At 38.9% G+C, this 221,048-nt stretch overlaps 6 protein-coding genes across 10 annotated transcripts; 2 read left to right on the forward strand and 4 right to left on the reverse strand.

Moving 5' to 3' along the window:
- Positions 1 to 1,862: 1,862 nt before the first annotated feature.
- LOC113161030 (proline-rich protein 15-like protein A) lies at positions 1,863 to 8,559 on the reverse strand. The gene is made up of 2 exons (XM_026358523.1): positions 8,206 to 8,559; positions 1,863 to 2,355 (listed from the first exon to the last, which is right to left on the reverse strand). The coding sequence occupies exon 2, from the start codon at positions 2,324 to 2,326 to the stop codon at positions 1,976 to 1,978; it is 351 nt and encodes a 116-aa protein (XP_026214308.1). The 5' UTR covers positions 2,327 to 2,355; positions 8,206 to 8,559; the 3' UTR covers positions 1,863 to 1,975.
- Positions 8,560 to 53,697: 45,138 nt separating this feature from the next.
- Positions 53,698 to 71,272, reverse strand: copz2 (COPI coat complex subunit zeta 2). 4 transcript variants are annotated; one of them, XR_003298722.1, is made up of 11 exons: positions 71,180 to 71,272; positions 66,277 to 66,345; positions 64,367 to 64,451; positions 63,671 to 63,762; positions 61,960 to 62,015; positions 60,314 to 60,391; positions 58,866 to 58,917; positions 58,519 to 58,631; positions 57,907 to 57,945; positions 56,410 to 56,442; positions 54,165 to 54,191 (listed from the first exon to the last, which is right to left on the reverse strand). XR_003298722.1 is itself a non-coding variant. In XM_026358482.1 (10 exons), exons 1-10 carry the CDS (start codon positions 71,195 to 71,197, stop codon positions 54,144 to 54,146), a joined length of 570 nt encoding a protein of 189 aa, XP_026214267.1. In that variant the 5' UTR covers positions 71,198 to 71,272; the 3' UTR covers positions 53,702 to 54,143. The 4 variants fall into 4 exon arrangements, 2 of the variants coding, with proteins under 2 accessions (XP_026214284.1, XP_026214267.1); XR_003298721.1 differs by lacking the exon at positions 56,410 to 56,442 and having other exon boundaries at positions 53,698 to 54,191; XM_026358482.1 differs by lacking the exon at positions 58,519 to 58,631 and having other exon boundaries at positions 53,702 to 54,191.
- Positions 71,273 to 72,777: 1,505 nt separating this feature from the next.
- On the forward strand, positions 72,778 to 76,500 carry praf2 (PRA1 domain family, member 2). The gene is made up of 3 exons (XM_026359934.1): positions 72,778 to 72,971; positions 74,025 to 74,242; positions 75,319 to 76,500. The coding sequence occupies exons 1-3, from the start codon at positions 72,793 to 72,795 to the stop codon at positions 75,456 to 75,458; spliced, it is 537 nt and encodes a 178-aa protein (XP_026215719.1). The 5' UTR covers positions 72,778 to 72,792; the 3' UTR covers positions 75,459 to 76,500.
- A 1,799-nt stretch (positions 76,501 to 78,299) lies between these two features.
- Positions 78,300 to 88,489, forward strand: nfe2l1a (nuclear factor, erythroid 2-like 1a). Of its 2 annotated transcripts, none has more exons than XM_026346705.1 (7): positions 78,300 to 78,379; positions 80,246 to 80,773; positions 80,943 to 81,116; positions 84,409 to 84,552; positions 84,653 to 84,782; positions 85,249 to 85,887; positions 86,018 to 88,489. In XM_026346705.1, the coding sequence occupies exons 2-7, from the start codon at positions 80,492 to 80,494 to the stop codon at positions 87,022 to 87,024; spliced, it is 2,376 nt and encodes a 791-aa protein (XP_026202490.1). In that variant the 5' UTR covers positions 78,300 to 78,379; positions 80,246 to 80,491; the 3' UTR covers positions 87,025 to 88,489. The 2 variants fall into 2 exon arrangements, with proteins under 2 accessions (XP_026202490.1, XP_026202500.1); XM_026346715.1 differs by having other exon boundaries at positions 78,325 to 78,361.
- Positions 88,490 to 88,797: 308 nt separating this feature from the next.
- On the reverse strand, positions 88,798 to 192,393 carry cbx1a (chromobox homolog 1a (HP1 beta homolog Drosophila)). Its single transcript, XM_026352284.1, has 5 exons — positions 192,219 to 192,393; positions 95,890 to 96,109; positions 95,484 to 95,655; positions 94,037 to 94,131; positions 88,798 to 91,923 (listed from the first exon to the last, which is right to left on the reverse strand). Exons 1-5 carry the CDS (start codon positions 192,391 to 192,393, stop codon positions 91,773 to 91,775), a joined length of 813 nt encoding a protein of 270 aa, XP_026208069.1. The 3' UTR covers positions 88,798 to 91,772.
- A 15,317-nt stretch (positions 192,394 to 207,710) lies between these two features.
- On the reverse strand, positions 207,711 to 210,329 carry hoxb1a (homeobox B1a). Its single transcript, XM_026352291.1, has 2 exons — positions 209,491 to 210,329; positions 207,711 to 208,063 (listed from the first exon to the last, which is right to left on the reverse strand). The coding sequence occupies exons 1-2, from the start codon at positions 210,320 to 210,322 to the stop codon at positions 207,711 to 207,713; spliced, it is 1,185 nt and encodes a 394-aa protein (XP_026208076.1). The 5' UTR covers positions 210,323 to 210,329.
- Between the last annotated feature and the right edge of the window lie 10,719 nt (positions 210,330 to 221,048).

Here is a 221,048-nt window from a genome sequence, read left to right on the forward strand (position 1 = left end):
GACAGTTTGGTTCCTAACATGCTGGACGGTATGTGCTGGCTCCATTGCTCACTCTGAAACCTAAGGGTACCTAAAACTACACCAGAGTTTTCCCAGTTTCCAGACAATACCTCATTAGATTGTTTATTGACCAAAAACACTGCTTAAAAAAGGGGCATTTAAATCACACATCATTTCTTCATTCTCATTTTGTTTAAAACATTAAACTATAACTAAACCTAATACTGTATACATACATCTACTATAGTGGCAAGGAAAGTATGAACCCTTTGGAATAACGTGGTTATCTGCATTCATTTGAAAAATGTGGTCTGATCTTCATCTAAATTGCAACTATAGACACAATGTACTGAAGCTGAAGACCTGAATTTTAAATACTCTTGGTTAATTTGGAAATGAATATTCCCCTCCATGGTGCCAAGTGTCACAAAGCAGCCACAAACCATGATGCTGCCTCCACCATACCTCCTATGTATATGTAATGCTATGTGAACTTCCAGAACACTTTTACCTTCGTTTTATTATCAGTTCTGCTGCGGTCCTTTTTAGGAAGATATTGTAATTGTGATTTCTTCACTAGAGCCAATATATTTATCTGTAGCCTACTTGTGACTTAGATGATGATCAGTGAATGCAGAAGAGCAGGTAATTCTAAAGGATTCACAGATTTAAGGGTGAACTGGGTGTAATCTTGCATCTAGCCACTAGGGGGCGTTATGTTACCAAGCAGAAAAAGAAAGAAATAAAGGAACTTCCTTTCTGGTCAATGCTGGTTCAGAGAGCTGCGGGGTCGTTTGTAGATGGAGTGAGGATGAGGCGCCCCCTTGTGGTGTGATGTGACTACAGCAGTACAATGTGTTTAACTGTCTGAAGCTATTAACGGCTAAAAAAAGCAGCAACATGTTTAAATTGATTTAACCCGGAATCTGAACTCTATGTTATATGAAGAAAATTCAGTACTGAAGTCATGAAATTGTCTAAGACATTTAATAAATCCATGTTGAGTGTGTGAAAAGAAAGTTCTAAAACAATCAAAATACAAGCTGATTTTTTACAAATCTACATTGTTTTTTGTTAGTAAATAAGTACGTATTCCAACCCCTTCACTTTCTAAACATTATAACAAAACAAAACTTGCATTGTTTGTCCAATAATCAACACACAATAACCCATAATGGCAAAATAAATACACTTGTCAAATGTCATAAGAACCCAGCAGTCACTCTAGCGGAGGATCAGAAGTCAGCTTCTCAGCAGCAGAGCGGCAGGGAAGACTGTTCCCCTTTCACTGTGACAGTGATCTAAAACAAACATCCAAGAGTGGATTCAGGACAACCCTCTGACTGTCAAAAAGTATGCATATGTCTTAAATTCAAGAAACCTACACATAAGTCCTGATGGAGTGTGCAAATGAAGAGTTTATAGGAATTAGCTGAACATGAGATTTCTGGCTAGGTAGGTTTCCATCCACTGGACTATACTAGAAACAATGTGTGCAGTGTAGCTGATAAGTGTACAGTCAGGCTCCACCACGGTGGATTTGAAGTGAACAAGTGTTGTGGTAATACTTGTGCATCTAGACAATACAGGTGCAGCTACAGTGTAAAGCAACAACAACCACAGTTGAAACCAATGTGGACGTCCAGTGAATGCTTCCTGAACTGACGTGTAAAGGAACATTTCAAACTTCTCTATAAAAAAGAATTCTAAAATGAATCTGCTGCATCAGATGCTTTTAGATGCAACAATGAGTTTTATTTGATTTATTCAATTTAATTTTGAATAAAACATTGCATAATAAAAGATTTTCTTTTTTTATCAAGAGTTTCTTGATAAAAGATTTTGCAAGTGTTAGTGCTCCTCAGAAGATATTACTTGAATAATTACAAATGCATTTCCTTTAAATGCATTTGTGACCGAATGTTTGGGTCATTGTGAGTTTATGTTGCTATGCATTACTATGAGTCTTCTACTGTCATTTGCCAGCCCTCTGGTTTTCATCCCTTGAAGGGTCACTTCCTGGAAATATGTCTGGATTTTCTGCCAGTGTGGCTCGAACTTTCTTTTTCTCTTTAAACCTTCCAGAGTGGGAAACCTTGACATGACGCCCTTTGTTGACTGTTGTTTTATCCACTATTCTCTCCAGTCGTGCGTCCAGCTGAGAGTCATGAACAGTGTCTCCTGCTTGAGCAGTGGCTCCGTTGGCTGACCCTGAGCCATGCTGGCCAGTGGCTGTATTGGCAACAACCTCTGCAGGGATTTCATACAGAACTTTTTTTCTCCTGAGGAAAGTCAGTTTCCACCAGACTGAAGACGACTCAGCCATTATAGATTAAAGTTGGGGTGGATCTGTAGCTGAGGATAGAGAAAAAAGGAACAAAAAGATTGAAATCAGAACTGCACAGCTATGACTTTTTCCATGTATATGAATCCATGTATCATTCATTTATTCATTATTTAATTTAAAATGAAAAATTTATGAAAAATTAAAAAAAAAAAAGTTGATTCATTTTTCCAATTTCCCATTTTGTGCCTAAATCAAAAATGCTAAAAACAGATAACAAGCACTAATATTCCATTTTTCATTTGGAATTAGTGACATGTTGTGCCAAAAGCTGCAAAACAGCTGCTTATATCAAAACATCATAAAGTCCTTCTTAAAGCAGATTCAAAATGGCTTACCTTTCTTGCATAGACACACATTTCTCTTGTTTTCATGTTGATTTATCAATAATATTACAATTAATTACAAATAATTACAATATTTAACAACAAATACAGTTTTCAAAACCAGGAGGACTTATATACAATTATTCTTCACTGTACAGCAAACACAACAGAATTGGCCTGCGTTCCAAGACCTTTGGAGGGGGTTGGAATACACAATGATCCAATAAAATAGATGGTTTAATGTGGCTTAATTAATTAAGACCTGGTCCCACCAGGTTCATTTGTCTCCCAGTCATTGAGCTGACACCAGATAATTACCACCTATGGCTACACATGGTTAACACGGTATATGCTATTAATCTATTACAAGTGGCATTGTAAGCATGTTGATGGTAGCATTCAGCTCAAAGCGTGAAGCTGCTAGCATTTCTGTAAACTCTTGTTTTTATCTCGGGGCATGGCCAAGAGTGCTGAGGTCAGTGTTTAAGCAAAGCCAACTAATGACAGATGTTTTACACGGTAATATTAATCTTGTCTTTTTATCAATTTCTTAAAATTCTTCTATTAATTAAAATGAACATGTTACACTCAAACCATAAAAAACTGAAAATACACAGTGGATACACAGTACGTATACACGCAGGGATGCTCACGTTCACTCCCTAACATGGATGAATATTAGTACTAGACCACAAACAATGTACTGTAAATAACCAGCAAGAGGAAGAGTTGGTATCAAAGTGAAAAGTTAAAGTCATTTACATTTTAAAACAGAGAAATAAGCCACTAACACTGCAATGTGACCACTTGTTCAGATCAACTTACACTGTCCTATTATTTGCCTTTAAAAATGATCAACATGTGATAACTGTCCCAGCTGGCAGGTAAACTGGCTACAGGTCGGCTTCTGATTGTATTCCGGCCCCAGGGCAAGTTTTTACAGCAGCTGAGCAAACAGAAACTAGACCACATTGTTTTATTGTGTCTTTTCTTCTCTCTCTCTGTTTCATGAAGACACAATATGCTCAGCTAACTGATTGTTGTGAAGGTCCCTTTGTCTCTTTTGATATAGCTTCTATAGAACTTTAAAGGCATGGCAAGTATCAACATCCTAGCTGTGCTGTGCACTGCACAAGCCAATTTGAATATTGTCATGCCATTCAGTGGGGTTTATCAGTTCTCATTACTCTTGCAACTACCAGGTGCCAACTGCACCAACTAGTAGGTTAGAAAGTACTTAACATCAAAACTGTCCGCCACAGCCAAATGTCAGCAACATCTAGCATCTGCTGTCATTGTGAGAGGAGCAGAAGTTAGATTGTGTAGGTGATGTAGTATGAAGTCCATTTGGGTGGAAGTTGGGGTGGATGAGTGATACAATAAATTATAATAGTAGGAAACAGGAGTGAGTATCTGTTTCCTGGTTGTTGTTTAGGTAAGTGCTTGTTTTTCTCAATCTATGACATTTACTGAACCCTTACCTAACCTAACCTAACCTAACCTAACCTAACCCAACCAATTAGTTTTTGTTCCTGGCTCTAACTAAGTTGTTTCCTTATTGTTTTAATGTTTTAACAGGATTATTAAGCCATATTCCTGGTTTCTGTAACAGCTGATAAACATTCACAGCTAAAGTGGGTGTTAACCCTTTTTCATCAGGGCTTGCAGAATGATTTGTATTTCTGTGACTTTTCTTAAAGGGAACTTTTGTTATTTACACTAAACTCTGATCTTAAAAAAACAAAACAAACTGCTGGCATCTTTAGTGGTGTGGTGCCTGACATGTATGTGTATTGCTTTTAAAACAACAATAGCACATGAACTGTATATTGATATGTTTTTTCTGGATACAGTATGCACATTTATGATATGCATTGGGGCCAACAAAGTTGTTGTGTACACAATGCACAACACCTTAGCTTGAGTCTGACCGCTGTCATAAAAACAATTTTCCCCTCCAGGAAAAACAAACTCAATGGCTGGTCCCAGACAGCAGTCAACAATACCATAAACATTTTTATAATGGTCTGATTGAGATAGTCGAGCAGGGTTGTATTACTCTGATAAACAATTTCAGTTCTGTTGGAGCGGACCACCCAGAAAAAGCCAAGTACACCTGTTCATTATTAACCATGTTAGGTCGACTGTCGTCAAGTTGGGAAAGCAGATACAATGGATAGTTATTGGAAACTATTTGACTGATTACTTTGATATTTTTGCCTTTTTCTTTGACATTTTTTCAAATTCTTCCGGAGGATGACTCCATCCTAACTTTGGTCATTCAATTTGGCCTACAATAACAATGATTTGGGGTTTTTGGATAAATATCTCAACAACTAAAAGATGACAATGTGATTTGGTGTTGAGAGGCCAGCCCATGTGAAAGTTAGGAAATAAACGTTGACAGACCTCAACCTCATATTTGTGTTTTGTACTTACCAGATGTTAGCAGGCATGGTACTGACACTAACACTAGCATGTATTATCAGCATGTCAGCATAATAGCATTTTATTCAGTTTAGTACTGTATATCCCTAATGGAGTCTCATGACATAGCTGGAGACTGTTGCTATTATTATTCTGTAGCTCACTTGTATCTACTACTAAAAACAACAGCAATGCAATAGGTGGTGGCATCAAATTGTTCAATTTGACTTGACTATCGCATTCTTTTTGCTGTTTGAGAACTCCTAGTGCTAGTACTTAATATTCTACTTATCTCTAATTAAGTAAAACATATAACACTTCTACAGAGGTATACATGTATGTATACCTATACACTTGTTTACTCCTATTATGTTTTGTTGGCTATATACAATCAAATGGGTGTAAATAGATCACAAAACAAAACAAAAAAACAAACAAACAAACAAAAAAACAATTACCTTTTAAGCATATTTGAGCAAAGAAATGTGGGTCAGGTAAAATCTCAAGATGAGAAAAGATATTCAAGTGTGATTTCTTCCCAGGCGGTCTGCAGAACTTCCTGTCTGCTGTGCTGGTTGAACAGTGTTGCCAGGATACCAAGTCCAGCTTCCCCCTCACATATCGATGCGGTTTAGATATGTTTATTATATCTACAAACCTCTGGGTCCCAATTCCTCCTGGCTACATGCTAAGTTGTCCTTGTAGAAGACTCATCATAGCACTGACATGTATTGTCTGATGTCCAACAACAATTTCCCCAAGGTGACCAATAGAGTATGTTATTATTATTCCAACAGCTACTTTCTTCTCTAGATAAGTTTTACACAACCTGGAGGAATGCTTGGGGTCACTGTCTTACTGCAAAATGTTATCCTGTTGCCCAGAAGGAATGGCATGTCTCTTCATTATAGAGTGGTATCTATGCTAACTGAGAATGCCGTACACACGAGGCAGTTCACCCACTGTCTCACTACCTAAGCATCCCCAGATCATCATGTTTGCACCTTCATACTTCACTGATGGTGTTAGGCAGGCTTCTATCATCCTTTCACAATCTCTGCATCCTAGGCCTGTACTGCATATTCTTCACTTGGTTCTAAACAGCTAAAACTTGGACTCGTCAGTCCACTACAACCTCCTCTTATGATTTGCCAACATTAGTACACAGTGTCTGTGTACACTGGTTTCTTAACGATGTTTATTTCATTTTTCTCATTTTCATATTTTATTTTATTCAGGAGCAGTGAGGCATCTGTATCTCAAGGAGAACACTTGTCTCTTGGACAGATAAGCACTTGTGTCTTCCACTGCATCTTTCTGTCTGCATCAGCATCTTCTGTCCTGATTGGATCCAGTTGCAGCATGTCTCTGGAGACCATAGTGTACACTTTTTAAAGAAATCTTTAATTTCTTGGCTACCTCTCAGTATAGACTGATGAATTTCTAAGGAAAGCTGTTTTTATTTGGACATGTTTACTTCTAATTTACACTGAAAATGAATTTGTATATTAACTTATTTTAAAATCTTTAAACCTGGGAGAGCATTCATGATCAATTTAAGAGCATCCACTTTTGAATTTGTGGGGAAAAACATATAGTTGCAAAACCCTCAGGTTTCTGCCTGTATCAGGGTCCATAAATGGTTTGATTGATGCTGTCTGTCTGAGCATCTCCCTCGTCACCCTCTCTAATCAGCTCCACCTGTGCTCACACACTTCCTTATAAACAGGTGTGCAGTCCTGAGTTCCCCTCAGGTTGTGCCACTTCAACTATGAAGACATCCTCCAGCCTTTTTGCTCTGTACCTGCTATTTGATGACCTGTTACTGACTGGATCTGCTCACCTGGACCTTGATTCTCTGTCTGAGCCCTGGTATTTGTAGGTCTCTCTGATTCTGACCTATTTTCTGCCTTGTGGACTCATCTATTTGGGTTGTGGACCTCAGACTGTTTGCCTTTCTCTCTGTTGTTCTGGATTTGGATTATTGTTTTGACTTGACTAAGCTTGCCTCCCCTACACACCACCTCCACTTCCACTGGACTCCACTTCCCCTTCGCCCTGCTCACCATCTCAGGACCTTTCTGATACATCCACCCCAGAACTCCCTCATTCCAGAACTTAAAATAAAACTTGTTTTAACCAGTTGTAGCCTGTCGTGTCCCTCCTTGAGCCTGGTTCTGGCACAAACCTCAACCTCAGAGTAGTATTTGTTAGCTGTTTTGTAAAGGGTAAACTTTGCAGTTTTAGATGGTTTAACTGCTGATGAATCAGTAACATGCGTTGTGGTAAGAGTTTTTTTTTTTTTTTTTACATTTCAGTGTAAAACACTTGGCAGATGGCAGGTTTCCATTTCATGAAAAAATCTGGATGTTTCCACACTTTTACTTCACATTTGTACAATCTAATATAAAACAGTGCAGCAGCTGTGTTGTGAATTCTGCTTGTACAAGATTAAAGTTTCTCAGTTTTTGGTGGAACTACCCAAAAAGTAATAATTGTATTGAGGTCATGGTGGGTAATAGTGTTTTAGACGTACGTTATTTCTTTAACATTCTCACCATGGAAAAAAGTGAAGGAGAAGGGTTTTCTTAGCATGTTTTATTTTTTTGGGGCAATAAGCGCCTTGTGTGTGTGTGTGTGTGTGTGTGTGTGTGTGTCTATACATAAAACAGCAACTAAATTGTTGAGCAGATTTGTAAAGACCTAAATTATGTCTTAAGTCTTTCTGTGCCCTCACTTATGTAAGTGGGGGCTTACAGATTTTTAGTACAATAACTGCTTCTGTAGTAAACCATACCATACATATACTTTCTAATGCATCAATGTGTAAGTAGTATTTTAATATTATACCTGGTTCAAGTGGAGCTGGTTTTAACTTTCTATTTAGTTCAGACCCAAACAGACAGGCAGAAAGGATCACAGGTCAAAAAAGGTTCAACAATACATAAGCTCATCACATCAATTTTTGGGCTCTTACTATGAAAAGATAACTGTCTTTGTAAAATAAATGAAGTAAAAGTCCCTCTCTAAAAAAGGAAAGTGAAATACACCACATAATCATAATGAAGTACAACACAATAGTAAATGCGCTTGCAATGCTGAACTAACCTGCTTTAAATGGATGTGGAGCCACCTGTTGTCGCCTTCCAGCTGTGGTTGAGTTCGGCAGGTTCAACTTCTTGCCTCTTCAGTCCAAAGTAGCTGGAAGACTGAAACTTTCTCTCACCTTACAATATTCAATCCCTATTTCTTGAGAACGGAAAGTCCACAATCCATTTTACTAAACTGAATCCAGTGAAGTTAAACCTGTGAAATGACTGAATTTCAAGAACAGGTCAACGGTTGTGTTGGGTAGCAGTTTGTTAGGTTGGATGTTCACCCTGAAGGCCTTTAATTGGCTAAAGTAATTTATAAAAAATCTTAACAAACAATTTCCATTCCTCTTTCCATATTACTCCTTTTCTGTGCACATTCATTCCTCTGTCTGTTTCCTGCTGCAGGTGCTGAGTTACAGGTGCTGTGCTTTGTCCCTCCCACTGACACACAAAATATCTCTCTCTCTCTCTGAGACACTCACACACACACGCACACAAGTGCACAGTTGATGAAAAGTAATCATCATATAAATATGTCTAGCAATAGCATGATTAATACTGACTATAGGCCGACTAAACAATCAGAGAACTACAACAATATGTCTATAAAATTGTAGTAGTGCACACCACCTTTCTGATTTGGTAGTGGTACGTCTACACGTTTATTCTGTAAACGTGCCATGCCAGCTAAAGTAGATTTGGGTATCATCTGCATAAAAGATAGAAACATATGTTTTTAACTTAAAAACATCCTAGAGGTAGATTGAAAAGAAAATTAGACATTTCACTGAACTCTGTGGAACCCCAGCAAACATAAGTCCAGTCTTTTTGGTCAACCCTGACTCATAAAAAGCATGTTTCTTTACCACTGAAACACTTGTGTGTTTTGTAGGGAACATAACTGCAGCTGGATGTTTTCTGTATTTAATAGAAAGGATAGAAGGAGTGATTCTGACTAGACGAACCCAACAACAAGATGTTCTTGCTGTACAAAGTAATCGGTTTAACAAGAACAAATGTGTCTCCCCATCCAGCATGTAGTCCTCCCAGTTATGTCACACTAACATTCACTGATCATCTTCTGCTGAATAGATTCCACATGGAACATTCCAGCTGTAAATGAATGACAATATCTCCAAATACACTGTCCTCTGTAAAGTATGTATTCATATCTGCTGTGACTGCTTCAGGAAGTAGGCCAGAAGTTAATAAGTAACCATGTTATAGTCTTCAGCATGTTAATAGAAACAAGAATCACATGTACACACTACACAACTCTACACACACAAGTTCTGGCCTTGTATCTTCAAATATGGGATGTTTTTGCCTTGCTTATATCTAAATGTCTGCCCTTGTCATACACGACAACATATGCATTCAAACACATGTTATGCACATATTATCCGTATGTGGGTTATATTAATCAGTTAATTTGTAATAACTAATGTCATAAAGGATTTCTTTATTCTGAAAAGCCTGAGTTAGTATTAGTAGTAGTATAGCTACAGTATTAGCTAAGTAGTTAAGTTAGCTAAGTCGTTCTAATAAAAAATTGACTTTGCATTGTTGGATATCCTAGTTTCTGCTGCTTCGGTCCTTCCCCTTTATTTAAATGTTGCAGTTTGATTATAAAGGCAGATAGCTTTTTTTAATCACATCAAACTCTAAATTCCACTGCACACTTCTTGCATGGAAAGTGGTGGAAAAATAAAATCCTCTGCGTGCCCAGAGCCTTGTTCTGCAATTACAACAATGTACATGACATGTGGACATGCTGCTGTAGACTGGTCCACAGCACCTTCTATACTATCAGAGAACAACAACACAGACAAAAGCAGGTCATGCATATCACTATTTCAAATGGTGCTCACTGACCTGCAGAGGAGCTTGCACATGGACCTCTGCTGGAAGCATGTTCAAACCTTAACATCTTACAATAATAATGTTGTGGTGCTAAATGATCTGACATGGGTGTGTTCTTTATATGGACATGAATGGTGTCCCTGTCTGTTATGAGAAGTATACCCACTGTGAATGTCATCCTAGTTTGTCATTTGAACTACTCCTCTGTTTCCTTGTTATTGCCTACTATGCTCTTCTCTCTCTACTCACCCCAACTGAAAAAAAGTCTTTTGTCAGTCCCCTAACTTTATGGAAGTGCTAAATCAATGCAGTACCCCTATCAACACAGTGGTTTTTGATCATAATCTTTTTTCTGTCAGAGGTTCTTTAGTAAAAATCATGAACTATAGCACTGTTGAATACCCAGTACATACTGACGCTAAAAGGTCTCCCAGGAGAGTTTCTTATTTTATGGGCTTGATGGGTGTCATTCTTTTGGGTTACACCCAAACCCATAGCAGAAGACTTCTCCATTGTCAGTATCACCTATTTTCTCAACTGAACCACTCCCTTACCATTTAGCAAGAAGCCATTCAGTGAGGGTTGTTTTGTTCCCATGTCGAGGTTTCTTACGTGTGTTTTTAATTTTGAGAAGACAAGACCTCATCCCCTACATCACATTTGAACTTTGACAAAACAACAACTCAAACCTTATTACGCCTTGGTCATGGCCACTTCTGGAAAACCTCTCATCACTCCAGTGGCCACCCCAACTCCAAATGTCCCACTAGCAAATGTTAACTATTGTTAATGGTTTGTTAATATTTGTTAGCACGGTGACAGCTGATGAATCTGACAGCTATGCATGGGAAGCTATGGAAGCAAAATTTTTATCATTTAAAAATGAGGTAAATTTGTCTTTGTTGCTCCAAAGAATGCCAAGAAAATAAATAGAAACAAATACTATTTCTATTTCACTTATTTTCTGTGGCTAGTTTGTCTGCCCTTTACTGCAGGTATGCTCAGTGGGGGACAATTAGACATGGTGGAATTGTATGTGGAGGGAGATAATTGAAGTAATTTGATGTGGATGCATGTTGTTTTGGCAGAAGTACAGCATTTTATAGTTTTCCAGCTTAATGTAGATGTAGTCTGAGAGGCCAGTTTGAAGTCTATGATTTCCAGCTGAGTCATGTTTTCTTAGCAGCATAAAAATAGAACTACTGAATATCCACCAACAGCATATTGTGACACTAAAAGATCTCCCAGGAGAGTAGCTCTTTTAAAAAAATATTAGTCTAATGGGTGTCTCTGCTTTGGGCCACACCCAAACCCAAAGGAGGAGGTTCGCCCTCTGTGAGTATCACCCTATTTTCTCACTGTTCTATTTTTACTGCTCCTCTCTTCCCTCAGGAAGAAGCAGATCAGGAACAATAGGACTGCTGTGATCTTAATCTATATGCTCTCACCTCTTCATGCACATGCTATTAAATTGTTTTTCATGAGAGACAACAGGCTGCTTTTTGCTCTTTCGTCTTTGATTTCCTGTATTAAAATAAGGCGTGCAGCAGTGGCAAAGCAAAGGATTAACTGATACACACGATATCTCTACAAAGGGACGCACTATCATAGAGCTGACACCCACATTGATAAAAGATAATGCATTATATTATTAACAACAGCGAATTTCAATTCTGTTGTAATAAATACATCTACAACCACACTGTTTAGCAGTTAAAATGTTCTAATCTCGCTGGTATATTCAAGTTTTTCACCAGAGGAGATCAGTGACAGATGACCATCATATCTAGTGCAAAGTGCACACAGTCAAATCTCCATTCAAATCAAGGCGACTTCCTCCGCTGATGCAGACACGTGGAGAGAAGCTGATTTAAATTAATGTATTAATCATTAATCTGTGATTTTATTATTATAAGTTAATTCCTTAATATCTAGAAGTAATTAATGTGAAATTAGCTATAAACTCAGACTTATAATGTAAATGAAGAAATTAAAATAATAGGAAATTTGCTGAATGGGAGACAAATAGTTCAGAGAAATCTGATCAAAAGAACTCAATGCTGCATTGATTTAATCGAACTGAAATTAAATATGTTATGGGACATGACTGCAAAGGAAATAATTCATTTTTTTCACTAATATGTCTGAGGTTAAACTCATTTCTTAGAAGTTTATACCTACTGGACATTGGGTTGTATTGTGCACATGTGTTGGTCAAGCTGCACCATCTTGTGGTGAATTTGGCAAAGTTCATGCAACTCACATTATACATTACCCTCCCAGCCTTAATGACCTGAACAAAGTTGTGAGAAGTTAGGTGTCAAACGTGAAAGATGGGCTTTCACAAAATATTGATCAGAATCATAAAATGAGACAATTTGACAATGTGCAAACTGTAAAGAGGTGTGAAAGCAGCCACAGCCACTTACACAGTACTGTGAAATGTTTTAGGCCACAATCAGATTTGCTGTTTTGGCAATGCTATGTATTACCATACTGAATATATACTGTAATTACACTGCCCATACAAATAAAAGTTAATATAATAATAATAATAATAATACTTATATTTTGTTGGACCAACTTCAGATTTGATTCCAGCACACATTCACAGTGGCATCATTTTGATATGCTTTGCAATATCACAACATTTATTCCCGTTCAGAGTTGCATATATTTTTTGCCAAGATCTTGAATTGATGATGGAAGAATCGGGTCACTGTGCAAAATATTCTCCAGCACATCCTAAAGTTTCTCAGTGGGGTTAAGGTCTGGATTCTGTGCTGGCCAATCCAGGAAAGAAAAAAAATCCATTGATGGAATAATCTGGTTTTTCAGTATATTCAGGTAGTCAGTTGACCTCATTCTTTGGGCACATAATGTTGCTGAACCTAGACCTGACCAACTGCAGCAACCCCAGATCATAGCCTTGCCTCCACAGGCTTGTACAGTAGACACTAGGTATGATGGATGCATCACTTCTTCCACCTCTCTTCTTACCCTGATGTTCCCATCACTGTTGAACAAGGTAAACTTGGAATCATCAGACCACATGACCTTCTTCCACTGGACAGTTCTTCACCCAGTTTTTGTACTTTCATCAATTTCCTTAGATGTTTTCTTTGCTTGAGTCATGTCAATAATTTGACCCTTGTGAAACAGAATAATTTCTTTTCTACGACCACAGGATGTGTCTTCTGAGGTGGTTGTTTAAAAATGGGAAACTACTAACTGCATCAGTTGGGGTTAAATAACTTGTTGCCAGCTGAAAAACAATTATTAATGCACAAATTATCCAGTAGGGGGCTCTTACCTATTTGCTTAGATAAATCAAGGGGGTGACTTATTTTTTTGGACAGGCAGCAACTTTAGTGGTCCCCAACCTTGGTCCTCATGGCCCACTGTCACGTAGGAGCCAGTGAGAAGCTGACTAGAAACAGCTGATCCAGGTAATCAGCAGTGGGTGGGTCAGGGGCAGCTGGAAAACAAGCAGGACAGTGGGCCTTGAGGACCAGGGTTGGGGACCACTGCTATCACAGTTTCCATAGTGTTGCTGTTTTGTTTGGATTGGGACACTCAGTAACACAGTTTGCATTTATTATAATAATTAGCAGTGTTTTTAAATTAAACAAAAGACAAAGAATGAATGATGAATGTTATTTTGACTTTTGTTTTTAATAACTGAATTAATAGTTTTCATCAGAAAACAAAGTGAGGGATTTCAGTGTTGTCCAGCAGAGGGCAAAATAGACCTGGCACAATAAAACACTGACTAGGTTTTGTAAGGAGCTGTTTTTTTTAAGTTGGAGATGCAATGTTCTATACCACAAAAAAAGGAAAATTGAAACATGAAAAAGCACATACAGTATATCATGTAGACAGCGATTGGCAGCTGCAGTCCCATAACAGGTGTAACAAGTATATAGAAAATTCACATATTTTTTCACGAACGGTTTGATCACATTCACACAGTTACAAACATTCATATGTGGAAGCTGTCCAGTACAACCACAGCCTGACCTGTGACCACTGAGCAGCTCTACTGGAGCACTGAAGGGCGTTGTTCCTCTCATTGCAGTGGTGCTTAGTAAGTACTCCCTTTTCACATGTCACGCTCAGATTTTCTCTGTTCGAGGATGGTACTGTCAACCTACTGGACACAACCTCACTTTCTTGATGTTTTGAAATTTCTTAGTTGATAATTTGACAGATAATGTGAACTATTCCTCACTGTTATATGCAAACCTGAATGTAGCTGACACCTACTGTATTGTATACTCCAGTGTTTCACTAGTATATTGTTAGGTTATTGAAATGCTTAAAATATGTTTCTATACTGTTTATCACAACCAATGCAGATTTCAGACATTTCATTGAACTTAATTTGAAATCAGTTTATTTATATAGCGGCAAATCACAACAAATGTCACCTCAAGGCAGAATCTAAGACTTAAGACCTTACCAATTAAAACAATACTGTGACGTACTGGCTTGCTTGGGTGATAGATGGTAGAGGTTTAGTTAAGTAGTTTATTCTACTGGTTTATGAGGTTGGGTAGCAAAAATTGGTGCATTGGTGTCAATCTTACCACACTTAAACTAATGTAATAAATTACAAATTGTGTGTTTTACTAAGTCTTGGAAGAAGTCTCTGGATTCAAACCAGCTCTCAGACTGGCTTGGGGGAACGCTTCAGTCACATTTACTAAATGAAATATATTATTGTAAATCATATATTGGGCTGACATGTAGCTCAGTTGGTAGAGCAGTCATCTATAAACCTCGGGGCCAGTGGCTCAACTCCTGGTTCCTCCTGGCTATATGTCAAGGTGTCCTTGGACAAGACACCAGGTAGCACTGTCATCTACTGCAGCTGTCCTAACAACAATTTCCTCAAGGGGACCAATAAAGTATGTCAGTATTACATTATCATTCACCTTGTTTCAACCTTGATATAACAATATCATATGATAGTGTTTACATTTTTGCTTTGCCTCTCCATGATGCCACTGTACCACTCTTGCAGTGATCAGAAGTTTGATCGAAAAAACACATTCTCCCCCTGTTTTCATACCCTTCCCTTGTCTGCTCAACTCATCACTTTGTCCTGTTCTCTTTTGTCCACTTCTTTTCTTTGCTACATCTTTCCTTATCTCATCTCACTGTCTCTCATTTTTGTCCTCTTTATCTACATCTTCCTCCACCCCTCTCTCCGTGTCATATTTCACCATTAGCCAGCATTTAGTTCTGTTAAGAGAAAGCTTTCCATTGTTTTCCATGGCAGATGATGATCAGTCACTGTCCCATAGCCACAGCCCCCCCACCACACACACACACACACACACACACACACACACACACACACACACACACACACACACACACACACACACACACACACACACACACACACACACACACACACACACACACAAATTGGTACCACACATGTGTACACAATGCTTAACAAGAAACCCACATACATCCTGCATGACATATACAAGGCAACACTATGGCTTGTGAGTATCTGATGTCACTGTTTTGCCTGTGTGCCTGTGGCTGTGTACAAGAAGAGAAGGTACAGAGGGATGCAAATGAAAAGGTGGAGAAAGTGGACAGCTAAGGCAACTAGAGAAGGATTAGGTGAAGAAGGATGTGAAAGGGGGTGGGTGAATAAAGGAAGAAAACCAAAGAGGAGAGAACGATAGAGAGAGAGTTGAAGAGGCAGTAAAGAAGAGAGGGTCAGTGGGTTAAGGATGGAGGTGTGGAAATTAGAAAGGAGAAAGGAGGGGTCATAAGAGGAGGAGAGAGATCATTAGTCTACTTTAGTTTCTGTTATGAAGATAAAGTGAAGACTGCCTGTTCATCTTAACCCTATGTATTCTACACTGGGCAAAGTGTTACCAGCTCAGTTTAAGGGTTGGATTTGCCGTAGTGTTGCTCTAGAGTTGGCTTCGAGAACTGTGCAACAGGAACCAATTATGTGGCTGAAAAAGTTACAGCAAAGTCAGGTTAGGTTGAGGATTAGTATCAGCTGTTCGCTCCATGGCTACTGCAGCAGTGCACAGGAGTACATCTGCAAATGTACATAAGTACATGTTGCATAGTTGCTCAATACTTTGTTGAAGCACCTTTAGCATCGATCACAGCCTCAAATCTTTTTGAGTATGATGCTACAAACTTGGCACGTCTATTTTTGGTCAGTTTCTCCCATTCTTCTTTGCAGTACCTACGAAGCTCCATCAGGTTGGATGGGAAGTAGTCACTCCTTTGTTGTCCTGTTGAAAGACGAATCATTGACCCAGTCTGAGGTCCAGGGTGCTCTGGAACAGGTATTCAACAAGGGCACACAGGATCATACTGTCACCACCATGGTTCACTGTAAGGATGGTATGGGCCAGAGCTCAATATTGAGTGTCATGGCAAAGGCTGTGAATACTTATGTACTTGTATATTTTTTTGCAAAGATTTCAAACAAACTTCTTTCACTTCGTCATTATGGGGTACTGTTTGTAGAAAAAATAAGAAAAATAATGATTTTAATCAATTTTGGAATGAGGCTGTACCATTACAAAATATGGAAAAGGATAAGTGCTGTAAATACTTCTGGATGACCTGTGTTTATAGAAAAATATTAGAAAAACAGTTATGTGGTGTAGCTCTTTCATACAGATGAAATGGTTCAATCTGCATGAAATGAAAGGGTTCTGAATTTATCCAATAACTTTACATGTCATTAGTCTATTCAAAATCATATGGATTTACATCTCATTCATTTAAAGAATTTATGTACCGTGAGTCAGCGTAAGGCTGATATGTCAAATTGGCATAATGCTCTAGATCTAGGGGTTTGTTATCAGATCTGTGGATCTATGTGGATCAAAGATCTTTAGTTCTCTGTGATTAGGAGTAGTGGGCAACATTCTTTAAAAACTAGAAACATTTCCCTTTAATATCTGTAATATCATAATACGAATAACATTGTCATTGAGACAGGAGAGTCTGAACACTGGTATAAATGTAGTCTAGTACAAATTGATATTGTGCCAAGTGACGGGGGAGTATAAAAGTGTTTATTAAGGTAGATAGTGTGTCTCCACTGCATTCTGAAATAAAAACACCTGCTCTTCATTAAAACCTGCTTCTGTATTTTACCATTCTCAGTTGTACTTTAATAAGCTGCTCGTCCGCAGCTCAGGATTTTCATGACGGACACGTTTAGTTATTATTTGTTTTAAAATGAATTAGTCATTAATCAACATTCTAATTATATCAATTTGATATGCATTATTGGAACAATTAATTTACACAAATATAAATAAATGATGTAAATCTATTGCAGGTTCTATTTATACTCATGTTAACACTCACCTTGATGACAATGTTCTTCATAAAAGTAAATCACAGATGTTAAAGAGAAACAGCTTGTTGCTAGTGTGTGAAGAAAGTTGTTCAAGGCTCATTGTCACAGAGAAAGAATCTTCCAGGTTCTTAAAATAAAAACTGTGTTGTCACAAATCATAGTTTCCTACAAGTTTAAAAAAGTATACATAATATATAAATAAATGCATTTTTGAGTAACCTAATTTACTGTTGTTACAGTAAATGATGTGTTTTCTGTTCTCTCAGTAAAAATACTGGTTATTGTCCCTAGAGAAAACTACCATACTAGTTATGGTTTTACTTCAGAAACATATGTTACTGAATTTGATCTATGTATCAATGTGTACAATCACATGACTGTTGCAGCTGGTTTCTGGTTTATCCTGTATGTCAGAAATGATTGTAAATGATTGAATATGAATAAAGTGACCAATATTTAAAGGGAGCAGGCAAATGTTGTGGATTAAAAACATTTCCCTTTTAATTGTAGTGATGTGAAAATAGCAAAATGCCAAAAAGTCAAGTAACTTACCAGCACCTCAATGTCTCTTCAGCTACACCGCTGTGAGGGTAATTGTTCATTTATGCCCAGCAGGGGGTGTGGTTGGACATCGAATGTAAGTAAAGTGGTAAAGTGGTTTTGTATGAGCAACAGTTGAGGAGAAAGCCACTACTTCAACATCCGCATTGAAGAGTTAGACTTCAAATGAGCACAGGACAAAGATCTTACTTTCTGGAGAAATCTTCTTCTGGTCAGATGATACAAAAACAGAGCTATTATGATGACATACATTACTAAGTTTAGAAATTACTAAGTAGTACAGACAGGCGCTGTAATGTCTAATTTAAAGCAATCAGGAGTGCACCTAAGCATTCTGTAAAACAATCTGGCAATGAATGAGGATGAGCAGGCTTTGTAACTGTGGCTGGATGCAGGAAATGCAAAGCAGTTAAAGGTGAGCAGAGAGCAGGACAGGGAGGGACAGGAAATGACAACATAGTGAGTATGAGTGTAAACACAGACACATGATAATGAATTATGCCACTGTTTATGTAAATATAAGTACTGGACCAGCATATATCAAATATAAACGAATGACCATGGCATGGTCATCAAAGTAAAGACATTCATTGACATTTCCCAGCACACTACTTTGCCCACAACAACTAATTACCTAACCCCTTAACCCTAACCTAATTCTACCCTTTCTAACACAAAGTCTTAACCCCTAAACAGAAAGGGTATGAAAGAGTGGGCACCGTGCCTTAATGGTATAAAATTCAAATTGGCCCTCATTCTGCTGTCCACACTTCACAAAACATACTACACATATCACAAGGATGTGCTGCAGATTGTCTCTGTCCTGAGAACTCTTTCTGTTTCTCATGCATGTGAACAAATGCACCAGCCTGCATGTATAAAATCATTTGCACACACACAAACACACAGTTGAGGTCCTTTCTTTTGTAAAAATGAATCTGTGGTTGCCCACCTTTGTCATGTAGCCTCATACTATGCTAGCTAATGAATATATTACATGCTACACACACACACACACAGACACACACAAGAAAGGTATGTATACACAAACACACGTGTAGATTTGAACCATATTGAACCAATGAATGTGAATGTGCTCACTTACTCCAGGGGCACAAAATTTAATATATTCACGTGAATATAGGATTTAGATTTAGTTTAAGCTGTGATACTGGCAAATGCATAATGTCAACGAGTGTGTGTGTGTGTGTGTGAGTGTGTGTCCGTGCGCGCAGTATTAGTATAATTAGTTTTCCCTCAGTGTTCTGGGATCAGCTGCTTGTGTTGATTATATACATGGTTGGTTGCCATTTACAAAGCCAACACCTCTTTATTGAAAGTTAAACTAATCAACACCCCCATTTCCACTTATATATATTAGTATATATATTATATACAAGCGTAAACAACCACCAACACGAATTATGATCAAACCAGTTGCTGAGATGGTCTGGGATGCATTTGACAATATAATGCACTTCAGTACAATACATCACTAATATAGGATGTAGTGGTTGCCTTAGCAAGAGTGTGGCCGTCACTCCTAGTCCAGTGGCTGGCTAGGTACAGTCAGACCTTGATTCCTTATTGATGCTCCCACTGTGTGCCACACTGTATGATAGGTAAAGTAATGCAGCAGTCACAATCTGGACACAAGTTATTTGCTGGACACCTTGGAGAAACATCTGCATGGACAGGTGTGGCCATGTACAGGTTTGTGTGGTTTTTCATATGTGATCTGATGTGCTGAGAAACATTTTAAAACAAAGTGTAAATAGACACTGCGTTTATGAGCTGATTTTATGTCCATATAAACCACAAATATGTGATTAAAATGAGCACCAGTGAAGGAAAGTTACTTTTGGCATTAACTGGCTTACAAGTATCTTACTGTGTGATGCAGTAGCTGTTTCTATGGTGAACATTTTCAAAAGCTGTGATGCATTCAGGTGTGACAGATGGATGTGTCACACACGCACACACATACACACACGCACACACAATATAGAATGGTTGAAGTTAAACAGCACTTAGTATGTGACACCACCATCCATTACACAGAAAAAGGAGCTTGTGTGCCAAACCTTGACATTGCACAGACCCTCTGCATGTGCATGTGAGTACAACCCTGTGCAATATCACTAAAATGTTAAATTATTCAAAACTACATCATCTTATAGTAATTTATTATTTTAAAGTTGAAGTGCAGGGCTTTCAACTGTTCTTTATTCAGGGTAATTTTGTCTTTTTGAGAAAGGCCCTGACTATATTCACACTTGGATGATGCCCAGTACAACTACAATCTGACCTGTGACCACTGAGCACCCACCTGCAATGATGGAGTCCCTCCCTCTAGGAGGCGATGAACACTATAGTGCTCTTTACATACAGTGGAAAAAAACCTTTTGGAATTTCATGGTTTTCTGCATTAATTTCTCATAAAACGTGATCTGGTCTTCATCTAAGTCAAGAATATTATAAAATACGATGCCTAAAATAATGACACCAGAAGTCTGATCTTTCATGTCTTTGGTAGTGGAAAAAGAATGGTTGACCCCGTCTTGGCAGCAATAACCTCAAACAAGCATTTCTGTAGCTGTGGATCAGACCTGCACATTGTTCAGGAGGAATTTTAGTCCATTCTTCCTGCAGAACAGAGTTGAGCTCTGGGCTCTGTCTTGGCCACTCCAAAAGGCGGATTTAGTTTTTTTGAAGCCATTCTATTGTGTGTTTTGGGTCATTGTCCTGTTGAATCACCCAACTTCTAGAGTTTCAGCTGACGTACAGACATTTTAACATTAGGCTGAAGATTTTTTTGTTGAGTGTTAATGTGCTCTTTGGCAAAATTCAGGTGTGCAGCAATATTCATTTTGATAAACAGCAGCTTCCTTTGTGGTGTCCTGCCATAGACTTTACTTGTTTAGTGTTTTACCTTATGTAGACTTGTGAACACAGATGTTAGCCAATGTTGCCTTTAAATCTTTGTCTGTCTCTCAGATTGCTTCTTTGCCTCATTGATGAGTGTTTGTTGTGCTCTTAGGGTCATTTTGACTGGCTGTCCACTTCTTGGTAGAGTAGCCACAGTCCCAAAGTGTCTCCATTTGATTTGTGGATTGTTTGTCTAACTGTAGAACGGTGAATTTCTAAAGTCTTTGCCATCACTTTCTAACACTTTCCAGCTTTATGTAAATCATCAATTCTTGATCATAGATCCTCTAAATGCTCATGTAAGTGTATTCTTCTTGTGCTGAGCAAACTCAAATAACTATAACTGTTTTTGGTTTTTTTCAGTGGAAGTTACTCTAGTCAACACCCTCAAAATAATTTTCTTAAGCTTTAGCTTTTGTGAGGTCATTATTCAAAGGGTTCACATACTTTTTGCAATTGTGCTGTGAGGTTTTTATGGTTGTTCTCAAATAATGTGTTTATTTTTTTGTGTTTATTACTTTAGGCATATTGTATTTGTTAATACGCTTGACTTAGCTGAAGATCAGATTACATTTTATGGCAAATTAATGCAGAAAACCATATGTACTATACTATACTTTTTTTGCCACTGTATGCACACTAGAGGGAAGGATAACTGAGGGTGATCTACACATATATACACTCTGGCCCTCCAAAAAAGTAATCACCTAGATTTCACTAAGCAAGTAGGTAACAGCCTTCCACGGGATAATTACTGCAGTGATTCATATGTCTCAGCTGGCAACACAATGAGATCAACTGATTACCTGAATGTACTGAATGGCCAGGTTCTTCCATCATTGGCTTTTTTCATCCTTGATGGACCATGCGTATTGCAAGATGCAAGATGAAATTATAAGGATCTATCATGCTCAAAGTGTGTAAACTGTTTTGTTAATAAACTTTTCATGAGTAGCATACACAACTAATTGTTTGGCATTAGTAAGAAATAAATGTATAAAAAAGCCACTGCTTTGTGTGTTTGTGTATACAAATGCAACACCAAGCAAACTTTATAGTCTACTCCTCAGTATCAGCAGATAATCCACAAATGTTACGGGAATATACTTAATTATTACACTTGAAATGTCCTATGTAGGTAATTTAAAAAGGTGACACCTGACAAATTCATCCTCCCTGCAAGTACTGTATTAGTGTTCTATGCATTAAATTGAATTAGGAACTTAAGCTAATTAATTTCTTTAATTCATTTATTTTTCACACGTAAATATATGAAACAAGGGACTTCCTGTTGTGTGTGTATGATTAGCAGTTAAAGAAAGCTGTGAGTGATGACGCAGTGTGCAAAGCAGATAACACCCACCTAATGTTTCTCCAACAGCTACCATTAACATGGCGTTACTATAATGAAATAATATTTAAATTGTAGCTGCATTAAAAAAAATAAATCTTTGTGGAGATGAAGATGGCATTTCTGTGTGTGTGTAAAGGGGTGGGGTGGTCAGGGCTGCTAATGCTGCGAGCCACTGAATGAAACAGCACGGGGAGTCGGTGAGTGCAGATAAAACCCTCCTCATGTATCAGCCTGCTCACCTGTCTGCAGCCAGACCGCTGTAATGGATAGACACGAGCTGCAACCATCACTCATACTCACACTGCCTGCCTCCGTGTGCATCTGTGTGTGAGTGTGTGTGTGTGTAAGAAAGAGAGTGAGAGAGAGAAAGAGAGAGAGAGAAAAAGAGAGAGAGAGAGAGAGAGAGAGAGAGAGAGAGAGGGTGTGGGTAAGACAGAGGCAAAGAAAGGGAGTGTTTGTGTAGTTTGGTGGTGGTAGGGGTGATTATATGTCTGCATGGAAGCATGACAGAAAGAAACAGTGACAGAGTGTGTGGCTATGTGTGCATTTATGTGTATGTGTGTGTTTAGTTGTGTAACTTATGTCTGTCTCTGATTTCCCTCCATTTTCTTCTCTCTCTCTCTCTCTCTCTCTCTCTCTCTCTCTCTCTCTCGTGTGTGTGTATGTGAAGAAGGGGTTGTGGGAAAGGGTCACTGGTAGAAATTGATGTGATGGACAGCTGGCAGCACACACAGTGTGCTGGAGCAGTAAGGGTCATTCAATGCTGAGTTCAAAAGAAGAGGTTGGGGCTTTTATTGTGGAGTCCTGAGGGCTTTTATTGTGATATGTGTGTCAGATTTATATTTATATTACTTAATCATGTGTCACAGAGACTCTCCTATAAGACCTGAGAGTCAGTAGAGTCCTATATTTGGTCCTGGGTCTCACACACACACACACACACACACACACACACACACACACACACACACACACACACACAATGTTCTATGTCTAATTTTATGCATTTTTTGTTAGTTGTTACTTTTTTTAATTCTAGTACATTTACTGTGTGTAGTGAAGTAAATGGTACATAGTATAGTGATGGTTTATATCCATATACACTGAAAACCTCATTTACTGGGACTATTCTTGTTTCAAACCAGATGCCCACATGTCTTCCTTTTTGAACAACAGGGATTGTAGCCATGCTGACCCCTGGGACCTGACCCCTCGGGTTAAAGGTCAGCCTCACAGCCTGCCACTGTTGCCACAGTGATGAACGACATCCTGAGAAGTGTGTATTATTGTGGTGTGTGAGTGAGCTAGAGAGAGCAAGAGACAGAAACGAGAGCATGTATGCATTCGCCAGATTGCATACATGAGTGTTGTATGAGTGTTGTGTGTCTGACAGTATGTAGATTTAAGAGAGACAGAGAAAATGAGCATTGAAGAGAGAACTTTGTTCTCTATTAGTATTAATGTGGAAAAAATATTACAATCTGATTATGGTAAAGCTGTTTGCAAATCAGTCAAACACAAGGCCCCACACAGAGCAGGAGCTTTGAATTACAAACTAACTGCTTTAGTTTGTAATTCTGATCAAATCTAGATGTAAAGGTTTCTTTATATGTGTTATCATACAGACAAAAAAAAAATACAAGTAAAAAGGAAATAATGTCATTTTTATGAATACTGATTGACTTTTTAAAATATCTATGACATTTTATTCACTAAATGCTGTTTCATTTCTCCAAATCCATCCTTCACACAGATCCCTCTCCATCAGCATCTGTTATCAGAGCTCTTTATGTAAAACATATTATTGACGATCCACCTACTCTGACTGGCTGGGGGTGGCCTCAATAAATGAAATGAACGTATATTTGATATAAGCATGAAGTATATTTAAGAACAAAAGACAATTTATCAGATGTTAAAAGTGAGAAATTTGTGAGAATTGCAAAAAGTACCAATGTTTCAGTAGAAACTAGAAAAGGCAAGGAGAGTGGATGAACTGACAAAAAGATAGTAATTTGTTAGAAGTTGTTCAGCGTTGACAAGTTTGTGTGTTTAATAAAATGAAGAAGTAAAAGGTTAATGGGGAACAAAAACAAATGCTGACTCCTGTTTAGACATAAGCAGTGATTGAGGTGTGTGTAACATTACATGTTGCTTTTAACTCTAGAGTGCCAAAAACCTCTGTGGATGGAGTGCAGCCTTTCCCACTTCACCACCTGACTCAACATGTAAATTAAGTGAACACTTGAGTGAACCCCAACCCCACCCTCAACATGATGTTGTAGGCTACCTGTTTTGATTCTTCTAATATTTAGTGTAAACTAACACACATCCGTTGTTTTTTTTTTATCACGTTAGCCCATGACCTTGTTCAAACAGATATGTCACTATCCCCCATTTATAGCTGCAGTCTTTTAGCACGTCAAGTTGCCTAAATGCATTCTGGGTGCAGGATGAATTGTTATAATGATGTGTATTCTACTATGTGTCTGTGCATGTGTGTGTGTGTATGCATGTATGTATGTATGGTTGTGCATGTGCAGCAGCTAGCTAATGATATCCATTTTCTTAGTGAACAAACTGTGTATCTCTGCAGAGGATACTGCTGCTTTCCTTGTCTCCTGCTGACTGCACACATACACACACACACACACACACCACACACACACACACACACACACACACACACACACACACCACACACACACACACACACACACACACACACACACACACACACACACACACACACACACACACACACACACAATACACAATAGATATCATTAGCTGGCTGTTTAGTATTCATACCATCCACTCTACCTCTCCTGCACACACACGTTAGGGCAGAAATTAGCCAGCCGCACCTGACACTCCATCATGATGTCAGTGGAAGATTTGGGTGTGCATGTGTCCATCTGTGTGTGTGTGTATGTGTGTGTCTACCACATTAGGGGCTGGGTGGAATAAAATGCCTCCAGCCATTAGCTACCTAACACACCCTCTGCTTCCTGGGGGAAGAGACATGGAAAGACAGAGACAAAGGGATGGATGGAGACACACAGAATGACTGGACATTTACGGAAAGTAGCAACGCCAGTAGTACTGGATATATATGTGATGACTACATCTATAAAACTACATGGTGGTCCATCAAACTTTGGAACCACTAGAAATAAAACAGTACTACAGTATATGTACGGCTGTGTTTACAGACCTCTAAGGCTGCAGCTATAACATGCAATCTATGCTAATGTTAACATGAGACACAAAATCAGTCCACTTTGCTCCTCAGTGGTTTGCCTGCGAATTCAGTCTTCAGTCCTTTAGTGTTTTGTATTGTTTTTTTCTTTCACTGAATGAATTGTGAGATCTAATAGGCCTTTTATCTTTAAATTTGAAAAATTTTGAGCCTTGCGGTGCATAAAAAGTCTAAAATCTAAGCAGATGGCTCATTTAGATTTTTTTGAGGGGAAGCTGAGCTCACCCATTGTCACAGCTGCATTTAAGAATTAATTCCAGTTTCTTGGCTGTCATGGTTGAAAATACCACCTAGGGATGGAGATCATCACTTGTTGCTCAAAAGACGAGGGGCCTTTGGATATTTTGCTTACAACCATGCTCTCCAAAAAAACTGAATAATGAATTATATTTATACAGTATATTTATATTTTATACAGCATAAAGAAAATGCAGTTTAACCTTCAGTAGGTAGAACACTGAAAAACATTGTAAATAAACACAGTTAGGCGTCATAAAAACGTATGTTTGGCTTGAAAGTTTCTCCTTTCCTAACATTTTCCCAAATTATTTCTGATTAGGCATGAAGATATCCGGGCTAAATAAACATGGCAAGGTTACTAAAAATGCTGTTTTTTTAACCTTAAAAAGCCTTTGCTTCAGATGATGTTTGTCACGTGACTGGTCACATTGTTCACGTTACTTGTGACAATAACGTCATTAAGTTGTCTTATAATGGAGCTGAACTTCAGTGTCCTTAATGAAAATAAAGTCCTGTGCTTTGCTGAAACACACATCCACCCCAACCACCTTGCTAGACGTCGTCAAACTGCAAAACATACATAACTGTTGCTTTTTGTGTCTCTTACACACAACCTATAACAACGTATCTCACAAGAGGACAGCCTTGTCAGATTGGGCTTTGGTAAGAAAAGCATTTGGTTAGGTTTAGACAAAGACTGCAGTTTTGTTTAACTAAGATGTGTGTGCCGGTGCTATGACTGTCTGAAGCCATCCATAAAATATACCAAATTAATATTTTTGGCAGACGAAATCCACTGAGTACATTTAATTAATAAATTAATTATCAACATAAATGCAACTTGCAATATTAATGCCTCTTAACCATTCTTCCAGCGTGGGGAATTGGCTCCTGGCATATTGTCCATCAGCAAGACACTGAACCCAAAGTTGTTTCTGGTGGATCAGGCCTGCACAAGCAGCAGTGTTCACTGGTCAGTGGGTCAATGCATATTTTGTATACTGGATAGGACACCTTCATGGTCCTCTGAATAAGACATTATCAAGTCCTCAACTGAAAAACCAGTGGCATTGCCTGTAGGCTTAGTATTACTCTTTGCTAAATCTGCTCAGCTAGTGTAAGACCAACCCTTGTTTTCTTTATAAACTACATAACTTAGTTACTGTGATTACTTTGATTTCCATTTGCACTTTCAAAATGTACACTTTTCTTATACTCATACAATACAGAGCAGATAATCTCAACATTTTAAACATTATATAACTGTACAACTCTCCCACTTCTGTAAGGGGTGGGGTACTTTAACTGCAACTGCATTAGGAACTGGACAGTCATGTAGTTTGGCTATGTTGCTGGTAATGAAATATTTGAATGCAACACTAATGTGGAGTACAAATGTGTCTCTTTTCTCCGTATCTGTCATAACTACACTCTAACTGCATCATCTCAACCTTTTTTTTTATTATCTTTTTGATCAGTAAGCAGCTGTAACAAGGCAAACCAATTTCCTTCTGGAAGTTATTTATTCTTGAACTGTGTAGAACTATTGTAACATCATCTAAAAGCAGCATGAGCAAGTGTGTGAAAATTACCTGTTGAATAATGCTCATGGATAACTCAGGAAATTGCTAAGAATAAGATAATAAATTCAAGCTGATGTTGTTTGAGCATTAATGTGTTTTTTGTTTGGCCTCAGCCTGAGCTGACCTAAAGCCATCCATAAGTGAGCCAGTGATCCATGTGTTTTGCATTGACATGTATTCCCAATCAACGATCTTCCTTTCAGAGTCATCCAAATGGGGAGGAGAAATTGACATGTAGGTGGACAACTAATGATGTAAATGTATTAGTACCGATATTGTACACAAGAGCGAGGGAAGAGGAGGAGCTTAGTAAAATGGGAAAGAAATTGACATCTGGCCAAAGGCCACTGATGCCTTCCTAAATAAATGGAATTTATTTATAAGCATCAATATTGGATATTGCACACAGGTAGGGAGAGAGAGGGGTGGTAAATTAGAGAAACTTGCAGCTAGCCCAACAAGAACTACCTACAATTTCCCTTTCTGTAACAGAACCCACACAATAAAACAATTTAAAGATACACAAAGGTAAATTTGTATCTGAGGGTTAATGCATTTAACCCTAAAAGAATGCTGCACAGGCACAAGATGCCAACATTAGTTTCTGGGCAAAAGTCAGTTGTTTATTAAACTGTAGTATATGAATGCAATGCATACCTAATGTATAACAGAGCAAGAGAATGTTCTACAAAAACAGAAAGAGAGAGAGAGGTGCAGAGATTAATCAACAGTTTGACTAATAAGGTCTCAGTCCAAAATGGCGTAACAGTACTGGTAACAATATTAGCATTGCACTCTCTTGTCATTCCTAATTTGCCTGGATTGATGCTATGTGTGCAAGTTATTGATGTACAAGCCCTGCAGTTCTGTTCCAATCAGTGTGTGCATTAAGCCTATAGGGAAGGATAAAAATCAAGCTTTTATTTCAACAAGCAAAGGACCACATTTACATGAGCCTAAATCAAGTCAATTTAAGATCTGTTTTAATTCATTGTACAAAGACCCTCATAGCATGGTACAAAATCAACCACAAATATATAATGCAGAATAGTGTTGTCCTTGGGACCCAGCATCAAACTGGACCCACTGGAGGATACATGAGTCTGGTGATTTCAAGCTATCATTTTGAAATAATACAATATCACCACTGTATTGTTATCAAGGTGCCTCTATATGATTGCTTTACATTCAGGTCTGTATATATCTGTAAAGTGAAAGTGTTATCAGGTTGACTTTGAACCCCACCATTTTGTATTTAATGGAATTTGTCATATATGCAGTATATGATAGGCCTACTGGCCTTTCTACAATATGATACTTTATATTAAGGTAACCTCTTCAGTTTCTACTGGTAGTGTCCAGTAGTCTCCAGTACTATCTCACTATTTGGCATGTAAGCAGTTGAAAACTGTTAAAACACTATAAAGTAAAATACAAACCCCACTAATAGTAAAGTTGAGACTTTTTCTAAAATGCAACTAAAAATATAATCTTTGATTTGTTAAATTGCTTTAACTTTTATTCATCTGACAAAATATTTTCATTGTTTTCACTGAGCAACTTTAATGAATTTTGTAAATATGAGCAAATTTGATGTCTGCAACTAATGTTTGAAATGAACTAGAATGAGTCATGAGCCAATGACTGGTACATTTGTCTTGGTCTTTTATTAAGGTAATAAGATGTTAAAATAAAGATGGAATTGCAAAATGAAGCAGAATTATTCTAATACATTAAGACAAAAAAACAGTTAATAAATTCAATAAACTCATATTTGAATGATTACAATTTTAAAGTCTGAAAACAAGAATCGAGAATTCTTGATCTTAAAATTCTACACTTTCCAAATTACACAAACGTCCTATACACTTAACAACGACTTGAGTACATGAATAAAAAATAGGTTCAGTTACACACAATATCCACTCCCAACTACCGACCACAGAACACAGTTTGACAGACCTTTGGTCACCCTGACATGAGCTCAGGCCAAGAGAACCTGGGTGTGTTTGAACCTATGTACAGCTTTCTCCTATCCTACTTCTATGATAACGTTTCAGATGGCATTCCTGGATGCAGCAGTGGACTGTGTTAAATGACAGTTGTTTTACAAAGTACTCCCAAGCCCAGGCAGCTATATTCATCACTGTAGCATGACAATTACTCATGCATTTGGGTCTGATGGCTTGAAGGTCACACACATTCAGATTTCCCTGGACTCCCTGAATCTTCTCACATTATGTACTGTAGATAGTAAAAGATCTTAATATGGTCTTGCATTGATAATCTTTTTGATAATTCTGTTATAAAGTTGTTTGTACTTTTGTCAGATAAATAAAGAAAAATCAAGTTTTATAGGGAATTTTCCAGAATAAAAAAGGAGAAAAGTGCAATTTGTGGGCAATAGGAGGCTTTTTGTTTCATTCCAAGCTGCACACATATGCTGGCCCAATGCAGTATAGATATGCATGTACAAACACACACCAAATGCACACATTTACATGCACTACACAACACTAACATAGAGGCTATGCATAGACATACACAGACTCAGCATGGAGAGAGTGTGTGTGTGCAGAGTTGGCACAGCTGCAGCTCTGAGTGGGGGTGCTGACGGGTGGGAGGTCTGACACTATACTGCCTCAGGCTGAAGACTGATGCTGTGTGTCTTTTTTCTATTGGTGTCTTTGTGCATGTTTTAAATGTTTAACACATAATTGTGAGTGTGAACATGTATGTGTACAGTACAGTATGTGTGTGTGTCAGCTCAAGCGTGTGTATGGGGGCTTTAACCTCCATCAATCTCACTCAGGACTCACTTAACAGCACATAGAAGGCCTACAGCAACACAAGCTCCAGGGGTTGGACACATACGTATGCGTGAATGGGAGGGGGTGCTCACAGTCCTTTTGATATTCTGTACCAAAGCAGTGGACACAAACACACAATGCTCATTGTTACTTTACAACTATTGCTACTTAAGACTTTAAATTTAAATAGAAAATGATGAATGAACAGTGGTACATTATAAGCAAACAGAAGAATGTAACTGGCAGACTACTGCATGTTGTAAGACCAAATAAAGATCCTCAGCAACAGCAAGATAGTGTTTGATTTCTGATTTCACACAGTTAGGCTGCTTCTACATTATGGTTCTGTATTAAAACTTTACAGTTTGGATGTGTAAACGTTGCACTGTATATGTGTGAAGTTCTATTTAGTTTTATCTTTTTCTATTTTCTGATCTTCATAAATATGTTGTTATCTTATAATCGGAGCATGCTGGAAGAGGGCAGAGAAGGAAATGGTTAGACTGGGGTTCCCCCTGACAAATGAGCCAATCACCAGCAAGGAGTCACGCAACGCAGAGTTTCAATAATCAGTAGGAACTGACACAAGCACAGTATTTCCAGACCCTTCACAGTAATCATGAATCAGCCTTTACAGTCCAAGTCCTAAATTCTCAATTTGGTATTACAGAAGCAAATCCTAGCTAATTTCAGGAATTCGATCTGCTGTATAGTCACTGATGCTATGTAACAGGATTTATTATACCACTGATTTACTCGATTGCGATTTTCTAATGCTCCTAATGTTTTCACAATTTAAAGGAACATTAAAGAAGTTATCCACTTTGGCATTGTTGTTGCTTCCCAACACTACAGACTGTGCTGTGGAAAAGTCTGCTGATGTAGAGGAAGAAAGCAGAGAAAGCCAAGCATGACAATTCTGCATTAAAGGCATTGTTTAAATGGTAAATGGTCTGCACTCATCTACCTAACTTGTACTGAAAGCACTTTACACTGCATCTCATTCACCCTTTCGCACACACCAATGGCAGAGCTGCTTTGCAGCTGATCTGACTAACTGGGGGCAACTTGGGGTTCACTATCTTGGCCAAGGACACGCCAACCAGGAATAGAACCACAGATCCTATGATTGGCAGACAACTGATCTACCTATTGAGCCACAGCCACCCAGGGTTTTAAAAATGCATTTAGTTTGAAAGGAAATGGAAAAGAAGTTCTTCCTCTAGTTTATGCAATCTCTGCTATTAAGTGACACTTTAGTGAATGGATCTGTCTAGATAGTGACGTGGTTGTTGTGAGTCCACAACTCATCATCTTTATAGGCTAACTCTCTCAAGTTCCTTATGGTAGCAAGTAGCTGTAGGTAGCTGTTTGTTGCTGCAGTGTTAAAGTCAACGTGCTGTATGTGCTGTATTACATAGCTGCATATCCTACACCATATCCTGCTATGCATCCCCCCAGAATTGTAGTTGCATGTCAGGGTGACAGAGAAGCTCACAGCAACAGTGATTAGTCCACACACATTAGCACACTTTGGCCTTTCCATCAGGGTGGTAGAGGTTAATTTGGGTTGTATAGATTCTCTTCTTTGACATTTTCCCTCTTTCCTGCATTGTGTTAATTTTTACACACTATTATAATTGCTCACAATACATAGATTTCTACATTATTTTACATTAGTTAACCCAAATACAGTTTTACAGCTCTCTATACATGTTTGCTGATAGTTTTGCTACAATAATACTCCAACACACTGCTGCTCATAGCCTAAATCTGTCAAGTTAAGTACAAATTTGACTTTCTGAGATGGACTGTACACAGTTGCAGCTCTGGGTTCCATCTCTCAAACATTCTCCATCCTTGTTTCTATCCAGTGTGGTAATGTGATATTCTTCATTTAAACAGGGTAAATAAGTCAAACAGACAGCATTGAAGCATAATGTACTGTAGGCTTTGAGTGTGTATGCATGTGTGAGTTGTTTTTGTGCTGTGGTGGATGAGTGGGTGTGTTCCAACAAGACAGGATATTCATTAATTTGGGAATAATTAATCATCGGTGTGTAACTCTTATTACTTGTCTCAAGGGTGTGTGTATGTGTGTGTGTGTGGGGGGGGGGGGGGGTCAGAAAGCTGCACAAAAGAAACTCAATGCCTTTTATTTATTTCACTTCTGATAGCATAATAATGTTAACGTTGCGAGAATATTTATTCCATTTTGTTTCAAGTCTGTGACCCATGAAGGCCTATGATTGATCAGAATATTGGCGAACAACCCTGGTCCCATGTTGACCTAGTGGCAGTGTCTGTGGATGATTGACAAATTAGGAGCATGTAAAGTGTAAGTTTCCACCCAGAGACCCTGCAGTGTCTGGGGGAAAAGAAAACACAAGAAGGCAAAAAAGAATGTGAGAAGGAAATGCTTTAGAATCCAGTCTTACACCCCAAACGTGAAATAACAGCTCTTCTAGTTTAAAAATAATTTTCATGCTTCATTAAGAGGATGGATGCTGTTTTGAAACGGCTATACCTTCACACAGTCTCATTTATTTACAGCCAAGAGTTTCCCAGCAGAAGGAGCACTGCAGCGCACTCCATTCATACATCAGAGCAAAAGAAATACATAGTTGACATGTCGTATAGGAAATATGACAGCTGTGCCATGCTTTACTTTCTGGGAATATTTCAAACTAGAAAACTGACATTATTGAAGCTACTGATAACTATTTGTTGCATAGGCACCATTTAAATTTTTTATTTTAAGTTTCTTATGACTAGATAAAATCCAGGTGTATTTTAACAAACATTAATTTAAACCAAAACTTGATGTGATTATTTTTTAAAAGAGTGATTCTTTCATTGCAGCACCACTGTTCCCGAATTCTCCAGTATCTGCACACCAAAACAGAAAGAAATACCTAGCATGTACTTGGCAGTGTCTTGGCAGAATAACCCCATTAGAATAACAACATATTACTCAATGCTACCACCATGTGGCCACTATGTGGCATAAAAAACACAAATCTGGACTTTCAAATAATATAAAAATAACAAAACAATGTTACATTTTTATATTAATTAAGAAGAACTTTGACATACTGTATATTTTACCATAAGTGGAAATATTCTATTCAATTTGTGATGGGATATATACACCATCAGCTCTTTGTCAGAAGGAAGATATCTTATATACATACAGTGTGGTTACAGCAATTAACAGTATGCATGAAAAACTGATTTGACTCTTTCCTGTCCAGTGATCATCACTGTTTAAACCTAATTTTTTTGAATGTGAATCCAACAATTTTGAGACATTTTCCTTAAAGGCAGCGAGGTTTGATGTTTGAAGATGAATGCCTGTCGCAAATTTTGTCACATTTCATGCCATTCATTGAGTCATGATGTTACTTTTCAAATTCATTTTTATGGGGTTTTTGACATTGATTGTGAGGAATTCAAACTTGATGTCTTGTGTTCATTTGCCTTCAAAATTGTATGAAAAAAACTGACATGACACAACGTGAACTGCAACACAGTACTGTTGTGATGCGCTTTCTCTGTTATCTTTGTCGACATTTTGCTAATGGGAATTTAGGATTTAATGTTTTTCAAACCCTAGAAAAGTTAACATGCCGTTTAGTGGATGGATGGAAACAGCAGCTCATATTTGATTTGGTTGTTGGACCAGGACTCAACCACCCTCTTACCTGAATGTAACCCCTGCTCTCCACACAGACCTGGTACTCCCTAATCACATTTCCTGAACAACACCAACTCAATTTGTCCCAGTGCTTTTGTGCCAGCATGTAGCTGTGTGTGTATGTGTGTGTTTGAGAGAGCAAGAGATAAATAGGCAGCATGGCGCCACCACCCCAACACCCTCCCCTTAATGAGGCCCCTGTGCATGTGCTCTTCTTTTTTTAACTCAGGCAGCACATTAGAAAAAGTAGCCTTGACATGGGGACATGGATGAATTTGATCTGCTCCAAAACACACAACATGAAGAACAGATATTATCATTAGACTGATAAATACTGTAATTTTAGCGCTCTGATTTTTTTTTGGGTATTTTGTTATTATAAAACATTTAATTTGACAATTTCTTTACTTAAAAGCAAACTGTGAAAAATATATATTTTTTATTATTTTATAATTTGTTTTTACAATTGTAAAATTGCAAAAATAAATAATGATGTTCATAGATATTGATTCATAGATATTTTAAATATTTAGGCCTATATTTTATTAATTAGCATTCAGATTAATTCTCTTTTTATTTTTTTAGGCCATAATTCACAAGTAATTTGTGAACGGAATTATTTTCTTCAATTCCAGTATTTTATCTGTTGTCGATAGTATTATGAAGTGTAATTCACTTCTCATTAAAAAGTAATTAACAAATGTCTGTATTATGCATTTCACTTAATTAGTGTGATAGATTCAGTGGGAATTAAACCTATGGTGTAGTGTTTCACTTACAGGACAGCCTCAAAACTGTGTGTTTGTAAATCACTGATTAATACATTTATTTTCTGCAATGTAGAAAATAAATGGTTTAACCGTTTAACCATGGTTTAACCATGGTTTTAGGTTTGACCATAAGCCTTTTCCTGATTATCTCACTGTAATTGTACCTTAACCTTAGTTCAACCTCAAAAGAAGTACCACTGTAAAATTTGATGACTTTAAAATTCAATGATTTACAAGGTGGATATCAGCAAGATGTTATCCCCTCAAAGTCAGTGTGTACCCAGGCTTTGGTCCCCGTGTGTTCTGTACACACACACAATTACGCAATCAAGAAACACTGAGTGAGATTTACTGATGTTGGATTGACACGTGACTAAAAAAGATCTGACAAGCTCAAAAACAAAAGAGCCCTCCCCCCCAGGACACTTCACTCTCTCTCCATCTCCATTCTCCCTCTCTTTGTGTGTCAGTACGATGAAGCTCCGCCCGCTGTCTTACTCTTGCTTTTCTGCAACCTGATTGGCCGGCTAGATCTCTCTCTCTCTCTCTCTCTCTCTCTCTCTCTCTCTCTCTCTCTTTCTCTCTCACTTTTAGTCTCCACCCCTTGCACCCCCCCTCCACCTCTCTCTGTCTACCCCTTTTCCTTTGCTCTCTAGCTCGCTCTATATATTTCAGACCAATCATTGTCTTGACTATCAATCAGCTCTGACAGAATGTGGGGCCCACATGAAAAGAAGAGAGAGGGGGTGGAGGAGAGAGAGAGGAGGGGGGTAATGGCTGTCTCTCTTGCTCTCTCTTTCTCTCCCTCTCTATCGCTTGCTCTGTGTGTGTGTGTGTCTTTTTCTGTTCAGAGAGACAGTGATGGCGGGATGGGCATTAATCAAACTAACCCTTTGGAACGGCCTCACACATACACACACACACGTACACAAACACACATACACAGATTTATCTATAGCTGTGAGGACACTTATTGATATACTGTAACGCATTTCCTATCTTACACCCCTAATGTAACAATCACAATTTAATGTCAAGTGTCAAACCCCAACCATGACCCTAATCTAAACCTAACCTTAACCCTAAAACCAAGCCTTAATCCTCGAACAGCCCTTTGAAAGGGTGAGGATTGGACAAAATGTTTTTGCAGTGCAAAAATGTCCTCACAACAATAGAATCATACAAAACGAATTAAAGCCACACACACATTTAACTGCACAAGAACACTTCTACACATAAAAGTGACCAGAAACACACAAATAACGGACAGAGTTTGTCCGTCTAGGGACAGATGCTCTCTCCCTCTCTGAGCTCAGCTGGTGGTATAAGTGCATTCAATTCCCTGTAGAAGAGGAGAGCAGCTGGCAAAGCTCTGTTGGACTGTGTGTGTACAGCAGGGGACATGGACCCATTGGTGTCTGGTCTGGCTAGGTACCACCTGACACACATACACACGGGGGCACAAAGATAGATAAATGTGACACTAAAATGACACGTGGAGCTGTGCAAGTGCTACACTGCAAGTGTCGTGCTTCCCTGCTATGCACAGCATTGTGGGAAGCAGACAACCCTTTGGGGGGCAGAGGAGAGGAGAAAGGAAATCTGAAAATAAAGGAAGCAGTGAAAAGAGAGAAAAAGTGAAGAGAAGCGAAATAAAACAGTGTGATTGAATAGAAACACTGAAGGATATTATAAACACATCTTTTTCTGAGGGCACTAGGCTTTCAGGTGACATTACACCATCTGGCAGCGGTTTTAGAGGTGCCTGTCTTCTTAGAAACAATGGCACTAAACAGTTAGTTGTTGGCTTCAAATGAAACTCACTTGTGTGTTTTTTGACATTTAAATTTGCACATGCAGTGTGCACCTTTCTTAAGTCACACATATTTGAACAGTGCAGGACCTATTGATGGTCTGTGTTTATTCACCCAAAAAGCCTGGAGGCTGAATTCTACTTGTCCATAGGTACATGTAAATGTAGACACAGACCTAAACAAAGAAGGGGGTTAGGTTAAGTTAGGATAAGTGTAGGTTGCACAGGGGCCGATGTGCACACCCCATAAACCTAGTGTTGCCAAATGTAATCAGTAGAAAGTAGTAGACCTGTTAAAAATGATAATGTCACGAGCTAGTTTACTGATCTTTAGCTTTTTAAAAAAAATCAGACGAAAACCAAGGAGAAAACAGTTTATCGGAACAAACTAACTAATTAACTAGGTAATCAGTAATTTCACCCCATTAATGCTTCCTTCTAGCTGCCCATTGGTCATTCATGTTTCATTCTGGCTGATGATTGGTCAGCTGTATGTGCTGAACAATCATCAACACGTTTTGTGAGTCAAATAAGCTCATTGGTTAACGCCATCAAGCAATGAGAAGACATTGAAAAGAAGTTGGCAGGAGACACACCAGCTAGTAGGATACGAGGAGATAATTGTTGCCAACGCCGGGGTCACACACACACACACACACACACACACACACACACACACACACACACACACACACACACACACACAAACACATATGTACAAATTATTTTAGTCCTGATAGTGACACGTTAATGGATTGGCCTCATGTAACAGTGACAATGATATGTTGGCGTGGGTGTGTGTGCGCATGTGATAAGCACATTCAAAGGTTATATTGATTCTCAACCACTATGAAACCAGAACACCATAAATTTGTCAATCAGTCTTGTAGCTCTACAGATGGATAAATGGATCTGTTTTCCGAAGAAGCATTTTCATGTTTTAAACTAAACAGTAATTTAAATCTTAATGTAAGAAACACATGCATTTCATGTAACTGTGGTAATATAGTAGTATGAAAAAAGAATAAACTCAACTATCTTAAGTTTATCACATTCTCAACACATGATGTCATGGTGTGTTTGCACGCAAAGACTGAAGGAAAGTTTTTGAAAAGTGAATATTTTTTTTTACTTCCTTTTGATTATCTTACAGTCCGTTAAATGTGTCCCTAGTCCCTTTGGGGTGGTCCCAGCTCTGGGGTTTATGCTGTAGCCGGTATGATAAACACTCGCCCACACAAACAATGTTACACAAACAGTCAAACTGACAGGATATGATCTTAACACGCACATAGACACATAGTGTAGTGTGGTAGTACAGTCATTGTGTGTGAGCACACACCAACAAACAAAATGTACACATAGACAGAAGGCCGCCAGTTTAATTAGCCGCTAATTCCCAGAATGCAGAATAATTTAGAGGCATCCTCCCAGGAAAACAGGCTGCGTCTCTTCTCTCTCTGTAGAGAGTTAGGTCTGGCTGAGACACTGTCACTGAGGCTCACAGTAACATCCTGTAAGGATACTGAGCTGCCAAAGGGACAAAATAAGTGTTTTTTCATTCATTTCAATTTCATCACTGACCAAAAGTATATACGGTAAACATGCAAAAATTATGCACACATCTGTGAATGTTAAGCACGTGATACTAAATCATGAGCATTAAATGGCTCAGCTTCTACTCTTCTGGTTTCAGATGTTCCACCAGATTATTTAAAAGACATTACATGCAATATATGCGTGATAAGGTTTATCTCACAGCACAGTTTATCCCAAAAGGGTTGGATGCGGATGAGTTTGGGGTTCTGTGCAGGACAGAGAGAGAAAAGAGAGTCAGAGAAGGCCATTACTTTACTGCGCTCACTTTGTGCAGAGAAGCACTGTCATATGGCAATGAAAAAGAGACAAACAAAAACTGCTGTCCAATAAATCATTATTTGATGCAACATTAGGCTGATTCTTCAGAGGGGGACTGGCCAAAATCCTAAACAACAGTACTCGGACGATTTTCGAGGAATATAAGACACATGCTCATGTTTCAACATGATGTGTGACTGCTTGCTCACCATAACTACAGAATATTAGATTCAAAAGTGTATTTTTGCACCTTACACAAATGTTTATTGACGTAAGTAACATATATAAACCAGTTTCAGCAAAACAGAGTGAATTAGAAGTGACTCCTAAAAACCAGAAATGAGTCAGCATTTTAAAATTTCCACTTCTGTTGTCCTGATGTCAATAGCCTCTTTTGTTTCAAGGCCAGAGGAGTTCTTGCATAAAGAAGTATTCTAACATGCATTTACACTTTAAAATCATCTAATCTTGTAATTATGGAGCCCCAGAATAAAATATAAACCCTTAATTAACTATGATACGGCCACTTTAAGTTGCTCATTACAAAGAAATGGAATTCAGGCAAAGTGCATTTTCTTAATTCAACAAGTTCACTACAGCTACTAACATTTAATGACATCATTTTACCCTAATGGTGTATAAGATGTTCTTCTTTGTAGAAATGGTGAGGAAAAGCAGAGAAGTTGTAAAGACACAGGCAGAAAGGAAAACATAGGAAGCCCAGGTGTGACATGAATACACAGAGTAGATTCTCTGAATTTTGTGCCAATATTTACTGGCAGAAAATAGCTCTGCTTAACTTCCTCATGCATTTATCCAAAATTCAGGCATGTCTTTCCCTGCATTATACAACCCAGATCTCAAGTACTCAAGGGTATACACACATGCACATTCACACAGGAATTACAACACACATTCATGCACACACACACACAAACACAATGACTTTTAATAATAGTGTCAACAGAAGCTGTGGTGACAGTGATGTATGGGGGTGGAACACACAGAGGCCAAGGGAATAACCTCTCCACCAATGAGAAGCCAGCTGTGTGACCTTTGGACCAATCACAGCACTTCCAGGTCAAATGTGACCTAAGGGCGAACACCGGCACAATCTGTCCATCTGGGAAGGAATGAATGGAGAAACTGGTGATAGAGAGACGTAGAGACAAAGATAGAGAGAGAGAGAGAGAGAGAGAGGGAAAACACTCCACTCATTATTATTTTGTAGTAGTAGTAAAGGGAGTAGTAAATGTATTCATAAACCATCAACCTCAAATAAAACATACGGCTTGAAATGCAGATAAACACTATAGTGGTTAAAATGTAACAGCTAATGGCTTGAACAGCTAAACAGGAACTAGATGATAGAATTGTGTAGCATTCAGCAGCTAAACAGACTTGTACAGCATTTTTTCAAAAATAAATAAAAATTTCATGCTACAGCATAGACTGGAAGGTTGCAAGTTTCAATCCGCAGATTACTGTTAATAGGTCAAAATAATGATTAGTAGGTCATGCTAACTGTGACCAGTTGTGCATGACTGTTTCTGCTAAGATAGTTTTTGAATGGGAATCTGAGTTTAAGAAACTTCAACATGTGTGAGTGTGTGTTGGTGGGAAAGTGAGCTCCATCACGACAGCCATGTGTTAAACATTACATCCAATCAGAGGTGGCAACACACACACACATATAGATTGAGTAGGCAAATCATGGCACGTGGATTGCAGCGCGGTCAAAGAGATGGATAGATGCTGGGACTGCTTTCCTGTAATTGGGAATGGAAATCTCTCTCTCTCTCTCTCTCTCTCTCTCTCTCTCTCTCTCTCTCTCTCTCTCTCTCTCGCTCACACACACACACAGACACACGCACGCACACATCTGTTTATTTACAGTCAATGACAAGCATCAGAGATTGATTATAAAAGAACACTGGGTCATGATTAGCTTGAACACGATGTTGTGTGTGCGTCTATGTTTGAGATATATGTGTTTCTGAGAGTTGTGTGTTAATGATTGGCTCTACATTTATCAGGGGAATAATAACTTACTGCAGAGAACGTGTGTTTGTGTGCATAATATGACATAAGAAGAGATGCAGATGCAGAACTTAGCTTTAACAAGTGTTTGCAATTAGTTGTATTTTGCTCATAACACACACACACACACACACACACATACACACACATATAAGTACATATACATGTGACAGAACTTAGACTATCCCACACACATACAGTATAACATGCATAGATTTGTCAATCACGCTGTCAAAAGCCACCATCATCGTTCCCATCATCATCATTTGGATGTGCTCCGGTTACTGTTTATGTCTCAGTTTAGTTAGTTTCTATTATTCTCATGCGTCAAAACAAGTTACTAATTTGCAGTGTGTGAATTTGTTTGGAAAAATACTCTGTAAACAATATAATTATTAACATCTTTAATGAGCAGGATTATTATCATCATTACCATCACCATAATCCTTTCAGTGTGGCAAGATTACTTGTGGCTTGCTCATTTCAGATGGATCAATGGATCAGCAGAAGTATGTCAGAACACATGGCTAAGCCCATCTCCTAGAAATTAGGTTTATATACAACAAATCTTTAACAGCACATGTGTTAATGAAGACACGTTATGTTGCCTGGATTCTATTTTCTTTTAACGTAATCAGGAAATGTTGTTAATGTGTGTATTTGTTGAGTCACAAAAATGTTTATGCTTATACATATTAATAAAACATATTTCATTAGATTTGATTTCAAAATATGTGATTACAGCATTATTCAAGTTAAATGGTGCACTGGGATTACTTAAGGCTGGAACATGCCTCCTAATGTTGAAGGCATGCAGGCTCCTCTGGGGGCGGGATACACTGCCTGCAACAATCAAAGTGTTTGTGCAAGCTCCACTCTTGTTAGTGTTGTTGCTCTCACTGTAGAAGGCGCTGAGTACTGGTCTGCAGCAGCAAATAGTAAGGCTGCTGTAGAGAAAGAAAGCAGGCAAAGCGAAATATTATAGATCTGTGTTAAAATGTTACAGATTACAATCTAATTTTCATGTAATCATTTTTTATATGCTTGATATGCATAATGTGAAATAACAAAGCCAATGTAAATTAGCAGCTTGTATTGCTAAAATAATAGTTAAACATTTTGGAAAACACATTTGTTTTCATTACAATAGTATCATGGTTAATAATGCATCAAGCTTTGCAGTGTCTCTTATGATATTATTGGTAAGCACATATTTTGGTACTGTGCTTACTTCCTGCACCAGTTCAGGAACAACACAAGATGTTCCAGCATCCAGTCAACCTCATCCTCTGCTGCAACACAGCATGACACAGCAAACCTGCACTGGCTGTTAATCACATACATGTACATGCACATTTCTAGTTCTTCAGGTCTGTTCTCATTCAACAGCCAGGTGCCTATATGGACAGCGAGAGATGTATGTCCTGTTCACAGTAGTCAATCAAGTGACTATATGGTTGCAGAGGAGTAAAAGAAAAAGAGGACCATTTTCAGAATAAGTCTGCAACTTTGCAAGTTTTCCTGATTGTTAAAGGCTTATGTTATTTTTAGATATATTTTAATCGACTTGCACGTATGCATTTTGCCCCTCATCATTTAAATAAGCACTGGATACAGTGTGATGGAGCTGTGTATACTACACAGTGTCCCAACCTGAAACCCATCTGGTAACACCAGATAAAGTACGTTACAGTAAGTAAAGACAGTTTCAGGGCTAATTTTTTTAACATAACCTTTAAAGAACACATCAGCAACAAAGCCCTGTAAAATATATGTGTGCTTGAGCTCTTCAGGTCTTGGGTGGCCTAGCTCTAAAGTGTCAGACGAAGCAGAAGAACCACACCAAAGGAGAGAAGCAGTTACAGTGTCAGATAAAATGCAAATACTGAAAGCAGTTGAAGTAAATTGTTTATGTACGAAGTTGTAAGAGCTAAATGTATTTTCTTGTTGTTGTTTTTTTTTTTTTCAAATGGAAGGTCTTGGAATTAAACTATTGACTAAAACTAAAGTTGCCATATAACATGAAAACATTATCAATTGAAATGTAAAGTGTGTAAGTAGTTCAAGTTTTAATTGTACATTAGCTGTTTTTAAACCTATAAAACTATATAACAAGCCTCGAATTGATTACATTTTAATTAATTAATTAATTAATTTTTCTCACACATCCAACAAACTGTTGAGAGAGTCATCATAGTTTCTGACCTGGTCTCTTTGTTACCCCGTCTAATCTGCTTTGATCAGCAACAACAGCTCAAGACACACACACACACACACACACACACACACACACACACACACACACACACACACACCAGCAGAGCTCACTGTGAGGCAGTGTGGCTACCACACACCCCTCCCAGCTGCCATCATATGTCAGTCAAAAACCTGGGAGAAAGGCCTGTCACTCCCCCTTTGTCCTGGACACCCTTTGGTCATTTTAGACAAGCAGAATGGACAGCCATTCAGACGTGTGTGTATGTGTCTAAGCCTGTGACAATCAGTGAGAAGCATTTGAAAACCTGTGCCTGCATGTTAAAATAAAAATCTGTGTGAATGCCACAGTGACTGACACCATAAGCATTGACTGAAAGCCTGTGTGTTTAAATGTGTTTTTGTGCCTATGTGCACCATGTGTTATTCACATTACCTAGTAATGTGTTGTGTTGTACACATAGCCATCCACGGGACTCAGCTCATTTATTACCGTGAAATAACAGAAAAGCTGCAAAATTGGTGCTGTCACCTTGTCTCTGCGTTGCTACAGGTATATCTCAACAAAAGAAAGTATAAGTAGTACAAAAAGCAGTATTATGCCTTTTGTTGTAAAGTTGAAATAGGCTAAAGCAGTAATTGTTGTAAAGTATCAGATCACTATAAATGACAATACAATAACTAAAATATATGACTATTAAATATTCACTTTTTAAAAAATAGGAGTCCATACACCCTTATGTGATATAAACACTAGTACAACATACAGTTGACCCTGGTTGATAACCCAAGTACTTGTTTCACAAAGTACTGAGGCACATGAGAGACAGAGAGACTGTTGTCGTGGAGTGTAAGCTGGCTTTTTGCATCACCTGGTGGTCAAAAGGCAAAACCGCAGACATTACACAAAAAAAAAAAGATTTCAGTACACTTTCAATAATTCAATTTCAAAATCATCAAATACAATGAAACATTGTAGATCAGCAGCAATATAAAATATTATAAAAGCACTTGTGTTACAAATGAATATGTATACCAGACTACATTCAATAAACTAACTAAAATGAGTTTAAAACTGCTAAACTAACTTGCAAAAAATGTTACTTGAAACAGTAAAATATGGATTTAGGTGAATAACCTTCACAAAATCCTCAATAATCCTCACAAGGAAGGATCAAGAACAAATACAGATAGATACATTCTGACCCGAACAGTGTTTCAAACTAAAAAACTAAATCTGTTTGCTAATGACTGTATATGTTTTGTTTATGTCATGACTACACAAAACCTAAACAGCAAAAGGCAGGGTCCTTACAGATTTTTTGTTTTGTGCAGAATTACTGTAGGTAATGACAGATTTAAAAAGTTACAGAGTTAATCCAAAGTGCTCCCCTGCTTTCTGACTTCAACACCCTCCTCCTCCCCTCCTTCTATTTTCATTAACTTGTCACCATATGTTTACCTTCACAGTGGGATAAATGGTTTTTCTGTTGCTAATTGCGGCAGCAAGTTTTTCTGTTGGCTGGTTTTGTGTTTCTCCAATCAGAGCTCTGAGAACCTGCATGGAACCCGTTTGTTTTTTCAAGCACTGGGGCATAATTTATTATGTGTGCATGTGTATGTGGGCCATTGTTGTCCTCTCAAGGGTCTAGGAGCCAGTTTGAAAGAAATATGACTATCCACCATATGCATTTTGAGGTACGAAATTTAAATTTGGGCTAAAGGTGGAAGTTCTGGTTTAAGGGATATGGGGAATTTATAGCTGAACCCTGAACCCTGATTTGACCTGTTTTTACTGATTCATCATAAGGGCTTTAAAGTTAGGGGGAACTTTACAATATTTATGTACTGTACAGTGTAGGCTGTGGGGCTGTGGCGAGATGGAAAGGTCGTATTGACTTTTTACTTCTCGAATGATTCATCTTGAAGAACACGGATGATCTTTAGCCAGATGGTGGTACTGTATATGAGCCCTCTCGGTTTGCTCCAGTCACATACAGGTTATGCAGTGTTTATTTAGTTTATTTTTTTTTTAAAAGAGGCATATGGCCAAGCACTATAAAGGCTGTGTGTCGTGTTTCTCTTCATTCACTGCTGAATGAGAAATGACAGAGTTCGGTAAAGAGGCCCAGTTTTGGCTTGTGTGGACACACCAGCAAAGGCTAGGTCACTACAGTCTCTACTGATCTTGGTTTTAACTCTTTGAGGTGATGATAAAACCTTCATGGCTGAAAGGTTGAATAAATCAGAAGTCTTTTTAAAACTTCTTTAGATAAGCCAGACAGAAGTAATTGGACCCCGGGAGAGTCCAGATCACAAAGTCAAAGAAGTCTCTAGGCCGCTAGAATTGTGTGAAGGTCTCTTGAGATATTACAGATATGGTTTACAGGTTATCTTTTGGACAGGGGTCTTAGAGTTTCTCTCAAAACTTAGCCTTTAAGGAAAAGAAGGTTTTAACAATTTTTAAAGTTTCCTGAACCCCTGAAGTAAATAAATGTTTCTGACCAGACGAGATCACACTGGATTCTGGACGTCTATGTCTCTAAGGTCTCTAGATTTCCAAAGACATTTTGGAAACTAAAATTTGAGTTACCCAATCAGAGACATACACTTAACCTTTGACGAGAAGATTAATTGCAGCCAAGCAGCCTGGATCCAGCTACATATTTACCATACAGGATGACAATGGTATCAATCTTCTCATTGAATTCTCAGAAAGAACCAGAGCATTTGCCAGAATGTCTAACTACTCCCTAAAGAAGGTTTGTAGTGGGTCTGTCTGGGTGTCTCTAGGGGTTTTCATCTTTTCCTGAGGTCTCTCAGGAGATTTCTGAATGTTTCTGGAGCCCACGGCTGCCAGCTGTTGTTGGCAGCGACTCCTGTGCTGTCACTTCACTCCTTATGCTGTTGGTTGCTCTGCGTTTTGAAGGTGCTAATTAATTTTTACAGCCAGGCTTCCAGCTGGAGTCTGCTGCAGAAAAATAACCTAACAACAATTAAATTTCCACATCAGATTGAAGGTGATGGGGTGCAGGCAGAACATTTGCTCGTGCAGAGACAAGCCTAATAGAGAGCTAAAACAGCAACCACAGTTTCTTCTTCTTATATTATAGTACAAGACACTGCAGTATCACAGCAACAATAATAGAGTGTGAAAACTCTCTCTCTCTCTCTCTCTCTCTCTCTCTCTCTCTCTCTCTCTCTCTCTCTCTCTCTCATGTTAGTATTTGGTCTCTTTATCATTTTTATCCCACCCACTGTTCCTCTCTTGCACACACGCACTCTCTCTCTCTTTCTCTCTCTCTGTATTTGGCATATGTCTCTCTCCCTTCCTTTTGCCCAACCCACATTTACTGACATCACAGTGTAATTACCCAATCAGTGGTGGACTAATCTATCACTGTCACAATACTGGCCAATCCACAACTGTATGCTAATTCCCTTCAGCCAATGACAGTGAGTGTTGCTCTATAAAAGCAGGCTCACAGCCACATCTAAACATCATAAGGGTGATCTAATAGCTCTGTGTCTTTTGTAAATAAAAGAACAAAGATGAACAGAAACACCAAGGAAACATGAGGAGTCCTGACTGACGGGTACTGTCTGGGGAAGATAGAACAAGACAGATGAAGGAGATCGCGTAGAAGAACCCATAGAGAGAAAGCACAAGTATATCTGTGAAATCATTTCCATACACATATCAGTGCTATGGTAATGCCTTCTCATTAAAGGATAACTTGCCTACCACATACCCTCACAAACACTACTAAGTATTCAGTGCCAATTCAAACATGACACTCCAGCTGCTTTGTAATTGGTTTCCTTTCAGCTGAAAGCCAAGCAATCTGAAGGCTGATGATGATGACAATGATGAGTTATTTCTTTCTGTTGAATCAGCGTAAGTCAAGAGCCAGTCATAACACTATGGTGCCCCAACCCTTGCTCATTTCCTCTGTGAGTGTATATTTTCCATCATCCTGTATTTCTGCAGGGTTCCAACTTTCATCTCAGTCTTACGTGTAACAAAATCTGCGCCCTGTCTTTTACACACGGATAATCGACCAACTGAGGCTGGTGGTAGAAGAACAGTTCCTGAAACAGTGCAGGTTTATCAACTGTTAGCATGATCATGACCTTTATCATGACCATGAGCTTTAGGATGAACCCCATACATGAACTCTTTTGTTCTTATACGAATGGCTCACTTACTTTGATTGACATGGAACAATGTTGATTTCAGATCAGTTCATGTAGTTTTCATAATTTCATTACCTCCACTTTTACATATCAAAATATAAAAGAAAAAACTTTTGAACTCTAAAGAGGACTATTCCAGATTAAGGAAATACAAATTGCCATTCAATCTAATATGAATATGAAAATCAGAACAGTGACAATGTCTTCACTCCATACTAGCATGAAATAATCCTGAGATGATTCAAAGCAATAACTTCAGAAGAAAACAGTCTGTAATAACAAAAGCCAGTTTAGCCAGGACTTTTCAGACTGCTAGAAAGATGTGTCGGCATCGATTAATTGTCTCTGGTCCCTTACACAAGTGGGGTGATGAGCTGTACAACAGACTTACTTCACTGAACCGCTGGCTGGCTCAGCACTGTGGGGAACAGGGGTTAGAGATTGTGGGTAACTGGACTTCCTTAATGGAGCAGGCGCACTATTTTATCCAGGAATATAGACAGGTGTTTAAATCAGGTTTGTCATTAGGAAATTACTATTCTGCAGGTCACAGGTGATTAGAGAGCCTGCTAGGTTTACTGTGGTACGGTGTTGAAGTCTGCTAGATGAAGTGAAAAAATTTAATTGAAATTGTGCATAGGCCATCAAAATGTTGTATTCGACCAAGATGTCTCGTGTAATTAAGCCTCCCTATCTGAGTACACAACTACCTTTAAAGGAAGAAACCTCCAGAAGAACCAGGCTCATAGTGGGCGGCCATTTGCCTCGACCGTTTGGGGTGAGTGGAAAGAGGAGAGAGAAAAGAACAGCAGGCAACAACAACAACAACAAGCAGCAAGAACATTGGGCAGGTGAACTGGATTCTGGAGATGTACAGCTGCACGCCGAGGATACCTGAAGAAAAGTACAGAGAGAGGGAGACAGAGAGGAGGAAACACAATTACAGGAGAGAGAAGACACAAAGTTAATGACATGAATGGAAGAAGAATAGTAGAGTTCCCCCAGCAGAATAACCTATAGCATCATAACTAAGAGATGGTTCTGAATCACCTGATCCATCTCTAACTATAAGCTTTATAAAAAGGAAAGTTTTAAGTCTAGTCTTAAATGTGGAGAGGGTGTCTTCCTCCCGAACCTGAACTGGGAGAATTTATCTTAGACCTGATTACCCATTGTGTGACATCTTAATTATGGGAGACATCAATATTCACTTGAACAAAGCCTTAGATCTCTTGAGTAAATAATCCCTCACACTTATTGATACTTTTGGTTTGCAATGGCAACACCCTTGACTCAGAGAAATAGCACACCTGTCTTTACATCCCGACCGATCGGCCCAGCAACCTTAATTTCTTTCACTGAGCAACTGCAACCATCAGTTCTCTCTCAGTTAAATCTAACTATAGACTCAGTTGAAGATTGTACTAGTGTCTTGAACACTGATCTCCAAGATTAAGTGGTTCCTCTTACTACCAAAACCATAAGGTTAATGCGATCTTTACCTTGGTTTATTGCAGAAACGTGCTTTCCCAGGCCTGCAGAAGATTGGAACTTAAGGTCAACATAAGTCTGAATCTCTTCATCTTCAGTGGCATAAGTCTGTGTGCTTTGCCCACTGCAAAAACCTCTTATTATTCTAATTTAGCTAGCAAAAACAAACAATCCAAGATTTCTGTTTGACACAGTTTCCCAACTGACTCAAAAGAAACCTGTGCTTAACTCCTCACACCTTTACAGCTCAGGTTTTTCATTATTTTTTCTGCAGTAAAATAGATTACATTAAGCTCAAAATCAAAATCAACTCCTTTCATTCCACTGAAACTGCACTTACCAAAGTGGCAAATGATCTTTTGATAAACACAGATTTCAATTCAAAATCTCTACTTCTCTTAATAGACCTCAGTGCAGCTTTTGAAACCATAGATCATCGTATACTTCTAGATCAACTTGAAAATAAATTTGGGGCTAAAATTCTACTCATCTGATAGTACACACCACATCAACATGTACCAATGTGAATTATGGAGTACTACAGAGCTCGGTTCTTGGCCCTCTCCTGTTTTCTCTCCACATTTCACTGATAGGCGACATTATAGGCAGTCATGGAATTAACTTCCACTTTTATGTGAATGACATGCAACTCTACATCCCTGTGAAGGACGATGACCCTTCTGAGACGACTAATTTAAAGGTGGCCAACAAAAAGCTGGAAAATACATAATTTTCTACTGCTTAATCCAAAAACTGAGATGCTGGTCATCGGCAAACCTCGACACAGGCACAAGTTTGGTCAATTAACCCTTGACAACTGTGTGATTTCTCAGAACCTGACAGCCAAAAATCTTGGAGTCATATTTGATCCTTGCCTCTCTTTTGGACACTACCTTAAATATATCACTAAGATTGCCTTCCTCGACCATGTAACATAGCCTTTGTGTCATCCAGACCTGATTTTTTGTAATGTTCTGTTTTTAGGCTTTCCCCAATCTAGCACTAAAGGTACAAATAGTCCAGAATGCTGGTATTTTAATTTTAACTAAACCCACTGGCTCCCTAAATGGAGATCTCATATCTCCATTTAATTAATTGATTCTTTTGATTGGCTGTGTGCAATCAATAACTTTCAGCTGATTGTAGTATAAAGACAATTGTATCTATTGTATACACTACTATTCCAAAGTTTGGGTTCAAAACATGGACATTGTTGTTTATGTTATAAAAGACTAATTATTTTGAGTATTTTTAATGGAATTTCTACATTGACATATAGAAGATCATCATCAGCAAACATTTTAGTCTTGTGTTCCAATGGTATGATTTGTTAGCTAATGCAAGTTCATCAATATAAAAGAGGAATTGATCATAACATCAGCAGTAAATCTGGCTTATTTGGACTATCCTGAGCATCGGCTTTAGTATGTTTAATTGCATTCTCAAAAAAAATCTGAAACAAATATTCTTCTAAAATTTGTGTCTCTATGTAATACTCCCTTCACAGAGCAGTGCAAACTGGCTCTAACTAGAATAGAAAGAGGGGTGGAAGGCCTCAGTGTCCAACTGAGCAAATGGACAAACACAACAGAGTGTGTAGTTTGAGAAACAGATCCCCTACAGATAATTAAGTGGCAGCTTCATTAAATAATGCCCACTAAGTCTCAGTCTCAATGTCCACAGTGAATTAGTGGATCTGAGATGTGGAGCAAGGAAAATGCTACATCTCAGACTGGGCAATAAAGACAAAAACTAGGATGGGCTAAAGTCTACAGACAATAGACAGTAAAAGGTTTTATGGACTGACAGATCTAAGTTTGAGGTGTTTTGATCACTACGAAAATCACCAGGAGATGCAGATTCTGACTCAGGCATCTTAGGCTCCATCTGTCACTTATGATGGAGCTAATGTGATGGTCTGGCGCAGCGTATGGGGTGATATATGATACTGTACAGGACAAAGGGAATTTGAAAAAGGATTCTATCACTCCATGTTTTATTGACATAGACATCACTTGACTGGAGGTAGTTTCGTCCTACAGGGCAATGGTACAAAGCGCAGCTGGTGCAAATGTAGAATTGGCGGCAGAGCCTTTAGCTATCAAGCCCGCTATGCTGCTATAGATTAGTCTGCTACCTCTACTAATACACTGAGTTCCTCTTCTCTCCTCGCCTCTATCCATTCAAATGTTACTATTGCATGTCATTAACTTTATGTCTCCTCTCTCCCGTTGTAGTTGTGCTTCCTCCTCTCTGCCTTCCTCTCGTTGTACTCCCCTGCAGGGATACTTGGAGCTGTATATCTCTAGAGTGCAGTTGCACTGGTCCTACCGATCTTCTCGGTGTTTTAGCTGCCTCTTCTTGTTGTTTTTTGTCGCCTGCTGTTCTTTTCTCTCTTCTCTTTCCACTCAGCCCAACTGATCGAGGCAGATGGCCACCCTCCCTGAGCCCAGTTCTGCTGGAGGTTTCTTCCTCTAAAGGTTTTTTTTTCCCTCTCCACTGTCATCTAGTGTTTGCACAAGTGGAATTGTTGTGTAATTCTGTATAAGCTCCAGCTTATGTAAAGTAAGAAGTGCCCATCCAGCCTATCCAAGCTGTGTGAGGTTCTTTAGGCAACACAGAGTGAAATGTCCTCAGATTACATTAACAAACTAACAACTACAATCTGCTAGACTGCAACTGTTGCAAATGGAGGATTCAATGATGACACTAAAGTCTTACTGGCACAAATATTATTTCAGCTAAAAGTCATTCAATCTTAATAATTTGCTTTATTTCTTATTTTAGTTTGTTTTATGTATGTAGAATGGCTTTTTGAAGTGACCCTGAAATTTTGGTTTGTATCTGTACTATCCAAGTGGTGGAAATTGACTAAGTACATTTAGTCAAGTACTGTACTTATGTACAGCTTGAGGTTTTTGCCCCTAATATATTTACATTTTTTCAGTACCACAATTTAGAGTGAAATATCGTACTTTTTAATTTACTTCCTTTATCTGAAAGTGTAGGTACTTTTTCCGATCCGATACAGGTTCTCAAAAAGAAATATAATCAGTTAATAAATGATTATGTACTGTTATGAATTAACCACCTGTCTGTACATAAAGTGGTTAAAATGACCTCCATCTTTACCAGCTGCAACATTAGTGATTTTTACACATTATTGCAGTCATAAATCAATCATATGGCTAAACTTTGTCTATTATGTGTTTTGTTTCTCCTTTGGCAGATGTATTACATTTAAATCACGTTGAGGAGGAGGATGAGTAAGTTGGTAACAGCCATTGAAACATTTTTTAGGTACATAGACTATTGCGGCTCTACATTATGTATGATATTGTCATATTTGTGTTATGTTAACTAACACAACATGAATATTTCATTTTTAAATATTACTTTTATTGTAAATACCAGGATATCACTTCAAATTGAGTAAAGAATTTCGAGTGGTACTTCTGCTTGTATTATAGTACTTTTTTAGGCAAATATTTTCACTTTAATTGAGTACCAAGTTGTACCACATCTATGTGCAAACAATGTGGTGGCCAGACTGAAGCACACACTCAAAGGGTGGCACAGTTTTCATATACAGTAAACTGTATATTAATAACACACGCATGTATATAGTGTTTAGTGCTCATTGTAATAAAGGCCAAATACACACTTTTGCGTATTCTGAAGTAATGACAAATAACCTTTTAACCCAGAATGGTCAGTGTTTAATGAGTTGGGGTTACTGTGCAACTTTTAATCCTCACTTGGCCTAAAATATCTTGTAACAACTAAGTGCCTGTTACAGCAACAACACTGGTATCTGTGGAGGATGGTGTGTGAGGGTCACAATCGGCTTCGGACTGTGTGGAACTTTGCGCATTGGTTTGTAACGCAGAGATAGCTGTTTGGCCTTTTCCTTAACACAACCTCAATCTCAAGTGAGCAGAAGCGACGTGAGTAGAAACCCCTTTAACTGCTATAGACAGCTGCAGCCCTCTTACATCACCTCTGGTATCAAATATAAACATGTAATCGGGCTGTAATGTGCTGCGTAACAGTTGTGTTTTGAGTTTTTGTCGGTGCAGCTACACTTGTCACAGCTCGAGCTGTAAATGTCTTTACTGTGTTGTTTCGATATTAAACCAGCCAGTCGAAGGATTACAGCACAGACACAGCACAGCAGGGGGCTGGTTTCTACAATCCGCACGCTGTTTGCGCTTGAATTAGTCACATAGGAAGACTTACAATGAGAGCTAACAAGGCTGTGTGGCACAGTGAATAGAGTCCTGCTGCTGTATGAATAATAAATACTCCCGTATATAATATATACAAAATAACAGTAGCCTAGTGTTATATAAATTGGCTACAGCAGACTACTATACGTCATGTATACAAATAATCATTATTATTATTTTTATTATTATTGTTATTGCTTTTTACGATGACGTGATGCCAATCATTTTTTGTACTGCCATTATTCTGGTTTTGAAGTCGTGCACCAATCACATCACTGGAATCTAAAAGCAGAACGAACCATTGGCTGGGGGAGTCTCCTGACGTCGCCGGTTGTAACCAAATAAAATCCTTGGCCACACCCCCACTCTGATTGCCCTCGACTCTTCTCATAAATATTCATTAGGCCCACGGACGTAACCAAATTAAGTCACACCCCTAAATTCGGCCAGTTTTCACATTCTGGCAGAAATCTTCCACAGTTATTAGTTAATTCTGAATTAAAAACAGACAAAACAAGAAAAGTAAAACTGCAGATACGGATTTATTACCAGTCTTACAAATGGCGGACAGACAAAAATACCAATTAAATTTTCTAACATACAAATGTAAACAAAATAATTTATATATATATATGTCTTTGTCTTTGGCTGATTTCTTCTTTTCAACAAAAAATGTTTTGATATCTCACATAGTACCAATAAAATAGATACTTTTCTTTGTGCAGGCTACAAAAGGCTGCATAAATTACAGTCTTTGAGGTCCAATTGTTTATAATGATCAATTACATGTAAAGTTAATATGTTTGTGAGGGAGGGTTACAACAGTAACAGGAAAACACTGCCTTACCCACATTTTACTGTTTAGTCAATTAAGGCACCTACACACAATGAGAACACACACTTAACTAAACTAAGCAGTGCACAAATTATATCAGAGTGCATGAATTTAACATCATCCTTGTAGTGTATTAATAGATATTTGTAGCAGCGATGTTTGTTTCTTTTTTCCAAGTTTGTAGTTTGTAGTTTTTTTATTTCAACATTCAAGTAAAAATTAATTAACAAATAGTAACTTTGTGTAATGTAGGTAACAATATTGCTCCAAACGTTTTCTGTCACGGACCACTTTAGGCAAAAAAATTAAACAAACTATATATATATATATATATATATATATATATATATATATATATATATATATATATATATATATATATATATATATATATATATGTATATATGTAGTTTATATATATATATGTGTGTAATTTTCAATATGCAAAAAAGCGCAGATAAAGAGTGGAAGATCCTGCTCCACCGAAGTAAATTGTTGAATATATTGTCACCACCTAGACGTCCTGTATTTTCATTGGTTATATCATGTCTCACACAGGCTTTTGATTTCTGAGACACCTTATAAAAAGTCCCGGGTCTGATATGGCCTGTAAACCTCTACATCACTCTCTAAACAAATAAATTAATTACGTCACACACAATGTAACTAAATGTCATCACACAAGAGAAACAATACCCTATCACTATTTGGTTAGTTGTTATATAAAGTGGCCTACTATGCAATGGGCTGTTAACCATCTTCCCTTTAGTCTGTTTCTATAAAAATAACTCTGGAACTAGAAATGCTCTCCAGAACTTTTCTTCCTGGATCTTCCTGCTTTGTGTCACTTCAGTATAGACCATTTGATCTGCTCCTTTGCTGACTGCAGAACCTGGTAAACAAAAGGAGAGAATATATAAAAGCATGTACTGTATGCAATATAAAAGAGCACTGAAATGAAAATACAAAACACTGAAGACATGTAAGAACTAACAAGATAAAAAAAAAAAAAAAATTATGGATGCAAAGGGAGTGAATGGGCCTTTAAAGACCTTAGTATCAGGCTACAGTGTTCAGATACCAAACTGTACATGCTCATGTTACCGAGCCACACTGTAAAATAGAACTTATTTTTTCAACTTAAATTTATCAGTAGGCTAAAGGGGCTGCCCTAAAATTTAACATCAAGTTAATGTATTATATTGTTTTAACAACAACAACATTAATAAAAAATACTTTGCTTCTGTATACAATAACAATGGATACTAATCCCCTTGTGGAAATTCTTGGTGTAAAGGCAGCTGCATTTAAACCCAACTAAGTGAGTATTACATGAGTAAACATCTATCATAGTTTGATGATTTAGATTTGTTAGTTTATTGAACAAGTTGCATAGATGTTAAAAGTTACCAACACATCTCTGTTGTATAAACCTCTGCTTGTATGATTCATTAAATGTATTTTGTTTGTTTCATTCAGACATTCCTTAAAAAATGTAAATAGATTTTCAAAGCGTGCATGCTGGGAAGGTTTTGTACTTTTAACTCTCAGAAATGTGTTAATTCAACTCATCATTTTAAGTTAAAATAGTTAAAGTAAGAACAACTCTGGTTTATAACTTCTGGTGGTAAACGGTAGAAAAAGTTGAATTAATTTAAAAATATAAACATAGATATTTACACTAATTAAAACATTTAAGCTGATTCCACATAATTATGTGTTTTGAAATTTAATTAGTGGTAGTATAAAATCGCTATAGGTGATATAATAAATATGCTCAACACAGTGGACTAAATTTTGATGCAGTATATATGTTATAACTACTTATTACATGTATTTGGTTTTGTTACTATATAATTATGAATAATTAGCAAATATTAATTAGGTTGTAAGCAAATTAATTTAAGCTTAGCAGAAATAAATAGCAGTATGTGTTGTCATCTATTCATATTAAATATAAATGCTCTGTACAGTCATTTTTATTGCACGATCACGACTCAACCACTAGAGGTCAGACTAATCAAACATGTGATGTTTGAGTCACATGAACCTCTTGTGGTTCCACTGCCAAAAGGCAGATGATGCCACTACACAATAAATGAATAAATACATGAACAAGATAACATGGTATCAAATATCTGAAAATGCAGGCCCACAATTGACACTATTAATTACTAAAAACTTATATTGTACTATAATACTTTTTATTCACTGCAGTACTTAAGTCTTAAAACTATACAAGAAGAAAAATGCTTTAGACGATGAATAGAAAAATGACATCATTTTAAACTATCAGGCTGATCATCTTCTTTCCTCATCTCTGTCTTTTCATGACTCACTAATTTTCCAGTCTCTGTGTAACCCTCACTCCCTCAACTCAAATCCTTTCAGCACTGTGTCTGCTCTTTTCTCCTTCAGACAGCAGGTGGCACATGGAGATCAGAGAACACTCAAAGCAGGATAGACGCCTGGGAAATGCAGTCAAATCAGGATTTCATAGAGTTCTACAGCGCTGTTTAGTATTTCTTAATGTTTAACAGGTCAAGAAGTTGTTGCATAGTAATATACGTTTATTTTCTTTACATACACAGAAATAATTCCAATTCTCTGACCCAAAAACCTTTAGAGGTTATAAAGTAAAGCTCTGTACAGATTGTTGCATGCCTGTAGAAAATGCATAATATTATTATTCTATTCCAATATTGTCAACATACTACATGCTAACAAAATACTGGTAAAGACCATTATTTTATTTTTGGAATATTACTAATGTGGCATTTGACAAGTGGGACTTTTAGTAGAATATTACAAGTACATTTGAAGTCAAATATCTGAATACTTCACGTTGGCTGTTCCTAATGCTTGGGATTACATGGAAGACTGTAACATGAGTACCTGCACCCACACTCTGCAGAATGTTGTAATGTATTTAGGTAGTATTTGTTGAATCCTCCTGCCTGGATATACAGTCTATTATACATTGAAAATATGCATATATGCACATGGATACATAGAAAAGTGTTTTAAAAGGCACCAATTTCTATAAGTAACCATAAATGTTTTATGTGTTATTCAGGTGTAGTGCTGTTGTGAAGTTAGTAGAGACTTACGTTAGAGGTCAGAGCCAGTTTCTCAGTTATGTGCTGTGAGGGTTAAAGCAGTAGTTTAAAAAAGCAGCATATCAACAGAAGAAAGCACATCAGTAAAACAGCAGCAGTTTGATATCTGTGAAGCATTTACAGGCAGGATGTTAATTCAGCTATCAGAGTTACATGTCGCGGTGATAAGTAGATGAAGCCAGGCCAGCTGCTAACATGCACAGTGAGCTAAAGTGTTTCCATGCAGCCTGATGGTAAATGTTGTTTGATCTGTTAGGATGTTTGAGAGCTCGGTTGTACTGCAAACAAATGGCATCACGGGCAAGCAGCTGTAAGATTAATGACAGTGTAAAACAACTTAATTTTTTGCATGCAGTGTATACAGCCATAGGGTAAATGCCTGTCTCATGTATGTATGTATGAGTATTTGTTTATATGTACAACTACATCTGAGTGGGTGTGTGAGGTTTGATGTGGGGCAGTCTGCCCACTTGGGTTATTCCACTTCTGTTTTTGTCTTTTAACTTCTACTCCACTTTGCCAGGAACAGTAATCACAAAGTAAACACTTTCTCTCACTTTTGATATGACCATATGAGCTTTTCATAAATGTAGAGATCAAGTGGCCTGAGACCAGCTCACTGGATTAAACAATGAATGGAAACCTTGGCAAGAGTCAACATTTATGGCACCACTCTGCCGTATGTGTCAGAACCCCAGACTGGAAAAATAAAAAAGGTCACCGTTACTAACAGATGTGTTTTTGTCTTTGCACACCTCAGCTGGTTTAAAGTTCACTTGTCATGGCGTGGAAAATGACAGGTTTCAAACCAGACATGAAAACGAGCGAATGGTTTGGGTGGTCCATTAAATAGTTCAGTACTTTCACAGGCATCTCTTTGCTTTTGGTTGCAATACTACAAGTGACCTTAGACCACAACAATTACTATTATCAAATTACAGTAATTTCCCCAAGGGACTCAATAAAGTTTTTCATTAAATGATAATCAATCAGATATTGTTGAAATTCTCTAACTGGTTGCACGGAGGAGCCTGAGCTGACTCTGAAAGTAATAGTGAAGCGAACATCTACACTGTCTTCAGGGAGGCATCAACAGCACCTCTCTACTAAAAGAAATTTGAAAAAACTCTGTACTAGCTTCAGATATCCCCAATCAGAAAGTCACTTTTACTGGTATATTTATTTATTTTCTTAAATAGTTTTGTGCTGCAGATATTTTACTGAACATTACATTTATGCCTGCACGTTGTCAACATGGTGAAATGTTCACACTTCTGGTGCAGACAGGAAGTTAAAAGACAAAATATTAGTGTGGGAAATAAAGCTATTTTAAGCATAAATGATCAGCCTCATATGCATGTCTCTTAATATTTGTGAATTTGTTCATCCTTATCCTGTGTTTTGGGTATTTTTTTGCATTAGTGTAACTATTTCAATAATAATTAATAATGAATCATTTACTGAAGTGTGTCTGTGCATGTGCGTTACCTGGGCCACAGTTTGTTCAGATAATGGGTTCTCGTCAGCCTGTAAAACAAAATAGCATCACTGCGTGTGTGGCAGAGAAAAGTAGTAATGCAAAATATTTTATGTTTGCATGCACACTCGCGAATACACAAGCAGGTCAGTGCAAACACTGTGAGGTGTGTATAAACATCATTAAATAGGTCAGTACCAGTGGAAGCTCACTGGTTAGCAGCTCAGCCAATCACCACTTGTATTAAGATTTTAATTGAAGTTAGTGGTGTGTCAGTCAGTCCACAGAATCAAATAGCTCAACAACTATTGGGTATACCTATATGCACATTTACACAGATGTTCATGGTTCCCTGGGATGAAGCCTAATGACTTTATTGTTCCCTGACCTTTACTCTAGCACCACCACCTGGTAAAAGTTTTAAAATGTGGAACACTGCAACTATTTGCACCCCTCTGTTAGTCAGCATGCCATCTCACCATGCCTCATCTCATTTACCTCATCTGTCTTGCCCATCCCTCCTTTGTCCCTCCATTATCTCTATCCCACTGTCATTCCTTCATTCATTCATTCTCTCTCTCTCTCTCAACTTCACTGCCTTTCTCTTTGACTCTCCTCCTCACCCTCTGTCTGTCTGTCTGTCTGTCTACAGCTGCTGGCTCTTGTCTGCCTGTCCCTCTAGGTTACCGGTGATGTAATCAAAGAGGACGAAGCCATAGGCTGGCTCTGACATTAGCTGACACCAGTCAGCACAGGAGACACAGGGAGAAGGAGAGAGAGAAAGGTAAAACAGGTAAGAGCAGGCAAGGAGTCAATGAGAAAAGCTGTAGGAAGCTACAGCATGAGTCTGGATGTAGTCAATCTGTACAGGCCAAACAGCGGCTCTGACAGTTCATGACCATAATTGTTTTTTAATTTGATTTTGCAGTGATTGAATAAAATAAATAAGTTGACATGATAGTCATCTTACCCTGTAGCTGACCTTCTGTAGGACCTGCTGGGGGTCACTCTCTAGAATCACCCTGGAAACAGGATAAAGCAACCAATCAGACCCAAGTACATTAATACTGAAGACATCCAAACTATGAAGAAACACGTATGAAATTATGTAGGAAACAAAAAAAAGTGTTAAACAACCCAGTACATGCTTCATATTTTAGACCATTTAAAGTAGTAACCTGGAATGGTTTTCAAATCACAGAATGTCTTGACAAGAGTTCATTTGTGTTTAATGTCTCGCCTTCTTAATGTGCTTTAGATTATCAGTTGTCTTGTGCAGAGGAATAGTGGGTACAGACACAATAGCCCTCTTAGTTGTACTACATCTACAGTACAAATCTATAATATGTCAAGGAAACAGTCCATCATTACTTTAAGATATGAAGGTCAGTTATTCTGAAAAATCTCTCGAACTTTGAATGTATCCCCAAGTGCAGTCACCAAAACCATCAAATGATGATGCTATGATGAAACTGGCTGTCATGAGGAACGTCCCAGGAAAGAAAGACCAAGAGCTAACTCTACTGAAAAGGATGTGTTTATTAGAAATACCAGCCTCAGAAAACGATGATGTACAGCACCGGAGATTAAAGCCAACATAAAAGCCTTTCAGAGGTCCAGGGGTAGACATATTTCAACATCCACTGTCCAGAGGAGACTGCATGACTCAGACGTTCATGCTCAAATTGTGGCAAAGAAACCAATACTTCCAAAGACGAAGAGAAGAGAGTTGCTTGAGCCAAAGAACACAACAAATGAATGTTAGACACTGTCCTTGGTGGTGAGTTTGAGATTTTGGGTAACAACCACTTTATCTTTGTTAGATGTACAGGTTGGATGCACGGTTTCTAAACGTGTGGTTCCCACTGTGGAGCATGCTGGAGGGGTGTGATGGTGTGTGAAGGGCTTTGTTGGTGTCACTGTTGATAACTTTGTCAAAACTGAGGGCACATTTTGCAAAGACATGCCATCCCACTCAGTCTGTGGTTTTATATTTTAGACCTATTCTAGATTATTTCTGTTGTTTTTAACTTTATATCAGTTTGACATTCCCCCTTCAGGAGATGAATAAAATGTTATCTTCTCTTTCTATCAGGTATCTTAATGTATAAGATATCTTCTCTGTCTTTGCTATCTTATCTCTTATCTTATATTTAGGGTTGTTTAACACTTATTCGTATACATAATTCCGTGTTTATTCTTTCATAATATCAGTGTCTTCAGTATTGACGTACAATATATAAATAATAAAATAAAATAAAAAAAACTGAAGGACAAGGGGTGTCCAAACCTTTGACTGGCATGGTAATATATACTATCGTATATTTCATAAATTCTTGATATAATTAAGATTAATGTTGGTATATGTAATGTTGTATCTGTAATCTAATTTTCTGTAATGAAAAGGTTCTCTCTTACCCTCCATCAATAATTTCATCCACAACTAGGAACACCCCTTCCATGTTATCCAGTAAACACCTCCGCTCCACATTTTTCCTGTAGAAAACAATAAACAAGGCAGTAAGTCAAATTCAATTCATAACATCTGTCTAGTTTAGATATCAATTTTAAATGGGTTTATTTTTAATGCAAATTCAGTGTACCGTTGAGCTAGAGTCAGGAGACGGTTAGCCAGAAAGAAAGAAATGAGGAAACAGCAACTATGGGCTAGTAATGTCCACACCCCTATTTTGGTGGTGCAATGAACAGTTTGGTCATTAACATACATTATAATGTTTGATTAGGTTCTATTCTCACATCGGTGCAGCCATCTGAAGACAGCACGGCACATACTGTCTGTTGATGCATACCTGTGCTGTTGTGTTGGTATGATGTAGCTTTTTACTGTACGGTGTGAGGTACAAAATGATGACAAGACTACAGGAAGTTAAACCATGAAATGTGTTTTGAATATTTGGCAAAGATCACAGATCCACTTTTATACACATTTAAGCTTTTTCAGTTCAGTTTGATTTTAGATTTGAATCAATGAGCTAACATATGTACACATAATAGGCAGGTGTAAAAAATTTACACTAGTGCAGAAAAGCGTTGGCTGATCATCACAGGAGTAAAAGTTAGACTGGTGGATTTCTGTGTCTGGCTACAGCATGTAGATCAAATGATGGCTTTCTGATTCAGGTCGAGCTGTTTCCAGTCTTCATGCTAAGCTAGGCTAAAGGCTCTAGTACAATATTTAATACAGATCTAAAAGTGGCACCAAATGTCTGATCTCACTTACAGACCATATGTTGTAACCAATGGTTAAACATTGTTGAACAGGCCTACATCAAAAACATCAGGAGACCCGTCAACGGCTTTGCTAATTTTATTCTGTAAAGATATAATCCGGACATTTGCATACTGCAAAAGGCAACTTAGAACAGCCAGTAATCTCTGAGTCTGTATAATAATATAATGTTTTGATGTCTCTATTGCTCACACTCTGCATTACTACTGCATCTGTTCCCATAGCAACCACAGCAGCAGTTGTTTCGCTGTTAATGTTGCAGTCAACAGTGGAGGAACCTGGTGTGTAACACACAGAATGACTGAAACAACACAGACAGATCTGCAAAGTAATCTTAGTTCTTTCATATATGTTGAATAAAATTCTAAAAATGAGGCCTAGGTGTCATTTTCATCATTCGGCTCCATTATTTGTTATATATTATTTTTCAAACAAGTGCCTTTAAGCTAAAAAATCCACTCAGCTTTTAGGGTTTATCATCATTTTTAACATAGAGACTTATTACTAACTGTAATACAGGCATATTAAGTCTAACTGATCATACTGAGAGGATCAGGCAGACGGATGGCAGTGCTGCTGTGGATGTATGTGGATTACTATTACCTCTGATGGCTCTAATTTCAGAAATATGCATGTGCACAACTCTCATTGTCAGTTCAAAGATGTAGCTAAAGCTGTCAGAGATTATGACACTTTTGTGTTCAGACTGTCCCATTTTTGTACTGTTTTTTATTTTTATTTTCTATAAGCAAAAAATCATCATGCATCATATTATTGGTGCTTTAACTTCTTGAGGCTTGGTGAGTGACTGTACCTGAGGATCTGACTGAGGGAGTCAAACAGGCAGTTCAGTACTGACATCAGCATCAGCTAGAAGGAGAAAGCAAAAATAAAAGAGATCAGTTTTGTATGGTCATACTGGGGGCAAATGGTTTTCATGTTCAACCATTAGTACCACTTTGTAAAAGTTGACACAGCTAGCAAACTGCTGTCTATACACATCTTGCAGACTCAGCTGCCTTTAATAATTTCCTAACAGGTGAAGTAACGTTTTTGCATGAAGTCCCCTCTTGTAGAGAGAACTTAGTTTTTTCCCTCCAGAGGTTGGGGTGCGTTCAAAATCTTCAGGCTGTCTTCTGATTGCTGATTCTGACTGATTAGTTTAGAAATGCCACAAATAGTTGTTGTTGTTTTTTGAGCTGGTAAAAAGCTTGAAGCTTGGTTGGACGTTTTCTGGCAAACATTTAGGCTTAAAAGAAAAGACATCAATTTATATTATAGTATTTTACTTTAAATGACTATATCTTTTATCACAAATTTGGCAATTTGTTTTAACTATCACTTCATTAAATATTCATTACACCATAAAGCTACAATATACAGCTTTTAGAAATTAAGCCAGCAGTAGTATGAGAGTAAATCAGTCCACCCAGTTCATCAAATATTGTCGCTGTGTAAAAACCATACATGTGGCCATTGTGTTTGGTAAGTTAGGGTAATAGTACAATGGAAAGAAAAAGTATTCCCCTTTGGAAATTCATGGTTTCTGCAGTTATTTGTCATAAAATGTGATCTAATCTTTATCTTTATCTTTCATAACCTCAAATATCAATGACCTCAAAAAAGCTTATTGGAGTTAAGTCTTAGCATAAGTTAAGACAATTAGTTTGGAGGTCTTGACTAGAGCTACTTTGACTGACAAAAATCAACCTAACCTTTTGAGTTTGCTCCGCACAAGAAGAAAAGAAAGAAAGATGTTAGAAGCCTCACCAAAAGAAGCTTTCAGAGGATCTATGATCAAGAATGGTTGATTTACATAGAGCTGAACAGGATTTAAGAAGACTTTAGAAATTCACCAGTTTACAGTTAGAAAAACAATCTACAAATGGAGACACTTTGGGGCTGTGGCTACTCTGTGAAGTGAAGTGGACAGGCAGTCAAAATGCCCAACATCATTTGGGCCTGCTTGGCTGCATCAGGGCCTGGCCAGCTTGCATTGGGGGGAAGATGAATTCACTGGTTTTAAAAAAAATCTTCAGCATGATGTTATAAACTGTACAACAGTTGACAACAGCTGAAACGCTGCAGACCTTTGGTGATGCAACAGGACAATGACCCAAAACACACAACAGAATGGCTTAAGAAAATGAAATTCACTTTTTGAGGGGCTGAGACAGAGCAGACCTCAACCCAATAGAGATGCTATGGAACAACTTTAACATATCATATCACTATGAGGTTTTTATGGTTGTTCTCAATAAAGACATGAAAGTCATTTTTTTTGTGTTATTATTTTAGACACATTATATTTGTTAATTCTATTGACTCAGATAAATATTAGATCACATTTTGTGACAAATTAATGCAGAAAACCATGAATTCCAAAAGGTTCACATTTACCTTTAAAATATTTTATTGTAAAGATTTCAGTGATTCTCAGATCATTTTAACCTTTGTTATTATTGGCATCATTTCCCGACAACACAAAAAGTTCCATTTGTCAGGGAGAGTTAAATTCAGCCTACCTCATTCTCCTGAGCACTTCCCACCACATAGAAAAAAAGATCTATGCTGCTCTTATAGACGATAGTCATCCCCTCCAGGAAAGCTATTTCATCTAGAAAAGGAGAGGGACAGGTTAGGGATAAAGAGTAAGGCAGATAAACCTCTCGTTTATATGGAGAAGAACTGGGCATGACAGGAAAGTAGAGCGATGGAGGAGTGATAGAGAGAAACATGGAAAAAAACTTTAAGGAAGGGAAAATAAGACAAAGAGGAGGAGGTTTGAAATAAAGAGAAGGGATATAGCATGACAGGTGAAGAAGAAAGACAGGAAAGACAGGGAGAAATGAAAGTGTGAAAGGGGAGCTTAGAACAAAAGAAGGAATATACTGAGTGAATGATGAGCAGGCCAGTGGGGGCAAATCAGGCATCAGCTGTGTGAAAGTCCCCCTGAAAGAGAAACTTATTCTACACGGTCATAGAAACTCATCTGGTTAAAAAGTTACACATAATCCAAAAGTGACCATTTCTATAGATTCCAAATGGTCACACAAATGCCCCCCCCTTCCCCCAGTCCCTCTGTAAGTTCCTAAAGAAATGAGGCTCATGTGAAAAGTGCTTCAGGCTAGTGTCACGTGCAAGTGTGTTCAGTGTCATACACAGGGGAGGGAGGCAGTCATCAGACACCAGGACACAAACACACAAACCGTGGAGCTTACTGTCTGCTTTGTGCGTCTTGTTGAAAACATTCTTCTCGAAGTTCTTCTGCTCCTTCATGGAGGGGTACAGCTCAGGGTCGTAGTACTAAAACAGAAACATTCACGAAACAGTCAATTTACTCTACCACTAGTGCTGCTGGGTTAAGAGGGCTGCTTTAATAAAAAGGTAGAATGGATAGCACGTGTGAAGAAGTATCCCGGAAATGTTCTAAAGGACCATATTTGTATGTTTATTTCAATTATAGTTAGAGGAACAAATTAAAACCTTCACTGAAATAACAAAACCTCATTCAAAAGATTACTGAGATTTGGAATATCACTACTAACTAAAGATCCAGCCCTGGTGGGTATTTTAGTGCTTTTTAAAGTTAAACACCATTTCCCACAAACCTTAGGGCTTTTAAAGGCTAAACGTCCCGGGTTGACAGAAGACCTAAATGCAACGACAATGACAATGTGGGCACTGAAGATGTTTTTACACAGCAGAGATTACAGCAACACATTTGAAGTAGTTTTATGTCATGGGAGCTGTAGGTTTTCAAATCCTGAAAGCTAAATTGGTTATTAACTTTCTTCCAGCCAGTGAGAACAACAAACTATGAAATTGATAATGATAATAACCGGGTGGTTGGCTTTCATGTGCTATGAGAGGCTTCTGTCTAAATCCTGACCAGCTCTTAGATGAGTCCTGGTGGTACCAATCTCTTGTATTTCAATACATTTCTAAAATTTTGTGTTCACTTTGTCATTATGGGTGACTGAGTCTAGATTATCGAGAAAAATGAATTGAACAGTTGTAGTGTCATGCTGCTACATGACAAAATTTAAAAAAGGGGTCTGAATACTTTCTGAATGCGGTTATACCTTGTGTTTGCAAAACCATTTAAGCTCAGGATTTTAAGCATTACCTAATCGATGTAGACTATTTAAATTTAGTAATTTTATGTATAAATATAGGTTCAAATAGCTGACACACACAAGGGATTCACAGGAAACTGTAGCATAAACTCCAGTGGTTGTAATTAGTTTTTGTTCTTATTGGTATTAGCCTTATTGATTACTGTGCACTCACCTATAGCCTAAAGTTAGTTACTCTCACTTCACATCAACATTTGTATACACTACTGTACAGGTGAAAACAACTATTTGTGTGTCCAGGAAAAGTTGACAAGTCTGAGAAAGCTTTAAGTCATGTCACTTGAGTCAGTTTGAAAAAGAAATCGAATGGCAGTGGGTGATGCTTGGAACACCTACATAATATGTGTCAGTGAATAAAAGTAAATAATGAACTAATTATGAATTAAATAAAATATGAACTGAATTGGAATTCAGAATTCTGCCTATGGGATAATATACAGTGGCAAGAAAATGTTTCCTGCATTGATTTAATTAATAATAAATAATAATTCTAAATGTGATCTGATCTTAGTCTAGAGTCAAGAGTATTAACAAAGATGATGTACCTAAAATAAAACACAAAAAATAGTTTTTTTAATTTATTCTTTATTGAGAACAACCATAAAAACCTAAAATCTAAATCAACAATTCTCGTTGTAGATCCTCTGAAAGCTCCTTTTGGTGAGGTATGGCTCATGTAAGCGTATTCTTTTCTTGTCTGGAGCAAACTCAAAACATTTCCAAACTAATTTTCTTAACCTATGCTAAGACTTAACTCCAATTAGCTTTTTTGAGATTATTATTATTTGAGGTTATGTGAGGTTTTTATGGTTGTTCTTAGAGATCATGAAAGATAAGCACATTACATTTGCTAATACTCTTAACTTAGATGATTAGATGACATTTTATGTCAAATTAATGCAGAAAACCACAAAATTCCAAAAGGTTCACACAGTTTTGGTCATTTGCAGTGAATGAGCTGGAACGTATGATCGCTGGTCCCGTATTCTTACCTTTGAAAGAAGTCTGTTGCCATCATTGTCTAGAATGAAAACAGCTTTCACTGTGTAGAGGGAAGGTTCCTGCAACAATAAAAAGCTTTGCTGAGTCACATCAGGGACACATATAGGACGTAAAGCCACAGTCAAAGTGATCCTACTTACACCAGGTCAGTGTGTAATGTATAAACTTCCACTGTGCAGATAATAGCAGCTTTTCCAACAACATTCTGCTTTGCATTTACTCCACATACACACACACACACACACACACACACACACACACACACACACACACACACACACACACACACACACAAGATGTCCAGTCCAACCAGTTTCTACATTTGTCTGGAGGCTATGTTCACAGTTTCTCATTTGTTGACATGATTTTGCTCTGTTTTTTTTTATTGTAGGATACTTTCATGCCGTTCCTTATCTTTCCATCCACCAGTCTGTCCTTGGGAAGAGTTTTCAGATCCGGGACAAAGTTCTGTTATGCACTGACTAGCATAGATTCACAGTCAGAGTGTATCACAGAACTTAGACCAGGGACTTACCACATGGATTGTCACTATTCCCAGCTCTTATTGCCATGGTGTGATCAGTGGTATTACCTGATTTTCAATTGGACTGAAACTGTGTTTTTCAGTCCAATTTCTGACACAGAGATAGCATTAGTATGTAACATTAGGTAGTAAATACTCACAAATACTTTAATACAACACTATGATGAATAATGACTGAGTTATTGGGGATAACAGCTCGATGGTTAATATACTGTCAAGGATTTGCTTTTGTTGTTATATTTTAATTAATGGTGGTGAAGCGCTTGTTAAACAATGAACTGAAAATAGTAATTCCACTGTCTATAACCATTTCAATTATTGATTAATACCATGCCTATATTTATTACACTGAGTGATACCTTAACTAATAAAACCAAATATACTACACTGTAAGTAAACCAAAAAGATAAAGGTCTGTCTGATGGTTTTAATCTTTTCAGCTTCAAAGATTTTGCTTTTGGATTTTAGTTTTGTCATAACAAAATAATGTACAAAAAACTAATTAAGAAAACTAAACTAATTTACTTAATTATTAATGTTTACTTCTATTATCATTTTCCTGTTTTGTTATTTTACTGTGCTCCAGAGTGTTTGCTCACTTTTGGACGATGGTCACTTTGATGAGGGTCTGAATATGATTACATAGTTGCCTTAGGCTGTAGCCTGTAGTCTATTGTCTTTCACACGACACACCTTCACCTACATAATTCACTTTGAGACCCACTTTTAGTCAAAAGCTTCTCCAAAGCTTTCCCTTTATAGTTTTTTTTTTCAATATTGTTAATTGATACTGAAAACATACAAACTTTGAAAGTACATATATTGACTTCTGTGCCAAAAAGAAAAGTGTACATGTTTTATATTTTTGATTCTTCAAAGTAGCCATCTTTTGCTACTATTGTGATTCTTTCAGTCAGCCTCACGAGGTAGTCACCTGGAATGGCTTTCCAACAATCTTGAAGGAGTTTCCCAAAATGTTAAGTACTTGTTGGCTGCTTTTCCTTCACTCTTCTGCCTAACTAATCCCAAACTACTAAATTGCATTCAGACTGAGTGACCAGGTCATTTGATGCAACACCCTATCACTCACTTTCCTGGATAAATAGTTCTTACATAACCTAATGGCGTTACAAGTGCAAACCAGATGGTATGCTGCTGAGAAATGCTGGGGTAATTATTAAGTGTTGCCTCAATTTTGACTAAGGCACCAACACACACATCATCATCACATCTCCTCTCTGCTTCTCTCTATATCTAACAGGCACCAACCTCTCCAATCTGGACTCATTTGACCAAAGCACAGTTTTTGGATTGACTGACCTGGTCTTTTTTCTTCACATAACAGTTTCTTGCCATAATAGGGACTTCTACTGTAGTTGTAGTAGCACTAACAGGGCTAATGACTCTGTACCCATCTTTTCTCTGCACAAGACAACTGTTAGTCTAAAGCACATTAGGAAGTTAAAGATGTCTCCCAAATAAACCTTGACAAAGCAGTAACTCTGAAAAGGGAAGGTGTGTCCAAAACCTTTAAATAGCAGTGCATGTACAGTGCTGGAAAGGTGTTACAACACTGTAAAAACACTCAAAAAGTGTGAGTGTCTGCAAGTAGCATGGTACAGTGTTCAGAACGATGTGTCAAGTCTGAAAATACAATCAATCATCAGGGTTATCACAGAGTAAGAAAGGAGGAGAAGAGAAAGATGGGGAGACACAAATGAGAGAAAGAATCTAAACTTCAGTAAAAAATACTGATGTACTAGAGGGTATCTTATTGTGTCACTATTAAGTAGACTGGATTGTTCATCTTAACAAGTTTATCCCATTGTGTTTGCTACACTGTAACCAAAAGGCCTTTTGTAAAATTCAACTTTATAGCTTGTTTTTAACACCAGCAAACGACCAATATTCATAACAATGTCTAGCAGCTGCAGTGAACGTTGCATGGCCACTAACTATTTATACCCTCAGTGTTTGTCAGGGGGAGACTGGGGTGCATGGATGGTACAATAGAGTGATGAAAGTGACTGGTTACAAATGTCATGTTTGCCAAATGAGCAACATCATATGAAGTTAATGAAGCAGTAATGTTGAAGTAAAGAATTCCCCCTTTTCACTAACATTAACCATGATTATTTGGCACCCAAACCACATCCAGATGTCTTTGCAACTAATCCCAACCAAATTGTTCTGTTCACACAGTTGTAATTATCCAGTCATGTGACAAAGGCCATGTGAAGTGAAGGAAGCAGTTATTTTGAAAGCAAATATTAATTTTTACTAACCCTAACAATGTTTACTTTGTGGTTAAACCTAGCCCGGAGGCATTAAAGCCTTGGTGTTATAAAGTGTTATAAATTGCCATTTTGGTGCCTTGTATGACATGGCAGCTGCCATTTTGGTGCCAAAAAGCATTCATATGAGTTGTATGAGAGGCGTCAGACAAACAGTCCATAATGGCATTAAAGTTGCAGGAATTGTTGTTAACTTTATAGGTTAATTGTGTTTGTATAAAATATTTTCATTAAATGCTACTTTACATTTAGGATCTCTAACCAAGACTGAAACTGATTCTACTCGTTGTGCCATGTGACTATTTTAGTCCATCACAATCAAGTGTTCCTGCCTGTGGTCAAAGTTAGGCTAGTTTCATTAACTCATCATAGATAATAGCCCTGCAGACCCCCGGATACATTCAAGCCAGCAGTGTGGAAGCATTAATTACATGGATGAAAATCAGGTAGAGGACAAAAAACACCAAAGCTGTGTTCCAAAGGCCAATTCACAGTTTCTGCATCCACATGTCCACTATGGTGTCCGTGATGTAAATGTCATCATCCCCCCAGTCTGTGAGTGTTGAGAGTTGGTGTGTGCAGCCCTAAGACGTTGTGTCTGCATAGATTGTCCACAGCGCTAGTACACTGACTGTGCATTTGCCACAAAAGCAAACCAGCTGCTCACTCCAATAGTTGAACATTCGATGGAACATTTATTGTAACGTTCCTGACAGTGTTCTTGTGAAGTGGTTACACATGCTCTTCTATTTCTTCACTGTGTTCAGTGAAATACTGCTTCTATTCTCTGTTGCTAATGTCCAGAGTTGCCATATCCCCAGCTGTAGAATGAATATAAGTGAATACGGATCTGTCAGAGGGCAAACTGAAAATCTTATTCAGCCACACTACCCCAACAAATAAAAAAATAAAATAAATAGAATAGGAGGTATGAGCCAAATTGTGAACCCGGGGAACGGTTACACTGCTGTTATACAGTATATGTCCACTGAATCCCCAAGGGAAAAACTCAGCAATGATTATTAGTTGTTTTGCAGAATTAAAAGTTAAAAGAAATATGATGCAGTGTAGAAGAATAGCAGATCAGTTAAAATGAGCTCTGCCTCAGCCAGCTGTCAGTGCTGCTGAACTGTTAAATACATCAGTAGCTACTGATTTAACCCAAGTTTGGGAATTGTGGTAAAGCAGAAGTAGCTCTGAAATAAAATGGTACTGTATCAAAAGAACTTGGATAAATGTAGCCCACTTAGAGATATAATGACAGAGGCTATATGCTTAAAATAGTGAAAAGGGATGGCGAATAAAGAGTGAGGGGGTGAAAGACAGGCTGAATAACCGGTGCGCAAGGCAAACGAGGAGTGAGAGAGAGAGAGAGAGAGAGAGAGAACGGTGGACGTGGCACCTACTCCGCTCTACGTCAGCCGCTCTGAGCACATATGCTGAACACAAACAGACATTTAAACACCGAGACACACGCTTCAGCTCCAGCAGCTTCTCGTTTTTAACGTGCACTAGACTCGATCGTGTCTACTCGCTGCTTTGTCCCCCACAAGTGATCCCCCGCAAGGGGCTGGAGCTCAACGCGTACGTGCGGTCCTGTTGCGCTCCGCACTGGACTCTGTAAGTGGATAAGAGCCGCGGCTCAATCGCTCCATTGTAATGGAGTTAACTAAACACCCTAATAAGTTGCTCAGAGGCTCAGAATAAAAAGTGTGGCTCTTCCGAGCGCTGACTGCTGCATGTCAAACACTGATCAGATCGGGCCTGCGCGTCCACAGTCAACTGACACGACGGCCACAGTCAGGATCAGTGCATTAAAGGATTATTAAAGCCTGTTTCTAGTTTATAATGACTCTGCACCCAAGCCCCCCTCCATCCCTCCCTCCCTCTCCATCCGCTCCCTCTCCCCAGTGTTGCCCACCACCAAAACTACCCTAATGCAACAAATGGAGCAGCAAACAGGAACAATATTCTACACAAACTACCGGGCGCGTAACATCCCATCACCCTCTCAAGATCCAAACCCGAGCCCGCAGGAACGGAGAAGCAGCTCACCAGAGACGCGGAGTCCATCGCTGCAGCCGCCGCCGCCGCCGCCGTCCTCGCTCGGTGTGTTGACGTGGACAGCTCTGAGCTGTCACACCGAGATCACGGATTTTTTTTTTTTTTTTTTTTTTTTTTTACGGAGCCGCCCGGGCGCGCTCCCGCAGCAGCAGCAGCAGCCAACCGGAGAGAAGTAGAGGAGCATCTAGAGCAGAGCGCGCCCCCGACAGTGCTCCTCCTCGCCTTCTAGGCTCTTTCAGAATAAAGGTCGCTGGTCCTTTCAGAGGCTACTGTGCTTTTACACTTAGTAATTACAGAAAACAACAATGAACTGCTGATGTCATCAAACCTTACAGCCAACAGTTCAATTGTTATCAGGCTGTCATGTTTGTTTTTTTGGATGTGGACCCTGACGTTTATTTCTAACTCAATGCCATGCACATTTCTTTACTGTAAGACGGATCTAGAAAAATTTGCGTAGGGTTGCAAATGTGTGGCATGAGTCACAGTTTTGGAAGTGAACAGCTGAGGTGGGACTAGTGGGGAGTGGGGTGATTGCTGGGGGGAAACCCAGTTGCCACCCTGTAGGTCCAGCCCTGTCCTTTTTTGGCTTATCCCACAGGAGGGTGAAAAGATAAAGGTTCTGTTGAAGTTATGCATCATATATATGTTTTTGTCAGGGACAGGAAAATACCAATGCATTGGGAACATGGACTTCAATACCCTGTAACATAGAGTAGGTACTGACCCAACTCAGACTCCCTCTTTAGGGTTCATTTTGCCTCTCTACCACAACACAGTGGCATTTGTGCTACAGAGGAAAAGGCCAATCATGAAGAAGCTGGATTAGACTTGGTCACTCAGACTCATAAGAAGCTTATTTTGTGGTAGTTATCCTGTGACATGAAAGGAAACAAAGCACATATGCATCCTGCTTGAAGGGGCACTTTAAAATTGTCCAAACTTTACATTCAGCTTGCTTTTTGATAGAATAAAAAAAATCTCAAGCCCAATAAAAGATAACCCTGGTGACATCAAAGGGGATATTTCCTCAGCCCTGACAAAGATCAGAGACCGAGTCCTCCCCAGGACTAGATAATGCAACCTGATGTGTAGCTAAACTCAGTGGATTGACTCAAAAACTGAAAAGAAAATTCTGTGCTTCAAAAATAATTAGCCTACAACAGGAACCAAGGAGTGCTATAACCAAGGTGGTTTTCATTTGTAACTCTCTCTCTCAGGTCTTGATCTTGTTTATTCAATACTAAAATGTGATGATGTGAAACAATAATGAGGAGACAGAATATATGTCATGAGGTCAGGTTAAGGTGAACTGTTATGGCATCAGTTTCAATATGAGTTGAAGTCATACTAATACATAAGGTATATGTATACGGAGTTAAAAATAAATGAATGCTACTGAATAGCGCTATAAATAACTGATAATAACTGGTGTAGCTATAAATATTTTAGTTATTGCCTCATATGACTGCGGGACCGAGGACTTGTCTTTGCTCGGGCACGCGCCTCGCCGCGTACCTTCCCCGCCCCTCCTCGTCAATACGCCCTGCCCCTTTTCTCCGCGCTGCATTGTGGGAAACCAAGTTTATTGACGTCCAGGAAAGATGGCAGGCGTGCAGCCGCCACCCCTCCGGAGCCTGGATGATTTTCTCCTGAGCTCGGCTCGGTTCGCCGTGCCCGATGTGCGCGACCTGGACCGCTGGAACAACCGCATCATTAACAACCTGCTGTACTACCAGAGCAATTACTTCCTGTCCGCGCTGGGCTTTCTGCTGCTGGTGGGGTAAGTCCCATCATCTGACGTGGCCCCTCTGTCCTCTCTCTCCCTCTCTCCCTCTCTCTCTCTGTCTCTGTCTCTCTCTCATAGCGCACATACTTGAAATAATGTGTTCCTGCTGAAGTTGTGTTTGCTGCTCCGAGCTGTCTCCATCATCATGACATAGACTCACGCAGCGTGGTGACTGAGGACAGAGCAGCAGCAGAGGTCTCTCTCTACTGACTCTTATCTGTGTTTTAAAGTAACTTTGTCCTCTCTCTGTGCATTTCAAGCTGTCATGTGACCTCAATCATCTGTTGCCATGACGCCACTCATTTAAAATGTTTTGCATCTTTTATATCCTAATGCTCTTATTTGAGCTGTTACACCAAATAACACTGTAAACACACAGTGGTCACTTTATGAGCTCCACCTGTACCATCTAATGCAGTTCAACACAGCAACTCTACTCTTTGTTTCAGGAGAGACCAATACTGCTATAAGCTACACTTGGTGATGTGCTGAGTGTTTTGTAATGAGTGCAACCTTTTTAGCATCGATAGCTAACATCTCCACAGACGTTTAGCTTAGTCACTTGGTAACTAACAAGACACACTAAGTATTTAGTGCCTGTTGTCTTGGATTATGTGTGTTATTTTTTGTTCACTTGTCACACAGCTTTGCGTAGTTTTCAGTCTTGACAATGAGTTCTTCTTCATCCACTGTGATTGTAATGCTACAGAACTACAGCACAAAACCGTAGCAGACAGAAAGAGTAGTGTAGGTACGGTGGCCTGGATGAGTCATTGTGGAGAGCCAATACTGTTTGATGTGCACTGATGTTAGCAAAATAAGACAATGATGTATCCTAATGTCATGCATTATGAGGCATTCGCTTGTGTGTGAGCTTACATAGAAACACCACTCCACTGTGTTGGTCCCTTCAATTTGTATTAATAAGATACGCTCATTATTGATTGGGGGTTCTCATAAGATTTGTTATGTGTATGTAAAAAGGCCTTTGCTATGTAAGGTAATGTCCGTCACCGCCTGTGTTAGTAAATGTCTCTTTGCTCTCAGGTACTTCCAGCCCTTCCAGCTGTGTGTCGGGGCGGTGGTGGTGACGTTATTCTTCCTGGGCTTCGTCTGGGCTGCTGAAAACCAAGCTCCCATTCGTCGTTTCCGTAGGAACCACCCGTCAATCTGTGTGTTGGCCATTCTTCTGGCCAGTTACCTCTTCATATCGGTGCTGGGAGGTGTGGCCGTGTTCCTGTTTGGGATAGCCTTCCCCATCCTGAGTAAGATAGAAATGCTCGTACAAATGCTTCACGTTTCATAGAAAATGAAATGGTCACTGAAACAGGCTTTACTTGCTGTAGTCATTCCACCTGTCAACACAGGCCTTAAATGGTGCTTTTCAAGCACACGTTACTGACTCACCTGTTTTGGTTTTCCATCTGACAAAAGTTGAGGATAGTATCTGGTACTTGTTTGGTGTCACCTTCCAAAGGAGCTGAGGTGATAGCAAAAGGTGACATGACAGATACTTCAGAGTGCTGATGTAGCCTGCAGTCATGACTGCTGTCGTCCCATCATCATATTTCCCGAACCCTCTGGCTTCAGTTTCTTTTGAAACTAAATTTGTCTCCTTGTATGTGACGGATAGTCACATACAGACAAACCAGAGTGTAGAATATAGTGGAGCTGAGTTGAGGTGGTACCATGTGGTGGGATTAGACATACCTCCAAAATATGCTTCCTGGGGCCAATATCTACTAAAAATGTATTCAAAGGTTTATGTAAAGACTAGGACCTCCTTACTAACCTCACATTAGCTTTAGATACACATTTGAATACATATAAAAGGACTAAGTGGATTTAGAGCTTTAAGGAAGTCATCATCTTTTGGGCAACATATCAGAGTGGCTACAACAAACACAGCCTCTCTGTGTTCATATGGGCACCTGACTGTTGTTTTAATGAAGAGTAAAAACAGTGTTTAGTTTTCATTCACCAATGATTTCCAATCCCTGACTTAAAGCCGACTTGAACTAAAACTACACTTCCTGGAGAAATTTCACAATAAGGTCTGACTGAAAAAAACACATACTGTATGCAGGAAGTGTTGTGTTTCATTAACAGGGGTTAGTACTAGTTTGAAAATGCTAAATGCAATATTTTATTTCAAAATTAACAGTCTTCTTTCAAAACAAAGACCCTATCTGTGGTATAAAAGTTTGGTAATAAATGTCTTTTGGAGTAGAAGTTTTAAAAAACAAGGTCCCCATCAATATTGCCATTTAGCCACTTAAACTCAACTCAGGTCCATTAATATTAACTGTTAGCTTGCTAACGTTTTTCTGTATCTTGACAGTGGTTCTGGTTCACGCATCGGTGAGACTGCGCAGCCTGAAGAACAAGTTGGAGAATAAGCTGGAGAGCATCGGTTTGAAGAGGACACCCATGGGACTTCTGTTGGAGGCCCTGGGACAGGAACAGGAAGCTGGATCCTAGAGAGGAAGAAGAGTAAGAGGAGGAGAAGGTTCACAGGAGTGGAAGACAGGTCAAGTCCAGTTAGAGTGAACTAGGATCAAAAAGAGATTTAAAGTCTCACCTCTATTCCAGTTAAGACAATAGTGTTTACAGGTTGTCCAGCTTTGTACAGGTACTGTACAAAACTGGACAAGCTTGTAGTGGTTGGTTCCCAGCTTGGTAGACCTGATGTAGGACTACTGCTCTGTTTGAAGAAAGACATGTAAAATGCACTTCTGTGTTGCTCTTATGATCTAAATTAAACATTAGTATGAAGGAAGATTATGATCATGTTGGCAAACAACAGTGAAAACAGTACTCTCAGTGAAGGTATTTGACTAATTGTGAGGTATTTGATTATTAACTAGCTGCCTGTTGTAGGCACCATGCTTTGTATAAGCCATGTGTGTTCACACTTAATGTCAGTGCTGACATTTCCAGACACATTTACATTCCCTCTTGACCACTGTTTTAAGTAAAATCTAGTTTATGTAAGGATTTGACTCCATCATATTGTTTAATAAAAAAAGCATCAGTTCTCTACATAAGTGACTATAAGTCAGTTAGCCAGTGACTGGTTTTTATTGTGTATGTGCCATAGCACTCATTATATTTGCCTTGTTTTACATTTAGCTGACATATGTATGTGCACTTAATGCTCTGGATGCAGGGAACCCGGCTGTTATCCTGAACACTTGACTTTTCCATGGGTCTAACTGCCAAAGCCGCCTGCCTCATTAGTGGTTTGTCTTGGGGAAAAAAAACTCTTAAGCAGAAGAAATGTCTTTTGCTAGACTCTGTAACTCATAAGCACTCATTGAATAACAAAAATGTAAGTGAACAGGAAACAGTTCTGCATGATTGTGCACATTTATTCATTTCACAGGTTGATGATGAGTCCATTAAGACAAATGTTTGAATTTTGATTCACGTACCCATACTGTATTTTAACAGATTTGCCAAAAGCTGGTGATTGAATTTATTTAAAAGTGTTTTTCTGAATAAAAATGATTACTGTACTGCAGTTTATGGACTACTTGGAATGAATATTTGTACTTTGAGAACAGCATGTAAAGTTTGCATTAACTCAGACTGCAACCAAGACAGCCTAGCTGGGAGCTAGGCTACCAAGTGAAAAGAGCTGGTTAAGAATAACCACGGCTAGCCTTTGCTAAAGCCACAACAACATTTCCTAAAAAACGTGTGCACTAATGCACCCCCACACCATCACGGATGCTTACTTTTAAATAGTGGGCTAATAACAAGCTGGTTGGTCCGTTTGGCTCCATTTTACCACAATTAAATGAGCTTGAGGTGGCAGCTCGGGTGGGTCTTGGTGGTTTGCATGGTAGTTTTAACTTGCATTTGTGGATGGAGAGATGAACTGTGGTCACTGGTAAATTTTTTTTTTAAGATATGTTTCTCAGGCCAAAAATGCTGCTTTCTCTGTATCCTCCTAAAGTTCTAACTGCAGGTGATGTAATTAGCATTTTTATACAAACATTATTTTTCTGTGTTGACCACACAGTCTTGAAAAGACTGCTGAACCTTGCACCATCCCTACTTGACTCAGACAGTCTGCTATCCATTCATGATAATGACCCGTTGGCAATTAACTTAAGACAAAATGTTCCACCTGTCCTTTCTTCTCCAGTCTTTTGTTGAACATGTCCCAACTTTTTGAAAACATGCTACTTTGAGTTTGACATTAAACTCAAAATGATCAAATATTTTTAAAAAACAATCATATTTCTCAGTTTCAGTGTATAATGTGTATTAGGTAACGTTACTCGTTATCACATCTCCCTCTTCCTCCACCTTTTCCCTCTCATACTATTGCTCTCCTCCTTCCTCTCCTCAGGATCCTGGTTGGTGTGAACCTGTTGAGGTGGAAGTACCTGCAGTAAACATATCTATATTTTGTACTACAGCAACCGTTTTTAATTGTTTTTTCCAGTGGTGCAACTTTATAATTAGGGTGGAGAGGGTGGAGGCGTCTGTACAGAATATTAACCACTGGGCCGTTCTCCATGCTTTGAGGGCCGATGTGATCAAAAAATATATATAGAATTACAAAAATCATAATTACATCGGCCCAAAAGTTTGTCTGCTGGGAAAATATCGCTGTGAGTCAGACTACCAGTCCTGCCCAGTTTCTCTTCTAACACTAATCATACACTGACAAGAAAACATTTGGAAACACCCAATGTTTTTTTTATTTTTTTTTTTACATTGAAATGTAAAAAGTGAAGAACAAAACACAGAAGACATGTTTCCTCGTTCATCTGTAATTATTTAATCAAATGAGGTTTTACAAAACAATAACCATTTACTATTAAATCAGTGTGAAACCTTTGCAACTATCTGTTGCTGTTGTTTTTTGAGTTCAAACATCTTAAAATAGCAAACCAATGATTTGAGTTGATATTAGGCTCTTCCACCATAGGGAGAGTTGACCTGTCATTTTTAATGTAAATCTGAACTAAACAAAACTCCTCAGTCTATGCTTGTCTCTGTGAGGGTTCTTTAAAATGTATGTACACTGTAGTCTCCAGAGAAAAGCTGCAACTGGATCCAATCAGGACACAAGAAGCAGTGGAAGACATAAGTGCACATCTGTCCTCCTTGAGAAAGCAAGGGTGACAGAAGTATCCAGGCTGATTGACGCTCCATACTGGAAAGACATGCCAATCCGGGCGGGGCTCGGCTCAGTTCAGGGGGAATCACTTCAGTTGGTGTTTTTTTTTTTTTTTTCTCTAGGAGGAGTCATGATACGTCACCACAGGGTGCCGCTTTAAAACGGTCCCACCCTCCAGCCCAGAAGAAAAACAGAAACCGGGACAGAGTGAGTGAAACAAAGCAGCCGAGAAACAGCAACGAGCTCGGTGAGCGCACAGCCTCCGGTAAGACGCGCGATTCTTCTATTAGCACTTAACGCGGACTCAACAAGAGGTTCAGCAGTCACTCAGTGGTGAATTCAACATTTGGGACCACCAGTGACATTATTCTGATACTTCATACAATAACTCATCTTTGTTTTCCTGCGTGTCCAGTAATTGTGCCTATTTCTGTCTGACGCCGTTTCGTGTGCGCGTCACGTTGCGCAACATTTCCTGTGTTGACGTTCCAGGTGTCGGCTGATGACAGCTCCGCGTAACTTGTTGCTCCGGTTGCTACTTGTTAATTAAATATTTTAACACACAAGCTACTGCAGGTTCTTTGCGAACGAATATGGTCTCAAATAGTGCAGCTAGTACTAAATAGTTATATATTTAAATCACATGCTGTTAATCATAGAAAGTCAAACAGTGCTACGAGCAGGATTTTTACTTCTGTATATTCATATAGCGCCTGATCACCACAATATGTACTGTACAGTGTAAAACCTTAGTCAAAATATCTCTACAGCTTTGTATATATTATGTAGAATAAGTGAGGATGACCACAGACATACTGTGTTAGAGAGGCAGCGCAGTGGTATTATTTACCATTCAGTAGTACTAGAACACCAATGCCAGTGTTATTTGTTGTAACACAAAAGACTAATGGGAAGGTCAGTTGTCTGTGGGACAGATTGTTTTTTTGTTACCAAAGCGACCTGCACCACCTCCCTGTACTATATAACACGGAGCAGTACTAACTCCAAACAGTACCACTAAATACTAGTCTTAGTGTGCTGCTCTAAACTCACATATAAACAAATATAGAACCCATGGTTATTACATGATTATTGATGTGGACTTTTAACATTCATCTCTTCCACTGCAGCTTCTGTAAACAGATTACCACAGCACAAGCAGGAAACTCTGGGTCTGGGCTGGGCTGGTAGGGAGGAGACAGGCAGAGCGTGTTTTTTTTTTTTTTCCAGGCAAACAGTGGCAATTACATCATGCAGGCTACAGTGAGTAACCCAGGCAGTGCGGGGCAGGCAGGGGGTTACCAAACACTTTCTAGAAGTAGGTTGACGTTTCTGAGAGCGGTGATACAAGCCGGCCTCTGCCCTCTGTGTGCGTTATCTCCTCACACAACTGTTGCCTCTCTGTAGGTCAAGCTGCGCTGACAATAAAGATTAGTTCTGATAACTGTAATTCTCTTATTATTATCATCAGCACGGGGGGGGGCAGGTGAATTATACTGGAGTAGAAGCAGGAATATGGGGTAAACTGACAGTTGTATAAGTATGTGTAAGTATTAGCAGAACCTGAGGTATTAGTAGTAGCAATAAAAAAAAAATACTAATTGAATTAGGAGTTATGGAGCAGGGTTTGAGATCCTGAATCCAGCGGTACCACAGTATAAACAAGTCGTATCTGTGAGTTAAGTATGAAGCAAAGATTGATTAATTCACACAAATTGACAGAAAATGTAATAACATTTGGTTTAAATACTCAGTTATTGTATGAAATAGTTAATATTCATGGTAAAATAATAATTCCTGGTTATACAGATTCTGTACTGGCATTTTGTAGCCTTCATTTACAGCTTGACACTTGAGAAGCAAACAGAAAATATCGGGGGGAGAGACAGAGTGTGACATGCAACAAAGGTTCCAAGCTGGACTTGAACCAGGGACATTGCTGTTTCATAGCATGGGAACAAACCATTAGGCTACAAAGTAACTATCAAAAAGAAAGAAAGAAAGAAAGAAAGAAACTGTGATATCAGTGCTGCACTAAGCTTCGTGGCAGGAACCTGATTTCTACTTGCAACATCGGTTTAGTTGTTGTTCAGTCCTTCACACTGAATAACACTGATGTCTTTATTTACAGGCAGAAACGTCTCCATGAAGACCAACGGGTTTCAGATGAGCCTGTGACGACAAAGGTTTCACAAAGACTCTGGAACAAGCAAGAATTAGTTGTTGCATCAGGCACTCGGTGTGTGGGGATTTGTGTTTCTTGGCAGAGACTTTACACTAAGGACTTTACCTCAGTTGTGAGTTTTCTTCTGAACCCTCGACCCTTGTGGGTTCAGGGTCCCAGCTGCTGACTACTTTGAACATCTGCTGGAGTACCATGCTGTACATAAAGAAATACTTCACTGAAGGTCTCATCCAGATGGCCATTCTGCTGAGTCTCTGTGGAGTAAGGGTTGATGTGGGGCTGGAGCCCTACCTGCCTTCCTCCTGGCATGAGAGGATCCTCGGTCCCTCTTTGGCACTGACCCAGACGCAGTTCCACAATCTCCGCAACAGCCTAGAGGACGGCTATGGCCTGCACCCCAAGAGTGTGGACCTGGACAGCTTTTTCACAGCACGTAGACTGCTAGGCTGGGTCCACTCTCTGAACAGACTACAAGTAGGAAGTTGCATTTATCCTCATTCTCTTTAAGCTCACAACTCTTTGAGGGCTCTGATGTCTCTGGTTTCACACATATAATTAATAAACGTCTTCCCTTCTGATTAAAGAGTGTTTGTGATCTATTTTTTACCAGTGGATGAATTAATGTGTCCCACTTTCTCCACAGGTTCCTCATGCAGAGCTGGAGACATGGCTTCTCCAGAGAGAGCCGGATCCTCCTCCCATGGGATATCCAGACCAGGCCTCACCACTGGAGAGGGTTCCTACTGGGGAAGACAGAGATAGGTTTGGTTTACCTGTGGAGCCCAGAGGTGGACCTGGTACCCTGCAGGAAGAAGAGGTACAGCTGTTGGATTGACAGTGTGGTTAACAACATTTAGAGTTTGACAGCCCGTAGCATCATCATCGTCTAACTTACAGCAGTGTTAAGATGAATTTCTTGCTGAAGACCTGTGTTTCAGTTCTAGGAATTTAAAATCTTATGCCACAAAATGATGGTGACACTGATGAAAATCTTGCTGAAACCATTTACATATTTATATTCATATAATTGTTAATTTCCGAGCCTTTCCGTATATTTAACAGAGAATCACGTGAGGGATTTATCATAGACAAGCAGTTTTATTGAGCTATTGCATCATTTGAGAAGGACTAAAGTCCAGGAGCTGACCGGTATAGCTCCAGTTTTTATCAGCTCTTTTATGATAAGAGTAAGACAAGACTCGTCTTAGCAGCTGGTCGTATGAGGAAGCAAACCTCACAGAAACCCGTATGAGGAAGCAAACCTCACAGAAACTCAGCAGGATGGTTTATTCACTGTGGGTAAATCAATCACACCAAAGTCAAACAAATATTTTCATTGCATATTAGCATTTGTCCTATGCATTAGTTGAAAATATACAGTAAATCACAACTTTTATGTTGATTACGCAAAAAACTTCATCGTCAAGTGTATTATAGGTTGTATATTTCCCCTGTAGAAGATGCATTGGTCACAATCAGATGATGAAATCCAAACCAAAAAAGGTTTGTTTTTCAGAATATGTTAATTAAAAATGGTTCAAATCAGTGTTTAAAAAGGAATTTGTGAATGAGCAAATGGACAGCTAAAGGAAAAACAAAGGGGTATGAGCTAAATGCAAGTTTTCAGACGCTAACCTGCCCTGATTTAGATTTTAAAGACTGTCGCACAAAGACCAGATAAAAGACTGCACAAAATACTCATACTACTCATACTACTGGAGCAGTGTAAAGTTTCTGCTGTCACTAAAGCTGGTTATGAAAAGCTGAGTCATGTGAGATGAGTCAGAGTTAGACGAGTCACCAGGAAACTAAACTGAACCTCACCATACATATACTATGACCTCACATAGAGCATAGAGCAATGAAGTCAGTAGAGTTGAAACACTGCTGGAGAGAATACACCTCTTAAAACAACACAACAGTGTCCATCAATGTATAACACATATTAATAATGGGCTGGAAAAGAAAATATATTCATATGTTGTTTGTGGTTATGGCTAACTTAGAATAATGATCAAACTCTACTGTTTTACTCAGCTCTGTGCAGCATTTTAGTATCCTTCAGCACATTGTTTTGGTTACATGCAGCTTTTATGCTCTGTTTTTCAGTAGTAGCTCTCATGGCATAAATTTTAAAGCAGATCTCTATTAGTGAAAATTCGCAAACAGCAGACAGACCCAGATTAAGACTAGCTGGAGAACACAGTGGAGCAATTAGCAGAGAAAGAGTCAGATGAGATAATAGAAGATAGAGCTGCCTGTACTTCTGTCTGTATATTGTCAACAGTTTTATCTAGCGTGGCATACTTTTAAAGGCAAACAAAGAACAAACACAGGCTAATAATAACTGGACTCAAGTTGTGGCCCACACTCTAATCCACAGTAACATGCCAAAGCATAAGTGATAGTGCCGCTGTAGAGTCCACAGAGTTTGAAAAGCCCTGCTTAGAATCAAATTCATCTAGACAATGGCAAAGTGTTGATGATCATCTGATCTGGGCGGCACCACTGACTTCATGCTCCTGCCTGCATGTACTCAATGCTGTAAGATATATCTATTAACAGAAACACCTCGGACATGCCTGGTCAAGTTTTAACCCATAGCACAGATTTGAACACATTCATTACCTGACTGATGCTAAAGCCTGCCACATAATATACAGACATGCTGAAACTGCAAATAGGACTAAACAAGGACATCTAAAATTGTTAATAATAACTAAACTCTGGGCCCTGAAGTTCACAGAGTGAATTTTTAATTTAGTATTAAGGGCTAGGCAGGAATTATGGTTCCATAAAGATGCATGTAAATGGTAAATCAGTCAATGCTGATTGACACAGATGAAAGTGTGACACAACAGAACTCAGAAGACCCCACAACACAGAGTCAGATACAACACAGCAGTGGTGGTAACAAACCGGCGATGCCACATATAAATAGACATGGTCTGCATGTCCAGTCGGTACATGTACACACATCCAGACGCACACTGTGTAACAGAGTCATGTGCAGCAGTGGATCAGATTTCCAGTGTCAAGCAGAGCAACAGTGGCTGCTTAGAAATAGCTTGTTTGTGTGTGAGCATATACACAATTTCTTCTTCACTGTTCAGGACAGCAGAGAGAGATTTCGGTACATGTCAATAATATAATATACAGTATTACAGTACACTTGGACTGGCTGAGCTACTCCTACATCTTTTTATATATCCCCTGGCAAACACAGACACACTCCATGTGGAGCTTGGGTCCTACATTGTCCTCAGTTTGATTTCATGTTATGCCATCACTGATCACAACTCCTCCCCCCTAGCTCTGCAGTACAGAATACTACTAGAGGTCCGTTTGTCACTCACGGGACGGGATGCTGGAAGGATTAGTTGATGATTGATGAGCTGGTTCATTTCACAGCTTTTTTGATTGAAACTAGCAATTTGCTTCTCTCCACCTTTATTTATTCAGGATGGTTCACATAGTGTGGACATTATGTGATAAAGAGCAAAGATGTCACACATGAAGTGACAGAAACAGGACCTCAGTTTGATACTAGTAGTTACAGCTCAAGCTAAATCACACACACACACACACACAAATAAAAACTTAATATAGCACATAGAGATTTACATACATGTCACAACCTCTCTTCCTCAAACTGACAGTCATTATAACTGTGTTTTTGAATTCCTCTTGTGTATCAAATAGCACATATACACACATACAATAACAAACAAGTGCACACAGCTTCTCTTGGCCTTGTGACTTATTGGCTTGTTTTGAAACCTGATCGCTGACCCACTGCGTCCTCACACACATTTCCATCCTCCAGTTTTGCAATCCCTCCTGTTTACTGCATTAAGCTCTCACATGCAAAGAGGCAGCTGCATGCATGTCAACAAATGTACACAGATTCATGAGGCTGACTTATACAGTGGGAAGAAAAAGAAAATGTGAAGCCTTACCTGGTTTTCTGCTTAACATTGCAAACACACTGTGCTTTAGTGGGTAATATGCAGTGTTTGGTGTTTTTTTTAACATAGTAATTAAACAATAAAACAAAGCTGGTAGATTTTGTAACTGGTTAATACTCCTCCTGCTTTTGTGTCCCTCAGTTAAATGTTGGCGTTAGAGGAGAGGACCTGGAACCTTACCCTGCAGGCAGGGAACCCCATTTATCCTCTGTCATCCCCACCGATAGCCCCTCTGTGGACCTGGAGCTCGACTGGCAGGACTTGTTTTCCATTATGGAACCAGAGGTGAAGTATACGAAATGACAGTGATCTAAAAAAAATAAAATGATGAGGACTATGCCGAGATGCAGTAAATCTAGATTCATGTTACATCCTTCCTCTCCAGAATGAAGATGATGATATGATGACGTCATCTGACCAGATCCCAGATTCAAGATGGTCTGAAAACTGTAACAATCTTGACAATGTTGAGGCTGACCAGGGGGTCCATCTGATGGAGACTCCCCTGAATCAGGGTAATTTAAACACGTTGTAAGAATTGATACCAGTAACCATACACTTCCATTCAACATCTCAAAACCTTTAGGGTTGATTGTCTATCATGGTAACTGCAGCTTTGACAGATTTTTAAGTCTTTATTTGTTTTGTTCAATTCAGTTTGGTTATATAGCTTACAGCAGAATCATCTTAAGGCACTTCACACATTAGAGTCAAGACCAAGAATTATGGAGAGAGAGAAACCCAACAAATCCTCTTTTAGGAACCACTAGCTGACAGTGGATAGGAAAACTCTCTTTATTGAAGGAAACCTCCATTTTCTCTAAAGCAACACTTTTAAACAAGTTTCAAATATAGAAAGCACAATCAGCAATCTTGTCTTTCCTGTGTCCTTTAATATTCTATGAAGGGTCACACTGAAATTGCTGTTGCATGCCCCACAGTCCTTCTTACTTTGCAATAATGCCCATTTTCTCTCTCTAGGTTTATTGGGTTCTCTAAGACAGCCAGAGCAAACCATGCTCCCCCTTGCACCTAGTGCAGATTTGGATGACCCCAGTTCTGCCTTCAGCAACTCAAATGTCAATACTTTGCACAGTCCTCCAGATCACACTGATCTTTTGGCAGAAGATTTCAGCATGGGACTAAATGCAGAAGATAACTTGAGTGCCTTCAACATGAACCTGCTTATGCCAGATCTTGTGGATACTGTGGAAAGCAGTCCGTGTGTACACTGTGTTCCACACCCTGAACACCTTGCTGGCTTTGATGTTAACTGTCATTCATGTGACATAACACCTTCCAGTTTTGCCACATCCCTAGAGGGGAATGATATGACCCAGGAATTTCAGACATCTCCATCCAGTCTCTTTCTGGTTGACAAAGAGGAGGACTTTGAGGATGAAGATGACCACCCACTTGATGACCTCTTAGATGATGTTGCCATGTTGGATGATATTAGATTGTTGGACTTAGCTTTAGATGAAGGATTCAGTCCTGAGATGGCAGCCAGACTGGAAGAGGAGGGCTACTTGGACCATGAAGGAGCCCAACAGAAAACTGATGATCATTCTGTCTCTGGTATGGCAGAAGATCAGAGTCAACTAAGAAGACATCAGCAAGGTAATTAAACAAGAAGACATTGCCCTTCTGTAACTGTAACTAGTTACTACTGTAACTACAGTATATTATGACAACACTATGTGCCTTTCTTTCTCATTACTGTACCCTTTTCCTTTTTTCTCCCTCCTAGTTGGTGAGGATGAGGCATACTCTGACTCTGGTCTTTCCCTGGACTTCAGCCACAGCCCAGCTTCTCCATGTGTTTCTGAGGCCTCTTCTTATTCATCTTCCTCATCCTCGTCATCAGACTCCTCTTCATCGTGCTTGTCAGCTGTGGGAAGTCCCTTCTCCAGAGACAGGGACTATGATGCTGAGGAAGGGTTAGTTGGTTCAGATATGGAAGTGGAGATAATGGTAAAGCAGGAGGAAGAGGAGGAGGAGATGGGGGCAGTAGGAGGGTGGTATCCTAAAGATGTTAAGAAGGTCTTCCCGGCCAACTATGAGGATCGCAAGCTGTTTAATGACTTTAGTTGGCAGGAAGATATCGACCATGATCACACATACAACCAGCCCTGGTTCTCTGCATCCTCTCCTCCATCAGTGGGCAAGATGCCCACCAAACACACTAAATCCTCCTCACGGCATGGCAACGTCAGGCCTTACCCCTACTCTTACAGACAAATCTCCAAGACTGATGCGTTCAGCCGAGATGAATGGCATGCACAAGCCCTGAAGATTCCTTTCTCCAACGAACTGATTGTAAATCTCCCAGTGGAGGACTTTAATGACCTACTGACCAATTTCCAACTCAACGAGGATCAGCTTACTCTCATCAGGGACATACGGCGCAGAGGTAAGAACAAAATAGCTGCTCAGAACTGCAGGAAGAGGAAACTTGATGTACTGCAGGGCCTGGAGGATGAAGTGTCATGTTTGAGGCGCCACCGTTTGTGGCTTCTGCAAGAGAAACAGGAAGCCCGGAAGAAACTGCAGGAAATGAAGCGACAACTTGACGTGTTGTATCAGGAAGTCTTTTCCAGGCTAAGGGATGAGAATGGAAGACCTCTGGACACTACAGAGTACTTGCTTCAAGTTGGATCCAGTGGTAATATCACGGTGGCTTCACACCAACAAGATGCACTGCTGCCCATGAGAGGACAAAAAAACAGTAAGAAACAGAGGGGCAAGAAAAAGTGAGACTAGCGATGTTCTCAGAAACATTTTTGGACATTAGACATTAGAGTGTGATTAAAAACACTAACTAATGCAGTGGTGAAAGAAAAGATGAAGAAGTCTTTGTCTCTTGTCAAAGCAAAGAGGTGAAAAAAAGCTTGAAATCTTCCAACACCCACAGTGATGTTTCAGTTGAAGAATTGTTGGATGGCTGGGTGGACAGAGGAAATCAAGGAAGAAGAGGAGTTCTAAAAGAGGGTTTATTTATCATGATAATGTTTATGATACCACTTACTCCCGGATATGTTTCTCTTCACTTCTTCAACTATACAGATGTCATACACTGGAAAATGACTTGAATCCAACTCTTAGTAATCATATGCAATACTGAGGTAAAATAACAGAAGACAGATGTCCTGGGATGAAAGGTTTTCCCGGGTCAGCCCTTGTTTTTACAATCTTCTAATTTTCATCAAAGCTGCTTGTTAATTGATCTAATTGACAGACCACCTCTCTGCTATGGTTGGTTTGGATAAAGTCTGGCCGTTCTTGGGTGCCCTTTGGTTCAAGTCAATTTACATACATTAAGTTGGCTTTGGGTAGGTTTTCCATGGATCAGATCCGTGAAGACCTCTACCTGGTACCAGCATGTAAAGAAAAAATCACTTTTTCAATATCTTGCTTTCAGTTGTATGATTTGCCTGAAACACAAAAAAGCCAGCAGACTTAACTAGCTGGATCCTGACTGTTAACTGATTTGGACAAACAATTGCACACACTACTGACTCCGAAGATTAGTCGCTCGTACAGAGATGTGATCTTAATAAAAGCACTTTAGGGTCAACCATTGGGCACGGCTGGATTGTTGATTATGCAAAATCCCCCCATTAAACCACATTCTAGCATCAGATATCAAAGAAGTAAAAAGTAAAATGTACCAATTTTAAGACTTTTTATTGTTTGACTTTTCTTGTAAACAGAAAACATATCAGTTGGTTTTTACCTGTTCCTTTAACTGATATATCTTTGTATATTTATGGTAGGTATTTTTTACAGCAGGTCTAGAACCTGCTGTAGTTCTTAATAGTTGGGCTAAATGTAAACATGTATACAAATTATTTTTGAAAGTAATGCCAAATACAACGAATTGTAATGCAATGGAATGTGAATGCATGTTCAGTAAAAAGGACAGATTAGGTCTCTAAAGACCAGTAACTACATAACCCAGCATTTGTTCAAACTTGAGGCTGGTTTGTTACTCTATATAGATTTTGATGAAATTATTAAACATGGAATCAGACTGCTGCCACAATTTTTTTTTACCCATTTGTACAGTGTTCTAGATTGTACATTTTAGTTTGAAAAGTATGGGTTCAGTTGTGTACATTTTGAATTTCTCAGGAATTAGGAATGCCCAAGGTTCTTGCTGGTATTTAAGGACTTGGGAACAAGTCCTTATAAGTCCAAATAAAGTATTTCTTTGGAATCAGTTAAGTGTCCTCTGTTTTCTCCACAGTCAGCACTTATCATTTTAGAGGATTCAGGGGAAAAAAACAACACACAAACAAAAAACAAATCAGATTTTCTTTTAAACCAAGTAAAATGACTAGTGCAACTTAAATTGAGGAATTATGGGTATTGTAGGAACAGCAGTTTGTATATATGCATGGGTATGTTTACATCTAGTATCATGTAGCAACCACAAGGGGGGGTTTAAATTGTATCAAATCATCTTTGGTATCAACATTTTGAAAACATGTGACATTAAATTCATAAAAGACTAAATGACATGCAGAGTACAAATGGTTACAAAAACCTTTATTGCCCAAAGCAGACAAAAGTAGATCAACCATGACAGTGACATTCCAAAGGAAACCAATACACATGCAACAGGACGACACAAGCTAACCTGCTAATTACAGAGAAAAGGGTCCAAGAAAAAGATAGAAAAAGCTAACGGGCAAACCTGGATGCAGCTAATTCAATCCCTCCTCCCTACTACTGATGTCTACAGTGGAGAAATAAGAATGTCCCCAATACAGTTATGAGATCCAGACGTTTGATTTCAAATGTTACTTTAACATAAAGTTATTGTCTGACCTGTGGCTCGGGAGGTAGAGCAGTATTCTACCAATCATGAGATGGGTGAATTGATTCTTGGCTCCTCCTGTTACAAGTGTCCTTTGGCCATTTGTGTTTGTGTGTGTGCGCGAATGGGTGAATAACACGCAATGCAAAAGCGCTTTGAGTGCCAGTTAAGTAGAAAAGAGCTATATAAGTGCAGACCATTTACCTTTCTGTATGGAGTTCAGCTAGAGTTTTGACCTGCTTACACAATTTGTGGAGTCATTTTAAAAGGTGGAATACGGCCTACTGCTTAAAGTTTGTACTGTCACTAAGCACTGGGCCTTGTTGAAACAAGATCTCCATTGGAAATCATAGTAGCTGCATTGCAATTGGGGCAAAATATTTTTAAATTAAAATGTATTTTCAAGCCTGGTCTTTATATCTTCAGTAGCAGAAGGTTAAACAAGGAATCAGCTCAGAGAACAGGGATTTGAAGTAGCTAACCCAGGTATGCTAACAGAAAGCTACCAGTCTAGCTTTAATACATTATACATACATAGAAATAAGCACTGTCGGGGTACATTCAACACCTAAACTGTTGATGAACAACAGGCTGCAGAAAAAAAGAAAAAACAAAAAAAAAAACTTTTCATATTAAGTGACTGTATTATTCATGCTGAATTTTTAAGTTCTATCTTGTTTTATTTTTGCAAATATCAAAACATGTTTTAAACATAGGGACGGTCTGCAAGCAAGAGGAACCATGAACTATACAATGTGCTCAATTGTTATGTCTTGAGTGTTGCCCGACCAGTGCAAGCTAAAATAATAATACAGCCTAAAAAACACACATAGCATAGTATAGCATGTGTGTGAAGGTTAAAATCAAGGGTGTGAAAATAAAGATTATTTAACATACTTTCAAACTCTATACTCTCAAATCTCTCCAGTGAAACACAGCTGGGTTTATTGTGGATTCATTATCTATTGAGTGATATAACCTCATCACACCAGAAGACAAACAAGCTTGCTGGCTGCCAGACTGGCTGACTGATGAACTCCAACATCTTACTTCCAGAAAAAAAATAAATCATAAAAAGGACATTGGGGCTCTGGTAGTTGTTAAAATCACTTTCACACTTAACACTGAACTTGGACCAGTGCAACAGCAACTGCTATATGGAAATATGCTACGTGTAACCCTTTAAAAGGTGTGCCCACTTCTGATAAAATGGCATGTCTGATGCTGATTTGTGTGTACCGGCTGTGTACACTACCAGTCGCTTTGGCAGGTAACCCACCAGTTTGAGATTCACCTAAAATATTAAAAATAATAATAAAATGAACTTGATAAAATTTCTCAACTGGCTTGACAAGGTTGGAAATCCAAACAACACTTATGTTTCCTGTAACTGTTCAACCAGCCAGGTTTACGATGACTAACTGGTATCCAATTAAGTAAATACTGAGAGTTAGCAAAGTATTGAAATTGGCCAGTGGATACATGGCACTAAATCCAGACTTCTGCTGCTGTTCAAGAAGGCATAAAGACAAGACTGAAAGTAACTTTGCAATTTACAACTTAGTATCAGGAAAACGTGATACAGTATAGAAATAAAGCTACAAGTTAGCTTCTGGAACCTTAGATCAGTTTGATCAAAAATAGACTTGTTCATCAGGTTTACTTCAAAAACTAAACTAGAAGCAAAGTACAAGTACAGCATCACAGCTGGAATGAAGCTCTTTTAAAAACTGTTTCAGGTTGGCTGCCACACTGGCTGGTAGGACATGTTAAGGCTGATGTCATTGATGCGTGGTCTTGTATGCTCTGACCCCTCCTTGACCATCTGTCCATGTCAGATGGAGATGTTAGGTCATCGTTTTAAAGGGTGAAGGGTTTTAAATGAACAGAATTTCATCAGCAATAATGAGAAAACAGAAGAGTTACTGATACTGAAAGAGACAAATGCTTTCTGTCCACTCCTCTGTAATACCACATGTGACTTCTTTCCCTTTCAAAAGACTTTTCTTCCGGTGTATCCTGAAAAAGCAGGAAGGGAAGTTTGTCCTCTGAGCTGCCACGTTTCATCGGCCACATGAACATGAACATTTAAAAAAACCTTTCTTTAAATGCGGGCCAGTGATCGGGAGGAGAGTCAGACAATCTGCTTGGTTCTCACACGATGGCACGTTTTAAAGAGGTAAGTTGACGGCTTGCATTAAATTCCTGCATTTCACCAGGCACCTGTCACCACGTAGGAGACACTTTATAGTCATTTCACTATATTCACTTCAATATTCAGCTTGTGACAACCAAGAAAGAATAATGGGAGAACAAAGGCACCAGCTCCCATCAAGTGACATGTTCTTGGTGAAGGAAATAAATGCAAATGTGAGGCACTAAGTGTCAACATACCTCCTTAAAAAAGGGTACGTTTTCAGTTGAGACACAGGCAGGAGCATCTTTTGAGGAAAGGAAAGTGCACCATCTCCTTTCAGGGCAGGAAAACAAACTTCTTTTTCCCCCTCAGTCAGCTACATTGGCAGTTGAATCCTAATGTTTGAATCCCACCTTTGCTGCCAAAGTGGCTGCTTGACTTAACAGACCAAGATAACAGTTCACCAGCATGTAGTTGGTTTCCTGCCCTACACCTTCATACTTCCTTTCTTTTCCTCTTCGTACCTCCGCCTGCTTTGCTGCTTATCTAGTCTTTTTTCTCCTCCTCTTTCTTCTCCTCTTCTTCTGTGGGGTAAGAGTGCCAGGTCAGACGCTCCTCATAGAAAGAGATGACCACCTGGGGACATTTGACATTTGCCTCCTTGGCTGGGACGAGATCGGCCTCATCTGAGTTCTTCCTGTTAACATGAATTCAAGAGAAGACGTGTGAAGGGAGGAAAAATACAAAGATAAAGATGACAAAAAAGGGTAGGAGCGAGAGGGAGACAGAAAGAGAGCAAACGGCAAAGAAGATAGATTAGGAGGTGGAGGGTGAAGGGAGGAAGAGCACAAGACAGAACAGGGTTAGATAACAAAAACACAAAGTGGTTGCCAGCTAGTGTGTCACTGCTTACTGGCTTACAATGTTTTGATTGTGGAAGTTCTCAAGTAGGGACACCATGACCTGCAGCTTCAAGACATTCTGTTTACTGTAGTGACTTTCCAGTTTCTGCTCACTTCTACTAAAACACAGTTTGGGAAAAGGAAAAGTGACCACTTTCTTAGGTACTAATGCAATGTAACAGTTTTCAGCCATAATGTCCACTTTTATGATGCCTATATACATATATATACACTTTTATTTACATAACAGCAGAGATGTAAAGTCAATACTTATATTTTATTGAGGTCAACCTATAGAGAGGTGAATTTAAAGATGTTGAAAGTCAAAGTGAAAGTATGTTACATTACATTTTGCTGAAATGTCATTCAAACAACTCTAAACTCAGTAGTTTGTACCGCTCCCACGTGCTTAAATACATACATCAGGGCATGCTCCTAATAAGACGAGGGATAGTGCCCTGGTGTATCTACTTTCAAATCTCCTCCCAAGAACATCACCACCAAACCAGTCACGCTAAACAATGTTACAGGCAGCATAACATTTTCCACAACTTCTCCAGACCCATTCATGTCTGTCACGTGCTCAGGATAAATCTGCTCTCATCTGTGAAAATCACAGGGTGGCAGTGGTGGACCAGTTCTGGTGTTCTATGGCAAATGCCAATATAGCTCCACAGTGCTCACTGCAGTGAGCACTGGGCCCCCAGAGAAAGTTGGGACCTAAGGCCACCTTTAAGAAGACTGTTTCTAATTAATTAGCCAGAGATATTCACACCAGTGGCCTGCTTAAGATCATTTGTAGGACTCTGGCATCCTACCTATTGGGTTTGTCCTTCGCAAAGAAGCAGATATCTTTGCTGCTGATGACTTATAGACCTTCTATGCCCCTGTCCAGATCTCCTACACTAACTGCTTGTCCCCTGGAATCCCCTTCATGTGCCATGTTCAATGTTGCTGTGCAACCTCTGTATGGTCCAGGTATTCCATAATGCTACCAGTAGTAACATGGATCCTAGCCAAATGCAAAACTGGTGAAAAATGTCTCCACCTGTAAAACTATTACTGTATTTGGGGTCATTTCATTGGTGCCCCTCTAGTTCACCTGTTAATAATTTAATTAACATCAAAATAGCTGAAACTGATCAACAACCCGCTCTGCTACTTAACTGACCAGATCAATATCCCAGAAGTTTAATTGACCTAATGCTATACTCCAAGTGTTCCTTTAATTTTTTTGAGCAGTGTATAACCAAACTTACACATTCTCATGTAGGGCCTTGTCTTGGCACCAACACAGACTCAGTTTCCTGCAAAATCCTCCACTTACTGTATCACCCTCTTGCGTGAACAACACCTATGGACTCAGCATTTACAACAGCCTTATGATTATACATGCAGAGTAATCTGATTTCTCCTCTGCCATGGGCTGATTTTGGAAGCATGGTTCACATTCTCCTTTTTTTCTAACACGGGTCTCTGGGTGACAGCACTAGGAGAGATAACGAATGACAGACATACTACACTGCCTGTCCAAAAAAAAGTCTCCACCTGGATTTAAGTAGGCTCTTTTTCCCCAACCGGTTCAAGCAGATGGCCGCCCACCCCAAGCCTGGTTCTGCTGGAAATTTCAATGTCCTTTCTCTTGCATTTGAATTGGTTTTTTTCCAATACAATTTGCTTTAGTATTTTTAGGCTGATGCTTTCTTTGCTGAGGCTACATCTAAGCCACAACACGCTCTATACAAAAATGTCTCCTGATTACGACGCTAGAAACAACAGGCTCAGAGCCAGAAATCTTGATCTAGTATTTCACTGTTTCAAAACATGGTCCCAATTATATCAATTAACTAAGTTTTAAGTCTGTTTCATATTATTTGTCAAACATACTGTTAAACTATGAAGACTTACCATTTCATTAGGAACATCAGCTCTCCACTTGAGTCTGTTGCTCCAATGATCCTCTCTGGCTGGAGACCTCTGCCGAAACCTCTGGCTTTCTCACCCTGGAGACAGGAAGTATACGAGGAATATTTACTGCTAGCTGAAGATATAAACAAAAAACCGACCGTTTCTTCTGTTCTGATTTGTATGAATAGAAACAGATACGGCAGGCCTAGATAAAGCAGAAAATCATCAATATTAATTGTATTGTATTTGGAAGATTGTGATACTGATGCAAGATCAGCTGGTTTTTTTACTAGAGTAGATGTCTCACTCCACTTATAAGATTTTTTGGACCTAAAGCTATTTAGTCAACTCTAATTGTTTGGTATTCAAAGGTGATACAGAGTGACTTTACCTCATATACAATCTGTGGTGGTAAGATAGTGATAGTGTGGTGGTAAGATCACTGCCTTCCATGCCAGAGACTGGGGTTCAAATGCCAGCTGTGGCCTATCTCCAGTAGGGGTCCTTAGGCAAGACCTCCTAACACTAATGTAAATGTACATATTAATATTAGTAGAAGTGTATAAAGAACACAAGCCAATTAAAGTGCAAGCAGTCAGTAAAGGTGTAGCTGATTTTAACCACCTCATTTTGCGACAGGAGGTTCATTCATAAACGATATATAATAGAATTTTTATAAGAATCTAATGCTGTAGAAAGTAATTAGTAACTAATGCTGCCAAAATAAATGTAGTTGAGTGAAAGTAAAATATTTTCCTCCGATTTGCAGTAGAGTAAAAATTAAAATTAAATTAAAATACACTTACAGTAATATACAGTACAGTATAAGTACCATAAAACTGTACTTGAGTAAATGTACTTAGCTACTTAACACCTCTGAATATTAGTATTAATTTTTCACAGGGTGGCTGTAGCTACTGAACTCATCAAGGTTTTACTAGAGAGGATGTCTCACTTTGTTGGAATTACCAAAACGCGGTCACTCTGAGGGTTCTGTGGTGTCTCAGAGTTTTACTTATAAAAATAATCTATTATATATAGAATATATATCTAACAATATTGCTAAGTACAGACCACTATGCTGTGTTGAACTGCGAGCACACAAAACCTACAAAAAATGTCATCAAAACATCAGTTTCATGTAGATGTGGAAACAGTTAATTGCAGTTGATCTGACTTCTTGTTGGGCATTAACTGGCAACAGCAATGATTAGTGCTTGCTAAAAACAAAAGTTGCTACCTTTTTGCTAACAAAAGTTCAATGAGCCCAATTTCACACAATGTAAAACTGACTCTCTCAGACTGTAACTCAAACTGATAAAAGTGCCACCAGAAAGCCAATATATACATCACTTGCAGTCTAATGAAACATAAGAGCATTTGAGTGTACATCTTGTATATTTTTGTGACCTGGCTGGCTACATTCTTTAGTGTGTCATTTGCTCACCTCCTCCTTCTTCCTCTTGCTCCCACGCTCTTCTGAGTCTCCTGAGCCCTCACTGGCAGTTTTCCTCTTGCTCTCCTTCTTTTTCTCCTCCTTTTCTTTGTGTTTCTGTATGTATTCGGCAATAAGGTCAGGGCAATCCAGGTTCTCCTCCGGCTCCCATGTATTATCCTCACTGGTTAAGTTGGGATGCAGACAGACACACATTGTAGATGTGGGATTTTATCTGCTGTGCGAGAGCTTACCGTCAAAATCCTAAACTTTTAATTCTGAGGACATGAGCTACTGTTGAATCATGAACCCTAAATTAATAAAGTTAAAATAGTGCAGCACTGGGCTAATAACCCCAACCAGATTTGTAATCCCACACCCACGGGGTAAAGTCAACTAATGACTGACTAATACTTACTCTGAAAATCCTTTCCATTTTAGAAGAAACTCTACTTTTCCCTTCACCACACGGCGGTCCAAAACCTTCTCCACCACATACTCCTCCTCTTCTTCCTCCTCTGCTCCTGCTGCTGCAGCTGCTGCTGCCGCCGTTGTCGCTGGTGCTGCAGCTGCAGGCTGCTCCTCCTCCTCAGCCTTCTTGCCCTTTTTTCCTGCTACGGTAGCCAGCTTGACGTCTGCTCAGGGCGCCTCTGTTGGAGCCAAGAGGATGCATGGAGAGGTAATGGGAAAGTGGTTAGAAAAACTCCTAGTGTAAAGTGAATTGCATCTTTTTCATCACCATTCTGTTTGAATGTAGAAAAAAGAAGAAATTAAGAAATGCAATGCTGTGACTAATACTTAAAACACTAAAAGGTCTTACACATCTCCTGTATAAAAACTCAAATGGCTTGTTAAAGGTAAACTAAGTCACTAACTGCAGCAGCCTCTTGAAATATGGAAAATCTACACCCGGCACTGTTGCTGACTGCAGGGCACTGGAGCAGCAGCTGACAGGCTGCTAACACCACTCTGGAAACAATGTTACTTTGTTAGTGTAAAACCTGCACACAAAAGGAATAGATAGGTCCTCTTGCAACAAGAAATATTAGATTTCTGGGGTTTGCATTGGACCATTACTGTGCAGAGGACTCTGGTGTACAAGATTAGAGAAAAAGAGGTAGGATGTCTAACACGCTGTCAGTATGTTAGGGCTTCTCACATCTGGTGTATATCTAATGATAAATAAATACGAAGAAATGCATCTTCCTGTGCAGCTGCATCTGTGTAAGCAACTGGGGAGGGAAACTACAGCATAAGACAGTCAAGTGCCAAAACTAAACGTTTGTTTCAAACGGAACATTCAATGGACATGTCAACAGAACTCAAGAACAAAAAACAAGAAAGCCTCGGGGTGACCTGATGTTTATGGCGCATATGACTGTCTATAATGGCCAACATAACTAGCCTGATTAGAATAGGGAGTCTAACATATCAATACTGCTGATTTCATTTTGAAGTCCCAAAATGTTGATGTAATGAACTGAGGAAAACACCAGATACGTGTGTGTGTGTGTGTGTGTGAGAGAGGCGGGCTAGGTTGCTAACTCTAAACTTTATCCTGCTCGTTTCCTAACAGAAAACCAATGGGGGAGAAAACGCCGCAGACTACGTATATCCCAACTGTTGAACCAATAACAAATACGGCAGCAACAGCACTCTTTAAACCGGACAACACTGTATATACATATACACACACACACACACACACACACACACATATAGATATATATATGTATATATCAAACTCGGTCTGGTCTATTCTCGCTGCCGACATCCGTCTTGTGCGTCATCTAAATTAGTCAAAGTGATGAAAAACGCCTCCTCCGTGTCTCTTGAATACCTGATTTCTGGGCTACAGCCATTAAAAGACACACGGTGGGAGACGAAACTTCATATTCATGGCGACAAATTAAGACATCAGTTATAGTTTGCTACATAGACCGATGCGCCGTTATTGTCCCCAACGACATTTATTTTCCTTTACCTAGACCTAACGTCACCCCCAGTCAGGACCAGGTCTGCAGAGAGGACATACTCCGACACAAACCATAACAGCAAACAATGCATATTCGTCTTGTCCAATGTTTCATAAGCATAGGAACAAGCTTGGTGCGCACCGTTTTTACACCAAACCTACCTAGGTGACAATTTCATTTCACCTGATGTGGCCACAATACGCTGTAACTCTCTGAAATGCGTGCAACCACACCAGTCAAGCGGCCTGACCCCTGCAAGCAGAGAGCAACATGGCTGGTGGGCTCCCTCTCCACGGCTAGCTAACACGAGCCTTACCTTTTCAGAGAAAGCTTCGGCGCGCTTCTATGGACTTGCAGTAGGCCCGAGTGGAAACACTGTGTTTTGACTGCCTGCTGTCGACTAGGACAGACTGGAGACGCGACAATTGCGGCACAGACCTACACACGGGCTCCGCGGTGTGCTTTGGATGACTTTTCCTCAGTATGGTATGCTGCTAAACCACACAATAGCCTCAGCATCGCTAACAACCACCGTCAATCCCGTTCTGCCCGCCAACAGCACCACCGGAAGTTACGCCGGTGGATAATGTATGGTAAACAAAGCATTGTGGGATTTGAAGTCTTTGCCCGTTTCAAGGCCGAACACTTGCAGTCAAAAGTGACCCCGAAACGCCTGGACATTTTTTAGGGGTCACTAGGACAAGTTTGGTCAATAAGGTGATCTCGTCACTGTAGCAAGTAGCTAAGTATGACCAACCACAGTTTAATCTACATTACCGATCCAATAACATTACAACAGGAAGGAGTTCACAAAAAACAAAGAAACCAAAAATATGATATAATTTTGCCATAATACGTAAATATTCAGACAATTTGCTAGTCCCAGTAGATCCCAGAATTGAACCTGCCGGAAAAACAACAACTATGAGAACACTCCATACACTGCAATAGCATTTAACATAGCATCGACAGACAGCACAATAACCTAGTCTGTGGGATGACAAGAACCCTGACAGCACTCTAACAGAGCTTCAAAAGTCTTCTACAGAGCATCTCAGTACCATGCCATCAATCAGGTCTGTGGTAGAAAGTTTAGATGGAAATTACAGCCTGTTTGTGTGACCTCCACATGTGCACTTGCTACACAAAAACACACCCGTGTGAAATAACACAACTGGTGATGATTTTAGCAGCTAACTTTACTGACACATCCAGCAGTAACACCAACAACTGAGAGGAGTGGCACCGTTTTGGGGGTGTATGTTAAATTGTATATTTCTTATAATCTTTTTGAGAATAAAGAAGGTCTCTGATCTGTCTTGATCTACAGATATGTCTAGTTTAATCAAGTGAATAACAGCAGAAAACAGACCAGAGAAAATCACGAAGAGAGTTAATCAGTCGACTCAGGATGATTTTCTGACAAGGACAGGTAATGTGCTCTCTGTCTGTTTTCGACAGCTGCCGTAACTCGCAGCAACCAGCGACGCATTCGGAAGTCGGTCACCTGTTAACGTGGTCACTTGTAAATCTGTAACACCGGCATAAAGTCGACCCCGCCAGACACAGCGTGAACTGTGCTGGTTCTGTACTATGATGTACTCTAAATACTGACTGGAAATATTTATTCATTTTTGAGTATAGGCTTGACTACAGCAACCTTAAAAGCCTGTTAGTAAAGATAGATTGATCTGATCTAACATGGGTGTGCTGATTGAAGGTAAAACATCTTTGGGCAGTCTCGTCGGGATGGGGTCTAAGAGACATGTTGATGGTGTAGATGAATTAATTATTGATATTAACGCAGCTTGATTTATGGGGAAGAAGCTGTCTAAGGACGAGTGAGGTCTTACAAATGAATCTAGGGCTGTTGTACATTTTTTCTAAAATCCCTGTTTTGGAGTGGCCCAATCAGATCCCAGATCTCATTCCAACAGGGAAGCTTTGGCCTTAAGAGAGCCGTTCACAACAGGCACCCTAAGAAGATGTCTGAGTTAAAGCAGTTCTGTGGTGAACATTGGTCAAATGGACATTGTGCTGGTCTAATCAACTGTAAGAGAAAGTCATTCCCCCAGCAGAGTTTCTTTGTGTATTCCACTGTCTGTAGTCTCCTATCAGCTGTTCAGTGTTGTAGCTGTAGCATTGTTTTTTTTTTCACAATGTAAGAGTACTGGAAGTGAGTAACAGGCTTTTAATAATAGATGAGAAGAAATTGCAAAATATGAGTTCCTCTTCTGTTGACCCCCCTACAGCTGGTGGTGTGCTTGACAGTGTGGTTCTGCTATAGCCCTAAAGTAGATGATCATGCAGAAGATCTTAAACTTTGTTAATTACTATTGCTCTGAAACCAGCTTACAGGTACACTACTGCAAACAGCTGGACTGGTAAATGTGCACCAGACTGAGGTGAACTGTGGGACGATCTTGTCTACTGGACATGCACACATGAATAACTGCTGTAAAAAGACCTTATAGCTACAATGTGAAACTTAAGCTTGCATAAGACTCAAATCCTGTCACCGTTCTGCACTGAAAGCTTGATTAATCTGTTTATTTCTCCGTTTCCTGTTTTGTAATAATGGTGACTATAAAAAAGTGTATACACGAGTTACCACTGGGAGGGTTTAGCGGAAAGGCTCTAAGTGACATGCAGCAGACTGTGGCTGTGTCAGAGTTTACGGGCTGAAAGACTTGGATGAAAGCTGCTCATCTGGAACATGAGCCAAAAATGTTTCAGCTTCTAAACTCCCACTAGAAGTGGCCCATGCACATGCACAGTGTTTTTCCTGCTGGCCCTACCCTCGCAATAATATTTAGCCCAACATGAAATTGACTTTTCTCGGTTCTGGGAAAGTTTTACAAATAAAAAAATGACTCAAAAGTCCATATGCAAAGAGCCCTAATTATTCTTTGTTTCAATGATGATGGCAGATAGGACATCATCATTGTAACTCTAATTTCTAGAGAAAATACTTTTTAGGCCTCAGGGGGAATATTTTATTGCAATTCCAAGATTGATCACCTCCTGGACCCACACTGAGTCTGAAATTCTGAGCTTCCCTTCATATAATCAGCACAGTAATTAGTACCAATATTAACAAAACTTAGGCTAGGTCAGAAGGCAACACCCAAAAATCCATATTTGGACGTCATGGAAATATATGGCGAATATATGAACAGCAGAGAACCTGGAGTCCACAACATCATTAGTGTAAGGCCTTTGCATACATTGGCAAGAAAAAGGGTGCTGTAACGTGGGTAACTCACATGGGCCTGCAAACAGAACACACATGGAGAATGACTGGCACATGATGCTAATTCACAGAGAAGGACTCAGGCGTATGAGAAAATATATTTTTGTAAATGTATATGAGATTTTATTTCATCCTTATTTTATTTTTTTGTTACTTAGGTTTAATATTTGATGATCCAGGCTTATTCAGCTGGATCCCTGATTGTGTTTGCTTGACTTTAAACACTGTCTGATGATGTGACTTGCTACCAAAAAGATACTGTTGAATTGCACAGTTATCATATCATCATTTATATCATTACTGCAACAATATTGGTATCTATATCGATACAGTTTTATATCACCCATCCGTAGGAGTAGGGTTCATATGTCGATTACCAAGCCAGATACAATCTGGTCATTTAGATTTGTAACATCTGCAATATCTGTCTTTCTGAAAAACAAAAAACAAAAAACAAAAACAAAACAACAGCAACAACAACCAACAACTAAGGTGTCAAGTTTAGATATTAATCATACATACAAAAGTATTGTTAATATTTCAGTGAAGATTCTCGTCGACCAGGTGAAGTTATCTGGAAGTTGAGTCATGGCAATTGGACTTCCTTCTTGTTAAGTTGAAACATTCTTCACATCCTCCCCCTTCCATTGTTTCACCTAACAAGCCTATTCACTTGTTAATATTGTTAAATCTGTGGAGGCCATAGAAAATGTGTTAGTTATTTAAATACATGGTTTTATGCCTTAAATTGGAAATGTGTATTATGGGTACTGGGGCTGATCTCAACTTGTCTCTCTTTATCTAACACTGCCATCTGCTGCTGGTTTCTAACAGGTGCAGGAACCCTCCAGAATCTGTTACCAATATGTGCCTTGCATGCTGAAGTTCTATGTATAATTATACACATATTTCTACATGCCACTATATCATTTATCAATATCTTATGTCAAAAACACACACTATACAACATAAACATGCTCATAACACAGTGGTTTTAATGCAAATGCAATGAAATTTTGGTATGATTCTAACGTCAGTTGCACCTACAACATCCTAGTACAGGACCGAGACTAGCAGTATATCTGCATCACCAGTTTATGGTCCAAGTTGTCAGGCACAGAAAATAAAAATAAATTCACCATATAATTATAAAATCTGTTTTTTACCTGCACAGAAGTTAAAATAGCTTAAAATAAAACATCAGCATGTTTGCACTTCACGAAGGGTTAGGGTTAGTTATTCGATATTGCACACTGGTGCAGCCACAGTATCTTAATCAATATTATACAGCATGATAAACATAATTAATGATAATCCTGACACAGATATTGTAATAAGTTATGTGATGCAGCTATGACACACCATTAGAGGCCTAATATTGACTGGCTTAGTGGCATAAGGACACAAAATGGAGATAACTGTCCTTATTTAGTCCGTATGTTATACTCTATTTTTCAACTCGTGATGTCTGTGCTGTCCCATGACCTCTTCCTCTCCCTACCTCCCCTGGTTGTCATTATCTTATTCCAGATGTTTTAGTTCTGGATTTTCTTTCCCCAGGGGTCTCAGACTCTTTCTTGGCTTTCCCTTTGCTCGAGTTTTGCCTCGTGTGCTTTTTATATTTGATCCTGAATCACATGTATTACTCACGCAAGTTTATAATCTATAACTCTGCTGTGGCTTTAGGCTCCACACCTCACTCTGTAGCGTCAACTTGTCAGTTTTCTCCCTTATGTTTAATTCACTTTATTCAAACAGTGCCATGATACTAACAGGGAAACTTTCACGATGCCTTCTGCCTTCAGTGCAGCAACTAACCACCAGATGGGGCTTGGGAGTCAGTTCCATAGTGGTAATTCAACCCTGTAACAGAACAAGTGTTAGTCACATGTGAAGTGAATAGTGCTAGATCCCACTACTGTCAACACAAGCACTACGATAGGCTATTTTCATCACTGTCACCACTAATTAGAGTACTACTACTAAATGACTCTTCATGCCTGTAAACAGCCTGCTTACAGTCTTGTTTAAATGCTGAATACTAATGTAACACGTCTTGGAGGCATGCTCACTGCACAAGTGAAGGTGTGTGCGAAGCTCAGCTCTGAGGTAATAAAGTGAACGACAATGCTGAACAGTAAATAACTGCTGGAAGCACTGAACATCACAGTCTGCTGTTATGCAACAATACCAGAGGATCAGCAGGGGATGGTATAAAGGAACCTGAATCCAGCCTTAACATCGTAATATAAAACCTCTTTAAACTGTGAGGAAATGCATGACTACCATTTGCTTTGATACACAAACTATGATAAAATACGATGTGGATCGGCCTCCAGAGGAAAGTCTGTGGATTTATTTTCATCTTGGTCCTCAGTGGAAGATCAAGTGACAATAAGCAGACATAACAGACAGTCTGGAGGTAAGATGATATACTGTGTATGGCTCCTGCTAGTCACCAACTGGATTATTAAATAACTTCATCAAAATATGTTTGACAACTTAAATATGTCCCTTAGTTTTTCAGTAGCACCATGAAAACAGTGCAACAAAACATTTTTTTATTTTTTCCCTTTATTAATTTATAAACAGCTGTAATTAATGATTTTTTTAGCAGCATAATTAACGATTTATTCATTTATTTGTCAGATAATTTTACAGAAATGTTGTACTATGTTGTATCACTGAGCCTTTTGTTGATTAATTAACTAAATTACAACATTGCAACAATTGAATCTATGTAATAATTATTATGTAACACAAATATCATATAAAAATAGTGGGACCTAATTATTAAATTTTTCTTTTTAAATATTTGTCCACACACACACACACACACACACACACACACACACACACACACACACACACACACACACACACACACACACACACACACACTCTCTCTAATTATCATTATATTGAAACAATAATTAATAATCAAAATAAGTACAATTATAAAAGTCTGAAAGTAAATAATAAATTAAAATTAAAAAGACAACAAATTGTATATGAAGTTCTAAATGAGTAAAATAAATCTTTGTGCTTATTTTACCTTTTGCTGCACACGCACCTGATAAAAATACACACAGCAGACAGTAAATATATGAAGTAACATGAGGAACATTTTGTTATCATTTTTCTTCACATTTTCAACCCCTGCATTAAAACTAACAGCTACACACAGTGTTACACAAGGTTGGTCTGATACCACTTTTCAGCAGCAGGGGGCGCAGTGCTGCAGCGTTTCATAAACACTGAAAGAAGTATTTGACAGTGTACATTTTTACACTCCACTTTTATTTATGTAACAATATTAATTTATGTAAAATATTATATAAATACTCAATTACAAGCAAAAGATATTCAAAGAAATTTATAGTTAAGTAAAAGCATAGTTATGGAAGCAATTAGCAAAGCTAAAGCAAAGCAAGCAAAATATCTGTCCTATAATATTACAGTATAATTTTGTAATGATTTAGTTGTTGCTACTGATGCACTGATCTCGAAGCAGCGCTTTAAGGGTCTACTTGATCAGTGAGGAGCCATTTTACTTTTTGTGGGATAAAGGCAAAACAGTAACACAATTTCCAGGGAACAATTTAAGGGAGCTCACATCTGCTGAAAACTGCTGGAGTAATCACTCTGAAGAGGTTTTAAATGTCACTATTGTAAGGTAGCCACAGTTGAAGTTGCTTAGTGTCAGTTGCACAACATCTTGACAGTTTTCTCGGTAGCCCACAACAGTGTATTTATCTACAAAAGTCTGATACGAGTGCAATATTTATCCTGCGATGGCAGAAAAAAAGAAATCTGAATAAACGTGTAAAAGTACCTGATTAGTTTAAATGAATTATGTAAACAGAACAGAAAAAGCCTATAACCATTCCCTTCTATTTAAAATAAAGTTTAGTGTTAAAAATTTCACACACACACACACACACACACACACACACACACACACACACACACACACACACACACACACACACACACACACACACACACACAGTACAATCAATATTAATGTATGATCAATATTAATGATCTGTTTAACCATCTAAATATCACATGCACCATCAGCTCACCACAGCACACACACAAAGATTATGGATATGAATATTGACGTGTGTAATGATGCAGATTATGTGAAGTGAGTCTCTATAATCGAACCCACTCACTCGAATTCTTGACTTGAATCTTGACCCTGCAGCTCCAGACTGTGGGGGGTTTCTATTTGAGACAAAATGTGCGTCCATTAAGGCTGCAGCACTGTGCTTTAAAGCAGGTAAGAGGGGCAGGGTTTGTAAAATTTGGATTACAAACTGAAAGAAGGTTGTATTTTCTGCAGAGAAGCAGCAAAAAGATGCCGATTGAGCAGCAATACATGGAACATTACTGAGTAGCTGGGGGCTTTGATCTTGTGGTGGACTGGGGTCAGCATGGGAAAAATAAAATGCTGACCATGCTCATCAGGTATCAGAACACACAGTGCTCCATTTTGTTGCCCCATCTCCACCTGATGTCCAGCACACTGATGGACAGATGTCACGGTGGCAGTGAGCTGATTGACAGTGGCTATGAACTGTCATAGCACAAAACTTACGAATACAAAAGAGGTGTATTTACACCCCAGATGTGGGATGATAGAGTAAAAGTTATAACCTTTTGAGTTTGAGAGTTGCCAGGTCCAAGGGCCTTGACCCAGCAAGCTGTTGGTTGAATGCGTGTGAGCATCTTTCAGCCTGGTTTTTGTGGTATGTCCTGCATCTTTTGGTCCCTTGTGGGCAGCTAATCCAAAACTCAGTATGTATGATGATCATACATACAAGTCACTTAAGTGGGTTTATTGTTCAAAAGGTTTTGAGAGACTCGTAAAGGGACAGGTGGATAGGTGGAAAAATAAACCTCCAGCTCTTACGGAGGTTGAACATTTCATTCAAGGTTGTGTTGAGGTTATTTCCTATGTTAGGCCCCTTAATAAAACTGTCTGAGTGGATGGTTCACAGGTCTGAATAGCTTGTAAACCTGTTGCCTTCCCCCTATTTGCTTTGTGTTTTCATGGCTTATTTTGCAGATATCCTAAAAAGGATTTTATCCATAGGGAACATTAGCAGAGGTTCAAACATTGCATGTCTCATAGTCTTAGTTGCAGACCTTTGTGTTTAGTACCTGTAAAAATATGGGGAACAGAGTACACTGGTAACCTAATGGTTCATGTACGTTCCATGTGCTTCTCTGGATCAGGTCCAGCAAAGAAACTTTGTTTCATTTCATACCCTCTCAATCTCCCCATATTTCCTGTCTGTCTCTCTACCATCAACACTTAATTCAAACTATCAATGCCAAAAGAGGACCTGGACCAACCAATGTGACTGGGACATCACACGAATGTCTCTGATAGTTGCTGTGTTCTGAACTTAACATAAAACATGTCCAGTTGCCATTCAGTGCCACGTCAAGGATAACCACGACCTGGATGGCTGAGAATCTCCACAGACAACATTAGAAAACACTAAACAGCTGATGTTTGACAAGCTGTCATACCTGACACACAGCAGAGTTCTGGCTCAATTCATTTCCTGCCTGTTTTGTTTGGAGCCTGCAAAATTCTATGCACATGTAAATTCCATTAAAAAGCTTAAATACACTGCTCACAAAAAATATTTATTCATTTTCCTATGCTCCTGGTTCTCAGTACAAGAATATGTTCAAAACATATAGTGCATATATGAATTTACGTTGAGTATCACACTGTTACACTAGAGTGAGAACTGTAGGTTGTAAAACAGAAGATGCACATAATTATTAAAAGCTTTTGCTTCCTTCCCATTTGGTAACATGATTAAATATAGGTTTAGCAGGACTGTGGCATGTGTGGGATCATGTGGTAACATTTTCAGTTCACTTCAGCATGTTTGTCTGGTGACGTGTTACCTGTCAGTGGCTCCACTGCCAGCTGAACCAGTGATTTGCTGAAATGCAGCTTTTTGATGTAACTTTTTGGAACATCTCTCTTCACGCTGACTTTGTGCACATCTCACCGTGTGAATGCCGTCTCTTGGCAACTTTAAACCATGTGGACACCTCTGCAGCTCTGCTACATTTGAATGGAGATAGCAGTGAATTCCTAAGTCATGAATGTTAGATAGATCGCTCCTACTGCTACTCATAATATAGTGTCATAGAATTTTTGGACACTTAGCAGTAACTTCCTACCTCAAGGCGATTAGTGAATATGAGTGCAGGGAGGGAAGGACAGGGGAAACATGGGAGATACACTCAGTTGAGATGAGAACACAGCGAGAGAGAGAGAGTGATGGAGGAATGAGAGGGAGCAGAGAGGCGTCTCATTTCTCCTCCTGACCTCACATTGACCTGACAATGAATGGAGAAAGAGATAAGGACGTAGGTTCAGTAGAGACAGACACACACACACACACACTTTTGTATGGCAGTCAGTGTGAGGACACTCATTGACATAATGCATTTTCTAGCCCCTTACTGTCCTTTAGGCCATGCTAATCTACTCTGTTTCAATTTCTAATTAATCACATATACTGTCCTATCCTAACCCTAACCTAAACCTTATTCTAACCCTAAAACGTCCTCACCCTCATGAAGATGTCGTCACTACAATGGTTAAAAATTTATTCCATGCATCTACACACACACACACACACACACACACACACACACACACACACACACACACACACACACACACACACACACACACACACACACGCACACACACACACACACACACACACACACATTGTGATTTGTTTTTCCCAATTCCCACTCAATGAAGACGCCACTAGAGTGGAGACTGCTGAAGAAAGAGTGTGAGAGAGCAAGAGAGCTAGGGGATGTGTCAGTCTCTAAGAAGTTGCCATGACAACGCACGTCAGGTGTTTAGCCTTGGGGAGAGGGTAATTGTGTTCCTACTGCACACGTCTGAACTCGGAGTCATTTTCTCCAAACTCTCCTTCTGGATTTCTTTCTTCATCTTTTAATCTCAGTCTTCGTCTCTGTTTTCTTTAGCTAACAGATCATTTGACAGCTGCTCTACACAGTTGGTCATGGGTCTGTTTCTGGCAGCAGAGGATGTAGTTTTTCCCTTTCTGTTACAGTGCCATATTCTGTGAAATAATACTGTTTGTTAGTTTATACTATACACAGGATTCATCCAAACTAGCTACTGTCAAATCAATGGCAGCATCAATGCAGACAGCTGTAACTCTTCTTTTTTGTACATGCACCACAGTCATACTCTACTCTAGTTAGTCCCAGTCTTGCTCTCTAGTGGACTTCAGTTACTATTCTTGTAGCTTGATATGACACATTCAGGTGGTTTAGTTTTGTGGTTCTTACCTCTGTATATTTAGAGAACAGTTTCAAAATTGACATATTGGGCATTTTGTGGTATTTTACTGCATTTTCACTAAAGAATCATTCACACTGTCTTTGTTATTCCACCAGACAGAAGTAAGAAGTTATTTTACCAATGCTTTTTCACCACAGGGCACTAGTTCAACTTGAATCAACTATTTTTGGTTTTCCGTCAGACAAAAGTTGTGACTAGTGCCTGGAACCTTTCTGGTATGGTCTCCAATGACGCTGCTCAGGTGATTTCAAAAGATGACAAACAGAGCAGCATTATTACCACAACCAAAGACAGTATGACGTAAGGCTAAAGACTGCTGCATTTTGCCTTTAGTCTCTTCAGAAACAAACCACAGCCACATGCTGAGTAGTGAGTGTGCCAAGTTGGGGTGGGAACCATGTGATGGAAACACTATAAGAGTCTCAAGCTATTTTTAGACATGCACTATTTGACAAGATGTTACTCCCCTTCATGCCTACATGACAGGCTGTTTGCTTGTGTTTGTAAATCTAATACTGACCAATATACACTCATTTGGGAATAATAATTTGTGTCTGGGAGTCTTGTCAGGTGCCTCTCTGCATGCCTCCTCCTGCTTCAATCTGACAACACTGGTAGGAAAAATAAATAAACCTGGGAATACACGAAAAACAAGAAAGAGTGTGACCTGAGACTATTGTGTTTACTGGATGTCATACGTTATAATGGTTTAACATAATATAATAACATAATATTCATGTTTTTTTGTTTCCAAAACAAAGATGAGGAAGAAAGGCAAGCTAGAGCATTGATCAAGCGGAGGGGGGATCAGTGATAGAGGAAGAAAGAGGGACTGGGGGTGGGGGTGCACCATTGCTAGCGTAAGCATCTGTTACGCAGGTATGAGTAGATGTGGGACTAGTCTGTAAATATGCTTCATTATTATTATTAACTGTGATGTGTGCAGTTTCACATCTTTGTCTTCTATGTTTTTCTCTTCCTCTGCTCTCTTCTTTTGTTTTTTTTTCCATTGGCATCTCTCCCTCTGTGTTCTTTCTTTGAGCCAGAGCGACCAGAAGGTGCTCATTTGGTATATCTGCACACAGAAAAACACTCACATGGCAGCATGCTGTGCTGTATGCTCCCAGGGTGTGAGTATGTGTGTGTGTGTGTGTGTGTGTGTGTGTGCGTGCGTGTATGTGTGTGTGTGTGAGATTGAGTATAGGAAGAGAGTCGTTGCCCTGCTGTTGAACTCACTACATTTCTGTCGTCCTCTTCCATCTCTCTCTCATGTCTAATGTATGCTACACAGAGATGGCAGCCGTGCAGCCCTTCTGCACGGCTTTATTTCCAAAACATTCAAATAAACTAAACAAATGTATGGAATAAATGTAAATATAAGTCTGATGTGTGTGTCCTTGCCTCTTTCTCCTGTAAAGCTGTGAACTTGTCTTCATACATTTGAAAATGTGGCATAGTATCATAAAACACGGTTGGAGCATCTCTCTCAGCACTCCGCTCCTGAAAGATCAGCTTGTTGTTTTGCACCTGTCCTGGTTGACGCTGCCACTAAAGTCTGTTTAAAGCATTTCACACTTACAGGTCTAAGAAGTTATTTATAATTACTGACTTTATGTTTGTTGTTTATTTCACTGATTTAAACAGGTTGGACATATTTTTATTCATTGTATTTAACCACTGACCAACAACTGGTATACTATGATGGATAATTGATTCATCCAGCAGGTACAATGCTCGCCATCCAAGTTTATCATAATAACATTGTAGCATTTAGTAATTAGGATAAAGCACAAAGTAGAGCAGTAGTCAGTATATGTTTAGTCACAAACCTTAAAGTACTGGACATGTTGTAGTTTTGGCCATGTGGTGTTACTAGATGAAATCAGAGGGTCACCAGAGTCTGTGGGAATCGTCCACTGAGTGTAATAAACGTTTTCGACAAAATATCATGGCAGTCTATCCAATGGTCCACCACGCAATAATCCACCACATGGCTAACATGGCTACAAAGCAGCGATAGAAAGATGTTATGAAAGATGTCTCAATTCTCTCATTCTGCTTAAAGGAGACAGGAGGCTGCCTGGAGGAGACACAGGGCAGAACAGTGATCAGACGCTGCAGCTGCAGTCCATCTTAAAGCGGCACAATTGTCATCATCAAGTTTAAATTTAATTTGTGTTCCAAGTCACTGTTGCATGTTTGCTAACTGTAGATGTGATGTGAACCAATTGCATGTATTGCATGAAAAAATTCCCAAAACAAGCGCTTGAGCTGTAATTGGTAGGTGACTGTGATGATTGTGTTAAAGCAATTCAACTATTAGCAGTGGTGATAAGATGTAAAAGACAAAATGGAATTTGGTTCTTGTCTGAACTCAGACTGAACCTTTGCTGACCCACCACACACAATCAAGAAATGAATCGGTCAGCATATATTTTTGAGGTGCTTCAGGTGCCGCCTGCAGCGATTCATTATTTATTTATTTATTTATTTCGTTATCTTAAGAAAAACGGTGCAGTGCAAAGTGCAGAACAGTCATACCACAGGTTGAGCTACAACATTTTAAGATTGCAAGCTGGATGCTCTTTTGTTTCTCTTGTGCGTTTTGTCTTTTAAGTTTGAGTTGACCAGAAAATAATAATGACGCTTTAGTTGTCACGCCTCCCATGACATCTCACTTTTAAACATAGCATTTGTATATGGAGTTTGTGAATGGATTTCCAGACACACTACATTTTATGTGAATCTAGACAACAGAAGAAGGTGAACTCTGCTTGACCCCACGCTGAACCTATTCTGACCCCAACGAACAGGAAGTGTGTCTACAGTTTTCCTGTTTGACATGAAAATCAACCTTTGTATTTGTAATAATAATTCATTTGATGGTCCAGCAAATGATCTGTGGTAGTTGTGGACTGTACTGGGCTATAAGAAGGGATTTCGTTTTTTCACACAGACTCAATATTTCATGTGAATGTCACTAATTGTCTTAAACACGCCTTTTATGAAACAGAAGCATTATGCCCTGTGAGTGTTAGCAAACAATGATTATGAATGGATGTAAATGACACTTTAACCACTTGTGTTCAACAGACGACAGGTGACTTTTGCCCCCTTGCTGCAGCGACCTGTGTTTGACCCCAGATTAGCCCAGCCATGACCCTTCAAGAGCAGGAAGTGATGATGTTGTTTGCATGGGACGGACTGGATTTCTGTGGAAGAAGCACTTTGAAATGGGTTCATCAATGAACAGCAGGACTGAAATCAGTGACAGGGAAACAGCTGGAGCTACTGGCTTGTCCTCGCTACGAGCCAGCGCCCCGCCTAAGATGGCTGCTGTAGCATTTGTTTCGCCACCGTTAAGATGGCTGCTGTGAAAATTCATGGGACTATCGTGTTGTCACCAAATGTGAAAATGGCTTATGTTTCTTTTGAAGACGTATTAATTCCTAGTTTTAAATTCACATGAGCAACATCAGGAAACACTGGGATTAAAAGTTTTTTATTTTGGTAATACATTGTTTTATCTGATTCAGTGGACAACCAAACATACTCCACCGCATCCTTTTTCACTGTATTGAGTTTATGCAGTAGAAACCTATCAGTGCCATGACTACATTTATTTGCAGTTGTGTTTCTACCCAACACATCATGTAAATGTGCTTCCCAGTGGAACACATACATTACATTCAATACCCTTTGTTCTCCGGTCGGGCTTCACCTCTTCACCAACCCCAGAAATATCTGGCTCCTAAGGAGCCTAATTTACTACAATGTTCACCAGTAGTCTGCTAGTAAGGTAGTGGGCTCAATAGTGCATCTTTACCTAATCTTAATCTGATATAATCTAATTAGATTTAATCAAATGTTAATAAAGACAATAAAATAAATAAAATGAAAACAAAGTTGATGTTTAGGAAATGCTCGTTTAAGTCTAATCAAAGTGTCACGTTTATTGTGTTTGATAAAGTGAACAAAGCAGCTGAATCACTGTAGGGACTCTCAGCAGTACCTGCCCATTGACCCCTCTCTGAACCTGAGGCTGTGTGTGTGAGAGCCAACCCCAGGCTGAACTCGGCTGGGTTCAGAGGTCAGGGTTGAAGGCCAGGTCGCTGCGCCTGAGCAGAGGTGCAGAGTTAAAGGGCAGGTCATTGTCCTGAGGAGGAATGTACTGTCTGTGGGGACAGAGCCTCCTCCTGGACAAACTGGGTCACTGCCTCTGTGACAGTGCATCAGTGTTTCTCACACTGCTGCAGCCACTCTAGGTATGAGTGTAACTTACAGACTACTGGATTAATTGTTACCTACTAAAACAACTGGGATGCTCCAACTGAATTATGATTTAACTTCACCAGTAACTACTTCAAACTGGCCATTATACAGTAAGTCTGTTGTTGCATTGGTTTCACAGGCAAAAAGAATTTCTGTTCCAGGGTGACTTTTGTTTTACTGATATATTTTTTTCAAGTCATTTCATATGTATATCTGTATACATCTGAGATCTCTGTCCAGAAGAGTGCAGTCCTAGGAACAGCCAAAATACTGCGCAGGACCCTCCTCAAGCTCCCAGGCCTCCGGTAGAGGCTTGAAGGAATAAGACCGCTTCTAAAAAAGGGGCTGTGGAGGAAAATTTGAAATTCGTGCTGATCCTCATCCAAAAAAAAGGAATGATGAGAGAAAAGTCTGTTTGTCGTTTTATTCGTCACCCGGGGAGAGCTGTACACATAACGTGTGGTACATGACAGCTCTGAATCTCTATGTCCACATGCTTCTTTTTCTATGTGTGCTTGAAGGCGTAAACAGACTTTCTACCAATCGGATTTACTCATTTTACGCTTACTCAGACCTCATCAAGAAAAGATCAACACATCATCTTAACAAGACAATGCGGTATTGTTCTTAAGTGATGCTGTCAACACTTATCTGGGTTCACTGAGCATCCTTTTCTGAACACTCAGTTGCATAGATAAAGAAACACATGTTTTAGAGTTCAGCTGAGTCAGCACAAAACATTAAACATTAAATTAAATTTCTTCTACAGGGGCGAGTGGGGATTTTTTTTTATTTTATGAAATTACTTGAAAAACTTTATAGACTAGCACTAGTAATTTTGTATGCTGTATTTTTTAAACCAATTCTTTATTTTTAATTGCTGTAAAAAATATGAATACTATTAATAATAATACTACTATTTAAATATGTAATAATTTACATAACTATATATGTAACATAATAAATATCCATCATTTGATGATATGATTGATATTATTATTATATTATTATATTATAATTATTAGTTAATTTCTTTAATTTGACCTCAGTTTATGATGTTTAAATAGAGAGCAGAAGTAATTCGTTGACAGTGTTTTTAATATACATTGTGCAGCCTCAGATACTATAATTGAAGACACTGCAAAAGCAATTTCGGAAAAGGTGAAAATGACCAAATCTTTTTACTAAAAGGTTGTATCTCCAAAATGTCAAGAACATATGTACAGAAATGTGGAGTACTTAACATTTTTAAATCTGTCAATTTAAATAATAAAATCAATGAATTAAAAAATTGAGCGACAATGTTAACGTAACGTACATATCTAATTAATTAAATATGATTCACAAAATGCATTTCATTTAAACTTATGTGTACATGTAAAGATGTGATATTTGTCTGCAGACATACACATTTATTTAATCAATGGATTCCCTGAACTCAATACAATAAAGTAAACTCAACATAAATAAAAAACAAACAAACAAACAAAAAAAAAACCCAGAGAAAAAATTCTATAAAAATAAACTAGAAATTATTAAGACACTAGTTCCTTAAAAATGTGCTACGGTTGTAAATGTCTTAGGATAGATCATTATTATTAATAATAACTAATAATTGTGGAAAATGGAAGGTGTGTGTTTGTGTGTTTTTGTGTTTTTGTGCATGTTGTATGACATATGTTGTGTGTATGAGCGTCCACAGTAGATCCCGTCTCCATATCTGACCATTCGCTGACCCAAACTGAGGTCTTACCGCTGAATGACCCTCTGTTGCTATGGTGATGAAGTGACCGCAGACTGACCCTTGCACTGGTCACTGTGGTCACCAGCTGACCCTTCGTCGGACCTTATGGCATGACGTGTGTGTGTGCATATATGTATGATGACCAATGAATGATCACTGAATGATCAGGATCTGCTCCTTGTGTAGGTTTAGTGTGGCAGCTGGTCAAGAGTTTAAAAGGTGGCTGAAAGACCGACTGCAGTGTGAGAAGGAGGAGTGACAGATTAAAGCATCCAGTGTACCTGTAAGTTACAGCTTAAAGCGTTTAGCACATATTATTTTAAAAGTATGTTTGAGCAGAAAATAGTGCATGTGTTGGGACTATTTTTGGTGGTGGATGAATCCACATTTTGTGCTCTACTAAGTATTTGTTGCAGCAGGATGGTGTATGTGGGAGGGGCTCAAAATAAAGTACAACGTGTGTTCATGGCAATAAATGCAACAGCATCAGCCTTTGTGTTTTAGTAATTTAGTTATTGATTTTGTTGGTACAATTGTTAAGATTGTAATTAAAAGTGCATTTCCCAGGTTGGAACTGTTCCTTTAAAAAGATGAAAACAGCAATTATCCACAAGAATAAATGACCTGACAGAAATACATGAGAGGAAGGAAGAGAGAAGTGTGGGGAGTTAAAGAAAAGAAAGGGTCAGACGGAGAAAGTGAGACAGATGAGGAGTCAGCAGGTCAGAAGTCAGAGAGGAACCTCTTAATGTGTATGTGTGTGTGTGTGTGTGTGTGTGTGTGTGTGTGTGTGTGCACATTCAGGAGTAGTGTGATCTAAGACCTTTGACCTCTGGACTTCCATGTCTAATAGAGAGAGTGACTAAATACACATTGACACAATATGGACTCAGAGACTGAATGGCTCTCGTGTGTGTGTGTGTGTGTGTGTGTGTGTGTGTGTGTGTGTGTGTGTTTCTTACGCTGTTTCTACCAAGCTTGTCTGATAGCACTAACTAGCTAATCTCCAACTGTGACTTGAATTGCGTTTTGTATTAACATGATGAAAAGTTGTTACCCTATGTATTTGTCAAGTGTTCACAGAGAACACTTTGTTTATGATTTGTTTATAATAACCCAAGGACACACTGTATCACCACCCAGCCAGATAAGTTTAGAGAAAGATTGTGGTGTCTCATTAATTCATTAATTAATTCATAATTAATTAATCAATTCATTCATAATGTTCTCTAATCATAAGTCATCCTGGAGAATGGGCATAAGTTAGGAATCAGCAGTGGGGATCAAAGGTCACAAGAGTTGTTAGTTGCTAGTAGTAGTATATTTTCTGCCACCAGATGGCATCAGGGGCCAGCACTGAGCTGGACAGCTCTTTTCAATTGGACTGAGTTCTGCAGGGTTTTGTGGGGTTTGTAGGAAGAGAATCCATCAAGAGGCTGCTACTGGTCAACAGTGACATCCGAACTTGTGTGTTCTCATGCATCATAATGACCAGACCACCCGTACTGATATCTAATAAAGATGAACTTCAATAGAGTTTTTGTTTTGGATGCTTTGGTGGTGCTGGATAGGCGTTTTTCAACTCAGTCTGTTTATTTCAGGGCTATCTGGCATTGTAGAGCCTAGATTTTCCTGTCTGTATATGAGAACGTATATTAATATATTTACATGATGATTTAGATATTAAGATGATGGTAATAAGAATATTAGGAATCTGTGTTTTCAGTGTTACTAAATAAACTGTTGAGTAGTGAGTAGTGGAGTACATACTTCAGTATGTCCACCTGAACTTTGAATTGAAAATTTCACAAAACTGCAAGTAACTCTACACACACCAGGAGCCGTATACTTAAAACTGCCAACAGGTAAAAGGAGCACCAAACTACTGCTTTAATAATGATAAATATGTATCATGTCACTCTATTACTGTACTGTCTTCACAAGGAAAGATCTGGAGTCATGGCATGAGTGAGTTTTGGTTCTGTTGTTTTCTAATTTAACCTATTAATAAGGCAATAACACTAATTGATTTGTATGAGTCTCAGTGTAACTGAGTCGAATAACATTGAAAATATGAATAAGAAGAAAATATATATGGTATCTGGTTTTAAATGATAATAAAACAATAGTTATCACATATTGAGTTAGCCTATGCTCAACAAAAAACAAACTGCACTGGATGGTTTTGTACTGCAACAAATTTCCAGTAAGTCAAGCAGAAAGTTTCACTTAATACTAAACTTCTTCGTGTATTATGAAATGGAGAACGACACGGTATTAGGAAAAGTCAATGCACTACTCATGTAGTGAGTATGTAAATATTAGATGGAAAAATAATGTTCAATTTCATAGTAGAAAATCAAAGACAAAATAAAATGGATGATGGCATGACTACATTTATTCACATCAGTTTTAGCGTTCTAGTGTGTGTCACCAGAACTCTTTCTGTAATATAACCTTGTAATCTGTTTTAGATTATGTCTTTGAGGTCTAGCTGCAGTCTTACCAAAATATCTCAATTAATAACAATTGTTTCTTTGGAAGCTCTAAATGGACACCACAGAAGACACCGCAGCATGATTTACTGTCATATAGTCAACTTTTTGAATTTTAATGTGGCTGCATGGAGAACTGATGATGCAGCCAGTTTGTAGGATTTAATATTTTCTCCCCTGGGTCTGGACTGGAAGGTGCACATGTGTCATGTTCATTTTCAGACGCTTTGATGCAAACACTGGAGTATAAATCTGTCTTTATCTGATTTTTTGTCTGATTCATGATTTGTTTTGTACTCGGAGCGCTGTTTATGTCACTATTTTGTAAGTTGTATGTAAATTATTGTAGTTTCAATGGTTCACTGAAAATGCCAAATGAATGTGCTGAGTTTGTCACATTAAACAACAAGCTCCTCTTTGTCTGCACAGCTGCAGACCAGTGGAAGTAGTGATCTATTGTGTACTATATATGGACTTAATTTCACCATAGTTGTAGCCACAGTTGCAATTCCCATTCCCTAAAAACAAAAGGAAAAGTGCAGATGAAATCAATTCAAAATCATTTGAAATCTCACTTTGATCAAAAAAATGTACAAAGTCAACAGAGCAAATGTTAAAACATGGAAATACCATAGAAATGTTCTTTTACTTATTTGGAATTTGATGCCAACAACACATTTGAAAAAAGTTGGGACTGGAAAAGCTGTGTAATTCTAAAAGTAGAATTTCTCACAACTAATGAGGTTAATTGGCAACAGGTCAATTTCATGATTGGGTATAAGAAGACGGACTTCCAACTTGTAATAGACTTTTATAGAAATCTGTCCTGTGGTCTGATGAATCAAAATTTGAAATTGCTCTTGGCAATCATGCATACAGTGTCCTCCAGGATAAAGAAGAGCTTGTAGGCAGCATTGGTGACGATATTTGGGTGCGTTAGTGCACATGGCACGGGTAAATTGCACATCTGTGAAGATGCCATTAATGCTGAATGATCCAGGTTCTGGGAGCAACATGTGTTACCATCCAGACAGCATCTTTTTCCCGGAAATGTCTTGTTTATTTCTTCAAGACAAAGCAAAACCACATTCTGCAGACACCTGTTCTTGAGTCCTGTTAAAAGAAGAGACGATCAAAGTCTCAAAATGTAAGCCTCAGTCTGTTCTTGTCCCCTATGTTAGTGTTTATCACATAACACTTCAAAGACAGACACAGTTTTGGAAGGAGAGCATGTGATTTACTGTCAATTTAGAGGAAGATGAGAAGGAAGGAGAAGCAGGATGGAGAGAGCGGGGAACAGTGATGAGTGGAGATGGAAGGAGTAGATGAAGGAGTAATAATGGAGAGAGAGAAAGGGAGAGAGAAGCAGTGAGAGGGAGGTGTATGGAAAGCAGATGGATGATGCTATCAGACAGTATTTCATGTCCAACTGTGCCGCCTGCCACTGGGCTCGCAGCGGGGTGTGTGTGCATTTGCTCATTCACATGGTCGTCTCTGTGTTTCATATGGAAAATGGTGCATGGGCGTGCGTGTGTGAGAGAGAGAGAGCTTACATGTTATCCTTGGGTTAAAAAGCCAGAAAGGTGCGTGTGTGTGTGTGTGTGTGTGTGTGTGTGTGTGTGTGTGAGTGTGTGAGACGGAGTGTGTGCCCACTGTGAGATTAATTCAGCCCAATTAATTGGGTTGAGATTGAAAATGAGATGAGGACACAGCTGAGCTCATCCCTCCTCCCCCCCATCCCTCTCTGGCCTACCTCCTCTACTTTCCTTTCCTTGTTCATTCTCACACTCATCTCCTGCTCCTTTCAATCTATCTCCTTTAGGCTTCCTGTGATATGTGCTTTGCACAACACACACATCTGGCATCCTTCGCTTATACACACACACACACATAAACACACACACACAGATGGTTGGTAGAATTACAAGCTTTAAGAGGAAGACATGCAGAGAGAGATGTACAAGAGTGACAAAATAATAACAGATGTGTGCGTGTGTGTGTTAATGTCAGATAGAAGGCGGGAGTGTTTAACAATGACCTTTTCCAAAGAGGAGATGGACCATTTTAATCCTGATGTATCAGCTGAGTGTGTGTGACTATAATATGCTTGTTTGTAAGTGTTTGTGTGTGTGTAGGGAGGGTGGGTTGGGGGGTGCTCTCTCTCTCTGTCTCTCTGCAGGGTGACATACAGAGCACTGATTGGTCCTCGGTCTGCTGAGCAACTCAATTATTCCTGTTAATGCCAGTAACACCATGACACCTCAAACAGTGAGTCTATGAATACAGAGAGAGAGAGAGAGAGAGAGAGAGAGAGAGAGAGAGAGAGAGACACACACACACACACACACACACACACACACACGCATATTTTATATTATGCTGCATGTATACTGACTAAAACACACACATAAGGTGCATACTGTAGTGCCAAAGTGAAAACCCATCTCTACAAAGCTATCTAATTAAGTAATCTAAAAATATAAAACAGGAAAGAAGTGATTCCATAAGTATTCATCCCCCTAATTTGAAATTCTCACTGGTGCAGTTGGTTTCAGAAGTGGGAAAAGTAGTTAAATGGAGATCACTTGAGTGCACTGACTGTGTTTCAGGTGACTGTAGTATAAATACACCTGTCAATGTCAGATGCCAAAATAGTGGCTGCCATTTCATACAATGGGGCCAAAATGGCGGCCGGTATATTGTTTATTTAGGGTGAACTAAATGGTCAAAAATGCTGGACAACAACTACCCAAACAAAGAGATTTGGATGGGATTAGGCTTAACGACGCCTGGGTTAGGGTTAGGCACTAAATAAACAAAGTTTAGTAAAAATGTCTAAATCTGTGTCTTGACGTTTGTAACTTGTGATTTTAATCACATGACTGGATACAACAGCAGCAACAGGTGCTTGTTTTATACTGGACTCAAAGGCCTGTGCTTTGTTGTACCACCAATCCACTCCAATGTCCCCTTGACAAGTTTTGAGGGTCTAATTAATTGATCATTGTGTAATGTTCACCGCATCTGCTAGATGATTTTAAACAGTACTATGTGTGTCTTGGTCAGGACAGGCTCTTATCTGGAAGGTCCAGTTTCTGGTTGATCAGTATCCCAGTCAAAAACTCCACAGTGAAAGCGAAGAACACTCCACTTCTCAAAACGTGAATTGAAAAGTCAAAATCAAGGATGGATAAAAATGAATATCCATTGGAATACAGTTTAATGCATCATTAACAAATGAAGTACATGTGAATCTGCATCCTCAGAGTGAACTGCAACTATGGCTCACAGTACTGTACCACAGGCAGCTAACTCCGCCACCTACTGTCAAGTGCAGCACATGTAAGTCTGGACTATAGCGCTACAGTATTGCAGCGCTGCTTCCTTTATAGTGGTTGTTTCTCTTTAGATTCTGCATCCTGACATTTATTCATAATGATCAAACCTAACTATTAAAACATGACAACAAAAGGGTCAAGATCTGATAGCACGTCCAGTACTTGGGAAGAAAACAAGCCTCTCTTGGCCAATCTGGAGTGGAGCGCTTAGCTCAATCACCAGAATATAAATGTTGCTTTGCTGCGTAAATGTTTGTCTGTTTGGTGGAGGTCAGAGGGTCAGACGGAGGGAAAGGGAGGAAGACGAGGGGGAGCAGGAGGAGGGATCCCTGTGGAGGAAGACAGGATGGATGGATGGCTGGATCGCACGCCATGAAGAGGAGGGAGAGAGGAAAAATGGAAGGAGGTGAAGGAACACAAGATGGTGACAAGGAATGAATCTGTGTGTGTGTGTGTGTGTGCGTGAATAACAACATCCTCTACGATTTTATGGCTTGGGAACTGGACCGAGCCCTGCACCACACCCACTGACACACACACACACACACACACTGGATCAACAGGTAAAGGGCAGCAAGAATAACATGAAACAACCCCTCATACTTTTCCACTTAGTCATTGTGTGTGTATGTGTGTTTGTGCCAAATAGGTTGTGCAAGACATGCACTGAGGCCAAGTTTTCAGTTCCCTTTTCAGTGCAGCAGACATGAACTAGATTCAGGTAACACTTTTAGAGTGCGGTTAACAACCTATAGATCAATTACAGTGAATTTACATCCTAACCTTCTGTAACAGTTGTGTTACTGTACAGTACCCACATATCAGCACATACGTGTAGGTACAAGATGCTAAATGTGAGGTCCATGTTAAATAGCATGTGCTGATTAGACCTGCTTTCTAATGTCTGTCTTGTCCAATATGACAATGGCAGTTTATAACCTTGCATGGTGGGTAAATGTTATCCTTATTGCAAGCCATTTTGAGAACCCGTCCACCAACAGCAAGCTTCTTAGACTTCCCATGTGCATGACGATATACCTACCTACCTTGAAACCTAAAAAAATGCATGTTGACTGAAGAATGATTCCACTGAACTGAAGTTACTTGAGGACTAATAATAATTATACAGTAATGCAGCAGGTTACTCTGACCAGTAGGTAATAACTTTATTCAAATATACTTTCTCCAAAAATTGCTGCGGTTTAAAACAGATGCTTATTAATGTGTGGAGTATAAAACATGTTAGTAGGTAAACCATTCTTTTTTCTCACGCAGTGATCCACAAAAGCTAGTCAACCGCCACCTAAAAAGCACGTGAAGTCAGAACTTTGGACTTGCTACGTTAGCTTGTAAGTAATAAGGCTTATTAATTTTTGTGCTGTTCATAGGTTTAAGTGCCAACATGGATGCAGAACCTAAAGTCCTTTTTCTCCCTTCTTCACATCTCGGTCATGTTTGTTCTCGATGTTAACCAAAAAAGCTCCAACATCAGTGTCAGCGATGGTAACACATCGAATTTCAGACTGATAATGTGATACTTTAATGACACCTGAAGGAGATGTGTCTTTTCTTCTGTGACAAAAGCGAATGAAACACAGAGAAACTGGAAGACAGATCATATAGAGAGAGAAAATACACAATAAAGACAGATAGACTCGCCCCGTGCTGCGTGGAGTCACTGGTGCATGTTTGTACGATTCTCACGGTGTGAAAAATGTCTCTCGTGTCTGAGTGGGAGGAAAATTATCATCACGGAAACGACCTTCCTGACACCTCAACTCTGACCTCTGCTGCGACCTCTGTGAGCAGTGGGGATGGGGGGGGGGGGGGTGGGGGGGGGGGAGGATATGCCTGCTTCCCAGAGAGACAGTTACAACACAGCAGGAGCTAAGAATACTCACTCACGCACACAAAGAAAATACCGTGAAATAGCTATGCAAGCACAAATACACATACGTAGTGCACATAGAAACATATATAGTCAGTACACAATCCAAACAGCACACACACCCTGGGAAATGCTGCTAGAGACTATGATTAATGTTGGACTCATTTCCGTTTTGCTTTGTCTTGCGCTTTATGTGTATGAAAATCTTCTTTCACTACTGTTTGAGATTAAAATAACCCCAATTTAACACGAACCGTGCCAACATTTTTAAAACCTCCAGTATAAGTATTCTTAAATAAAAAAAATCCACTTATTCTCTTAAGGATTGCAAGCGTGCTGGAGTTGATGCGTAAAGGCGGTTTGCCCAGTGTTGTATGAAAGGGGGAAATACAATAATAAAACCATTAACACTCACATTCATGGACAATTTAGATTTACCAATTAACCTATCTGTCAAGATGTTTTCATGCTAGTTGCAGGGCTCTACCGTAAGATGAAACCATATAAGACAAATATACCAGAGAAGACAAGCATTAGATGGATTGCTGTAAATAAGTGTTGTGGACGATTCTATTTCCTCTTTCTGAAGGTTTTGACTTACTCACTGAGATTTACTAGTTGGATTAGAAGTCAGTTTGCTCAGCTATTAATTGTTAACAGGTATTGTAGGTGATGCTGTCACAACATGAATGACTCTGACTTTTCCCCTTGTGTTAGTTTGAGTTTGTCATGATTAGTTAATAGTTAATAGTTAGTGATTCGAATATCTTTTCAACTTTTGATTTAGCACAGTCCTCAAAGTACTTACATTTAGATACCTGCAAAAATTATTCCATTATCATAACAGGCTAAATTAAAATGGTGACTATAGTAAATATAGTACATACTTTCTAACTATGACTTGACGCTGGGGAGACGTCACATTTTTATGCTCAGTGAAAGTTTTTCATTCATAAAACCTCTATAGATTGAAAAACATACTACACCTATAACTGACTTCTTTTATAGTTGTAAGTGTCCTGCCATTTTGTCTTTGTGATGCAGCTCTTTTAATACATCACATTAGTGAGAAGCATTTAGCACCACTTTAGCCACTGTTGTGCTTAAGTAGGGCTCTAAAGGCCATTGTGGAGAAACAGTATGCACATGCCTTGTCATTTTGGTGCATGTGGTGGGCTGTCCCAGCTCTGCACAGACCTCTGTAGTGTACTGAGAGAAGTGGGACCTGTGTCAAGAAATTTTTGAGCTTTCCCCTGTGCTGCTCTGACCTCTGTAATCGCAGACAATCAGTGTTGACCGCTGTTATAACAAAAGGAAAACTAATAAGCCCACTTGTTTCTTCGAATTTCCTGACCGGTATATAGTAATAACACATTATGTTCATAAAGACAGCAAACAAACATATGCAAAATACACTGCAAAATAATTGCATGCAGATGCAGCTACAAAGTTGCATCTGCATGCACTGTAGCCAAGGGAGTTTTGGAAGGTAAATGCTGGACCTGCTGGCGTGGAATGGGCTGTGTCTTTGATAATAAGGATGATTTCACCAGTTTACAGTAAGCTATATAAATATATGTTTATGAATAACATCAAACTTTCCTCTGCCTTTTCTATATTAGAATCTCTTTCTGCTCCTCCATATGACATCATCTGGAGGAGGTTTTAGTTCAGATAATGTTATCAGTGGGAGTTTTGGAGGAGCAGGCCAACTACACCTCTACATTTTGACCTCCTCTAAAGGCTTTTTTCTGCTAATAATACAGACGTATTTTAAATTAAAGAAATGAGAGAGAAGTTTTATACCAAACTGAAAGCATAGAAAGAAAAGTTCTCCTTCCTCCTCTTTTCTCCATTAACTGTTTCCAGTTTCTCATTTCCTCCTCCTTTTCATCTCTTTCTCACTTCTTTTCTTCTCTGCTTCTCTTTCCCAGCATCTCTCTCTTTCTTCAAAGTGACTTTGGTGTGTGTATATGACTCTGTCTGTATCCTTTATTCTCCTCCTAATGGAGATTTGTGACTCTGTTAGTGGGGAGGTGAGAGAGAGAGGGACCCTGAGAAGCACTGGTGAGAGACTGAGCACTGTTTCATCGTTAAATGTTCTCTGTGTTGTGTTAGATGCAGCAGCATTAATAAGGTAAGAAGTTAATGGATAGATTTAAATTGTCTAACTGTTCTTATTGTAAAATGTATGTGGGGTGGTATTTGCTGCTTTTTGAGATTAACCGATGTATTGATATCATACATTTCCACCAATTACATGTACACATGAGCAGCTGCCGCCCCAGACATGACTCCAGGTGCAGAGTGTGCAGAGCATTTCAAAGATTTCTGTTGCAGAAAATCACCAGAAAGGTGTGTTTTCAGCAGCTAATGGGCAGTGAATCAGAAAGTACAGCAGCTTGTCAACCAGTCACAGGGTCAGCGGTTTGATCCTTGACTCCCTCGGTCCACATGTTTCTTGGTGTTGTGTTCCTTCAAACTTATGGACTTAACAGTGCATGACATATGTGGTGCACTGTGCCTTCAGTGAGTCTGTTTCTGGGCATTTGAAAATGCAAATGTCCGAGGACATTTTGTTGTTCTTTTGTACTTTCGGGACTTTAAACATAAGGTTTCTAATCGTGTGTCTGCTTCAGTGTGCTTGAGACAAAACACTGATTTCAGCAGTGTTCTATTTGTGTCAAGTCATGCTGTTTGCACACTCTACGCAGGGACCACCCCTCAAATACCTACTTCCCCAGGTGAGAGGGTGTCTCACACGGACAGTCTCCTGACGTGTGTTGAATGTGTGAAAGAACAACAATGTCTATTCTATATGACCTGATTCTACAGACATTGTTTGGCTTACATATGTTGAAACAGTTTAGGATTCCTGAAGTGTACAGCATGTGCACTTAATCCATTCTTCATCTGCACATCCCCAACTTCATTTGGCCAAGGTGACTGACTAAACTGAATCATGTGGCTCTTCTAGATTTCCAAAATGTTACTTGACCAAATGGTCGAGTTGTGATACTAAAAAGAATCAGTTCAGTGGGTTTGTGGTGCTCAAAGGATGCATTCATCATTATACAGCTGCTCCTTTTCCAGAGATTGTGTGAAATAAATTGGGTCAGTGTGTGTCACATGGGGAATGTGGATGTTACAATACCTGTGTGATCATTACACAAGTATGTCTTCACAGTCAAGCCACATGTGGGCTTGATTTCAATGCTAATTACCATATGTTGGCATGTTAGAATGCTAATATAAGATAGTACAACATTATATCTGTTAACTGACATTAGCATTCAGTTCACCATCACACAGCTGGTGCCGTGGCTGTTGACTGTTGTCCTTGTTGTTCTTGGGCCGGAAAAAGAAGAAAGAAATACAGACTGGACATGATACAAGACAGAACGAGGTGTTGAGGACATAAAGCAGGAAAGGCCTGGAGGAAAGGATGAGAAAGATGGAGGAGCAGAAGATGCAGTGAGGGGGCAGAGGAGGAGAACAGACTGTTTGAAAGACACAATTTGATTCAATTTTCCACTCAATAAAATACAACCATCAGCTCTGCACACACACACACACACACACACACACACACACACACACACACACACACACACACACACACACACACACACACCACACACACACACACACTCTGTGTCTCCAGAGTGGTGTTTTAATTGAAGCAGGTTACGCTTGTGTCTCGATGAAATTGGAAAAATTAATCAGCTGGAAAACAGTGTGTTTTCTTCCCTCCAGCCCTCTAACTATCTCTCTCTGTGTCTCTCCCTCTCCATCAGTCTGATATGAGATGGCTGGCAAATTAATTTGGGGGAGCCAACACTGTGCAGCTGATCATTTGGTATGTGTATGTGTACATGTGGATAAAGTCATATATAAGTACATATTAATTGGTAGTATTCATACTGTATGCATTGATGTCAAACCTTGAATCTCTATCACGAACACACATTACTACCCTCCCATGTGTAAATTCTTCATATTAATGATGACTGACAAGTGAATTCATTAGCTCAGTAGAGTGTAATTTGACAATGGTACAGGTATTCCAGGTGAATGATACATAGAGAGCATTATTTATTCTACTGGTTTTCAGCACACATAATGAAGACCACAACATTCTTTGATTCTTTAAGTCAGAGCTAGTGCTACAATATTCAAATACAGTTACATTTATGTTACCCTTAGTTCCTAGAATACTAATATAACCTACACATCCCTGATACCTTTCATTACTAGTTCGGACTGGGTTGAACTCTTTGACAGCTTATGAAAGTTGGGGAGTGAATGTATGTGTATGGAAATATTCATATACATCAATTGCCAATGATTCAGGTTTCTAAAACCCCCAAATTCCTATATAAAGATATTCCTTATCTACAGCTTTGATGGCCCTGTGAAGCTTGCTAACACACACATATTGTCTCGTCTCTGACTCATCTACTTTAGATGCAGATGGAAGCAGTCTTTGAATTGCTTCCCTCAGGAAAAAGACTGAGATCAATAAAGACTTCTACCAGCAGACATAGAAAAAGCTTCGTTTCCGAAGCAGAACCAGTTCTTCCAAACCAGACCTCCTACAATTCACTGCCTCCCACCTCCACTGGTAAATCTTCAACTCTTATTCCACTCACTTACCTGTTTCATTCTCATTTCGTTTAATCACTGCAGTAACACTTTTAAGTATTTTTACATGTTTACATCCTAGTGTGATCTGCAAATTAACATATACATTATGTACCTCGTTCTGTTCTTCACTGCTAGTAAGTGTTCCATTTGAGTTCAGTTCAATTCAGTTTATCCATTTAGTCCCAATTCACAACAAAAGATATTTCAAAGAACTTTACATTGTGAGGTTATTAAGTCATTAGACTGTCAATGGAAATAGATTACAATCTGGGAAACTAACACTGAGACACATTATTTGCTTGCATACTTGGTTTATAAAATCAATTCTGATAAAATACCACAATCTGGGCCGTGAAGCAGTTCTGGCCTTGATCACTAATTAAACATTGACCCAATAGCATTTTTTTCCCACAGAGAATTATTGCAAATAGTCTATAACCACAAATTGAATCTTATTGTGATTTTACATTTGATCCATTTCAGCCAGTGTCATTAGAAAAGTCTAGAACAGTGATAGGATTATTTTATTTTATGTCCATTCTTAGCTGCTGATGTGTCTATTGTGCATACGAGCCCAAAGACATGTAAGTGAGAAGATCATCATCATCTTAATGGCAAGAATCTGAAAGAATGATGACCTTTTTTGGTTTTTTGGCTACTGTAGCAAAGTTGATATTGACTTTTGATGTCTGGTCATAAACCAAAGCATTATACAAAGTAAAATTGGAAACCTAGATTGCAGTATTTTTACAGTACTATAGGCAGCTCATCAAGAAATATTGCTTTGAATGCAGTTTCAGCAGCATTCTGGTTACAGCCCATAGACCCATACCCGCTTACATGATTTCAACTTTTGGGTCAGATCAGACCTAGTCTTTGCCATAAATGGAAGGCTTCCTTTTAAATGGACAGCTTCACCAGCAGCTTGTCAGCCAACTACAGGATAACTATCATTGTGAGTTGAAACAGGGTGAGGAAAGTTCACCCTTAGGGGAAAAGTCAACAGAAATGATCAGCTGGCTCTTTCTAACTTTCATGAAAACATTTCCATTGAAACAACCACATGCTTAATCAACATTTACAACAAAAATGTATCTTTTGTTAATTATGATGCTGATGATAGTAAAAAAAAAACTTCATTTTCATTAGTAAGTAAAAATTAGTAAGTAAATAAGTAAGTAAGTAAACTACCCAGTTTTATCATGTTTGCATGATTAGCAATTGCAAATTATAAGCTGCAGTACCTAAGACAGCAACAAGTTGAACCAGTCTGCATGAATTTTTTCAGCTTTTTTCACACAGTGCTAAAGATGGTCAGAATGCACCTAAGAATTCACCATGGGAGTTCAGCTCTGCCTTATTTATAACTTTTGGTCCCAGCTATGCTGAAAATATGTGCACCAAGTTGTTCATGCAAACAAAAGGATAAAGATAGAAATGCTGTGATGGCATTAAACAGGAACAATTGACTGAATCCAAAGTCATCTTGCTAATTTGTCCCTGTCTATCTTGGTATTATTCTACTTCTATAACTGACAACTGTAAACAACTTTTTTGTACAGTGAGTACAAAAAGTGTGTGATGGATGTTAACCGGAGATGGTATCTGATTGGCCATCTGTACTCCGAGTGGTATTTCGACAACCATTTTATTTTGGTTTGTTGACAGACCTAGAGAATTACAGACAGAACAGATGGACAGACTGAGAGACAGCCAGGATGTTACGTAATCTTGTTCTATTTAGAGTGGGTGTAGGGGGTGGGGTGGGACTGTCTCCCTGAGGGCTGGAAGTGGATGACTGATTGTCCAATCACTGGAAGTGTTCCTGTGTATGCTATATTACTTCAGCCAATTGAGCGTCACCTTGTATTAATATAGGCATCAATCTGACCAGTAACAAATAAACCAGATACCCAACAACATGGAGAGGAATGATCCCTAAAAGGACATTAGGTGGCATTAATCAGTAATTACAACAGTAATTGTAGTAGGCACTAACATTTGTTAATTTGCAATGATGTTATCCAATAGTTGTGAAAAACTTTGTGGTGGTGTTAGAGGACATGTCAGAAAATCACCAGAGTCTAAAACCATTAGGACCCTAACCTTCAATAAATACAATGAACCCCATGCAAGAACCACTTGTATGAACATACTGATTCTTAACTGCCACCTCTGAACCATTTAAGAGAATTTGTGGCAGTCTGCAGTCTTCTTGTACCTTGATTTTTCTGTGAGATATGAATTAAATTTACAAGTGATAAAAATCGGTTGTGTGTGTGTACAGAGAGGCCGCCTGTTTGACATAAGAATTAGTTTGAAGTTTAATCTGGAAAAAAATCCAGACTTGTAGAAGAGGTCTTAAAGTCTGTTTAAGCATTAATAAGTGTGTTTTGACTTTGTCTCGCCACAAGAAAATGTGTTACTCACCAGTCAGCCAAATTTGAATGATGAAAGAAGGAAATGGGCATATCTACAAAATAAGCTTTCAAAATCTTGAAAGCATTTGTGGGAAATGTTGTTCTTTAAAGGCACCTATAAAACTAAATATTGATTAAGCAATATTATTTTTTTGCTTTTCAAAAACCTACTGTACACTACTGTACTTTAATAAACCACCAAGTCATTTACAAAACATACTGTTATATGGGGCTGCATGCCAAGGCTGGAGTTTCAACTATTAGCGATGTAGACATGTTGATTGGAACGTGCCAGTGGAATTCCGACTGCGGGTTTCTGAGATTTTTAATTCACCTCAGTTCAGTGGTTGTGGCTTTTTTAATGACCAAACGCTTTCATGCTAAATGTTGTTATTAATACAATCTGTTCTTTTATGCTAAAAAAATCTTCCAAAGACAGCCCTGACGTGCCCAATTGTTTGATTGGAAGATCACTGCTTAAGGGTGTGGTTTAGTTAATGGTCAAATACTGTACGATAATACCCCTACACTGACTATAACCCAGTTAGTAACCTAATTGGAATTCACCTACAACAGGGCCACAGTCTAATAGTACTATTATAAAAGGATAATCAAAATGTATTTTCACTGACACATATTTACACATTTTATAAATTACATTATTATAACATACAGGCTGTATGTCACTTCAAGCCACACACATAGCCAACCCGTTGTCTTTGGTTAATCTGAAGAGATGGGGTTGGTGTATGTTATCTTTGTTCTTAAGCTATGTGTTTGTGTGTATGTGTGTCTATATATATGTGTATGTGTTTGTGTGTGTGTGTGTGTGTGTGTGTGTGTGTGTGTGTGTGTGTGCTAGCCCAGGGTTAGCCATTAGTGTTGCGGTGCTAAAGGGAAAGAGGAAGCTAGTCGATCGTGAAGCACATTAGCTCAAGAGCCGCTGGAGCAAAGGAGCAAACACACCCACACACATACACATACAATTTCCCTGGTTAGCTAATATCTAAGTGGTGAAGGTGTACCTCAGGGCAATGGCAGTTGCTGCAGTGTTTTTACTGCTCTGTTGAACATTTAACACACACTAACACACACACACACACACACACACACACACACACACACACACACACACACACACACACACACACACACACACACACACACACAAATATGCATGTGCACTGCCTGTGCGCATGCATATTTATTTTTTTTCTTGGACAATCACTTTTATTCATAGTCTTGCACATGCACTCCCTTGTAAATTCATGAAGACACACACACACACACACACACACATAGTACACTGGGTCTCAGTGAGTCCAAGCTGGAATCAGTGATGAGGATCTTAGTTTAAACCTCATTAACTAACAAAAAAACCCTGGAGACAGAAATTAAGATAGAAGGAGATGGAGGGAGAGAGCTGGAGGCAGGCTTTGCTCTGGTTACTGGTGGTTCCCATGTTTCTGCCACTGGGTTTTAGACAGAGTAGGCCTCTCTCAAAGAGCGTCCATGATTCACAACATGGTCAGTAATTGGGGTCAATATCTCATCAGAGACGACAGCTCTTGGTCTTCCTCTGCCTGACACCTCTCTCCACCAACCTATCCATATTTCCAAAGAAACCATTTTGAAGCTATCCCCTTATCTGTTTGCCAGACACTGCTCACCTGGTCACCTTTCAGCTGTGTTCAGTATTTTTTATATTATTTTCTAAAGATTTCCACTACCCATTAGCTGTGTTTTAAACAATTTGGAACAAAGTATGGTAACATTTAAAAAAGTGCTGAATTAAACAATTATTTTGAGGGTGTGGATTGGAGCTACTCTGACTGATAAATAACACTCTTTTTGAGTTTGCTCTGCACCAAAAGAATACACTTATGTGAGCTTATGTGACACCAAAAGAATCTTTCAGAGGCTCTACAATTAGGAATTGATGATTTCCATAAAAGTGGAGAGGGTTACAAAGTGATGTCAAAGACTTTAGAAACTCACCAGTCTACAGTTAGACAAACAATTTCAAAATAGAGACACTTTGGCTACTTTATCAAGAAGTGTTTTTATACCCTAGCTGGACATATGTTTAGACACATTTTTTTAGATTGGTTGCTTGTTTTCAAGATTCAAGATTCAAGATTCAAAAAACCTTATTGATCCCAGAGGGAAATTGTTTTGCCTCATTACCATTGTTCTCAAAACAGGCAGAAAGAAAAGGAACCACAACCAGGAAAGATCCAACACCAACATAAATACACAAACATAAATACACAGTAACATCAATACCGAAAAACTCAATATATATACAGAATACGTAAATAGATAAATGAAATTTATTTTGTCCTGACATGTAGAATTGTAATACCGTATACCAGACACGTGTTCTGTTATTACCTTTGTCAATAGGTGACAGGGGAAGAGAAGAAAGAAATGAGAAAAGGATGTGGGAGGTCAGTAATGATGAGTCAGAGGGAAGGAAAGACAAAATGAAGTAGTCCATAAAAAACAGAGAGATTGGGAACAAGACAAATATTAGCTCTGTCTATATGTTGTGTGTCAGCCAAATGTCCCACATCACTGTGTTTACATACGCATTTCTTCTGTGCATATGAGACAACTACCAGGTCAGCACCTGTTATGTTGACTTACCACAAAAGAAGGAACGTGTGTGTATGTGTGCATGTTAAGAGCTGTGTTAACAGAATGATGGCCTCTGTAGGCGAGGACAGCACAGGGCAAGGACAGGTACATCTAAATGCTGTTTGTATGTGTGGGGAGGAAATGGGAGCAACACTTGCAGAAACCACAGTGCCTTTATTGACATAGACTATTCTTCTGCTCTTACCCCCCTGTCTTTTACTGTGTCTACTGACAGACTGATACAACCTGGCATGACGAAGGAAAGAAAGAGCAAAGCATTTAAGGGATCTTATCAAGTTTAATTAGGCTTAGTAGGTTCCTTCTTTGTCTGCTCAATACTGAACATAGAGCAACATCTTTGTTATATTTGTATAACAAACATATCGTTATATTTAGGCATAATACTACATGGTTAGGTTTAGTTGAGAGATTGCATCTTGGCTTACAATAAAGTACAACAACAGTGGCAGTTTGAAGTGGGCTTGGCAGTGACACATTTGGACATATGATAGAATGGAGGAGGATCACTGTTTTTATTTGATCAATTTTATGTTATCAATTGTGCATATAAAATGTTTTGTCTGTGTGTTCTATCAGTATTACAGCATTACATCTGCAATATCAATATTTAATTAATATATAGCTTCATTTATTCTGGTTGGCACCTTAAAACCATTATTATAAAACCTGGTAACTGATCGAGGCAGATGGCCGCCTACTATGAGCCTGGTTCTGCTGGAGGTTTCTTCCTCTAAAGGGAGTTTGTCCTCTCCACTGTTGCTTACAGCTTGCTCAAATGTTAGGTTTTCTATATCATTTTTTGTATAATTATTCTCTGTAAGGTCTTAAACCTTAAACACTGTAAAGTGCCTTGAGATAACTTCTGTTGTGAATTGGCGCTATACAAATAAAACTGACTTGAATTGAGAATTAAATAGTATGAAGAACTTTTTTCATGATCATACTTCTCAGGTCTTTCAATAAGCTCTTGTACATTGTTATACCACGTGGAACCATTTTAGCTGTCACCAATGGGTGGTCTTATACTTTATGGAGCCAGTAAGGTAAAATATTTTTCCAGCTTTCAGGTAGGTGCTTTCAAGAGATCTTAGAGGTCTGGGCTGTCACCTTATGAGCATCGTGACAGTTTTATAGTGACAGGGTGTAGAAGTTGGGCAGGAAGGTACAGGAGACAGAACATAAGCCAAAGAAAACACACAGAAGAAAACACCATTAGAAGAGTGAATAGAAGAGAAGAGGGTGACAGGATCCGTCTGGTTGAAGCTTCAATAGAGATGCTATCTGTAGCAGACTGAGCTAACGACTGTCTCGGAGCTGACACAAAATGGAACAGATGAAAGGACAAGAAAGAAACAATGATAAAAAGTAGAGGTAATAGAAATTTGTAGGAAAATAATTTCTCTGTTGGTTCACAAGAGAAATAAGAAAAGAACTGTGGAAGAAAAGGAAAACAAAAGAAAAGGAAAGGGGATAAACTGAGGTAAGACAAAAACAACAGCAGAAAGACTGTAAACTGAGCAGTTGAAAGAGAGAGACTGATGATGGAGGGAAGAGGATGAGACTGACATGAAAAGGAGCTAGAGGAATGGAAAGGAAAGGGAGAGACAGAAAAAACAAGTAAGAGAGACAGGAAAGAATGATTGAGGCACCAGTAAGTGGTGGATGAAATGGAGAGATAACAGTGGAGGAGCTACCAACAGAAAAAAAACCTGATTTATTAGTTGATAGAGGGACAGCAAAATCAACAAGGAGGAGAAGTGAAGGAGAAGCAACATGAAGAAAAGAAACAGTAGCTGCTGCCACTGCTGAACTCTGCATGCCTGAAATCGTCTCAGGGGACTTGAAGAAAAATACAAAACAAAGACTGAAGAAGAGATCTGGTCCAAGAGACGACAAAAATGTTTAGATCTAAACTGAACCGAAAAAGCATCCTATAAAGAAGTCAATGTTGCTGCTGGTACTGTTTTGTATCTTTTTCTTGGCAATGTATATCTCTATCAGCAATGTTAGCTAACCATATTGATTCTTGCAAGAATCAAAATGACATATTTTCAGGATGACTGTGTTTTAAGTTTTTTATTTGAACTGAAAATGGAAATGTATCTTTAAACATTGTTCCATTCAGAGCACAGATGATGTGTTGGCTCCATCTCAGTCTAACACTGGGATGACAAATGTCCTCTGGGGTCTTATACTGACACTAGGTACAACAGGTGTCATTATTTGAATGTGTGAAAAAAAAATACTGCTTCTGCATGATGTGTGAAACTCCTGTGTTTTGTTGACCCATCCACCCACCCTGTGCTCTTCCCGAAGTGGAGTTTTAGGCTTAACATCCAATATTGACATGCTGAGGTTAATACTATGGGCTATTGACCCCGTGTTACCATCAGTTTGAAATGCCTAATGACTTAACAGTGTTAAACTTTCAGAGTTTGACACCCTTTGAAATGAGCTGGTATGAACCAGACCTCTGGTCGCCTAGTCCTTCAGTGTTCATGCAACAAAGATGCAGTTCTTATCTGCTGCGTCAGTTTGGCTACATCATGAACATCATGCATGCCAGCAGGATGTCGGCCTTGCACTCACTCCTCAAGTGTCCTGCCCCTACTGTGTCTCAGGCTAAGAACTGGCTGAGGATGGAAGGCTGATATGAGAGACTTTGGATGCATCTTTTGCATGCCAGGAGTCATATGAATCAGTTAACTCTGTCCATGGTTCTCATAGCAGGTCACCTCTGGCTCCATCCTACACAGCATAGAGGCTATAGAGCACAAGAATGATCCTACTCCTCTTTTAGCCATGAATGCTTTTCCTGTTTACCCTTTTGTCCCTCCACTAGAGCAGAGTGCCAGAGAGTGGACAAGCAGGACTCTTATGTCCTGCAATTTGTCATTATTCAAAAAATTGAGAGGCAATTTCAAATGCCTTTCAAAGCTTGGACTAAAGGTTCACCTGCTGTTTCAAGTGCTGGGAGGACAGTGACCTCTAACGTAAATTATATCTGCTCTCTGAATGAAAGTTCAGTTCAGGTATTCACATTGAGGATGACTTTCCAATCGTGTATTGGGCCATTCTCCCATTAGAATGAGCACGTTTGTGCACCACCCATGGTGGTCACTTCACTGCCCCAGGAATTATAATGGGATAATCAGGCATTATCCCATGATAAGTCAGCACCTGTGGGCTTCATGAGAGAGAGTGCTGGGAAAGACAGGGTGTCCCTCTTGATGTTACGCATATTATCCAGAGTGTGAGAGACTCTACCACAGCAGATTATACTGGTGTACAGATAGCATACTGGATTATCGCGTGCTGTCATTCCTTCAGCTTCTGGAGGATTGGACTTGGCTCTGAGCACAGTTAAAACATTCCTGCACTGATACTATTTCATTCTGTCACGAGGGCTGTGGCGACAGATCGGTGTTTAATCTCCCTGTTGTAACATTTTTTACAGAGACAGTGGCCCATGGCATACTCCTCCTCAGCAGGATTTATCTCTGTTTTATGCAAACTGGTTAATGCGGGCTCTTTTAAACCTTTGGACCAGCTTTCTCTCAGGTCTTTGTTCTGAAAAACTGCTTTTGGTTTTGGTTCTGACATCTGTAAAGACAGTTATTGAGTAATTGAGCTCCCTCATGAAATATGAATTTATTAGAGGTTTCATGACCAATCAAGACTGGTTAGCTAACATGCAACAGCAATCTGTTGTGCTGACTGCATTAAAGAGAATTCCAGCCAATGTAATTAAAACAACAATTGTGAAATAAATTTGTCATTTTGATTGGACCAAATGGGATGCAAGTGTTTCTATAACTTCCTGTACAGATGTGAAAAGGCAAGAGAGGCCTGGGGTTACTTAAGGGAAAGGGGGAGTGGCAAGTTCTGCAAGGACAGGAGAGGTAAGGCAGGAAAAGCATTCCTGCATGCAGTTGGAGGCGTGCAAGCCCTTCTACAATCACAACAGCATCATGTTCAAAATCATGCAAGCCCCACTCTTCTTTGCATTTTTATGACAGATATGTCTGATATGTGTGTGGTCTAATGTTATTGGTAGATGTCTGTGAAGTTAATGGGCAAAGATATGAGGAAAGTTTGTCTAGAACAGCTTCATATACCATGTTTGTATACCAACAGCTTAAATGCTGCATAGAGACAGATGGCTTATCCCCTCTACAGACAGAGCATAATGATGAATTAATTGTTTTCAGTTTGTAGCACAACTCAACGAGAGTCCAGCATATGGAGAGATTGAACGTCTGTGCATAAGAAGTCATTCTAATCAAGAACTGGAAGAAAGGGGCAGCACCCAGCCTCCATGACTTTCTTTATAAAACAAAACCTGCAATTAAAATAAAACCTGTGCTTCAGAATAAGAATAGTATTGTAAAAGTGGCCATTGTTGAAGCATGTGGAGGTAATTTCCTGTAAGACCATACAACTGTCCAGTTAAAATCAATGATGAACTGATCAGTTTTTGGTAACCAAAGGTCAAAGGTCAAGATCATAGTGAACTGATATGTCAGAAGTGAGTTGAAGGAATGTCTTCAAATTTACTTCAGTTTCCTTTTTTTCTCATTCTCATCTTCTGAATGAAAGGAACCTGTTGTTGCTGTGTTTGTTAATAGGAAATGCCCACAATATGGCATGTAGGCAAACGCATCATCACACTATAGTGTCAGTATTGCTTAACAGCGACAAGTAGCTCAGTGGGTATGGTACAGTTGTAGACTAACTGTAAATCTTCTTCTCTTTCTCTGTCCTCTGTCCCCCTCTCAAGTCCGGCTTGTAAATCAGACAGGAGATGGACCGCCCCAGCCAATCAGGCCAAACAATGATTGATGGCACCATTAATTAAACTGGATTTTCTTTTATATCCAAAAGACCCATCTCCCTGCACAGTCAGCCTAATGATGAATACAATTTGTTCATTAATAGATGGCTTTGGTCCTCCACTCTGATGGGTTGGATATGGAGGAGGGACAACTGAAAACTATCTGGCTACAGAATGAAAAGCTGAACAAATTAGCAGAGGTGACAGCCGGGCTGCTCTACAGAGGAAATGGCTAAGGATGGATCTCTGTTTTTACCTTTGTTCAAAAGGCAAAATAAAATGAATTAACCAGAAGAGTAATCATATACCAGTGTTTTTTCCCCAGTTGAGATAGAAATGTATACTAGTTAATCATAACATTTGAACTGATTTGTGATGTGGGTCCTAAACACATATCTTTTTTTTAGAGCTCAAACACAAAACTACAGCTGATTGGAGCTAACATAGCTGCCTCACTTTGCTACAAAAAAAAAAAAAAAAAAAAAAACAATCATTCAAAAGAAAACTGAATATTTCATATACAATATAAAAATTTCTGAAACTTCTGTGTCAAAAATGATAAATGAATTGTGATGGATAATATTTCCGGCAGCCACTTTTTTCATAATTCTGATCCTATTAAATAGGATCAGAATTACAACAGAAAGTATGTGAGTATTTGAGTTTTTCATCTATTTATACCTATGCTGTACATCTACTAAAAATGTATGGGACAAAAGAAAGAAACATTCTAACATCCCAGTGGTGAGCTCGTCGCTGTACTTTAGATTTGTGAGACTGCAGTCAGACTTAGAAATGAGTTTTGCTGTCATTCCAGTGTACCACTGTTCTCTGTTAGAGTGGGTAATAGCTTAACATCCAGTGTATTGAGTTTCTTTGAAGTTATCGTCTGTGTAAGACTATATGTGTACGACTGCTTACACCACTCCATTAACCATACCTGCTTATCCTTTAGGGTCAAGGTCGGGGTAGAACCTATCCTACCCTGAGAACTAGGGTTAAATAAGTCACAGTCTGACTGGTGATCTGTCACAGAGAGACAGACAACCATTCACACTCACATTTACACCTACGGGCAATTTAGAATCACCAACCAAACTAACCTGCATGTCTTTGGACTGTCAGGGGACACTGGAGTACCTACAGAACTGTGGACTCCACAAAGAAAGGCCAGTGCTGGCTGACACATTCCAATGCTGAAGCTGTTGAAAGTGTTAACCACTGCACTTTGATCAAGACGAGAAAAGCCAGATTGCATGTAAATGCCAGGTGTGCATGTGGCGTATAGACCTGCTCACCATTCAATGCAGTTAGCATTTGCATAGAATTATCTTGTCATTAGATGAACTGTTACATTAACAATGGCATCATCAGTCAGTCTCTATGGATCAGTGTGGTGACTGCATGCCATAGACACACAGAAGAAAATTTAAATGAATCTTTAAATATTCTTCAAATTTCCAAATTTTACAGACATCCCATTGCTTAAAAACATTGAGTCAGTTGGTAACTTTGGGATAAAATGTGTTAGTAGAACAAATGAATTGCATAATGCATATTAGGTTGGAATGCATAAATTAGGCTGGTAACATACACTCCAAAATACAAGATGACAACTGCAATCTGAAACGCTGAGGTTACCACATACAGCTTTTGATGCTGTGAATTCAATGTTATTTACATTTTAACAAAATTCTGTGATACAGTTTAGAAAGATTTCCCACAGTTGGCACTGGCCTCTCATATCTTATTACTATACCAGCACGGTTTGTAACCAGTGTGCCTCCAGTAGCCATAATTCTCATTGCTCTTTTATCCTACTCCTGTGTAATTGTAGCAGAGTCGTAACAGGCCTGTCGGAGAGGAAGAGGAGACGGCCGACACAGCTGAGTTGCTTTCACGCTTTCATGTTGGTTGTTAATTCATCCTGCAGCTGCACAGTGGACAGCTGGGTCCCAACACTAAACATGGGAATTGTGGGAATCCTGGAGCACTCGCCATGTACAGTATTCCATTATTAAATGTTTTGTGTTTTATGTGTGTTTTTTGATCCCACAAAAATAAGAAACATCTAAATAAATTCACATCGGTTTTATGGATTTTTATTAACATTTGTTCCAATATTACTATTATTGTAAAACTTATTATAATTTTTATTGTTATTAATATTAGTAGTAGTATGTAAATCTTTTTTAAAAGGATTTATAGCAAGGACCGATAAAGAGGAAAACTAGAAAGAGTGGATGCTCTCAACTTCCTTTCTGACCACTTGGAGGCGCTCTGACATCACATATGACTATCATTTTCACTCATCTCTCTATCTATCTATCTATCTATCTATCTATCTATCTATCTACACATGCTGTATGTATCATCTCAGTGTGTTGGTGTAAATAACTGTACCACATGCAGTAGTTGAAGGTGGCACATTCATAGACAAGTGTATCACACATATCTCAATGTAGAAATCAATGTAAGCAAATTAATAAGCATAGTTATATAAGTATATTAACAGAATGTCAGAATGCACCCACTCTTTGCATGCTTGTTTAAACACACACACATAAAGTTACTCGCTGTGTGTGTATGTAAAACAGCATATGTGAGAAAGTCATACGATTCAATGTTTTTAGTCAGTGGGAACATTAAAAGTTGGATCTTATTTGGGAGCTATTTCTTCACTCAGCAGCGACTGTGCTCAGCCTCACAACCTTTGATCTTCCCTGTGAACGTCCTGAAGCAATACACTTCAAACACACAGTTCACTCACAGCCTCTATGATAAAGTAGCAAAGTACTTTTGAAAATGTCATGAAACAATTATAGAGTTGTAACTAATATTAGCTAGTTATATGACTGTGACTCTGACTAATGTGGTGACTGTCCACTCCTAAAGAAATAGGAGTGGACATGTCCCTATAGGACATGTTTAACAGTGTAACCATGACTATGAAGGTCCTTGTTTGATCCCTAAACCTAACTATATTGTGACCAATCAATAAAGCTATTTATTATTGTTATCATGACGACTAAGGTCTAGGCATGCCGCCCCTTGTACCTGTATATTATTGTAACAATGGCAAGTAAAATTACTTTAAGGATAATGTTTGTTCAAGCTGCATATGTATAATATAGACAGGAGTGGCAGAAGAATACAGATGCAATACTCAAGTAAAAGTCCAACTTGCCTCAAAAGTACTCCAGAGTACCACTTTGAATTATTTTCTGAAATTTGAAGTACTAAATACTAAAATGGACTGAATACCTGTGTCAGATCAATGTCAAAAAACCAAAGTGTAATCACAGTTGAAAATGACACTGTTGACAACATGAATGTACAAATCTAGTTCAGACAAAGGGTTACCCAAACCAGGGCTGGCCTTTAATCTGGCCAGAACCAATGAGCTCACTCAATGCGAGTCACAGCAGGTTCATGATAAGGATCATCAGAGACAGATCTAAAGGTTCTGGGGTTATAACCACAGGTCTACTGGGTCTCTATTTTCTTTCACAGGTGCAGATGTGTAATGTCTCTTGGATTATCACGCAAAGCAAACAAAACTAACAGGGACATATGACATCTGACATGCTTCCAGGACAAAAGAAAAGACAGTAAGCTCAATTTTTCTTTTCCTGGAAAGGCCGGAGTGTATGCAGAAAGGTAGTGGTGCACTATGGTTTTAACTGCCTATGTGATGTGCTGCTGATGCTGCACATTGTTTTAGTTTTTTTCTCATGCTGTACAAAACAAACAAACAAACAAACAAACAACAAAAAACACAGTCCACTGAATCTGTTCTGTGTGTGTATCACACCTCTCACCCAATGACAGATGGGATAGGATAGGGATGGAGGACAAACAGTTAGGATAATTGATGGATGGGTGGATGGTTGAGTCTGAGGTTAGGGCAGTGCCTCTTGCAAAATGTCTGTCGCTACAACTGCAAAGTGAGGGTTATGGCGCACACTGTTGCTAGCTATTCTGCTAGCATGTGGCTATTATTACAATGACATAGCAGAAGCAGTAGTAGTAGCAGCAGCAGGGTAAGCAGGTGGATGCAGATGTCCCTCTCTGCAGCAGTGTTTTCCAGCTTCTCCTGGGGGATGCCAAGGTGTTCCCAGACCAGCTGAGATATATATTCCCTTCAGCAAGGGAGGCACCCAAGAGGCATTCTCATCCTGATGCTTGAATGGAGCAGCAACTCTTTTCTGAATTCTCTCCAGATGTCTGAGGTCCTTAACCACATAAAGATGAGCCCACTCACCCTATGGGCAGAACTCATTTCAGACTTGCTTATCAACAAATCCACTCATCGTCTGGGTTTTCCTGTGAGAAAACTTTCTACATTCACAAATGTACATGCATTACTGAAGCCATTCTGTTGAAATGAGAATGGTGTTGGGCCAACTAAATAAATGAAGAATCAGTATCTCTGTAAAAGTTTTATTTGTTGCAGTGAGGAAAAAGCCACAAAATAGCATGTATCATGCTGATAAAAATACATACATAGTGAATGCTAGTTTAATGAAAATATAAAAAATACACACATGGGAGACATAAACTCCTGAATTCCAGATTTCTAAAATGCTGACCAAGGACCTTGCCCTGGATGTTTTGCAAAAATGATAAATAAATGTTAAACTGGAGTAAACATAATTTGCAACCAGTGAAAGTAAGAAAGTAAGAGGTCATAACAGCGATGGCCCATCGTTAACACTGTTTGCATATTGAGTGTATGACTTTGTGCGCATGTAGATATATCTCTCTAGCAGCAGGCTGTGACAGTAGCAGCATCACTGACACAATTTACTACCAACACATTTATAGTCCTCCTTCACAGTCACCAGATTGATCCCCTCTCTCTCTTTATCACATTTAGAGCCATACGCTTCATTAAAAACTGACTTCAATATTTTATTAAGTTTTAAGCAGGCATATTTCTGGATGTCTGGGAATTTATATGGACTCAAAATATGTAATCTAATATGACTATTGCCATTATAAAGTAGTCAGACAAATAACTACAGTGTTTTTTTCACTTGATAACTGTGTTTTAGGTCAATGATAACTGACCTTTTGGAAAACTCCTTTCAGGGTGGAAATATTCAGAAACTTTTTAGATTTGATGCATAAACATGAATTAAGACACGTAGTCTTAAAAATGCTTACACGGAAATCTCTGGCTTTGGCACTTTTTAATACTTTGAGTACATTATGTTGTCAAAAAGTGTTGCTGCTGTCCTTTGCATATCAAGATGCAAATGACAGTAGCAGTTTCAAAGGAATGAACTGTCAAGAGTGAAAGACAGAAGAGATATAAGAAAAGATTTGAGTCATGAAGAGAGGGGGGATGACAATATTATTTTATGTACATTTATGAATAGTAGGAATGTGTGTGATAAAGTTGACTTTTGACCTTTTTAATCCACCCATCTACACACGTTCACAGTCTCAGAGAAACACACACATACACACACATAGTAGACAGTGTTTGAGAAGAATGGAGACAGCGGCGTCCTCCTGTCTAACTCTATCACTCCCTCTCTCTGTCACACACACTCTGTCTTGCTCCCTCTTCTCATTTGTTTCTCTGTTTCACTCAGGGTCATGCACAGATCACACACAGTGTTTACACTGAGGTCACCTGCATTGTACGTGCACGTCTGTATATGTGTGTGTTTTAGTTAATTTTTATAATTATTATTTCTAATCCTCTCATTTATTATAAATGGTATAACATTTTTATTGCACCCTTAATTACTTACCTACAAGGTCAAACTCTGCTGACATGAACATGATTCTTTATTTTCACCTTAATGACCCATAATAGTTGTTGTACTTTTATTACTTAATATCATTAAGAAAAAGTTAATCACATTGTTTTAAGTCATGTGGTGACCCTGGAAAAATTCATGTTTCGTGAATCCAGCAAACACAAAGTCATTTTAAAGTCGTTGTTAGTGTATTTGACAATAACTTCTGCTATTAAGCATCTTGACAGGCGAGGCTGAAAGTGTACACCTGACACCCTGTTGAAACAATAGCCCTTTTCACACTGCCCATTCAAAGTGGGATTATTGTGGCATTTTGCTGCTAAGCTGCTCTGTGTAAACAGTATGAATGCAGCATGGTGAGTTATTCTTAAGACTGCTGCTTCTTCTCTGTGTAAAAGGGGAGAGGCAGATGAGGCATGAAGTTTAGATTGCATGGTATTTCTGATGCCAAAACAGTTCGGTAGAATCTGTTGTTTGTACAAGCTGCTTAAAATGTAAACCAGAGACAGAGTATTACAGTTGGGTCACAGCTAGTAACTGTAGTAAAATGTACATTGGAACATTTACAATCACAAAATCCTGTGGATCGGACGTCAGTGTTGGGTCGACTCTGGACTTTCTGGAATACTGTGTGAAATGTTTGAAATTTAGTTTTTGTCATTTTGTTGCCTTTTGCCAAAATGGTGCATGAGTCTGCTGTCATGGAGGTGCTCTAAAAAGCTTATATAAGTAATAGGAGGGGGTATAAACAAACTTGTGTATCACACCTCTCACAATAGTAGAAGTAGTGCAGCATGTGAAATATGATGTAATGACATGTTAATGATTTTGGTCAGCAAAGGCTTCATGAGACTGGTAAGGTGTATGCTGGAGGAGAAATTAGTACATTCTCAAAGGCCCTTCAGAGAGATGCCCAACAAATCCCCTTTAAACAAGAAGTAGAAAAACTTTAACGAAAGTAACCTCCAGCAGAAGCAGGCTCAGGTTGGGCGGATATCTGTGATCTCATGCGATCTAGTGTCATGGTTATGATCATTAAAGTAGTGACACCACCAAAAATAGACTGTGGACTCTGTACACTAATATGCGGGCAGCAAATACCTACATCAACTAAAAACTAATTGAGCAACTTAGGCTTAGGAAAGTGGGATACATGCTAGAGAAAAATGTGAGGGAGACAGGCAGGTGGACAGACAGGCAGTCGTGAGGTTACTTAGTGTTTGAGTTCAATACTGACCCAATACACTGATACCACCCTGGCGTCACCAGCACTCTATGTGTGTGTGTCTGGCGTCACTCAGACAAGCCACTTGTCCAAAACACAACGCCCAAGTGTGTGTGCATGTGCCATGTGTTTGTGTGGGTGTGTGTGATTGATTTAGGTGGAGCCATGGAGGTAGAGACACAGAGTTGCCTTTTCAGCCAAACTGCAAAATCAATGCAAAGTGGATTTGAATGAAGACAGTACACACTGCTTTCATCCAATGTATTTGTGTGTGTGAGAGATCCAGCTGGTAATCCACGGCGACAGAGCGCTGTCGGCCATTACAGCTCCAACCTCTCTGCGGCGACCATTAACGATAATGTTGTTGTTGCCGTGGCTACAAATACACTCGTTCCACTCCATTTGCATTTAGAGAGAGAGAGAGAGATTGAGACAAACTGAAGCATATGATGAGAAAGAAAGGGAGAGGAGAAGAGCAGGAAACAAAGATACTCGTTTTATTTTTCTCTTGTTGGCGTTTTCTGTTGTTAGCCCTGTCCATCTGTTGCTTTAACCCCCACATGATTCCGTGTAAATTCCCACAATCTGACACAAACGTGGGAATGACCTCCTTTTAGTGTGTGACACGATGCAGTTAAAGTTATGGTCAGTCCAGTCATTGCTCTAAGGGCCAAAAAGCATTATGAGTCAATTTAACACTCGTCATATTGATGCACTGATGCACTCTGTTGATATTTCCACTGGTGAACAGTACCAGCCTTCATTACCATGATAGGTGTGGCTCTATAAAGAGGAAAGATGGAAAAGACAAATGATAGAATTTCTAGTCTTTCTTTTTGTTTCTTGTGAACTATGTCTGTATCACACAACTCTGCCATACTTTAAATTAGTTTTAGTATTGAATAGCTAAAAAGTCAGATGTGTTTCTCTTGAGTGGGTAGAGACCAAAAACAGAGCACAAATTTTATTCCATTCCATTGTCATCTAACCAGAAACACATTCCTAAATGAATTTAATAATTCAAATAATTTGCTCCATACCTGTGGAAATATGCAGCATTTTGCTTTAGGATGACGTGTCACTGCCGTGTCCACAACTTGTTTTTGCTAGCCCAAATATTCCACTGAGCCAAATGTCTGCTAGCACGAAGAAGAAGAAGACTAATGGCAGGGTTGAGATTGTTTCTCAGGTCAACACATGCTGATTAGGAAGTGACTGAAAAACTTCAGAGCAGGCAGGTTCCTTCTGCTATTGCAGCAACACCCATGATCACTATCTTACTTCATAGTCTTCACAAGTCTCCATAGACAACGTACAATGGGGTGATAACACTTGGCGTAATGCCCTTTTAAGAAGCAATAACAACCACAATAATCACCTTTATCCATCTCTATCTATCTCCATCTTGTTAAAAATCTCTTCTCTCTGCTTGTTTTCACACTCGAAGTTGCCGTTTTGAATTTCTTCTGAAGTTGTAAAAGGTTAGTGAGCGCTCACAGCTTCTGCTACATTTAAAAAGCAGTAATGTTGGCAGTAATTACCTTACTGCCTCTATGTCTGTCTCCACACAGTCACAAGCCTCACTAATCGCCTCCTTCACCTCTTCTGATGATGTGTTGATTCAATTTGGAAGATATAAAAAGGACATGTGCATAGTTTTTAGTGGTTTTTAAAAAGCAGTAAAATCAACAATAATTACTTTTTTGCATCTCCGTCTCTATAAAATCCCAAAAGACTCAATTTAGAAGATATTTTCAAGCTGTAAAATAGCATTATCTGGATGTTAAGACAACAGAAACTCTTTTTGTCTGTTTCTGGTTAAATGTTTTTTTTTACAGTGTTTTACATGTTTTAACTGTGCTGTTAATGAGAGAATCTTAAAGATTAAACTATAAGGTTTATTAGTGTTTAAAGGCTTCCTATTGAGTTTAGTAGCGCTAATGCTGGTGCTAGCTGTTTCTCTCAACAGTGGCTTAACAGGGCACAAGTTGTAAGTATGACATACTTACAGAGCACCAGTGTTCCACAAATCACATGATTAGTGCCAATAATGTTAAATCATTAGTTACTCATAGATCAGCTGTATTACTGACTGACTAGCAGCATCCTGTGCCATAAGAATCGACATAAGGTCACAGTGACCTTGACCTTTGACCACCAAAGTCTAATGTGCTCTTTCTTGAGTCCAAGTGAACGCCTGTGCCAAAACTGAAGAACTTTCATCACAGTATTCCTAAGGGAAAGTCAAAACATTATCACAGATTTGAGAGGTGTTTAGATATTACAGTCCAGAGTTTTAGTCTCAATCTTTTAGCATGACTATTAAATAGACATTAACTACATATTTAAAACTTTTGGCGTGGGGAATGAAGTTTGTCATCACTTTATTAATTACCCATCCATCTATGCATTATTCAAACTGCTTGTCCTAATAACAGTCACAGGAGTACTGGAGCTGCCCCCAGTCATCCATGGACAAAAGGTGAGGTTCACTCTCGGCAGGTCAAAAGTCTGTCTCAGAGCTGACATCAAGATATGTACACGCATTACAACCATTCAAACTCACATGGAAAAAACCCACATATGTATGGTATGGGAGCGTTACAGGATATGTGTATTGTCTCTGTATTGTCTCTCAACTCCCAAGTCTGTCCAAAGACTTGGGAGTTGAGTTTTTCAATTGGTGACGAGTCTTTCTCAGCTCACCAGTCTAATGTAGTTAGACAGCACATAAAATCTGCTGAGTCACGCAGCGAGCAGACAGAAAGACACTATAGGGTTGAATCATTTTAGTACTGTAGCTCTATGACTGATCATCATTTGTTGCAGTAGTTGCAGAAGTTTTTTTAATTAAGCAGATTGAAGAGAAAGGCAAAAAGGCATGTTTTCTTATGAAACACGCAGGTATATTAATAACGTGCAGCCTCAGTGCACAGTGCAAATAGCCAAGAGAAATAAGTAGGTACAAGTAAACTATAAACCAATCTTAGTGATTCATTTTCAAAAATGCTCAACTGGATCTTTGAAGTTCATTCAGACTGAGTAGAGAGAGCTAGATAGAGATGATCCCTATCAGACAGTTTCAGTTCACTCATCCTGGACTTGCTGTGTGTGAGTGTGTGTGTGTGTTGTAAATCTCTCTGTGGTGAATTTACAGCTCTCGATTCACACATTTGACTCCAATACTGTAAAGCGCTCGGCCGCCTCGCAGCTGTCTGAGTGTGCCTAAGTGCGTGTGGGCGTTCTCAAGGTGAAACTCAGCATGACGCTCTGTGTAACAATTAACTCAGTATGTTTCCATGGTAACAACCTGAGATAGAGAGAGAAAGGATTGAGCAAATTAAGAAGAAACTGTGACAGAAGTTCAGGTTAGTTTAGTTTCTCTCTTCCTGATGACAAAGGAACCTCATAAATACCACTGAGTGTATATGTTTATGCAAAGTGTGCCTAAGTGTGTTGAAGGCATGAAGTTGCCACCTGACTGTGTGTGTGTGTGTGTGTGGCAACAGCAGATGTTGGCTCTATTACAGCAATTATTCCACAGAGTGAGTGATTCAAATGAGGAGAGAACAAAGACACACTAAGGATCACATTTGTTTATACTTTTTTAGAAATACAGTATTTGTAATTGCAGACTCTACAAGACAAGACAAATTGTAACTGTTAATTTTAATACAAAATTACATTAACATTTGTTTTATGTTTGTGTATTATGTTAGTAAAACAAATAAATTAATCAACTAATTAAACTGACTTCTGATCAACAAGTGAAATTTATTTAATTAAAGAATTTGTAAAATATATTTACAGGCTACACATTTGATGTTTATCTGTTTTATTAAAACTAATGATTTAACTACAACATGAAAGGAAGAATTTAAATGCTTTGTTTTCATCCAATTAAATTTTTAAACATTTGGTTGGATGGTAGTTCTACATAAATTTGTTTTGTAGACCAAATGCATAAAAAAAAAAGCATTTTATTTACTTCATTCAAAAAGTCAAAATGTCATTTTCTGTGGCAAATAGGCCCAAAATCCTCATTCCTCTCACAGTGACAGCTGGGATAGGCTCTGGCATTCACATGACCCTTCAGAGGACAAGCGGTTAAGGTAATAGATGGATGGATAGAAACAGGCCCAAAATGTACCTTTTCCTATTCTACTGAAAATTCAGCATGCAAATCACTACAGATATTTTAAAATGGTGTTGGAAACATTAAGCATGTTATACAAAATGTACAAATTCATCTGCTTTCTCCTAATTTAAGTAATGACTAAGAACATGATCATGGCAAACCTTACTCTATACAGATAGAGGAAGTTAATCCATTTGCATAATCTGTTCTTGATGTCTTGTTCTGTAGCTTAGTTGAGAGTCTGCAAGCATCCAACGAAAGGAAGATCTTCTAAAGCACTTTGAAGAGCGCTTTCAGCCCATGAAGGAAATTGCACCCATTAAGAGTGCATACTGTATGCAGAGGCAATGACTCCCAGGTCATGCAGCACTTTAACACCCTCAATCACTAGTCCAACAACGGCTGAGGTAGTGGTGGCATCATCTATAACTTCTTCAAGTTTTCTCTGAACTTAAATGATGCAGACATCATCTAAATCCCTCCATGCAGCAAGAAAAAAATAAAAATGGCAAAACCACAGACCATGAAATTCAGATATGTGAACATTTTTCTAGAAGCAGGATAATTAGTTTTCTTTTATTTTAGCTTCTGCTTTATTCCCCAGGTGATTGTAGAAGAAGAATTTCAGCTGGACATATCACAGAGATTATGGTGTCTTGTCCTGGGCTGAATGCTGAGAGAGGACCACCACCATTTGTGAGATGCTCTGACCAATTCTGATAAATATTTGGCTTGGGCTTACGGTGTGCTGATCTCCTAGTCTCTACCGATTCTTAACATGAAAGTCAGTTTACTTAGTTCCCCCATTTTACAAAACTAGACCTGTCCAAGTGATACAGCAGACATACAGCCACGCTCCGATTAATCAGAAAGAACATGTTCTTGTACAGGAGGACAATGACACTTAACTTATGTTTGTTGATATTTATGACTTTGCTGACGATCAGATCACATTTCATAACACATACATGCAGGAAACCAGGTCATTTCAAATACTTCAGTTACTTTGTCTGGTCACTGTTTGTATGTGCTACAGATAAAAAAGTCACACTTGTTGTCAATGACAACATAGACCTTCAAATTAAGAAACAGTATTTTATTAACACTAACGAAACCCAAAATGTTCTTCCACTGTGTCCCCCAACCTCACAATGAACTCTGACTCTGGTCACAGCCTCAAATTCACCCCTGTTTGGGGACTGAGGAGGGGATGGAGAAGGGAGGGGCAGACTTCCATGTCACTGAGGTTACACAGAGGTCACTACCTATCGTCATGGCAACAGCTGCTGCAGCAGACAGGAGGTAAACAGCAGAGTCTGATCAGTCAGTTCTCTGTCTTTACTACACAACCTGTGAATGTACATTCTGCTTCTGCAGTTTGTGGACTCACTTTCTTTCCCTTTGCTGGTTTCTGTCACTCTTTGACCTTCTGACATCATCTTATCCTCACTTCCAGGGTCAGGCAGAGGTCAAGCTGAACGAGACGTGTTGTGTTTATGTGCTCCAAAGACAATATGCTTTTTTCCCTCACAGAATTTTTTTTTAATTCCAGTGAACACATGTTAAATCTCAGTATACAGTGTCACTTGAAAGTTTGTGAACCCTTTAGAATTTTGTTCTGTCTGCGTAAATATGTTATGTTATGTAAATATGTTTTTCATTTGAAATTACATCTTGTTGAACTTAAGTTCAACAGGAAGTGAATTATGCACTACCTGAGTAACTTGACATTTTTCTAAACTCAGAATTCATGGCTCCATCAATACTGACAAACCATCCGGATTCAGAGGCAGCAAAGCATGATACTGTTGCCAACATGTTTGTCAGATGGGAGGATGTATGCATGCAGCACTGCAGTGAAAGGTCCACTTAGTAACTTGTAACTCTGCCATGATGAACTCCATTGTTATTACTCCTGATGGTAACTCATGAACTCTGATATTAAACACTGCAAGAGAGGCTTGTAGTTTCCTAGATGTTTCCCTCGGGTTCCTTGTGAACTCCTACACTATAACACACCTGCTCTTGATATAATTTGTGGAGTAGAGACTTTTTTGTAACTCTCTTCTTGTACTTGTACAGACCTGTGCTGTCAAGGTCAGATTTTGATAGGGAAGACCCAGATTTCACAGACTTACACCTGATTGTTATCCCATTAATTCAAACACCTGGCTCTCATTTCCCCTTCATATGCATTGATAATTCAAGATGTTAGTCCTAGAGCTTTACACATTTTTACCACACACAAATATTGGATCATTCTTTAAATAAAAGAATGTGTTTTACAGAGTTTTTTTTGGTAAGAGTATTAAACTCTGTTTCCACAGATAATATTTTGGATCAAATGTATTTTTACTTGGATTAAATGCATAAACACAGTAAATTAGAGAGTACAGTTAAAATACAGCACAGTACAATGAATAAAATAACACATGCCATGCAAAAGTAACACAGTGATTAAACATATTAAATCCCAGAAAAGTCAATAAACTACTTAACTGTGCACATACAGCTAAATATCATATATTAGTACATATATTTGACTAGTGTCACATATTGTTTTACAGTAATCTGTGTTGATCACAGATACCTTAGTCACCAACCAGTTCCTCTCTCTCTGTGTTTTCTCTGTGTGCTCTCTTTTCCTCTTGAATTCTGACTCCCTGTCCTGGCTGGGAGGTAAACTTGGCTCTGCAGCCTGCTGTCTGACTCAAACACTCTGCTATCAGCGAGTTTCTCCTCAAAATGGATATAGCTCATTTGATCTGGGTCCAGATCTGCTGCTGCACTGCGCTATTCAAGCACCATGCCAATAAAGATGGTGTGATCGATCTGAATGGTGCTGCTAAAAGTTCCTGCTCCATCAGTCAGTGTTTTTTTTTTTTTTTTTTCTGATATCAGTAGCTTGGTGAAGGACTGAACGAGGTCATTTACATGAAAGGATCAGAAACATGAACACGTGGTCACATATGGCCTTGAAGTGATGGCAGAGCACCTGTTTCCTAGAGGCTCAACCTTCGAAACCCCTTTGAATGAGAGGAAACTAAAAGACCCCAGTATTATATAACCTGCTCATACAAGTACTGTGAACATGTTGAAAATGTTTCAGTTCACAAATCTCTAAAACAAACCATCAAGGGTTTGGAAATAAACCTGACTGGTTACAAGATGATTTAATAATACAATAATAAATGAATCAAAATAAGTAAAATGCCTGATTCTTTCACCTTTTCTGGTTTCGAAACATCATCAAACTAAGCAAAAATAAATGACTTAGGCTCTAAGAGACTAACAGAGCTCTTCACTGAAACCAACTCTCAAGGTATTTAGGCTCATAGCAGATCAGAAGAGGATTTACTCCACATTGCATTCATCATTCCATACAAAATCATTCCAGTGATGTTACTCTGCTAAATAATAGTAATAATAATAAAAAGGGATTTGATGTTTTAAACAGTTATACAGTTATTTGTTTGTAATGTTAAATTGTTTGAGTAGAAACTTTGAATAAAGATTTTAATAAAATTTAATATTATCTTTACATATTTACATATAGTGATTTGACAGACGCTTTTAGCCAAAGCAAGTGGGGCACAAGGCAACCAAAATATCTAATCCAAGGAAAAAACTTTTACAGTGTTATAGGATGAAATGTTTCCGTTTAATGAGGCGCAAGTGCAAGATTAAATTATTTATTTTTTAATTTCAAGATCACATTTTCTAGAAAGTTGTGGAAGAGTTTTGTGTTTTGGGAGTGCAGCTTTAATTATATAATCTAATAATGTAAGACTGTGACAAATATTTGAAAAGAATAGAAACCATTAACCATGTACCAATTTTCACTGTAGATCATTTAAAGCTTGCTTAACTTACAGTACAAGTCAACACACGGGACTTTACACAGAAAGGACTTTAAAGCTACTAACTCAGTTAATTTCACACAATTTACACCCAAGATTTGGAGTTACTACTTAGTCACATGATTGTGGTTCATAATAATAAGAATTAGACTGAGCTATAGAGTATAGTCAGTGTATACTAGAATCACTATAACAACAACACCTGCTGGAATTTGATACCGTCAAATTCAAAAGTGCCTTCCAGTAGGAATCCAATTTCACATCAATATTCACTATGGTTAACATATTTTTAACAATCAGGCATGTTTATTTTGTATGTGTTGCAAATTGTGCTGATTAAAAAAAAAACAAAATCAACAGATTATACATATTGACATGAGCTCAATGCTAAAACTTAGTGGATTCCACAAAATTGTAATCTTATGTGTTACGTTTTATCAATATGTTAACTAATTGCTTGTCAGACTGGATGATGCAGTTTCATCTCATTGAGGAGCTGCTGAAGGCTGCAGTTCACCTGTCAGACAGCAGGTGTCGACCTGCTTCCTGTTCGACATACCACAGCCTGTGCTCCGGCCTGTGTTCATGATCTCTCTCTAAACAACATCAACACTAAACCAGCATGCCCTGTCCATTTGCTGCATGGATCACCAAAACCTTTGATTTACACAAAAAGTAATTAGAACTTGTCTGATGGAGAGAGAGGGAGAGAGAGAGAGAGGAGGTCCATATCTCTAACAAGGTCTCCAGTGATGAATCTGTGAAAGCTTCTCTAAAATATTGATGCGGTATCATGAAGGAGAGCAGAAAGACTGTAAGAAGTAAATAAAACTACAGAGACGAGGATTGGCTCCAATCCAAAGGCCTGGCTCACAGTGGCAGTTTCTCCTAAAGATGTAGGCCAATCAGGTTCTTCCACACCAAACTGGGAAAACCATTTCTTTATCGTCATATATGTCAGTGTTGTTTCCTCTGGCTATATGTAAGAAAAGAAGTCATTTATACATCCCTTCTTCTTCTGAAACAAACAATTAAAACCTTTTTATTTTGAAGAACCTATCTGGGCCTCACACTGAGCAGATCAGATCCAAAATAGGTAAATTAATTTAATGATTATTTAGCTTTCTATAAGTATGAAAAGCATACATGACTTTATTAAACAAGTTTGACAGCAGCAACATTCCTTGAACTCCCTGGATGAATACAGGCGTGTCTGTGTAATCCACTTTGATATTAAACTAACAGAGTTTTTTGAAACAGAGATGTGGTGCCAAACACAGATAGAGACAGTGGTTCCTAAACTAAATGGGAGTACACATACTTTTTATCATATCGTGTTTTAGGAATTGATTAGGAACATTATAAAATATGTATACCATTTGAGTTAATTTAATTTAGTTGTGACATTGTAACTGACGGACAAAGGCTCAGAGACTTAAATCAGACCTGGGGAAAATAACATTTTTATATAGATACAACACTTTTTGTTCAACAATCTTCAGAAATATTAATGTATCGCTGAATGAAACTACCGGGCTCACCACAGAGGGGTCACAAAGCCCCTGATCTGGACACAAATCACAAATCTGGACACTCGATATTATTGTTTTTGAAATACCCAATATGAAAAATTTCAGCAGGCAAAAAACAGGTGTCTTTTTTATCTTAAATTTTTTATAATTTTTCTCTGCCTTATTTTACATTATACATATATTTTATTTTAAATTAATACATTCTGTAAATATTATTTCCAAAAATATTTTAATAAAAATTTTAATTTAAGATCACCATAATAATAATGATAATAATTGCATTATTCTTCAGCATAATTTTTTATTTATAATTATAATTTGACACTGAGTCTAAATACTGGTATCAGACAACAAAACTGTATATATATGAAAAGTAAAACATGCAGCATGGGTGGAGTTTAAAAAAATACATGTACTCTTCTACTAAACTGTATTTTTAATGTAACTACAGATCAACCTAAAATTTAAATTTATAATGTTAGTTTAGTAGAATATAAATAAATGAAAAAGGAAAAAGAGAATTCAAAAGCTGTAAATCCTTAGATTTGAGAAGCTGAAACCACTGTGAATTAAATTATTTGTACCCAGAGGAGTTGGCAAATTAATTTATTGTAATATTATTTTATCATTCAGTTCATTAAATGTATTTATTGCTGCATTTCTATTTTGCTTTCAGTGTTGTTAAAAAAAACTCAAACTAGATCAGTTTGAAAAACTAATATAAAGATTATATATATTGTAATTATAATTTTAATTTGATTAAGTTTTGTTTACTTGTCTATGAAAATCAGAGAAGTAACATTAAAATAATGTGCACAGAAAAAAAAACTAAAAACATTACTTTATTTATTACAGTGTTTTTTTGACACCCAATATTCACATGTCAAACATGAAATAAATAAAACCGAATAAACATTCAACAAAGGACAATTTTATATTTGTGTGACTGTCAGTGATGCCTTTTTAATTGAATTTGAGTTAATATTTTAATTAAATTATCAAAATGTAAATTAAAAACGCTAACACTTTATTTGCTGCCATGTTCAGTAGTAAATGGAGTCAGTGTGATCTGATTGGATCTCAGCCAGAGAGTTCAGCTCATTAAGATTTTTCTTAAAAATCTTAATGAGCTGCTAAAAAAAAGGAGAATCAGTCACTTGAGAACCATCTCAAACCATCCCAAACTGCTCAGGAAAAACACGAGGAGAGAGGTCTTTACCGTTTACAACCAGCAGGTGGCGCAAAGCAGAAATACCTAAAGGACGCAAGGATACAAAAAGTTTAAAATCCAAATATTAAAATCAAACAAGCAATAAAACGTCTCTAATAATATAGCTCATTAAATCCAAACATTTAAAATAATTATTATTATTTCAAAACGTATTTTTCTCATTTTTGTTGTTTGTTTTTAGCCCTGATTTTGAGTGTGTGTGTATAAATAAAATAAAATAATATTAGGGTCATTTTAGCCTTCATCTGATTTCAACTGGCAGAAGTCAATAGAGAATCTACAAAAGAAAACTGAATAATAATATTAGGATTGTATGTGTGGAAACTGGAGATGTACTTGTGTGGATTTATGAAAGACGTATATTCCCTGGCTGTAATCTTAAGAACTTTGTTCTATATAAACAGTTTACATGTAAATGTGATGGAACATGTCCAGATGTATCGTCAAAGTCAGGTGGGCTGCATGTTTTGGTGTTATTGCTCTCAGGTGACAGAGGAGACAGGTTATAATGATGGAAGAACAATGAGCACAAGGACACACACGTTTCACATTCTGAATCATGGCCTATACAGGTTTCAAGACTGGAAACCTACATAAACCGCAGACAGAGTGGTCTCTCTCAGCAGCAACATCACTATGAAGAATGAATTATTCCAACAGCTTATACGACTAAATTGTCTATAATAATACACTGGTTTGCATAGGGAATAGCTTTAGTTAGTAGTCTCATCATACAAACGCCGATTCATAATACAAAATAAAACCAACTAATAATGGTTTAGATATTGTTATATCACTAGTTAAACTGATTAAAATCAGCTCCAATATTCCACAATAAAGCTTCAGTAATAGTAATAGAAAGTACTGTATATAGTAATGCAGAGTTTGTCAGACAGTTCAGGACTAGACTCTCTTATTTACTTTGTTATCATATTCAGTTCGGCCTAAAATATTGTTCTTTTTTAAAATAGTTTTTCTCCACCGTAGAGCATGTACTCTGTACTTCAACTTGAGTAAAGATTTTGAAATCAAGAGGGAGGAAGGCAGTGAAAAGAAAAGAAAAAGAGAGAATGATGCGAGGAGGAGAGGATAGATGGAAGGAGAGAAGTATACTGTAGAGGGAGGGAATGAAGGGGTCAAAGGTCAGTCTCATTTTTTGTCCATTACTGCTCAGGGTCACATTCTGGGTCACAACTATGTTTGCGTGTGTGTGTGTGTGTGTGTGTGTGTGAACAAAAATACAACAGAAGGAAGAGGGAAAGACGAAGGCAGAGCAAGGAGAGAAGCAGGACAAGGAGCAGCCAAACATGAGGGGAAAAAAGAGAAAGGCACCAGAAAGAAAGAGGAGAGGAAGAGGAGAAGAAGATGGAGTAAAGGGGGAACGAGGTGAAAGAGAATAGGGGTGAGGAGGAGTAGGTGCGGGGACGAGGCATTTGTATTTGACCGCGGACTGACCTCCTCCTAGTCACCCTCTCACCTCTCCTTCACCTCCCTCCCTCCATCCTTCATCCTGGACAGAGGAGGAGGCCCTGCTCACACACACACTCACGCGCACACACACACACACACACACACACACACACACACACACACATACAAACCACAAGTTGTCCTGGCAGTGACCTCTGCTCTGCTCACCAGGAATGTTGAAGGAGAGGATGAGTGAACGACTGGTCTGCACACACACACAAACACACACACACACACACACACACACACACACACACACACACACACACACACAAACATAAAGAAAACATACACTGAGACAAAGACACACACACACACAGTTGTGAGACAAGGGATTTTAAAATAGAAAAACAACAGCAGAAGAGCAGCTCAGATATTCCTGTCATCGCCTTGTGGCTGCGAGTGAGTTTACAGATGAGGAATATGGAAAGCCAAAAGTGTTGTAGTCACTTGCTCAAAGAACAGAAACACACATCCACAAACACGCACACACTCACAGACACACACACACTTGAACACTCAGGATGATGTATGGGGAGTAATCCACACCAAGACCTGTGTATATACAGACATACACAATCAAAGGCTCAAAAAAGACAGACACACACACACGCGTACGTTGGGGTGTTTATGTGGTGCAGATGTTGGACAGGAAACGAGCTGCGTTCAGGGACACAAACAGAGCTGACACATGAAACACACGGTCAGATCAGTAGAGTTCAGTGGAGTCTTATTTAACCATGCTACAGTAGAAATCAATAGACACCTACTATGTGCGCACACGCCAAGCTGCACAGAGACAGGGGGTCATGAGGGAGTCGGGGGTCAGAGGTCAACCTTGGGTCACTCTGCTCGTCTGCAATCGTACACAGGACAAAGTCCAGCAAAAGGTCATATACTGGCTAAGAGCAAAGTGGCTGATACATGTCAAAGATGTAGTTGTTGTTGATATTAGAGAAAAAAAAAGCCCTTTCTTCATAAGTAACACGTTTTTATTTCAAATAGCTGAGGTAGGGGATTATAACTCACATAATCACAGCTAAACGTGGGCTGTCATGTAGAATAATAATAAAAACAAACAAACAAATACATAATAATATTTAAAAAATTTATAAATTGCTAACAATCATCACATTGTCAAAACTCAGTCAGCGAAATAGAGGTCTGTGTAGAGCAAACTGTCAATTACTTGTCATTGCTTTCATAGAAAATCTATTCAGTGACAGTTAACAAAATACTTGAACTCCTTTCTCCGTAAGAGACCATCACCTGCAAAACGCTATAGCACATATTTCAAATGATAATATTCTTCAAAACTGTTAAAAATCCAGTCAAAACAGTTTTCAATTTAATTTGGTTTATTTATTTAGTGACAAATTACAACAAAAATAATCTCATTGCACTTTACCCTCTAAGGTTTCAGTCCTGGAAGAATAAAACTAAATAGTATTATATAGAAACCCAAGGGCAGGGGGCCATCTGCCTTGACTGGTTAGGGTGAGTGGAAAGAGGAGAGAGAAAAGAACAGCAGGACACAAAAGAACACAACTAGAAGCAGCAACACTGGTGCAGGTTGGTAGGGCCAGTAACTGAAGTACTTGAAACACAGAGATCCGAGGCCACAAATACTTGCTGAAAGGGAGACAGAGAGGAAGAAGCTCAACAACAGGGGAGAGAAAACACAAAACCATCGAGATTAGTGACAATTATGTAGTAAATCACGGTCTCTTTGAGAGAGGCTGGTTGAAGGGTGCAGAAACTACCACATACAGTAACTGAAATTTAACAAAATTGCAGCATGGCTGATTAATTCTTGTTACAATATAAAAGAAAATATTAAATTATTTAGTACACCAATGAAAAAAAGATTCAAACTTTGAAGATAAAATGTCTTTTATGTAATGCTGTTGTTAGTATTTTGTGGTTCAGTGTACTGAGAGTGTCAGTGTTTGGTTCCTGCATAAGGTTTATTGCCAGTGGTTTGGAGTAATGAGTTTCTTTTGAGACATGTATGATGTGTTTTGTTTTTGAGAGAGACTTTTGGGGGTAAGATGAACTGTTTAGGTGAAAATCATGTTTGTGATGCAGATTATGTGAAGAGTTTTAAAAATGTAGCTTAAATTTTGATCAAAGCTTGTTAGCAATTGTAAAAAACTGCAACAACAATAACACATTATGGAAAAGATCATGTTGCTATTGCTGAATGAAGATGTGGGTGTAAGGGGTTAACTTTAACCCTAACACCTAACTCTAACCTAAAATATGAGTTACCACCAGAACTTCCCTGATGCCAGTCCTGTAAGTGTGTGCTGCTGCAGGAGGCCGCATGTGTCCTTCATGTGCTGAACCATGTCCACCACTGGGTTTTCAGGTTGGTATTACAATGATTACATTAAAGCAATCATTGCAAAACCACAACCCTGGACAGTCATTTCCACAATAGAGGCCTGGAACACTTGGATTATATGTACTCAACTTCCACTAGATACGGGAGTTCCCAGTTTACCTTCAATGCTTGTTTGGGTTTACTAGGTCTGTCAAGTAGAATCGTCTGATCCAAGACATTTCTACTCTTTTACCTACTTACCTGTCTATGACATACATAGACAAATATGATGACTTAACAACAAAGTCCGTCTTTGGTCTAAGATGTTCTGTTCTAAGACCAAACAGAATTATTTTGTGCTCAAACATGGTTTTGACCTGTGATTGTAGACCTGGTCAAAAGATAATTACAGTTCGAAAGAAGTCTGTTACCAAACTATTTTCACAGTTTGGGGGATTTTAAATAAAAAGCTGGTTTGAGTCTAGAAGGGGATTATGTGTGTATGTCATTGTTTCTCCATAATAAAAGAATCAGTATAAAACAAAGAATGCACAAAATTCACAATATTAAAGAAATTGTATCAACAAATACATTTAATTTCACATTAAAGTGAATATTTAATTCTCCATACAGTGCATACAGAAAAAAGTTAATAACATTAAACTAAATGCTTTTAAGACAAAATTATAAGAATGTCCTACTATTTCTGTTCTTCTTCCTCTTCCTCTGCTTCCGAGTTTTAAACTTTTTCATCACCTCTCATCTCATTTTCCTCCTCAAACAGCCTCCTCTTCTTTGTTTCTTGTTCTCCTCAGAAGTTGATTTGATCACAAACGTTTCAAATCATATCTTCCTTTCATTTTGTTTCTCATCCACTTCATTTTTTCAATGTGAAGATTTTTTATTTCCGCCCTCTCTTGACTAATGTATCTTTTATTGTACATTCATCTTTTTTCCATCCATTCTTGCCCTTTTTCCCATTCTACTGTCTCTGTGTTAAAAATGAATGAAAAAAAAAATTTAATGACAGATTTGGCATAATGTATGAAACATAAACACTTAATTCTGTAAAAGTGTAATTTGCACAGATGGAATATAATATCAAATAAATTCATTAATAGTCTGCAGAAAATGTGAAAAGTAAAAATAAATAAGCGATAGAAAAGACAGAAAGGAGCAAGAATTGTTTAATAAATTTTTACAGCTGTTTCACATGTAGTAACTTTTACTATTACTGCTGTTGGTTTTTCTCAATATAAGATAACTATATATAAATTGTTCAACTAATATCTAAGATTTTAACAGATAATGAACATAAACAGTAATATAAAGTACTTGGTGCTATATTTATATATTTTAGATGAACACTATTAATTTAATTTTATTTGAGGAAGGATTGTTTTCAAGGTCAAGACTAAATGAAACCTACCAGTGGAGGATTTGTAGAAAAGAGTGATAACTGGTCAGTAACACACAGTTTTTTTGTATGTATTTATGTACTTTGTTGTATGTGATTAAATAAAACAAATGTGTTCATGGATGCTGATGATACATGATGCAGTATATACACATGATATAAAAAATATCATATGCAGCACCTAGCTATATACTTATTTCACCTACCAGTACATTGCAGAAGTCCACCTGGTGTTAATTGCAACTTTGGCTCTTCCTGGGAAAGTCTCTATACCATCTTCACACTTCGATTTGTGGAGTTCATCTCATTCTTCCTGACAGACCCAATCCTAACTCAGTGCAACTGGATAGGATGTGTCTGTGAAAGACCACCTTTAGGTCTATATGGGGTGTTCTATGGGGTTTAGGTCTGGGCCCCATAGCATGATGCTGCCACCACCATGCTTCACCGTAGGCATGGCATTAACTGGCGAAGAGCAGTATCTGGTGTTTACCAGACATATAGCAGGAGGAAAAAGTAATTGAACATTTTCCTGGTTTGCTGCATAAATTGCTAACGAAATGTGATCTGTCCAAATCCACAAATATCAAACACAATATTTAGCTGATAATGATTTCATCACCTTTAATCATGTCTTTCATGTCTTTATTGACACACCCAATCACCAGAGTGATGGTGGAAAAAAGTAAGTGAAACTGGTTGAACCACATTTGGCAGCAATAATCTCAAGCTACTTGGGACTATTGGACCTCCCAGAACTGCTTCAGCTAAGACATAGCTAACACATATTCCTAGCGTGTCTGGTGTGAATGGCTCTCTTTGTGCCATAACACAGCATCTCTACTGGGTTGACATCTGAGCTCTGCCTGGGGCACGCCAAAAGATGGATTATATGTTTCCAGAGTTAAAGATTTGGTACATTTACTTTTATATTTATATATTTTATACAAACATGAGGATTTCTTAGTTTCATTTTAGTAATCATGCTACAGACGCCATGCCCTGAATTGATTCTGATTGGAAACTGAAGGAATGAGGGGTGGATTTTCTTACAACCTGTTATTTTGAAAATAGTGCCACAGCTGCCATATTTTCTCCCAGACATTCGGATTTTACTTATTTTCTTAATAGGTTTTAACTAGTTCATAACCGATGTGCCTACCTATTAATGTGATTGCTTGCACTTCAGTCTTGCACTATATTAGAAATGAAACCAAGCCAAGCCATGATTTCAAGCACACATTGCAGTAACATAAATGTTTGAGCTTCTAACAGCTCCAAGTCAAAACAGTCAAACAAAATGCAACATTATAATGTATTTTAATTTATATCTGAGGTGCACAGACATCTAGGCTGTGTACAATTGTATATGCATACAGTATAGCAATATGTAAATGAAATAAAGTAAAATCCAGAGAGAGTGAATGTATGTGTTACTGTGTGTATGTGTGTTTAAACACAGTCTTTAGCTATTTCAAATGAATCATTAAACTTGTTATGAAAAGCAGTTTTTGTGTGTGTGTGTGTGTGTGTGTGTGTGCGTGTAAATACATGAGTGTGTATCTCTGCAGGCTATGTGTGTGAGTGTGTGTTACCATGGCTACGTCAGCTCTATAGATTTCCCTACCAAAGTAGCATGGAGCCTCAGACTGCCATCCATCTCACTCTGCAGCCACTCAGTTTGTGTGTGTGTGTATGTGTCTGACCTCCTGATGAACCAGCCTCTGATTGCTATGCCATCATCCCTCTGCAGACACACACGGACACACACATCTGGATACGCACGTGCTACGAAACGTAGGGTATGCATGAACATGACGACACACGCACAGCGGTGTGAAGGTGATGTGTATTTAATGTGATCCAGCTCCTTTTAAAGTGCTGCCTCCTGCACAGATGGAAGGAACATAGGGTGTGTGTGTGTCACAATGAAAGAACTGAAGAATAAATAGAGGAAGAACAAAAGATATAAAAAAGAAAAAAAAAACAAAGAGGATTAGGACAATTTCAGGGTGAAGCTTAATGGCAGCAACTCAGAACTAAATGAAAACATAGTGATGGAGCAGACGAATATTTGATAAAGAATATATGTCAGTACCCGCCATTTTTTGCCCACAGGGAGTAGGCTGAACTTTTCAACTCTCTTTTTCCCCCTCACTCACTTTCTCTCTGCTTGTTTAAATCTGGAGCATATCTAGATCCAGTTGAAACTGGAGAGATAGGCTCTGTACATGCAGCATCATCTGCAGGTTTGGGAAACATGGAATACAACCCAGTCCCGCCACCACCCTTATCACTGTCACTGGGTTCAGAACATTGTTTTTGCAGTCTAGTATTCCTTGGAATCATGAACATACACTGCCCGTACAATACAAAGTCAACACCTGGATTTAACTTAATAAATAGGTAAGTATCTCCCACTGGATAATAACCAATGCAGTGAAAAGCTTCTCATTTCTTATACAATCGTGTCAGAAGACACATCCAGTGGTCATGGAAAAGGTTTCAGAAGAATCAAATTATTAACATGCATTACTGTAGCACTACTAGAACTGGGTTAAGAACTGTCCAACACATTATTAAAAACTAGGAACTAGGATAGTGGGGAACCATCATCTTCAAGTAAGAAAGGTGATTGGAAAACAATTACCTTACATTTTGTAAAATCAAATTGTAGAAAAACAACAATAGAATTAAAAAGTCAAGAGACTCGGACTAAACAGCCCTGTAGCCTTAAGAAAACCACTGGTCAGTAAGGCTAATCTAAAAAAAGCATGAAGTTTGAAGGTAACATTTACCATGTTCCAGAGTGATGTGTGGATCACTTTATCTGCCTCTCTTCTTACCCTGATTCGCCCATCACTCAGGGACAGGGTAAAGCTGGACATATCATACCACATCACCTTCTTCATTGCTCCAGAGTCCAATCTTTATGCTTTGATTAACCTCACTGACAAGTTGTTTTCTATCCTAGTGGCTATCGTACAAGCCTGTGGGGGCAGTGCTATGATCTGGAGTTGCTGCAGTTGGTCAGGTCTAGGTTCAGCAGTATTATCTGCCCAAAGAATGAGGTCAGCTGACTACCTGAATGTACTGAATGACCAGGTTATTCCATCAATGGATTTTTTCTTTCTTTCCGGAAGCTTCAACCCGGACGTCAAGCCGATCCTTCCATAGTTTGAAAAAGCTTGATCACAAATAGCCTTTGTGTAAGGAGAGCGGCCAAGAAACCAATTTTTGTATTACTTGTTGGTCTGGAGAACAACACATATAGGGTTATCAATATAGTATCTTCAGTGGAACAGACTCCAATAATCAAATCCAAATGAAAGCTGATGGAAGTTGGATAGAAAAAGTGTATCACAGCAGGAAAATCTTGCCAGTCCCACTGTACAAGATCATTAAAAATGTCCTAATATCAAGCTGGGGCATCAGACACTTAAACACTGAACTTATTTAGCAAGTATCAGCATCCTCAACTCCCTTAGCTTCCCTCAGGTACATGACTTTTGTGGCTATAGCAAATCTCATGACTATTTTCTGCTGATAGAAAATTAAAATTAATCTTTTAAATAATTTTGAAATTACTTAACAATTGTACCTCAGGATTAAAACTATTACATACACTTAGCATTTGAAGACTGATGATGATGTGTTAGAAAGCAAGGCCTGTACATTATAACGTCTCAAAACGCCAAACAACAAAAGTAATGCCACCTCATCCCTGACAATGAGCATCACAGTGAAGCAGTACTAACACATCTTCCCCCATCCCCCCTCCCAAAGATACCAAAGATCATTGAGTACCACTGCATGACATACAGCCCCACAGGTGTGTCTAAATACATTATGTTTGACAGTTGTGAATTTTACTTCTTTTAATTTGCAACTTGGAAGCTTTTATGATTGTTGTTGATTTGTCTCACTGAATTACATAACTTTACTTTATTGGAACTCAGCAGGCTAACTTCAACAGTTTCACGCTGTGGAAAACTTCACAGAAATCCAGCTTCACAAATTTGACACTTGAAATGTGAAATTTGATTAAATAGTGCTGACAAATATATGATTAACTCCATGGAAATTTGCAAACCACAAACAGGTGGCCAAATCTGTCAATCAGGGATGGAGAGGCGGGATATTCTGTGAATTATAATTCCAATAAAGAATCCATAAAATTTAATTGATCTTTGAAATAGCAGACAGAGCGAGGTAACTGTGATTAGTGTGTTCAGCATGGCAGAGCTAATTAGAGCAACAGCTGCTGCATGTGTGTGTGTGTTTGTGTGTGTTTATTTGTGTGTGTTCTGGTCTTAGACTTCAATTTCCTTCTCTTCTGACATGTCAGTGGCTGTAAATCAGTAACACACACACACACACACGCACACACACACACATGCACAATCATACACAACATCTGTGCATAGGGCTTTAGAATTTACAGCCTCTCTAATTATTTTCCTATTCCACTTTACAGCATCCTACTGTATATGGTAATATTATAGCTGTATAATATGAAACAAGTTTCATGTAACATCATCACTGAATATGTTTAATATTGTAACTGTCTTATATTTCACAGACACTAATAAACAACCTCACACTGTTTTCATATATTTTATAAATGAGTTTGGTTTAGTGTTTGCCAATATTTGTGTTGGATTATGTATAGCTCCCATTTTACTGCTCCACAACACACAGACACACACCATACACACAATAATATAATTACATACAACATAAAAATAAAAGTAAGTTTGGCATCTAAATTAGTAAAAAGATCCAGTGACAGATAATATAAATATCAACTTTCCTCCTTTCTCAGTTTCTATGACTTGCTGTATTTATTTCTTTCATTTGCTCTTTGGCCTATTTCCACCATTCAAGTGGTATCAATTATAGCTTATTTCTCAGTGTTTTTTTCACCCGCCAGTATGTACAAATCATACAAACTGTCTTACTTACATACTCCTTCTCTACCTTCTCACACAAGCACACAACATATGACGTATATTATACAGCACACTAGCGGACTTTTGCCTGACTATAACCTTCTGAAACCAATGACATTGACTCCCCTGTTTTGCCGTCCCATACATCCAGTGTGCATAAGATGTGTTGACAGAAGGATGTTACTTGCTGCCATTTAAGAAGACTAACTATTGTTAATGTAACAGTGTTGTGTACATATGTGCAAAGTCATGTAGTTGGAACCAAAGCAATAGGGACATCACGAAGGGCTGTGAGGTTCACCTTCAGATTGCATTGAAGGTTTTATTACAAAATCAAGTTCTCACTAAACACTTTTCTGTGCTGCTGTCAGTCTCTATTTTCTAATTCACCTGTATTTAAGAGCACATGTTTGCATGAGCAGTTCTAACATCAGATCCATTCTTCAATCCACACTTCAATTCCACAGCAGCAACCACATTACACCGCCAAACTAAACTTTGCTGCAGATGTCTTGACGCTGCAAAATGCTGTCATTTTTTTGAGTTATTGCTTGTGATCAATGACAGAAGATGCAGAGAAAGAAAGAGAGAGTTAAGTGTGTGTGGTCTCCATTCATGTCAGCTATCAGTCTACAGTTTGTCCATCATTACCATGTTCAAAATAGACCACACAGACTCACACATTGTGGCAAAGTGTGGTGTATCGACCAACCTTCTGCAGAGACTAAAACAATAAAGAGGAAAGTCTGTGAGAGAGTGAGGAAATGTGTATGGATATCTAACCACATGACCCCTGCGCCTATTACCACGGTGACCACAGGGTTCAGCCGGACAGAGGTCATCCAGAGGTCAGCAGACTGATTTCTCTGTTCCTTTTTCTGTTACTCTTTTTTCTGACGCTCTTTAACCTCACATCCCTTTTACTTAACATCCTTTGTCTCACACACACTCGTCCACCCTGACCCAGTCAAGTGGTCAAAGTTCACCCTGACAACTCTGTGAGCTTGCTTTCATTTTTTGCTTCTATAACTCAACTGAACATGCTTCTGTGGTGGAATATAGACTGTCATCTATTCTATTAGCAAATCAGAATGGAATAGAGTAGAGAACGGGATTGTTTGAATTGTTGAGTTGATGTCTGTGTTAGGCCAGAACCTCTAAGGTGAGAGACTCATGGCAGCGTCATAAACATAGCAAGTCACGTGACTCCTGTAGTGATGCAGGGGATTCAGAGTCATTGTTTTCTTGACAGCAAGATTTATCAGCAAGTGGTAACTGAAATACTGTCTATTGTTAAACAATTTTTGAATTTTGTTATAGTGAAATGTTAATAGTAGATGAACTTATTTCATTTTTATATCCATTAATCATCAATCAGCACTTTTGTCAAAATGACAAAACCTGTTAGAAAGTAATATTCATCCCAGAAAGTCAGAGGTACATAACCTGCAAGCTAACTAGATATTGTATATCACCTTTTCAGGCGATTTGAGCTTTACCATGACATTGTATCAGTCCCTTCAGGCATTTTTCATCTATTGTTGTGTCAAAAATGTTTAATTTCATGCCAGCTTTTCTAAATGCAAAAACAAATTGCAGTAACTTAGACATTTCCCCTCTCTCTGTGTTGTAGGAATCTTTGCAAGGTTGTTAAAAACTCACTGGGATTGGTTGAATTAGTATACAGTAAAAATATTTGAACAAACTCATTTCCTAAGTTGCACTGTTTTTTCCAAAAGCAAAGAGATGGTATTGGAAGTGGCATAAGAATGTATTTATTTAGGTAGTTTTTGCATGAAGTGAACCAAAATAAAAATTGTTATTACCTGTCTTATTTATGTTAATTGTCCAATATTTTGAAAAACTGACCACAGGTTGTTTACACATGAGTCAGCTCCAAAAGTATTCCAGTAAAATGTCCAGGATCCTTCCAGGAATCATGACTGAATTGAATGAATGAACAAACTTGAATCATGATTGATGACATTTATGACATTTTTGTATTTCATACAATTGTATTTTAACAAAATTTTTAATTCCAAAAACAAAGAACATGCCAGATAGTTCCAGGTGGTAATTGTACGTTTGTGCTTGTACTGTACATTAAAATAGTCTTTTTGACTAAACTGTTATGCACCATTAAACTCATTTTCAATGCCAGTATGGTCTTGATATTAGCAATCACTTGCCATGCTATCATGCTGTTGATATTCAAAACCCTTACTTTGCATTTCAGGGTCCATCAGTTCACCCGTAAATACAGTCCTATTCAAAGCAAGAGACAGATGTACCTTCACTCTCTGCCAGCTAAGTATAAACTGTAAATGCAAACTATGGTTATTGTTGAGGTCCACTGGCTCACCCTGAGGAAACAACAACCTGAAAATTGAGATGAGAGACAGACACTTTTAACAACAACAGCAGGCTGTGTTTGTTTTAATATTTTATTTATTCTGAAGCTTTGGTTTTCATAAAAGTATCATATTGCTGTCTGTGTTGTTAGTCTGCCAGCTGCAGCAGTGTCTACAGTTCTCTTAGAAAATAGATTTTGTGATTCTGGTTTTGTGATGACAGGAGTACACGTAAAACCTGCCTACTCATCTGACACACAGGATAAACTGGGAGTCATATTTACTTTGCACATAGTACTTTTTTCAAGCTTGTTATCCCCACAGGGAACTGGGGGACACGCTCCCAAAAACGGAAAATTTGAAATTTTTGGAAAATGTATGTTCTCTCATCAATATGCAACTGCAAAATGTACTAAAGTTAGTAAAGCACTCACCATACTTCATGCTAGTTTATGTGTCTTCCATCAACAGTGATTTCAACAGTTGTTGTGTGCCAAGATTCGTCACCCTTCAACAGTATATCCTTTATTTGCCATGCACAGATGATCATTTACTCTACTGAACAGGTAAAATGTGTGTTTAAAATGAAGAATTACATGATAAATAAATTCTCTTCACAGATGATAAGAGCAGGTTCCCCCTGAGAACATGTGACAGGGTGAAAGAGTTTGGAGATGCCATGGTGAACATTATCGCCGCACTATCAAGCTTGACTTATTTGTTGAGGGGTCGGTAATGGAGTCTGGGAAGGCATATTCTTGGAGTGCTGCATAGACCTCCATGGCACAGCCAACAATACCTTGACTGCTGTCAGATACTGGGATTAAATCTTCAGAGCGGTTGTCAGACCTCATGCTGGCACAGTGGGTCCTGGGTTCCTCTTGGTTCCAATGCGCGGCCTCCTGTGGCCGGAGTGTATAGCAAGTTCCTGGATGACACACACATCAGTACTAGTACTGTAGTACAGTGTAGTACTGTACTGTAGTACAGTTGTTGTTTTTACCATCTTAGAACTATTACAAAGATTTGCTAAATTTCAGACTGTTATACATGCTTTTAATTTTAAACATTCTGCATCTTCAATTTCAACTTCAACATTTTAAAACTAATAAAAAAAACAATCAATAAATTCAAAATGCAGTAGTCAGACTTTTAATTCATGTCTACATATGAACTTTCACTCTCCAAACTAAACAGCCAGCAAGCTTTGTGACTGGTTTTTAGGTTACATTATCCAACAAAATAGAAAATATCTCCTCAGATATGACAACACATATTCATCCATGTGGCTTTGACCCACTGCAGCTACTGCAGCAGTGCTGCTTTGTGGCTACCAGAAGAGACCAGCTGTGTGGAAAATGTGTGGAATGTGTGGAAATGGATGAATGTAAATGAGCATTGTGTTTGGTCAACCTCCTCCGGATTGACAGAGATATTAAACACAGAAAGACTTTGTTCCTTTTCTCTGTCCGTAACACAGATCAAACACAAACTTATGTTCCCACAATTTTTCATTCACAACCTCATTTAGACAGTGCCTGTTTTGTAGGATAGTGTAGCCAGCAGCTGCACTAAAAGGCAAAGTCAACTTGTTACCATTCAAATGAGTGTTTCCTCAGCAGTACAAAGCTATCTGGCTGTTTAGCCTGTCAAGTCAAATCAGCAGGCGACAACACGTTTGCATCTGCTGCCTATTGTCTATTTTGCATGGTCCTGAACAAACATACTGAGTGTACTGCACCAACAGAGACTCTGTATGTGTTGGAGAGGTTAACCTGGACCTTATTCTGCTTAATTGCATATGTGCAGTAAACAAAAGTATGTATATATCCATCCATAGATGATATGCATATTTACAAAGGCATTTAAATACTATATGTACTGTGCTATACACAGTTCTTAGTAAATAAAACCTGACATGCTGTTTGTCTATGGCTAGCATCTTGTGTATGTCATTATGTCTAATACCACATTTCTTCAGCTCTGATCACATGGTAAATCACCATCATCATCCATAGCATCATAATTTATGGTGCATCGCGCCTTTTCTGTGTTGGTGGTTATTCTTTGTGTTTAGATTCACGGCAGACATGATTGTCCCTTTTTTCAGGCCCAGGGACTTTTCAAAACACTTTTTTTGTTGATGTTTAAAACTGATAGTAATTAGATTAAGGTGTCCAAGTATGAAGTGATAAATGGATATGGAGTCAGATGATGCTGGTCTGGCTTTCATTTGACTATGTTTTAACACAGTGAATTTTCTATAATACTGCTACTTAGCATTTTAATCATTGCATTACATTACATTTAGTCATTTGACAGATGCTTTTATTTAAAGCGACTTAGTAAGGTGCAAGGCAAAATATCTAAGCCAAGAAATAAAAACATTTCAGTAAAGTGCTCTAGGAAGTACTGTTATTGTTTCATGGGGTGTAAGTGCAAGTTGTTTTTAGTTTTTTTTAAGATTTAAGTACGAGAGAACTTTGGGGAAGAGTTCTGTTTGCAGCATGTTTTTGAAATTTGGGAGTGAGGCTGCTGAGCATGCAGATGTAGAAAGGTCATTCCACTATCGTGGAACCACTGAGCTGAAGAACTTGGCCTAGGAGCTTTTGAAGTGAGTCACTGGCAGTGTGCAGCAGATGGGAGGGACTGTATGAGGAGGCTCAAGTGGGTAGGTGCTGTTAGGTTGACCACTCTGTAGGCAAGGGTCAGGGCTTTGAACCTGAAGCGGGCAGCGACAGGAAGCCAGTGCAGAGATCTGAAAAGTGGCATAATATGTGTGCTTTTGCACTTTAGATCATCTGGAGGGGTTTGATGGAACATGCTGGTAACCACATCGCAGTAGTCGAGATAAGACATGACCAGTGTCTGCATAATGAGTTGTGTTGTATAGTCCGAAAGGCAGGGTCTGATCTTTCTGATGGTGAAAAGGGCAAATCTACATGCCCTTTAGACAGAGGAGATGTGGTCTGTAAAGCTCAGTTGATCATCAATGACCACCCCCAAGTTTCTGGCAGACTTAATTGGAACAATCCCTGTGGACCCTACATTGATGCTCATGTTGTGTCATGTAATGATCATCATATTTACTTAGTCTGAAAGGCAGGGTCTGATCTTTCTGATGTTGAGAAGGGGAAACTTGCATGCCCTTGAGACAGAGGAGGTGTGGTGAAAAAAGTTCAGAAGATCATCAATGATAACCTCCAACCCCCAAGCTTAGTGGGGACAATCACTAATATTGCTAATATTGTGATGTAATCCAAACTTAACACAAATTTTACTTTAACCTTCAGATAATAACTTTGTTCTTCCTCCATCCATTCATCCATTTTTTAACCGCCTGCCCACTCAAGAGTCCCTGGAGTGCAGGAGCCTTAAGCTATCACCGGGCGAGAGGCAGGGTACACCCTGGACAGGTCACCAGTCCATCGCAGGGCAGACATAGAGAGACAGACAACCATTCACACTTACAGTCACACTTATGGGCAAGTCACCCATTAATTAATCCAACATGCATGACTCTGGAGGTGGGAGGAAGCCGGAGTACCCGGCAAGAACCCACACAGGAGAACATGTAAACTCCACACAGAAAGTGTATCAAACCAGGGTCCTTCTTGCTGTGAGACCACAGTGTTAACCGCTACACCACCACTGTAGCAGCACCACCACTTCTTTCCACACACACACTGCTCACTATGATCTACACAGTTTTCAGCATGAAAATGTACAGGCACATTTTAGGGACTCTGGGGACCTGTTTTTAAAGCCCCAGAAGGACATAATATGGACTCATTTTGGGACTGGCAGCCTTTACCCAAGTAAATCTAAAGTAATAAGTCCAGTGACTGGTAAACCATGCTCCAAGAGGTCCCAGAAGAAAGGACACAATGGATGCAGAGAGAATGCAAGGTGATGTGAAGCACTGACGAGAAACTACTGTGGTAAAAGTGACCTGTCTGACCTTTTGGCTGGATCCTTTCACCATGGAGACAGAGGGTAAACTTGACCTTCCTGTGGCTATTTTTTTTTCTGTTCTTTCTCTCTTATCAGAACAAGGGATCGGAGGAGAGGTGAAACATAATAGGATTTGTTGTCATAATTTTCTTTGTATGCAAAATGGAAGAAGAGAAGGAGGAGAAATAGAAATGAGAGGAAGAAGAAGGCAGAGACAGGAGAGGGAGGAGTGAAGCAGAGTACGTGTTCAGGTCAAATGCTGCATTTTCGGGTGAAACTAAGTTCACATTATCATACAGCTCAGTGTGTGTGTGTCTCGTCTCCACTGGGGCGGGTGACACCAAATTTGTAACCAAGTGACGCCAACAGATGGAGCTCCTATTGTGACAGGGTACACACAAGCACACACACACACACTGTCTCTCTCTCTCTCTCTCTCTCTCTCTCACACACACACACACACACACACACACACAAACAAACGTGCACGTGTGAGACTCATTATGAGAATAAAGTACACCAAGCACTAAAACTGGCAACCTCCTGGGGTTAAACTGTGCATGTACTCTCATACACACATGCATAGAAAGCAATCTCTGCCAAGGCCTCTGCAGGCATGTGCACATACTTATGAATACACACGCATATGTGCGCGCCCTCAAACACTTAAAAGTGAGATTGTTTCCCATCAGTTAACTACCTGATAATAGACTAGAGTGGTACCACACACTAGAGTGTGTGTGGTTTAGCATGTGTGTTAGCATGTGTCTGCGTGTGTGTGTGTGTGTGTGTGTGTGTGTGAGCATGAACATAAATTGAACCCTTGAACTGTGTTTAACCCTCTCTCTCTGTTGTTCTGTCAATCCTTCATCTGGCCTTTATTGTTGCTTTCCTCCTTCCTCTCTCTCTCTTCCTGTTTCGGGCACCTTCATTTGTTTTCATCTGTCTCTTTTCGTCGCTCTTGCTCTCTCTCTCTCTCAGTGGGAGGTAAACTGGTTTCAGGTGCTTTGGGATCAGAGCCACATTTAGTGGGTACGCTGTGTGTGTTTGTGACTATTGCAAAAAACAGAAGACAATAAACACACACACCCATACAGCCAGATTTGTGACTGTATGTCATTCCAGACACACACACACACACACACACACGTATATATGTATGGTTGGAAAAAGTTATTTCTAAATCATCACTGATCATCTTCAACCTCTATTTACAATTTTGAACAAGATCAAACCAAACTATATTTGTATTATATTAAAATAATATTTGATACAATAACATGTAATGTAAAATATGTAAGATTGCAGCCCTCCTTACGCTTACCCTGCCTGCCTTGTACCTTGTATCTCACATGTAAGTTGCTTCAGATAAAAGCATCTACCAATTACCTGAAATATAACACATGTAAAATAATATAACTGGAAACATTTATATAAAAAGAAAATGAAATATAATCTTAATTTTGTAAAATTGTGCATGTAAAACAAATATATGCAACAAGTATAAAAAAATAAATGTAAATAATAATTTACAAAGAATACCTTTCAATTAAATATTAAAAGGAAAACAAATGTTATATATATATATTATTAATATTATTAAATAAAAATCAAATGACATTATTAACATCTAGTGCAATAAAAACAGTAATAATTTTATTACGTCTCATCATTTTCATTCTGGTTGAATTACAGTTGCAGAATAACAGCTCCAAATATAATGTGGAACAAATATATAATACTAAGAAATAGCCAACAAGGAAAAATGCATGTTAAAAAAATACATCATACTAATCATTGTAATGTAAAAATATTTAATTTAAAATTGATATTGAAAATAAATAAATAAATGTATAAACACAACATTGAAATATAATACTCTGTACTATACTAAATCATTATAGTCTTGTCCCCAAATCATCTATATGATGACTGTCTGTATCCAATTTAGCCCTAAATTGAAAAAAATATTATTATATATTTTATTCATTACTATCCTGACATTCATGTTTGTTACACAGTTTCCATGTATTTGTATTCCAATTTAACATCAAACCCATTGTATCCTTCTCCTATTGTCTATGGAAATCCACTTTATTTTCCAAATCACCAAAATCATCTTACCCTACATATATACCGTACAGTCTACTGGTCGTGGTATATATATTTTTGTCATGCTGGAGAATCCGGCTGCTGCAATGCTGCGGCAGCATTTAACCGACTCACTCTTACACTGCACCATTCTGCATGTGATCAGCGTGTGTGTGTGTTGTTTGTAGGACCTTTTTGAGAAGTCAGCAGCAAATGATTGTTTTTCCTTTTTGTGGTCATACACACATACACACATACACACACACACACACACACAGACACACACACAAATACTCAATACACAGTGAACATGCTGTGAACTCCTGAACTAAACTTGAACCACTAACTGGGTCATCAAGGGGGCAACAGGGGGCTGATACACACACACACACACACACACACACATATGAATGTTGTATACATACATATACATATATGAATATATATAATATGATTTATATACATACATATATATATATATATATATATATATATATACATACATATATATATATATATATATATATATATATATATATATATATATATGTGTGTGTAGACAACATTCATACAACACAGTGCCACAGAGCCTATGTCTGCAGCACTGTTCCTGGAAACCTAAGCAGTTTTATTCTGCTAATATAGTACACAAATATAGAGATGTAGAAAATAGATATAGAAGACATTGTGTTTCTGAGACTGATTTTGGAAGTATTAGGAGCTGATTATGGTTAAATTTGTTTTTTTGATAGTAGTGTAAATTAACAGTTATTTTTTCTTTTGTGGACTTTTATTAATGTGGATAACATTTTTACGTTCCTTTATTTTCAACAGTTATTCAGATTCCTCTGCTTCTCTCACACATGCACCTGCCCGTTTGGGCGAGCACCCTCTTACATGGACGCACGCACACACATACTGTTCATTTGTCTCTCCAGTCTAAAAAGGAAGTGATCAGTCATTGGCTGAAGGGAAGAGACAGTGAACTCCATCCAAACTCTGACCTCCCTGTGACCTAACCCTGAGAGGAGACGAGAGGAGAGAAAAAGGCAAAAGGGATAAGTCATAGAGAAAGAGTGGAGGAAAAATCGTCAGGTCAGGAGAGAAAAGGAGATAGTGAGGTAGGAGATGGAGAGACAAACAAAGAGAAAATGGAGGAAAGAGGAGGAGAATGAGGATGCAAGTACTGTCTGGAAAAGGACACCAGCAAAGGAAACAGGTAAAGACAAACCGTATTTACTAAGAGGGAGGGCGACACAAAAGGGAAAGACAAAAAAAATGAAGAGCAAAGGTGAAAGAGAGGATGACGATGATAGAGTCACGCAGATAAGACGCCAGGGGGCAGTGTTGGGATGAGCTACAGGGCACTGAAGGATATAACAAGGTGGGGAGGTGGGGGGCAAGTACCTTTTTGCCCCTCCTTCACTAAAAGATGACGTAAGTCTGAGATTAAAGCAAAAAAAAAAAAAAAACTGCTCGTTTGGCATTCACGTCACGACAGGTTGGAGAGGAGAGGGGCATTGCGTGATGATGTCACCATGACACGTTGCTGGCTCGCTGTTGACATACACACACACACAGCCATGCCATGCTCATGTATGTAGAACTATACAAATACAGAAATTAATGCATAGAAATACACAGACTAGAGAATAGTGGTGCAGCCTATTCTTGAGAATACAGGTACAGTTTATTTGTGTGCAAGTGTGACTAGTAGTTGAGTGTTTGTACTGGTCTCCTTCCAGTTCCCAGCACATCAAAAGAAACATGAACTAAATGGAAATGCGAAACAGCTCTGCATCATCGTCATAGCAACAAGCTGATCACTGTGTAAAAGGTCAATGTGTCAGCCAAGATTGCAGCTTCTCTTGTTGATCCACCTGACACATCATATATAAAAATGTGAACACACATACATACACACATTGTACTCAGAGCGTCCACTGCACACCTGCTTGACTCTCTTTCCGTCCTCGAGGCCAGGGTGTGGTCACATGACTCATTAGAATGTGATCAAAGTGCTGAGGAAGCTGTGAGCTCACAGGCCAGATGTGGACGAGGTCGCAGGTCGAGGGAGAACGTTCCCACGGCGAGCGGGGTGGAAATGCCGGGAGGATGCGGGCTCAGGATCAAAGAATGCCTCGCTCACACGAGCTGATCACAATTCTCTTTGAAGAATCCCCCTCCAGGGGGAAAAATGAACTAAGGTCCTGATTGGCAGTGGTGGTGGTGGTGTTGGGGCCAGGGGAGGTGGGGGCTACAGTGGGGCATAAACTGACTCTGATAAGTGTATTTCATAAGGGGTTTTCATTTCACAGTGATGTCATCAGGATGTCACCGTGGTATCACAACAGGGTCACAGTGTTGATACAGTGGAGTTGCTGCAGGGTCCTGGGGGTGAGATTTAGTTGACAACAATAAAGGTACAAACAAGACGCCATCTTGCCTTACAATTAAAATTGTTGAGGATAAAAACAAAATAAAGCTAAAAACTTGTTTCTATTCTGGCCTTGAAATCAAGTAATTTACTCAAGTAGTGATTTTTATAGTTCTCACCATACATTTCAGTCTGGTGGAGAGTGAGAAAGAAGTGGAATCAAGCTTACTTGGGATAGCTGTGGCTTAATAGGTAGACCACTTACCATTTACTTTGCTGAAGAAGACCACTAGAAATGTATCTAAACATTCTTACTTAGATACTGTGGCTTTTTTTATTCCTCAACTATCAACTTCCTTCATGACAAATAAAACCAACTTCATTTTCATCTGGAGCTCCCTATTAAAAATAAAATGCTGCGTGACCACGTAGGCTACACAGCCCATTTTCAAACCTATATGCTTTTACTTTGTTTCATTTTTTATTACACAATATCTAATGTGACAACAGGGCTTAAATTTGGTGAGGACTATATTCAGAGGTGGACGGTAAATGTAGGTTTACAACACCAGTTACTAAAGCATTGTCCAACCTGATGACCCTGTAGATTTACCAGCACTTTCACTGAATTTATTATGTATTTGTATTTGGGTGTTGTTCAATAGGTAGAGTAGTTATCTGCTAATCACAGCATTGGTGGTTCGATTCCCAGCTGCCATGTCACATGCCAAAGTGTCCTTGGGCAAGATACTGAACCCCAAGTTGAACCTGGTGAGTCAGGTCAGCTGCATAGCAGCTCTGCCATCGGTGTGAGTGTGTGTGAATGGGTGAATGAAACGCAGTGTAAAGAACGGTAGAAAAGCGCTATATAAGTGAAGACCATTTACCATTTGGGTTTGCTTGTGCCTGTGATGAAATCACCAGTCAAGCCTAATTGGCCTGACACTGTAGCTTAGCCTGAGCAGATCTAAAGATGAGCCATGCTGACTATCTGCTTGTTTGGGGATAGGATAGGATTCAAGGTTAAAAATTGGCAATTTTCTTTTTGTTTTGGCATAACTGACAAATATTAGCAGGACTAGAATAGCTACAGTACGAGGGATAAGAGGGGTTAATGATTAGACTTTTGGCCAGGCTTTTAGATGTAGCTTCCACAGTAACTTAGTCTAAGCAGCTGATGTATCATTTCAAATTGTGTTTCATGTCTTGTTTGTTTAATTTGTTTAATGCTGTTTTGTCACTATGTGTATCATTTAATAATCATGTGCCGAGGTGCTACAGATGAAAATGATCTTTAAAGACACAGACAAGTACACATGTGGGTCATGCGCTTCACAGTAATACACACTGTTCAGCAGATTCATGAGTAGCGGTAACATACAGGAAGAGCAGCAGTGCACCAGAAAAGAAACAGAACAGGAAGGATATATAGTACGAACCATCTTGGTGAGTAACACTACATATGATTAATTAATAATAATAAATTAATAATATTTGCCTACAAAAAAATCTCCACTGGTCATAGCACACAAACAAGTAGTGTTAGTACTAAAGTACTAATGTTCTAAATGTTACGTGTTCCAAAAGTTCAAAGAATTAAGACTAAGAAATTCTCAAAGCTGAAAATTCTAACTTAAATGTGTTGTTACCTACGGATTGTGCAATAAACAGAGCAGTTGGTAAAGGTGGTACATGTCTGATATGTAGGGGAGTAAAAGTAAAATGCATCAACTGAAGAAATGTGCTTTATTTCTTAGCACCTCTGCCAAAAGGCAACCTCAAGCTACTAATAACTGAAAAATGCATGCACACATCATAAGCAGGCTGATAAGCTAACATTGCCCGCCTCATAAATCTGTGTTAAGCAGGATTTATACCCAGTCAGATGGTCAGATACCATCTGACCTGTATTTTATTTACTGCTCTGATTCTTACTCAGTAAATGACAGTTTGTAAATGGCTACAAGACCCAAAGACTGCAGATTTGATATTTGTACATGTCAGTCATGGGTTGGGTTGATGAAGGCTCCAGAAAATAGGATAAAGACAGAAAGCCGCCAGGTTTTTATAAATACAGTCTTATGTGTAAGACTGTTCTGTTTTAATTGGCAGAACAACAGCGACTAGAGAAAAAAATAAAAAGATAGAGCAAAAGAGAGTTAGACTGAGCGAGAGAGAGAGAGAGAGCGAGGGAGAGAAGTGGTTGAGAAGAAAAGCAAATAAACAGAAAAAAGAAAAAACATAGTTGGATTTACTGTAGACTTGCGCAATATTTGTGTGATGATAGAAAATTGTCATATTCTGCTCTCTCATTTCTTTCGTTGTGTTGCAAATCACTCTTTACAACATTCTTTTTAGCAATTTGGACTACTCTTTATGTTCTTTCGCATGGCATAATGGGAAAGACAAACAAACATGGAGGTCAGTGAACATACTGGAGAACACATAATGGAGTGACCCTGAACAAGAGAACTCCGAACAGCCAAGACATATGGAAAACGGTCTAGGGACGCATGGATTTAACTTGGGACCAGAAAAGCGGACTTTGCAAATTATAGCATGAGCAGGACCTCCTGACAGATTCAAACACCACAAACCCTTTTTTTTTTGCTTCATCATTCAGGAATTCTGTCAAACCAGCCTGTTCTCTTTCCAGGGTGTCAGATAATGATGCTTTGTCAAGTCCTACCAATATTAAAGGTCCCCCTTTGTGTCAGTATGAGACGTATAGAGAGATAGTGGACTACAATAATAACCCAGGTGGGTCAGTGTTTGACACCTAGAGCAGCGATGTATTTTATTAAGGCACACAGGGATGAGGATAGGGTGGCTGGATGGGTTTAGACATTTCCCACAGGAGACAAGTTTTAGATGTGAGTTTTATAAAGCACCGTTCCAGGACATACTTACAGTATTTTTTATTTCACTTAACCTATACTTTACTATATTTTATGTGCCCAACTCATTGGAAATGTGCATCTAGCAGAAAGTCTATGGGTGAGACGGAGCACCCAAAACACACCACATACTTTTGTCGATGTGGCAAAAGTGTTTTGCTCACAGCACACTGTGTAACAAAGAATTACAAAGTTGGAGGGAGATAACTCCCTCCACCATCCCCCACCCCCCCACTCAACTGAGTTTAACCATTACCATTATATCTTCTGTGTGTATACAATATATGAGATTTTGCAGGATTATGCTCTAGATCAGGGGTGTCCAATCCCAGTCCTTGATGGTCAGTATCCTGCTAGCTTTCTTACTATCCCTGCCCTACCCACTGCTAATTACCTGCATCAGGTGTGTTCAGCCAATCACAAGCTGGAAGTGCAGGGCTGGTTGCAAAACAAGCAGGACAGTGACCTCGAGGACTAGAATTGGACACCCCTGCTCTAGATGTACTATTTTTAACTAGTCATTCATGTTAAAGGAAATAAAAATGTTCATATGAAGTAGTAATTCATTCAAGTCAGTTAAAGATAAACATTTCTCAAATGTGTGTACCTGGCAGATTTATTTAGTAATAAAATATATTTTACTGAGGTGAAATTTGATTGTAAATTAAAAAGTGATCTCAATAATCTAGTAGAACCATAACTAAAGAGAAAGCGAGAAAGAAAAAAGTAAGAGATAGAGAGGAGTGTAAGGGGAGCAGGTGACAGGTCAGGTATAAAAGGAGTGGGGAAAATGAACGAAAGGAGGAGTAGGTAAACTCACGGACCCATTCACCTGTCAATCACACACAAACACACACACTCTCCTTCATGGTTAAGTTAACAGCACCCCACCCAATTCCAAAGCTGTGAGTCATAAACACACAACCAAGTCCACCATGGAATAACCAGGTAGCTCACAGCAAAAGAGCCCAGCTATGGCCTGGAAAACTACTGAAAACACAACAGCACTGAAAACAGCAGCAGCTCTCACACTGATGCAAATCGTGCAACAAGTGGCTCATTATGATAAATACATTTAGTCCCAAAATAAACCTGCAATAAACTGCAGGGTGCTGTACGGACACAGCATCTGTATAACGTGTGCAACCACACACAGTATGTACATATATACATACCTAGGTATATATACACACACACACAAACAAGCTGTCCATCCCTGTTTCATATCCAGCTCTTGATTACTGATTGGTTGACTGGAAACTAACTGACCAATCAGGTTGGAGTTGATGAGAACAGACGCTGAAGGTTTGCATAGAAGTTCCTGTGTTTGAACTGTGGAGGGCAGTGCAGCGTGACAGACAGTAGAAGGGTGTGTGTGTGTGTGGGTGGGTGGTTGGGCTGTGGGGTGGGGTGTGGGCATAAGTCTTCCATTGCCACTGGTGGGATTTTTGGAGGAATCTATCTATCTCATTTTTCTGTCTTGTGAGAAAGAACAGATCAGGATACAATTTATGGATTCTGATCACACACACACACACACACACACACACACACACACAACCACACACACACACACACACACACACACACACACACACACACACACACACACACACACACACACACAGCTGACCACTAGAGGCAGTGTGGTCTAGCATTATCAGTACATCTCCACCTGAAATAAGGACCCCTCTGGCAGTGGTAAGATGATACATGGAACAGGAAAGAATGATGTTGCTATTGTGCTCTATTATCATGCCATCGTTTTTTTTTTTCCCTCCCTTATATTTTCCATGTGAACTACTGTATAGTATCCAACCTGTAGGCCAGAACGTTTAGTCAAATATAACAATTCAACATATAAGTCTCCAGCTGAATGATATGCAGCGTCATCACTTCATTTTAAGGTTTCATGAGCCGAGAAAAAGCTTGACTCATTGTTGATTTGTATTTTGCATTAGTGGATCAGGAGCTGGCTCTCGCACTGACATGTGTCACTGTAAATCTACCTCAATTATGTGAACCGTGCAAGAAAGTGTTGCTTTTTTTTGTCACACAAAACCCACTGTTATTCAGGCTCTTTCCCGCATTTTGCCAAGTGGATCACTCATGGAGAATTGGAAATGTAACTTTGAGCTAATTTAAGGCTTAGTTCAGCTAAATCAATTTTTTGGCAGATTTCTAGTGTTTTTAGTATATTTAAAACATGCCGCTCTTGCTGCACTGTAGACAGTGTTCATTGGAAGGATGTTTATTCCAATAGTAGGCTAGTAAGGTTGTACTTTTAGGAAAGCATACATTGTTTATATATAACTTATTACTTACCTAATAATTAACACATTTATTTAATATAGCAAAGGCTAAATACAGTTTTACAAACTGTGATATTCATAAAAACTAATTGTAACTGCAACTAGCTAAAAACAATAAAGCAATATATTATAGTGGTGCAAATGTCAGCATGACTGACACAAATAATAAACTAATTACTTCCTAATTGTCATTTATTTGTCATTTCAGTCGGAAATTGAGTCAGTTTTTTTAGTGCTAAAAGGTTTTAATTCTGTTCCAATGACAAACCAACTACCCACCACCTTAAGACTGGCTTTGGGAGCACCAGGGGGCATGTGCCACCCCTGACCAGGCCTCTAGCCCTGCCCCTGGTAGTGACAGTATATCAAGTGATAGTGATAATTCTCTGTGGGTCTAAATCCATATCACATTAAATGTATTTATTTGATTAGCGTATGTTATATCCATATTGTATATGAATTTTGTGTTTGGTTCAGTGTGATGTTATTTAGCTCTACATTATCAATGCTTATTTTTTTCTAATCCGGAACCTGGATCAGAACCCAGTCATTAGGTGGCCTCACACACATGATGATGACATGATTTCACGAGGACGATCAGGGTCAGGAGTGTGTGAACAAGTGATACCGTTATAACATCAAGGGTTTTTTTTACAGCCACTGGCTGTGCTTTTCTTTGATTAGATATCCTCAGTGTTTGTCTGGATACTATTGCCAAGGAAGCTGCATTTTACACCTGGTCGCCAACACTCACTGACACACTGACATTGTAAGCTGCCAGGGAAAACACACACACAAGTACAGGGTCTCTAAGTCTTAGTTAAACACTCTAATGTGGAATCATCTCTCCCTCTCTCTCCTACACAAACACACACAAACGGTTGGAGCCAAATATTACTTCATGCTAAGTATTTTCAAATCAGGTGATGACAGAAAGGGAGCGAGAGAAAGACACACATGCAGCCGTTGTGGTTTCGGGTTGAGCTGTGGTGTGAGTGTGGGGTTAACGAGCTCTTATAACCTCGTTATCACACCGATGATAGACACAGAAAGAGAGAGAGAATGAAAAGTTACCAGAGGGAGAGAGAGAGGGGGATGAAAGACAGAAAATGGGTGTGATCATTTGCTTTTCTTTTCAAGAGGCAGTTAAAAAAATATTCCTAAGTGTGTGTGTGCATATTAATAGTCATGCTCAAATCCAAACCAAACAAGACGATATTATCTTTCTGTCTGTCTTCACCTGCACACCCACTGTGTCTCTTTTTACTGTAGTTACTGGATGTCTGCTGTGTATTTGAAAAGTTCTGTTGTCTCAATGTTTCGCTGCTTTCAAGCTTTGGTCATATCTATAGAACCTTATTAAAGGGGCTCTGTTGAGTTTTCATGTAAGCAAACAAAAGTTATGGTTGCATTTTATAGGACTCACCAAAATTATGTATATGTTTGAGGTCTAAAAAACATTAATTCAATATTTCATGGGCTTAAAAGCATGTTTTCTCTGTAATTAGTACCAAATGAGAGAGAAAACAATGTGGTTCTGTTCTAAGTCCAGAGGCCCTGAAATTTTTTCCCCCAATTTAATTAAAAACTGGTTTGGGGAAAGGTTCCACTAGAGCATATTATAAAACAGTATGATTGGCCTTGTGGTCTCGGCACTAGCTGTTCTTGAGATCTCTGCTGTATGAACAAAACAAGTGAGAAAAGCGCTTTGGTTCCATAGTCTGGTAATGGAGGTAACAAAGCATCCTATGGCTAAAAGAGTTGGCTCTTCTGCAAATATGGAAGATGAGACAAAATAACACTCATCACACACAGATGATGTCAGTGTTTTGCAGAAAAAAAAAAGTTGACCCTGGATTCAGCTAAATACAGAGATCTATTGAAGAAAACCTGCTCCAGAGTGCAAGAGACCTGAGAACTGAGGCAACAGTTCAGTTTTCAGCACACCCTGCAGCAAGCAGCCAAGACCACGCACAAGCCTCTGACTGTCCTTCAAAGTCCAGATTTAAACCCCATCATCTCCACATCTGTGGAGAGACCTGAAGATGGAAATCACAGTTTCCCATCCAATCTGATGGAAACTAAGAGGATCTGTCAGAAGATTAAGATAAAGTGTCCGAATCTGAATGTGGGAAACTTATAGAAACTGAGAAACTCACACAGGCAGGCACAAAGTTTTAATACCTGGCAAATTTCGTCTGAATATATTTATAAATGAAAGATCATTCCTATTAAATCTACAAAAACTTGAATTCATTTTCCCACTTTGTTACGGTGGATTACAAAGTTTAAACTGATTGGCAAAAGTGGCAATTATGTTTATTTTAGAACAACCAATGGACTTGTTCAAGTCAAAATTAGTCTAAAGGGACACTTGCCAACCTATCTTAAAGTTTATGTCCATGATTAAGCACATAGACAAATATGGCAACAGATGTAACCCCAGAATAAGACATAAAAATAAAACAATGAATGGTTGTAATAGAAATGACTGCAGATGTAAGTGTAGTTGCAGTAGCTGAGGACAGAGTAATTATAAGTGGCAGAAGTAACGCTGCGTTGGGATTGGCTATAGCAGTACTAGCGTCAGTAGTAAACAACTGATGTTCAGTCCAGGTTTGTGAAAGAGTGGCTGCTATTAGCACAGTCAGCCAACGGGGGGCAGTGCAGTGTGTAAGGTTGTTAGACTGTGTGTGTGTGTGTGTGTGTCAACCAATGTGTAGTATTTTGCAATCTCACATATCTTTGCTTTATGGGGAATTAATGTAATCCAAACTACAATGCTGGTGACGCACATACACATGCACACACACACACACACACACACCAGTGCATTTTTTACAAATAGTGCCACAGCTACACCTACTACTAGGGGGATTAATGGAACCAGTTTTGTTAATGTTATGAAATGAATAACACTACTTGTATTTAATCCCCCTTCCTCTGCAGTAACACAGCAGTAACACTGACACTATGTAGTGTAATAATACTTGTGTGATGTACTTTATGGAGGGAAATTGAGTTTAGCTCAGTTTGACTAACCTTCTGATTGAAAACTTATGGTGCAGGCTAACAGTGACTGATGCACCACACACACACACAAACACACACACAATGCTGGGATGGTGAACTGTGTGTGTTTGGCAAGAGTCCAAAGAGGTACTGACAGATCTGTTCAGCAAAACCTCCCCTGTTCACAGCCTCCACACACACACACACACACCTCCTCCCTCTCTTCACACTCTGTGTGACCCTGACATCAGCCCCACACTCTCTCCATCACTGTGTTGCCATGGAAGTGGGCCCTAGGGTATGGCTGTGCAGTAAAGTTGTGTGAAGTGTTGGAGAATGTGGGTGATAAGAACCGTCGCTTACTCTTTCTTTCTTTCTTTCTTTCTTTTCTTTCTTTCTTTCTTTCTTTCATGATCTATTTGAAAACAGTTTTTGAAACAATAGGTTACAGTGTAGCACACATATGTTTGTGAATTTTACATCAATGCATTAAATACATTATTTATCATATTTATCACATTAAACTTGTTTATTTCATCAAGACGACATATGAGAAACACAAAATATGTTTCTATGTGAAACATCCAGAGAGAAATATTAAACCCTGCATGCTGTAGCTAGCTGTCCTCTGATAGTTGCAGTTAGTTATCATGATAGGAGCTAAGGGTCAGTGTGTGTGTGACAGAGAAAAGAAGATAGCTCTTGACTTTTCTGAGTGCTGTCTCTGAGTAGGAGGCTTAGCACCTCACACACGACCCCAGTCCTGGTCCCAGCTGAGTGCCCAGCCCCCAGCCCCCTCCTGCAGTACAGTGTCAGTAGCAGCAGGGGGAAACCTTTACTGTGTCTGATTTAGAGTACCTGTTACAGATATTAATATTATTATTGTTCTGTTATATTCAGTGTTATTTATATAAAAAAAAGAATTTATACTAACTGGGACAGGTGACAAACCATAAGCTATCAATTTGAGGCCAAGGTTTTTTAAAATCAAACCATTTTGGTTAGACAAATGTCCCACATTGTAAATAATCAAAATAGAATGAATATTCACGTAATACAAATTGCTATTTACACAACTGAAGCCTGAGATTATTAGTCTTTCAGTCACCTTGTGGAAAATAAACACACATTATAAAAAACAGACAAATATTAACACAATCAAGGTGTACATATCTAAGTACACATTGTGCATATATATATTCAAACGCTATTGCATTGACTACATGCATCATATACTGTACTGTATACACAACACTTGGTATCAGGCAAACAGACTTACACAATTTCCTTTGAGGTTAGGGCAGTGACCTAGATCTATCTATCTATCTATCTATCTATCTATCTATCTATCTATCTATCTATCTGTCTATCTATCTATCTATCTATCTATCTATCTATCTATCTATCTATCTATCTATCTATCTATCTGTCTATCTATCTATCTGTCTATCTATCTATCTATCTATCTATCTATCTATCTATCTATCTATCTATCTATCTCGCTATCTATCTATCTATCTGTCTATCTATCTATCTGTCTATCTATCTATCTATCTATCTATCTGTCTATCTGTCTGTCTGTCTATCTATCTATCTATCTATCTATCTATCTGTCTGTCTGTCTGTCTATCTATCTATCTATCTATCTATCTATCTATCTATCTATCTATCTATCTATCTATCTATCTATCTGTCTATCTATCTATCTATCTATCTATCTATCTATCTGTCTATCTCCTCATTTCTCTCTTCCTGTTGCTGTAACTGGCTGGTTGTCATGGATACAATCCTGGCCAGAGTCAGGACCTGATAGAATCTCCCTGTAAATGCAGATTGGGGTTCAAGGGAATGGGTGATGTGTTTTTAGTTGCTATGGCAACAGAGAAGTCAGCACCGTCCCTCCTCACGGTCTCCATATTATAATATCTATCTCCTCATTTCTTCTTCCAGCATGTCAGTAGAAAGACGTTGCTGTTTACTATTTGTCTGCTTATTGTAGGTTTGAATAACAGAGGATATAGATTAATGTTCTACAAACTGTATCTGTGGTATTAGAAAAATCAATACTTGATCTGTACTAGCAGACACACTAAGGAAACTGATGTATTCACTGACTGATTAAAAGGTAGGTGATCAGTTGAGTCAGCAATGGCAGAAATATCTTAATAACATAGAATATACATATAACCCAATACAACTTCTTCTCAATGGGATCAAACTACCCCAAGTTGCAAGTCAGCCGTGCTGTGGGGAACTGATGAACCCTTGCATTATAGCTTTTCTGTTCGATTTAATGAGATGGGCGCATCTTTCTGATCATGAGACAGGTGTTGATACAGTGTGGTGTAAACTAAACACTGTGATTTACATTAGATTTTCATGTTTTTGTGTCATGTTTCCTTTTGCATGCTCTACCCAGGGACTGATCCTCATCAAAACAAAACAGACTGAGAACACATCTCACATGGACAATCTCCTGTTTTCTGCTGCATGTGTAAAAGAGCAACTCTGGACAATAACCATACCTGATCCTCCATACACAATTTATATGTATAAAGGGCTTGGGATGTCCCTAATAGATGTTTATAGTGGCTCTTTTTCACTTATGTCTCAGTATTCCATATCATACACATATGCATAATAACAGAGACCTGGAGATGACATACCACCTGTAAACAAATTGTCATTTGTTTTACTGTAAATTGAAAATAATCATCATTAATTACACATGTGCTTCTGCTGTTTTGCTGGCTTCAAGTGAAAATGACCATCTTTTAAACGGCCAATCACTGACTTGAGTGGCACTCATGTCATTCTCCTGTCAGAGTACGAGGGTTTGAAACTCAGGCTTTGACATTTTGGTTGAATTACTGGTCAACTTCACTGGGGATATTTGGCAGAAATCACCTTCCTTTTTCCAAAGCTGTCAACTCTTTGGCACTGTCACCTTATCCCACCATTGATCCAGACTGAAATAATTATCCACAGCACTATAACACACACACACACACACACACACACACACACACACACACACACACACACACACACACACACACACACACACACACACACACACACACACACACACAGATATTAGCATGTAAATTAAGCTCCATTCAAGCGCGATTCACCAACCTTCTTCTTTCATTTGACCACATATCAATCCAAACTCCCCCCAAACACACACATGCACACACAGACACAAACAATGTGATGGCCTCTCAGGCTCAGTGTTAATTGTGTGTGTGAATGTATTAACATTGGATCATCTCTCCCCTTCCTCATGTGACTTCATTCACCTCCATCCTCACTCCTACCATAAGACAGTAGAAGAGAGAGTGATAGATTGTTTGTGTGTTAAAACTAGAATATCTTAACATACCTTCTTCTACAGAGCAGAACAACTCTCACAACTGACTGGAAAATGTCCAGATCCTCAGCCACTCTACAACAGTTCAATAAACCAATCAATCCGGCCCTAAACCTTTTATCACATATCTATTTGGATTGAAGGAAAACCTCCTGTTCTGAGCTACTATTCTCCCATGAACAGAGAAATGCTGCACAATACTGCATACTACAGTATACGGGCGCTCATAATGTTAAGTAATCTGTTGTAGACAAAATAGTTCAACACAATAAAATATCATACATAATAGATGCAAAATCAACTTACTTCACAAACATGTTTATTAACATTTTTTTAAACAGCACAACAGTGTTTCTTTGACTTTAACATGCCCAAACCCAACCACACACTGAAATCTGGAGTTAACCTCAGGTCTCAGGTACACCAGCCCTGCACATAACATGCCCTTCATCCACCCTAACCAACTCCTGGAGCCTTGCTTTCTATAAATAAATGTTGCACTTCATTCATTCAAAAGATTGCATTGAAACATCATGATAATATGATTACATTCAATAAAGAAATGGAATTGCATTTGTACCTTAGCTGCTTAAGAATGTACCAAGAACAACAAAAATTTTCTTCTCTGGTTTAGCAGTAGAACTACAACTCTAGGTGGTGTTTGTACTACTCGTCGTATTCGGCTACTTGTCAAGGTGTCCTTGGACAAGGCACCGTAACCCCATGGTAGTGCTAATATGTGTCTGGCAGTTGTCCAATCACAATTTCCCCAAGGGAATCATAAAGTGTGCCAGTATTATTAACTGTATGTGAACACTGTCCACCTGGCAGGTAACTGCGACTAGTATGTATAATCAGTAGTCCTAAAGGTGATGGAGGCCGTCAGTGGCTGAAGGTTTCGGTCAGTTTACCAAGTGAAATTAGAGTTAGCACTTAAATGAACTGTCACTTTGGATTACTCAGCAGGAGTAGCTGCTGCACACACACACTCCCGCTCCCTATACTCTCCCTGTTCCCTCTGTGACATCTTCTTCCATTTGCAATCATCTTCCACGTCTTCTTTGTCTACCTTCTTATCTTCCTCCCAAACCTCTCTGAACTTGTTTCTGTTCCTTCCGAACCCTCCTCCACTTCTCCTCACAAACTATCTCTTCCCTCTTTGCATATGCAAATAGAATTGTGTCTTCTTTTTCATCCACACCTCTTCTTGCATCGCATTAGCTCATCTTTGTCCTCGCTTTTTTTTTAGCTTGTGTATTTGTGTGTGTGTGTGTGTGTGTTTGTGTGTGCGTGTGTGATTGACATGGGAACTCTGCTATAAAGACCAAAAGTCCCTCACTGCAAATGAGATTCTCTGTCCTGTTGGCATTTAATTACCCACAACAAAGTACACACACATATTAAAGTAACTAAAGGTCAGAATTTTTTACAGTGACCCTCACTATTTCTTCATTGCTCCTGTAAAACTGTCTCACAAGCACGCACACACATGCACACAGAAAAGAAAAGCGAGAGAGAGCAAACAAGAAACTGCCTGACAGATGTTCCTGCAGTGTGCACTTACGTGCGTATGTGTGCATGTATGTGTGTCTGTGAGAGGGAGACAGAGGGGAAGGCAAATGAAACTGGACTGACCACCTGCTCACTAACACACAGAGATGTTTCCTAAACCTGAAAACGTCATTCACATTGCTGATTTTGAAAGACTGGTAAACACACACACACACACACACACACACACACACACACACACACACACAAAGAGTTGTCACACTCTGTGGGGGTGTCCCTGCCTGTGTGTGTATGTCCCTTCACCTGTCAATATGAAGGTTATTGATGAGACAGCACAGCAATAGACATAAGGGACAGAGAGACTCCTCTCCTTTACACACACACACACACACACACACACACACACACACACACACACACACACACACACACACACACACACACACACAAACACACACACATTCTGGCTCAGCAGTATTGTTTCTCTGGAATGAACTTTCAGCCTGTCCAGTGTTGGCATTTAGTTTCATTTGTAACAACAGCTGAAATTTGGTGGGAGCTTCAGAGATTTAGAAAATCTCTGCTTCACGAGACCCAGAATCAACTGAAACCAGATGCTGGTAATGCTCTGTCTTATCTACAAAGCGTTACAATGAAACGGACTTATGAAGCAAATAACAACAACAGCATGGGTTCAGATTGGACAATGTGTTAACTGGGAAGAGGTAACTGTGAGGATACACAGGAATATTAACGCACAAACAGCACTTCAGAGTGAACTCCACTGAAGAGTTTATGTGAGAAGAGAATATGTGCTATGCAAACCATAGCACATAATCACTATCGCTGCTCTGCTTGTGGGATGTCTCATGTGGCTAAGCAACCACTCCAGGTTTAAGTCCCCCAAACCAACACGAAGAGTCAAAAACAAACATCAAACAAAGACCAGCCTCAACTGTTGTCTCTCATGTTTGTTCTAGCCCAGGTGACGTTTCAGCCCCTGTGCACATCTTCCTGATACCTTCTCCCCTTTCATGTTGGCAGTAAAGTCAGAATCTGTGGCTGTCTATAAAGAGAGAGAGGAGATAAATGCCATTTATTTTTCAGTTATTTGCATGCAGACAATAAATTGTCACACCCCCTTAAATTGGTGCCTTCTACATTATTAAATATAGGAATGACACTAGATTCCTGTAAGTTGTAGATGGGCCTATCTTACTGTGAATCAAAACACAAAACAAATTCTAGCAGCTCTGTAAGACTGCAGCGAGTAATGCTCATACGCTTCCGAAAGCAACGCTCACATGTTGATGTTTAGTGAACTATGTGCACCTTTGCCATAGTCGTACTACGTCCATCATGTATGTTTTTCTCTGATGGGCTAATACAAACTCCTCACTCTGCTTCAGCTTTGCATTTTAGGATGTGATGCTCATGACGCTTTGTCTCTTTCGTTCTCCTCCTGCTGGTGTTCATCTGTTTGTGCCAGACAGTCTTGTCTTTCACAGCAAGCAGCATCTGGTTTATAACTCAGACACACACACACACACACACACACACACTACTGCTACTAAAGCCTGATGTGTGTTGATGGCACACACACACACAGACACACATTTTTGTATGACAGTTATTGTGAGGACACTCACATTTACATTTAGTCATTTATCCAAAGCGACTTACAGTGAGATACAAGGCACAAAGGCAGGCGGAGTAAGACCCTTACGCCCCATCTAGCTGTTGACTCATTGACATAATGCACTCCCTAGCCCCCTACTGTCATGTAGAACATGTTAATCTACTCTGCATCAATTTTTAATATATCACATGTACTCCCTTACCATAACCCTAACCTAAATCCTAATCCTAAAACCTAGTCTTAACCCCGAAAACCCTTCTTATTGTGAGGACCAGCTAAAATGTCCTCGCTAAAATGTTTTAAAGGTTAAAAATTCATGCTGGTCCTCACGATACACATTAGGACACACACACACACACACACACACACACACACACACACACACACACACATTCGTACACACAAAAGCGTTAATCGGGTCAAAAGCTTCCAGCTGACTGGTACACAGGAAGTCAAATGAATTCACACACTCATCCGTCTTACACACACACACACAGCCGCTTTTTACACGGACAATGCTCCTTCACAAACCATACACACCCAGTGAAGTTTCTTTCACATGCACTGTTACTGCTGGTAGAACATGTGCCAAAGCATCTGCCTTTCTCTTTGTGTACAAGCCAATAACCTGAAACCAGGAAGGAACACCCGGTTTCCTCACTGCTCATTGGTCACCAGAGTAGAATAAACAATGAACTGCTGAAGCAGAACACAACTTGTAATGAATCAGTCAGTATGAGGTAAAGATGCAATATGTCTGAAAAGTCTTTCACGACACCACATACAGAAACAGACAATCTCACAGTGATGCTAACTGTATGTTGCACCTTTCACACAGTTTAACATGTTGGTCTTATGTGTTAATAAATGCCCGAGTCACTTTTTGGTGAAACTCAAAATGGTCTGAGAAGTTTGTGGTGCAGAGCAGCAGAATCAATCACAGACAAGAGGCCATCGAAAACATACTATATTGTTACATTTCTGCTCTCAGCTCAAGTCTGGCAACACACTGCTAGGTAGTTTGATGCATACTGAGAGCTTTACACTAACAGGGTTTACTGCACAGTTTCAGTTTAATGTTGAGCTCAGTCATTCAGCCTCAGCTGTCTAATACTCACAGGATTTAACAGTGATTGGAACTTATCAGATGGTCCCAACCAAATACACACTTCATTTACGATAAGTGGTTTTTGAGCTTTAAGAAATCTCAATGAGAAGCTGAGTGATGCTAAAATAAACACGTTAATCCCTATTTGAAATTATTCTAAATGTGTTTGTTTGCTTGCTGTTGTTTGGTTCATCTTATGTTGCCAACAATCATAGTGTCACATTTATTTCCATGTTTGCCACTGATATAGAAATAGTCAGCGGCATATGGCTACAAAGTGCTAATAGGAAGCTGTATAAGATCGAAACTATAATAATTAATATTGTCTTGTGCCAAGATGAACATCATCCTCATCACTTAGTCACTTATTAACATTTACATTCTACCATTAAACAACAAGTGAATGTATGAAGATGTTAAAAGATAGCTAGTCTGTGTAGCTCGTCTACTGTATTAAGGACGTATTCAAAAACAGACACAGAGGGGATATTTAAAACAGCAAAGACTCGAGCACACCAATGAATTTGATGCTTTTAATGCTGATATGTAAGGGTTTGCCTCGTGCATTTGTTCTTTTTAACTCTGATGAGGACACAGGTTGGAAATGTTAATTGGATTTGTTTGCACAATTAACAGCAACAAATGTGTGCGCTGCAGGCTTTTCTCTTTTAATGTTTGCTGACCTCAGTCTGTGAAGAACCTGCAAAACAGCAGCTGGAAAGGTGGGGTTGTTTTTATCAATTTCTCTAGTGACAGGACGTTGATCCATAATACTATTCATCAGCACATCTATTGTAATAAAAATCTACCCGGCAAAATGTAACTCATGCTGCAATATAAATGTAATGAAATAACAGTACAATAAGCTCCTCTGAATTGTAAAGTACAAGTACCGGTAGTCATTTTGGGGACTACACTTACATTTGGTATACAGATACTATACATTAGTGCTGTACCTGTACAGTAAATGTATTTAAGGCATATTTTTCAATTTGGACATCTGTGGAAATTTCTGTAAGTTTCATAATTGTTACAGCTTCTATCTTCTGAAAAACCACTGACTTTGAATCCCAGTGCTTCTCACCTCTGGCTAACAAACAGAATGGACTCACTGTTTGGAGTGAACAGGGTTGTCAGTTTGACCGCATGGCACTGTGTGGGAGTACAACAGCCTGCTGTGTGAGTAAGCCTCAGGCAGACAGCAGGAATGTGTCAGCTCCGTGATAAATGAAGCTGAGGTGGCAAAGCCCTGTGGATGAGCTGCGCTATGGGTCTCACCTGCACTGTGGGGCTCACCTGCCTCCGAGCAAAATTTGAACTCCAGCGTGATTTTTGTGTCTTGCTGCTGGGGCTGTCCGGCTTTAACGAGGAGGATGGATGCTGTGGAGCTGTAGAGAGGGAATGTTTCCTCTGGAAGCCAACATAAAGCGATGAATGGGTCACTGTGAAACATTTGTGTTATTTTCTTCGAGCAGCTACTGTGGCAGCTACTCAACTGTCATGTCCGAAATGATAAAGCTACGGCATGTAACATGACTGCCTGCTTTTACAGTACTTTCAAGTGATCTTCGTCAGGACTTAACCAACCACCAAGTGAATCCAACCAACCAACTATGATTCTCTAACAACACATCTGAGCAAACTGTAAAATGGTAATGTAAATACTAAGTAAGTGGAACTGATCAAAAACATGGATTGATAAAACTCAAGCTATAGCTACAATCTAAATAAATGGGGTGAGGGCGTAAGGGAAGTAAAAGGTTGATTTATAAGATGATGAATCACTGAAAAAATAGCTCACTGTGCCTTATTGTCCAATAACAACACATTTCTGTGCCACGCTGCTGCATTGTGTTCCATGTTCTCTTATAACCACAAACACCCACGCTGTCATTTATTTGAACTCAAATCCAGTACACTGTTCTGACTGTCCAAAACAGCCTCATACATTTGGCAGTTCTATCCACCAAATGTGGATCAATCCACTGCTGAAAATAGTCCCCAACAAATGCACAACATTTGTTAACCCTTATATTATGTTAAGGGTCAATTTAACCCATTTCAGTTTTTTTGTTGACCAAAGTACTGTTTATCCTTTTTTTATCTTCATGAAATCTTATGACTTTTCCTCATCTGGGGTCATTAAATGGTTTGTAAAAGATGGACACTCTGATGTGTCCTGGAATGTCTGTGCGGAGTTTGTATACAAAGATGATGTTGTGGGTCATTTTGACCCGGACACTTTTTATGTGGGTAAAAAGTTGGTCAGATCCAAAATTAACATGTCTCTCTGATGTACTTAGTTTTAAATAGCCTCTGAATAAACATTCAGACCCACAGACCCAGGTGTGTGTACAGGACAAGCTTTCTTGCCTTTGTCCTTGTCACTGTTCTCATGTCATCTCTTTGAGAAGCAGACCAAAAATTAGCTCCAGAAGGTTTAAAGCTGAAGAAGTTTTATCACTGATTTTTAACTGGGATAGTGAAGAAGAAGAGATTTCAGAGACAGAGGACTGATCAGACCCAGAGGACAATGTTATTGATGATCCTGACTGCCAATTTTCCTACTATGAGGAGGATTCAGAGGAGGAGTCTGCTGCCGTCTCTACATTAGACGAAAACCAAGGACTGCAGCAAACATCATCCACAGAGGGGATATGAACATCTAAAGATGGCAATATAAAATGGTCAACATCACCACACCTAAGCCGAGGCAGACTGGCATCTTCCAATGTCATCAAAATGACTCCTGGTACTACAAGATTTGCAGTCACACAAGTTGATGATATTCAATCCGCGTTTAGCTCTTCATATCCCCACCAATAGAGAATACTTGCCATGAGTAACTTGGAGGAAAGGCGTGTATTTCAAGAGAAATGGAAGCCAATGGATCAGAGTGACTTGCATGCTTATTTTGGAATTCTAGTATTAGCTGGAGTATACAGGTCAAAGAATGGAAGGCCAATATTTTTCAATTACAATTATATAATTGAAAAAGTCAAGTTCGTGCCATCCATCCAATCTGCAATAGATCCAGTGGATACAGGTGTACAGAAACGGAAGAGATGCCAGGTCTGTCCCTCCGGAAAGGACAGTAAAACAAGAACATCTTGTGTGAAATGCAAGAATTACATCTGCAGAAAGCACGCAGTTACATTATGTCCATCATGTGGACAACATTGACAATGTTGAACACTAAAAATCTAAAACTAAACTAAATAGTTTCAAAAACAAATTTCAAACAATATCACATTTGGTTGTATGTCAGTTTTTAAAATGTTGATCCAGTTGTTTAAACCCAGTTTTTTGACAGTTCGGAGTGGATTTACACAGTGTGGGTCAAAATTACCCGCAACATAACCTATGTGATTTTTTTTCAACATAATATAAGGGTTAAAAACTACAATGCCCAGTTTTTTCCAGATGTACAGTACAGCATGTGATTCCCACATAGCGATAAATGAGAGAATGATTACTTTGATAATAAGAACACCAGCAAAATAGCAAAACCATTTTTATTACACACACACATAGACACACACACCTCTGCACCCCCCCCCCCCCCCTCCTCTAACCCACATGATGGTGCTGACAAGCTGACCTCTCTTTCTTTTTCCTTCTCTGTTCTCAGATTTCCCACCATGCCGTGTTGCAGACAAGATGCGGCGTCACCTCTGCTTGTCCTCCCTTCAACCTCTAACACTCTGACCTTTACACACACACACACACAATACAGTCATGCAACCCTGTAGCTCACTGTTTGTCAGCCTCCTGCCCACTGTGTGTGTGTGTGTGTGTATGTGCCCACATCCTTGTTAGGTCTGTTGATTAGTTTGCCTCTACTATTAGATATTTTCCCTCCAATGGTATTTTTAAAAGGTCATCTCGATGGTATCACTCACAGTTTTTATTGTTTTTTCCATGCAGTATACTGCACCTGTTATTTTATGTGTGTTATCGAAATAATTGTTAGTCTTAACTTATTTAATTTAATAATTATGTTGGCATTGTTATCTGTATTGTAATTGTCATCTCTCCTTCCATCAGTTATCTTAACCATTTTTCCTTTTAAGGGTTGCAAGGGGGCTGGAGCCAAAACCAGCTGTCACTGGCTGAGAGGCAGGGTACAGCCTGCACAGGTCACCAGTCTATCACAGGGCTGACACACAGGGACATTCACAATCTCATTCACACCTATGGGCAATTTAGATTCACCAATTAACACAACTGCATGTCTTTGGATTTAAATTTTTAATATTTGATATGCGCGTCAGCACTTGGATTGGTTCTTAGCAATAGCCACATTAGCTTTTGTGGTTTCAGGCAACTTTATTTTATGCTTATTTTGAAAGGAGCAGTGCATTTTGGAGAAGTACCACTCCCATTTTTTCATGGCACAGTTTTCCTTTTCTGAATAAAGGAAAAAATATTCCACAAAAATCCAATTCCAGTTCCAATCCAAATACAATTTCACAATATAGGTGATACAGCAAGTGCTCCTGTTTTTAACTTCTTTGTGGTTTACCTTTTTCTGTCATTTGATATATGGTTTTCATTTTGAAGCATACTTTAAAAAGTATGAGCATTTATTTTTCTAATTTACAAAAGCATCTTTGATATTGCACCCCAGGGCCACTGTGCACAATACTGAAAAGCTATTGTTGAAGTACTGATACATTTTATTAGGAAATGAGCGTGTTTGTAAATTGACAGCTGAATTAAATTCTGCAGGATGCTTGTTTGTCATTCTGCCGTGAATGACTGCAGTGTCATACATTTTGAAAAAATTACTATATATTAAAACTGTCTCAGCCGTCAGCAGACTGTAACATGGTGAGAACTTATAATCTGCATGAAACACTGAAATTAGAGGCTTGTGGATCTGCTGGACACACGAACATACACACACACTGCAGGATACGTGCTGGGTCAGGTGCTGCAGAGAGAAATGTCAAGAATCTCTTGGCCCAACCTCACAGTGACCTCAATGAAACCAGACCCCCAGGGGCTAGGCTATCTCTGTCCACACACACACACACACACACACATAGATGAAAGGTGGTGGTGATGCTTTCAGGACACGGTGTCAGGTCAACCTGTGAAAGAGGACAGACAGGGTGAGAAAATCCTCCATCGCATGTATGGAACTGTTTTTTACATAATGAACATCATCATTTATGTACCATTATTAAACTTTATGTGACTGTTCTGGAAGAACAACTTCACATATTCCATACTTGGCACAGGAGACTCAGTATTCATTCTCTCTTGTCTGTTTTCTGTTTATTTTAGTGGCAGTATGTTGCCTTAACATACTTAAAACTTAAACCTTCAACCCCGTCTTCTACAAGTTATGTTAATATGCTACCTTGCTAACTATGTTTTTGTGGGTAACATTCACTGCCTAGAGTATGTCAACACCAAAAGGTTTCAATTATGAAGTGATACTAAACCAAATCACAAAAAAATGCCATCATCACGGGTCATTGAAGATGCTATATATGTATGTATAAATCAACTAAACTGCATAAACTACTGTACCACAGAAAACAGTTCATTTATTGAGCTTGTGCTTGTGTTTGTGCATATTGTAAAATGTATGGAAAGATAAATTCCCGTGGTAAAGAGGTATACGTTCATCATTGGAAACCTGCCTTGCCATATCTTGTTAAACTTGACCATCAGATATCATTGTACATAGCCTTGTCCCACTGAAGATGCTAAAAATAGGCCTTTATAGTGAGCCTATTGAAGACACATATGAACAAAAATTCTCTAAAAAATCACTTGGGGTCTGTCTATGTTCAAATGAATCTGACAGCAGTGTAAGAAGTTATATTTGCTGCTCCAGGGGCTGTGACATGTTGGGCTTGAATCAACCTGCTGAATCAACAATCATGACCCTTTCTCATGTCCCTGAACCATAGTTTAAGGAACAATGATGTAAACGTCACCCATGTCAGTAATAACTGTGAGGAGGGAAACAAACTAAGTACAGAACTCAGTCACAGGGAGCCATAAAAGGAGGATAGACTACTGCAAACCTGGTAATTAACCAATGACCCGGCAGCTACAGGGAGACAAATGGGAAGTCATGCAGTGTATTGTGACAAGTAGTGGGGTTAAACTGGTAACTTTAAGGCTGGAGCTGACAGGAACAGAAGACAAAATGAGAAGCTCTGCGGTGAGTCACAAACTGATTCTGGAAGAACTGTAAACTGGCAACCTTAAAACTGACCTGGCAACGATAAGGATACAGAGAAAGATGACAAAACACCTCAGTGTTGTGTCACCTGGAGCCATTAAAGGGGAATGAAGAGCTCCACATCTGGCAACCATACAGCTCACCAAACAACATTAATGTGACCCTGCAGGCATGGGGAAAGATTTCAATCAATGACGCAGTGGAGAAATAAAAGGTGAGCAAAGTCTTCTCACCTGGCAACCCCAGGTCTTATAATGGCGTGTGTCTCACCAGGCAGGTCTCCGAGGTGTGCGGTCAAACTGTTGCTGAACAACGGTCATTTTTTTTGTCATGACCTTATCGTCTGTCCTTCAGGAAACTGGACAGACCAGAGATGAACAGGTACTGTGACTAGAATTAATCAAAATGATCCAATCACAAGAGCATCTAAATACAGAACTGATCTGTCTATGATGTCAACAGTTCGGCATCAATATTGATCTAGTTTTTTGTTGTCTCAAAGCAACAACGTAAGAACAGTAACAGACTGGTCTTCCTGGGATTTCCATTTGATTAAACTTTAATGAGTTTTTAATGGAAGTGCTTGACAGTAGACTACTTATAAAATTCTATATTGATAATTGTCGGATTAAGAAATAGTTGAGCACATATTGTTTTTTCACTTTGGTTTTTATAGGGATTCAACAAATGAGGCATTAAGTATTCATCAGTGATTAGTTTAGAGGAGCTAATGGAGTTCTGTTGCCTTGACGGTTTATCTATTTTCTCTGCTGCCAAAAAGAATAAACAGTGAACTAGTATTAGGGTGTACTTCAACTGCTCATATCTGACCAGCTGAACTGATGAATATCAGTAATGAATGCTGTCACATCTCACACTTAACATCAATGCTGTAACTTCCACAGACGTGGAGGTGGCAGAGTCCAGAGGGTGGCCCGGGGTCATCCTCAAGTCTGATCGTCCATCTGTGCAAGACAAAGTTACCTGGCTTGAGGTTATGAATGAATATAACACCTTAAGCACAAGTAGAACAAAACCAAATAATGTTTAGGTAAATTATTATTATTATAATTTTTAACAAACACATTTTTAAGAAGTTAATTAGTTAATTATCTATTTCTGTAGCTGTATTCTTCTGTCTTCATTCTTATGTTTTGACACTATCAGTTGTAATCAGACAGATTACCCCTACAAGGCATAACTTTGTACCTCTCCTCTGAGTTTATTACCATTAATTTATGACTGTTGACTATTAATGACTTTTAAATGATTGTTGTCTTTTCAGAAGACCAAGTGTGCCATCTTTACTCAAATAATAATTATACAAATAGAAATGACTTTATGTAGTTAAATTACATAAAGTCGGGGTTTTAGGCCTGATCATTTTTTGAGTGTTCTTTATGTGTGTGTCCCCACTCATTAAAACATTTCCTCTGACTCCAGAACATGTGACACACACACTCAGCTGCCATGCTTGAAGTGCAGATTCTCTCAGCAGGGTGTTTTGTTGTCATTACTGTCTATACTGTGTGTTATTCTTGTACTGTGTTTTGTGTATTGTCATTGTAGATTTTGTTACTTAATGTTCAAATGTTTTCTGTGTAATGGCTGCTGCAACAACAAAATTTCCCCTTGGGGATCAATAAAGTATCTATCTATCTATGGCTCCATGTGGATCTCAGCAGAAGTTCCATCAGGTGCAGTTCCACTAAAGACCACTAGATGCTGGCTCCAGAAAGGAGAGTGGATCACAGTTAGATGAAATCCCCCAGCTTGTCTCTACAAATCCAAATTCAGCCCATGTCTCCTACTAAATGTTAATCACTCAGTGTGTTTGGGTGGAAAGAGGCAAAGAGCCTCTAACTTTAAGAGTGAAGGCTTAGAGATTGATGAGATTTGTTGAAGATAATTGATTGACAGGTGTTTCTGCCTATCATATTAAGTTAAGGTAAATGCTGTTTTATCAACTTTATTCACCAGATTTTGTATCATCTATTAATCAGACTGAGGCGGTGATTAGCTCTGGGTTTTTTTATGTTTGTTTTTTTCCTATCTGCTACCATCAGGTTGTGTATTTATGATTTTTGTGTGTGTATCTGTGTGTGTGTGTTTGCTCAGTCAACAGCGAGTTCTACTTAGATAATTATTATTACCCCATTACTGATTGATTTCATGTCACACATGTTTGTTCATTAAATATAGTTTGATCCATTGTCATTTTGCAGTGGTGTGTGCGTGCTTGTGTGTGTGTGTGTGTGTGTGTGTGTGTGTCGTCACCTTGTGATAGATGTGACCTCGGTCTCGCACCAGCATTAAGGGTAGCTGATGCACTTTAGCCGTTCCTGTTTCCCCCAGTCTCTCTTTCAAACACATGCACATAAACACACATGCGCACACACAGAGGGTGCTGAAAGAACATGGCACAATAGCTTGTTTATCTAAGGCTAACACAGCATGAGTGTGTGTGTGTGTGTGTGTGTGTGTGTGTGTGTGAGGGCACAGGGTCACGGGGTACACTGTGTTGGCTAAGGCAAACAGTCATAGGTGTTCAGGCCTGTCTTCCACATAAACACACACACTCACTCTGTCTCTCAAACACACACACACACAGATAAGTCATAGTTTATACAGAGGGAAAAGGCTCTGAGTTTTAAAAGAGTTTTAAAATGCTTATTTATTTTCTTTTCATTTGAAATGACTCTCCAACCAGATGACAGTAGACTGTCCGTTATGGGATGTGCATTTCTTCGTCTCTCCTGGCTTTTCTCAGAGTTGGATGGACAGGAATGTCTGGCCTGATAACCTCCTGCTCCCTGTTCCCCCATCTGACCTCTGCCCTCGACAGTGCAGCCTGCTGACAAACACACTTTAAAAAAATCATTTAAGGTTTAAGTATATGGGTTCCACTGTTGGTTCATGACCTTTTGTCTTTCCTCCTATTATGTGTGTATTATTGTGTTCAACATGTGAGTCCAACATGACTCAATCCAACATGACATCGCTGTACCACATCAACCATAGTTATTGTTTTGTTGGGCACATTATTGCAACAGGATTATGGATTTATATGAAAATAATCAGCAAATGTTGAGAATTCATTTAAGAGGGAAGTTAAAAAAAAACATGCTGAAACTGAACAAAGCAGCAAAATCCTCCCAGACATCATTTAGCTTCTCTGCTGATCTTCCAGCAAAACATCCAGGGATGTTTTCATGTTGGTTCAATGTTTCCTTTTAACACCACACATACTGTTTGGTTTCATCCATAAGAGACCAAAACATTTTTCCAGTGGCATTGTGAAGTGTCAGGGTGGTCTTTGTTTTGTTTTTATCTTGGCAGAAAACACACAACACTAATAATAAGGTAAAAAAGAAAAAGCCCCACACTGACATGATAATTCCAGCTGTCAAATACAGTGAGAAAAAAATCATGATTGGGAGAAAACTATTTTTTTTATCACATTTCATATTTATGTAGTAAATAATAAAACAATAATTAGCCCACATGTTCATTACAGTACTGCAGTCATCACTGGTGTCAGTTATAAATGGGAGGACAGCAAGCAGACAGTAAGTAGCTCCACAACCCATGGCCAATTAGATCAATAATTACTGCCCATACATCCATCCATTATTCTAACCACTTGTCCCTCTTAAGGGCTGTGGGGGTGCTGGAGCCTATCCCAGCTGATATTGCACTGTGTCTGTTATAATATATGTGTTTGTTATGTGTGTTGTTTTGGTTTCAACTACCTGTATTCCAGTTCGAGCACCAGCGGTCATGATAGTCAGAGGACTGGACAGGTCAGCAGACTGTGGAACCCTTTTAAAGCCACTTTTTTTTTTATCACCTTTCCTGAGCATATGATGGTTTTTATAATGGTCTTATGATTTGGTGATATAAGGTCCAGGCTTGTTTTCGCACAGAGCAGCAGGACAGGGTCAGTGGGATGTGGCAGCAGCTCAGCAGGGCTGCAGAGCCCCATGTGTGGGCAGAGTGGAGGAGGAGAGCTCCTGAACTCTGGATGACCCCAGCAGAGAAAAACCAGCAAGCACACACACACACACACACACACACACACACACACACACACTAAAGAATCAAAGAAAAATACACTGTGGTGTTCCCCTCATTTTTGGTTTAGTAGTGTTTTATATTCAGAATACTGAATTTAAATGATACATTCAATTATTTATTTATCAGTGTGGTATTTAAGTTTATACATAAATTTAAATTAAACTCAAACCTGTTCAACATGTAAGTGTTGTGATTAGAAACTCGCTATCCTGATTTCCTTAAACAGCCACTAGCTAAGAAGCAAACGGACTTGCTATAACAGAAAAATTCAGTTCTATCGAAGTATTTTAAATGAAGACAGAAGGTAGACATTGGTATATATTTATATTAATATGTATTATGTTTTGCTTTTATAGACAACCACAAATGTGATCCAGACCATATTGACTATTAATGTACATGTTTATTTGTCACTTGTTGTTTGGCTGTCTGTTTTATTATTATTTGTATTACTATTTTGTTTTGCCTTCACTTAGAATAGATGTACATCAGGAAATATATATATATATATATATATGTTATTATATAATTTATATATGATACAGAAATTACCAAACACATTTATCAAGCAACTTGCTCCCACCTAATTTACGAAAAGCAGAGAAAGACTGTGTCAATCCACACTTACATGTGAATTAAACAAAGTCTATAGTATAATTATTTATTTAGAATTTTAGATTTATAGTTTTATGATTCTTATGAATTTAGTCCATTAACAAAAAAAAAAAATCTTACATAACAATAAATGTACATGAATAAAATAAATAAATGACATTTGTAACACACACAAGAACACAGTGAGAGATTAATGGAGAACAGTTCTGTTATTTGTTTTTTGTATTCTGGATCCATGAAACATGTACAAGAAACGAGAAAAGTTGAAAATGTTTAATTTTAACTGTCATTATTCACATTTATCACAATGGAAAAAAACACATGGTCATTTCTATGAGATATACAAAAACAACACTTTCAAAATCAAATTTCTATTGATCCAATATTTAATAATAATTCTTCTAATTATTATTATTATTATTAGGATCAAGTGGAACAGAGAGGATGCCATAACAGTTTTATAGCCTCATTAAACTGATTCTCCATTGCAATAAATAAATAAATACTTTTCTTTTTTCTTTTTTTTTTACAACAGAAATATGGTGGCATTGTTTTCTCATCAAAATACACACAGCAGCATCTGGGTCCAATTAGCCACACACACATACAAACTCACACACACTATAGGCTTTTATAAGGATTGTCTGCCGTTCATCTGCTCAATAAATAGATTTTCACTGAGCTCGAATCAGAAATCAAGGTCTTACTCATCACTCACTGTTTGAGAGTATGGACGATAAATATGTGTGTAAGAGCTACTGTAAGTAAAATGTGTGTGTGTGTGTGTGTGTGTGTGTGTGTGTGTGCGTGCATGTGTGGCCGAGTATGCACACTCATCTGTTTGATTGAGACTCTGAACTATTGAACTGTAGCCACACCACTTTATCTTTTACTGCTCATTGTGCGGGCACACACACACACACACACAAGCTGGCAGACAGCCCTGTGTTGAACTTGAGATGAGTTATGGAAAGGAAAACAGGAGTTGGGGGTCAGACTGTATGAGGTCACCCTGAAAGAATCTCCACCCTTTTTAAGCTCTCTCTCTCTCTCTCTCTCTCTCTCTCTCTCTTTCTCTCTGCAGTAGATCATTCTAGTTTTTGAGTAGAGGGAAGCCGTAAGATGAGCAGGACAGTTTGTACAGTAATCTAGAACCTTACAGAGCATCAGTCGTCTGTGGCGGTGAAGGTTAAAAACGGTGCCAGTTGACTCTTGGCACCCACTTGGCTCAGTTTGCATCAAACATCACTCCTTAGAGTGATAAGTCATATCTCACGATAACGTCACTTATAGATTAAATGACAGGTTCATAGTTTTTGTAAGAGTGCATATGTGAACACTGAAGAAGGCTTTGTTGTGGTAATCATTTCTTCTGTTTGTACTGGCCATGAATAGATTCTTTACTGAGGTCCTGTCCATGGATGTGGTGGGAGGCAGAATCCACAGTCTGTGTATGTACAGCTCATATAATGCTTCAGCTGACAGAGTAAGTCAAGTGAAGATCTTTCAAATGTCAAGTCTTTATAGTCTAGTATTCTCTCTTTGGGTTTCTCTGGTGACTTACAGTGGAGGGAACATAAGACAGAATTCTGTCCTGAAAAGGCACCACTTCATGTGAATAGGCCTTATAACCATTTTCAAACATGTTTGCACAGAGCCCATCACTTACAGAGCGAGCATCTTGCAGAGTGATCTCTGAGTCTGTGTTAACAGGAGGAATGGTTACAACAAGCAAAACCCCTGTCTATGTTCATATGGATACCTGGTCATGGAACAGAGCAGGTCAATTGTGAACTGAAGCTTTAAGTTTCAGTTCAACTTTCTGAGAGTTTGAAAATCCTAAGGACGTCCAGAGTTTATATAAGTTTGCTTCAGTACTGAAGTATTGTTCCAAACCAAGCTACCCTGATATTTGTCATTTTTGTCCTTTTGATATTTTCTCAGTTACTATACATTTGCCATAATCTTCAGACTTTGTCAAACAAATCTGGGCTACATTCATACATTTTCACAAATATTTTCTCAGCAGAATCAACTTCACTCATTTCTCCATCAATAGTTAATTTGAAGTGTGGTAGAGTAATATATTAAACAGTACTTGTATTTTCATTAAGCATTGAGTTTGTGGATTTCTACTACCTCTGGCACTGTGAAGACATTTTGGGATATTCCAAACCTTACTGATCTATCCATCTATTCATACAGAACATTGTCATTGGTTAAAAACCTGCAGACACAGAAGTCAAATATAAAAATAGCATCCTGAGTAGTCTGACTGCTGAAAGTAGTAGGGAGACCTGTAGAGAACCTGCTGAGTGCCTCAACCTATTTGACTTAATGAATCCTCATGTCTTTAAAGCTGTGACCATGGAAGAGCATCTGAGGGAATGTGTGTGTGTGTGTGTGTGTGTGTGTGTGTGTGTGTGTGTGTGTGTGTGTGTGTGTGTGTGTGTGTGTGTGTGTGTGATGAGGTGATGACTGAGCTTGCCACCCAGGCTCCAGGATGGGCATCATCCTCAGACCAGCAAGACAGGAGAAGGAGATGGTGATGATGATGATGAGGAGGGGTGTGTTTACATGTTTAGATATCCCAGAGGCTCTCTAAAGGTCGGCAGGTCAGTAAGCCACCTGGAAAGCCCTGCTACATTCCTCACTGTAGCCCTGCATCAATGTGTGTGTGTGTGTGTGTGTGTGTGTGTGTGTGTATGAGGGGTCATTCAGAGTCCATGCAGTCATGTGAATGTGAGAGTCCTGCCTGCTATTGAAATGCATGAAGCTCTTTGTATGTTGTGTTATATCAAACGGTGTGTTTCTTTAACCCGTGAGGAGGAAGACAGGCAGCTCCTGTGCCTACCTCATCATTTCCTCTTCCTCTACTTCACTTTCTTCTTCTGTTTCACCTAATGGAGTGTAGTGCACAGTTTTGGGGCCACCACAAACTTCTTCTCTGACTTTCATCAACAGATTAATCCTCCAAGCAGATCTTAGCAAATATTAGCCTTGAGGAGTATTTTAGTAAGTTTGCCATCTGCTAAATTTGCCAGGAATACATTTAGGAAAGTGGCATCAGAGGTATTTCCTTACGTGAACGACTTTTTGAAATAACAAGTCTTAAAAACAGCTACATTCTCAACTGGCTTGTCGGGAAATAAAATAGAACCCGTTATGTTCATCTTGTGTTGTGTATTTACAGTCATCTTTCTAGTTCTTCAAATTATCACTAGTGGATTAGTCACATTTACTTAAGTAGGTACTTCACTACTATTCTGAGGGATTTCTGCATCACTACATTGCCACTTCACACTCTGCAGAGGCAAATCTCATACTTTTACTCCACTACACTTGTTTAATATCTATGTTTACTTGTTCTTTCTCTGAATCAGATTAATATGTATTATCATAAAACTTTATTGATCCCTAACATGAAGTTTAGATGCTACAGAGAAGTATTTAAAGTAATCCAAATGATGACTAACATAGTGTAAAAACATATAACATTCACATTATATTGTGTATTGTAAAAAACAGTTATTATAAAAAGCTCCATTGTTACTAGCAGCAGTATTAAAGTGATGAACACATGAATGCATCAGTAACTAAAATCCAATAATATCATATTCGGAGATTTGAAATAAGTCATTCTGCATCAAGGGTACTTTTACTTCAGGCACATCAACATTTTTTTCTATCTTCACTTTCAGATTTTTTTTTTATATTTTCCATTTTGAATGCAGGCTTTGAGAGTATTTCTACACTCTGGTACTTTTACTTGAAACAAATGATCTGTATACTTCTTTCACCATTGCAATTTATCATTATTTGATCAGATATTTGTTTGTATTTATTTCATCAACATAAGTCATTTACTGTGGCCTTAACCACTCTCTTACCATCAATTTTGCTTCACTGACTTATATGAATGTTAGCATGTGCTTCTGGCACCTAAATGACACTTCTCTTTTGGTCGGAAATATTGAATATTTTATCAAACAGCATTAAACTCATTTATAAATAAATGTCTATCACAGACCAAACTGTTCATGGTTGGTTAGGAGTGTTAAAAAAATCAAGTCACCTCTGAAGTGGACTGACAGAAGAATCTTTAATTGAGGTAGATTACAGTAGAAAAAACAGACATGATTGGAAGTGTTTCTAAGGCAGCAGAACTAATAAAACTCAGTCAGTCTGCTCTCATTTCAAAACAGACATTAAAAAACATCAGTCACAACAGTTCACAGTACAGGCCAAGACAAGATTACACACGTGGAGAGATTTACACCCAAATCACGGTTAGAGCAGCTGCTTTGAAGAAGGACTCAGCTCAGATTTAGGAAGTACTCTGAAACGTTACCTCCTTATTTATTTTGAAGCTTTTGTTCAATTTGCAGACATCAGCTGACATTTAGTCGTATTTAGGAATAAAACTATTCACATGTTGTAATTTTGTCAACTTGTAAGTATTGTGACTTTCAGCTGTAAAAAAGGCTGTTGCTATAAAACCCTCAATTCACAGACATCTACAATCAATAATATAAAACGTGTCCAATAATTTATTCTCACGTGGGACACGCTGCAAAATATACACCTCCCAGTCACTCAGTAAGGAGGCAGCTGTGTCTGGCTGACTTCATTTTCAGTAGTTTTCTTTATACATCATCAACCACGTGTACACACACACACACACACACACACATACCCCTGAGTGTCACTAAGGATGCAGAATATCCCAGTCTGATGCTTGTGAGCTTGTGTGTCCAGAGGGTTATAATGAACCCTCTGTTTCAGCATCCGAAATGTTTGTTACCCTGTAGTCCCATAGTGCAAAGGCGAGAGCTGTGTGGGATGAGACATTCACACAAAACATTTCAAACTTTCAAACATAAAAAAATAATAAAGAAGGCTTCAAACGTGGAACACGAACAGCTACAGTTCAACAGATAGAACAGTGGATTTCTGCCATCAGAGGCTCCCTGGATTTCTGGCTCTAAGGCTCATGTAGCTTGGCTGTGCTCAGGCTGGTGTGCAGGATGAAAATGGATCAGAGCTCTTTATTCTTCAAGTCAAAAACCGATGGTTTTAGTCGTGGAGGCCTTCAGAGAAGACTTTTAGTGTCCCTTGATGCTTTTTAACCTAATGTCATATGACAGTTCATGTTTAAAACAATGACAGAATGGAACAATGGAAACATTCAGTGGGAAATGTGCTCTCCACCTTAACCCAACAACAATTATACCCTGTTCGTCAGACATGCAAAGATGCCAAAGTGCCTCCCAACATCATCATTACCCTGTACACCAGCTCACTTCACAGTTAAAAGATACTTCCAACTTCCAAAAAAGGCCATAAATATGGAACCAGAGTCTTTCCATTCTAGATGGATTTTCGACACAGCTTCTTATTACAGCAGGTATTTTAGCACTTATCTCGGAGCAAAAGGTCCTTTTCCCTTGTTTAGATGTTTAGATTTAAGAATTTGATCATAATTTTGTGTAATGCAAACATTTTTCTTGGGGACCAATGTAGGTTCATGAAGCCCAGGTTGGAAAAGTTCGAAACTGGTTAGTTCCTGAAATCCCTTTGTCCAAGAATGTGCAGTAGTCAACAGCAGGAGAATAAAGCAGCAGGTTTGGAAGTCCTGGCACATATGTTTCTATCAAATCCTCCGTGACTCTGCTATGAAAACAACTGATTTAGCATAAACCAGGTTTACATTCACTTAACATGGTGGAACAGCTCCTCTCACCTGCATGTAAAAATAGGGAATGTAAGAATCAAAGTGGCGGAGTGGAGCTGTCCAAAGGGATTCTGGGACATGTAGGAGACTGGAATGGATAAGGCGGGTGATTGAGATCCAGCACGTTGTTGTAAATAGTTCACATCACTGGTTCTGACTCCGAGCTCGAGGACGCGCTCGGAGACGTGGACGCAGAGGAGTCTGTGTCCTCCAGCTCTTTGCTGAAGCCGCTGTCGGTGCCGGAGGAGGAGAAGCGCGCCGTGGCGGACGCGCCCTCGCGCTCGCGCTTCTTCTGCTTCATGCGCCGGTTCTGGAACCAGATCTTCACCTGGGTCTCGTTGAGCTCGAGCGTGGCAGCGATCTCCACGCGCCGCGCCCGCGTCAGGTACTTGCTGAAGTGGAACTCCTTCTCGAGCTCCGTCAGCTGCCGCGTGCTGAAGTTGGTGCGGATGGCGTTGTGGGCGCCCGCGAGGCCGAAGTCAGACACTTTGACTGGAGGGAGGGTGGGGGTGGGGGGTGACACTGTTAGAAATTCAGATATATATATGTATATATATATATTTACATGCTAGATTTATAAATATTATATATATATATTATATATACTTTTATATTTACTTAACTACAGGTCAAAGAGAACATTTTCTTACATTTAATTATTAGTCACTAGTTACTTTCTTCAGATGTAAATAAATAAATAAATATAAAGAACCAATAAACAATTTATAATAGAGTTAAAACCATTTTTTCAGCTGCTGTTTTTGTTCCACACCAACTCTCTGTCTTTATCTTTTGTTGTTGCTGTTTTTTTATTTTTTTATTTTTTGACTGATTTTTTGAAAATCTATCAAGCAGATCTGGACTTTTTTATCAATGTACAGAGGTAGACTAGATTTTAAATATTATACTAAATACTTTTAAAGCATGTACTTTAATTCTACTTGTAGGATATTTTAGGCACGTATTTATACTGTTAGCCTACATGAATACTGACTATGTGTACTGTTCTTTTACCACCTCTGGTTCATGTCTTTATTATAAAAATGCATTGTTATTTATTGTGTTACAGCATGTGTAGGTAGGGTAATGCGCCACTTTTGGTCCGACTCTGGTTTAAATCACCGGGCTGTGTCTGGAACAATATGGGTTTCATTATCTGCGCTGAAGTTATCTGCAGACCAACATGTCACACCTCACAAAGGGAAAAGGCCGAACTGGGGAGAAAATAAGGGCTGGTGCTTTAAAAGATAACAGAACTGCACAGACTTCTGCTATATCCATTAAAAACAGAGAGGAGAGGGAGGGAGGGCTGAGGAGAAGCACGGGGTGGGTGGCTGGGTGGGGAGGCACATTCCCATCAGACGCCATTATATCATCTCACTACTAAACAGCAGAAGGTGTAGTCTAAACGTTACCAGGCCAAAAAATAGAGTACTGTTAATATTTTCATTATTTATGGTCCAATAAAAAGCTATTTTTACAGTATAATGTTAAAATCTTAATTTCAGGCCAAATAGTTGTTTTAATGATAACAAAAAATAATTAGTAATAATTAAGACTTCACTGGTTCAGAGAAGTGAAAGCAATCTCATAAATAACATAAAGTTGTTATATCTATAAAGCTATAAAGTTTTGCTTTATACTGTATTCATGTTATATTTTTGCATTTCCTCGGCCTCTTTTCGCTCGTTCAGCTTCAATCGACCGTTCTTCCAGTCTAATAAGCCACTTCATGTCCCATGACAGCCCCATGATAAATGTAGAAGAGGCCACAGCCTTCAGCCTTCAGCTGAAACCTCCCACATCACCAGGCCATTCCATGTAGATATGTTAGGAACTGCAGGCCCTAGGCTACATCTCAGTAATATTTGGATTCAGAAAAGCAAATATGTGCACAGGAGGCACCGGCTGAGTCTCACCTGTTTTAGGCGGATTCCTCTTCACCTTCATCCAGTCGAAGGTCTGCCCCTGCGCGGCCTGCTGGCCCTCTTCATCCCCCCTCTCTCGATCCAGAGAAACCGGCAGCTCTCCGTAACCTCCTCCGTGTGGAAGCCCCAGGTAGCCTGCGTCCAGACCCCCACCGAGCTGCTGTGGGTACTGTGACCCTGCCAGAGCGCCCTGAGGCCCGCAGAAGGCCCCGGCCAGGGCCCCGTAGCTGGGCCCGATGGTGGAGGCCGAGCTGGGAAAGGTTGATTGATGATAGTAGGTGGACGCTACAGACTCCTCCATGAAATACTGTGAGTGAACGGTGTTGGAAGCTCCCGAGGCGGCAGCATATTCTGAGTTTGGAGCACACGCCTGGTCCGTGTAGGTGCTACTGTTACTGCCGTTATTATAGGGATGCAGTATTCCGCTTTGTAAGCTTTGGGATTGATGATGATGAGGGTGATGGTGGTAGCCGCTGTGCGTCTGCTCATGCTGTTGTTGCTCAAGATGGTGATGTTGCTGATGATGCTGGGCCGCCCCGGTGGCCCCCTGAACCCCTCCACCGCCCGTGCTCGCTCCGGTGGGTCCGTACAGCCGCCCATCCCCGGTGTAAGTTGTGCCGTCACTTCTCGTTCCGTTAACGGGAGACAGCGAGCTAGTGGGCCCCGTGTGAAAGGCGCCGGAGAAGCTCTGATGCTGGTCCAGAGGATGGTGATGGTGATGCAGAGGATGGTGCTGGTGGTATCCAGGTTTGGGCGCAGAATAAGCGGCGGTGCCCGGTCGGTTGTAAATGGGGTATTCCACAAACGAGTTCATGTTGTCCATACAGACCAGAGGCAAGTTCAAAATGATCAGCAAGGCACCCCCCAAGGCACGTTAATCAAAACTAATTAAAAAAATACAGATCAAAATATACTACGAAAAGGTGTAAATACAGTACATGATAATGAAATGATGAACGAAAATAAATCATGGAATGAAACAAAGATCTCCAAAAATAAAAGTGGCTGAGAAACAAATGGAGAAACTAGAAAAAATTGCAGAAAACCATGGAGGAGGAATCAAAGTGGAAATGAGCAGAATGTTCCAGTGTGGAGGACGAGAAGGAGGACGCTGCACGTCCCCAAACCCGAACCACACATGTAGGCCTGGTGTGCGCTCTGCTGTGGTGTTTGTCAGTGCGTGTGCGTAAACGGGAGGCCTGTCATCAGCCCAACTCAACGTGTCCAAAGGTTCATGGGTGACAGTGGAAACACCGCGAGAAAACAGAAGGAGTCACCTCTTCACCTCCACACAGGTTGTGCTCTACGCGTCTTCCTCCATGCTGCCTCTTTCCCGTCAAACCCTCTTTTTTTTGCTCCTCTTTCCGTACCCTCTCCCCTCTCGTACTCTCTCTCCGCTCTCTCTGTTTTCCGTGTCACTTCTTTTCTTACCTCTGCCGCCGGTCACGTGGTTCGTCGTCACGTCGCCTATGGTGACAGCAGGCCAGAAGTTTGTCAGCCGCTCACGGGAGCGACAGAATCCGTGTGTGTGTGTGTGTGTGTGTGTGTGTGCGTGTGTGTGTGTGTGTGTGTGTGTGTGTGTGTAGGGGAGGGGAACGATTTCGGTTCAGGAGTGGAGTTCGCAGGCGCGCGCGCGCGCGCGTTTGTATCGGCGCACACGCCTCATCCATCACTCGCCGTGACATCAGCACGACAAAGAGACTTCAATCAAACCGGCCCATCAATCTGATATCAGCACGGATCTGTCAGAGCAAAGAGAGAGGCAGAGAATAAAAGAGGAGCTGTGAGCCAGCCTTCTGCTTCCAGACCTCCCCCCTGCAAAATGAAGAAAGAAATAACTCAGTAACATCTAAACCTGCATACTGTACATGTAGTACTTCTGTAGTTCACTACAGGCTCACTTCTGCAAGCATTACTGTTACTACTATCACTTACTGATACTATTACTGCTGTTTATGAATTACTGAACGCTCCTACTGGCCACAGGCCCAGTGTCAGTGTCCCAGGAGGTGAGGGGGCCTCAGGGCCAGAGTATGAGAACAAAGTCTGTTCATGTGAATCAGAGAAATCGGAGAAATGTTGCACATCATCAAAACAGAGACTTAAAATAATGTAGAAAAGATGCAAACTGGCCAAAAACAGGGTAGTAAAAAGAGGCACGAAATGACAAGAAAGAGAATTCAAACTACCAAAACAGATACGTAAAGCAGAAAAGTGACAGCAAAACAGAAACAAATTGACTAAAAATAGAAACCAAGTGATCCAAGACAGAAAAAAAACTAAAAACAGACTCTGCCCAGGAGCCTGTTTTCTCATTATCTATCAATACTGAAACTATCCTGCAAAGTACAAATGTTAGTGTAGATAATGAAATGCTAATTGTGGTTTATTACATTAGAATTTCATTATTAACAACACTGTGTCATAGAAGTCATGTCTGAGTGCAGGGAGAAGAAAACAAGACAAACACTGTGTAAAGTGTTACTAATAATCTTCTCTCTTCAACCAACCTTCCAAATGAATGAAAATAAAAACCTACTCTGAACATGATAAAGCCCAGACACTCATTTCCAATCCAACGTTTCAACAAGGATGTCCAAAACTAATTTACAGTAGCTTTACGTCCCAAATACATGATGTTTGACTGATCTGGGAGTTTGTCTGACTCTGTCTTCTCTGTCATACTCGTTCGCAGGCACATGACCACATGTCAGCAGTTTGTTTAATGAGTGCATTATTTTAATGATGGTCAAACCTCCAAACATAAGAATCCAATAAACTGTAATTCTCCACCTAAAGAACACTCTTTATTATTCCTTTATTATTCCTAGCACACTGTGATCACTAGTTAACCCCAGCTTGTCTGTAAACATTCACTGCTGACTAATATGTTCAGAGCTAATGATCTTTTGTAGTTTGTAACGCTGACGTGCTGTAAGTCCCAAACAGGAGACCAAAGACTGCTTCTAACCTTGGGTTTGTTTCTCCAAACTCTTGGAAACATAGAGTGATGAGTGAGAGAGGTCAGTTATTAACTCGGACTGTAAATGAGTTGTGGGCTCTTGTTGCTTCAGTGATTCTAAAGCTGTTCTGCCCTGACTATCTTAAACCTGTCTGAATGTGGCTGACTGACTCTGCATGAAAACACACTTTTCATCTTGTCTGAACTTCTCCCCTCCATCGCTCCTTCACCAGCACCAATAGTCTCTTTGAAGATTATTGATTTGCTTCTTTTTTGCACATTTCCTTTACAGGACGGAGGAAATCTTTCAATAGATCAGAAGGTTTCTATCGATCACGCAGGGAGCCTGAACAAGGGGACGTTTGGGAATCAGCTCACTTTTCTGCAATTGGCTTGGAAAGCCATGGATTTCAGATGGTTGAACGTGCACGTGAGAGTGTGTGTGTTTGCTAATTGAATGAGTGAGCTGATCTGTTATAGAAATGAGGTTAAGGCAGACAGGAGGCCTTCTGGTCGGCCAAGCCCTGCCGGTCCAGCAGGGTTTGGCCTGACAACACCCCAGTGTACTTGTTGTGTGTGTGTGTGTGTGTGTGTGATTAAAACAATAGGCTGCAACTGTCCACATGACAGAACTTTTTACATTTGTTTGAGTCTGTTTTAATCATGTATTCCTGCTCTTTTAACATAAGAATAAAACCTCTTCATGTCTATAGAATTACAGAACAGTGTGTCACTGAAGTGGTGCGTTTCAGAGTTTGGGTGCCTTCTTGTTACTTGTAACCCCACTGAAACTACATCCAGTGAACCTGTCATCCATTTTCTCCCCTCCAGACTCTCTGTGAAGGGCCTGACAGCAGACGCGAGGCTGCCTCGCCACCACAACGCAATCAGGATGGCCAGCGTGGGCGTGCGACAAGGAGCGAGGTTAATGATCAGTGAGGGACTGAAAGGAGGGACATGGAGAGCGAGTGGGTAGGAAGTCTGCAGGAACAGAGTGCGACAAGAAGAAGATTAAATGACGCCCACGTGGCTGTCTGGGTGGTGAAGAGAGTACAGGAGAGGAGAACGAGGAGAGAGGGAGGGGTCAAAAAGTCAGAGCTGAAATACGTCTCTTTTTTCCTCAACAATGACATAAGCAGCAGAGTGAGAGCTGGGTGTTTAGATACCTTTACAACAATGACTTAGAAACACGATCCAACTCTTTTCTACACATATTAGAACCTCTATAGTGCCTTGTACATCTCAGGTAAGGGAAAGACTTTCTTAAACTGTAACTGTCATTATTCCCAATTAATCTGCAAATGATTTAGTCCAAATCCAGTCAAACAGGCTCATCACCAAGAAACATCATCATCACATCAAGTGTTTTTTCCCCAGTCAACAGACCAAAAGTATTACAATATGACAGTATCATAATACTATCAAAATAAAACAGAAAAACAGGCAAACCTGCATAAATGATGAGCTATAGAGATATTGACTTATAACGCAAAACATAAGAAGAATCTGATTTTCTTATATCCCACAGACATCTATATTTTAGTCAGTCTGAGATTTTCAATTGTTTTCACTTCATTAACAACTTTTGCATCTTCAGTGTAATTTGATCTTGAAGATTGGACCTAGCTGGGCAGGGAGAGGGAGGACTGGGTGGAGCAGGGCAGATTGATTTCCAGTCTCATGCTAATGCAGAGGAAGGGATTTTCTGTAGCTTTCTCATGGGCACCTGGCTGAGAATTGTGTCTTGGTTGTGTTCCGAAGAAGCTAGATGTCTTTCAGTGGACAACAGTATGGTTCTTTAGTACAGAGTTCATTACTCTGCCACCTTCATTATTCGGCTTGTTATGATTACCCATCATACACTGTGTCCAACTTTACATACAGCAGTTACGACAAGGCCAGGACCGTTATTCTGTCCAAAGTGCACACTGATTGGCTTCTACATGTATTTTAGCTCACTTCTGTTGAAGTTTGAGACAGACATGTTGGCACAATTAAATCTATGATTTTAGTTGCTGATAACACAAGTTTGTACGGTTGAACAATTTGTAACCTTTATATATTCCAGGAGACATAATTTACAGTTTTTACAGTACAGAAGGAATGCTAAAGTATCAAGTCAAGTCCAAGTCAACCTGTGGCACAGCTCCTGCTAGACCTAAAATAAAAGCTGTGTTTAATTATTTTTTTTTGTCCAAGTGGTTGATGAAATTACATTTTGGTTCTTTAGTTTGTTCCACATAATATTATTGTATAATAATGTAAAATATTTATTATTGTAATTCAATAATACAGAATTCAATGATAATAATGATGGGGAATCTGAGGACATTTCACTCTACTTTACTAAAGGTAGGTGTCTTAGCACATCTCAGTACCATCTCATTGCTGGACTGTGGTGAATTTTTATATGACATAGAAACTTTTAAAAACAAACCAAGTCTAAAGGGTAGAAGAGAGCACATTTTGAGAGTACAGTCTCTGAAATTTAGTTTTTGCATATATTCAATGGCAATAATTTTCTTGTTGCCTAAATTAATCAGCCCAAAAGACTTAAAAAGAAAAGCTCTGCCATTTTTTCCCATCCATGTTGTAAGGCTGGAGTTTTAGAAATCACCATTGTAAAAAATGGATCTGTGATTTTAAATGGCATGTTAATACTTGTCTCTCTGTTATCTACTAGATATTATAGCCAGAAACAACTAACATGTACTTTATTGCACTAACAGGGAGGTATTTATATTTTACACATATTTGGATACTCTATTGTTTTTTGTGCACTTGTCCTGTTGTCCTGAACTTTTTTCCCTGAATTTGTTCTTTTCATTAACATCACTGGGTGAAATGATAGAAAAAAAAACACCAATCTTCTCCACCAGCAGCTTGAATTGATGTTTTAACAAATGTGTTTCAAATATTACAGATTATGCTGCTTCATGACCGAAGACCACTAACACCTCCTGTGACTTTATGACCGATAGTTTCTGGTCCCAGCCTGGTTTTTCTCTTGTCTCATGTCAGGAGTGGAATTTAAAGATCAACTCAGAGCCACACCTGTAATTGTTGCTGTTTGGTGTGCATATATGTATTGTCCATCCACAATATCTCACAGTCCAGGATCAAGGTTTATTAAAAGTATTATTAGAAAATACTCTTTAAAATTGTGTGCACTACGTTTGCTGCAAAGAAATACACCAGTAAGACTGGCCTAATATGTTTACTGTCCTTTTGCTACCTCTGTGTATTTGCCTATTACTGTCCTACAGGCAGGTCAAATGACCCTAGAACCAGGAAGTTACACTCCAGTATTCCAGGAAACATGAAGAGATGTGTGCATCTGTGTGTATGAGATCAGGGGCTTTCTGAAAATTGTGAAAGATGATACAGGAGAGAGTGAAAGAAAGATATTGACAGAAAGGAAGAAAGAGAGAAGAAGTGCATCCAGAATGCTGATGTTGTTACTTTAACTCTGAAATCTGACCCACAGATACTGACACATAACATGATATATTAACTGTTATTAATAACATTTACTCACACACATGCATCTCAGCTAATGGAAGCTAAAGGGAGTATCAGCACAGCAGTGTTTTAAATGAAATATCTAGTTAAAAATCGGATAATGAAATAAAACTCAGCAGCCAATCAGTGTGGTCAGCTGCTTACTTTCCCCCAACTTTTTATGTTTGTGTCTAGCTGTTCCATGGTCGCTTAGATTGGAGGACTTCTTGGACAGTCCATTCACCCCACTGCATCCTAGATCCACTGCCTTTATAAATATAGCCCCTCATTCAACAAACAGTAAAAGTTTATATCTGAACACAATCCATCCAGCAATTACACGATCACCACAGCATAACTAGGAAAGGAAAGGAGTTTAGCAGAATATAACATCTAGGATACAGGCTTCTTTATGAGACTGATGAGGAAAAACATGTACAACTGTCAAAATAGACATCCGTCCCAAAGATTTCAAGATATATAGTTCAGAAACCACCTGACAAACTCTCATTCCTTTAATTACGTTTTGCAGCTCCTGATTATAACCAAAACAGCTTACGACGCCTGGTAAGCTCTGATAAAAATCCTCACAGTACCAGCCACTGTTGGAAATACAGCATACAAATAGAGCAGGGCAACAGGAAACAACAGTCTTTTGTACTCTTTGAGAATTTGCCATTGATTTCAGTAGTGACAGATTTCTTGGCGGCACCATCTAGTGGGCATCAGATGACCTATGTCGGCATCATCGTACATCTGTCAAGTTACTACTTGGAATTATAATGATTAAAACTGTAAAATAAACATCAGTTGAAATGTTGACAGAGTAGAGGTCAGCAGCAGCTGTGTAATTTTTCAATAGTCAAAGAATGATAATAACTGAGAGCAGAGAACAGTAAAGAGAAGAAGAGCAAAATCAGACCTCAAGGAGATTTTTCTGCTGGCTCGCAGCTATCAGCCATCTCTGATAAGATGCTGTCAGCTCAGCTGCTCTTATCTACATGACACATTTACACCTACGGCATGGTATAGGAGAAGCACTACAAACAACTGTCTCCAGTTATAGAAAGATCTCTTCAAATTTGTATGTGGATTTGAAATTGGAGCTCATATTTTGTGTTTTTTTTAAATATAGGGGATCCAGTCTATAGAGGAGTTTTTCATTGTCTGTATATCCACAGACCAAATGTGGATTTATCCACTGCTGACAAAAGTCCCTGACACATTTTAGTAAAAAGGTTAAAAGCATCAGTAACAAGTTGTCTTTGGACATTCCCGAGTCTTTCCCTCATGACTTTTAAACTATTTAAACTATTTGTAGGTTGTTTTTAAAGATTCTGTTTTATAATAGGAACCAATGGGCTTTAAACATTGAGAGAGGGTAGACAAGTCAGAGAGTAATGAGAGATCGACTATCACATTGTTGGTTTCGATCTTTTCATTTTCTTTGTTTTATTCAGTTCAGTTTCAAAGTAATTCTTGTATTTGCCTTGATAATCAATCACCAACTGCATCCCACAACCAAATAAACTAACAAAATAATAAAAAAAGACAACTCTTCATGAAACAATTTGACAGCCTTTGTGGAAATGTTTTAGAGAGTGAAAACATATCTGTTTATATCTATCATATCTAATTTGGCAAATTTTGCGTAAAACACTGAGATGCTGTGTGCATTAGAGCACGTTTTCCTGCAGCTTGAGATAAATATCTTATACTGATGCTATAGCGTTTTTTTGGAGGAGCATTTTCCATTTACTTCTACACATTCTGAATTTTCTTGGACCTGACATCCAGTGGGGAGTAGGAGGAACTGCAGCTTATAGAACTTACACAGAGGCTGCAAATCTTTAGAAATGGTGGCTGAAGCTTAATGGAAAACCAGTTTGTCCTCAGCCAACACTACTGTCTAACTACTGTATTGACAGTATCAGTATTTATGTGGCCAAGCAGATCACATATTTATAGATCACATATTTGACTGATAATGAAAGTAATCTTTGCAGCTCCAGGTGAAGTTTTATCACTATTTTAAACTGAATATATCTCAAATCTCAGAGCCCCGGTTTTATTGCAGAACTGCAGCATTTTAAGCTGTGTAAAACGTTCTCTGCTAAACGTTCTGTAATGCGTGAGCTAACATTATGGTAGACCTTAAAAACCAATTGACATCTACAAAGGTTCACATGGAGTAGATATGCAACTCAACATTGGAGTCCGAGCAGACTTTTTACTGTGAGGGGTGGATGGGCTAAATACAGAAGACGTATTTCATTGTAACATGTACATGAAACATACGGAAAATAAAGATTCATGTGTCATAGGTATGTACTGTTGATTTGGACATTCTGTGCACATTTCTTACAAGGTTACACATATTGTACATATTCATATTATTCAGTCACATACAAAAACAAGCTCCTCTTTCTGTCAGAGACCATCATCTGGCTTTTTAGTGTCCATCTGTGCAACATGTCCACAGAATAGTGTCCATGCCTGTAGCTCGCATCAGCTGAAGAGTAAGGAGAAACTAATAACTTAAATGTGAAGATTTTGAAAAACATTTTCTTTGCAAAGTGAAGACCACAGTTCCTTTAAGAATGTAGATCAGTGTATGTGATTATTATCATCTCTTTCTTTGTGAAACCGACCAATTGACTGTCCATTACATGATTTAACATCAGTATAATTTAGAACTATTCCAATATTAATTCTGTTTTGAATTTCGAAACTTAAGAAACAACTTACCCAAGTGTGATAAAAATAAAATGAAAAATCACCCACACAAACAGGAATATGCATAAAACCCAACCCCAACCAGTCGAGTCAGATGACCACCCACCCTGATCCAGGATCCAAGTTTTTCTTCTCCACTCTTGTACTACTCAAGAGAATTTGTCAGGTTTTTTATATATATCTATATGGCTGGATATGTTTTCCTAAATTATTCCGTCATGACATTACTAAAGTGATGTGCCTTGAGATGACTTTTGTTGATTCATGATTTGGTGCTGTTAATAAACAGAATTTAACTGAACACACAAACCAGCAGGCGATCTGCCACATTAATTGAAACACAATACTAGACAACCCTGCCCATGCAAAAAAAAAAAGCATTGTTTTAAAATGTATAAAGCAAATAAGAAATACAGTACAAAATGGAGTTTAAACTTTTTAAAATTTGCACTAGACTCCTCTACAAAAAGGGAGTCTACCCTGTTGATCTCAGGGTAAGTATTCAGTTAAATGTGAGCAGGCTTTCTGGCTCGACTTTGTATCGTTTCACAGATCATCAATCAACATTTGCCTTATTCTTTGCTGAAACTGATCCCCCTCCCTTACCTTAGGGGAAATAAATAAACTACAGGTGCTACGTAAATACAGCGAACTAAATGGGTAACAGCATTGTGGTAGTTACATCACATGTTTTTAATATTGTCACAAAGGATGAATATGAGACAAAAGATCAACATTTCCCCTTTAATTTCCAGATGTTCACATCATTCAATAAACAACTTAGAAGACTGCACCTTTAGTTTGAACCCACGCATTTCTTATGTGAGCAAAAGTATTGGAACATATGACTGTTCACATTGCATTTATAGTTAAGAGGTGTAACCCACATAAAAACCAGAGAGCTGTCTATTGTGGAAAAGCAAGCCATTGTGAAGCTATGAAAAGATAGAAAATCATTTAGAGCCATTGCATCACTGGCCATAGAACCATCTGAATTGTCCTGAAAAAGAAAGAAACCACTGGTGTACTAAGCAACAGATGTTGAACAGGTAGACTAAGGAAGACAACAGCAGGTGACAACAGAAAGATTGTGAGAACTGTAAAGAAAGTCTCTAAAATAACTGTTAGTGACATTAACATGAAGTTCATGAACAAAAGTGCAGAGGAAAGCATTAGCAAGAAGAATAGAAAGGCCAGGCTGGAATTTACCAAAAAGTACAGAAATTAGCCTCATAAATTCTAGGACAAAGCTTTATAGACTGATGAGACAAAGATGAACCTTTACCAAAGTGATGGAAAAGCTAATGTTTCGAGAAAGAATGAATCTGCTCATGGTTTCAAACATAGCTAAATGGCTTCTTCTGAGACATGCTCAATAATCTTCATTGATGAAATAAGGTAGAACATATGATGGCAGCAGCAAAATGAACTCAGAAGTCTACAGAAACATTTTGTTTGCTAATTTAAAGAAATATGCAACCAAACTAATTAGTAGATCCTTTATCACACAGCAAGATAAGGACCCAAAACCAGCAGGAGCCCACCAGGAACAAGAAGTGAAAGGTTTTAGAAGGGACAACTTAGTCTCCAGTCTTAAATCCTATAGAGCATTTCACATGCTGAAGAAGAGACTGAAGGGAGTAACCACCCAAGACAAACAACAACCGAAAGAGGCTGCAGAGAAAAAAGCATCACAAAAGAAGAAAGCAAAAGTTTGATGATGTCATTGGGTCACAGGATTAAAACAGTTATTGCAAGTAAAGAATTTGCAACTTATAAGACTTATTCACATTATTATACACATATTTTCAGTCTACAACAAAAATAAAGGAACTGGCCACACTGTTACAGTACTTTTGGAGGGGACTATATAAGCAAGTTACACAAACTCTGGTCACTGATGCACCCCCACACCATTATAGATGCACCTTTGCACCTTTGGCTTATAATAGATTAACTTTTGCCATGAAAAAAACAAAGGTTTTTATTCCCAATTACAAGCTGAAAGTGTTGATATTGACCACTCATCCTCCACCATATACTTGGCTACAAGCTGCATTAGCTCCTTCAAAGACACTGTTTTAACCAACCATCAGCATTTTACTTCAGGTGTCTACACCCAAGCTTGACACAGTTAGTATGGTACATATCCTAGTAACTCTTCCAGACTCTCAAACTTACTTTCATAACTGTGTCTTGATCATTTTCTGTTGTTAAGCAGTAGTTTCTGCTTGAGACCGTGGCTGCTGGTTAGTGGTCTGGGTTGACCACTCAGCAGTCTATTTATTGGCTGTTAATTGGTGCAGTTGGATTGACTGACAATTGTCTGTCGTGGTCCCTTGGCAAATAC

The sequence above is a fragment of the Anabas testudineus genome, chromosome 8 (assembly GCF_900324465.2).
Source record: "Anabas testudineus chromosome 8, fAnaTes1.2, whole genome shotgun sequence".
Taxonomy (NCBI): Eukaryota; Metazoa; Chordata; class Actinopteri; order Anabantiformes; family Anabantidae; genus Anabas; species Anabas testudineus.

What these genes read in the sequence shown, in the direction of transcription:
- LOC113161030 (XM_026358523.1), bottom strand. Translation starts at nt 2,326, where the DNA reads ATGGCTGAGTCGTCTTCAGTCTGGTGGAAACTGACTTTCCTCAGGAGA.
- copz2 (XM_026358482.1), bottom strand. An exon ending in GCAACAGACTTCTTTCAAAG is followed by an intron (nt 64,452 to 66,276) that starts GTAAGAATACGG and finishes TTTCTGTTTTAG; the next exon opens with TACTACGACCCTGAGCTGTA. An exon ending in GAAGTGCTCAGGAGAATGAG is followed by an intron (nt 62,016 to 63,670) that starts GTAGGCTGAATT and finishes TTCTCCTTCTAG; the next exon opens with CTGATGCTGATGTCAGTACT.
- praf2 (XM_026359934.1), top strand. Translation starts at nt 72,793, where the DNA reads ATGGCAGGCGTGCAGCCGCCACCCCTCCGGAGCCTGGATGATTTTCTC. An exon ending in GGCTTTCTGCTGCTGGTGGG is followed by an intron (nt 72,972 to 74,024) that starts GTAAGTCCCATC and finishes CTTTGCTCTCAG; the next exon opens with GTACTTCCAGCCCTTCCAGC. An exon ending in GATAGCCTTCCCCATCCTGA is followed by an intron (nt 74,243 to 75,318) that starts GTAAGATAGAAA and finishes GTATCTTGACAG; the next exon opens with TGGTTCTGGTTCACGCATCG.
- nfe2l1a (XM_026346705.1), top strand. Translation starts at nt 80,492, where the DNA reads ATGCTGTACATAAAGAAATACTTCACTGAAGGTCTCATCCAGATGGCC. An exon ending in TTTCCATTATGGAACCAGAG is followed by an intron (nt 84,553 to 84,652) that starts GTGAAGTATACG and finishes CTTCCTCTCCAG; the next exon opens with AATGAAGATGATGATATGAT. An exon ending in ACTAAGAAGACATCAGCAAG is followed by an intron (nt 85,888 to 86,017) that starts GTAATTAAACAA and finishes TCTCCCTCCTAG; the next exon opens with TTGGTGAGGATGAGGCATAC.
- cbx1a (XM_026352284.1), bottom strand. Translation starts at nt 192,393, where the DNA reads ATGTTTCACAGTGACCCATTCATCGCTTTATGTTGGCTTCCAGAGGAA. An exon ending in AAATGGAAAGGATTTTCAGA is followed by an intron (nt 95,656 to 95,889) that starts GTAAGTATTAGT and finishes CAACTTAACCAG; the next exon opens with TGAGGATAATACATGGGAGC. An exon ending in CTGATGTTCCTAATGAAATG is followed by an intron (nt 91,924 to 94,036) that starts GTAAGTCTTCAT and finishes TCATGTTAACAG; the next exon opens with GAAGAACTCAGATGAGGCCG.
- hoxb1a (XM_026352291.1), bottom strand. Translation starts at nt 210,322, where the DNA reads ATGGACAACATGAACTCGTTTGTGGAATACCCCATTTACAACCGACCG. An exon ending in GAGGAATCCGCCTAAAACAG is followed by an intron (nt 208,064 to 209,490) that starts GTGAGACTCAGC and finishes CCCTCCCTCCAG; the next exon opens with TCAAAGTGTCTGACTTCGGC.